Source organism: Anas acuta, chromosome 15, assembly GCF_963932015.1.
Source record: "Anas acuta chromosome 15, bAnaAcu1.1, whole genome shotgun sequence".
Taxonomy (NCBI): domain Eukaryota; kingdom Metazoa; phylum Chordata; class Aves; order Anseriformes; family Anatidae; genus Anas; species Anas acuta.
Window position 1 is genome coordinate 16,469,091 of NC_088993.1, and position 205,835 is coordinate 16,674,925.

A 205,835-nucleotide genomic window follows, 5' to 3' on the forward strand; every position below is an offset into this window, starting at 1 on the left:
AAATCAGGTCAAAACCAACACTCCAGCTAAGCCAGTGACACAGCGTGTCTGGCTGAGCCCCGCGGCCATATGGGAGCCTCTCAATAGGGGTCACCCGCAGCGCCCCGCGGCTCTTTCAAGCCGGCGCCGGGAGGGCAGAGCCCCGCTTGCAGCCACCCCGACCGTGCTTCTGCAAGCACCAAACCCTTTCTGGGCCAGCTGGTGGCCACGGACACCCTGCCAGGCTCTCCCGTGGCAAGATCTGGCCACCCCTGGGCAGCAGCAGAAGATGGGGGTTCATTGGTTCCCAGACCTGTTAAAACTGCTTTTTTCAACATGAACTGCATGGTGTTATTGAAAGACATCACCTCCCGTTTTGCTCCTCGTGCAGCACAGCTCTGAAAGAAAATAAACTCGCTTTCCACCCAGCACACAGAAACAGCTCGGGCCGCAGCCCCGCTAACACAATCTGCGCTCACCCTTCACTGCCAGCACAGCACGAAGCTCCTCGGCCCCATGGTGGGAGCTGGGGGCCCGAGTGCCCACCCCGAGCCCTGCCTGGAGCAGGCACCTGGCAGTGAGAGAGGCTCTGGCACTCATGCAAAGCCGCTCCTGCACCTGGCCGCGGCAGGGATTGCCCCACGGCCCCCGCTGCCCTGGCACAGGATGGGGCTGCGGGGCGGCAGGAGGACGAGGCAATCTGTCATCAGCGCCATTTGTTGTGGTTTGGGCTCCAGGGGATTGTTTTCGGCTCCTGCTGACTCATTTGGGGAATGGCTTCGCCTCTCCAAACATCATCCTCTGCCACTTGGTGCCGTCCCTAATTCCTGCCCGTAAGGAGCACGGGGTGACCTCGGGCTGACAGCACCCGGCTCGGCTGGCAGCTGCGGGGTGGTGCGTGGCAGATCCCAACTGCCTGCAGCTCCCCAGCTCACACAGGCCCCTAAACATCCTCCCACTCCCTTCACTAGAATGCCACATGATAAATCCCCAAAAAACTTCGTGGAGCCTCTGCAGGGTCTCTGAGGAAGAGCAGGAGGTGCTCGGGTGAGGTCTGATCTCTCTCAGGAGCTGGGTTCCTCTGTGAATCACTCACGGTGTGGTTGGGAGTGCCAGGGAAAAGTCCCCAGCCCCAGGAATGAGAGTTTGGAGCCCGCCTGCTACTGAATTCATGCTTACACTTTTGCCTGCAGAATTAAAAAGGCCTACATCAGTCAGACCCAAAGTCATGCTCTCAAAGGCTGAAAACAGGGCGATGTCGGAGACTTTTTCATACCCTCACGGTCATCTTCAGCTCGCCCAGCCCTGCCTTGCAGCTCCTGTGGTGGCTGAGCTGCTGCCACTGCTCTCAAAATGTCTTTGGCTTTATATGGGAGGTGGTGTATCTTTTTATTTTATTTTATTTTATTTTATTTTATTTTATTTTATTTTATTTTATTTTATTTTATTTTATTTTATTTTATTTTATTTTATTTTATTTTATTTTATTATTTTATTTTATTTTATTTTATTTTATTTTATTTTATTTTATTTTATTTTATTTTATTTTACTCTATTTTATTTTACTCTATTTTATTTTACTCTATTTTATTTTACTCTATTTTATTTTACTCTATTTTATTTTACTCTATTTTATTCTGCTCCCAGACGTCAGGCAATGCGTAGTCAGAGCTGCCGGCATCCAGCCTTGCCTATAGGATGAACACAGCAGAGGGAGGAAGCAGCTACAACTCTTCTCATCTCTGCGAGGTCGGGGAAGCAACATGAGACCAACCAGATCCATGCACTCAGGCCATGACAGCCACAGCCAGGCTGGGCACACCTTCACCATGCCCAACAGGAGCAACCTGCCTGTGCCCCCTCCCCAAAACCTCCAGGGGAAGAGGATGGGATCTGCCAGGGATCCCATGGATTGTGATACTGCATGGGAAGGGACACAGATGCCAATGAATACACGGGTGCTCACACCGGTGTGGACACAACCACATTTATTAGCAATTTCCTCATCAGAAAAAGGCAGGGATTCTCTACCCGTCTGGTGTCTTGGGGCAGCCAGAGAGGGAAGAAGCAGAGAGCAGTAAAACGCAACTGGTTAAAAACCAACACCCGTTGCCCACACAGAGGAGAGGCTGCAGACACACACCCAGTGCAGTAAATTAGAAAAGGGCAAAAGAAAAGCCTGGGAGCCACCCTCCCCGGGTGTCCTCCTGCAGGGCGGCGCGGGGGCTCCTGTGGGCAGGGGGCACGAGGGACCCACGCAGAGGGCTGGTAAAACCAAGCACTGCCACAGAAATGCCTTTGGAGATTTTTTTTGCCATAAAGTGAATATCCAACTGTAAAAAACGTGTAACAAAAGTTGATATCACTCCAGGAAAAATTATAACAAGGAGGATGGGAAGGGACTTTTTCTTCTTTCCACCATGTAGAAGGAATGTGGATATGGGCTATAAAATGAATTTCCTCTTTCTTACTAAACAGTGCCTTCTGAGCAGTTCAGATAAATAGCAACATTCATTCTTCTCTGCACCAAAATAAAAAAGAGGAACTTTTATCGCTTGTGTATTCCTGTAATTATCTTGAGAAGCCTTTTTTGTTGACAGCCAGAGGTCAAAAGCCGGTCTTGCTTTCACCTGATCTCATAGACTTCTGCAGAGACATTCCAGATTCACGCCAACACAAGAGCCATCGGAGCCGGGCTGGGGACACACAATGCTGCCATTCACGTCGGGAAGACGCCCGGCTCATGGAAAATCACTTCTCGTTCTGCAGGCTGTATCCACACGCAAAATGGAAGAAAGGAACAATGCACGAAAATGCATTTGTACAAACAGCACGAATTTCAACTCAAAACGCTCTTCTCTGCACATAAACTGTGCCACAGATCGGAGTTTAGGAAAACGAAACGGGAGACTCATACTTTGAGTGTAAATCGAGGTGTGGGGAAAGAACTTCTGGTGCCCTTCGAAATTTCCAGCACACTCTGAAGCCCGAGCGACTGGCTTAACTCGGAGCAACGAGTTTTCTCTGCCTACCACCTCCTTGAACATCCATTCGGTCGCTGAATTTTACTCGACGAATTTGCAGTGGGTATCACCCACTCCGCGGGCCGACAGAACAAAGCTGAATGCCACTATTCAGCTCCGGCTGTCCCGGGGGGGAGCAGCTCGCGGGGGCTCCCGAGGGCTCTCCAAGGCTCACGTTACTGCCCTTACCTGCTGAGCGCTGCGGATCCACAACGTTTCATTTCCGCAGGCGTTGCTAGAAGCTAGCTTGATTTTCCAAAGCTCGGAGAGAGTGAGTGAGAACAAAAGGCCAGTAAGCGTGGACAAAAGCGACTGGATTTAAAATCTGCATATTTTTGACACGCGTTTCCTCGGCGCTGTCACCAGGCTCGGCTGGGGACCCTGAGGCCACCCAGGGCTCGCACAGCACCCGCACCCAGCAGGAGGGGAGCGCGTCCCGCAGCGCTCGGCCCTGCCAAGGATGTGCTCTCGCTGCTGGGCAGAGCTGTCCCCAGGCATCCCCCGCTGCGAGGACACCACTGCTGGCACGATGCACTGCTGCAGCAAGAGAGGGGACAGCTCGGAAAGGCTTGTGGCTATGTGCAGGTCTGCCTGCAGAGCCCAGCGCTTTGCGGTGCCCTCTGGAAGCTGGTCAGGAGGAGCTGATCGTGTCCCCACGATTAATTCCTTCTGCACGGTGAGAGAACGTACCTGCAGGGACAGAGCAGGCTCCCAGGTCACGGACCCAAGCCACAGAAACCCCTCTGCCGTGAGCCAGATCCTCAGCTGGAGTTGCTTTTGGTGCGACTTTTAATTTCATTAATTTGAGTGTTTTGCAACACCATCCCACACAGATACTTGACTCTGTTTTAAATACTAATCCAGGCATCAGTGAAGTCATTGAAAGCTTTGGCATTAAACATCAAGAAGAAAGTAAAGATAAGCACTTATATTCCATCTCACTTTTTTTTTTCCCCTAAGCATGTCACTTTGGAGAGGAAGTCCTACATCTACATGCACAACAGGCAAAGCCAAAACGCATCAATTTTTCTAGCATGAGCTAGAATAAGTCTTGAAACTTGCATTGTAACTGGAGGGAGGGGAAAGAAGAAAAGAGTCTCCTCTGCAAGTTACTCTGCAGCTTTGGCTTATAGTGTAATAAAGTCATTTTGCCAGAAGTTTTGTAAATGAGCACAGAGAAAATGGTGTCCAGTTACAGACACTCTGGCAAGATAGGTCTTGGCAGAGGCTGCAAACAGATTTGCTTTGGGACTCTGTTGTTCAGACTTTGTTAATGTTCTTGAGCTTCATTAATTGTCATCACATTTATTTTCTCCGTGTTAAAACATTTTCCACAGGGCTGCACTGCAACCAAGCCCTGAGTGCGTTTCTCAGGCAGGGGCGGCTGGATTTCCCTAATCCCAGCCCTTTCCTCCCAATTAGGGCGCAGCCTGAAAATCTCACACGGGTTTGTCTCAACTGGTGAAACCAAACTGCAGCTTAGTTTATATAACCAAGAAAAAAAAAGTCACGAATGTAACTATTTTAATGACTGTATTTAAAAAAACCACTACATGCAACATATAATTTTGTTGCTATCATAATTAAGAGGTATTTACACGGGCTCACCAACCAGAAAACAGAATCTGTTACTGTAAAATTCCTACGTGCTGTACAGAACAAAATGAACCCAGCTAAAACCATGCAGTCTGACCTTGCAAAGCCTTACTCATGTGAGCAGTCTCACTGAAATCCTATGAAATCCTCAGGATTACTTGCATAGAAATATACTCCTTGAGGAAGTAAAAAAAATAAATTAAAGTCTCCTAGCAAGGCACCATTTAAATACAAGGAAAGGGAGCAAAGGGAGCAAGAATAAAAAAAAATAGAACAGAAATCCTTGGTCAACATATTTTATTCTGAGTAGCCTGTCTCTTTCAAAAGTGTTCTCCAAGTCACTTTTCGGCACAGAAATAGGCTGAAGTAGAAAGAAAACGTAACACAGACTTGATAAAAAGCAATTTTTAATTTTATCAAATTGATCTGTACAAAAGTTAGCATTGCTTAGTCAGAAGCTAGTGAAGAGAACAGATAAGTAACAGCCAAAGTCTTTCAAACTTTATACAGAAAAATAGATTGCATAAAAATGAATTTTCTGTATTTTCCCCCGCCCCCACGACCCCAAAAGGAAATATGCAAAAAATATTTTTAGAAAAAGAGTAGGAAATGTAGAAAAGGTAAAAAGATGATAACCTCTGAAATGTGTTTTTAGATTTACAAAGTTTTTAAAGGCACAAGTTACCATAAAATAGATGGTTATTATATGCTCAGCATACAATGGAAGAAGTAGAAATATATCAATGAAATATTAGTCTAAAACTAAGTACCTAAATTTTTTTTTTTAGTGGAGAAGATTTTAGTTTCACAGCTTGATGGATGATATCTGGTCCCTAGAAGCCAAAAATCAAAGCAGAAGTTGATAATTCCTCATTAAATTACATCTTCCTATAAAGTAGTCCTGGTTCTGAAAGTGTACAAAGATCCTGCAATGCCTTAAATCCAATTTGAACGCCTGAAAGCAGGTAGCCAGAAAAATATCTTGCTCTCTGCTCCTTTTGCAATTGTTTTAGCCTCCGAATTTAATTAGTAACTTTTGCAGCAAGCCCTTAGCGTTGCACTTCCCTCCCTCCTTATTTTACATTCCCATTTGAGTTTCCTGTTCATGACCAGGTCTGCATGAGGCAGATTCGTTCAGTCCCTCTCTCAAGCACGACTGCTGCAGCGGTTCAAAACAAAAAAACCCAAAAACCAAAGAAAATCTATAGACTCATAACACCATTTTATTGTATCATCTCCACTATTTTTATGCTCCCTCCCCGCCCCATCTTTAAAATCTTTTAAAATTCTACTTTTTGCACAAATTACTTCATTAATTAAAAGACAAAATAATACAGAACATAAATACATATTTAACAGATTTAAAAAAAAAACACTTTAAGCTTCCAAAAACAAAACAAAATGTTAATTACAGCCAAACCTTGCTTAGAAGAACTCTTGACTAAAAAACAAATACTTCAGACATTTAATTGGTTGGTCCCACCAGACTCGTTTGTTCCCACAAGATTGTTACATGGAATCGCCGGGTTTTCGGTTTTCATATGCGTTGGTCCGAGTGAGTTCTTGCCCTCAAGGTTGGTCCGTTTCTCACATTGCAATAGACCCTTAAAGTCTTGAACATCTTTCCTTTCCCCCCCCCGCCCCCCGCTCCATTTTTGCACTTGTCAGCTTCCACGACGAGAAAGTTCAGTTCAGTCCTCACAGAGGAGTCAAATGGTTCTGTCCTTCATTTATTCAAAAGGAATCACTGGTCCTTTACTTTTATTTTTTTTTCCTTATTTATTTAAAGAAAAATAGAGCTCTGTCCTTTCGGAGAGTTTTGAAGCAAGGGGACATCCAGTCGCAACGAGCAGAGTTCCCAGTGGCTCAGGAGGCACTTCGGAAACTTATCGCGGCACTCCACGTTCTTCGTCTTCATTCCTTCATTAGTGCATACGTTGGGGAAGCCCTCGGGGGCTCCACGCATCCTTTAAGGCCTCGTCAGGGTTGTATAGACCGGCTGGTCCCAGTTAGCAGTGGGGCTGTGGGCCGGCGGGATGGACAAGCCGTTGAGGATGGGCGTCGCGTAGGGGCGCCGCGAGGAGTGGAAATAGGGATACTGGTAGATGCTGGAGGGGTAGCCGGGGTAGGGGTTGTAGTAGTTGGAGCTCTGGAGGTCCGTGTAGTCACACTGGGAGCTGGAGAAGGAGGCGGCAGCCGTGGCGGTGGAGGCGGTGGTGGCACAAGCCTGGGCGCTGTAGGAGCCGTAGTCAGAGTGCGCGGGGGAGCCGTGGGACTGGTCGCTGTAGTGGCTGGGGCTCAGCTGCTCCGTTTTGATGTGCGGCCTTTGCTGGCCTGAGTCAGCAGACGACGGCGATGCCGAGGCCGGGCTTTTGTGAGTCCACACCTGGTTGGCCCCGCCGGTGCCCGTGGCCGAGTGGGAGTAGGATGCGCCGTAGGAGCCGGCAGCAGCGTTGGGGCCATGGTCGGCCGGCATGGCAGCGTGGCCATTGAGCGGCAGGTACTGGTCAAACTCGTGCACGTCGAAGGTCTCCATGTTGTTGATGACCTCGCTGCTCAGCTCCGAGATGTCCACGTTGCTGAAGTCAATGTTCTGGCGGCCGCTCTCCACGAGGCGGCGGCCCTCGTGCTTCAGCTCCTGCTTGCTGCCGTGGTGGAGGTCAGTTTTGGGGGTGGTGGGTGGGGTGGGTGGCCCGTGGGTCTGGCCTGAAGACAAAGGGACAGCAAGGCTTTAAGGAGAGCAGCCACAAAATACCCAGTGCCTCCATAAGGCACAAAAAACACTCATTCTTTCCCCATCCCAATAGGGAGAGGAAGAAATTTAGATGTATAGCCCCATGTTAGAAGTGGCTGACATCCCCCTGTGACCATATCCTCAGGTGGGATAAACTGCCTGCAAAGCTTGCAGCAAGGAGATTTTGGGCAGCAGCACCCCATGGAGGTCTTTCCCTGAGGCACAACAGGACAGCCCCACTGCACAAACTGCCCCTTGCCTGGGAGTGGAACCCAGGGGGACTCAGAGGGACCCCTGCAAGTGGGCAGCCTGAAGGCAGCCCTGCTTTCCTGGAGCAGAGCAGCTGTCCCTGCGGGCCAGGAAGGGGCCAGATCCCCAGCCAGGCTGGGCGAGAGCGCAGACGCGTCTGAAGCTGCAGGACGTTCGCAATCCTCCTGGAATCTGTTAACACGCACCCGGTGCCAATTCACAGCGCTGCTGAGAAGCAGGGAGATTTGGGGGGACGCTGCATCTATGGGGCTCACTCCCCAAGCACCCTTCACATGCTAAATGCATTATTAACCCTCTCACCCTGCAATTAATTTCCGTCCTGGTCCTGCAAAACTGGAGTCCTTTAGCACTTTGGGGCTTTCCTATTGCACAGTGGACTACACGAGCACTTAGTAACTAAAACTGTGGCCACATTCACAACCCGGTGTAAAACCACAGCTCTCAGGGCTTCAGATGCGCCCAGTCCCACCAATATTCCCGCATGAGCTTGGGGGCAGATGAGCCTGTGCCTGCTGGCAGGTTCAGGTCTCAAACCAACGCTCCCAGGACCTACAGGATTTTTGCCCACAGCGCCCTTTACCTGCGTGATCGCCGTGGTGGTGGGAGTCAGCCATGCCCCCCAGCCCGCTGTCCGCTTTGTAGATCTGCGTGCCCGCGTGGTGGCTGAGCTCAGCTCCGGAGTCGGAGTCGCTTTGCCCAGCTTTTACGCTTTTCCTCCTCCGTGGCTGGTATTTATAATCCGGGTGATCCTTTTTGTGCTGGACCCTGAGCCGCTCAGCTTCTTCCACGAACGGACGTTTCTCATTTTCACTTAACAAACTGGTTGGGGGTTGATTTTTTTTTGGTAAGGAAGAGAAAAAAAAGTCAAAATTAACATCATCCTTAGAAGTTTTTAAACTGTTTTCATACTCATATCCCTGCTTCCCATGCACCGACCAAAAAGTTTACTGCAAAACAAATTTGCAGTAGCAAAAAACTAAATCATACTGCAAATGGGTATTAAATTATCAATTATAGTATTTAAGTATGAAAAAAGCATCCATTACAGATAGATATTGTTAACCAGGCAAAGCAAAATCCCCCTGCCCATTTTAAATGCCACTTTTTATCCTTTAGCCAAATATTATTCCCATGTTTGTCCTACAAATGCTACCCCCTCGCCACAACCAACAGCGCTGCCCATTTCCAGCTTTGTTTAGTCCTTACAAAGAAACCACGAAGGCAATAGCAATAGGATTATTTCTTTTTAAACTCTTCCCCACCCCGATCTCTCTTTGCAAACTCGCGGGGAAGGCTCAGCCCGCAGTGGGAGCATCTCTGGCCCAAGCGGGTGGGAGAGATGCGGGTTTGGTGCAGTCAGAGCCGCTGTAACACGCGGTAAAGCGCAGCTCATCGCGAGCCCTGGAAAGCTGAGCGCCCAGCAAAAAGTTTGCATCAGTGGGTAGCGCTACAGATAACAAGGGAAATGAGAGAGCAGATTAAAATTACCGCTAAAGATGGGCTTGCTTAGTTTTACAGCTTGTTAAGCAGCAAGCAAGTAAAACCAGACAAAAAAAAATAGGAAAAAACATCGTAAGAGATGCACTAAGAAAAAAAATCGGAGTTTCTCGGGGACAGGGATGCTGGAAGCAAGGGCAGGAGGGGGCCGGGGCTGCACATCCCGGCTGGGGCAGGGGAAGTCCGAGGGTGCCGCAGCAGGGGCAGGACCCGCAGCGGGCTCGGCGCAGCGCCCGGCCCCGCAGCGGGGTTTTTCGGCGGCCGGCAGGCTGCGGGGGGATTCCTGCGCTGCGCTCCGGAACGGCTCGAGAATCCCCCGCGGGGCAGGCAGGCAGGCAGGCAGACGCGAAGGAAAGGAAAAAATAGAAAAAAAAAAAAACGGAAGAAGGGGAAAAAAAAATAAGGAAGAAAAAGAAGCAAAAGCGAGGGGAGGTCGGCGGCCGCGCACCCTGCGGGACCCGCTGAGCGCTGCGGGGCGGCTCGGGACTCACCGCCAGAGCTTGCCCAGGGTCTTGCTGAGCTCGGCGTTGTGCAGATGCGGGTACTGGTCGGCCAGCTTCCTGCGGGCGGCCTGCGCCCACACCATGAAGGCGTTCATGGGCCGCTTGACGTGCGGCTTGGCCTTGAGCGATCCGTTGCCCCGCACGGGCATGGGCACCAGGCTCCAGTCGTAGCCCTTCAGCACCTGCGAGACGGCGTCGCGGATGCAGGCGGGGAAGCGCTCGTCCACCTCGGCCGCGTCCACCTTGGCTCCCAGCGGGGCGGCGCCGGGGGGGCGCGGGGCGGGCTGGGGGGCGCAGCCCAAACCCTCGGAGCCGGCGGGGGACAGCGGCGAGTCCGAGTCCGAGTCCACGTGGGACATGGAGCTGGTGGTGCCCGCGGGGCTGCACGGAGCCTCCAGCGCTTTGTCGTGCTCCTCGGTCATGTTGAGCATTGGTGGCCGCGGGAGGGGCGGGCGGGCCGGCCGGGGATGGGGGGCGAGCAACAGGGTGGGAAGGGAAAAGGGAAGGGAAAGGGAGGGGGGGGGGGGGCGCGGGGCTGAGCCGCCCCGAGGGCGACCGAGTGCCCGGGCGGAGCGGCGGGGCCGCGCACCCCTCCGCGGGCTGCCGAAGGTTTAAAAAAAATAAAATAAAATAAAGTGGAAAAAAAAAAAAAAACAAATCGAGAAGTGGAAAAACGCAGGAAAAAACCGCTGAAAGTCTGAGATTTCGGCAGGAAAAAAATAAGAATATTTGGGAAAAAAAATAATTAAGGAAATTGGAAGTCTCGCTGCAGTCCCGGCGCCCCGCTCCGCGCCCCGCGCCCGCCGCCGCGCTCCACGTCCAGTGCGAAGCGGGGCCCCTGGCAACAAGTGACTTTAAGGAGAGGGCGAGAGGCTCCTCCCCCGGCGCCGCTTCCCATTGGCGGAGAGGGCGGAGCTCATTTACATAAGGGGCGTGGCCTTGCAGCTTTCCCGCCCTCCCGCCGCCCGGGCCCGGTGCCGCCGCTGCCCCGGGGCGCTGCGGGGGCTCCGCGCTGCGGGGGGACGGGGACGGGGACGGGGACGGGTTGCGAGCCCCCAGAGCCCCCCGACGGTCCCTGGTCGGCCCTGCTCGCCCCGCTGCACCCCCTCCCGGAGCCAGCCCGGCTTTTGCAGGGTTTGTTGGGAGCGTTTGGTTCTCGTTACCCGCCGATCCTGCCTCTGCTCGGAGAGGAGCGGCTCCCAAACCCCGGGTTTAGCTGCTGCTTCCCCGGGAAAAGCAAGATTTCAGCGTGAAGGACAAGATTTACAGGAAAAAAAGTGGATATCGGGCAAATGCTTCGAGTGTTTCAGCGTTTAAAAGTAATGGGAATGGGGGGGGAGCATGTTGTTTAATTGCTGCAGTGTATAATCAACATAAAACATATAAACTTGAAATAAAGTCTGTGCTTTGAGTTTCAATGTAACGCCGGCTGTGTCTGTGTGTGCCAGGACGTGCGTGTCGCTCCTAGGGGAAAACGCGTGCGCTCCGATAAAGCGCAAAGCAGGATTTTGTATTTTTTTAAAATTTCCCATTTCCTTATTAGTAGAATCTTTTAAAGATTTCAGCTTTCGGTTTCCATAGACACAAAGCGAATTACCTTTGGGCAAAGATTTTTTTAAAAATATGATTTTATAAAGTGTCACTGAAAAACAAAAAGCCATTAAGCCCCAAGCCATGCTACATCTGTTGGCCTCGTGAGCGAGGAATAACCGAAGGTCTCTTCCAGGGCCCAGGCCAAAGCTTAATGAGGTTGTGGAAGGGTTTCTGTGTCCCGGGGCTTCAGACCGGTGGTTCAGCAGAGCTGCCGGACACTTGGCAGAGCTTTTCTCAGTTGACAAATAAATAGCGTGCATTTCTGTAATGCCTGTCACTGCGGGATCTCAGAGCTCATAGCGCTAAGATTACCCCACTGCGTTTCTATGAGTCAGGTAAATTGTATTTCATTCATTTCAGAGGCAGCTGAGTCAAAGCAACGATTGCTGCTCTCAGTGCCTCTTCCAAAGGCAGCCTCTCTTGTGAGTGTCTTCCTTGGGAGATTCGAGCCTTGCTGCATGGCCAGGGCTGTGGGACAAGCTTGTGGAGGTGGGGATGAGAAATGGGGCTCAGATCCTCTCCTCCCTGCCTTCAGTTATATGACACGTTCCTGTAGCAGAAGCCCCCAAGGACGGCCGGGACTGGCGACGTTGGTTTTTCCCCCCGTGCGTGCTGCTGCCTCGCACAGCTCCCCGGCTCTGCCCCAGGCAGGGAAGTGCATTTCCCAGCCCACACGCTTAAATTCCACTTTGTCAAAAGCAGGGAGGAGGAGGAGGAGGAGGAGAACTCTCAGGAGCTGCTTCCTCTTACTCCGGAGGTGGGCAGGGGGAAGAGGTAGTGCCTGGAAAATGGGCAGGGCACGTCCCCTGCCTCACGTCTGCTTTGGGGGTCTTGCAGAAACCATCTCATGTCCCAGCAGGAGGAGGGAGCTGCATTGCCCTACCTCAGGCCCCCCTCCGAGCCACAATGAGTGGGTTCAAGTGGCATCATTTGTCTCACAGGGGCTCAGGCTGAAATTTTGGGCAACAACAGGCCCATGGAGTTTGCACAGGGATGGGCAAATGATGGAGCTGTGGGACAGGTCCTGTGGTGACATCCATGATCCAGAGCTGGCCTAATGCTTCTCTGTCTTGCCCCAAAAAGCGGTGGTAGGGCAAAGATGCAGCAGAGCTACCGAGTGAAGCAAGGAAACTATCTGCTGGCTGGGAAGGGCACAGACATCAGAAGAGAAAGAAGGGCACAGCAGGGACAGAAGTGACAGGTACAGCCAGGCTGCAGCTTCAGTTCCGCAGAAAGTGCGAGCGTATTTTTATCTTAGTGATTTTGTTTGCCGGGCTCCTGCTCTGTCCTGGTTCACGCCCTTTGGTCTTAACCAGAAGGGGTTATTTCCTCACCATCCCATTATACCATGCCTCAGCGGCCAAAGAAGAAACAGACCGCACAGCCTGCTCTGGGGAGCTCGTGCTCCCTGCTCGGGGGAAGCGATAGGATGAGCCGCTTCTCAAATTTCCATACATCTTGTCACTGGCGGTCATAATTTACATCTCGATGCTCTCTGGACAGAGAGTAATGTAAGTGATTCTTCCAACCAGCAGCTTATCAGTCTCGCAACAGCTGGGAGTGACAGCATTTGGTGCTGGTGTCTCCTGCCCTGTTTTTAAGGTGATTTGGGTTATTTTCTGACTCCCGGCTCAGCTCCAGCACAGCCAGCAGCACCTCTCTCAGGAGCGATCTCTGCAGCTCTGCGGGGATGGCTGTGCTGTGAATCCCACTGTGATTTTCTCTGACGTGCCAGGGAAAAGTTCCCAGCCCCAGGAATGAGAGTTTGCAGACAGAAGGAGCGGTCCCCAGTCCCAACCTCGGGACCTCCAGGACAAGGGTGCAGGTTGGGGAGAGAAGCACCAACATCCACACTGCCCAACGGAGGCTTAAACAGAGCACCTGAACGGGGTAGGCTTAGGGATTTGGAGTGGAACAGGGAGATAAAGAAGCTGCCTGTTCTTGGCAGAGCGGGCACATCAGGCACCTATACATGTAGGCAACGTTGCTTCGTTTTTTCTGAAGTCTGACACTGTCTCCAATAATGTTCCTGGCCAGCTTGCACCAGCATTGCTTGGGATCAGGCACTAAATACCACGTCTGTGTGTTTGGCTCCATCTCTTTGTCACTTGTCCCCTGGTATCCCTCGGAATCACCGTGGGCCAGGAGCACCCTGACCTCCCACCCCGGTTCCTCTCCTCTATACCTACTCTTTCTGCAAGAGCACTCATGTGCCTTGGCTTCAGACAGTCAGTGCCACACTAAAACAAGGGAGAGGACATTTTGTCATCTGTGTAAAGCAGGGAAATTGTTTTCAGAGCGTGTGGGAACTGTTGCACTCGTTGGGAAATGCTCTGCAATGTGCACTCCCTCCCTGGCTGGGGAGGCCCAGCCAAAAGGTGGGCTCTATCGTTCCATCTGACCAAGTGGCAAAGTTATCATTTTTCAAAAATTGGCTACCTTTGAACTGCGAGCAGGTTATACATGGGAATTTCAAAGAGCAAATAGAAAGGGCTTTACAGGGAGAAGAAAAAACAATCCCTAATCAGATAAGAGTAACCTATGCATCGTGTTAAAATAAGACTCTGACATCTGCAGGATTAATGCTCTGCCCAGAGGACACAGCAGTTCCGTGGCAGTTCAGAGATTTCTGTGAAACGAGGTTCAGTCCTTCTCAGGAAAGCTACTGATTTCTAACAGGAAAAAATAAATAAATAAAATAAATAAAAAAATAAAAGACCTGCAGTCTTTTAACTTGAAATTTTAACTTTCATTTAATTTTAATTAAAATAGCATCTGAAGAGCAGAAAAGCTTTGCTCTGAAGAAGAGCCGTAGCACTGTGTGCTTGTGAAGACTCCAGCACACAACCAGTGCCTGCTTGTACAACTCTAAGCCTGGATTTATATTGCTCAGCTGCTTGCAGATCCGTTTTGTTCCAAAATTTGTCATCCATTCGCATGAGATGAGCCCTGTTGCTCTGGATAATTTGGGAATCTAAGGAGTCAGATCCATTTGGAGGGGTAGAAGGGACAGAACCTGTTTGTAAATTTTAATGAGCGCTGCGGGTATTTGCTCCTCAGCATTTCCATAGCTCCCACCACTGTGCTGAGCTGTGCTCTCAAAATTCTTGGTGTCACCTGCACAGCAGGAGTGAAAAATGACCGTGTGCTCCCATCTGAGTTACTGCGTTCCAGTCACTGTGTGCTCCCACCACGGCAAGAACAAGTTTTTATTGTGCAGCCTCATCCAGAGCCCATTATTAGAGACATTTCTGTGGATTGCGAGGAGCTGGGACTCGAGGCTCGCATCCCAGTGACTGGAAGCAAGCTTGCACCCCTTGCACAGCTGCTGCAGTCTGCTGAGAATAGGGTGAAAAGAGAGAGGCTTAAATATTAGTTTAATATTAGTTTTTACTGCGTTAATGGGGTGCTGAGCTCATGTGTCCCTCCTTTTTCTGGACAGGAAAGGTTTGGCAGCTGCAGGACAAAGTTAATGCAGGAACACGTCCCCCAGCAGCTCTTTCCCAACCCACGAGCGTTTACCTGGCGCTGATACAAAAACCTCTGCACACCTGCACTGGGCAGGACTCCCCTGACCTCTCTCCTGCTTAAAATGCAAGTGGAGAGGAGTGCATGGGATTCCTATGTCCTGTCCTAGGTTTCAGCATGGCAGAGACATTAGTGAAAAAGGAACTTATTGTTAGAAAGCTTTAATTTCAAAGGCAATGAGTGCTTCACGAAAATCTTTACATGTTACGTTTGGCATAGAGGGGAATTTCTGCTAAAATAAAATAGCTCGTACTAACAAATGCTTTTATGATTATTAATTTTTAATATCCCAGGGGAAAACGTTAACGAGTGGCTTGTTCTGAGTTTTCGTCGTGCAGCTCTCGCAGCCTGCCGTTGCACACTGGTGCTGGCAGCCACGGACCCGGCGGTGAACGCAATCACAAACCCGAAAGGGACAGCCTTCTCTTTCGGTCTCAGAAAACTTGTATGTGTAAAGACCAAAACCAGCAGAAAGGAAAAGATATGTCAAGGTGTAATTCCCGTTCAAACATTCTAAGATACCAGTAACATGGCAAAATTTGGTTTTGAGTGATCACCGACACTTTACGATAACAATCACAGTTTAAAAGCCAGGTGATGCACTAGCAAGAGATCTGTTCCTTCTTCTTGCAGACTAGATGTCATTTTTTTCAAAATAATCGAGAACCGCAGTTTTATCACTTAGGATTACCACGATTATTAATTGTTTGTCCTAGAGTACCGCTTAGGAATCCCACTTCTGAATCAACACCCCCTTGTTACAGACGCTGTACAAATACAGTAGGAAAAAAAGTAATTCTTCCTCCAAAAATCCTTTTCAGTCCTAATCCTGCTAACCCTGGAGTTAAAGATCGGATTTCCACAGGGAAGGATCAGAGATTTTAATGGAAAAAATATTACCGCTGGAAAAATCTTGACTAGTGGAAGGAAGCTCCCAAATTCTTTGTGAGATCCCCATCTCCCATTTAGCAGACACAGCTGAATGCTCAGTGGGATTGTGTGTAAGAGTATTATATGTAAGTGAATGTATGTTTTCTTTAGAGGAGTCCCCAAATGTTAATGCTGCTTTACAAAATAGTTATTTCTGCACACATTCGCTTTCTCTGTTTTATTTAAACCCAATTCCTGGCAGCCAGAGGGGGGAAAGACTAGACCTGAATGAACACAGAGTAATTTAGGGTGCCAGGGACAGCAGGGTTGAGGTGCTGGTGGGGACAGCTGCTGGGTGCTGTGACAGTAAATGCTTGTTTCTCTGTCACTTTTGCAGCTGTTTGGAACACAGCAAAATAGGGTCGGGCGGGGGGACGTGGCGGCTCGCATTTTGTTGAATGAAGATCAGCATCAATGATGCCTCTGCGCCTGCCTGCGGGCCTGACATTTATGAATCGCTTTCCCTTTGAGACGAGGGCTCAGAGCCTCGCTCTTAAATATCTCGTTTGTGTTACTTGCTTGGTTTTTACGTTGTTTTCTTTTATGATACCTCTGTTTGGAAAGAGGGAATGCAAGCAAAAATCACATCGTGAAAATAAAAGCTAGTAAAAAAAGTGAGCAGAAAACCAAACACAGATGACAATCCACACAAAGCTGCGTACCAGCGCGAAGTGCAGAACGGAGAGGAGGTAATTTAATGTTGTAATCCACCATTTTATTGCGCGCTTTCCTTTATAGCTTGATCCATCTTCCAGTAGAGCTAAAGGGAAGGCTTCTATTGCCTTTTATGAGAGTTGGATCAGCCCGTTAGAGTAACAACATTTTTATGCAATTTAATATACTTAAACTTTGCAGCTCGTATCGATGCAAGGCGCCGTTGACACACGACGTCCCCCGAGCGTGGGTCAGTTTCGTTTGCTGCTCCTTGCCGCTACTGTCCCAACCTGCGCATCTGGCAGACCTCAGGGCGATCTTTTGCAATGGAAACCAACCGCGTTCAGCATCCCCTTCCCAGCTCCAATTATTCCCTTTTTCCTAAATCTTTAGTCTAAGCCCTCCACTTTTCCTCAGTAATTTCCTCAATTATCCAGTTTGTTTTACAGACATTGCCATTTAACGTGGAATTTGCTGTAAAAGTTTCATAAAGACCTCACAAAGGAAACCATTAGCTTACATCTATTTAAATTTATCTAGCCAAACCTTGTGGCTAATCCAAAGGGAGAGCGAAACTGCAGTGTACCCGCGGCCTTTAACAAATAGCTTATTTTTCTTTGCCTATACAATGCACTATTATGTCGTGTGTGTGGTGTGTGTGTGTTTTTTTTTTTTGTAATGAGAACAATGCAAGCAGCAGTGATGGGAAACTGGAAAAACAAAAGAGGCATTTATAAGGGACTGGTTTACAGTCTGAAAAGCATTGAATAATGTTACACCTGATAACAGATACTTTCTCAGAGACCAGCGCGCAGTTTAGCAGTGTGGTATTTACTCAGGCGGGATGCACCTCTAAAACCATTGATCACGACTGCCGAGGCCACTTTATTAAAATGTTTTTGGTTAAAGAAAAACACACAGAGCTCAGCACAGAGCCAAGTGTTTGGCGGCTATAAACTATACAAAGTAGAAATCACGGCAGCATCCGAAACAGCCGATGCGGCAAAGCGGGAGGGATTTTTGGTGAAATTGTGCACGGGGCCGGGTGCTGGGTGTTATGGGGACAGTGGGTGAGCTGCAAATTGGGGCTGGGGACCCGGGCTGGTGTGCGGCCCCAGTGTGTGACACTGAGCCGGGTGTCACCAGCACGCCTGGCACCGGCTTCTGCCAGCCCTACAGACCACGATGGAGAAATGGAGAAAGGGGTTTTAGAGCCACAGACTCATTAAGGTTGGAGGAGACCCCCAGGATCATCTGCTCCAACCACCACCCTACCACCACCGCCACCCACTAAACCGTGCCCTTAAGCACCATGTCCGAGCCAGCCCCTTCCCCTTTGCTCCTTTTCTGAAAAAACCGTGGCCACTTTTACTCCTTTTTCGACACTTCCTTCCTCATTCCCAGCTCTCAGAGCACACAAACCCCATTTTTATCCCCATTTCCCTCTCTCCCCCCCCAACCCCTCCCCACCCACCACCCCCGACGGGGCTGCGGGGCCGTGTGCGCGGGGGCACCTCCACCCCCGAGGACCCCCGGGGGACCCCCGGGGACCCTCGAAGAGCCTCGAAGGGACCCCCCTAGGACCCTTTAGTGCCCCCCCGGACCCCTTTATGCCCCCGGGGGCGGGCCGGCCGCACGCATGCTCTCTGCAGGCCGCGACATGGCGGCGCCCAGCGCGGCGCTGAGGCAGCGGCGGGCGGCACCGGGTGGCGGCGGCGGCGGCCCCGAGGCCCCGGGGAGGGCGGCAGCGGGGGCAGCAGCGGGGGCAGCAGCGGGCGGCGGGGCCGTGCCGCCGGTATCGCCGGGCACCTTCTGGCTCACCCGCATCGTGCTGCTGCGTGCCGTCGCCCTGCTGTACCGTGAGTGTCCCGGGGCAGTGCTGCTTGCCGTGGCTCCCGGGAGAGAGGAGAAAAAAAAAAAAAGGGGGAGCTGGATGCGAAATGGGGGCTGCAGGGCTCGTACACGGAGCCCTCGGCCCCCGGGGTGTGTGTGTGGCCGCAGGTCCTCGTGGTGCAGGGGTCGTCGCCCCGGCTCAGCCCAAAGCTGCCTCGGTTTGGGGTGGTGGGGTTTGGGGTGCCTGGGGGGGCAGAAAGGGGGTGTGGGGAGAGGCCTCTGCTTTAAAAAGCAGGGACAGAGTTAGGGGGGGTGCAAGGAGAGAGCCTGCACCCAGCTTTGGGTCTGAATGTCCTTTATTAAGAGGTGTCGTGAGCTGATGCTGTGAGAGAAACTCATTTCGAGGGATGCTGGAGAGCTAAAGCAAAGGAGCTGCACGCAGGACCAGAGGATGAGAGCGTCCTTTGGTGCCATCGCTGCCCAGTTTAAGGTGGTGAAGCTGCTTTTCCTCCTCAGCCCTGCGCCTTTGGCTCTCCTTTTGGCAAGCAAGGCACGGAGCCGTGCTCCGAGCCCGCCGCTGAAAAAATATTCGCAGCGAAACCCAAACTGACATGTAACACGCTACATTACAAATTTTAAACTTGCCCCAGATTTGTCCACAAAATCGTTAGGATTTGTAGGCTGCCAGCCTGCTTGGATTATTTTGCATCAAAACCATGCAGAAGTTGTAGTTTTGTATGGTTTTGACACGTGCTCTGTTTCTAGTTTGGTTTTAGCTCTCGGTGAAATGCGGGGTTACGACTCTTTCAGTCAAAATGAAAGCGATTCTGATATTCCCCCGTGTGTAAATCCAGACTGCTGAGTTTCCCAGAGCTCAGTTTGCAGTTTCCTTATGAACAACTGATCAGCATCCTCCACGGCGTGTTCTGTGGAGGCTGCTGCTTTCTGATGGTGGATTTGGGGTGTAAATGTATCGTGTCCTGGAACAGATACTGCCCCGTAGGCCGGCGGTGTGTTGGTGAGAAGTGAGGAGCAAGCATTGTGTTCAGGGTGATGCGAGTTACAGCGTGGAAATTTAAAAAAAGGGCACACGAAAGCAAGAGGAGGAAGCTGGGGTGGAAGGCTGCTGACTGAATGCATGGTGACAGCAAACAGAGGGAGAAGAGGTGGATTTGCTCAGAGAGGAGATGAGTGGAAATGCCTGGAAGTGGCGGGAGGGAACCCCAAAATGCTTTTGCAGTCCAGAGTGTGAGAACCCGTTTGAGAGCTATCCTTGGAGGAAGGATTGCAGGTGCCAGCAGCAGAGGCTGGAAGGAACAGGGTAGGAGGCTGGCTCCGTCCTTTATGATGGAAGAGGTACGACAGGGGAAAAGTTTACCTGCTCGTTACGCAACTTGTGTGTGATTGCAGTCAGGTAACAGCGATTTCTTGTCTTGGCTGAGTAACAGCCAAGTGACCCAAGGCCAGAAACATGGGCTGGGTTTGGGACAGGTCAGATTGCAGCTCTGGCTGTCACCTCAGTGTTGTAGGGACGCCGGTGCTGATCCTGACGTGGGGGAGATGCCGCCCAGCCGGGACCTCGGTGGGGTAGAAACTGATTGATGTGTCTGAGGTGGGGAGACCACGATCCGGCAGATTCCTCTGTCAGAGGCATGCAAAACCATGACATGGCTGTCGGGGTGGGATGCTCTCCAGGGAAGGTGTGTTGCCTTTTGATCTCTTCCGTGAGCCTGGGTTTAGAAACAGCAGAAAACAATTTTAAGCCTCTGTGCCAAGCACCTCTTCCACTCTCTTTTCTGAAGATGGAACCATTTACTCTTGACAGATTATTTTTTTTTTTTCCCAGACGTGGCGATCCTGCACACACCGAGTCTCAGACTTGCTGAGGAAACGGTTGATGGCGTTGTGACAGTTTTGACATTCCTCGGTTGTGGGATGTTTTTCCCCTTCTTTCATTTCGCCCTTCTCGGTGTAACCCTTTCATTCCTGCCGTGTTAGGAAACAAAACCTCAGGGGGGGACCTTGTCAGGGAGAACAGACACCCCGATGGCTGCAGCTCCTGCTTACCGTGGAGCTGTGTGAACTGGGAGCTTACTACTGAGTGTAAAAGGTGGGATGGGAGAGCAAAGGACCCCGTGGATTAGTAGAGAGAAACGCCATTTGGGGTGACAGTGACGTGGAGATGACAGGCCTCCAAATCATGCATGGCAGTTCTGTCCCTCACCTCCTTCCCTGGTGCACAAATCTGCTCCTGAGGAGCTGCTTTGTTGCCTGCTGCAAGCCCAGGAGATGCTTTCCCTTTGGATCCTTCCCTCTGGTAGGAGGACAGGCAGGTGTGAAGTGTCCGTTGTGCCCTCCCTCCTCCCCTGCCCCCTTTGGTTTTTAACAACTCTCCACCTTTTATTTTTTTTCTTTGAAGGGGGTTTCCAGAAGCATCCAGGGCCTGGGAAGTCCCTGGCAGAGCGGCTGTTGTCTGAGAGGCAGGTTGGAGATGGGAAGGTGGAAGAGGATCTGGTGATTCGCGGAGGCCAGCGACCAAGCCCGGCGCTGCTTGCAGGAAGGGGAAGGAAGGGGAGAACGGGTGCGAGCTGGAGGTGCTCAGCGAGGTTTGCTGCGTGAGGGGAGGCCAGGAGGGTTCTCCAAGCTGAGGGCTAACACACGTAAAGTGCCTCTGTAAGTCCTGTGCCCAGCTGCCCAGACACCTCTCTGATCTGTGGAGGCGTCTTTGTAGGGTGCCGCGTGCCAGTTCTGACCTGGCAGACTTCCACAGCTAAGACCCGTCTTCACGGGCTAATTGCAATCTCTAATTCATGGGACAGGGAGCCCTGGAGAAATGCGGTTTTGACATTTGAAGTCTTCCCATCGTGGTCCTGTGCTGCGTGTTCTTTATGCCAGGGATTGACATTTTGTACGTACAGAAAGTCTTTGGGGTCTTGGTGGAGGCGCTGTTACAGGTAAATAGCTGGTCCCAAAGCTCTTGACAACAAACGTGTGTTATTTGCTCCCTTCAGCCTCCTTCTAAATCATTTTAAGTGCCCTTTTTTTGGATGATTACTATCATCAGATTCCAGATGTAGAAGTTGAAGTAATTAGATACCACCCTTACCAATTTCAGCCATGCTTTGTAGAATGCTTTGAAATAAAAGCTATTATGTAAATACAGTTTATCTTCCTTCTCCTCATGTATTGTTTAATAGTAGTATTTTCTTTCCCCAGAGCTAGGACTACAGGAGGTTCATGCTACTTCTTCCTCGCTCTGAAATCTAAAGCCTCCTCGGGGGAGTTCGACTTCCTGCAGGTTCCTGGCTCTCTCCTGGTGTCCTTCCTCCCCTCTCTGCCGTCTGCCCTGCTTTCCCTTGCTCTTCCCTCAGTTATTTGAAGAGGCTCCCAGTCGCTTTCAGATTGCCTAGCCAGGATGCTGGTACAGCTTCTGACACTCTCTCTGCCCTGGAAGGTTTTATTTCAGCGCGGTGCTTGTAAGCAAGTCCGCACAAAGGCAGGATGTTAGCGCTGATGGTTAGCGAGCTCCCTGCTCCCTTTTTAACTGCACGAGAGGGCCCAGTAAGCGTGGCAGAAGCAGTTTTGGTTCTGATCTAAGCACTTGCACCGTAGGAAGATGAATTAATAGCAAGCAGGGATAGTTCAAGGGAAGCAATAACAAGAACTGAGGAGCGAACCTGTCTCCCAGCGTGCTGCTTGCCTGGAGCTGCTCGGGGGAGAGAAATCCCACAGCATCCTTTGGCTGCAGGCTGGACGGCTGCTGGTGTGCTTCTGAACAGCCTGGGTGCTGTGGGGGAACTTGTGAGCCGTGTCAGAGCCCAGCCTGGTGTGTTTGCTTCCTGCTATTTCAAGCAAATAGACAATGGGGAGGTGTGCTCTTAAAAAGCCCCCAGGTACAACCACCCCGAAGTCTTTTGCACCACTGCTAATGGCAATAAAAAAAGTAAGAACGGACTTGGTGTGCTTACTGGTGGCTGTAGGATTGCAGGAGGAAAAAGGGTTGCTTGATTTCATTATTCCTCTTTGCTTAGTACTGCACGTCCTTGCATTTGCGTCGCGGATCTTTGCTGGGAAATTTATCCATTGAAAACTCTCACAGCAGCTAGGAGACCATGAACATTCTCCTCCTTTTTCTTGTCGGTAGTACAACCAGCATCCAGCATAGGGCTTTTTTTTCTTTATTTTTTTGAATGCCTCGCTGGGTCAAAGGTGCACTTGATATATGGCTCCAGGCAGACATTTTTTTTGTGTAAAACGTAGTTTGGTTTTCATGAAAAGCTCTGTGCTTTTGCTTCATTTCTTCTTGTGGTTTGGGTTTTAAGCAAAAGTTGAGACTTCTTTTAATGGTGGGGAGAGAAAGCCATATGACCGGAAAGTCTTGGATTTCACATCTTTAAATCTTTACAGAGCATGAAGAATGGGATTCTCTCATTCTCCTACCATGACAGCCTGAGCCTGGACCTGGGGAAAGGAACTGAGGTGACAGGGCAATGTGGATAGACCAAATCATTTCAGATGGGTGACTCCTGTGCTGCATGCTCCAGTTGTGTTTATTGGTAGCATGTGGCTTTGAACAAGGAACGCCTTCAGCTGGGGGAGAGAGGAGCCTGGGAGGGAAGGGAGAAGGTGGAGGGGGGGGGGGGAATTAATGGAAAAATACAGTAAAGCACCTTCCGAGGTGAGGATAAGTAGCGAAGGTCTATTAGCAGCTGGTGACAATTTACATGTATTACTTATGTAAAGATCAGCTCGCAGCAGGTAGAGGAGCGTGCTCCCATGTGAGCTGTCAAAGGCTCCGTCTGCCTCCTGAGTGGGAGGGAGCATGGGAGTCGCTGAAGCCGAGTTTTTTTTTTTTCCCCATCTGCAGAGGAGTGAATAGTCTGAAGAAAAGCAAAGCGCTCTGGGGAGAAAGGAGAGATTGGCATGGGTGAAGGCACACAAATCTGGGCAGCACTGGTAAAAAAAAATAAAGTCCAGGTAGCAAGCAGCCACAGGGTGGTGGGGAAGGTGACAGGGCTTTGTTCTGGGTCTGGAGAATGTGAGATGTGCCCAGTTGTGCTGGGGGCCTGCAGGGGACACCCCTGGATTGGGAACACATGCCCCCTTGCCTTGGCAACCTTGCCCCCATGCCCTGGTGGCAGCACAGCAAGCCCGCCAGGCAGTGCCCCAGGTGGAAGCACGCTCGCTGACCATGTTTTATTTACCTGCAGGGAGTGGGAAGATGGGGAGTGGAAAATCCCCAAAGAAAAGGCCAAAGGTGAGAGAGCCTTCAGAGTAGGGGTTAAGGAAGAGGAACAAAAGCACAAGCTTTGGGGGCAAAAGGGACTTTTTCTTCTGACTAAACCAAGATCAAAGTGAAGATCCCTGGAGGGATCCTTCCCTGGAGGAAGAGGTGTTCAGGGAGAAGAAGCACTGACAAGCTGATAGAGAACTTTTTTTTTTTTTTTTTTCATCCCTGCCGGGTCTGTGCATCTCCTGCATTGCTGAAATCCTTTGCAAAATCCATCTTTATCTTCCTGTCTTTCATGTTTCTGGACGGGTGACATGGGAACTGCTGCCTACAGGGTGAAACCTCTTGCAGGTTTAGCTGGTGCCACGGCAGGGTGGGTCTGGATGACCTGGTGGTGGGATTTGGGAAGCAAACGGGATGTGTCCTCCAGAGGTGCTCCCGAAGATGCTGGAAATGAGCAGGAGCATGGCACGAAGCAGCGGCTTGGCCTGGGAAGGTCCAGGAGAAGGAGCTGGGTCAGGGACGGACCCCAAAAACCATGCGAGCCATGAATGACACTCGCCATCCTTGTGCCCCAGTGGTTCGGGGTGATGGATCCAAGTGTAGGTGGGTCTTGGTGAGATCTGTTGCCGATGGGGTTTAGCCCTGAAATCCTTGCATGCAAAATACCAGCAGTGCAGCATCTTGAAAGCAATCGGTGTGAGGGAAACCGCTCTGGAGCCCAGGCTGTGCAGTCCCTGGATGTGCAGCTCATGCCAGCCCTATAATGCACTCGTTGCTGCTTTCAGACTCAAAAAGGCTGTGCAGTCTTTTGTACATACAATTTCTTCAATTGCTATAGTTTGCTTTTCCTAATTTGCCCTTTCCTTGTTTATCTTGCATACTGTACAGGGGTCTAATTTAGATTTTTTTAAGGAAAAAAAATTGCGTAGCCGTTGCAGTTATGGGTTGGGGCAGCAATTTCTGTAGCGTTTCGAGGTGAATTTGATTAGCACTTTTGGAAAACTGGGCAGCAGACTGCAGTGCTAATCAGGGGAAGTCAAGCTGTGGAGTTTTAAGGTATAGTTGGTCTTTTTTTTTTACCCAGAACTGAAGATACTGTCTGAGGCTCAGGAGCATTGTTTCTACTGGTTTTGTGTGTTAGGTTTTCTGATTATGCAGCTGTGCTGAACAGAGTATTGGTAGAAAAATACAAAACACAGAACATTTAAAATACAGAACATTAAAATCTAAGATACAGAACGTTCAATTTGCTGTACAAACCCGATTCCTTAGTGCTGCAGACAGTTTTTTCCTGCCCATAATTGAGTAAAATATTCAGTGAGTCTTTAGCAGTGTGTGAAGTCCTTCGTGGTGTATAAAAGATGGGCAGAAAGAGATGCAAACGCTGAAAGCCTCAACTTTGTGTTGATGCTGGGACTCAGGACCTGCTGACATTGGTGGGAACCCTCGCAGTGACCTCGGGTCTGTGGGATTGTAACTTTGTGGTGACTTCACAGTGAGACTGAAATACATGCTGTGTGCAGGGAGGTGCAGCAGGTGTTTAGGGGATTAGCTGCAGTCCGTGGGAGACTTTCCTGTGTGTCTAGGGGGAAACAGGACATTTGTTTTCATTCCCTGGGGCTGCAGACTTGTGATTGCTGGCCTGACTTGAAGGAAATGTGGGTCCAGGCCTGAATTTGGGGTGCTGTTTCACACGGGCTTTCTACCGGGGTTCCCAGTGAGAGACAGCGACCAGCCGAGCACCAGCATTTTTTGACTGCAGAATGACAGCGTTCAGATAAGGAAGAAAACAGAATTGATCATTAACGAAGGAGGGCTGGGGGGAGATAAATTAGCATTTTGTAAGACCTCTGCTACTGCTGCGTGTGACGTGGCTGGTGTTTGGATAATGCCTGCGACGTGGGTAAGTGAGCTGCTGGGAGCAAAACGTGTGGAGCCTAATCAGGAAATGTCGGCCTTCATTTTTTTTCCTGAGAAATGGAGATTACTGCAGTTGCAAACTGCAAATTGGTAACTAGAGGAGATGCCTAAAATATGAGATAATCCCTAGAAGCTGACCAACTTGCTCTGTAGAACATCAAATTCTAGGTCTATAATCTGTAATTAAATTGCTTATGTGCTGTTAAAAAAAGCATCTGGCTCTTCTAAGATTGTCCAGTGCAAGATAGATCCTGTACAAGACAGCCATAGCGACATGTAAAAAGTAGCAATTTAGAGAATGGGAAAATATTAAATCTTTGTATTTCCAACCTACCAATATGTGAGAGGATCCAGAGGGTCAACCCGTACCATAAGTCCTGGCCTTTGCTATTGCAGTGTTTAACCATTACACTGCCAGGCAAACAAAGGTGTGTTTTGGGCACCACTGGGATGCTGTGCATGAGTTTAAGCTGTCTCATTAACCACCTCGTGAAATATTAAGTGTATTTAAAATGAGGACAAATTCCAATACTTGATAAAGGCACAGGTAATGCTTCGTAAAGATGGAAATAGGCTGTCCCCTGAAGTCAAAGCATAACATTGCGGATAAAATCTATCTGCCATGGGCTGTACGTGCTGGGAATAGTGTATATTATGTCACCACCACCACTGTTTGTGACACTGCAAAGTATTTTGTGAAACTGAAATGCCAGGGGTCAGAAAGTACGGCTGTGGGCACCCTTCTGGCTGCTTAAATCGTGCTCCCCAGTATCTGTGTGTGTGGGTTTCTTGGTGTATCCTCTACAAACATGTTTTGTCGGAAGCAAATTCCAGCTGAACGTCTTGGAATTAATGCATTGCTTTCACTCTGCATCTGCAATGCAATTAAGCTGTTTTCCTCATCCGCATTAGGAGATTAACAGCATATGTGAGTAACGCGGGGTCATGCAGAGTCTGACGGAGCAGGGCTGAGCCTCCTGCTTGTGTGCGGGGTCAGGTCGCGTGCTCGCGGGGAGATTTTCCCAGAAGCGTGGTGTTGAGCTTGCCTGAAGCAAGAGGCACGTCCCTTACAGCAGCTGAGGAGAAATTTTATCTCAAAACAGATGCTGTGCCGTTTCCTGGTGTGAAGGCAGAGACAGAATTCCTCTGCCTTCAGCGTCGTGGTTAATAGGAGTGACTGTGTTGTAGTGGAGATGAGGACACGAACAAATTCCTGCACAACATGTGAATATTCTTCTGTAACTTTGGACTCAAAAGGTACATTTCTGGGTAATTCCTAATACAATTTTTTTCTCTCTGTTCTCCTAGTTGTGGCCTTCCTGGTGGCATACCACCAAAACAAGCAGCTGATAGGAGAAAAGGGGCTGCTCCCATGTAAACTCTACCTGCAGAGCGTCAAGAAATATTTCAAAGGGAAGATAAACCTGGATGCTCTGAGCTATGCCCCAACAATCATCTGGTTTCTGGACTGGTCGGACATGGACAGCATCTTGGACAACATCTCTCTGGTCGGCCTGGCAACTTCAGCCTTTGTGCTGGTGACTGGATGTGCGAACATGGTCCTCATGGCTGTCCTGTGGGCTCTCTACCTCTCCTTGGTCAACGTTGGACAGATCTGGTAGGTTAACAGTCTCTCTGCCTTGTTTTTAATCCATAATTTCTTCTTGTTCATTGTACATGTTGATTTTCTATTATGATTTGAGGTTGGTGATCTGGCAAGGAGCGATGTGGGCATGTGAGAGAAGGGAGAAGGGAAGGTCTGTGGTGTAGACTTTGGTTTTAAACAATAATAAAATTTGTCAGTGCCCCAACTGTATGATATGCTTCAGCTGGTCCTCATGCTAAGGCCCCAAAGACACACCCTAAAGGAATGGGCCCTTGGGAAACCCAGCTTTGTTAGCTCACCTCATCAGGTACCTGCACCTCTGCCTGCGTGGAGCTGGTGCAGTAAATGGGGAGCTGAAAGGCCACGCCACAAAGAGGTGCCCAAGGTGAGGATGTGGTACATGTCACCAGCGTGGTCTGGCTTCACAGCACGTGGTAGGGCACCCTCATTATAGATGGCATCAGTGAATTTAATTTGAAGGATTTGCATGTGGTGGAGCAGCCCTGCATCCAGTCCTGTCCCATTCATTCCTCTCCTACTCCAGATGGTATGTAAGTGGGTGAAGGATAACAGCTTGGGTTTTCTGAAAAGCTCTGTTCTCCGAGCTCTTAACTCAGTATGAACTTAAGACCGTGAAAAGAAGCCACAATTTGAAAAAAGTTGCTTTCTGCTGCCCGTTTCCAAGTTATTCCCAAATTGCTTGTCTCTTTTTCTAGATACGTTACTACAGGGTAAGAATTCAAGCATCATCCTGCTCCCCAGCGATACAGGGGTCTCTGCCCTTGTAGAAACAAAATCTGGATGTGTTGCTTGACTTCTGTTTGGGGGTGGGATGGGGTGGGAATAATGCTCCCCCCGCTGCCAAAGCACAGCGTGATTCTAGCTGGAGGGTGGGCCTCTGGTGGTGGGAGGCTGAAGGCTTGACCTGGCCCTTCAGGAGCAGGCTAACTAAGAAATTAGCATAACGAGCTTTGTTAGTGCTCCTAAGGCAATCCGGAGTGCTCAGCATACTGGTGTGGCATTTGCAGAGTTGTTAAGATTTCAATTTTAAAAAACAACCAAACAAAAAAAAAACAGACTGGAGTGTGTTCTGTCCCCTGCTGGGCAGGCTCGTCCTGCACTGCTCCTCTGCTCCCAGTTACCTGTCCTGGTAAAGGTGGGCTCAAGGTGGGGGTGTGGATGCTCTGCAGGTGCTGGGGGGTCCTGAGGTTTTGCCAACGTAGCTCTGAGTGGCTGTTCTGTCTCTCAGGTCTTTGAGGGAGAAGTGAAAGGACAAGGGGATAGAAGGGAGTCCCCTGGTGTGCTGAACCACCACCAGTGTCCAGCAGACCACATCCAAATGCCTCCTCCCAAGGGGGTTTTGAAGCTCAGGACCAGGCGCTGGGGCTGTTTGCAGCTCTGAAGGCAATGAGCTGGCCGGCAGGAATGCAAGCAGAGCCCAGAGCTTGCATTCTGTGGATGCTGTGGTTGAAAGGAATTGCCTCTTGATTTTTGAGATAAGGCTTTTTTTTTTTTCTTTTTTTTTTTTTTCTTTTTTCCTCCTTTGCTACTTCAGATTCAGAGTTTGCAAGTTCCACTGCCCCAAGCGGGTGGCTCTGGGTATGCAGCAACAACACCGAGGGAACGGGGCAGGCTCTTTTGAGGGAAGGGGTGAGAGAAAAGGTGGGTGGGGAGGAAAGGTGGTGCTGCCTCAGCTTCTTCTCAGTTGTGGCATCAAATGCTTTAAACAGGAAATTAGGTTCCTTCTCCTAGGGGTGGGAGAAAGGAATCAAAGCAACCCAGCAGTACAATTCAGTCATCTGTGGTTACGTTTTTCATTAGATCCTCTGAAATGGGTCACTGGGTGGTCAAAAACATATTATTATTGTGCATATACTGTGACATTCAATTCCCTGGAGAAGGGGATGCTGGGTGCAGTGCAAGGAAATGTGGGGAGAGAGAAGAGGGGGGTTGTAAATAATTTCTCATCATCCTCCAGAGATTTGTGGTGGCTTCTGGTACGGGCTGAAAGTACCTGAGATCTGGAGAACTGCTGATCGCAGGTGGCAGCGCTGGCCTTGGAACTGAGTTGGCTTTGAAAATTTCTGCACTGATTTTCAGATGGTGTTAAGTGGTCTTTTAATGTTGGCTCCCAAGTGTGGACAGTTGGAGAGGTTTTGGTGGGCTCTGACTCTTCTCCAAAGCATCTGTTGAAGACCTCGGTGACTTCTTATAGGGCAAAAGATAACATTATCAGGCTTTCCTGGTCAGGGTTTTGGGATGACTCAATGAAGGTGTCTGAGATAAGAAATTCCCCCAGCGGCCCTGTTATTTGTGGTTGTTGAGCACCTAAAGGTGCTCTGCAGGCGCTGAGTCCTGTGGACCAGCACTGCTGGGCACGGACCCCTGGGCTGATCCAGCAAACGCTCCTCAGCTGCTGAGGGGGAAACCAGTTCAAGGAAGATACAGGAGGACAAGGAAGAACAGAGTTCTCTTTAAGCCCGTGAGGAACAATTTATTCTTTTTATTGCCTTTTTCTTTTTTTTTTTCCATTTTAATTTTAAACACTTCTATTTGTTTTGGGCTGGAGTCTCCAGACCCCGAGTGCTGCTGAAGGAGCGAGTCTTTCAACTGCTGTCCAGCTGGCTTGGGCTCAGAGTCAGGGAAGCTTTGGAAGGGCAGCCCGTCCCCTGGGAGAGGCAGGACACATCGCCTGCCTCCCTGCTTCTGCCGGCCACCTCCTCTGAGCCACGGCAGCTGGGGAATGTGCTGCGTGCCCGGGGAGCTGAGCCCACCGTGACAATACCACAAGGGAAGAGATGAAGGTCCCTGAGCATCTGATAACACCTTCGCTTGGTTCTTAGAAGTGCACTCACATAAAAAAAAAATAGGATTTAAAATCTGGAACGAGAAGGGTACCTGACTGGATGGTGAAGGCAGGTAGCTAATGACTGTGGGAAATGAGGTTTGGGGGGCTATGAGGCCACTTGGGTCACATCCTCGGAGGAATCACAGAATTACAGAATCAGCAGAGAACAGCAGGGCCACGTACTAGAGGGTGGAGCTGCCCTTCAGGATGGTCCCTGGTACTCTGAGCACACAGTGGGTTGTAAAAGCTACTGTGTGTGCAGGGAAAAAAGCTGTGCCTGCAGCGGTTGGTGTGAGGTCTGATAGACTTCCCAGGATAAGGAGTGCTTTGGGAACCTCAGAAGCTGAGAAGTGGGGCCAGGATGCTGTCCTGGCCCTAAACCCTTGACTTTGCTTGTTTGCTGTGTGAATTGTATGAAATAAGGTGTGCTTCGGTTGTGCTCAAAACTAGCCTAGCTTTTAGAGATTAACTTTGGTACCTCTAAAATGTAGGGCTGAGCCCACCTTTGCCAAATTTTAAGTGGGCAGCTTCTGTAATTCTGGGTGTTTTGTTCCCCAAAAAGCTGTGATATTCAGGGTCTGCTCAGGCCAAATCTGTCTGTGTCACAGGGCATGCACGTAACGGTGCCGCTGGTATCACGAGCTCAGCAGGTCTGTCTTAAGATGCTGGAGTTTTCTTCCCTCTGCAATTCTGAACTTTTCCTTTTGAAGTAGGAGGAGGCTGTCAGGCATCCAGAAGCACTGCAAGAGCACAAAAGAATACTTAATGTCTGACCCATGGGCTGGGTGAAGTGCTTAATTGCTGTGCTGGTTTTCTTGCTGCTGTTGTAGACTGTTCTTCATTTCAGTAAAGTAACAAGAGTAAAAAGCGGTCCCAGTTTAACTGAAGCTTTTTAATGAAACTAGAGATGCCTAAAAAAAAATGTAATGGGAACCTCATACTTTAGTGTCCACGTTTTTTAGACTGTAAGTCCTGCTTGTCTCGGTCCAGTCACTAGAGGAATGCCCTGTAGGTCCAGGACGAGTGGCTTTGCCTTTCTCCCTGCTCCTTCCCTCCTGAGTATTAATGTGAAAGATTGTAATAGATTTGAACAAGAATGGGAAAAGCTGCCCCTTTGTTTAAAAGGAAAAATACTTGTTGCGGGTGACCTCGCGAAGCCTCCAGTTGTGGTTTTATTCCCCGTGGGTTGTGCCGGGGCACACGTCTGCAGGGATGGGCCATCAGCAGAACAGGTCCTTTGTCAGGCCGGGCTCTCTGGGAGAGGTGTTCTTGCAGAAGTTAAATCATTTTTTGTACCAGAATAGCTAATGCACTTCCAAAGTGAATTCGTAATTCTGGAATAAAATCACTTTTATCCCACAGTAAGGTGTCTCCAGAGAGCTATTACATTTTCTTATATAAACAAACTCTTAAACTACTCTGCCACTGATCTCCTGTTTCTTCTTCTGTTGTTTCCTCAGAGAACCACCCCCCTGCCACCCAACATTCAAATGTCATCTGAAAACCCTTTCCTTTCCCATGGTTATTGAATTTTTCATTTTACGAAACATCGTCCACTGCTAGAGAAGCATTCAGTGGTACGGCTTGTAAGACACTTGATACAAAAGCTAGAATTGTGGTTTTTAAATCCTATTGCCTTTTTCCCTTTCATGACTAAGATTCTGGTAGAGTTACAAGAGCTCAAGGGAATATGTTAAACAAGCCAATAAATAAAACGTTATAGCATGAGGTGGCTGCAGCGTTCTGTTCACTGTGTTCTTCCCTGGTGGAAAATGTTGGTGGAGCTACTGCTAACAGATATTTAGGATAAAACAAGACTATGCAGGCATGCTTTTCTGCAGGGAAAATGGATCTGAGCAGTGCTTCAGCACTGTACAACCCCAGAGGGTGCTGGCAAGTCCTGTTGGAGCTGTGCTCAGGTGCCCTTTGAAGGCTGCGTGCCAAGGTGGCTTCCAAGAAGTTGCAGATGCTTCAGCACTTTGCTAGAGAGGACATGCGTCTGTCTTCTGTCTTTCTGCCCCCAAATGCCTGCTTTTTTATGTTTAGCTGATTGAACATAATATTAATAGCTTTTAACTTCTAATATTAAGAGCTTAATAGAGGGGCAGGTATACTGCAGGTCATGAAAGCATGTCTCTGAGGTGTGTAATTTAATTGCCATTAAATTACCATCCTCAGAAGTTCATTTACAATAGAGAATGAAGAAAGCCTTGTATGTCATGGAGGTTTTGTGTTTTATAGGTCTCATTAAAAACCACTTGACCTATGCAGGACTTTAATCACAGTGTTCTGTCTGCTAGCAGATGAACTAGTGAACGGTTCGTGTTGAACTCCATTAAATGCTAGGGGGCTGATGAGATGCTCCAGGCTGTATTTTTCCCTCTCCAGGAGGGCTTTAGTAGCCATCAGATGTATCTCTTCCCTATTTTCTTTCCTTTTTTATGTCTATAGCTTTGGTGTATTTTATTTTTATTATTTTTTATTTTATTTTATTTAACGCATTTGGGTTTTTGTCTAGTGTCTTCCCATTCCGTCAAAGCTGGGAACAGAGATTTTCTAAGCTTGTAAATCAAGCAACGTGTGAACTGTGGGCTGGATTTGGCAACTTCATTCCCAAATTTGCTGGTTTGTGACCCTCCTATGATGAGGGCATAGCGCTTACAGGGATGGCCATTTTAAGACTGGAAGAGACCCAGCCTGACGTGCAAAATTCAGATGGAAGAATCACCCGCTGAGCCTCCAGCAAACCAGAGCCACCTCAAGTGTGAACGATGATATCTACACAGGCTTGGTGTGTTTGAGTTAATGCACACTTTATTCAGCAGCGTGGGTTGTTCGCTGAGGCTTTCGTGACTACCCCTGAGCAAGCAAACACTGAAAGATCGCGAGCTGTGCAAGCAGGGAGCAGGAACGTGGGTGTCCTGGGTTTCACTGGTGTGCTCGGTTCGCTTGGAAAGTTTGCTGAGACTTCTGTAGAGGCAGGAGTGGCTGTGCTGAGCTGTGCGTAACTGTATTTAATGATGTGATCTTGGCAGGGTCTTTATATTATTTATATTAGTCCATGTCCTGCCTGTCTGGAAGGAATACAAGGGTTGCACTAAAGGACTAGGGTTTAATTAATGTTAGCTTTTCCAATTTTAAGCTTTGAAACGCAAGCAAAACTTAATATCATGCCTGAATCCAGTGTACAATTTTGAGTATTGTAAAAAGTGTCTAGGTTTTTAAGTAAATCACGTTCACGATTACCACCTTGGTGAGTATGCTAAGCTGGAGTCACTTGAGCTTTGCAAATAACCCTTGCTGCAACCTGGCTTTATTTTTCTAGCTCTCCCAAGTATCCCAAGGACAACAACAACAAGGAAACTCAGACTATCTCACTCCTTTATCTGGTCTTTGCCTTGGCCATAAACCTCAGGAATGTCTTTGTTACTGTGTGGATCGCAGCCTTGCATCCCTTTATTCCAAGCTTCCCTCCCTCCTTCCCCAGAAAGAACAGATTATCTCTAGAAACGTAAACCAAGAGTTGCAGGATCTCGGGGGGTCATCCTTCCTGTCGAGGAAGCTGCTTTTTGGCACTTCCTCCTCCTGCAGAAGAGAGGCAGAGGATCAGTTTCAAAGAGCGCTGTGAGCAGACGCGAGGGGCTGATATGACACGTTAATGAACAGGGAGATTAATGCCATGTGACACCGCTGCCTGCACTACAACTGGGAACTAATGAGGCTAACGAGAACCATATTTTTGTTCGAGAGATTAAAATTTAATCACGGCTGATGTCAGAAATGAATCATTTCACGTTCTCCATCCCCCTGCCCCCAGCGTGTTTAAGGCTTCCCCTCCTGGCCTCGGGCTGGCTTTTTGGCTCGGCAGCCCCTGAGAGGGCCCAGCCCCTCGCTGCCCCCTTGGCATGGAGGCTGGGCCGTGTCTCTGCTCTTCTTCCTCAGTCCCTCAGAGCTGTGAGCACGGGTTTGGAGCATCAGGCTGCTGACGGCTGGCATTTGAAGGCTGCTTAATGGGGAAACGCAGGGCTGGGGCAGAGCAAGGAGCGTGGTCGGGTGTCCCGGGAGGCCTGAGCACATCCCTGCTGTGCCTTCTCCAGAAATCTTACATTAGTCTGAGTATGGGTTGAGATGACAGGCACAGATCCACCTGGTGAAGCAGCCAGGTCTGGTGGAGGCAGGAATTGAAGCTCTGCACGAGCTGCTGGTGGGAGCAGTGCTGCCAAACACCTCGCGGGCCAGCATGGGACTCGTTGGTGACATCCTAGGCCACATCGGTCCGGTTGTTGCCTGCTTCCATGGGTGTATTTAAGGAGAACTGACCCATGGCGAGTCCAGCTTGCCATCGAAATGCTCTGAAAAGTGAGAGAAGTGGTTCTGATCAGTTGGTGTGCCAGGGTGTCTTGAGCAACTGCGGCATGGGAGATTGCAGCATCTGCCGGGGATGTTAATTTCTGTAGCGGGTAGCGCCTCTGTGATTGGTTTCATCTAAATAATAGGGATGCCTGTAGGAATTTAAGTATCTCTGAAAAGAGGGAAGTTGAAGAGGAATTAATCTCTTAAATTGGTTGTATCTAGTGTTTTCACGTGCTATAGTTACTGGCTTTGCTTCGCTCAAAAATGACACCTTTGGAGGATTTTTTTTTAATTTCTATCTTCTGTAAGATAATCAAAGGCTTATTAAAATCACTAAATGACTATGAGGGAAGGAGCTGGTCTCTGTCCACACCAAAGCATCACACCAAGGGTCCCCTGGGACGTGCACGGGGCGCTGACCGGTGCTGCTGTGCGCATCCCCTGTGTCCCATTGCTTTCTGTGCCCCTCATGCCACTGCGTGTGCTCTGCGTTCACGGCCTTTGAGGCTGGCTGGTGGTTTTGTAATCTTGTTAGTTAATCCCAGTAATCGCTTCTGTCTAAGCATCGGGGCTGCTACCTGCTCACGGTACGAGGATAACACAGAAAAGCAGTGGTGTGTGTCTGCTGCTCTGCTTCGCAGGAAGCCTGACAAAATGATTTAACCTCGTAGGGCGCAGTGCTTTGATAGCAGAGTGAATGTTAGCACAAGGCAAGGAGGGATTTTCTTTCGCCTCCTCTCTGCTTCCCCTGCTCTGAACTTGATTTCACGAGAAGAGATGTTAAAACATCAGAAGCAATTAGGACGGGATATGGGGTAAAGCATCTGCACGGGGAGCTGTGTGTACTGTACGGACAGCGAATAACATCCCACTGGTTCCTTTGCATAAGCTGTCTCTAGCTTCCAATCACTTCTGCAAATCACAGCCGATGAGAAAATGAGAGCACAGAAATTATCAGAAGATTATGTGGTTAGTGGCATGGCTGCGCGGTGTCTGATGTACCACGGGGCTTTGCCAGAGACTGAGACAAATATTTTTTTAATTGCTTATTATCTGGCACATCCAGTTGCCAGCTGTATGCAGTATGGAGACTTGGGTATTGATTCCACAGCTGAAAGATTTAGGAAAAGAATGAATAATGTTTTTTCATGATCTCTTTTAACTGTAACTTGCCAAATAGCTTCATGCACCCAGTCTGGTCCAGCACACGTTCATGTTGCTTAACTCATCTAACTTCTCAAACAGCTGTGGTTGGAAAGAATGTTAATGCAGCGATTGGTGCAGCCGAAAAGCAATCAAGGCTTAGGGAAGGGTCCAAGCCCTGGTGGGATCTCTGTTTACTAACTTCCCTAAGGGTCTTAATCCAGAAAGTTATTCCTGAGAGCTGTGCTTGCGACCAGTGGGGCTGGCTCTTTTCTGGGTTGGGGTTACCCCATCACGGCAGTGATCTGGGGGCTGAGCCCTTACTGGAGACGTGTCCCAGATCTGCCTGGGCAAACTGCGGGGCTGTGCTGGGGAACAGGAGGACAGCGGCTGCAGGAACAGAGCTCTCTCCTGGGGGAAGGGTCTGTGGGGGAAAGTAGGTGGAAATTTGCATTAGGATAGCTCGTGTCTTCGTGAACTTAGCGTAGAAGAAGCTGCCGTGCTGTCACCAAATCCTGTAGCCATGCTGCAGACTGCATTTAACAGGGAACTGCGTTCAGTTTCTGAATGGTCGTCAGTGCGGGGCCAACCTTTGGAGAGAAATTAATGCAATTAAATGATTTTTTCTTCAAGAAATGGTATTACTGAAATGCAGTTTTCCTTGGGTTTTACCTGTCAGCATGCAGGCAGCTGGCACACAAAACCTTTCTGCTGCAGTGTCTGACCAAGCCGGGCTGCAGCCCTCCTGTGCCTCGTGTTCCAGGGCACGGACGTGTTCCAGCTGATGCTGCCCTCTTCATCTTCCATCAGGGCCCCTTGTGCTGGCTCTGCACGTGCTTTTGTTCACAAAAAGTGGCCGTGCAGGGGAGCACAGGGATTTTAGCAGGTCTGCGGGCGAAGCAGGACTAGGAGGCTGCGGGGCGCTTTGCTGTCCCCATGCTGCTTCCCTCTCCCTTTCGCACGTTTCCTGCCTTAAATTTGCAGCCTGCTTTAAGGAGCAGCTCAGAGCGGGCTTCTCGAGGCTGCCATTTCAGCGTCTGGTTTTGGCACTGGGAGGATTTAACCAAAGCAGACTTCACTCGAATTTGGCAAATTCTGCCGTCATGTACGCCAGGGCTCGTAATAACTGCAACGTCGGAAATGAGCGCAGACAGAAAACTTGGCGGGTGCCGGCCCTTAGTTGGGTAGCTCACATTTGGTCTTTAACTAAGCCTTGCTCCGTGCCTTGCAAGGGGAAAATAAAAGGGTGTATGGCCACTTGGAGGGCTCGCCGTGGGATGTGTGGGATGGGGAGTGGTTGCGTGAGCTCCCGGCGTTGCTGCAGGATGGCTTTGCCCTCCCTCATCCTCTGCTTCGCTCCAGCTCTGCTCAAGCACCTTTCCCAGCACCATGTGCAAACTGAGGCACAAAGCTCCTCTTCCAGCCGTTTTTTTAAACGTTATCCCTGTTCCTTCCATTTAAATGTGGATGTTGTAATTACAGAGCGCAGAATCCCAGTTTTTAGAGATCTGCGACCACAATAAAGCGAATCCAGAAACCAGCCGAGTGGTTTCATTTACTACCATTCTAGCTTATTTCCTCCCCCCGCAACCACTGTGCAATGCTGAAGGCTTGGCAGCAACTGAAACCAGCTGTCAGAAATGTTTCTTACCCCCGCACTTTTAAGTTAATGATGTTCTGAAATTAATGGTGCACTAGACTAATTCTGTCATCTCGTTTTGATGGGCTCGCAGCCTCTTGGTCTCTTGCGAGTGGTATTTGCCAACTGGCTCCTTTGTTTGGAGGCAGTGCGCTTAGGAAGTGGGTTCCCAAGTGCAAGGTACCGCGTGTGTGTGTATATGAAGATGTGTGTACGTGTATAAAAATAGAGATATTAAAAAGATGGTTTTAGTCCTGAAGTGTTTACGGCTTTAATTTGGTTGGCGTGCTGTGCTTCACCAAACGAGATTTCAGGCACGGAGGCTGGTAGCTTTTCGGGGTGTCACGCACACGACAGCAGCGGGTGAGGGTTCCTCTCTGTGCGTTTGGGAGGTGTCAGCCAGCAGTGTCTGCCCGTGGTGCTGTGCAGGAAGAGGCACAGCCCTGGAAGCAGCACAGAAAGCTGGAGGAGCTGGGCTGGCGAGGGAAGGGAGAGCTGGGAAAGGAGACAAGTCTTTGAGTGCCTGAAAGTAGCAGACAAGATGGAAATCAGGTCAGTTTTCTGTGCTTTTGTAGTTTCGCCCTTTTTTCTCGCCTAATGCGCTGCCTGGATTGACAGCAGGCAGCTCCTCCAGCTTTCCCTCTCACTAAAGCCTAAGAAAGAAGCTTCGAGCTCAGCCCATTGTGTGTGCGTTTGGTTTCCAGCTGTGGTCTGAGGTTGCTGGTACCTCCTAGAGAGCAGCCCACCACCTTCAATCCTCGCTGGGCATGCAGGGGGAGTTGTAACATCTCCATCCCTCCCCAGCAATGAGTACCCCCATCCATAATCTCTCCTTGGTTTGCAGAAGCTCTGCAGAGGTGCTGCTGTGGGAACATCTCTCCAGCAGACACCGGAGCCTGGTGGAGAATGGAAATCACATCTGCACTGCCCAAACCCTTTCCCCCATCCCGAGCTATGCAGCCCAGAGGATGAGAGGTTCATAATGGAGATGAAAGTTGACATCTGGGTTCACTTTCCGTAGAGGATGTTCTCCACGGAGAACAGTGAGAAGCTGTTAACACCCGCTGCAGATTGGGGATGCGGCGGTGAGTTATCCTGCCTGGGGAAATCGCTGCAGTTGGAAGAGTCTTGTGGGGTCGGGCACTGCCAGGCTGAGAGGCAGGGAGGACGGGTTTTTCATTGTTAGAAATACAGACGCATTTTCCTAGAAAGCACTGGTACGTGCAAAATTAAAAGTTCCTGTCTTTTAATACCATTCATTAGTAGGCTCCATGCAGAATGTTGTCACTATTTACAGTCCCTGTTCCAAGCAACTCTTACATTAACCAATTTGTGCAGCTGTGGGGTAGGTAAGTGGAGAAAGAATGTGAAGTTATCAGGTAAATGTGGCCAGCCTGCTTTTCCTCCGTGAGCAAACAGAAGCAATCATCCTGCGTGCTTTGCATGCTGAGCAAAGGGTGTAGTTACACAGAAAAAGGAGGGACTCCTTCCCCAGCAGGAGCTGTTACGCCCCAAGGAGCAGGGTGATGGCTTTGTTGCACGGCTCAGGTGGTTTTGGTTGAGTTGGGGCTCATGCAGAGTGGAGCCGTGCCTTCAAGCCAACGTGGCTTGGTGCTGGAGAATGCACTGGTTGGGACCAAAGTAGCTTACTGCAGTCTGGACCATGCAGTGCTACGAGTTTTTGCTTTCCAGGAATATATTGGACCTGTACTGGTGTTAATCGGCATGAGAATGGGATGAAAACAACTCAACCCCAATATTTGATGGTGTTTATGATTCCCAGCTGATGCTTACAGTCTCTCTGAGTGTGACATGAGATTTGCCTCTAATGACAAGTCATTGCTAATTACGATGTTTCTCCAACCGGAGAACAGGAATGACATCACACTTGTATTTGATTTAGAAAATATGAATGGAATGTGCTTTGAATTTGCAAGATTTCTGGGTTTTGACAATATGCAGATCAAAAGTCGCTCTATTGAAGTTTTCCAAGCCTCTCAAAATGAAATCCATGTTCTTTTGTCATCGTCTGTCAGTAATGTTTCAAACTCCAGGCAGGCAGGGAGTGACGAGATAAATATATATTTAATAAACACTTCTGTTTACTCTGTATAAGCAAGGAAGAGGACTTAGGAAATGGAAAAACAGCAATTAGGTTCCAAACTATGGTCTGAAGTCCAGGGGAATTAGGTACCTGCCTGCTTGTACCTATAAAAAATATCCCTGCGAGAAGCCCTGCTGCTTTTATGTATTTGGAGTTGGCCATTTTCTTTGGTTTCCTTGGCATTTGTATTGCAAGCTTCTTCAGAGAAATAAATTCACAAGTGTTTGCCTGTCATCACATGACAAGTTATGGAGCCTAGATTGATGTAATCAGCAACAGACACACGTCAGAAAACTATGTGGTTCAGAAGAATACAATATTTTATTAATTCCTCATTTTGTGCGTGTCTCTGTGTGTGTGTTTTAAATGAGCCTCAGGGGGTTCTTTACTTCTGCCAAGAAATAAGAATAATTCCTACAAGTTTGTGTTGAACTGCGCCACAACTGTGGTGGAGAACAGCGAAGTCAGGTTGCCCTTAATGACAGATATCTTCATGAAGAGCCCCTTTTATTAACAACCTTAGAACTTATTGTGCATCTTAAAGTTATTGCTCTCTACACATCAGTAGCCCTGTTTGAAATGGTTAAATATCAAGTAAAATATTTAGATCGATAGTTTGTGTTGTTGTTTTTTTTTTTTAATAACTATTTGAGGTACCTGTGTATGGTATAAGATTTGTGAATAGGATACTTTCGGTAAGAGAAAATTTTCTGAAAATAGAAAATATTTAGAGGACTTTTGGTTTTGGGTAGAGGTTGTTTTTCCTTTTTTGTTTCTTTTATTTTTTTGGGGGGGTGTAGGTCAGATAAAAAATATAAAACCCTGGACTGAAGCCCTAATGGGAGGAAACCTATTAGGGAATGTGCCCCAGCTTCAGCTAACGGCCCTGCGAGCACAAATCCTGTCCAGCTCCCGGTGCTGCGGGGCTGGCAGCAACATCCGCAGCCCCAACATCCCTGCCCTGTGCTCGCAGATGGGTGCTGCTGGAGCTGTGGCTTTGCGAGCAAAAGAAAACAGTGAAATAGGCTTCAGGAGACATCCCGTTTATCAGGATGCTAAGCAGCTAAGGCTGAAGGAAATTTCAATGAGGAAATTAATTTGAATAAAGAATTACATGATGCACCGGGGTGTGTTGATGTGAAGGTGGTACAGCAGGCATGTGCCGCTTTGAAGCACGGGGGTTTGCTAAGCAGAAGTGCACAGCACTCAACTGGCACATGACACGGTGCTAGACTTCTCTGTGCTTTAGAAAAAGGGGAAAAAAATGTTTATCAGCAGGAGGCAACTTCTTGCTTTTTGGGCGAGGAGCTGCTCCTTGTGAAGCCAGCTCAGCCCAGGTGTTACCAGTTGGGATTTGGGACAACACTGTCTCTTTTGGGAATGCTGCTTTAGCATCTTTACAAAAAGATAGGTGGCTGGTTGCTTGGAGTGCTGAATAACAGCTTAATTCTTCCCCAAAAGGGTTTAATTGGCTCTTGTCTTTCCAGTCAGCAGGGCAGTTTGAGAAGCAATTTGCCATTTAGTGCCTCTGGGTTGCACGTTGCGTGGCTCAGACATGTTTTCATACTCCCTGACAGATGTTTTGAAATTCAAAACCTGTGTGAAGTTTGAAATAAAAGTAATAATGAGGCGTAAGTCCCCATGTTTGAACAACTGAGTTTAATTTTTTTTGCTTTTTCTCCATTTTGTTTTGCAGGTATTCCTTTGGTAAGTGAATAAAAATGAGAAAAATTCTGCAGTAATAATTTATTGGTGCATTTGTGGGTATGTAGTTTTTACATTACTCTAGCTTTCTTTCTCCCTCTGTCAAATGTTTAAGTTACAATTGTCTTTATTCTCTGCCTTTCATTGTTTTTCTCTGCCTAAATGTCAGAAATGGAAGGAAAGGAAAACTGGAAGTAATTCTGTAAATTGAGACCGAGGGAGGTTTGGTGGAAGGGTTGTGTAGCCACCAGCAGCATCATTCAGAGGGTGATTAAAGATGAATGGTTAAATAAGCCCAAGGCTACCAAACGAAATGAGATCTGAAGGACATCTGCTGGGAGGGAATCTGCATCTCTGAAATTCTAATTCCCTTTCTGCTAATGATTCGTATGAACATCAAGAACCTCATGCTCATTTTATCCTTTTTCCTGCTTGTGCAAGATGTAGCTATTGCTTCCTTGGAGTTCTGGGAGATTGACTTGTGCTTTGCACAGGTTTGATTTTGTTTCAGCATTAAATATTCCAACCTACAGTCAGAGTCTAAATGGAAATTCAGAAATCTAAGTAGAAAAATTGTTCGTCTCTGTGGAAATATTAAGAAAACAGCTAGAGTACTTCCGACTTTTTTTGGGGAGGAACGATGGTATGGCATAATGTCCCAAAACAGCATCTTTTGCTATGCCTGTTCATGCTTTCCGCTTGGTGTTCGGTCCCTTGGATAGGTGAGGTGGAAAGGAAACCAGTCACAAATAAAAATTTTGGTCTATTATAAGGCACCAGAGTAAAGTCCATTTGTGTTGTGTGTATTACTGAGGCTTGCAAATCTGATAAGCAGGTCTGCCTCCCCTGCAGGGATTTGTATCCATCTCCCTGTGTAGGTTGGTCATTTTAATAAGTGGACTTAACATTTGGGTGTATGTGAGATCAGAAAGATGATGCTTTACCAAGTGGAGAAGCAGAGGAGTACGGAGAATTGTTCTCACTCCCATGTATTTTAGCTAATTGTTCCAAGCAGAATGAGGAGATTTTAACCAGCTGGATTTCACAATATGAATGTTCACTGTAGTGGAGTTAGTGAGGACACCCATCACAGTTTTAACCCAAATTATTCGTCTTCTGTGTGTTTTCCACTTTCGCCAATAGCTGTAGAAAAACTGCCTTTCCTAAGTGTTATTTTACATTTCGGTCCCTTTGTGTGCTGACTGGAGAGCCACCCTGTGAGGGCTCCTGAAGTCCTTTGTACGCAGTAGGGACTCTCCCTTTTTTTTTGGCTTAAGGACTATTTCTGAATAAGATGAATGAGATGTAAATCTTGAGCTACTTTTGTTAGAGTACAGGAAAACCACAATATTTTTGTTATAATATAGCTGAAACAACAACACTCGTCCATTGCTGTAGAAGTACATTAAATATTGCTGAGCTCTGGAAGCCTTATTCTTTGGTAGCATCTACTTCAAAGCGGGATTTTTTTTTTTTTTTTAATAAAAAAAAAATAATTCCTGGAGAGGTCTTTGTAAATGCTGACTGTTTCCTATTCCCCTCCAGGAAGTGTGCTTTTTTGATACATCTTAGGATGGATTTTGGTAGCCTCTATTAAAACTGCAGGCTGTCCCTATGAATTTTAAAGAACTCCAGAGCCTGGAAATAACAACAAGCTGTTAGGCCAAATGGGATCAACTGGTATTGCCACAGGTTTTGCTCTTTGCTCTCACTGCTGTCAGGTAACAGTTATTAAAAACACTCCTCACTTAGGGAACGAGCTGTGAAACAGCCCTGCTGCGGTGTTCACGGCGTGCAGCACCGGCCGTGTCGGACCGCTCGCCTTCGACAGGCGAAGAGGTGCCCTGCAATGCTGATCCTGCACGGGATCAGCATTTATTGTTATTCTAAATGTGGCTTTAGATGTAGCACGGCATGTTTTGGTGAGCACACGGCAGTTTTGCATCAGGTCCCTCCCCGCGGACAGGCACTGCTCAGGTGGGCCAGGTCCCTGCCATGCGTGACCTGACGGCTCCTTCTTGTCCCTGTTTTCTGCAACTCAGTGCTCTGGAGGTCGAGCATGGACTGTGCTCCAGTGGGACTGCTTGCTGGCCAGAGCACCCTGAACTGCTTCTGTCCTGCCAAGCTGAGCTGAAGCTGCCGGGAGTCTCAGGAGGCTGGAGGTGCTGCCTGCCCTACACAGAGCACGCCTTGGAGCTGCGTTGCTCCTGGGAAGGTGAGGTGGTATGGCAGATCCATCCTCAGCCTGAATCTCCTCCCTGAGCTTCGCTGTCCCCAGGGCTTTCCTTCCTGGCCCTCTTCGTTTGAGTGCCTTGACTCGTTTTGGCACCTTGAGGCTGGTTCAGCTCCAGAAACAGCAAATCTCGCTCTGTCTGAAGGTTGCAGCTGTGATGCTGGGGCTAGAAAGAACCAGCAAGGTCAAGTTGTTATCTTTCTTAAAATTAAGGACATCTTTTCTGCTGGCGTAGAATAAGACTAAAGCTACTTCAGCAGATCCGTGGTGTTGACAGCTTTGCTGTTTCTGACCCCCTCTGAGCCAGGGTGTGCTCCTCTAGAACAGTAGTTCCCGATGATGCTTCTGTCTGAGATGCCCCCAGGGACGTTGTTTTTCAGTGTGCGGGACTGATTTCATGTGGTGATTTATTATCTCTGCTTGAACAGAGGCTTTGAAAAAGATGATGCTCTCTTGCAGGCTTTCTTGCCCTCTTCCTTTTGTTCTGCCTTCCTCTTGCGTTAAGTAGCCCCAGATATTCAGAAGACAGCTTGACAGCACGATGTATGGCCTGAGACGCTACAGCAGTGCTGCTGGATGTGCGAGAGACAGCGGAGGGCTAAGCAGAGCTGCAGAAAGGCTGCAAAGGTTGTGCAGTTTGTAACGGAGAGCCGAGTCTCTCCGTGGAGCAGAAATCCAGGTGTGCTGTGGGAAAATGATGCAACCGTTCGGGGAGATTCTGACTCTACACTGCTGTCTCCGTGGTCATCGGATACCTCTCAGCAGCAATGTGAATTCCTAGCAAGGAATGTGCAGGAAAGACAGAAATGTGCCTGTTTACCTTCTGGCTATCAATGGGATCGTTAAACAGAAAGGATTGAGAAACAGCTGATCTTATTTGACTCTTGATGCACAAAAGTGTCCTGTTGGGAGCCAAAGCAAATGTTTCCTTGGGGATGGTTCCAGAGAGCCTTGCTTCTACGATCCTTGCAGGCCAACTGTATGGCTAGAATTGGAAGCATATTTTACAAATAAGAGTTTTTTTTTGTCCTCTGACAGTAAAATGTTGGTACTTTTGGTGTGGAGAGAAGGCAATCAGAGGTTCGCTGAACTTCAAATTAAACTCCCAGTTTTTACCATCATCTGCAAACAAGGAATAAGCAAATAATTTAGTTCGTACCTCTGCCAGCCCCCCAGTTTTGTTGCCTCTGTTATCTCAGAATTTAAGATGAAATGTGTTTTGATTAGGAGTGGAATAAAAAGTTGAGAGCAGAGCGTATGTAATTCTCCATTACTTGCTAAATCCTCACTCTTTACTTCAATGCAAATTGTTCCGAGGAGGATTCTTTTTTAAAAGGTCTTCAGGGATCTTGAATTTTAGATGTGCATTGACATGAAATGAAATGTTAGAGTGCACAGCTGGGGTTCTGGCTTTTGCAGTACAAGATGGAGATGTTTCTCCTTTGTGGGAACGTGTTCCCAAAGAAGGGGTGAAGTTTTCCTGTTACTTGCACTATGTTAGCGAGCAGCGCAGGGGGTGCAGAATAAAATGAGAGCGAGTTATAAAGACCAAGGCCAAACTTCAGGTCTGAAGCATGGTTTAAAGGCTTGCTGGGATGGGGACGGGTCTGGGCTGTACTGAGCCTGCACCCAAGCCATTCATTCCTGCAGACCCATCCACGGTGTCTGTTGGTGGGTTTGAGATCTCAGAGGTGTTAAGAGTGAGGGAATTCACCAGGAGAGGCTTTGTTTGCGTGCACTAGCACATGGCAGCACTCGTGGTTGGTACGTGGGAGAGGCACGGGCAGGAGGACATGGAGGACGCCTTGGTTCCCGTTACTCCTGGAGAACTTTGTTCTCCTTGCAGCACGAGGCTGGCGAGCCCCTGGGGATCTCTGCAGGGCTGGGCACCCACATGGCCCTCGGTGCTATTTATTCGTCCTGCCCCCCGGCTGCGATGGGAGGGACGGGGCTGGCTTAGCGACTGTTCCTGTTCCTGGCTGTTATTGTGATCTGCTGTTCCTATTTCTCGTGTAAGAGTGGGAAACTTTTCTCTCTGTCTTATTAAATCTATTTTTCAAGCTGTCACTTAACCAGGTCTAGTGACAGAGTCGGATGTTTATGTGGCCCTGGACACTTGAACTCTGGTGTTTTCAATCACAACAGCACCTTTTGCCAGCCGTTGTGAATTAAATACTCCTCGTGACCTTTTACCCTCGCCGCTCTTAAATTCATGCTTTAAAAACAGCTTAATGAGGGGTTTACTGGCCCAATTGGAAGTTTTTATTAAAACCTATTAGTGTGCTAGAGTAGCCTGCCTGAAGGAAACGATTAGCCCAAAGCAACTAAACTTGGAGCTGGCCCCTAGCCACACCAGGTTTTCACTAAACTGTTTCCAGACCCACGTTAACCCTAACACTGCAGCCTGCATGGTATTCATATCCTCTGCTTTAATTTATAGCTTGTCTGATTCTCTCCCCAGCCTTTCTCCATGTTCGCGAAAGCATTTTGGTTTAATGTAATTAGAGCTGCATTAAAGGGCAGCGTGCCTTCATCCAGGCCCCTCTCGTTTGCGAACCCTAATTAAGCAGAAGTGCCCCCCGCAGCCCTCCGCTGGCCGGGTGAGGTGTGTGCCCCTGCTTGGACATGGATGTGGTGTTCCTGGGACCCTGGCCCTTGGTCCCTTCCCACGAGGAGCATCTCAGCACCAAGCTGGAGGTGTTGGTGGAGCCCCGGGGTTAAAGCAGAGCTGGGTAAGGGGAGGACACGGCCTCGGGACAGCACTCGGAGCAGGAGGGTGGGAATCCTGGCTGGCTTCTGCCTCCAGCCACCCCTCGGATCCCAGTGTGTTTGCTCCAAGTCTGCATTCTGTTTTTAAGCCTGGGCCCGTGGTTCCTGCCAGGTTTAAATATATATTTTGCAATGCTGCTGAAGCCCTGTAGCCCTTATCTTAGTGTTCCTGTGCTAATGTGCCCGTGCAGCTGAGAGAAGCAGGTCAGAGCTCCAGCTTCAGCTGAAACAACTCCTCCAGAAGCTGCTCTGGAAGTCCCACAGCCCGAAGTGCCGAGCAGCCGTCACCTTCTTGCTGCTCCTCCAGCATCCCTGCCCCTGCCCTGCTCGTCCAGGCTAACGGCAACATCTCCCTCGAAAGCCACAAGATCTTTGGAGATGGGGCTTCCAGTTCTTTTTTAGATATTTTCCATACCGTATCTTGCCTGTTTGTGGATGTCAGCAGCTACTGAGCTGACAGCATGAAACTCTGCACAATTTGTGATCTGTATTTAACGTTTTGCTGCTGTGTCTGCTGAACTGGCTGTCCTTGTGTTCCTGGTACAGCCCCAGTGCCCAGGCAGTCACTGCTGTATATACTGAACGAAGCTTGACAAGCTTCCTATTTTTCCATCAGTTATTATTAAGCACAAAACAAAAAGCACGGTCCCTCTCCACACCACGCGCTTCCTGAGTGTCACCTCCTGTCTTTATTTTTACTGGCATATGGATGCACCAACCTTGGGAGGCACCTTTTAAAAAGAATGTTTAAGGAAAAATCTGCCATTAAAGTTATTACAGTAAAGTACTGCCTTTGATTGCGGCAATTATGCAAATGATTTTAAGGGATAAAATACTTCTTAACAAGGACTGATGTAAATGGTGGTGCTGGAACGAGTGCATAACTTCTTCAAACACAATCTTTCTGTGCAAGTAATTTTCTCTCAGCGGTTTGCCATGTTGCCTGGATGTCGACCTGTGTAACCAATGACTGGCCTGCGGATGTGATTTTATTTTCTCTTGATACAGGAATGTAAGTGGGTGGAATGGGAACGCTGGTCTTGCAGAAACTGGGAAGCCCTTTCCCTAAGCAAATTGTTTCTCCACAGCTCTTGTGGCTGACTTTTGTCCTAGCTTTAATAAAAAGGAAACAAACAGAAATGCTTTTTGCAGGCACAGATATTCCTCCAAAAAAAAAATGAGGTTGGATTGGGTGACTAGCAAGAGTGGGGCTCCTGTTGATTAAGGATTCTGCACTAATGCATTGCTGAGGTTAAGTTAAATGAAGCTTTCTCCAGTATTACTTTTAAAGCAGAGAAGTTGGATCCTTGTCTCCATGGTTTGGAAAAACATTGTCCATACTTTAAGATAGTAATCTGCTGCTGGTGTGGCTGAGACTTGCCTCCTACTTCAGTCTGATTGCAAAAAATGTGGATGGGCAGTCCGTGCCTTGGCTTTGGACTGGGCTGGGGATGTGCTCACCATGTAAGGGATTTGTTGCCGTTAGCCCTCCTGCAGCTGGCATATAACAACATAACCCCCCGAAACCTTTATAAATTCATTGGTGAGCAGCAGTGAACGTGCCAGCAGCATGGCAGCGTGCCCATGTACGATGTGGTGGCATCGCTTTGTAAGGTAGCTGAGCTGCCTCATCCCCTTGAAACCCCAGTATTAAAGGTGTGGTGGAAATGCAAAGTGTGTGTGTGTGTATCTTTGTTAGGGATGTGTCTGGTCTGCTTGAAAATCTGTTGTGGGGTGACAGCTGCAAGAATTAAAGATGTGGCAGCAAAAAGAGGCCTTGGAGGTCCAGTGACACAGATGTCAGGTATGGCTCTTGAGCTGCGGAAAACTGCGGGGCATTTTGTTCAGTCTGGGCTGCAGGAATAGACGCAGTCTGCATGGAGATGCAGCAAGCCTCTGTCCCTGCCAGCAGCAGCGACAGGGACCCCCCTGTTCAGGCAGTGCTGGGCTCACACGTAGCGCTTGGATGCTCTCACGCGGATCCAACACCAGTGCCCAGCTTGGCTGGAGCAGGTGTAGTAATTTGCAATTATAATCATGGCTTCTGCTTTTGCAAATCTGTGTGCAAATAGCAAGGGTATTGTATGCAAAGCTTTATAACCCCTGTGTTTTCTTCTAAAATACATTCTCCCTTTCAGGGGTGTAGGGGTGGTTCTCCCTTACTAAGGGATTTAATGTACTTACTGCAGTGGTATCAGTGTCTGCTTAAATTTTTGTCCTTCTAACAAGATTGACCAAAGGAAAGGCATAGGAGTGTCTTTATTTTAGATCTGGGCATCAGCAGAAAGAAAGGTGATGCAGTTTGACTCATTTTAATTGCCATAGGTACAAAAGAACGACTCTCTTCACAGATACACCTGAACAGCTCAGTACTGGCACTGCGTTCACTTGTGTGTGTTTTAAAGCCAGTAGTAGTTCTCCTTATCTCATAGTAGCATCTCTGTTATCTGTTCTCATGAGCTTACGGTGGATTTGTGTTAAGCCTTCCCATTAACCTGTGACTTTGTGCAATGCTCCCAGTCGCTGCTTCCAATGCAAAGACAAGAACGAGACTTGGATTAGTAAGTGTCAGGTCAGCTCCTAAAAAATATAGATGAAAAACATACTAAAAGTACCGATATACATAGCGAGGTACATCTGAACAAAAGCTAGCTCTGATCATGCTGAAATTTTGGAGGAGGATTTGACTTGCATCCAAACATTCCAGCATGGACTGATTGCTACTTGTTTGTGTAACAAGAAGGCATTTCCTTTGCTAAAGGATCCCGAGCTTGTTCCAAGCTCACTGTAGGCAAGGAAAACGCTGCCCAACACCGAAAGGCTCCCACCACTTGGGGCGAGGTTTCATTTGGTCCAAGCATGGGCAGTGCTCAGTGTGACACGGGGTAACCTGAACACAGTGCCACTTGTCTGGGGGCGTTTGGGGAGGTCAAATGTAATTACTCAGTTGGAGTGTGGCCGGGAGAGTTATGATTAATTCCCTCGCTCCCTCAGAAAAGCCTGTGGAAACTTCAATGACGTCAGCGATAAGATCCTCGTCGTTCAGCATCTATTAGCATGGTTGAGCAGAGCAGACCTCCACCTGCTCACCCCACTGCAGCAAGGGATCTACTCAGATCCAGGACCGACTGAGCAGTGAGCAGGGATGGGGCTGTGTGGGGTGCCATCTGCAGTGCTATCACCCGTGTCCTCCGGCACGGATGGGTTTTTGGAAGGTAACCAGGCAGGTGGGGCTGCTCTGACCTTGCTCAGACTGTGGGCTGGTGAGAGGTTGCAGCAGTTGTAGGGACTGCCGGGAGCTGCTGCTTCTCCCCCTTTCGGTTGCTCCAATTCAATCACACAAAATTATGAATTCTCCCTCTGCAAAAGTGGAGCAAAGTATTCTGGCAAGGCTAACCTCGTACAATAGCCACAAAAATTGTTCTTGTAAATACTTCACTATAAGATTATTTTTCCTTTTGCTCTGCTTTTAAGAAACAAAACCGACAACTTTTTGAAATAGGACTTGTTTTTTAAGAGCTTGTGTGATTGCAGAGGATGTCGGCTTTATTTTGTCCTTGCCTTACTATGAGTTACCAATATTTTTTCTGCTTCTGAGCAGTACCTTATAGTCTGTAGTGCTTGTCTATGTGTTACTGTGTTTGAAGGATCTTGAGGGTGCTGTTGCAAGCTGATCTGTTCCCTGCTGCCAAGCTGGGATAATGGCAGTCCTGTTTGCCCTGCAATATTTGCTGGTTGTCACAAATGTCCATGTCGAGCATAGTCCCTCTGCTTGGTTTTACCTGTTAGAAAGTAGTCAGGTCTGCTGTGAAGGTGCTGCAAGCCAGAAGGCCACCGTGCAGTGTTACACACCTGAAACGTGGGAGGGAGGGAGGTGGTGGTAAAGTTCCCCTGGTTTGTAGCGAGGACACATTGGGGAGAATCCAGCAAAAACAATGGTTTAGCTCAGTGACCCTGTTGGCTTCAGCAGGCTGACGCTTCTCAGCAAGGGGCTATTTAAATTTGTTGCAATATCGCCAGGCTTTTGATGGAAAGAGGACGAGAGATGGGCAGAGTTGTCTTCAAGATCAAAAGTTCAATATTGGCAGGGCAGAACGAGTTTTATTTTTATTTTTCTCTCTTTTTCTGAAGTTAAATAAACCTTGATGTGCAGAATAACCCCTGAATAATAATAGTAATAATAAACTGAAGGACATCCAAGGAACTGCTGGCGTTTTTATTTTTTCATTAATCGCACTGTCATTTCTAACGTGCACCTGATTTATGTGTGTCTGGTTAACCATTCAAATGCCCTTTCTCTGACCTGATACACACCACATGAAAGTTTTATGGCAGTAATTTATAGAGGATGATTACAGCTCCGAATGTAAAGGTTTGGAATAACGTTCTTCTTGGGGCTGGCGGGGCTTGGTCCCGGTTGGGTGTTCCCCAGGTATATGGCAGAATTGCAAATTAAAAGGTTGAGGTTTGGGGACTTTGGGTATCTCAGAGCAGCAGAAGAACGCTGTGTGTGGACCTGTGAGGAGGGTCAAGAAGAGGTGGGCCCTAAACCTCTCCAAGGCAGCCAACTCTGTTGGGTTACTCTTGATCCTTTATTCTGGATTTGATCTGGAGTTTGGAAGCTTGAGTGGAATTCTGTAGATTTTTGGATGTTTTCCATTAGGAGTGTTTGAGCAGAAATGCACTGTACTTGGGGTCAGATTAAGTGGCGTAGGTCTTTTGTCTTTTTCAATCGCCTGTAGGCTCTAAAAGGCTCTGTCTGGAGATTCATCAGCAAAGCTGCAACATCCCCTGAATGTCCCTGTGCAAAAGCCCAACTGCACAAACACAGATGTGGAGGGACTGTCGTTAACAGCATTGAAATGGAAATGGCATTTCAGAAGGAGGAAGAACACTTTAATATTCCTGCCTGTTTGTATCTGGTAATAACTTTTTTTTTTTTTTTTGGCCAAGCATTAAAACACAGCACTAATCCAGCGAGTTGACCAATAAAACAAAGGGCTGGTTTCAGGACACACATCCTAGTGTGCTCTGATCTGCTCCTTTTGTCTCCTTTTTCTTGCTGGGAGGAGGAGTGTGGGTTTTTTCTTTTAAGTCATCTTAAGGGTATTTGTTTGACTGCTCAATGGTACCGAGGGCTAGAGGCTATGCTATGTATTTATGCTGGCAGCGTCCCTTGTCGAAACCTGTGTGTTTCTTCACAAGTCTGTTTTGAAGTTTATTGCATTTTCTGTGTTCCCTCTACTCATAAAGACTGGTGGAAGTACTGGCGTTGGTTAATGGAATGGGAGACAGAGGTCAAGTTTGATCTTCCTCTTAAGTGCTGGACTCCTTCATCTCCCCGTGGCAGGGAACAAACTGTCACTCCTCACTGTCTTTGCAGAAATTGATGCAAAAGTAAGTGACCACATGAAAGGAGCTGTCGAAGGATTTCTTGTTAAAGTTCCTTTGTCCAAGAATGTTGTCTCCTTGAAATGGAAATGATTCACGGGAATGCGCTGGTTCGAACAGATTCCTGGATCAGAAAAATTGAATCAATATTTTTGAAACTGTTGAAACTGTGTGTCTTGTCCTTAAATTAAAAAAAAAAAAAAAAAAAAAAAAAGAAAAAAGAGTGACTTAGCATGCTGAATTGTGTTGGGTGGTATCCTAAAGCTACTGCGGCGGGGGCTTGGACTTCAGAGGTGCAGTTTTTTTTACTATCCCCAAAGCATTGTGTTAGACGCACATCCACTGTCATAAAATCACTGCAGCAACTGGTAGTTGAAATATCTTGTGCATTTTCCTCTTATTTGTGACATCTTTGCACAGAAGGAGAAGCTGAGGCATCTGCTTCCTGCTGAGCTGAGTGCATTTCAGCAGCGGGCTGAGAGGGGTGTCCTTGTTTTCTTAAATAGTGTCCCAGCACACGAGTATTCTGCGTTATTAATTGTTCTTTAAGGAGCATGCCACCTAGCCAAATACTTGTGGCCACCTCCTCGTTGCATCCGCCATGTTCTCTCAAACTTCTTTTTTTTAATTTGATTTATTTATTTTTAGTCTAGTGAAATAATTTTCTCATGGGCTTCTCTTCCGTTTCTAAACTGGGTGAAACCGCAGTGTGAAGCCATCCTCTTCCCAGTCGCGTATAGGAAGTGAGTGTGAGCCAAGGTACATATTTTATGTTAGTTGAAAGAGATAAGTGTCAGGATTTCAAAGTTAATTCCACCCGGCAACTTCCAGCGCTGAAATGTCTGCTGTGCCTTGGCTCTTGTGCCTCGCTTCAGAACAGTGGGAGCTGCTATTGCACCTCTTGTATTTTCGTATTCTTTTGTGGAGGGGGTGCCTGCGTGCGTGCCGAAACGGGCTGGCAGTGGGGTTGCATTGCCACCCGCTCAGCTGGCTCTACTAACCCCATCTTCCACCTCCTGGTTCCCGTTACATAAAATGGGGATAAGGATTTCCCCAAGGTGCTTCCAGGTCTTTATGTAAAGCTGCTACTGAAGAGCGAGTGATTGCTATTTGGTTAAGGCACGGTGCCTAAAATAACATTTTAGCAGTGGGATTTGGACTTCTATCCTGTGCTTTCAGGCTATTAGGTGATTAAACCACCATTAAAACCGGACTAAACAGCTCCGGGTTTTAGTGGAGCAGGTAGCTGAGGTGTGGAGGTTTGAGGTTATGTCTTGATTTACTATTTATTATGAATGTTTATCAGGGAGGAGATAGGGGGCAATTTTCTGTGCTTGCATGCAGCGGGGACCAGCTTGGGAGCATGGTGATGGAAAAGGGGTCCTGCAGTTCCCCAGAAATGTGGTAGGAGGGGTGAAAGGAGACAGCAAAAGTGTTCCCCCAAAAGGGGCAAGAGGGTGAAACATCAGCAAGCTGTGCAATAAAACAGCAACGAGCAGTCTGGGTGCAGGGTGGGGATGAGATGTCAGGCTGGCTCCTTCGGGAGGGGAAAAAGGAGCAAGGAGAAAGGTGAAGGATGAAGGCTGGAGACCGATGGAGAAACAGTTCCTGTCCTTGTTCCTGCTGGCTGAGGTAATCCTGTTATTTTCGAGCAGCAAGCTGGGGCGCGTGGCCGAGATCAGCTCCCCCGAGCGCCGGCTGTGCTCGGCCTCGCAGCTGCAGGAGGAGCGCGGGCAGCGGCTGGCGGCTGGGGCTCGGCGTTGTCACCAGGGCCAGCACTGCCGGGGTTTTTTGTGAGCTTCGGTAAACACCAGGGCCAAGCTCTGGGTGTAAATCTGGAATGGTTTCAGCGCAGTTGGATCTGCCCAGCTGTGCTGGATGCTGGGGTCACAGGGCTGCAGGAGGAGGCCGCGGGGAGGTGCCTCAGGGGACAGCGCGGAGCTTTCCGTTTTGCTGAGCTTTACATCGCCACTTCTCGTCCTCACTGTTTGACCAGCGAATACATTACATTCCCATTTGTATGGCTCACCTCTCAATATGACTTGTTGCGGCTCATGCAGCTTATTCATCCCCTAAAGCAGATATGGCTGCTGGCTGGTGGTGTGGGGAGGAGGTTTGGAAGTGCCCAGGCACAGGGCCCAGGGGAGGCCCTCACACGGCGCAGCGTTGCTCCACGTTGATTTCCACACTTGTGCATATCTGTGGGCACGTCGCAGAGCTCTTTGTCCTAAAAGGCTCTGGGATGTGCAGCTGTGTGGGTTGTTGGGCCCTCGGGGAGGCAGTTGGAGGGCTGTCAGTGTGAAGCCTGCGTCCGTACTGCGGAGCGGGTGAGGTTCAATCTGGAGTGTCATTTGGGCTCTAAAACGCTCCCCCTGATACGGGAGCGAAGCAAACCTCAGAGCAGAGATAAATCCACGTTCCTGGGAGTTTCTCATAGGCTGCTGGGCTTGTGATCTGTCCTGCAGCTGCCTGTGGGCTGCGATGTGGCACGGCTCGTATAAATCCTTGCTCGCATTTTGCAGTGCTGTCAGCCCTTCAGTGTGGCTCGGAAAGTGATTTTTTATTTTTTTTTTAAGAAAGTAGCTTGATGTGTATATTTCAATCTATGGGAATATGGAGTCCTCTGAGATCTGTGCAGTGAAAATGGTATATAGATAGTTAAGCAGGGGAATTTGGCCAAGACTTTCTGGCACACAGCTTGGACAGTTATAGTAATTTATTATAATATTTTCCCATCTGTTTGTTATTATTAAATATGAAGTACTGATGTTGCACAATCTTACCTTTTGGATTTATGTCCAGAAGAAATCAGTGTACATTTTTATTGAATACCTTTTAACTTTAACTTATGGCTACGAGCAGCGTTTTGAACTTCTCCTTTGTGAGTTGAAAGTAAAATGAAATTAAAAAACTCCTGACACATGCCACTCTTTAAGGGTCAGCACTTTCTGGTTTGAAAATTAGCCCATACACGGATATCTTTCTTGAGTGTTTTATTTCCCTTCTAAATCCTGGGTTGCCAGCAGCTTCTTTTCCTGTTTGAGCCGTACATGAAAGCGTGGGTTCTGCGCTCTTGTCTTTGGCTGTGCACACAAGCAGCCGAAATAGTCGGTGTGTTTCTGGGGCCCCGGGGCAGCACCGGGTATAAAACTGCTGGGAACTTCAAGGCTCGGGTGATGGCCTCATCGGTTGTGCTGCTGGGGGTGTTGGGCATCAGCACAGTTTTGTCATACCCTGCTTTGAGGGCAGCCCCCTGTAGTGGGCAACCCCCTGCACCTCCAGAAACCCCAGATAACAGTGAAAAATTCTCTGTGTCCTGCCAAGTCCATCCTGCAAGGCAGGGAGAAGCAGGGAAGAGGTGGCAGGAGGTGAGATCGCATGGGTTGCTTGTGGTGGGCTGGGTTGTGAAAGTAATTGGGCTGCGTTTCCGCTGACCTGTGCTCTTCTGATGGATGCGGCTCTGTTGCAGCCCATCTAGCAGACCACGCACATTTCCACTAATAACTTGTTACAGGCTGCGCCTCTACCCCAAGTGGTTCTTCCTAGCTTATTGAATCGCCTACAGCTGCAACTCGCTCAAGGTCTTTTTAGTGCTTACGTGCAACTTTCAGGGAAAGCCTTAATTTCCTGGGGTGATGGGCTGATATTTTGTACTCTAAGGGCTGAAACCCTGGTCCCTGCACGTGTTTGGGGAGCAAGGCTCACCCTTGGGGAGCCATCCCCTCTGCTCCTGGCCCCACTCCCCAGGATCACTTGTCCTGGGAAATGCGCGCGAGCTCTCCTGCTTGCAGAAACCTGTGAATTAAAACCCCAGCTCACAAGCAATATTATTTTTTTTTTTCACTTTAGAAATAACTCCCTTTATTGTGCTGAATACAAAATGTTTCACGTTCCATAGGTGTAAGTGCATATAAAAGAGCTTCCGTGCTCTTTATTTCCACGTTCCTAGATGTTTTTCAAAAAGTTTTATCTTTAATATCTGCACTTATCCTCTTGTGTAGTTATTTGGAGCAATGCATTGTGTCACGCTAAAAAGCTATTGATCTCTTTTAAATGGCTTTCTAGACCACTGCGCAATACTGCACTTATTAAAGGAGTAATTTTTTGTATAAAAGTTTTTTGTGTTTTTGTTTAAATGTTACCACATGCGGCATTGGCTATTTCATAGCGTAATTATTTTGACAAATAATACAGATGCTTTAGAACTGATTTTGGTTACCTTACTGTGTTTCAAATGATTTTTAAATAAAACTTTTTTTCCTCCCTTACATCCAGGGACTTATTGGCATGAGCATACCAAAGCCTCAGGTGTATGATAAATCACCAGAGTAAGCTTTGCTTGTGTTCAGGCTACCTTCACAGATGTTTCCACTTAGGAAGTTTCAGCCCTCAGCTTTACTGACAAGTTTCCCATTAATTATTGGAAGTTCACATCAAAGAGCGGATAATTACTTCTATTAATAAAGGGAATGCATTCTCTGAGCATCTATTTCAGGTGTTTGCTCAAAATTTCAGCATTTAAGCAGTTGCAGGATATTTTTCCCTGTTTTGCTGGAGCACTGGAAAGCATCCGACTGGTTGCTCCCCAAGCAATACCTGCTACTTGACTTTTCCAGGTCGGCCTTGCATTACTGAATGCTTACGAAGTACACGATCCCTTGCTGGATAACCCTTAGTTCTGGAGCACACGTATTTTCAGCCTGAATTAATAATGTTGTGGATTGAGGACAGAAAAGGCAGTGATTAATTCATATGTTTCATTTTAGGCACTGAAGTCATTTGGATTTCTTACAGCAGGGAGAGCTGAGCGGGTGTATGAGTCTTGTGGTATTGGGACATATGTGAATAGCTGTTTAATATCAGTTGTCACTATCTTGTGTGATTTTTTTTAATGTGGTTGATTTCAGTGGTTTATATAAAAATATGAAAAGCTTTTGCTTCAAATTAGAAGCAAAAATTCTAATTATATGCTACAGAATATCCTCAGGAGTGAATCTGATGTCACACTCATGGGAAATTCACCACCCAGGCTGCAGACAGCGCAATCACCGCTCATCGCTTCGCCGCGCCCGGGGGTGGCAAGGGGCAAAAGGAAAATCTTGCTGCACGCCGTGTTACGTTATCATTAAGCCTCAGACCCCTTCCAACTGGCAGCTTCTCAGCAGAACTTGATGGATGGTAATATTTGTGGGAAAACACGTTTTTCTCCCCTCCTTTCCTTTACCAGGAAGGCTTCGTGATGTGTGCAGCTGAGCCAGAGAAGGGCCAGCTCGGTCTCCAGTTGTCTGTGGGTAGATGCTTGCAGGAATGCCCACCACCATATCTTTCATCAGAAAGCCATGATGCATGAGCCATTGCAGGAGCAAGAGTGTTATTTAGCCAGGGTTCCCTGAACCAGGACCGTGATCAGATGTTGCATGAGCATCAGGACATCCTTGTCCAAAAACTGGCTGTGCAACCCCTTTGCTGAGCACTGCCGAACAAACGTGTTGGCTAAGCCACAGCTGTCAGTATGGGTGAGCTGCCTTCATGCAGCTACATCTTCAGTCTGTGGTCACACAGGGAGCAAAATTCCTAGTCTAAACACCTCCAAAAACTTAATTTGCAATAGATTGATTTTGTAGCAGAAGAGATGAGTAGTAAATGATTGTTGAGAGAAGTAGAGAAAGGGCTACTGATGTGAAAAATGCATTCCTAGGGGAAAAAGCCTTGCCAGCTGAACTGTTGGAAAATTTAAAATGAAAGATTGCATCCTGTGAGCATGGTGGTGGTTGGTTTTGGTTTGGTTTTGTTGTGTTTTTCTATGATCTTCTGGCTAGAGGAGAAGACAGAGGGGGCTGGTTTTAGGGTTGTCTTTTTGTTGATGGTTTTCATTGCTAACAATGGGATGTTGACGTGAATAAAAATAGAACTGTGAGGCTTAAATTATTAGATATTGCTTCATAACATTATTGTGTCTGGAGTTTCAGGAATCTTCTCTAGCACTCCTGCCCTGCAGATGTAGTGGCAACAGTTGTCCAGACACTGCAGCTGGAGGGGGTGGAATACCCTGGGACAGAAATAATTAGTGTGCTTAATTCCCTGCCAAGGGAAATTGGTTTGATGGATGGGACAGAAAACAAGGAATGAAGAGCCCTGCAGTTCTAAACCTGCTGGTGCTGCCACCAGCATTGCTGCTGCCAGTGCCTTGTGAGCAGGTCTGTGTGGTTTTGCTGCTGGTCCCAGCCTTGGCTGGCACATCCAAATGCTGCAGTAATCCAAACAGCTCACCTGCATGTCTGCAGGTTGTTTCATCTCTTGTGTCATGTGGGAAATCAAGGGCAAGGAATGGCAGTTGCTGTGCTCCTGGAAAATAGTTAAGAGTTTGCAGACGATTGCTTTTTTTCCTTTTGAACTCGGACGTGTAGGGTTTCCAGGTGCTCCCCTCTGCCCCTTGGTCATCTGCGTAAGGCTGTTTATGTAAATGGGGTGGAAGCAATAGCCCCTGCCTGGCACTTGCATGGAGAGCACCTGGTCACCAGCTCAGCTGGATTTCATGGGGAAGGTGATGACTTCCTGAGATATGCCACAGCTGAGGGGAGGTCGGTGAGGCTCTGAGATCTGGTGTAAGGAGACGTCTGTCTGGTCCGAGGCTGCTGCAGCAGCTTTGTGGGGCGATCGCAACCAGCTCCATCTGCAGGGAGACTGTGCCAAGGAGACCTGGGAATCACTGGTGTTAATGGAAACCTGGAAGGGGCGAGGTGAGTGGCATCTGAGGCTAATTTCCTTCTCCAGTTGAGAGAATTATAGTGCAAAGCCACCCACTGGGGTGATGGGAGAGGTGGTAAACTGGGGCAGTGGCATGGCCCGAAGCTGGTAGCGGAAGACCAGAGGCTTCCTGCAGAGCGTGTGGCACGTGTTTAGTCTTGCACAGTCATTTCTGAAGAGTGCAATTATGTAGTTACTTTGCCTTGGGTAAATATAGATTTCAGCTAGCACGAGTTTGAAGTGGATGTTGTAATTCTGGGAACATATATCTGTTTTAATTTCCTTTCTAAGATTTTCTTGATCGTTCCCTTGATACCTCTCCCATCAAATTATTCTCCTGACAGTTGAGCGTGACAGCTCAGGTCTCAAGTATATTTGCTCCTGTCCCAGATGAATTTGGGCTTGCAAGCTTGTTTGGAGGGGATGTGTAAGGAAAGGTTGGCAGAGCAGCCACTGCTCTGTAAGCAAAAGGGCAAAACTGCGTGTGCCCAGGAGTGCCTTTAGGCACAGAGCCTCTGCCACCCACCCTTGTAGGTGCTGAGGTGTGTTTGCTGCTGTGAAGCTGAGCTGCAGAGCCAAACACGAGTGCTCCTGAGCAGAGGTGTGCATGTGTGGCATGGGCAGTCCTGTGCTTCAGGTAGCGACTGATGAAGAGCAGTTCTTACACCGCAGACTCTGGATTGTGTCTTCAAGCCCTTTGGTTTGGCATTGCTGAGTATAAAGAAACTCTCCTAGCTAGGCAGGCAGGCAGTTATTATTTTTTAATCTTTGTACTCTGTTCTTCTGTCACTACTTGCAGTTTCTTCCTCACCTGAATGATTCCGGATTTAACAAAATAGTGTGCAAAAAGGGAAACAGGAGGGATATGGTGTTGTGTGCAAAGATTCAGGAAGGGTTTAGAAGTAACACTGAATTATGATTTCACTGGGCTGCTCTGTGGTGCTGTGTCCAGCCCTGTCCCTTCTGTAGAGGTGGCCGATGCTGGGCCCCCACAGCCCCCGTCACCCTCCCGGGCCCTCTGCAAGTCCTTCCCACAGCGCAACCCGTTTTCAGGCACAGGAAATAAAGGGCCTACAAACGCCGGTTTATCGTGCCCTTTGGGCGAAAGCGAGTTAAATATTTGGAATATATTAATGCTAAATAGCCTGTGTTGCTAGGTCTAATTTCCGCTGAAGGGAAGCACGTTCCTATTTACTTAAAACCGATGAAGCCGTCGCCGTGGCTGGGCCTGTGGCACCTGTGTGGCTGTCAGCAGGACCCCGTTGCCACAGTTACCCAGTGGGACCCCTGCCGTGACCAGGACAGGGTTGGGGACTTGCTGTCACCCTGCCACCCACCCCAGGGGTCGCGACATCCCCCCACCCTGTGCCCGGCCCCAGAGCCCCTATTTTGGGGTGCCTTGCGGCCTAGCGAGGCTTCGTTATTTTTGCAGAGCGGATTTCGCTGTTTCCTTTAGAACCATCATAAACAGTTAAAAACAGCGAAACCGCAGCTGTCAAAATAAATAACTGCGCTTTGTGTTGCTTTATCTTTTCGTTTTCTTACGGCGCTGAAAGTTGCTTATTCCTAAAAATGGAATCCACAGCGATTCTAGCAGCTGCTAGCTCCGATTAATGAGGGTGCCTGTCTCCAGTGCTCTTGCCAGCATCTGAGGTTTTCGAGTTTAACAATATCTCCCCGTGTTGCAAGGAAACACAGTGAATGGCATCTTAATAAGAGCAAGCCTTGATGAATGCCACATCTGGCTGTTAATCAACATCAACCTAGACTTAGCTGATAAAAATGGTAAATATAATGTCTAAAACTGTGTTTTAAGTGCATGTTATAATTGGATATTTACTCCTGTTATTTTGTGGGTAGCAAGCCGAGCTTCTTCATGCTGGTGTTTGACACCCGTGGAAGCGTCTCTGGGTGACTGCTGTTCATCCACACTTCGTAGCAGCAGTAAACTATTAAGGCAGGCTGAGGAAAGAGCTCAGAGAAATGACCCGAGATCTTAAGGCTCCTGCAATTATTTCTTTCCTTGCAGAGTATCCTGGTGAAGACTGATAGGCAATTTGATTGAAGCAGAGCACTCCTGTGAAAGGCAACGTTAGGGCAATGTTTAGGCTGCCTTAAGGAGAGGGGGGAAAAAAAAAAAGAAAAAGATAAAATTGTATGTTTTTTATATGTTACTTAATGATTTTAGCTGTTTCTGGGGGATAGGGTGGAGAGGTCATCATTTGAAATCTTGGCTTCAGGCCTGTAGCATTTTAATTTGCTTTTCTCTGAAGCTGGAAATGGCAGCTTTTGGGTAGAGGCTGCTGCGGGTGGTTCTGCAGCCCGCGCCTGCCTTCCCTTGCTCTGAAATCCATTAGCTGAGTGGCTTGAGAGGTGTCCTGAGGACACTTCTGGCTTTTTTCAAAGCAGGAAATGATGAGAAGAACACCAGCGTCTACAGTGGGTGGGTTTTATTTCTATGGTGAGCTGTCTTAGTATGTGGCAACAGGTTTGCCAGGTCAGTTGTGTTGGAGGTTTCACGTTCCTGCAGACAGACTGATCATCTGAACGGTCCCTTGCGGACCTGGAGTGAAAAATGTTGCTGTTGCTGGAAAGACTTGTTGAAGTATTTCTGATTTCTTCTGTTGTTTGTAATTTTAATGTCCTGTGTGTTAGCTTTGTTGTTCCAGCACTGAATTCATTGATTGCTAATCTAGTTCATCTCTTTCTTTGTATCAACAGTGCTCGAAGACTTGGCGAGTAGTTCAGGTCTCTGAAGTAGTTCAGGTCTCATTTTTGCTTGTTTGTGTATTTGCTCATCTCTTTGTACTGTACAGGGAGAGAACAACTTCCTAATGCAGTTGACTTTTTGGCATTTGTCCTGTAATTGCCAAAAAAACTGCTGCTTCCTCCTACGTATCCATCAGATCTCTTTAAAGTCAGATGGGTTTTGAAAGCAGCTTTTTGATTTCCTGAGGTCCGCGTTTGGTCTTCCTTCCTCCTGCTCCCCCTTTCTTCCTTTGTTCTTCGAGGTTAAAGCTGTGGGTGTTGAGGTCCCGTTAGTCATTTTGGCCCCTTCTGAGATCTTCATGTTGAAAAATGCCTGGATTAAACCATTCCTGAATTGCAGCAGGTTTACGTCACTGAGGCTACACTGGTTGAGTTACTTCAGGGTGATGTAGCTGAATGGAGAGCCCTGTTTACTTCTGCTGGGACTGAGGGGATGTCCTAAAGGACACAGCAATATCAGTTTTCTGATCTAATCCGAATCCCCCAATATAGCCTTCACTATGGACAGAGCAAATCCCCTTTTAGAATCAGAAAACTGATCAAAAAAATTAGAGGTACTGTAGTGATTATTGTCATGCTGTCTTGTATTAGTAGTATCCTCTGTCTTTTTTTATTTTTTTTTTTTTGTCTCAAGCACAGAAGATGCTGAAGGAATGTAACAAAGCCCCACATGTGGATTAAAGTAGTTTCTGGAATTAATCGCTGCCAAAGGAAATGGACCCTGCTCTCCTCCCCTTCCCGGTGGCTGCTGGCTCGAGCACCGCTGCTGTTGCGTTAGATGAGTGTGGTCGGCGGGATCAGGGCCATGCGAACACCGAGTTTGTCCCGGCTCCAGCCCCATGCCTGCAATCAGGGCTGGAGCTACCTCGGGCACTCGCTGCCCAAAGCATTTGGAGCACGAGCTCTGCAGGTGGTGGGTTTTGTGCAGCTGCGTGGGGATGAGTGGTGGTTGTGCCAAGTGGTGGGACCCTGACCCTGGCTGGCATCCCTGGCCTGTGCACTGGTGAAACCAAGGGGCAGTGCCCACTAACGAGTGTGCAGTGTTCTCCTTGCCTCTGAGTCTCCTTACTACCTGGACCTGGCTTTTCTTTCCTGCACCAGGGTTGCCTTTCACGTTCAGACTAAAAGCTGGCCATTACCTGCCCATGGTCTTCTTCGCTCCTGTGATTCCTCGGCTGGTTGGGGCATTGGATGGGTTGGGGTTAGTGGGTTGGGCAGTTTTTTATTTTCCCTACTTGGTATTTTCAAGGGAATATGTTTGAGAGGAATTTAGGGAGGCAGAGAAAACTTTAATCGGGAGGTTTAATTCAAGCTGGCAGGGAAGCTGCACAAGGGAGCTGCTCCTTGGTGAGTATTTCTCATCTCCTGCAAATGTTGGTGTCAAAGCACGTGCTCACATGAGGTTAAAATGTGAGCTTTTAAGGGCAATGGGAATCTCACATGATACCGCAGGAAAAGTTTGTCTAATACGCTCTTTATTTCATGACTTGCTTTATAAGTCTGCTAGCAAAAGAGGTTGCCAGGTGCCTTCATGGTATTGGTTTTAATTTGCTCTCGCTTGAAGTGTACAAGTGGGGGAACGATAGGTTTGAAATGGTGAGGAAAGCAGGCTGGTTGGGCTGTTAGGCTCCCATGTTGCAATGCTAACCATGTTAACAGCTGCTAATGGTTTCTTAAGCTGCCAAAGCAGCCTGAAGATAGATTTAACACCCAACAGACACCTGTTTTTAGCAATTTAGCTCCACAGGCACATGGCACAGTACTGCAGGGGTCCTGTCCATAAAGAACAGATAAAATGTGTTCAACAGGTTGCTTGTAAAGGTGGAAATTGCTGGCTTTCTACTTTGTATTACGACTTTCTTGTTGGAGAGTAAGGAGGAAAAGCACGGCAAGAAGGCACAGACTGGAAGAGATGAGCACTAGAGGGATTTCTTGGTGCTTCATACTCACTTCTGTCTTCCGGAGGCCTTTCTTAGCATCTTTCCATCAGTCTGAGGACCCTCATTTCCCATTCCATTTGTGCTGGTTGCTGCCGTTCCTGCCTCCTGCACTGCCACCAGACTGTGACTGTCACCACAGGGCAGGGGAGCATCCACGTCCTGCGGGGCTGCAGGAGGCAGGCCCAGCTCTGCACAAACCCACTCCAAGCTCAAAAAACAGGAGGATTTTGAGACACAAATTTTGCCCTTTTCCAGTCACACAGCAGGAATGTGTGTAGTAACTACTGAATCCTGAACAACCCCTGACTGTTCTGGTTTGGTAGGTGAGGGTTCAGCCTTTGCCTTTCTCGTCCTTTGGGTATGTTCTGCTTTTGCTTATTTTCTTTCAGGCCCAAACCTCCTGACTCTGTGCACTTGGCCGTGCCATCGCGTATTCTTTTCATGTGATCAGCGTGGGTTTACAGAAAAAAAACCACCAGAGAATGGTAACTGGCCTTTAGTTATATCATGGACTTCAAAGCGATCAGCACAGAAGGGATAATTGGAAAGAAAGTCCCTTTCAGGTTATAATTATTTGTCCCAGGAACCAGAGTTCCTTAGCGGTGATGCATATTTTCCCTTTTGTTTTCCCAGTGCCATGGGAACCTGGCAGTAGAAGGTCTCCGCTGGTATGCGCAGCGTCTACCTGAACCTCCGCACGGGGAAGTGTAGGAATCACGGTGCTGGATCCTGACCAGCGATCCATCGAGACTTGTTTCCAGCAGCACCAGAGCCAGCTGCTTCAAAGGAAAATAGAGCACTCTGCAGTAGGCAGGTTATCGTTTTCACAGGGAAAGCTTCCCTTGCAAGACTCCTGTCAGCCAGGGATTGTTCTTTGCCTTCAGGCTTTTTTGTTTCAAGCCTTTAAAGCTGCTCGCTTTCCTTCCACTGGGAATCGGTTGAACAAGAACCCTTGCAGAGCACTTTGCTGTGCCCTAATGCGACAGGTAGCACCACGTTAACTGGCTCGTATCATCTGGTCATGGTCGTGTCGCTTTGCTCATGGCCTTTCCTTCCATTCTGCTTCTGTTCTTTGGCTCCTTGTTTCACAGTCAGTCCCTTCTGTCACTTCCCATCTCACTTACAAAGTTCTCCCCATGGTTTGTGGACCATTGCAGGATGCCCAGCTTTTGTTCTCCTTCCATCTTTGTGGTCTGCCCAAATCACCCTGATCTTTGTCTAAGTTTACTGATGGCCATGCTTGTAGTAACCCATCGGGGGAAATGGGGTGAGTCCTGCGTGCAGGAGCTGGGTCCAGAGGAGCTGTCAAAGCTGCTGGTGGCGTGTTTTGGGGCCCGGCACCGAGCTCAGCTGTGCCTGCAGGAGCCTGCTGGGGAACACTGGAAAGCCACTGCCATCTCTTGGCTGTGCACCCGATGCTCCTTCTCAGTTCACCAAGATTTATGGCCCAGGTCTTGCTGCAGTTGGTCGTGTGAAGGTTTTGAGGGGTGTCTTGATGCTGAGAAGTCAAAAGAGTAGGCAGCAGCCACTGTGGTTACACCTCTGTGGAGATGAAGAGCATCTCGCTGGCAAGCAGCAACACTTGGATGTTCTCCTCACCTTGGTGGCCATGCCTGAGGGATGCTGGTGCCAGTGGGTTCAGATGAACGCAGAGGAAATTATTTTTGTTACTTTAAGATGGAGTAATTAAATACAGTATATATGGATCCCTCAAAAATGACAGCCGCCCACAGAGCTAAAAACAGGAAATCCATTAACTTCATTATTTAAAAAATAAAATAAAAATCTTCCCAACTGATTCCTCTGTCACTTAAAGTTCTGCATGGAAGGAGGGCTAATTTAACGCTGCATTAACTCACTGTTATCACCCTCCTGTTACCTAAGTAGTTTCTAATGACTACCCTGGAGAGCACTTGGAAGCTTTTAAAAGTTTTTATGCTAAATTTTTTTTTTCTGTGTGGTTTATACTTTAAGAACAAAAGTTATTGATAACATTTTTCCAAATCTTCCAACAACATGAAAAACTACTCTGTTGCCTGCAGAAAAACGCGAAGCATCTCTGGTCTATAATCTCTGGCAAACAAGGAATTTGAAATGTTAAGTGGTGAAATGTGCAAAAACGGATGGGGCAGAGTTTGTGGGACGCTGGAGCAGATTTGGGCTTGTGGGTGTTTGCAGTAGCAGCGTGTCCTGGGGGTAGGAGTGGGGCCATCCGCCCTTGCCCAGGACGAGATGCCAAAGGGGGCTCTGTCCTTAAGCCCTCTGAGCTTTGGCTTTCAGAGCTCTGAAAGGAGACCCCGTGGGGCAGGCAGCTTAGGAGACCCCTGCCTCTTTGTTCGGAGGCCTTTAAGTGAAAGGCAGCGCCGGATTGAGAAGCAATAAATCATTTTCTTCCCTCATTGTCTTTTCTTCAGAACTGTGGCGGGCTGATCTCTTCCTTTTTTAATCATCTCTCCTCCTTTCTGGGCCCAGGTTAAGATGTGCTTCTGAGGTCAGCATCTTTTGCACTTGGGATTGTTTTGGGGGGGGGGAGGAGGGTGACTTCAGAATGAAGCATACTCGTTGCTGCGCGGCATTTTCAAGTCTTAAAGTTATGACTTTCTGCTTAATATCACTTGGAAGGAGATCTTTGCTGTATGTCTCAGGTGTTTGGTTGCTGACAAGTCAGAGGAACCCGCTCTGGGCTCTCTCCCACCGTAGCAGAGGAGATGCAGAGCGCAGAAGCTGTGCGGAGCTGGAGTTTCACCATTTGGGACACATCCATGGCTCCAGCTGCATGTGGCCGTTCACACAGCCTGTACGAGGGATTTCGGAAAATTTTAAAGAAAAACACAGTGCTTTAGGTTAGCAAAGAGTTGGTCTTTCAGAGCTCTGAGATGCAAGCTGTGATTTTGGAAAATGCTTGTGAATAAATGTGTACGCAGCGCTGCTGCCCTGGGCTTAGCTTTTGGTGGTTGATCGGAAGACCTAAATTATTTCCAAGTTAAGCCTTGCGTGTCTGCTCTCGCCAGTAGAAGATATCCAGAACTGCCCTGTGACATTATTAGTGGGTTTTTCATGTTTATAGAATGACTTTGCAACTGCGGGGAGATCTGGTGTATCTATTAGGAACTGCCAGGAATCTTGTCCATAGGGAGCCCTGGGAAACCTTTTAAACTTGACACAAACTTGAACATTTCTTGCATGTTGCTTTATTGCAACTCAATTTTTCAGTGATATCTGGAAAGCTAGAGAGCAAAGGGGCTGAGTCTCTGCCGCCTGGATAGTTTTGTAGTCCTTCTGGAAAAGGAGGAATGACCGCAGAGAAAGGAAAAAAAATAAATAAAAAGGGAAGGACAGCTGCTGGCGCTGCCTCGCAGAGCACACGGTGCTTCTGGGCTGCACAACACGACTGATGGCAATGTGAACTGCTGTACAGCAAACCAATTTGCCCAATATCACTGCATTTTAAGGCTTCCCTTCTGTAGTCTAAGCTGTGTGCATTGAGCTGCTGCGTGCTCTGCCTGACATGGCACCGCAGCGAGCAGATCCTGCTCCCGGGGGTTCTGCCCCATCCTCCCCAGCCCCGTGTTGGTCCCGGGGGCTGGCTGGTGAGCCTGCTCTGCTCATCGCATTGCAGCAGGTGGTAGCTAAGACATGTGGATCTCCTGCATTTAAGCCAAACCCAGTTGGTACTGGTGATAATTTTCCCGTGGATTTTAGTCTGGACATTATTTCATGCTGGAGATAAAAATGGTGCTGTAGTTAGCTGACAAGCAGGGCATTTTAACTTAGCAGAGGACATACTGGTAAGGCACTCCAAAACGATGCAGCTCTGTAAAGTTAGGACCTTTGCTTTCCTTAGAGGAAGTTCTTGTTATGAGTGATGAAAGTTGTAATGATTTACAGTTCCTTTTCTTTTCCTTTTTTTTTTTTTTTTTTTTTTTTTTTTTTTTTTTTTTTAAGTAAGGAAAAAGGAGAAATGCTTATCTTCCCTGGGTGTGTGTTTTTTTTCATTTGTTCGTTTGATTTCTCTTTCACAATTGGAAGAGGGCTGGGTCTGACCTAGTTCCTTTAGGGCACTCATACTTATTAAAGCATTTGTCAGCCCGGTTCAGTGCATTTCCCAACCTGAGCTGTATTTCTGCCAGCGGGAGATCAGTAACAGGAGGCAGGGGAAGCTCGGGGAGGAGCAGCCGGGTGCCCAGGGAACGTGCTGGAGCTCAGCACCTGGGTGCTCAGCACCGTGCTCGTGCCTGGCCGTGAGTCTGGCTCCATCAGTGGGACTGCCCGTGCTGGTTGGGACGAGTGCTTGCAGGCTGAAGCCCTTAACCAGAATATCCTGAAGCCATCAACGTCTCCGATGCTATTTTCAACAGGTGTTTTAACGCTACAGCTTAAATTCTATCATACCGAATTTCAGGGAGGTAGGGAGGAGAGGCTCAGGAGCGGTTAATCTGATTCCAGTTCGAGTCGGTCCGTATTGGGTATCTTCCCTGCGCTGGCTGCCAGCGAGTGTGACACCCAATATTCATAGGGGGACAGCTGCGCTGTCCGCGCTGCGGCTCCTCTGTGTGCTGGCTGCAAGCTATAAAATGTGTGTACATCGTAGGAGCATTTGTCTGCGCCGTGCAGACGTGCCCTCTATAAATTTTGGGTGTTGATGTGTACAAGGAGAAGCAGTTTGCTGTTATTCCTTAACCCATATTATAGAAAGAAACAAAAATAAAATAAATTCTGAGCTGTGGATACTACAGCTAGGTATTGTTCTTTGGTTTTGATCAACTGCTTTTTTTTCTCAGATGAATAGATGAATTGAAAATAAGAACCTTTATTATCTTTGGGCCTTTCGTCTGGCCAGTTCTCTGGCCTCTGGCTCGTGGCTTTCTCCCCTGCTGGACGTGCAAACAGAAACCTGGCCGGGGGCGCGGGAAGCTGAAGGTGCAGCCCTGGGCTGGGTGGGGAGGGCTTCTCGTGGCTTTCCTCGGGAGCCGCGGGCAAGCTGCGATCCCTTGGATGTTTTTTTCATCACGTACTTGACGGTAAATAATAAAGATGAAAATTGGAAACTTAATGATATAATGCTACATAATCTATATTCCGTTAGAAATAATACCCTCTATAGGGAGCCATAATGGTGCTGCCTTGGACTTTTCTGGAGACTGTTCATACCAAATTGACTTTTTTTCTACATGTTAAGTACCAGTAATGTTTTCCACAGCACATCAGATGTTTCTGCCAAGGAGTATGCTCCCTGCTGAAGAACTTGGTGAGGCAGCACGGTGGAGGCTCTCACAGTTCCTCCTTCAAATGGTTTTTGACTCCAGAGATCAATTGATGTTGAGCTAAATTTCCTAGCTGAGAATTTGGATGAATGGTTTTATTTAATTTTGAAGAAAAACATTTGAAAACCCTAAAAAGAAAAATGGGAAAGCTTTTTTATTATTGCTTCCCTATCTTGCCTTCTTGCCTCCTGTTGTGCCCCCCCAGCACCTCTCCACTTCTCCCCGCGCTCCCTCCCCGGTGGAGACCTCAGAAAATGCCAAACTCTGGATTTTGCTGCATCAAGTTAGGAGCATGGAACAAACATTCACAACGCGTGTGAGGCAAGTGCAGCCACCATTGGCAGTTTATTTTTTTATTTTTTTATTTTTTTTCAAAAAAAAAAAAAAATTGGCTCCCTCTCCTGCTGCGCGGGAGATAACAATGGCGCATTGTGCCGTGCTGCAGCTGCTGAAATTTGACTAGATCCAACTGAAGAAAACAGGAGCAGGTGGGTCAACAACGTGACCCTTTCGTTCCCAGCAGTATCAGTGTGCGCCAGGGCCGGAGGGATGGGGGGCCGAGGTGAGCCCCGAGTTTCAGCCCAGGCGTAAGGATGAATTGCTTCAAGCTTGGAGGATGCGAGTTGCCTTGCTGAGATGAGCTCGATGCCTCTAAGGACCACGGGGTTTGCTGCCATTTGTAAAAACAGGTTTCACTCCAAAAATGCTAGGGAAGTGTCACTGTAGGTGGTAAATCAGCATCACTGCAGGCGAGAGGTTGCTGCTCCGTTACTGGCACTGGTTCTCAGTTCCCATTTTGTGCTGGTTTCTCTGTGGCTGTCATACAGGTGCTGTGAAAGCCTCCAGCACCGACTGCCTGCCCTCAGTTCCCAAAATCGGGGCATTATTTGGGTTACTTGACTTTTTCCCCCTTTAGGTCTTCACAGGTCACAGTAATAATTCCTTCGTGGCAGTGCTTTCGTTTTGCTAGAGCTGTCCCAAAGATGTCGGGGCTGGGATTTCCCGCAGCTTGGTGTGAGGTTCCCAGTATTTCGGTGGGGATGAAGGATGCGGCTGTGTCGGGCTCCTTTGCCTGGCCCAGTGCATCTCAACACTGACAAATTGTCAGAAAAAAGAGGGGGAAAACTCCATTTGGAAAGGAAACCTACATGATAACCAAGTCACAGCTTTTCCTGCGGTCTTCCCTGCTGAGGTGCGATGACTTGGGTGATTCCTCGGAGGAGCTGCAGCACCTCCAGGCTTTGTGAGCCTCAGAAGTGTCAGTGAAAGGTGGCAAAGTCCAGCCACGTGGTTATGGCCTCGAACCTTCCTAAGACTGCAAGGGGGCTGGGTTTGAAGCTTTAGGGAGCAGACGACAAGAACTATTTGTAAGTCAGCGGTAGAAGCTTGGGGTTTCTCTTGGTGGGTCTTGCAGTCTTGCTTTCTGGCATCAACTTACACCAGGGTGAGGGTGAGATGGGGCAGAGCTCCCCCTGCTTTCTGCTCTGTGCTCTGGCTACGGCTGTGGTGAGTAAGTTGTAGTAGAAAACGGGATGCTCCCAGCATTTTGGATAATCCTATCCACAAGTGCTTGTAGTGCTTGTGGAGTAGCATCAGACAGTACTTTATTTGCACATGATTATAGCTATAAGAATAACAACCTATAGTCACGGAGGAGTCCCTGCTAAAAACAGTTCACGTTTGTCTGATGTTTTTGTCTGAGCTGAAGGCTTAGCCCAGCCCGTAGTTTTAAGCTAAAACACAAACAGAAGTAGAAGACTGACTTTGGGGGAGAGAGACGGATCTCAGGGAGGTCGGGGCCAGCTTGGTTGTTGTATGAGCAGCTGGATGGATGAGGTGCAGAGTAAGAAGGGAAGGGAAATTTTAATATCCAGAGCCCATGGTAAAACTGGAGAGGCTGCAAAACCTTCCCCCGTTTTCATTTCTGGTGGCGAGGTGAGTCAAATGGGGAAGGGGAGAGCGGTGGCAGTGGGTAGGCGGCTGCTGTGGGCGAGGAGGAGATGGATGGAGGCTGCAGAGGGGCTTCCACGGCCAAGGGCAGGAGCTGTGACTGCGCGGGTGAGGCGTGCTAGCATGGAAAATTGATCTGCATGACCACATTACCAGCTGTGGTTGCTCAGTGCATCAGGAAGAGGGCCGTTAATAAATCAGAGGCTCTCCCTGCATGTCTGCATCTCAGACTTTTGTTTTTTAGCAGGAACTTGGTGTGATCTGATACGAGGGTCAGCAGCGGAGTGAAGGACAGCAGCACACAGCACCAAAGCCTCATCCATGCTAGCAAATCTGCCCATCGCCGTGCACGGCTGGAGCCGAACGAGATCTAGCTGCAAGCGGAGGAGGTTTAGACAGAGGCTTCTGAAACGCTGCCGTGACCGTAGTTTGTCCTTGGCTGCACTTGCAGCGAAAACCCTGTTTGGTGCCGGCTCAGCTGCACCCGCTGCCAGCCCCCGTTGTCAGCAGCGGGTAATTTAAGAGGCTTCCACCAACAGCTGGGGAGCCCTGTGTGCCGCGCTCCTCGCGCCGCGCTGAGCTGTCCCCTGGCTGGCACGTCACATCGTGCTGTTGGGCTCGCAGCCGGGTGGTGGTGCCAGGATCCCAACTTGTCGCTTTGGATCGAGGAGCACAGGTGCAGGCTGAACTGATGAGCCTTTGAGGCCAGCCGCATACCAGGGAGGCTTCGGCTTCGCTTCTGCCACGCACGTGCACACGCCTGGGTCTCGGCGTGCTGGGGTGACCCGTGCCACGCACGAGAAACGTGGCACAGGACTGCTTGATCCTGCAGTGCTCTTTCAGCAGACATCTTCCTGGGAGTTTGGATTAAAATTAAAATAGCGAAAATGTCCCTGTGCCCTGCATGGAGAGGGGCGATGCTGCTCTCCGAAGGGAGGCACGGCTGCAGATCCAGAGGCTGTTTGGGGCTGTGGAGGCTCCTGCCTTCCTACTCAGCCATCCAGCGTGCATAGCGTGTGTCTGCGGGGGGACACGGTCATTACCATATGAAAACGCTGATAACAGTGGGATTCTTGTGCAGGCAGAAACGCGTGAGATATACTACCACTTTGGTGCCAGTTAGACCCATAACTGCTATTTGTGGCTGGGTTTAGTAACAATTAACCTTTCACATTTTGTATTAGCCATTGCTTTCCTGGTGCAGCTGCTTTTATAACAATATACTTCGCTTCTCCTCCCAGAAGCGCTAATTTTGGCAGTTGGAGTATCTGTTCTAGAAAGCACAGGATGTATGGAGGAAGAGTGGAGATTTTTTAATAGCTGTTTTAAGTACAATATTTTTTTAAATGCATTTTGATTTAAAGAACCTTTTGCATTTTTTTTTTTAAAATGAAATTCCATTACAGCTATTTCATATTTTAAAGTGAATTTAGTGTAGTTTTCCTTGTGCGACAAAGTCACATCACACGTTTAAAAAACCATTGACTGCGTGTGCATTTCAGGTATCTCAAACTGGAGCTGGAACAAATTAATTCCTTTGATAAGTCATCTTTTCCAAGCTGGGGGAGACAGTTTTAGCGGACCAAACTGTTTCTTCCACTTTACAACTAGCAGAGTGTCTTGGAAAAAGCGTGGCTATGAACAACCCATGGGTGCTGTCTGGTTTATTGTATGCAGTTATGTAGGTAAGAATATCAGTGTCCTAAATGGCTCTCACAAGGTTGCTGCGTTTTCAGGAATTGCCCTCTTTTAGGCATTTAGCATTTTTTAACGTCTTCGGAGTGCAATTGTATTGCACAAAAATATTTGAAAATTCAAGTGTGCGATTGGAAGTGGGATTAAGTTGGTGTAATGAATTTGAATTTGGTTTTGGCATCAGTATGTTGTTACTTGATGTAGGGGAGGTTGAATTTCACCTGTCAAAACATAAATGCAATGTTCTGGCTCTTCCAGAGCAATCATTTCAATATTTATGCTGTCTGCCGTGCTGGAGAAATAAAATGCAAAATGCAGATTTGCATGACATGGGCTATAGCCTGTCTTCTCCAAAGTGTTGTCACAGGTATCGGGTTATTGTGTTGCTACACGCCTGTGCTTTGATCTCAGACACACTGGTATTAACTCCAAAGTCCTTTTGCCAAATCCAGTAGTGTGTGAAACTGGCTTGATGGATGATTTGGACTTTTTTCATTATGATTTTTCTTCGTGATTAAAGATCCAAAGCTTCTGGTTGCACATTAATGCTGATGATGAATACGACCTAATGCAACTTTAATCATCCTCTTTTGAAGACGAAGACTGCCCTTTTTGGCTCGTGGCATGAATCCAGGGCAGCCAGCGGGATGGTGCTGCACAGGCCAGCAGAGATGTCATTCATCAGTGTCTGGGGCGTAGCAGGTTTGAGGAAAACCTTCCACGTGCATTCATCAAACGCTGCCGGTTTTAGACAATGGTGTGTGACACGAGGAGATTTCGGAGCAGGTTTACTGCAAAGGCTTGGGGGCATGCTGGCTGCATTTCCACTTTCTGTATTTTTAGGGTAGAATAATTACAGGCTTCTGGTTGCGCTAGGGGTGGAGGCACTGATGAATAAACGAGGAGCCCATCAGTGAGAGGTGGGCTTCCTTCCCTGCAGCAGCGGTCACAGCCAGAACACCACTGGCTCTGATCACTCATGTTCCTGGGTCACTTTGCCAATTCCCAGGGCACTTAAGCTGCATTTTCTTTTGCTTCGTAATGGGACATGCACTTTCTCTTGGTTCTTGTTGAATGAAATAACCACATAAACAACACAAGTGTCGGCGCATGCTCTTGAAGGAAAAACAGCACAGCCCAAAGTGTAGGTGCACATCATCGGTGCTGTCAGACTGGAAAAACAAAGATAACGCGTGCCCAGAGAAGCTGTGGATGCCCCATCCCTGGGGGTGTTCAAGGCTGGGCTGGATGGGGCTTTGGGTCCTCTTCCAACCCAAACCATTCTGTGACTCTGTGAGAATACAGACTTGGGTATTAACTATGGAATTGGTGGGAAATGCATTTACTGATGTACAGCGATGTATTTTTCTGAAGTTGGTGGTGTTGCTTAAAGCGTCTGAATTCATATAGCAAAGTCAACATGTGATGTGTGAATTAAAACAGAATTGGCAGCCAAGTTGCCTCAAGTCAAATTTCAAAAGCATTGCGTTTTTTTTTCCTATTTGTGTATTTTAAATTTGTTAAAGGATAATTGATAGGACGCTTACAATAAATATTTTCATTTTTCTTTCTCACATGCCTGTACCACAGGATGGGAATCGCAGCTCTTGGAGACTGGCTTCCTGGCAATATTCCTCTGCCCACTCTGGACCCTCTCCCGCCTGCCCCCCTCCACGCCTCCCTCCGGCATCGTCATCTGGGGCTTTCGGTGGCTGATCTTCAGGATCATGCTTGGAGCGGTAAGTCGGCACAACACATCCCAGTCCTTTAGTTCAGGATTTATTTTTTTGGTTATAAGGGCAGAACCTGTAGCAGGAAATGCCTCATGCTCTGTTTCACTGAGTCTTTAAACTTCTTGTTTGTCTTTCTTAAAGCAAACACTAATATGGGAGTAAGAATACGTGTCGATGTGTTGGTGCTGTTCTTGCAATTGGCTCTTTAAAAGGAATTAAAGTGAAGTTTAAGACCTGGACATTGTGACTTTTTGATAAGTTGCCTGCAAATCCAGTGGGTAATTCCCAGGAACCAGGAGCTTTATGTTGAGTTATTTTTTCTTTGTGCGTGCTTTACTGAAATGTCATTCTCTGCTCCGTGATTTCAAAGAGAACAATTGGTGTGTTACCGTCCAAGTGCCAGTGGAAATTCCCAAGTAGGTTGTAAAAGGATCTGTCAGGAACTGACACATCTTTGTTAAAGTAAAGGTGTGGAAGGGGCATTATCCTGTGATCTGCATCTGCGTGTTGGACACTTCAAAATATCCCAGAATTTTCATCCAAGGATCACTGCTGTAGGTGGGACGTTCCTGTGTCTGTTTTCTCTAAAGCCCCTCTCTTACCCCAGCTCTTAAAGTGCTTCAATCTGTGGGCAAGCTCAGTAAGCTCTTAGTTATCCTCTAAATAACGAACAAACTTTGTATGTGTTAACCTCAGTGTCACCTGCTTTTCAGCTTCGTTAGCGGGCACTGTGCTATTGCAGCAGATATTCTTGGAAAAAGCATGCTGCGGGCTTGTTGCGTCAGAGAGGCACTGCCCAGCCTAGGACAGTTCAGCAGCATTTTTGTTGTTTGTTGTTTTTTTTTTTTGTATACGTCACACCACTGGTATTTCACAACTCACTCTTGGTTGCATTTGCTTCTTTGCCATAACTATCATGTAGGGTTGCTGATTTTTCTCTGCTTCCTAAAGCTGGAGGGATTGATTGCCGCAGTTCTTACTTTATACTTTATATTAAATAAAAAAAAAATATATTAATTGAATAGGTCTGTCCCTGCTGTGGGGCAGTAGAAATGGATTAAATGATTTATTGTAGAATCATACATGTAGAACAGCTAGGATTGGAAGGGACCTTAAGGATCAACTAGTTCCAACCCCCCTGCCATGGGCAGGGATGCCTTCTTAACCTTAAGTTATATGATCACCAAGTTTATATCCCGCTTTCCTATTACAATGGGATTCTGACTGCGCTTTGCTCTGCTCCTGTTAATTTGTTAGATATACTCTGAATTATGGGACAGGTTTGATGTAAAGGAAAATCACGCTCATGAAAGGTCTTTGTTATTGTTATCTCTGTGCTGCCCCTCAGCTTTATCCAGAGAGTAATAACTCTCCCGTTATTTTGGGAAGAGCCCTCTGCAAAAGAGATGCCACCCCTTGAGTCCTTTGTCTGTCTTGGTTGCTGATATGTAAGTAACAGGCATGGGAGAGTAAAACATGGAAAGGTCATTAAATGGGGATCTATGCAAGCAAGTGGAAATCGGTGATTGATGGCATCTTTAATGTTTTGGGGCCCAAACACGTGTACATTTCCTTCTCGGCCAGGGTAATGACGCTTGCAGGCACCGGGACGCAAGTTTAATGCGTGAAAGCGAAATATCCTCCTGCAGCACAGGTGCACCTGCTCTAAGGCAGGCTTTGATTTCTTCACTAATCTGGGCAGGAGCTGAACCATGCGCACAAATGGTGGCCAAAGGAAGGTTTCCCAGGGGAGGGATTGGCAGTGATTGTCTGGCACAGAAAGTTTGACTTTCCCTGCACAGTTCTCCAGGGGCTCTTGAGCTGGCTGGGGTAAGGTTTTCCTTGTAAAATGTCATCCTCCAAGCAGGCGACGTTCCCTCGAGGCAGCTTAATTTCTCTTGCATTGTGCCGGATGGTGGGTGAGCAATGCCATAAACAGTTTTGAAACTCACCTTAAATGTGCCAGCGTGTCTGTTTTTTTTGCAATGTGATGGCTCCCAGGAAAGACCTCAGGTTCCCATCCCAAAGCTCCTCTTTTTTCTGAAGTCAGCTCCTGTATCATGAACAGGACGAGGGTGTGGAGTTCGCTTTTCAGCCCTCCCTTCTTTTTTTCTTTTTTTTTTCTCCTCATTGTATCAGATTTGGGAACTCTTTCTCTGCAGAGCTCCAGCAACTGGAGACTGCATTAAAGCACTAGGGGTTTCTGTGGGAATAAATGCTGATGCGCCTATGTCCATTGCAGCCTCTGTAAGGGAACAGACAGATGATCAAGTCCAGCAGCTTCTAGGTACAAAAAAAACTCCCTGTAAGGAGGGAGGCGCTTCCAGCTCCACCACGGTGCCAGCCTTGCAGCGTCCTGGCTACCCCTCCCAGCACCCCGGGACACGTGCACTGCTATCCACCTCTAAAATACCAGACGTGCCGTTGTCTGTGTCCCAGAATAGCAACATCTTTGAGAAAAAGAGGAAGTGTTTCCTCACAAATCAAGAGCTGATGGGGTCTGAAATGAGTAACATGAGGCTTCGTGGTCAGAGCATCCCATTGCGTGGTGCACGTCCTGCATGGAACAGGAGCAGCCCCAAGCACCCTTCCCTGCGAAACTGTGCAGATCTCTGGAAAAGTATTTGTGGCCAGATCTTGCTTCGTCGTGCACGACTTCCCTGTGAGCAGGCTGGGCTTTGTTAGGAAAAAGGCAGCAAATGAGAAGTAAAATAATCCCTCCTGCGCTCCTGTGCAAGGCAAGGCGTGCATTCAGGCTCTGCTGCTGGGGTTTGATTGGCAGCAAGTGCTGGGCTGATCTCAAATATTGCTGACTTTTTAAAAGGCGTAATTATGTGATTCAATCTATATGTTTGATGTTCCTAATAACCCATTAGCGCAGGATGTAAAGACGGATGCTTCTTAGGAACATGCAGAGGCAAAAGAATAGTGGTCCCTTTGTGTGTTCGGAAATAAGTGATGCAAACAGATTGATGCCGCCGATGTGCCGCAGGAGTACTCTGCGACTTGCAACCTTCATCGCTTTGCTTGTGGCTCTGGCTCTGATGTCTTCAGGCCTGGGAGACGCAGAGCACCAGGAGTGATGAGATGGGCTGGGTAGGCAGAGGCGCGTGCTCAGCCTGTGAGCTGCTCTCAGCCTGCCGAGGGGAGCAGCCCGGGGTGTTGCCTGCTGGTAATTGGGTGTTTTGACACCTGCAGCTGCCTGGGGAGATGCTGTAGGCACGATGCTGCTCTCAAAGAGCCTCGGCCCTCTCAAGTACTTGTGTTTTTCATCAAGCTGAGGGTGTGCTCCCGCTGCTCCGTTCCCTGCAGAGCTCGGTGTGGCTGCGGATGGCACAGTGGTCTGCGTGCTGCTCTGGCTCCCCAGGCTGCTTGTGGCACCTGGGTCAGGCTCTTCCCCCAGCCCCTTGGGGCTCTGGGGTGCTGGCAGACGTTCAGCCTGACCGCAGGTTTTGAGCCCCAGTAACGGGACCTGTGTGAGGAGCAGCTGAGCTCCCCTGGCTCAGCGTCTCCCCTGCCCTCCCCGGCGTTTCAAAGCCAAGGCACGCTTGTGCTGTGTGGGTTTGTGCTTTTGGAGGGAGCTGCTGGTTTACCCGGGCTGTGGTCATCCACGGCACTAGGTGGGCCCTGGGCTTTGCCTCGAGATGAGTGCGCCTTGATTTGGTCCTTGTTTGTTTTCTGGCAGGCAGCAGTACTGCTCGTGAGCTGCCCTTTTACCTGCAGCTGTGATTTGCAGCTAGCGCTCTGTTCAGCAGATGTAATTCCCGTTCTCGTTTTGCAAGAGCTGTGAAAGCAGGTGAGCACTGTCGTTTGTACGTTCTGTGCCATCACCTGCAGCCGGCCAGAGCCACGCACCGGGGGAGCACAGATCCTGCACCGCTGAGCACCGGGAGGCTGGGGAGCAGCCCTGAGCCGGTGAATTGCCCACAGCACACCTCTGGAACTTCCTAGTAGCTCTTTGGATCCCGAAAGTCATTAGCTGTTGCATACGTAAGCCGTAAAACACAGTTTTTCTTCTTTAGTTTGAGTGTCAAAGGAAGGTTGCCGTGCGTACATGCTCAGAAATGTGAGAATTGGGTTTTCGTCAGCACCTGTGTGCGTAGCTATAGTAACGCTGATAAAAGCGGGTAACAGAGCACACGTGGAGAGGGGCAGCAGTGCCGGGACCGAGGTGGGGTTCGGGGGAGCCCTGGCAAGCATTGACGCCACGGGAGCCCCGGCACGATGCGGTGCGAGGCCGCGGCTGGGCTGTGCGGGAGCCGGGCTGCGGCTTGGCTTGCGCCGCGCTGGATCTTGGCTTGTAGAGGCTGACGCTTTTCACTGCAGACATGGCTTTGATGATTTCCTCACTGATTATTCCCCAGAGCGCTCCGCTTATTACACATCACTCCTCAAGCCTCATACCAGAGGGCTTTTTTTTGACAAGAGGTAGTTAAGCGAGGGGCTGTTCCCTCCGAGCAGCACATCTCGCTGTCAGCTCAGCCGACAGAAACAAGCTGCGCTCTGCGCCCAGCTCTCACCCCGAGCACAGCATCGCCTCTGCCAGCTGGAGCTGGAGGAGCGTGACGTTAACACGGGACAGGGCAGAAGCAGCTCTTGGGGCAAAGCAAGGAGCCGGTGCCCCAGGAAAGCTGCTCTGGGCATGGGGTGGGCAGCGCTGGGGCAGTGCCAGGCTGCGTGATGCGGGGGCTCGGGCAGGGAAAGGGCCCCCAGCGGGGCCGGGGATGCTGTGCTGGTGCCAGCGAGGCACTGGGGCCCCTTGGTGGTGCTGCCAAAAGCCCCGCAGCTGGTTCAAGCCCAGCTGTGTGCCAGGCCCTGTCCCTGCACCGTCACCTCTCTGGTGTAACGGGGGGAGCGTTAAACAACCACCAGCTCTTAGAGCAGAGGGGATGGGGGTGTTTTATATGGGGGTGTTTTATATGGGACTATGTGTGCTGCCTGCTGTGCTGCACATCGTTTGAGGCCGGGAGATGTTGGAAGCACATGGGAAAGCTTTTAAGGGGTGCGGGCTGGGGGCAGCCATGCGAGGCAGCCCCCGGGACCATGAGCTGCCGCTGTCACCCGGCGTCGCCGCCGGGCTGCGGCTGCGCAGCTGGAGCGAGAAGCAGCAGCGTGGAAATGTCATTATCCCTTTACGGCTGGTGCTCATCCTGGAAAACGTGAAGCTCGCAAAGTGCCTCCGGGGCAGGTCGGGCTGGCGGCCGGCGAGGGGCAGCAGCTGAGGCTGAGCTTCCTGGCGGCAGAAGGAGCCCGAGCGTTCACTGCTGGCCGGGGCACACGTCCGCATCGCTGCCGTGTTGGCAGTCCCTCTGGAAGTGCCTGGCGGTGACGCCAGGCTTTGGTTTGGGTGGATTTTCGTCCTTTCCAGCTAGAGCCAACTCCTGTGCCTCTTCCCTCCCAGCCTCCCTCGTTGTGGGACACGAACGTGGAGCCTGCAATTCCCTGTATTACGTACAGCCGAGCTTGTAACCGCTGCGCTCGCAGCACGGATCCCATCCAAGTGTGTGCTCTGAGCAAGTGTCAGTGTGAATATCTGTCAGAAACAGCAATCAAGGAGGTTAAATGCCTCGAGGTCCTCCCTCTCTTCTCTTCGCAAGCCTGCTGCGCCTGTCTGCTGGCACGGAGCTGCGCTCCAGGAGCAGCCGTCCCTGCTCACTGTCACCGAAGGGTCACGGCTGGGGCTGGGGTCTGCCTGCTCTGCTCGGGGGCCCTGGCAGCAGGAGCTCTGGGAGCAGAGCCAGGGCTGCTGATGCTGGGCACTCCCAGGCCTGGCCAGCGAGGGAGGGGGAAGGCATGTCCAGTGTGTTCCTGCAGGGGATGGAGAGCTGACAGGCACCTTCCCGTTACTCCCTGGGTTTGGGGTCATGGTGCAGCCCCACAGGTAGGAGATCTGCCTGGGGGGACTCATTAAAATTGGCACAAGGTTTTTTATTTTGGCTCTGGTGTGAGGGTGAATGAATGCAACACAGGGCTGCTGAGAAAGGCGAGGGGACTGCATCTGCCAGGCTGAGGGACAGGCTCCTCAGGGGCCACGTTGCCACCTCTCCTTGGGCACAATGCTGGAGCATCAGCTCCTCTCCACACGGGATGGCACCGGGCACATCAAACCATCTGCATGCGTGGCACCGGCTTCTGCTGTGCCTCTTCCCCGGGACCTTTCCCCCTGCTGACATCAGGCAGGACGTGGGCGCTCCGTGAGCAGCGAGGCTTTTGGGCACGTGTTGCGTGAGCTCATGCACGTGCAGCCCAGCCGTGTTGGACTGCTAACGGAGAGCCAGGCCTTTCCCTGAGGTTTCTAATAAGCGTTTTGTTTTGCATCAGGATCAGGCTGCAGTGCCCTGACGGTGATGAGCACGCAGCGCTGCTGAGATGCTTACGTTAGCAGAGTCAAAGGACTAATTAGGTGCCGTTTGCAGAGCGCGATGATGTGACGTCCTGTACAAATAATTGTCAGCACTGGGGATGTGGTGGGGATTCAAGAGCCAGGGGTGGAACTGCACATTGGGAAACTGGAAGCAAAGAGGGAATTAAGGTGGAGCTGTGTCTTGCGAAGGATCACAGACATATGGAACAAGTTACCAGGGAAGGTGGCTGGAGCAGAGAGTATAAGTGAGTCTGAGACATCTTGATTAGTTTCTGGAGGAAGGGATTGAAGAGTGTAGTGGAAAAGCAGGGAAACAGGATTTAAAGCACATTACCACTTTAATTTAAAAGTGCCCAAAGCAAGGAAATTCAGATTTAAAGCTGCCAATCCATCACTGGTGCGCCAGGTGTTGGAGCTGGGAGGGCGCGGTGGGGTCTGAGTGCAGATGGGTCGGTGCCGCTCAGCCCCCGGCCCCGGGCAGCACACGTGGGCAGCTGAAGGCAAAGCCTCGGGTTTGTGACCTGCCTGCCAAACCCTGGCCTCCACTCCCATCCCCTCATCTCCGTGGTTTCCATGGCCCAAGGCCTTGTCTTAATGCCCTTAGAACCCCTCCAGGATGCTCCCCGCTCACCAACCTCCTGGATGGCCAAAAGCGCCGCTGCGGCATCGCCAGGAGATGGCTGGAGACAGGGTGATGCAGGGAAGGAAGAGTTTATTTTCCCCTGCTGGCCTTGTATTTGGGAGCCCTCCATATGGAATTGTTGCCACCATGCCCCATTATACCGGATATGTCAGCATATAGGAAATTCTTAATTTAGGGAATTAATTCATGCCCCTTCTCTTCTTCGCTGCCGCCCGCTCTCTTTTCACACATCCTTCCCCCAGAGCCGCCCCCTCCAGAGTCTGATCAGCGTGCACCAAAATGGCTGGAAAGGAACCCAAATCTGGGTCCCCAGCCCCATGACTGCTGCAGGACGCGGGTGGTTGTGCAGACCTGGCCCCAAAACCTCAGCCTCCCACTGCCCTGCCACTGATGCCACAGCAGCGCTCGCCCTCTTACACCACTCGGGCTGCCTGGATGTGGAAGTCCCTGCCAGGCATAATCCATAGTATTCAAACGCCCGACATTAATTTTAAGCAAAGGTTTTATTTATTTTATTTTATTTTATTTTATTTTATTTTATTTTTTCAAATTTTGCTTTCTGACCAAAACTGCGGACTGTCGCCCTGAGTCAGAGCGTTGCCTCCCCGGGCTGCTCAAAGCCTCCCAAGGAGGAGTTGCTGCCACGGGTTGCAGAACAGAGCAGTCCCTGAGAGGTTTTTGGCAGGCAGAGGCTTACAAAATAATTTAAATCCTCTGGTTCTTCAAGTGTACACAAAAGATATGTTTTCCCTTGTGCCTTACAGAGGGGAAGAAAAAGATCATTTAAGGTAGCCGTCTTGGGGGAGAAATAGTGCAAAAAGATTTATAATAATTAGCAATAAATTCTTCCGCTCAATTCTCATCATTGTTTCCTGCTAAATGTTGCCGTCTCTCACACTGAGATGTGTTTTCACAGAGAAGGGATCAATTATTTCCAGATTTTGTGGATATCATTAGGTATTAATTCTTTATTTTTTATTACTTTTTTATTTTGCAATTAGAATAAATGTTTCTTTTAACCCACTGCAGCGAATTATTTTAGAAACTAAGTGGCTTATGTTGAACTCTTTTTTTTTTTTGCTTGGATTCTGCTAAGTGTCATAACGTGGGTGGCATTTTAAAGGTTACTGGAAAGGGTGGGGATGTGATTAGCTAATAAGGGAGATGAACTTTCTGGCAAAAATAATGAAGACTTTGAAGCAAACAGAATCTGGATGCCTGTAGTAAAATTGCATTAGATGTAATGAAATAAAAGTTGGAATTTAGGATATCTTTGTAAATAATAAAAAAGGAAAAAAAAAATCAAACGGATGTAGTTGTCATCTCAGTGACAAGCGTGCCCTGATCCTGGGCATTATGGCTCTGAAATTGAGAATAATTATTCTAATTTGTTTTATTACATTAGCGTGGGTAGGAGGGAAGAAAGGGAGCTTTCTTTTATGGCTTTCTCATTATTCATAGGAAGGGCCAGACTCCTGACTCGGGCGCTGGGGCTTCATGGGAATTTTTGGAAAATGATGTCTGCAATGTTCTGACCTTTGCCGTCCCAGCTGCAGCCTCCTCCTCTCTGCAGGGATCCCACACTTGACTCCTTGGCAACCTCCTTTGTGCCTCTGATCTCTCTCCATTTGTCTAGTAATAGCCCTTGGCAGGAAGACTTGTTGTTCCTTCAGTGGCTTTAAAAGGCATGGAGCCGTTAATGCCAAGTACTTTTCAAAATCCCTTTCACCCACTCCTTACAGCTCGTCTTCAAAGTCAATCAAACGCTGATGCAGCCATGGTAGTTTCTCAAAGGGTCTTTCTGGTAGCAGGGGGAAAAAGCAACAACAAATAAGACAAAACAAAAATCAACACCAGTGACTTCTCTTTCAGGAAGGCGCTTTTCGGTCCCCGAGCCCTGCAGTCGGGATGCTTTGCTCTCACCTTTCCTGGTGCCTCTGGTTGAGTTTTTGCACCACATCACCTTGCTCCCAGCATGGCAAACCCACCAGATGAGAGCATCCTTCTCTTTGCCTTGTTGGCTGTTTATTTGGTCACGTTCCCTCCATCCACATCCTGCCGTGACGGCGTGCAGGAGCTGAATTGTCACCTGGAGCTGCTGCTCTTCGAGTAGCTCCAAAACAAGCTGTTCTTACCTGTTCTTACCCCTGCCATCAGAGTGCTTCCAAAGAGCGTTTATCAATATGGTGATAGATGCTTTTATTTATATATATATATATTTATAAATATATATATATGAAGCTGTTTCTTTCTGTCGACATGCATGCAGAGGCAAGGCGTTGAGCTGCTCCGTGCCGCCAATCCAGGACAAAACGTGGAGCCCTGCACTGGTGTTGGGCCAGTACCAAGGAACCGGGCAAGTCCCAGCATCTTAAGTCCCAGCATCTTAGGCATGAACCTTGACGGGGCTGGCCGGGGCTCTGAATTGATGTTCAAGTTACAGAACAAAGCTGCTCAAGCGGCAGTGCCACCTGATGAGCAGAAGCTTGTCATTCTCTGGCTAAGGAAGAGGTATTTCTAGCCCGTTATTTCTCTTTGCAAGGAAGAAATTGGAGATTTGAATTACCGGCTGTGAATTTAATGAGAGGTTTGTATAACGAGAGGTAGAAGCTCTTTTTAAAGCCTTGGGTTTGCTGCTGTCAGAGTTGTAGAAGAGTTTCCAAGAAGCCTACTAGTACCTGTCGCATCCTCCCAGCCTGGCACTTCTACAAGAAAAGACTCCAACACCGTGCTGCACCCCGAGCAAAACGTCTCCTCCGTCCTGTGCTGGTGCTGCAGAGCTTGAGGGAGGTTTCGTGCTGAGGGCTGGGTGCTTCTGACCCTAATTGCTGCCAGCGTGGCTTGGGGACATTGCACCTGAGGACACGGGCTTGTAAGTTATAGGAATATTTAAAAGTATGCAGACTATTTCAATAGCCACAACGTGAGCCTTGAGGTGCAGAAAATGCATTGAATTAAAAAAAAAAAAAATGTTCTTGGAGTTTGGTATTTTCTCCTGATTTGAGGGCATATTGGAGAGAATAGGTCAAAAAGCACTGTCATGGAGCTCAGAGGGGGTTTCACGTGTGCTGCAGGACTGTTGTGGTGCTGTAGTGTCCCACCAGTAAAGGAGCCATGTGTTGGGTCCCCTGGATTTGAGTGCTTGAGGTACTTGGATCTATCACGAAGCAGAGCTGCCCAAAGAGCGACATTGTTGAAAAACCACCGATTGCTTTGGGAACATGCACCTTCAGGGCTGCCACCAGGCTTGGGGACAGCACGACGGGCTGGGGCCTGTGGGTGCAGCCACCCTCGTTCCTCCGTGGGTCTGCCCCTCGTTTGGGTCCCTCCAAGAGGGACTGGCTCCCGTGGGGCTTTCTGGTGCTTTCCCATCTCTGCGTGAGTTACGAACACGCAGACCTACAGGGGCATGCAGATCCGTGTTAGAAAGCAGCTTTTTTATTGTGTCTGGAAAAAGAATGAGTCTCCTTAACGTTTTTTTTGTTATCAATGTTAACTTCTGAATGCCACTTCCTTTTGCATGAATCTGGGGTCTAAATTGCGGCTGGTTTGTCTTCAAAATGCATTTGTGTTTGTTGGGCTTTCCGAAATGTTGAAACCACAATTTCTGTGGGGAGCGTAGGTTGGCAGGGAGCTGTGTGTGAGGTGCAAGGCACTGATTTGGATTTTCTCCGAGTATTTAATATCATGAGAAAAATTAAATCCTAGAATTAGGGTTGCCCTTCGTTGATTTTTTTTTCTTTTTCAGCCATCTTTCTTATTGTGAAGATGTAGAAAGAAGGTCTTTAGATTGACTCTAAATTTATAACTCTGGTGCCCTGTACCCCACCCTTCTCTCCAGCGTGGTTATCAATAGAGGATTTGCAGACATAGCTTGAGTCACCAGGCTTTTTCTCGCTTGCCGTGCTATTGGCCTGTCTGTACCATTTTTTTTCAGAATTAATTTTGGGCTGAAAAAGTCTCAAAGAGCGCTTTGTTCCTCCTTGACACTCACTCTGGGGAGGAAAAAAAAAAAAAAAAAGGAAAAGAAAAAAACCGTGGAAAATCTGACATCTGCATTGTAGAGAAAAATCAATAGATAGGGAGGAATATAATTATCCCCCACTCCTGAAAGAATTTTTAAGATATTTTTTGTAGCAGTGACTCATATCGGCTTAGAGCTTGAATGACATTTTAATTATTTAGGCTTTTTTTTTTTTTTCATTTTGAATCACCAAAGTACAGCAGCCTGAAAGGGGTACGGTTGGGCAGAGCGCGCGGCGTGAGATGGGGAGGAAGGAGCTCGCGTGTCGGAGTGCAGCCGCTTCTCTCCCTGTCGCCGGAGTCGGAGCAGGAGCACGGCGTGATTCAGAGGCGTGCAAAACAAGTTTCCACGCCTGCACGCTCATCGCTTCGCTCCGGAGTGACAGATGATGGATCAGCCTCGGGTCTATGAATCATGTTTTCTGGCACCGAGTAAATAAGGAAACGGTTTATCTTCTTTGGGAGATGTTTTCCTCCTCGTACAAAGGGTGATAACCAGAATGGTTTCCGGCGATGGCGCGCCAGCGGATGCTCTGGTGCTGCCACGTGGTCCTGGGCATTGCACGGTGGGGAGGGGGTCGGGGGCAGATGTGTGATGCTGGCTGGGATTGCAGACATCGTGGCAGGGCTGGGGAGAGAAGGGGCCACATCCCCATGGGGCTCCTTGCTTGGCTGCGCAGTGTGGAAGGGTCCCTGTGCTGCTGCACTGGTCGCTGCTCATTGCTGGTGACCACCTTCAGGGGGCTGTGAGACCCCAGCAGCATCTTAGAAGAGAAAATCCACTACAGAGAGTCTCGATCCTCCTTTTTCGTTCATCCTCTCTGCGAGTTCAGAAGGCAGTCACCAGCACGTCACCGTGCAAATTCGGCTTTCGGTGCAGTAACACCGAGCACAGGCATCCTCGGAAAGGCAGCAGTGGTTGCACGGCTCCCAGCCCTCCTCCGTTCTGCGCCACAATCCCGTGTTAAGTTTCGTGTGCCGCTCTGCCGCGGCCACAGGTTTGGGCACTTTGCCATGATTTAATCAAACTCGAAATGTACAAATCAAAAGCTGTTGGTAAACTTCCTCTCCATGGCTGAATTTCCCCTGGAATCCCTCTTGTTGGATACTCTTTCGGTGATGGGGAAAGAGAAGAGGCATGCGAGGTTACTCAATCAAGCGAGGCTGGAATTGATTCATTGGGAGTGAAGGGTTGATTTGGGTTTCCACCCCCAAAATCCCTTGGCCGCCAGTTGGCAAACTTTGCACATGTATTCAACAAACCTACTGGATTTGAAAGAGAATTTATTAGTCATAACTAGCTAGTTTACAGGAGGCGTGCAAGCTTTTACGAACTGGCCTTGTTAGGTGCCTTGCTGGTTGGCCTGAGTCCTGCAGCAGGCAGGCAAGAGGAAGGATGAATTTTGTCAGTGTGGGTTTTGCTGGGAATTTGCTGGGCAAGCCATTTTTTCTCTGGTTCTCTTCTGGATCTGCTCAAATGACCATGTGGTTGTCTTCCCTTTAAAACTCTAGGTAGCTATTGAATCTATTGGTGGTGCTTGAGCAAAAATAGGGACTTGGTCCATGTAGGCAATATCTTACCTATAGCTGATAAATAAAACAAAAGCACAGGGCCAGGTGTCATCAACTACATCGCAGACATCACCTGCAGTGCATCCAGGGAGCCTTCAGCTGAAATTGGGAATTGCCGTTTTCAAGAGACTGGGATCATGAGTGCAGAGCAGAGCAGGGCTGGTACGCGGAGGGTGCACGGGGGCTGAGAGCTGCTCCGGTGATTGAAAACAGGCATTTTATTGAATGCCATTAAAATAAATAATAAAAAAAAGAGTCCTAAATGTAATTTTCCTTCCGCTGTGAGAAATGCTGGTGGATGTAATGCCCCTTAATTGCGGGAGGCTGGGCGCCCCGGAGGTTGCCGCTGGGAGGCCGAGGCAGGTGCTGCGTCCCCGGCCGTGCCCCGGAGGGAGCGAGCTTAGCAGGGGAGCAGGTATTGAGCGCGTATTTCATTCGGGATGCTAATTCAATCCAGGGTTACCGTTTTATGGTTCTCATGCGGACAGCAGCGCGAGGAGATTTCTGAGGGTGCAGAATGGCCCGGAGACACAGCCAGCTGTAAATTAATATGACAAAGATCTCAGCTTTCCCCTTCCCCAGGCCAGGCGTTCCCATTACTCGACGGGGCTGGTGCGCGCTCCGGCTGCCTCCGGCCCAGCTGAAAGGATCAGACCTCGGGTTCTTTGTAGCCCCCATCCGATCAGTATGAATTTAATAATTCTGCTTAGAGCTGGATTCAAAGCGAGGCCACGGAGGTGAAAGGGCAATTGCTAGTTCACTTAGCCACCTGTTTCCTTCCCTTTAGCTTATATTTAATTTGTATTGCTGAATACCTTTCCCTTCTGATATGCGGGGCTTTGAAAGGCCTCTCAGCCACCCCCAGCGTGCGAATAGAGCCCTCGTTTCTGTTGGTGTTTGTTTTTTCCTGGGGTTGTGAGTGTACATCTGAGAGAAAGGGAGATTTAGCCAGAGGCCGGTACAGTCAGCCTTATCTGGCGCCGTGGTTTTGAGGACAGGCCTGGAGGAGCTGGCGCATTGTCAGGGTTTCTTCTCTTTGTTTAAAGAAATACAGTTAGAGACTACTTTTAAGTTAGCAGGCTATATGCAACCAAGGATTCAAGGCTGCTTAACTATCTAAATATCTCCATGTTCTTGAACTTTGAGGGTGTTGGGCAGATCGTACCCTCAAAAAATGCCCCCAGGAGCACTGGAGATGTCCTTTGTGAAAACATCTATGTCCTGCTCTTTCTAACAGTTGGTCTTTGCTTCCAGCACAGCCTTAATGCAGGGATACATCAGGCTTGTTCCTACATCTGTCCACCTAAATCTGGCTGATCCTTGGAGCTCAGTCTCAATCATATGCCTCAAACCAAATGCTTGGCTGCATCAGAGCCTGGAGATGGGCCACTTTCTGCCTCTCATTTTCTTTTGCTCAAGTGAAGCTACCAGGAGGTGGCTCGAGGTCCGAGGCCTGCCTGCAATGCGCTGGGAAGTGTTTGGGAATAGGATTTCAGGGCTGCGAGCCCTGCTCTCCCAAGTGCTGCCAAACCATTTCTTTCCGTTCCTTGTTTGCCGTTTCATTTGTCTGTATTGCTCACCTCTCAAACCCTGCTTAATGCTTGCCCCCAGAACACTCCTCACGAGATGTTTTCAGCCTAAGTCCAAATGAGATCGGGGTCTTCCAGTTCCGATGCGCCCAAATGTGGCTGTCCCGTGCATGTGCCCTCAGGCTCCTTTTCTGTCTGGCCCCTCGCACGTTCTCTCCACATCCTAAGAGAGGACAGTTCGGGTACGTCAGAGATGCACGAGCCTCTGCTTGTCTGAGAGCAGGGGATGGGGATTTTTCCCCGTGCTTTGATCTGTGTTATGGCAGCATAATCTGCTGCAGCTGTGGAGTCTAGGCCAGTTCAATATACGCGGAGAAATCTTGAAAATGGATTGGGAATTGTTAGCAGACTGAAAGAAATCCAGCGCCTGTGAAACGCCAGCAGATGTGAGGATCCCCATTTCCTCCCCCTTCGTCCTCCGGCTCCAGCGCTCGCTTGGACCCCAGGCCTCCTCCTAATCCACTTTTCTCCTGATGCTTCTCTGGATGCCGCTCGTCGAGGTTGGAGAAGTTAATCTGCCTGTTAGTACACAGGGCATAAACACATCTGCGTTCAGGCACTTTCAGCCCTCAGCGTCTGAAATTCATGTGTTCCCTGGAAACAGCTTGCACATAGCCTGCCCCAGCTACAGAAAGCCCAGCGAGGTTTCCCTCGGCCCCTGCTCGGAGCGGCCTCCTCCGACAGGGCCGGTGCCGTGCCGGGTGGAGGAAGGCCTCAGGGTGGAGGAAGGCCTCAAGGTGGAGGAAGGCCTCAGGGTGGAGGAAGGCCTCAGGGTGGAGGAAGACTGCCGGGGGGAGGAAGGCCGCAGGCTCTGGCAGGCCTCTGACAGGCTCCGTGTGGCACTGACCGTGTGTCAGTGCCACACCAGTTAGTGTACTGGGAGAAAAAAAGAGAAAAAAAATCAAAATCAACAATCAGCCCCACTCCCTGTAGACATTGCCTCACTTAGTGTTGCATGTTTATATAATCATTTGGCAGTTGCTGCTCATAAAGGATTACTCAGTTTGTACTCTGAACTCTTCGTGTGATTCGGAAGAGGCTTGGACCAAGGGATGTTTCCACCCGAGGATCAGCCAGTTGGGGCTCTTTGGGTCCTTTCGGTGACCTTGTGCTGTCCACCCCGTAGGCTCAAGTGCTCCCCGCTCCAACATCCCTTCTGCCAAGGAGGATGCAGAGCACGAGCTTCCTACCACCAAGTGTGTCTGTTAACCAGTCCCCTGTATTTTGATTTACGTGCTTAATTGATACTCGAATTTGAAGATAAAAAGCATCACGCTCCCTGTTTTAAAAGACTCATTTCCTTTTTTTTTTTTTTTGCATGTCACTCCATCTGCCTGTAGGCAGCGAGGGTCTCAGAAGCTGTGCGAAACTCCTGCAGGGGAAGCTGCACGTGTCTCATCTTCGCATGACTTGAAACTAAACCTAAAATTGTTTACGAGGATGCATGATTGCTGGGCTTTTCGCAAGATAGTATTTCTTAGACTAAGTTTGCATCTTCAAGAGAATATGAGCCAACTTCAAAAATGTCAGCAGAAGCCAAGCAATTAGGGGAGGGTGTGTAAAATCAGATTTAATCCGAGCATGAAGGAGGGTATGTCAGAGCTCGTTCTTGTGCATCCATACCTATGGACCCACTTTTGGTCTCCTTTCATGATCCTCAGGAGGGCTGAAGCTGCACCTGGAGTTTTTGCTCTATGTGTTCTAGTTGGTCCAGCTTCCTTTAAAAACAAGACCTTGGGCACTGGGGTGGTGTGGAAGCGGGACCTTAAAACAGTGGCAGTGGAAAGAAGACTTGAAACAGCCTTTAATTATGGGAGTGGGAGTTTTCTCTGCTGAAAAACAGATTTGATATTCAGAGCTTTAAGTGACTTTCCTGTTTGAAAGATTTATAGTAAACAAAATGTGATTAATTCCCTTCATGACTCACTGCAAGAGAGATTTCGATTTTTATTATAGAGTTTTTCTATCATATACTTGTTTTAATCATCTCTGCTAAATAGTAGAGCTTGGTAACTGCTTGGGCAAGGCAGAAGGGAAGGTCATCAAACAGTTGTCCTTTTTTAATCTTCCAGCATTCTTGCACAGAGCCTTTCTTTGCGTCCTTTCTGCCACTGACAGGGCTGTTGGCTGCGGCACATCCTGTGAGATGCTATCAACGTATCCTGTAATTTTAGAAAAGGTTCCAGGGGCAGAGCGAGCCGTGGATGGTTCAGGGGGAGCTGAAGCCGCCGCTGTTGACAGGGAGCACATCTTGTCCCTGCCATCCCAGGCCGGGCTCTGACAGCACCTGCCTGGTATTCCCATCCCGTAAGACTTCTGATACATCACTTTGTAGTCATCCTGCTCTTATCTGCCCCTTTTAGACTGGTTCTGCTTGGTTTTTTTTTGGTGTTGGTGCTGGAGGGGGCTGCCCCTTCCTCTCACTCCTAGCTCCATCTCCTTATCCTTTCTCACTGGTTACCTTGCTTTGCTCACACCTGCAGCATTTACCCCCATGAGGCTGTGTTTCTCTTGCTGAGGTGGGTCGATGCTGAGTGCTGCCAGGATGGTGCCCTCTGCCTGGCATTTCTGGGGCCGTGCTGTGCATGAACAGACCCGGAGGTGGGGCTGCTCTCGTCCCACCAGCTGGGACACCCCACGTGCCTCCTGGTCAGAATTGGCAGGATGATGTCTGTTGTCTGGATTTGTGGACTTTGACAGTGTTTAATAGTTTCTGCTTACTGTCCTCTGTCGTGAACATAGACATGAGAAATATTTCGTTTTTGGAAGTGGGGAAAAATGAAGAAAAAAAATAGGACAGCAGATGGTCAAAATCTGCTCAAACTTAGCGACGTGCCTGTAAGGGATGTAATTTAAAGCAGTAAGTGGCCCTACCGAAGGCTCTTGGGGTCACTGCCATTCACAAAGGCATACATGCCTAAACAGCATCTGCTGTAAGGCTCAGCCCAAGAAAGGCGCCAATTTCCTGCTAGTTTGTGTCAAATAAGCTTGGAACCGATTTTGTGGATCTCGTTTGTTTAAGAAGGTCTGTGCTGGGTTTAACTCGAGGTCCGGCTAATGTCCTATATGGTCTCTAAAGCAGCCGTGGGTGGAGGTGTGGGCAGGAAGATGAAGCACAAAGCATCTTCTGGCAGCAGATCCTGCTGACCAAGTGGTGCGGGGACTTCCCAGGGAGGAGATGTTTGGAGGTTACCCCGAGCCTCTCCTCTCTGAGGCTGCCGAAATCCTTCTGAACCCATCTACACTTTCGTAAATGATTTGAGGTGTGCAAAAGCACATCCTGGTTGCTTCTAAGCCAGCTACTTGACCCTTCCATCAGGTTGTCTCGCTGGACAAGGGTTTTGGGGGCATTTGTGGATATTTACTTATGAGCTTGGGGCAGTTGTATGGGGTCTTTAGGTCCCTGAAATGTGGGATTTTCTTGAGCCACAGGTCTGACAAACTGTTGGATGCTGCAGGTGAACAGTTTTAAGCAATGTGGATGGATCCAGCTAGGCCAGGCTGGACCATAGTGCCATTGACCTCTTCCTCTGAGCTGTCAGATTGTTAGCACTGAAAGATCAATGGTTTGATCTTGAAAACCTGCCCTTACTGCAATTTTAAAAAACAAAACAAAACAAAAAAACCTTCCGGATGCTCCCAGTGTAACAAGCATCGGGTCCATACAGAAACTCCACTTTCTGCTAAAGAAGGCAGGAACGCTGTAATTAGGGGCAATGTCAGAGGTAGGCAAATATCCCCTAATTGTATGCAGATGATAGAGCTGGTTCAGCCTTTTGACTAGCGAAGCCTTCCTCAATTTGGGATATTGTGATCCTAATCAGAGACCTTTAGCCATACATCAAAGCCGTCAGGCTGAACCTGCATACCTTCAGGCTGGCACGGCTTGATTGCAAGGCTTCCTGCTAACAGACTCATCTCTGGCCAGGTGTCCTTCCTGCTGTGGACGACTGATTCCTTTTTAGTCTTCATCACTGAGGCAAAGAAATTTAATCCCAATATTACTGCCAGCCCTGGAATGGGCCCACTGGTTTGGAAATTTCACTCTCTTGTTGCCCTGAAATATCAATGCACACAACCTCTGATACCTGCTTATTTCACTGCCAACCTCTAACCTAAGGTAGAGCAGACCTGTCATTAGTGCATTCATCTGTGTTTAGATCTGTCAGCTTCCTTCCCCTTCTCCTCTTTTGTTTCTCTAATTACTTTGATTGCATCTCTGCATCCAGCTCAGGGCTTCAGCGCTGCTGAGGCTGCATGCAATCTCAGCCCAGCCTGTGTCAGCCTTGCCTCTACTACAGGGAGCGAGGGAGAGAACAGGGCCTGGACTTTAAAATTGTGAATGCAGCTGTGTTTGGGTTTGCAGGCAACTTCTCCGTCTGTTATAGAGAAATGCCCCAGTGCCAGAGTTTGTTTTTCAGACCTTTTTGGTGGCTTCTTGATGCTCTGTGTCTCCCCACGTCGTACCCAGCAGTGCTGGGAGCCGATACTGGGAGCAGTGGGTTGTTCGTAGCTCCTCTGCAATGGTTCACGTGTGGGTGAGGGCATGGAGCCCTAGCAGAGCTGCCCCTCCTGTGGACGCCGTCAGGATCTGGGGCTTGTTCCAGGTCCTGTGGTTCAGTGTTACCCAGCTTTGCTCTTTGTCACTGGCGTTTGCATTGCTTTAATATTTGGAAGCCCTGTGCAACGAGCAAAGAGCTGCAGAGGTGGGTGCTGGAGGCTCATCTCTGTCCTAAAGGTTTCATGACTAAGCTGGCAAGTTACTGGAAATGCTAAAAAACAGGAATATTTGGGATCTTGGTCCTTACTCTTCTGCATGTTCCCCAGGCTTGAGGTCAGCTCTCATGGTTCTCCATCAGCTCTGTTGCTCATCTCACAGCCGTAGAGCCCATTTCATTCATTAGCCAGGTCCTGAGCCCCTTCTGCTCTCCAAGGGGGTCTGTGCAGGATCAGCTCTTTGGGTTGGGTTCAGGTAAGGAAGATTTCTGTGTCCCTGACGAGCTGCGCACCTTCCCTCCTGCTCTGCAGGCATCCCTTATCCCAGCACCTTCCAGCACTTTGTAAGCAACGTGTCATTTTCCACAAGGATTCTGTCACATTTTCAGTAAGCAGGCAGCAGCAGCAGTCTGTTACTCAGAGCCCTCTCCTGAGCTGTGTTTTGTAAGGGACAACAGCTGGGCCTGGGTACAGACCTGTGATGGATTTCCAGGGCAGTGCTTAGCCCCTGTGCTTCCCTGCTGGTACTGGACAACGCTGTCCTTATAGTTTAACCAGAGTTTTTGGCATCTTGAGATAGTACCTGAAATGTAAGATAAAATAAAACAAAATATTTCTGACACTGTTTTGTTTTGTTTTTTACAGGGGTTGATTAAAATTCGAGGAGATCGCTGCTGGAGAGAGTTAACTTGCATGGATTATCACTACGAGGTGAGCAATCTGCACATTAAAACTATTTTTTCTTGCCTGTTTTACTTTGGTAGAGTTTTTTTCTCTAACCTTTTCTCTTCTACCAGGCAGCTCTCCATGTTGTTCTTTCTTTATCGTTGCCTTCTGTCTTTGGCAACTCTGTCAATGTCCGTGTGCCAGCTCGGTGATGCTGTTTTTCCCAACCACAGTCCTAAAAGCCCAATTTCTCTCCTTCCCTCCCCTCACCGTCATAGTCTGAATCAGGGACAAACGTGAGCTCCACAGAAAACTCTGTAAAAACGGTAAAAGAGAGGAACAAAAAGGGCTTTTCTGTAGCATTGTGCTGTGTGCTTTCTGCTTACTTTTTGTTTTATTCCAAAATGCAGACATATGTAGACAGAAATAGAGCATCTCAGTGCTGTCCAAGATGCTGAGCCCTAATCGTTGGCAATTCAGAATTATACGGTTTTATCTTTTTGACATCTGTTTCAGTGATTACGTTACATTTTGATTATAAACTGTGGTTTGTATTCTGGCTCTGAGCGTTGTCTCATCTTTGATTACAGAGAGAGGGAGCTCAGCTTCCCTCTGCTTTTACCTATATTTTTGCATTTGCATTTTGTGTAAACAGAGTTAAAAAGGAAAAACTGCTGCGTACAGGGGTGCTCTGCTGAGCAAGTAGTCCTGGTTCCCTGTGAAAGAAACGATACTGCAAGTGATGCTCCTTTCTCTGGATTAACACCAGAGCCACAGAAAATGGCACGCCAAGTCACGGTACCTTGGGTCCATAACCCACACGCATCTGACGAGCAGGGGAGCGTTCGGCATCTGGACTGCCGAGTCTGAGCCCTGCTCTGGTGCTGTGTTTGCCGGGTGTTGCTCAGACCAGCGTAATTCTTTGTTGGGTTTGGCAGGGAGGCCCGAGCTGCCGGTCCCTGGAGATCTACACTTGGGGGGTGCTGTTCTCAGCGGACCTTCATCACGTCTGGAAAGCATTTTCCCCTTCCAGTTAAACCTTACGGATCCTGACTTCTCTGACCTGCAGAACATGTTCCGAGGTGTTGCCTATGAATTACTTTGTGCAGGGTAGGCACGCAGAGCAGCGGACATGGGGAGGCTCACACAGTGTCTCTCTCTTTCCACCATCGTATGGCAAGAACTGCATGTGAGTGGCAGGGACCATGTTACCGATCCTGTTACGGGATTAGGATTCCTCCTCCCAAAATAGGAAAAATCCTATCAGTTTCTATTCTGTTCTAACTAATTGCATGTTTCGAAATGGAATTTTGCAGGTCCAGAAAGGAGTTTCTGCCCTTTCAGGTTTAATGCTCCATTTTTTATTACCATTTACTTTTAATGGGTGTTTGGCCCCTTGAATGCAAGGGTTACCTTTTACGAACGCGGCTGCGTGGTCAGCACTCCTTGAACTATAGGTGTCCTGCCACATCCAGAGTAAAACTTTGCCTGCAAATACCCCTCAGTGCTGTTGGTCTTAATCCTGAACACAAAGGTGGCCGTGCTAAGCTGTCTGTCCTTTTTGCCTAGCAGTGAGAGTGCTGCTCTGCTCCACATGCTGCTGGGCACCTGGCAGTAGTCAAAGAAAAGCCAGCTCAAGCTGAGCTCCCCACATTCCCTGGGCGGCTCTGCTGGTGACCCCAGCCCACAACAGTCAGCCTGCGTAATCCCAAATATTTCAAATCAAAACCAGAATCAGTTCTGTAACCCAGAAGGCTAATTAAGACCATTCCTGTCCTATCCATAATGCAGGATCCCTAGCCTGTGAAAGTAATTGGGAACAGGGGCAGGGGGCAGATCACATTATCAATATCAATTATTTTAATCCACACAAAAGAAGCTGCAATAAAGGGAAAATGAAAGAGGCCAACATTTTTCTGCTGGCGATAACAGACAAAGGACTGCAATTCACCTATTGGTTTAGGTTTTTGTACTAGGTACGGGGTGGAAATGCTCTGGGGGACCCCAGTGCTCACTGAGGAGGAAGCCCCAACAATTTGGTCCTCCTTAAAGTCCTCAAATGCAGAGAATCCAGCTCTGGTTCTGGAGATGCGTCAGGGCACAGGTCCCCCAAACCCAACTAGCCAGAGGGAGGAAGAAAAGGGTGAAGCTGAAGGCACCTCGGTGAGGGAGGGAGGGAGCTGGGAATCTGCTCGTAATTAGCATGATAAAACTGGGTATTGGACCAACTCGTAAGTGGACCTGGGCCAAATGGAGTCTGCTGTGATGTATGTTGGCCACCCCAGCTCTCGTATTCCAGCCCTGAGCTGCAGTCCAAAATCTACATGGGCTTCTCTGCCAAGAGAATTAATGAAAACACATGGCCTCCATCTCTTGCATGTTGAGCGCACCCTGGACTATTTATTTGTAGTAGAACCAGCAGCCATGCTCGTGGAAAATAACATTTCCACTTTTGTCAGGAATCATGTATAAAATAGTAAAATGTTGTTATGGCTTGGGTAATTAAACGGAGCATATTTTTCCTCCCTTTTTCCTTTCTAACATGCAGGGCCTTAATCCCAGCCTTTATGGAGATCTGTTCCTCAACTGAAGACTCTCTGTTTAGAGGGCTTACGATCTGTGACGCTGTGTAATTTGGAGAGGGAAATGGCAGAACGCATGGTTTACATAGGAGAGGTATTTTCCTACCAGCCTAACACTCCTCCGATCCCCAAGGAGTACATGGGCTCCAGTAAGTGTGGGAGAGAAGAGCAGACACTGATGGAGCTGAGAAGTTCAGGCTTTACTCCTCCAGCCTGGCATGAGGGAAGCGCCTGGAGGCTGGGCTGAGGGCTGGGAGTGGGGACACACAGAGGATTCGTGGCACCTCTGGGTGCCAGCAGCCCCACACTACCCCCAGTTTGCTGAGAAACCGCTAACAGGGAGCTGGATCTCTTTCTGTTAGCTTCTTCGTTAGCAGCTCCGAGGCAGGCATGTAAATCCTCGCCCCGGCGTGCGCAGGGTGGCGGCTGTGTGACGGAGCTTCGTGCCTGGCAGGTGAGGTCCCAGGACCTGACGTGCCATAGGTTTGGTTCATCGTTCCTTGGCTTTGCAGTCCTTTTACTGCTGGCTGTGGTTGGGTGGCTTTTTGCCCTCTGTGAAAAGTCCCAGCTCCAAGGGAGGCTTTCGCTCAGTGGGACCTGCTCCTGATGCAGTTAATGCAGAGGGAAGCTGCTTCTGGGTTTGTCTGTTTGTCATCATTATTATTAAGCATTTATCTGCTGTGTACACAATGGTTTGCAAATATGCGCGCAGCGGTTTGCAGACTGGAGCTGGGTTTCTGCTCCCACTGGAGCTTGTGGCGCGGGTCCCACTGCGTTCGGTGGGGCTGGAGAGCACCAACCTGCTCCCCGGGGCCTCTTACTCCTTCCTCCTTTGCCAAGCTTTATCTGGCCCTCACCTTGCTGATTCTGGGTGTGCTGCTTATCTGGCACGAGCCCAGCGTCTTAACGTGCTCCAAATGGAGAAAACCCTCCGTGCAAGGCCTGGGTTTCAAACCTCCCCACCAAACCTGCAGCTCTCCGAGCCTCGCTCCTGCACTGCCGAGCACCTTGCAGCCATATGTCTTGGCACAGGACAGCCTGGAGTGGCACAGGCAGGAGATGAGCGTTTCTGACTCGCAGCCAGACCCGGTGGAGCCCATGTTTTTGGATGCTGGTGGTGGTCCTGGCAGCGAAGTGAAGCCGATAATCTTCGGGGTTTAGAAATGGGAAAGTCCTACATGGTCGCATCTACCGCGTCTCCCCACATCCAGCGCAGACGTACTCGCTGTGGGATGACATCCAGTGATGCATTTTATGATGGTTGCCAAAGTATTGTTGCTTTTTTAATTACAGACAGATATCTTGTAAAATTCAGCCACCAACTGGTAGGAACAGCTGCTGAAGCAGCTGCTCGGGCAGCAGCATGCAGGGAGCAGAGATCCCTGCTGGGCAGCCACCTCCTCCTCCTCCTCCTCCCCCTGCGTGGACTTTGGGTCGCAGCCCCCTTGGGATGTTCCAACACGTCCCTGGGGTCACCCACACCCCAACAGCGTGCCCTCAGCCAGGTCAGGCTGTGCAGAGCTGGGGGGAGCAGCAGCACATGCCAAGCATGGAACCTGTGGCTTTTCCACGTGCAACTGGAGCAACTTGGATTTACTTTTTTTAATTTAAAGATTTTTTTTTAAAGTGGTGTTTAAAAGGGAATGCCTTTTATCCAGGCACAAAAGCCATGCGAGGAAAACAAACTTACCACTGGGACAAAGATGAGGTAGAGGGATAAAGAAAAATAATTAAAATATGGAAAACAAAAAACAAAAACAAAACAAAGCAAAAAACCACCACCCCAACCACTAAATCGATAAAGTTTTTGCCAGTACTGGAAGCAGGAGCCAGGATTTTCTTCCCTATCTGCAGGTACTCAGGGAAGGGTGGTTGCCACCACGCAGAGAAGTCTGAAGGACTCTGCTTGATAACTGAGTCCCTTTTTAGTCCTTCTGAATTCGTCCCTGCTGCTGGAGGAAAGCTCTGTTCATTATGTAAGATACCGTGCAGCCACAAAGGTCACCTCTTCTGATTTGTACAAATTATTGCTAATTATTCTGTAACTGTTTTTCTTAAAGGGAGGCTGTCAATCAGGGCTCCAGCTTCTAGCTTACAACAGCTCTCCAGTTCCTCGAGGAGCTCTCTGGAGCACAATGTCTTTTGTACCTAATTACAGGCTTGCTGACTGATAACTGTGCTGATAAGGATGAGAAGGAAGCTTTAACTGCTCTTTAACTGCCTCGTGATTTCTTCTCTCCCTTCTACTCACTGTATTAGACCCTGTTAGACTTTTAACCTAGTTTTTTCCAAGCTATTGTGAAACCAAAAGTAAGTGCATCAACGAATTATCTTTGATAAATCAGAAAGTGATCTGCTTTGGTGATCTGTGGTGTCTCAGGATGGGCTTTTTTCCATCAGTTTGTACTGCTGGGACCATAAGCCTTCCTAACAGGGGAGCAGGTGGTCACATCTCTCGCTCCAAGCGTGCACTTTAAGGTTACAAATTAATGGGGGGAGAAGGTGTTGAATCGGACAGAAATTTTAAAAGAATTTTAAAGAAGTCTTAGCGCCACACAGAGCATTTTGGAGATCTCCTTTTTAATAACGTAGTGCCAAACCCAGGGCTCTTCGAAGGGCTCCAAAGTCCTCGTAGCTATTTTGGTCTCGTTGGAAAGAAACATGGCAGTTTTCCCAAGGATAGAGAATATTGCCCCAAAAGTCGGAACGATTTTGAGGTGATGGCTGATGCGGGGAGCCCGTGTGGTTTGCATTGGCAGGGGGAGCGTTGGTGAGGGCTGGTGCTGAGCCCACAGGTGTGGGTGAGAAGGGGCAGCAGTGCTGGCTGAAGGAGCTGCAGCAGCCTCCTGTGCTTGCAGGGCCAGGGGGGTGCAGCATGGCCCATCGGGCTGCCCTGTTACTCGGTCCTCTGTGGGGTCGTGTGGGGTTTTTAGGTCTGGTGCAGCCCTACAAATCAGTGCAAAAGGCGTTTGTCCTACAGCTGGCTCTTCCCGGGGTACCAGGTACGGCATTGCACAAGCAATGATAAAAGCCACTGAGGCTTTGCATCTGTTGCAGAGGACAGTAAAGTGTCCACTCGGGAGGAGGAAACAGAATTTCCTTGCTGTCTTCTGTTTCCCTCTCCCCATTGTCTCTGAAGAATTATTTTGTAATTCATTCACTAGAAATATCATGAGGAATATGGATCCAGTAATTTGCCTGATAGTATATATTCACTTTACAGCCAGGATGGTTTGATGTGACTCTGGGTTTTAGGCTAGAAGATTTCCGGGTGCGAAGTTAAATACAAGCTCTCTGTGCTCGACATTCGGGCAAACACAGGGAAGGAATCCTGGATACGTGTGCAGAAAACAGAGGCTGGGACTGCGAGCAGTTACTGGGGTTTCGCGTGATCACGCCGGCTGCCAGTTATGATTTCTCCATCTTTGATTAATTAGGATTTTGCCTTCTGAAGTACTTTTAACTGACAGCAAAGCACTGAAACACCCAACGAGCGCTGCCAGGCAGCCCTGCCTCAGCGTGGGGATGCTGTTGTGCAGTGCTCGTCTTTGGCTTGTGGACCTCTCCCGAAAGCTTCTTAGTGCTTTTTTTTTCCTCCTTTTTTTTTTTTTTTTTTTTCCATACGAAATGGACTTTATTGCATAATCTGCGTGCTACCAGACAAAGCTTGCTGCAGAATTGGTCCAAACTCGGAGGCTGCAGCCTCAGCCAGGGGTTTTCTGCAGGCGGTGGCAGGGGTAGGGCTTCTCCTGGGGCCGTGGAGCGCGTGGGGCCAGAGGGTTCTGGGGCTGCACACAGCCTGTCATTACACGGAACAGTAAAATCATGCTCTGGAAGATGTGTTACAGGGAAAATCTGAGTGAAATAGGTTGTGGTCTGTCTCTGTCCCCACCGGGCAACTTGTCCCGTGGAAGCCAAAGCAGCTGCTGAGCCCTCTGTAGGGAGAGTGACGTTGGGGAAGCGAGGTTCTGCCCAGGGCGGATTATAAATGCAGTTTGTTTTCATCTCCTGTTGTGAAAACAAGCTGTTCTTCGCGTTAAGGCGAGCGATACCAAAAGGAAGAGCACGTTTGTGAGCAGCTTTTTTTTTTTTTTTTTTTTTTCCATTTGGTCATAAGTTTTGAAAAATGACCTTTTCCGAGGCATAATTGAAAAACCAGTTGTCTCCGTTCACACGTATCGAAGGGCTGCCTAGTGTGGATTTGAAGCTGAGGATTAGGTGCTTTCTTCTGGGGTTTGGTGATTTGCATGATGTCAGTGGAAGAAGGGCTAATTCTTGACCTTGCCTGTGATCAATTAAGTAACAAGATCCATCATAAGGTAAGTGCATGAAGCAATAATATTGGCAGATGAATGTCAACACGACATCAAAAGCTTATTACGCTGTATCTGGATTTTGTATCAGGCTGCTGCATGAAGGTCTCTATCTGAGGCAGGTTTTCAGATGAATCCCAGGTGCTCTCTGTATAAAGAGATGTTTGAATGTAAATTGCTAGAAATGTTTGTTATTCCCAACGTAGGGCTGGGCCCTGGTGTTCTACTAACAGTTAAATATACAGATTGCTTAAAAAGAGAAGGATTGACGGGTGGATTTTGTGCTCAGCTTGGAAGCGTTTGGGCAGATAGGTATTGTTTGGTTTGCACAGGTCAGATTTGCTGGCAGAAGCTTACTGGAGCACAAGCAGAGATTTGGTGACTATAAATTAAAGCTGAGCGCTTCTCGGAAAGAGGCCTGATTTTCCAGGATTTGGGCACTGGCAGCGAGTTCTGCTGCAGATGATCAGCACTGCTGGAAGTGAGGTCTGAGCTCACTGAAGCTGTGAAGCAGTAAATTTTCAGAAGTGTAGCCTTCCTTTTGCAGTCGCAAATTGAGAAGACGTAATGATAAATACTGACATTTATGCCCAGTCATGTTGCTTTCTAAAAAAAAAAAAAACAGAAAGGAATACAGGCCTTCTGCAGTCCAAGGGTGTTCTAGAAGAGCTAAAGTAATTAGTAACACTGGCCCTTAAGCAGAACAAAAGCAGGTTTCTCCTACCTGCAGGGACATGATAAGTGATGTTTTATTCCAAATAGAGCAGGCAGGAAAGCTGCCTTCCAGAGCTATCCACTCAGCCAACATTTGGTACAGGAGTCTGGCTTGTGTTATCCCCAGCAGCAAACATGAAAGACGAATGGTAAGTGGATTCTCAACCACCTGAAAATCAGCATCAGTTCAGCTATTGTCTTCACAGGGACCAGGATCCCAGCAGTGAGTTTAGGAGAAGTGGAAAAGAGCGTCTGGTCGGTGAACTATCAAAATGAAAGGTAGAGCTGCGAATCAGCATCATCGAGCAGCCCGGCATCTTTGGCCCAGGCTCAGGAAACCACATACTGCTGATGTAAATTGGACTTAAGCAGGTGCTGAGAGAGAAACTTTGAAAATAGCTTTGAGAGGAAACTAATGGCAGGAATTTGAGGGATGGGCTAAGCACACAGAAAATGATCCCTGCCAGATTCCAGCTACCAGGGGCAGCAGAGTGCTTTTACCTTATCTTTTCGGTGCAGTTTAAAAACATCTTTTTTAGATGTTTCCTTCACCAAAAGTAGCAGCACTGAAACAATCAAAGATAAAGTCAGCAGCTTCCGAGATTTTCCGTTTGGTATAAGCAAAGCAGGTTAATGGCACCTGTCACTTGGGTCACCCACCACTCCCCACCGGTTGCCCCAGCTTTCAGGCAATTTCCAGCAATATTAAAACAAAATAGGATAAACTAGCACAAGTTTAGTAGAAATGCCCCCCAGGGAACTTTCTGTTGTGAGCCGTTTGAGGTTTTTGAAGCGTAGGAAGACATTATCCCTCTCCACTGCTGGGATCAGAAGCAGAACTGTCAGTCACACGCTGTAAATGCATTGGGAATATGCCAATACCGTTTTCAGCAGTAATACAATTCCTCTTCCTGGATTCTTTTCTGTTTTTCTTAAGGATTTGTTTTAAGCCTGGTGAAAGCTTCCTGTACAACTATTGGATTTCATCTCTTCGTTACACTCTCCCACTGTTTCAAACTCGTTTACAGACCACCCAGGACCCTCATCACTTGCCTTAAATATTTTCTTCGTTTTTTCTTCCTCCCCACCCTCCACCCGTTTGGTCTTTCTCAGTCCTAGTCAAATTCATCCATACGACCCCCTTCCCAGCCACTTGACCGGCTCTCCATGCCCTGACCCAAGGTGGGCAGCTTCTCCAGCAGACGAGCTTCCCTCTGCCTTCCAGGTCCATGGGGAACAAAGTACTGCTCGTGAAATGTTCAGGGCCCACGAGGTTTGTCAGCTTTGCAGATAACAGAGGCAGTGCTCAGATAATTATTTAAATTGTGGGTTTATGAGCTAGTTAATGGCGTGTTTTAAAAAATCTGTGAAGAGAAGAAAGATGACAAATTTCAGTGCTACTTGGAAGGCTGAATTCAGCAAGAGGAGAAGAGCAGGAGAAAATCTCAGAGCTTTCCAATCTTTCCCAGCAGTGTGTCCATTATCCCTCCTGCTTTACGGATGAGAACTGCTCAGTTGGCCTCTTCCACATTGTTCCAGCAACTCCTGCATTTCTATCAGAGCATCTCTGTCCTCTTGGCCGCACACCCCCAACCCCAGGCAGGGCTGGCTGCTTGGCCAGGACCCCCTGCCGTGGTGGGGCAGCTCCAGTGCCCAGCTTGGGAACTGCTCAGGGCATGTCCAGAGCCCTCACACACATGTACCTACCTCTGCAAACTCAGAAAGGTGAAAACTAGTCTCCATGGTGGTAATTATGCTGATTTTTTTTGCCGTTCTTCATGGCATGCATGGACATTAAATGCTGTCTTTTCTGGTCTCCTACATAGCAATGTGTCAGCAGCACCTCAGGAGTTGTTCTTCACATCCATTCCCACCTCCCCCAGCATTAGTGGGGCATTTACCATCTTTCAGTTCCCTTGCTTCAGACACCTTTGGGATGATGCAAACTGTTGGTGTCTGCCAAAATTTAGTGCTCTTCTTTTTCTCTAACAGTTGTTTTCTAACATCCAGAAGTCTAAGTGAGCTGCAATTTGAACACATGCATTTTCACATAATATCAGCTACAAAATGGAGTGTGCAGTGCTCCAATGTACAATTAAATTACCTAAAAAACAGCCTACATCCTTGCCATCTGCCTTTCCAGGGAAAGCAAAATAAGTACAGGCTTTCAATTGCAGATAGAATTTAAACAAATAGGGTGTTTGTTTACAAGCTGGTGCTTTCTTCTTTGGGGATCAGATTGCATTTTCATCAGATTATGCACACATGCTACTGTTTCATCTTTCTTTGACTACTGAATGTGTTAAATTGTTTAATGAATTTTCACATAATAGAGAAATCTGTCCTAATTTAATAAGTAGGATACCGAATTTGTGTCCTACAAAATAGCAGGCATGGAAAAAAGTCATGCCAAAGAAGCTACGTTCCTCCCAGTGGATGTGTTTGTGCATGTCTCCTCCTCTGGTCTCTTACTAGGATTTTCTTAACGGAGCAATAATTTTTATTACGGCAGTAATCGTAAGAAACTATTTCAGTTCTCAGGTTAATACTGTATTAATTATTGCATGCATCCAAAATTTTAAATTCAGTTTGAAGTCTTATTTCCACAGAAACAGTCAGTCCAGGAGTAAGACCGGCTAGCAGCAGAATTTCATAAACTAAACCAGCCATTCCTTTTGCTGGTAAAAGTTCAAATTATTTGCATATTTTCTGTTCCTTTTTAATTTATGCTGTTTCCATGTAATCCTCTGTGTTTTCAATCTTTCCCCATCAAACGTGTGTTTGATTTGAGTTGTAACACACAGGTAACGTCAGTAACGTAGGGGGCTGATTGCTTGATGCAATTCTTAGTCACAATTCCCTTCCTACCATAGATCTGGAAGAATTCCACATATTTGTCCAGTGCAATTTTTTTCTGTCTTGCAACTATTTCTCTGTTCTCAGCAAACTCCCATAACTCCTGGTGGCTGCAAGGAGCAGGACGCAGAGTTGGGCTGGTGCATGAATGAGTTAATACAACTCTCTGCTGTGGTGTTTTGCTCCAAAGTCGTGTGCGCCAAACTGACCTTTAATCTTGGAATATAAATCACTTTCCAGTCCTATTATTTGTAAAATCCTACAGGCTTGCAAATGCACAAAAGAAGCCTTTGTCTCTTATTAATTTAATTTATAGGTTAAAGTTTCAAATCAGTGGCAAGCAAAAACTGATTTACTATTCACTTCAGGAATTGCTGTTCTGGAAAGCATGGCATTTGCTAGGCTGCCTAAAAATTGTGATATATAATTAGGAGCTTCTGTAATTATATATAATGGAATATAACTTGCTTATCTTTTTTGGTACATATTATATGTAAAAGCTGGGAGGGTAACTCAATGTGAATTAGCTCTTTCAACCCTAAAAACTTGATAGATCACTAAAAACACTTTTTTGTCTCGTTCTATTAACATTGTGACAAGATCGATGTTTCCAAGCATTTAAAGTTGCTGCCCTTTTCTTTTACCTATGGAATATTCCCATCTTTTTTGTGCTGTGCCATTTGTGCTCCAGCAAAAAATGGTGAATTCTGTGATAAAGTATAGATAAAAGCCTAGATCTTTTTCCCACCAGTTTGAAACAAAATGAAACAAGCATTCCTATTTCTTAAATTGGTTTAAGCTATGGAATTCCGCTGTGAAGTCAGATGTGTGACTGCGGTTTCTCTTCCCAGAGGTAGTTCCCATCTGCAGTTCAGACCCATTTCCTCCACTTTGTGGGATTTCTAGTTAAGCAGTTTTGTGACCAGGCTGGAAGGGGGGCAAGTCAGTGAGAGCTTTCTCTTTCCTAGGCTGTCTCAAAATTACTTGAGACAAAGAAATAAACCTTTTTCATAACCGTGCTGTCATACCGCATTCCAGTGTAAAAGGTTTGACTGCACAAGGTGCTTAGTAAAAGCTTTTACCTCTTGACCAATTCATACAGAAGAGTACAGCTTGTGAATTGTTGCTCTCGCAAGCATTGTGGAAATATTTGTATTAAAAATGGCATTTATCTTACTCACATTCATGAATTCACTTATCTCTGTTTTCCAAGGATCATATTCTTCCCTCTCCCTTTCAGCCTGAACGTCTCGATGGCTAAGAGGGGTTTTATGGCTTTAGCATTAATCAAGGCGTTTGACAGAATTGAACTGGATCCTGTCCAATTAGACTGAGACAATATTGAATTTCGGACTGTCACGTTGGATCCATTTTAATGTAACACAGGATTGTTGGCCACTGCAACCAACAACCCCGGCTGGAGGTGAGCGTGTGCCCACCTCACCCCCGTGTGCCAGGCACCATACAGCTGCTGTGTGCTTGGCCATCCCTGCTCACACCGAGGAGAGCACAGGGAGATGTTAACCAGCAACTGCTGGGGCTCAGCAAAATCTGTTCTGCAAATAAAACTGTTAAAGAGCGCTTACTGAAATGCAGGATGCGAGCTGGCTTTAATACCCACTGGGCTGACTGCGTCGGTTGCCACAAAGATGATGTAGGTTTGTTGGTAGCTCAAGGGCCTTGCAACAGTCTTCATCTCGTTTGATAAAATTTCCTGTCATCTGTCTAAGGAGAAGAAATAGTATCCCACGCAGGAGGTGGCCCACGCTCTGTATGAAATGAGTTATGGTTGGTAAGTCCTTAAGGCAATCGTTGCAATTAACAGTTTGTGAGCAGCCCGCAATGGAAATCTGTTTGAATGTGTTACCCTTGGCCTCGAGGCAAATAAGTGAAATATTTTAATTCAAGAAGTTAATTGTGATTTTAGCAGCCTTTCAATATCAAATTTGGCAGATGCTGTGGAACCCTGTCCTGCTCTGCTCTAAGCCAAACGACTGGGAACACCAGCGCAGATGTGGAAACCAAACATGAGCAAGAACAGGCTGGAAATGTTTCTTTGCTTGTAAAGTCGTTCATTAACGATTTCTTTTTCAGTATTGCTGCCACACTTTAAGTTGGTGCAAATCACCATAAAGAATAGTTCCAGCAACTACGGAAAGAGCCCCGTGAGCAGACACCGTGGTCACATCCTGAGATCTCTAACCACGAGCTGCCAGCTCAGGGTCCCTTTTCCTTTTGTGCTTCTGTTGGTAAACAGAGCTGATGGACGTTTCACAGCCTTCCCTCCTTTTGAACATTGAACCTGAACTATCTGAGTGCACAGGAGATTGACAGGAGAGAGAAGGAGCCAAAGAAAACTGCAATAACCTCTCTTCTCTGCCAAAAGAAGTGAAAGGATAATGTAGCATGTAGTTATCAAAGGGTAGTTTTCTCAAAGCCGGTCAAACCTGACTTTCCTAATTAAACTTTGGTTTTATTATAGAGAGAGCAGCTCGCTTTTGTAACTTGTTGAGATTAAAGTTCATGTGAGGGTGCCTCTCTAAATTCCTGCTCCCTTGGCCTCGTGTGCTGACCCTGATTTTGGATGCTGCTTTTGGGAACCTTCTTCAAGCAGTTCTTATCAACACTGGCTCCACCAGAGGATGCTTGGGAAGGGCCTGTGGGGACTGTCCAAGTGACACGAAGAGTGCAGAAGCCTCTGTGCATTGTTTTAAAAGGGTAATCCTTTAATTCCTTAAGTCACTAGTCTAGGTTTTACCATGGTCTGTGAATTTGTCATCGCCAAGGGTTTTTTTGTGTAACCGGAAATTTATCTTCACTAAGCAGTTTTTGTGTTTGTTTTTTTTTTTACATTAATGCATTTCATTTCTGCAAAACGTTTGATCATTAGCATTCATCTGTGTATGTTTATGTGCAATTTTCATCAAGTTGCTCCTGCTGTACATTTTCCTAACCGCTACAGGATCTAACAGTGCTTTTTATAACTCCCTTTTGCAGTTATCTGTGCCAACTCTGTAGCAGTAAGCGCACGTGACCCGATTGTGCTACCAGCAGACAATCATTAGCTGATTACCTTGGGGGGATGTAAAGGCCAGCAGCAGTTAACAAACATACCCGTTCAGCTTCTTAAATATTGGAGATTTGTTTTCTATTGTTTTATTGCTTCTGTAAGTCTCAACAGCATGACTAATACCAGAAACATCACTTTCCTCGTTATTGTAATGAGAGTTTATCGAGTTGATAGCCGAGGGTGGAGTTCCCCGAAATGATCGAGTGAGGAGCTGCACGGATGTGAAAGTCATGTGTGTTGCGTTATGCCATCAAATGCACAACTTTCCCAGCTACAAAGGCCGTCGGAGATTTGTAGTTGATACGTTTTCTTGTTTGGGGGACGGATGTAGGTAAAAGAAAAAACTGCTGTGGGGACTGGAAGAGACAAATGATTTTTTTATTTACTTCTGAAGTAAAAGATTTCCTGAAGGTGTAGTTAAGCAGCTTGAGTGCTTCTGAGGATATCATCTGTGGCTTTGTCTTGTTCACTGTTTTCCTACCTGCAGCCTATATGAATTATTTGGTCTTACTCTTCTTTCCAGACAGACAAACCATGGGTATCTGCACAGGCAGGCAGGAGGAGACCCGGCACGGCTCGAGGTTAGAGCTGAGGCTCAGGAAGGGTATTTACCCGTGGGTTTTGCTCCCGCAAAATGAGATGAGTCCAGGTTTCATTTTATGCGATTTGTCTCCAGCAGATCTCAGAGGAATTTGCCAGGTTTGAAACCTTTTGGCCTGTCTCTCTCTGTGAGTACTTTCCCTGGGCAATGATACGGGCTTTTAGCAGGGTCCCCTCTGCATCAAGTGCAGTATGGGTTTAATTTGCTAGTTAAGATGTTACTGACTTCTCCTAGATTTCTAATGTTTCCTCTTCTAGGAAATTGTATATGTTACCTATACAGGAGCAGTTTTGGCTGTCTTTTTTTTTTTTTTTAGGAGAACACTCAGGAATTTCTTACTGTTTCTCTGGCACTTTAGTTCAATTGACACCGCACACTAAAGAAATAGTTCCCTTTAGGTTGGGATAGGTTACACTCTCTCCTCCGTGGAAGAACAAAGGACTGTCTGTTACAGCATGCACGTCTGTAAGTTAGGAGGTGATGCTGCAGACAGTGAGGATGCGATACAGGCTTTTGTGGGTGTATTTCACGTTTAGGGAGTTGACAGGCAATGAGAACGTTGCAATGAAACAGGACGCAACTCCTGAAATACTGGAAATGCTGAAAGAAGTAAGATGATTAAAGTTTGGGGTGTTTGCTGCAGTGTTGGTTTCTGTAGGGACCCCATGGCAGCCCTTTGTGGGACCAGAGCCCTCAGTCGTTGCTTGTTGAGAGGTGCTGGGGGCCAGATGGGTCGTTGACAGCCCTCGGCTGTGTCAGTGTCCCCAGAACATCTCTGTCCTACTCCGGAGCCTGAACGGCCTCCTCCACCTCTGGCTCCATGGAGCCTCTTGTTGAGCTTAACTCGCATCTTTGGGCCAAAATGGGGCCTTTTAGTACTGCTGAGGTAGTCACCAAAAGCGGATGAAGTTGCTTCATTTTATTTTTTTTTAATATCAATCACTTAAAACCTGTTCTCCACAAAGATCTGTTTGTCTTCCCCTCGGTTCTTCTTGGTGGCCCCCAGCACAGTGTGCCTTGTGCTGCTTTCTGCTGCATCCTCACCAGTGGGGCAACAGAGGCCAGCCTTGTGTTTTGGTGGCAAAGGAGCTCTGCCTTGAGATCTGTATAAATGCACGACATGAAAGCACTATATAACCCAACGTGATGCTTTTCGTGCAGGTTTGTAGCCTGCCTCCTCTTCAGAGCCTGTTGGAGATGCACCCCATGGCCATGGGACTCTGGCACATGCAGACCCCTGCACAGTAGCAAGCCCTGACCTCTCTTCCAGGACTTTTCACGCTGGGCAGAATGAACCCCTGAGGACCCTTAATAGGTGTTTTCATGTTTGGTTTAAGGAGGCTCCACAACATGCTGTTTTTATGGCTATTGCATTTGTGCGCACCAGAGCTGGGTTTAGGGTCCCTCAGGGATGAGAGGCCAAGTTACTCCCCCAGTCTTTTCTTGCAGAAGTTGTATTTAGAGGTAAAGCAGCTGTAAAATTGTATAATCTCTCCTCTGCCATCAGAAACTGCTGCTGGAGAATAGGATTGAAAGCCACAAAGAGATAGGCAGCAATCAGCAGCGATTTTCTCCCTGGAACAGGGGCTGATAGGATGAGCTGAAGTGTGTTTCTCCTGCTGTTAACATAACCACTGCCTTTGATCCCAAAGATATCTAGGGCAGACGTAGGCAGGCATGGCTGAAGGTGTGGAGATTTTAGCACCTGATACCGTGCGATGAGAGTTGACTTCTTAGATGTCATCCTGCCCCTCTCAGACAGTCCTGGGCCCTTACTCTGTGCCTTCTTGTTCCTGGGCAGGCATCATGTAGGCATGGATTTGCAGTGGTTTTTGGAGGGCTCTGCCTGAGTGTGGAGACCCAGACCCAGGCAGTCCTCCAGGAAGGTCATCCCCATGATGTAGGGAGGTCTGCCACAGGCTTAGGGAGGAGAAAGCACCAACCATGGGCCGTGGGCCTGGCTGTGGCACCAGAAGTTCCCACGTGTGTGATGGGTGCCGTGTCGCTACGTGCCAGAAGGGTGACGGCCGGGAGCCATCTGAATGTTTTTAGCCAAAGCACATTCTCGTTTTGTACATAAAAGCGTCTTGTGAGGAATTCCTTGCAGCATGCACGTGTTTGTCTCGGTCCTGAAGTGCCAGGCGCCTGCCATCCGGGTGGCCAGCGGGCCTCGGTCGGGTGTCAGCGGGTAGGAAGGAGCATCACACACTGTTAGGGGGTTACGGCTTCTGAGAGAGCCCGACTGTTTTAAGAAGGCTTGCTTCAGGATTCAGTTCTACCTGTTGAAAGAATTTATTATAAAAGATATTGAGAGCTTTGTCTTGTTTCGTTTACAGATTTCACGGGATAAATTGTATCCATGTTACGGGACTGCGAATGTGTGTCTATGACACCAGCTGTTTTCGATAAACTATAAAATGGCCTGTCTCAAGTAAATTAAACACAAATTTTACAAAACAATTATGCATCGGCCTTTTTATTCCCTTCCCTCAGAGTTTGAATTTAATTTTATTGCTTCAGATTTAGCAGAAATTTAATACTTTATCATCTTCTGAAGGGCGAACCATCTCTCCAAGGCCCAGCATTCCTTTGGCTGTACAGCGCAGATTTTTTGGTTCCAAGCACAGCATAGCTTATATTTTGCCAAACTTAAGTTACTTCTGTACCCAAGCTGCCCAAGTTTAGTGGATGCTTAAAACTTTTGAAGTTTGCTCAAGAATGTGCTTTACGTTTAGTTGCATGGCGGGAAAGATTCCCTCTTTTTAATTTTTCATTTAAAGCAGCCTTTGGTCAGAAAGCCAGACTCAACCAACATGTCATGAGGCACTAATCTTTCAAGATGTTGGGTTGGGCCTGCGGAGCTATCTGCTTATTCAACAAGGAGCCAAGCCTTATCTTTATTGAAAGAAAGTAATTCGGAGCCACCGATGCAGCACTTGCTCATGTGGTTATAGATGAGTGTCTAAGCTGCCCTGCCACGGGGCTGCGGGCCTCCAACTTTACTAATGATAGGAATTTCATTAGCGTCTTCTGTGGGGCTCTGGTGTAATAAATACTTCCATGTGCGAGAGCGTTGACGTTTTAAGATAGGAGCTCTATAGACGTTCACGCATGAAGGCATCCACCAGCTCGGGATTGTTTAATGTATGATTGAAACACAATATGGTCGGTGGTGCTGGAGAAGGAGAACCTGGCATGCAGGCAGGAGGGGAGGAGAGTTTAGAGGGAGCGTGGTGCTGACATGGAGCCCTCAGGTGTTGTGGTGTTGGTGGCTGGGGGATGCAGTGGGCCAGGGTTGTGGGGTGGCTGCTTCAGCTCTAGGCTGTCCTAGGAGAGACACCTAGTGCTTCCCCACAGGACTGGGGCATCCCAAACCCTTCCTTTGGGAGGAAGTAAAGACTTTGTTGTGCTAAGCTAAGGGCTCATGGTGAAGTTCGGTGCTTTTGTTCAAGGTTTCTTTGGAGACCACATGTTTCTTCTCTGCTTGGTGAGGATCTGGATCAAGTGCAGGATGTGAGGTGGAAGTCTCAAATAGGTGTACACGGCTATGCAGCAGCGGCCTGTGTTGCTGTCCCCTGTTTGGGAATGCAAGTGTCCCCCTCAGGGCCTTGAGCTGAGTTAGGTGAAGGCAGAGCCCCCTCTCCCCTTGACTTTTGGGTCCCAGCACGGTGCTGAGGACAGCTGATGGGATCGGCTGCCCTGGGCCTTCTCGGACAATCTCCAGAAATGCCAGAGTTAGCCCAGTGACTGGCCTACCAGCCATGCCGTGTACCTTATTAGCAATTATGGCCGATCGTGGTCTTCGTGGCGTGCTGCTCCGTGCAGTTACCCCCTCGATATTAATGCTATGGGGTAAAACTGCCGGCTTTAAATGCCGTTTTCCAGTCTGCTCCCTCAAAGAATGTCCTTTGTTCTTGTAAACTCAGATTGTGCAGTTTCTTGTGGAAGGACAGTGCCCAGGGCTAGTTCGTAGGAGGGCTGAGGTGGGTGGAAGAATGATCACATTATTCCGTGTAGACATGTGGTTAGCTGCACATGCAGAGGGGCTGCTTTTTACGGGCGCGGGTGTCTGTGAGAATGGCAGGGTTTCGTCTGATTTGCAGGGGGAGGAGTGGGGGGAGCAGTTCGGGTTTGCCCCAAAGGGCTTCACCCCAAAGGTTATCAAGATTTTGCAGCGTTTGCGTTCGGCGAGTTTGGCTCTCGCGTGAAGGTCCCCAACTCCCCATTGACACATTTGCAGGCAACTCTGAATTGCGCTGCTTTTTGTGAGCTCGTGCCAGACCTGTATTATTTTAATGTGGCTGTTAGTGTGTAAATCTGTCCATATTGTGGCATATAAACAACAGCGTTTTCCCTTTGCAGTTTTTAAAAAAACACAGCATTGTTTATTCCTCTGGTTTCTGTCCAGTGACACTGGGCATCTACCGCCTGAATTCGAAGGCTGAAAAAGCAAGTCCTGGTCTAAAAAAAAAAATAGGAGGTTGCCTGTTGCCTGATATTTGAAGTAATTCTGTTTTTTGTGCTTTGTCAGAGGATGATACAGTGAAGATCTGATCAGGGCCAGCAGTTGGTACGGGGAATCTCTGCAGTGAGGATGAGGCTTTCCTAACGGGACCCTCCTTGGCAGGTCCCCGAGGCGCACAGTGCTGGCAGGAAAGGCATTGTAAAGTCATTAAAGGTGTCACGGCTCTTATCTGCTTTTTGTTTATTAAAAAAAAAAAAAAAAAAGCTACAAATAAAGCAGTGTCACAAGATCCTACTTGTAATTGAGGGTCCTAAATTAATTAGCTATGGTGAATGTTCTGCATGGCTTTCTCTCTCCTCAGATGAAGGACCCCTTTGTGCATCCCAGCCGAAGGCAGCCCAGGCAGGATCTGCACATGAAATACCTGAGGGCATCACAAGGCCTTTTACTCCCTCTCTCATTTTCACACTTCTCTCTCCGTTTCCTTGCCTGTCCTTTCAAATTCTTTGCACGGGAGGATTTCCTAATATCTCTTTTCAGCATCACTTCCTCTTCCTCTCCTTCATGTTTCCCTTAATGTCTCTAAAATCAACTGTAGCTTTGTGTCCTTTGCTTCAGCGGTCACATTTCACTCACTACTTGTTAAAAATGAAGGACAGTGGCAAAGGAAAAAATACATAGCAAAAAAGAGGCTCCGGGGCATGGATTTTCAGACCCTTGCTGGCTGGTAGCTGCAGCTCATCCTTGGCCAGGGTGTGAGGCTGCACCTCTCCGCCGCTTTGTCTGCTGTCATGTTTTAAGTGATGTGTTCCTGTGCTCCTTTCTCCTTTACTGTGCCACTTAGTTTGGGGCTTACTGGTTTCTCTTTAGACTTGATATTTGTAGCCAACTCTGTCCTTTTGGGGGGATGATCGACACTGTTTTGCTCTTAGTATTTTGATGGAGCTACTGCTTTCAAGAGTTCTGTCAGCAGTAAGTTCTGTAGTCTTGGAGTTTTTTTATTTTTATTTTTATTATTTTAACCTTTTTCTACTCACAGTCACTTTGGATTTTTCCAGTGAAGGAACTGACTCCGACATAGCAAATTCAAGTCTGCAGATAATAGTTGTTAGCCTTGAAAATATATAATTTATAACTTTAAATGATGATTTATATCTGTTAATCAGCAATGGACTGAAGGTCCTTCTAGTTCTTATATTTAATTTGTGCTTCCCAGTGGTACAGGGCTTCGTCTTTTCCTCACCGTGTGTGCAGGAGCTTCCCCACCACCACCCGCTTGTGCATGGGGAGCGGGAGCTGGTGGCAGGTGAGGGATGTGCCCACCAGCCCCATGTAACCAGGATGGGAAGCGTGTCCGGGACAAACCACTAGCTGTTTCAGCAAGCTGTCACCCATGACTCAAAGACAAGAGTTAAGTGACCGGTGTCACAGCGGGGCTGTCCTGTCCTGTCCCTGCATCCCACCCCAACGCTGCCTCTGGGTGCTGTCGGCGTTGCTGGGCCAGGGGCACGTCCAGCCACTGGTAGGGGAAATGGAGGTGATCTTACGGAGGGCTAAACCCAGAGAAAACCCATTCTCACTCAGCCAACACAACCAGTGCAAGCTGGGAACCTGGCTGTAATCTGTTCCAGTTGCAAACTTGCAATCAGTCCTCACCCTACTACCCTTTTAATACTTTTGGGGCTGTTTAAGCTAAATCTGCTCAGCATGAGTATAATCTTATTTTACTGTTCAATGCAATGTTGTTCCAAGCGGGCCAGGCTAATTAAACTCCACAGCCGCTTGTGTACTGACACTTTTGATAGAGTAACTGGAGTAATTCATGTTTAAATCCACCAGGCAGCCGAGCCAGGGCTGACATTGGAGACATATTTCATAGAGCAGTAATGAGCCTAAATTTCAGGTATGCGTCCTCTTCCCCAGCCCTCAACAACATGGCTGCAACACACTGTTTACTCAAGGAAATTAAAGCCAGCAATGTGCATGCTGAGTTTTTTTATTTGTTTTTTCTGTTAAAAAAAAAAAAAAAAGAACTCACAACACCCTCCCTGACTGTTAAAGTTTGTGCATGATTGATTTTAGGGGGTGGATTAAAAGAGCAAATCTTTTCTACCGCATTCCAAATCATACATCAGAAATCATAGGGGAGACATTTCTACCCTGGGAGTTGGGCGTATGTTATCCCCGGTTTAATTGTGAGGCCTGGATGTGTGCAAACTGTTTCTTAACGTAATTGGATGAGGGTCACTGGCTGCCCTGAGATATATGGGCACACTAATCAGAGAATAATTTCGACCGAGGTTGAAGTTGCCAGTAAAAGTTGTAAAAGTTAATTTTATAGGAGTTTGTACAAAATATCAGCGAGCAGTTTTGTACTTATGGTTTATTTGCTTTGTCTAGTGACATTTTTATTATGTTTTATTATTATTATTTGTGCTTTAAATGCAATTTTGGGCAGAAGGAAGGAGAGGAGGGAGCAGTGACCTGGTTAGCAGTCAGAGCAGTGTGTGCAGATGGATTGACCAAAGTGGGGGTGATTCGTAAACTGGCACAAGCTGCCCTGGCCAGAACCAGGCCAGGAGAGTCAGAATTACATCAAGGTTCAGGGTAATTTATATATTTTTACCTTTATATTCTTCTATTTGCCTTCCAACAAGCAGCAGAACTCAGCCAGAGCGCATTAAATAAGAGGTTTTATATATGCCATCGCTTATTACTCTGCGGGGATCAAACCCTTTCAAAATGCTGTCCTGAGCCGAGCTCTTCAGTCACTGCATGCAGAGGAGGGGTGACATGGGGCACGTGGTGGGAATGCACACATTTTTGGGTGTTTGCAGCACACCAAATCCAGAGAGCAGCCTGTTGGTTTGGAATTTCATCAAACCCATCTTGGAAGATAATTTCTGTGTTACAATCACATTAGTCCTTCCTTGATCTGTACCTAATCATGTCAGCTTTTACAGCTCCCATTAATTAATAGGATTATTAATTAATATTAATAGATATGGCTGAAACCCAATGTCATCAGGTTCCCATTTATATTCTTATTTCAGGTGGAGTGCTTCATGCTTGGATTTTTGCCACGCGTGCCTTTTTTGTTCTATAAGCTTCAGCGAGGTCTGTTGTTGAGTGGTGCAGAGCCGTGCCTCTGATCTTAAAGAACTTGGTGGGGACCTAATTGCGTGGGCATGCAAATAGCCCTCCAATTAAAATTAAAAAAAAAAAAAAAAAACAATAAAAAATCAAGGTTTGTCCCATTGTGAAAGCAAGTGGTAGGTGAGCAAACAGTCAAGCAGCGATGGAAGTATGGAAGTTGCCCGTTGTGGAGCTCGCTGGAGGGATGTGCAGAGGGGTGGGCAGACCCAGCTGGAGCCCCCCAGGGCTCTATCTGCAGAGTCTTCCTGCCCGAGGCCAGCAGGCGCCCCGCCAGGAGCAGGCTCTGCTGGGTACCACACCAAAACACACGGTATAAAATGTTATAGCCCTTATAAATGAGTAATTGCTTTGGAAGGAGCCCCGTTAAAAGAGCGAGCGATGTCGGTGCAATGAAGTTACCCATTAAACTGGAGAAAACACCTAGAGAGCTGGGAGAGTCGCTGGCCAACGCTGACAAAGCTCGGCTGGATTACAGTTACGCTCTTGTCTGCGCTCTCTGTTTGAAAGCCTGTGCTCTGGCCTGAAATACGGCTCCCTGCTTTTTCAGCAGCATGACTTCAATGTACTTTCTCAAAATAATTTTCTGTGGTCCTGGAGAATCCCCTGAGCTTTGCAGTTTAAATAAAAGCCAGACCTCAAATGAAAGCTTTGTAACAGTCGAGCAACCCACGTTGACGGTTTCTGCAGCACGGCACGACCCTTTTTCCAAAAGCAAACAAGATGGTCATACTTCTCAATGAAAGATTTGGGGCTACTAAATGGCCTGAACTGCATTCTGATGCCTCTCTGCTTACCTTTCTATTTTCTGCTTCCAAAGTGAGAACTCGAATGTCTGGAGGTCCTGCTGGGGATTTTGGGCTCACGCTTGTTCAGTCCCCAGTAGAGATGTTAATGTTTGGTAATGAGGCGCGGTGTTACTGTCTCGTGAAATTTTCCTTAATGGGTATTGAGCAAGGGATCGGAATACAGGGTAGGAGAGAATCATTTGCAAATGCTCTGGCATCAAAGGGGCATCCTCGGTCTGAAATGGTGTTGCAGCTGCCCCGTGTTTGCTCCGATGCTACCAACACACCAGGTTGCTTCACAGCAGCTCCTGAGGTCGGTTCCAGTAACCTGGGGTCCTCCTGCAGCCGGGAGATGGCTTTGGGAGCCCCGATCCCTCCATGTAGGAGGTGAGATTCATGGCACCGGAGGGCAAGGCATGCTGCAGCAGGAGCTCCAGGTTGGGCTCCTTGAGGGTCCACTCCTCAGAAACCATCCTGTGTGGTTCATTTACTGTCTTTGAAACCTCTTGTAAATGCTCCGGGCTCCTAGCCTGCCCGCAGCCTGGTCAGCAGTTATATTTGTTCTTGGTCACAAGAGTTTTCCGCAGTCGTTTCACATTAGGCGAAAGCAGGACTTTTCGAACAGGGGGTTGTGTAATTGGAATTGTTTTTCAGAGCCTGGTGTGAGCACCGTTCTTATTCACCTTCCTGCTATTCATCTTAGCGTGTAATCTGATCCGCAGAATCTCTATTGTTTTCTGCCGGACTGAGTCTGGTAGCAGAAAAATGACTTAGGATGGACCTCGGGGGATTTCATCACTAATAATAAACCGCTGGAGGAATCAGCAAGTATTTGGCATTGGCCATTTGACATGAAATGGGCACTTTGCCATTTGACTTCAGAGTAGCTGCTTTGCTTTTCTTTTCTGGGGGCTCATCGCGTGTGCACGGAGGTTGTGCTGCTCAGCCTGTTCAGCTGCACCTCTTCAGCCATGTGCCAGGTGATTTTTTTTATTATTAACGTAGGACTGATAAAATCAAGCATAAACAGCATTTGAAAAGTGTTTGCCTTGTGAAACACTGCAGTCTTCCTCTATTGGCAGCAGAACGGGAGTTCAAATTTGTGTCTATTACAAGAAGCAAGAGAGGCTGTTCCTGTTGAAATGATGAGCTGTGTGTTTTGGAGGTCTATTCAGTATCTGCACGACAGGTAAAACGTTACAGCCATCTCGCCTGTTGGTTTTAACGTCCCAGGGACAGATGCATTTAATTATTTGTGCAAACTTTAAGTAATTGAACTTCTTTGTGTAAATAAAGGGAGAGTTGTGTTAGTAATTTTGGAAAGCAGGGTGGTCACTCAGCCCTTTCTAATGTCTATTAAAATGTTTGGTCACAGGGCTAGTCCCCTTTATAAAGAGAGTCCTAAAAGATATCTTCACGTTTTATGACCTGAAACAAGTAGTTTCCTTTTAGGACAAGTCTGACTACACTGGGAAATACACTCTTTTGCATCCTTGTGTTTATATACTCATGCACTGTGCTGTTCACAGCTGCCCCCATCAGTGCTACAGAAAAGGGACTGACTTTTGCAGTAACAACTGCTTGCCTTTGCACCCTTTCCCTTGCACCATTGAGAATCTGCTCCCCCTTTTTCCTGCTGTTCCCTGTCAGCTTTCCGTGCCAGAGGAGGGACCCAGGGTCTGTAACTTGCGATGCCCCGTGCGATTCCCATATTGCCAGGGATGAGCACAGGGGGCATTGCCTGGCGTCCCGGTGGCAGATTGTGGCTTTTCTTCCTAAAGCCAGAAGGATGCTTGTGTCTTCTCGTCACACAGAAAGCATCTTTTGTTCTGATTGTTTTCTCTGCTTGGCATTACGTACTGCTACATCACAGCTCCTGCTGGCGGCTTCTCCGTCCAGGTGTCGGTGGAAGCTCCAAGGGCATTTGGATTCCTGGATACACCATGCAGCTGATCTCTGCATCTGTAAGAGCTGCAGCCGTGTCTCTGAGGACCTGCTGCTTCACCAGGGTGGCTGCCAGGGTCTGCGGTGGACACAGGGACGGGGACATCCTCAGTCAGCATCTCCGCGTGCGGCTGCTCCTGCTCACAAAGACCACGAGCAGCATCAGCGCAGGCAGCTGGGAGACGTGGGAGGCAAAAAAAAAAAAAAAGTAAATGCCACTTGACTCTGTTTATGCCTACTGGTGGCATTGTTTAATGTGTGCTTCCTGGTTGGTAGAGTGACCCTCTTTAATTCGCTTCTGTAGGGAAGGATTCATTAACACTGATTAGGGAATTCTTGAACTCTTTCCCAGTGGTTTCCTTCATTACCGCAGACGTTCAAGTCCGAGAGCCAGCCTGCAAACAATATTAGCGCGGGGATGACAGATGGATGCTTTTTGCTGCCTGCTCTGTTCAAGTTTCGTTGCTGAAGTTTCATTAACCAGAGCAAAAATGCAGCAGAGGAGACAGGCAGGGTCTCCAGGTTGCTCCAGGTTGTTGGAGGCCGTGGGGCGAGCAGAGCCCAGCAGTGATCTCCCCGAGTTCACATCCTGGCCTCAGACCAAACCCGAAGCTCCTAAGAACCTACAGGGCCCGGGCGGGTGGGAAGCGACGTGGGGGTCACAGCAGGCTTTGGGCTGGGCCCCGGTTTCCAGTGTCACGCCAGCCCACCATGTGAAGGGTAAAATTAAGAGCTCGAGACCCTGCTTTAATTAAATTCAAAAGCACCCATAAATTCCACTCATTTTTCATTAGCGTGTAGGATCAGGAAATCATGCTTTTGGCTCTCAGACTTTAATAAGGAGACCAGCGTAGTCTGTCTCCTGTAACTTTTTGATGGCTAGGTCTATTAATGGGTGAGAAATTACTTAATTTGACTCCTCGGTTTTATCTGACATTAAGCAGTTTCACAGCTCTGGTTCCTGGATTCAGGAAAATGTGCTTAATTCTGATCATACATCTGTGTGATTTGTGATCTGTAACTTCCTTCTCTCACTCCAGCAGATAGTATCGCCGTGTGCCTTGTTGGTATTTAAGAGGGTGCCTGTCTCCAGTTCTTATTCATTTATTCTGGTTTTATGTTGTTTCTGTGCAGGTCTATTCTAAAGAGCTGGGTCCTTGCCCTGGGCAGTCCGCACGGAGGAAGCAGTTGGGTTGGGGTACACCGCTTTTATTTTACCTAGGAGGAGTTGGTTTGGGTTCTGACACATGTTACGGGTTAAAAAAGCAGAATTCAAGATCTTAATGAACGCAGCTAAGGTGCATAAATTCCATCTTCAGTGCTATGGAAAGAGCTCAGGGACACAGGAGGCGACATGGCTCTGTGGTGTGTGGTCTCCTGGTGCCCGGTTTATTTAATCCACTAGAGTGGGATGCAGAAATACGTCCTCAGCATTGATAGGAGTGGATTCAAGGACAGTTCCACTTGCTATCTAAAATGCCCCTATTGGGGTTGTTCTGGCTGTCTGGGGAGAGTGTGAGATATTCAGTGTTTTTAGCATTAGTCTAAAAGTCCATCTCTGATCTAAAGAAAAAAATAGTTTTAACAGAAGTGCCTCAGTGGAATTAAAATACATAAATAACTTGTCAAGGTGCCGGCCTGGGGTTTGACTGCGGTGTTTATCCAGCCACTGACAGACAGAGATGAGCCTTGAAAAGCCAAATGTGTGCGGGTCTAGGCTGCAGCCCCGCGGCTCTCCCCACCTCGGCTGCTGGGAGCCCCCAAATTGTGCCCAGCTCCACCAGGCGATGGAAGTGAGCCTGGGCTGAGAGGGAGGCGAGAGCCCTTGGACAAGGCTTTGCAGAGCGTCTGACAATGAAAAAAAAAAAAGTGGTTTTAATTATTATAAGTAGGCAAAATATTTGCATTATTAAAAACATCTGCATCCAGCTGGGATCGCTCTTATCAAGTAGAATGTTAATTGCTTTTGACTGAAGCCGCGGTATGTTTATTCAAACATGCCTTTCATTTTCATGATGCCGCTAATTAAGTCCTTTATTTTATTTAGACAATTATGTCCAAACAATTGCGGAGTTACAGTAGCTCTAATACAGCTATTATTTTCATACATGCCTGGAGATTATACGTGGCTTCAAAGAGAGCGAGGTGGGGCTGGAGTTCTGGACCGAGGGGTCTCAGAGCCCAGAATCCAGCACAAATTTGTCAGCTTCCAGTTCCTCTTTCTGTCTGCGATGTTTGCAGGTGGAGGTAAAAGGTTTTGCTTCATCTTGGATTTATTTAGTGGATTCTGCTTCCCAGAGCCATGTATTGATGCTGTGGGTGTTTCTCTGGTGAGGTGGGTCCATCTTTTCCTTGCAGAGAAATGCAGAAGCTGAGCCATGGGTAGGTCTGTGGAAGGGACAGGGATATCCATCGCATTTATTTGTAGGCAAACCATGAGTTACTCTCAGCTCACCCTCATCTCAATTTTATTTTCCTCCTGTTGCCAGTTCCCTCACATCCCTGGACAAAACCCAAGGCTGGGGTCTGTGTGGCTCTGAATCCCCTGTCACAAGCGGGTACCTGGCAGCTGGGATCAGGAGTTCACTGGGGAGAAAGAACTTTTTCACCCATCCCTCCGCTTGGAGCACGTGTTTTTGCTAGCATTTTTCCCAGCTGTTTCTCTTGTTACATTAGTGTAAACTAGCAATAACGCTACTAAATTCACCAGAGTTATGTGGGAATGACTTTCTGCAGTCCTTTGCTTGTGGTTTTGTTTCTATTTTTAGGAGTGCTGCTATGAAAACAGGATCCTTTCTCCTCTGGTCACCAGACACCCGCTTCCCCATCTTCTGATGCCGCTGTCTCTGTGCCTGGCACCCGCAGCTCGGCTGCTTTAACTGTTGCACCCTCATCTTGCTGTCTTGGCTTTCTCTGCTGCTGTTTTTCTGGCACTTCTTTACTATATCCCTCTAAAACTACAAAAAAATAAAACTTCCAACTAGTAAAACATGTATTTCCCCATATTCTTTTATTTATAAATCAATACATTTTCAAAGTAATAAATGATTTATAGCCCCACACTTGACTTTTTCCCTCCTCTGTTGGCTTTATTTGTAGCAGCTCTGAATTTATAGGTGTGTGTTGTTTCTCTCTTTCTACCTGTTTTATTTTTATTTTTCTGCCATCTGCCCAGTTCCCTTGTTAGGGACAAGCCTGTGGTTTTTCCCTGCGCTGCAGCCACCTCCTCACAGCTTCGGTGACATCTCTGGGGCTTTTCCCACAGGGATGGGGAGGAACTGCTGAGATTGTTTGCTGGAGCTGCCCCTTGGTCAGGGACACATCCCAGGCACGTTACAGTTCCCAGGCTATACTCATGCTGCTCTTCTTCCCTGCTTTGACTCAAATAATTGCTGTGAGATGAGAGCACGGAGCACCAGAGAGGCGAGATTTTCAGACTACTGTATCAGTTTAGTAACGGGGATCAGGAGTTGTTTTAACTACATTTCCTAAACATAGCCCAGGTGTGAAATCGCTAACTTTCCTTTCCTCCTTCCTCTTGCTTTCCTTCCTCTCCCCAGGCGCCGAGCTGTGGGTTTCTTTCTGTTTGCAGCTGAAAGCTGCATGAAGCCCCCCGGTACCTTCTCCACGCAGTATCTCCTGGTCCCTCTGCAGCAACCTGGCTATCAGCTGGTTGCTTCTCAGATGCAACTTTCAGGCCTGCAGCAGGAGGATGTTATATCTTGAGATTCCCGGTGTGGATAAATGCCTCGGAGCTTTGTTTTGGGGTTTGGGTGCAGTTACACGAAGTGCTGTCATATAGGGAACAGGAGGGTTGCGAAGGAAACGATGGGGCAGGTGGATGAGTGGGGAGATGGACAGGGATGCTCAAGCAGCAGCGCGTACAAGGGACTAATCCACGTGTTTATCTGAGCAGAAGACGAAGCATCCTGGTGCAAGGGAGGCTCTGGGAGCTGTGGACATCATGCCTACCACAACATTTGTCCCCCCCACGGTGAGCAGGGCTGCTTTTTGCAGGCCAGTCTGCACCTCCCCGATGGAAAGCCTGCTGTTATCAGGCAGGGCGCTGGGCTCGCTGCTTCCCCCGTTCCTCCCACGGGAGCTGCTCCTCCCCTGAGCTCCAGCACACGCACGCAAATAAATATAAATAATATTTTGTCAACAGCACAGGGTGGGGGGGGATGTTTGGAGACTTACGAAGTTGTTTGTAAGGAAAAGCAGCTGAAGACCTCCCTTGCCTTTTCCATCTTGTTTATACCTGCGAGACTAGTTATTAAATTAAAAATACACGTGCCCTTTAGGGTTAGGTCTGTTTTAAGCACGGAGCTTTATATTTTAAAGCTTCTGTGGTCCATGCCCTTGGAAATATGGGGTGCTCTGGCCAATTCCCTCATTTGCTTCCTGTCTGTGACCCCCAGTGCCTCCTGAGATCACCGAGGGGCTCAGGGTGCCAGCGCTGGGCTCGGAGGGCAGCAGGGATCCCACAAGCCACAGGAGCTGAGTACCCCAGGGACCACCACGGTCACCCAAGGTGCAGGTCCCTCGGGGCTGCAGACAGCCGACCCCCTTGTCCTCGTCTTCCTGGCCTGCAAACCAAGCAAATAAGGCTATAAGTAGACTCGGGCTAACTAGTAGCATGGGTTAATCCAAATTTAGGTGGCGTCCCGCTGTTTGAACAGGATGCTAATGTTGGTACCGTTCCTCTCCTGTCTGGGATGGGGCAATGGGATGTGTTTGCGCTGGCAAAGGGTGAGGGGGTGAACAAAATACCTCCTTCTCCTGCTGCCTCTGCCCTGTCTGTGCCATCCTGACCGGGAAGATCTCCGGGGGATTGCAGAGCCCAGAGGGTTTGGTTTGCCAGCAGCCCCATCCTGCATCTCCCCCTGCTTGCTGGGGCGCCGAGGCCCGGGGCGCTCGCAGGTGCCTGTGCGGGTGGGAGAGCTGCCCTGATCAAAGGCTATTTACTGTCCTAGGGACAAGGAAAGGCTGTGTTATGTCAGGTGCGGCCGGAGGCTGACAGAGCAGTTTGTCCTTGCCTCTTGGTTCCCATTCTCCTGACCTGTTTGGAAAGCGTCACGTGCAGGGGAGCCACCGGCGCGGGGCTGGAGCAGGTAGGGGCTCACTTATCTGCCTTCCTCTGAAGTCAGCCAGGGTTGTTATTGCTCCCTCCATACCTCAGCAACAAAGCAGGGTTCCCTTGTTTGTGTTTGCTGGGAATGTCAGGGGGATGATGGATTTGGCTGGAAAGGTAAATAATCTGCCGGGCTGAAGTGTAGACCAAGCAACCCTGAGAATGTGCAGTCACTATCTTGAAGGCCTTTCATCTGTTACATTTGATTTGACAGGTTTGGGTGATTACTCAATATTTTCACTCAGCTTTGGGCCCACACTGTTTATTTCTCTTAGAAGTTACTTAAACATCCCAAATTTGTTCTTAAACAGTTGCTTCAGAGAGGCTCTAAGGCGGTAGGTGCCTCTGACTTTGCCGTGCAAATACATAAATAATCCGTTTCCAGGATTTCCATTTTGTTGCTGTTTATTTTCTTTCAATACACACGCACATATGCACGCACTAAGTAGCTGGACATAGAGAGCACAGTGATGCATTGGGCTAATTCCATCCTCGTTTGTTAAAAAGTGATGTATTGTGATGTCCCAGAGCAGGGAGACTGAATGTGTTCGAGGTACGCTGAGTGCTGCGTAAAACGTGCTAAATTCAGTGGCTCTCATACCATGAGAGAGGCACAGCTTCTCCTCTGACAAACGGAGAAGCACACACAGCTTTTTGGTTGTAGGGCAGATAGGTCACCACACCAAGGAGACGTTCCCCCTGGTTTGTCTGATCCTTTCCCTTCTCCCCGTGGTGATGCTCACCGCTCAGGTTCTGCAGCTCGTTCCTCGCCTCTGCCCCTGGGACCTAAGGTGTGAGACAGACGGAGCCAGCTTCCCAGCTCAGTCCCCGGGCAGGGTTTGGATATTCCCTAAGCTGCTTCTCTCTGCAACCACATCCCTGCAGCCTTGGCATTAACCCTTGCTGTATAGCAGCAGCAGTGAATACACCACGGTGTGTGCGTCGGCACAGCCTGTGGACGGGTGAGTACCCCAGACACTGCACGGTTTGGTGACGTGGTTATTCCCAGCACTGAAGCTTCTGCTTTTTGTGCATCTCCTACCTGCCTGGATTGGTCCCCTACTGCCTACAGCCTGGTCCCTCCTGATACGTGTGACTGCTGCGTTCCAGGTATGTCCCTGAGGGAGAAAACAGCGGTCACCGGGGCTGGAGCTGTAGGGACTGCGGCCTTCGTGGAGTCTATTTAGAGCATAAACCCTTTGGGGCAGGGCCTGGGCTTTGTTTCAGACCTGCAGGCACTGCAGTAAAACAAATAAGAAAAGTAAAAAACCAGTAGCCATGTAATAGAGCTTTTACTCCAGAAGTAAACCCTATTGTTTAATTGTAGCATTGCCAAGCTGAAAAGGGACGGGGAAAAAAGCTCTCTGTTAATGCTTTGAAATGCTTACAGCTGCTATCACATAAAAACCATGAAAGGATTATTTTCGGAAACTTTGTTGGCAGGACTGTAAGGTCACTGTTTATTGTCAGCCCAAGCCATGCTATTTTGGGGCAAAGCGTGCCAAGTCGCTCAGTGTCGGGCGCTTGCTTCCTTCACCCCGCAAGCAGCAAGGGCAGGCAGGGAGCAGCGGGGGGCATGTGGGATTTGGGTTTCCTGGCATAGGGTGCAACTCTGCAAGGTAATTTGTCTCATGTTGTGAGCTGGTGGTGCTTTTGGAGTGGGCTTTCCTTCCACCACCTCTAACCAAGGACTCTTTGGGGTGAGCTGGGCAATGGGAGATGTCCGGTGGTGGACAGGTAACAGGAGGAGTGAAACCACTTTGAACAATGTTCATAAGCAAAGTAAAGCATCAGCACAATTAAACTTGCAGAGCAGTAACAGCTTCTAGTGCCAAAAGCCAATTTTGCCTGGTTTGACCGTGGCACAGCCTTTGGGTGCTGGCAATGGCTGGGTACAGAGCTCCCCGGTTCTTGTTTTATTCCAGCGCTCCCAACAAAACAAGCTAATATCTACCTAGTGCCTGGAGCCATTTGGAATTAGATTAAAAGTTTTCATCGGCTCTTCTTAATAGAGCCAGATAAACCAGGCTAATAGTCATGTGTTGAGTTATTGAAGGGAAGTTCAGGTAATATGCAATCACCTTTAACCTTCAGCTTCCTAAGACCTCCTGCTTAGTGATTGTTTGTCTGTGGTGTAAACCATAGTCCAGTTCATAAATTATTATGTAGTTCCACTAACCTTAATGCAGTACAGGTTTCACGGTGTTTCATTTTGTAGTGTAAGCTAATTCCGGCTGTGCACACAATAAAGCTCGAACGTTGTTAGAATTAACCCTTTCCCTGGCGACTCCTGGTTCACCAGCAAGTGAATTACTGCTACTGTTGCACTGGTCTGTATTTCTTGGGCATCATCCTTGCTTAGTTGTCGTTCCTAGAGATTCTGAAAAATTTTGTAAGAAAAACATAGCAGAAAGCTTTTATCAAAAATAATAGTAATTAAAAATGTCATCTTCAGAATTCAGTGTTAATATCATCGTGATATCAATTTTAACAGTGAATGTTAGGTTGACTTCAGTTTTACCCCAGGAATATGTATTTTGGTAAAAAGTCAAGTACAGTAGTGGTCTGATATTTGGTCTGATATTTTTTTAATTGAATATGAGCCAACAGATCAAAATGCCCCACGCATGGTGCAGCATCCTGAGTAGTGACCATGGCGAGGAAATAGTGCCAAAAGGCATTCAGATGCTGAGCCTCTCAGCCAGTCTGCCTTGCAGTCTGAAGCGTCAGAAGGTGCAGCTGAGCCCTTCCTGAAACACGAGCATCTAAAGTCTGCCATCCGTGCATAGCTGTACATTTCTTTAAGTTCTATAATTCCTCTCTAAATAAATTTTGTGCGTGTGTTTCTACACGATATTGGCAGATACACTCCAAATCCAAGGGATGCAGTAGCAGTCTCAAAATTGTTTCCCAGCATTTTCAGGGGAAGGGAACTTTTTTTTATTTTTTTGGTTACACTTCCCTGTAGTTTCCTTGATGCAGAGTTGCTGCCAGCCTGCGACAAACCCCCAGCCTCAGGGCCCTGCTGAAGCTCACGGCACCGTGCAGGGCTGCTGCTGCCCTCTGCGGGAGCCCACTCCCGGCTGCCTCCTGCTCCTGCTCCCACCAGCACAATTCCTCACCCCACCAAGCACACAGGCTCCTGCCGCACCCCATCACCGTGCCGTGGAACAATCCCATATTTAGGCATGACCCACATTGTGTGTGCACACTGGTGGGAGCGGGGAGCCCAGGTTCTCCCCCGTGGAAGGGCATTTTCCCTGATGTGCAAGCCCTGCCTTCCTCCTCTGCCTCATGGCACTTAGAAATATCGTAAGCTAAAAGATTCATATTGCTTTAATAATCATGGATTAATAGAATAATGCGTTAATGTAATGTGCTTAGAAATTAGTAATAAGTGGTGATTTTTTTCTTTGTTCTTCTGAACATCTATATGAAAATTTCATTTGTACTCATGCAAATTTTTTCAGAGTTTTTCTGAATTACTTTCAATAATCCTTCCTGCTATTACTCATTTACCATTCTTCACTTAAGTAGCAGATACGCTACCCTGCACTGAGGGTTGCCTGATAAACACCATCAACAGGCTAAGAAAATGTTGAAACCCTTCTGGAAGAGCAGGATGATGTGGCTTGTAGGGGCTGCTGAGTGGCTGCAACAGGAGCTGGGAGCACTTTCGGGGGGTTTATGCCCTGACTGCTTGACAGGATTTCATAATTTTCACTCAGACGCTATAATTTTTATTACTGAGAAGCCATGAGGGATGAAATTCAGATTGTACTGTTGCTTGTAGAACCTGGTGCTGGTAGGACAAAGCAGACCTTGGGCAGGAGCAGCGAGCAGAAGCGCTCGGTGCCTGCGGCCGCTGCTCCTTCCAAGCCATCGCCTTTCGCCTCTGTCTCCGGCAGCCCTGTACACTGGTGTTCTCGACGTTTCTTGTTTTTGGAAAAAGTTATTGCTTCGTTAGCTCTGCAGGACCTGGACTGCAGCCATGAGGTAGGAGATTTGCACCAGAGGAACTGGACGGCCATTGAGGCCCGTGTTGGCTCTGATCTCAGGCCAGCTGGCTCTGGGAAACCCTTTGCTTTTTTGGCCCTTGGTTCCCTTTCCTAGAACTGGATTTGATCCCCCATCCCACTCTACCAGGCCGTCTCACCTGTGAATCCCACCCCAACCTGACCTGGCCCCACACCCAGGACCAGCTCACCTCCTCCATGGGCTCCCCATGCTTTGCCCCGCTCACGGTGCCCCTCCAGCCTTATCCCACCCGACCACGCCATTCAGGCCTTGCTCAGACCAACCCTGAGTCTCTTACTGCCTCTTCACCCTCTGCAGGCTGATGAAAACACAGCACTGCTCAGGGGGAGGTGGCCCCCCACCCGCCCGCTGCTCCTGCAGCCCCTCAGCCTGGTTCCCTGCCTCCCCCTCCGCTTCCTCCAGGCTGCTCTCCATCACCCTCCTTGTGCTCGCCCGCTCCAGCCAGAAGGATCCTTGCTCCCTGGAGGTCCTTGGCTGTGGCTCGTGTTTCGGCAGTGTCCTCTGCGAGGGGTTTCTCAGACTGCCAGAGCCGCGGGCGCCCTCCTCCTGGCACCCAGCACTCGCAGCTGGCTGCGGGAGCTGTCCTGATGTCTCCTTCCTCGCACGGGCCACCCAAATGTTGCTGGCAAAACACTCAGGAGGCCCTCGCTGGAAGGTTTGCCTGCACTTCCAGTTGGGTTTCTGTCACCTCATTGCAAACACCGCGTGGTCCAGCACGTCTCTGGGCAGTTTTTCCCCCCTCTTTGAGCGGTGAGCAATAACAACCTTGCTGGTTAAAAGCAGGAATGAGTCTGCACTGGTACATTTGTTCCTGCCATCCACGCGGCTTCGAGGTGGTGAATGCTGTTTCTTCATCCTCTTCTTGGCCAAGAGCTCAGCCCCTGAGGTAGATTGCCATGTACAGTAGCCTGGAGGTTCTGCTGGCTCTCCTGGGAGCTCTGGGGCCCCTCTTTTGTGATGCTGAGTGCCGTGGCGATTGCCATCGTCCACCGACACTTGGCAGTCGGGTAAGAGACTGCTGCGTTGAGTCTCGTCCACAGCAAACCAGAGCTAGAAGTTGTTTGTGATAATTCCTGGCAGCCAAGCCCACAGCCAAGGCTTTTTGTTGTTGACTTGTGTATTTCATTATCTCCCCTCCCAAAATTTTCTTTTCTGCTCTAGACGTGGCACGGTGACAAGCAAGGCAGCAAATAGCCATGGCTCTACTGAGGCAAATATGAGATTGTTGATTCAGAAAGTGCCAGGAAATACAAGACGTTTCTCAACTCCATCCCACCTTCCTAGCCTTTTCCATTTTGGTAGTGCAAATGGGCCATTTATCAGAGCAGCAAGTTTATTTGGAAAAGCTGAATTTGGGGGAGGAAAGGCTGCTAGCAGCAAGCCGGCTGCAGCATACCCAGGGTCCCTGGTAGTGGCAGGGGTGGGTACCAGCAGGAGATTCCAGGAAGGTTAGCATCAGAATACCAACAGCACATAAACTCAGAATATGGTGATGTGCTCGTGTGACATGGCAAAAGTGGCACTGATGTGGTTGCAGAAGATGGGGCCGTGGTCCGTGTGGGTCCTCACCGCGGGCTGGGTACAAAGCCCCTCCTATCCTCATAGCCACCCCGCACCTCCTTAGAGCCGCCTGGATTTTTATTTTTTTTTTTTTTGCAGGAGTCCGTTTTCCTCCCAGGAGCAGCAGCCGATGTTAGTTTTTCCATCTCCACCGGGAACCACACTCGTTAAAGCCGTGGCGGGGCGGGCGGAGCGGGGGGATCCGGTTCCTTACAATAACAGCGCGCGCCGCTCGCAGCGGGCACGGCGTTGGGGCGAGCAGAAAACATTGCCCCATTCAGGGCCGCCTCGAGCTGCGCTAGGCTCCCGGTCTCCTTGCTGCAAGCTGACACCTATTGGCACGCTCTGCACAAAGAGGTCCCTAATAATTCGGAGCTCTCTTTAAATGCAACCAGAATAACAACACCGGCATAATTTTCACATTCTTCCTAGCGTCTTTGTGACCTGTCTGGGGAGCCTGGGGAAGGAGTCCTTCGAGCACTGATTTACCCCTGCTCCTCTCCTTTCCTGGGCTTGTTTGTCTGTATTTATTAATTCGTCCACATCTTAAAATAATTTGGACTGTTTGGTGCTCTTTGCTTTTCCCATCAGAGCTTACAAGAGGAGGTCATTGATTTTTTTTTATATTTTTTAGTGAGACTCTTGAGTGTCCAGGCACCCAAATTGTCTTGGAAATCAGATTGTGAATAAATTCTTGTTCCTTTACAGCTGGAGTGATGCATTTCTAGAAGCCAAGACCGATGGGTCAGTGAGTGGCTGAGTTAATCTGCAAAGCACCCTGGCTGTGTGTGTGCAGAAGGGGATGTTGCAGTGGACTAAATGTGGACCAGCTTGGTACTCTCTTAGCTAAGGAGCAGTTTATGTACATACAACAGCTCTTACTTTGGTAGGGAACATCAGAAATATATTTCTTGTGTGCCACGTATTGAGAACTTCTGCTCTGGGATAAGACTATCGAGTCTATTTATTATTCATTAACTGAAAAATTCTGTTTTATTTCTTTACTCACGTGGGATTGCCTTCAAATAATCAACCACAGTACTGTTTATATGGAGAAACCGATTTGGGTAGTTTTGATGCCTACGCTGCAGCGAGGAAGTGGAAAAGAGTGGTTGAGCACGGGGGCATCGTCGGAGGGGCAGGGATGGAGAGAGCTCGTCCGCGTTCACGTCCCAGGCACATCTGCTGAAAGACAACGACAGAATTAAAAGCCTTGTCAGTACTAAAGTGGTCCCAGTTCGTCCTTTGTGAGCTTGTACCTGGTCTCTGTGATTAAGAGGTTGCAGTTCCTAACTAATTTTCCCCCAAATATGGAAGGAAATTGTTGGCTATGAAGAACTAAAACAGCACTTGCCATTAAAATGTATAGAGAGTTTTACTTCCTAGCTTACTTATTTGTAAATTTTACTTTAATTAGAGCATCGACTTGGAAATGTGTTAATCAATAATGCATAGGTCCTTGCAACTCTCTTCTTCTTGCGTTGCTGCATACTTCTAATGCACTGAGCTGCTTGTGTGGGCGAGAAGCTTACTTTTTACATATTTTATGGAAGGCACAAAGTCTCAGAGGTGTTTTATGTGGCAAGCTAAAGATGTAATTTAATAACAACAAATAGTTGAGGGGTTATTCGGGGAAAGTTTGCCTCTGTGCAGAAATGCTGAAGAAAGTAATGGAAAAGCCAAATTACCTTTGTATGGCACACTGATTTCTGGTGCCCCCCAAAACGACAAGGCTGTGGGTTTATTTCATTTGACAGCTCTTTTTATGGCAGAGTCTGATCCTAAAATCTTTGTTTTTCACAGCTGGTTTGCAGCAGCATGTGGGGTAACCAGTGTGGGGCATCCCTTGCTGCTCCTGCAGCTCGCAGGAGAGGCTTCCAGGGCAGTGCAGGCGTTCTGGGTGTGCTGATACTGTACTGCACTTCGATAGATAAGGACTTTTTTTTTGCTCTTTACAAAGCCTGTGTGCCAAAAGACTTGCAGAAAATTCAAATTCTGGAGAAAAAAAGAAAAAAAAAGAATAAAAGAAAAAAAAAAAAGAGGAAATCTTTGTTTTAGGAGCCTCTATAGAAAAACTGAAAATTGCTTTCTGCTCCCTCCAGCTTGCCGTGAGCTTCTTGGCACTGAGCTAGAAAAGAAGAAGCAGGCTGCAAGACCCGGCTCTTCCTCTCCTCTGCTTTTGTGAATCGATTTGGGGCTGCACAGGGAGGTGCCTCGGTTCGGGCTGTGCCTTCGTCTCCCTTTGGGCTGGAGGAGCTGCCAGCTGTGTGGCTCCATCCTGCACCGCCGTATGGCCTGGCTTGAGGTGCAGCTCCTGGTGCTGTCCTGTAACATAGCTGCACTCGCCAGGAGGAGGGATTATCAAGGAAATGTAAAATGATGCATAGCACAAGTGGCATGAAATGTCATTACGGGAGAGGCGGTGGAGAGGGGAGAACCAGGGAGCTCGCAGACCCCTCTCCTGTTCCTCTGATAGTGCTGTTAATACATCCTCTTAGGCACGTCACTTTTTTGTGCTTCGTTCCTCTCTTAGCTTATAAAACATCTGTACCCGGCTTTCTGCTCTGATCCATCGCTTCAGCATTCAGTGCGATCAGGTCCCAGACACGGGCAAACTGCTGCACAAAAAAACCCACCGCTTTCCGTGCGCAAACACACGTGGCACGACCAAACGGGACAGCTCTGAGCTCACTCTCACCTTCTTGTTTGCTCTTGGCAGTGGTGTTCTCGTGGCCGTGCTGTGATGGTGGGAATAATCGTAAATTGTAGGCAGGGTTAGTGACAACAAGTGGGGCACGTTGCACGCTTGTGCGCAGTTCTGGGCAGCTGTGAGTGGTTTTGTACAACGGAGCTGCATGGCTTCGCTCTGCATTGCAAATCAGGATTATTTAAATTCTTGGGTAGGCAGAGACGTGTGTGGGGGTGGCCTCATCTCAGCGTTGCTCTTTTCGCTCTGGATTTCTTGTGGACAGTTGCGTTAGCTTTATTTTGTCCTTGATTTAAGTACAGCTGGAAAGGCAGCTCAGACTGTATTTAATAACTAGTCCTTCAACACAGAGAGGTGCAGAAAGTAATTTGTCCCCCTGCCAAGCACCAGAAAGAATGGGCATTTTGTTCTTCGCTTCACGGTGATTTTACCTGGGTGTATTATGGAAAGAGAGAGAGACTTGTGCTACTGTTACTCTGCACGCTGTGTTGATTTATTGAAATTGGACCCTGCAAGTGTAAGTCGCGAGGTACGTTATGACATGGAATTTCTAGGAGAAATATACAATTGGTCTGGTTATTATTTTTTCCCTCCGCCGTTCACTTGGGCACGTTTCCAGCTTTTGCACTAAGGAACAAGATTTTAAATTAGTGTTGAATTTTAACACAGTGCAGCTTTGCCATCGTGTTCCCAGCGCTTTATTATAAAGCATCTGAGCTTGCGTTCCTGTTTCATCCGTGCAGCTTTTCGTTGTGTGCGGCTCGGCAAAGTCTCAGCTCTCTTCTGCAGTGTCTAAAGCAAGCCTTGCTCACCTGCTCCGAGACGGACACTTTCCATCTCATGTTCAGAAGAACAAATTCAAAAGAAGCTGCGAACATTGATGTTGTCCCACCCTCTGGCATTGTGCTGCTGGGCTGAAAGTGTAACTTCAGCTTCATCCCCCCCTTTCTTCGTACGCCTGCATGAGCTGCAGATGCCTTTGCAGGTGTGTGCACTTTCAGGTAACCCAGCACCCTCACACGGGAGATCTTGTCCCAGAATTTCAGGGGACTTGCCAGTGGCCACCCTGGAACACCTCAAAATCCAGCAAAACACTAAAAAGCACGTGTTTCAGGACTTTTATTCATACTGAGCTGGGAGGGAGCTTGGCAGTCGCCTGGCCCAGCCCCTGCTTGCACAGGGCGTTAGCAGGCTTGGGAAAAGCTGGAGAACTTGCTCTTATTTGGGAAATTCTGATATCATTGTTGCAGAAGCTCAGCATGCTGGCATTGCAGAAAATGCTTTTGACCATTTTACTCAAGATTAATGGCAAAATGGAATAAATTTGTTGGGATATCACAGCACTTTATCTCAGGTTTAAGTGAAAGCACATGGGGAAGGCAGGAGGAGCTTTGCTGGGTGTTTTGTAGGGCTTTATTTTCATTTCTTTGCTCGTATTTCTATATAATTCTCTATCCGCTTCCAGAAGCTGATAGAGGCATTACAAATGCAGTGGTCTGAAAATGTATGGATTAGCAGTGGCGTGTTCATTAGAGGAATGAGGAGGGTGCCAGCCCCGGGTCTGGCCAAGGCAGCAAGGAATTGCCTCGGGCAGGCGTTCGTTCCTGCTCAGCACGAAGGTGAGCGCCCTTCAGCATGTGGAGCTGCTGGAGAAAGGTCCCACTGGCAAACTGTGGCCACGTATGTAATAAAACATGGGAAATTTTCAGCTCCACTCGGCGAGTTATGTTCTCACCTCTTTGTCTTTCTATTAAGATCATCGCTTTTAAAATAATAAACGTTCTCGATGGAGGAACAGAGCCGGGGTGGCTGAGCGCTCGCCTACGTGTGGCAGCCAGATGTGCGCTGGCACTGGCAGAGCCTGGAGGAGGCGAAGCCCTCTAATATCTCGGCATGGCCTAATAAAGTGTGCAGCGTGTTGGTTATGGAAAAATTGACGCAGATGAGGAAACCACAGGGAAGGAGTTGTTTGAAGACATGGCGCTGTGCTATCCATTTCTGAGATCTGTAAGAAGAGTAAATTGCCTGATAGCAACTCTGGTCAGTTTGTTTCATCTTGATCTGTACTGAAATACACATTTAAAAAAATTCTTCTCTTAATATTGCTAGCATTCATATGTTTGTTCACATTTAATTATTTTTAGAGCAAGAAATTCAGGTTGAGTATTTTGAACTGGCATATTCAGGCTTATTTTATATCTCCTCATTAGATATATTCTTCTTTTCCAGTTTTAAATTATTGACTGGGTAGGCTTCAGCTCTCCAATCTCACTTACTACTCAGCGTACCTGGCGGGGTTACATCGTGAACAAGACTTGAATCTGTTCCATTAACAAATTCTCGACAAATGAACTTGGGATTTGAGCATTGCAGCCCTTAGAAATGTTGTGGATTTCCCCTGCGCTTCTCCATTAGCGGGTTTCTGTTAATTATTGTCCTGCACAGTTATTAATGATATCTGTGATCATCAAGCTAAAGCACTTCAACGGGCTGATGTTTCTCCATGGGAAGCATATTTGCCTCTTGACATGTGCAGTAATCCAGCGAAACTTCAGCACGTGCTTAATTCTGGACCCCCAATGCTCACTTGCCACTGGATGCAGACCTGCGCCGCGGCGTGAGACCAGCAAAAGGCAGCGTTGAGGTGGTACGAGGCAAATTTAGGGGATGCACATCAGGCAGAGAGCTGGGGCTGCTGGAGGGAAGAGACCGTGGCCACTGGGCACAGGTTCTCTGCCATCCTCATTTTCCTCTCGTGCAGTTTGATCAACGGGAGAAATCTGTCTTCCCTCGCCGGCGAAAGATCAGCTCCCAAGTAATGATGTCCAGCTGTACTGACAAAATGTGATTGCTCATCAGTTTGGTTGATGACTTAATCTGGGGCTGATTAGCATCTTGGAGACAGTCCAGACGATCAAAAATGATGCATAATTTTGCTGCGGGCCACGGTTTATTTAACATTTGAGCATCCTCCCAGCTTGCGCGTAGGCACGGGCGGGGAAGGGGCTTGCTGCAGGGCATCACTACCAGCAGGTCTGTGCCATGGGGGTAAAGATAAACAATAAAGGTGATAAAAACCCTCTCCTTTCCCCCAGAAAAAAGTGCTGCATCCTTCAGCATCCAGATACATTTTCCGTTCCTCCTTGCAGCCTTGGCCTCATCAGAACTTCTTTGCTGCCAGCGAGGGCTTTTGGTGCCAGAGGGGGGAACCCAACTTCTGGGGCTGGTTTGGGACAGGGCTGTGGAGGCAGCCGGGCAGAGCCTGGCAAGGGTTAAAGCCCGAGCAGGGCCGCTGGAAGGGTTCAGTTGTTTTACATTAGGACGGGGCGGCCCTGGCTGCCTGACGTGCTCTGGGACCCGGGGGCCGAGTCCCCAGTGTTAAATCTGCGTAACCGATGCCGTACAACTGGCACCAGCCTTGACCACAAGTGGCCGTTAAAATAAACATCCCCGGGCTTAACTGACAGGCAGACTCAAGGAGAAACAGGCCTGCATGACGGGGAATATTAAATACCCCGCGAGAACCTAACTTCATCAGACAAACGCTCCCCCCACCCCGCGGCCTCAATGCGCGCGCTGTTCGGGGCCGGCGCGTGTCGCTCCCGGGGGGCTCGGGGCCGGTGCTGGCGGTGGGGAATAAACGGGAGCCACAGCGGGAGGGGGTGACTGTGCTAAAAGGATGGAGACGGAGGGAGGATGCCCCCAAAAGCAGCCCTTTGGGTAGCTGGGAGCTCACGCAGGTCCTTGTCCAAGCATGGGGTCATGGCCCGTCCAAGCGCAACCCCGTGGCTCCCATCCTGCCCCTACGTGGGCTCCGGGCTCGTGCTTTGGGACGTCCGTTGTCATTAGGAAAGGAGGTAAAAGGCTTTATTAGAAATGAGGCGTTTGGCTTGGGAGCACGTTCTTATTTATAACGATGACTTGTAAGCCCTCCAATGCAGGACAAGTGTGAGGGCATTATTACGTCCGTGGGGATAGCGGAGTGACACGTTTATTGGGTGGAATTTATTTGTCTATGGAATTTTATTTATTTTTTTTTTTTAGAAAAGCCTAGAAACAAGCTGCACTTACAAAACAAGCAAGGCGATTACCCAAGTGCAAAGCTTCACAGGGCTCAAGGCAGAAAGATTTGAGTGCTGAGCCATGCGGGCGGTGCTGGCGGGAGGGCTGGGGGCGCTGGGCGCGTTGTGCTCCCCGCCAGCGAGCGGCTCCAGCATGGGCTGCTCAAAGGCTGCTCCACTCATGTGCCAAAAGGTAAACCCCCAGAACTGTTAACAACGTGCTGTAGAACTTTCCACTCCTAAATTGTGCTTAGAAATCCAGGTAATTATTATTTTTACCCAAGGAAGGCCTTGAGCAGGATGAGGACATTTGTAACAAATAGCTTTTATGTGCCCGAAGATGCCCGTTCCCTACCTTTTGCAGATTTTAAGTTTTCTATCAGTTTCACAATGTGTGCCTATCACTTCCCAGCAAATGGGCATGCCTTTGCAAGAAGTCACTATTTTAACCCTTAAAATAATTAGAATTGTTTCCAAGAAGAAGAAGCGCCGCTTAATGACCACAGAGGTGCGGCTCATTGCCAGGAGAGCAGAGCTGGCGGTGGGATTCACCCAACTCTTTCAGGAGTTCATGCACCAGCTCCTCGTGGCAAAGGGTTTTCCTTGTAAATAGTTTTATTTGTCCTAAACTCTTTCAGTCTACCACCTTTGTTACTAGGGAGAGACCTTAAAACGGAGGTAGATTTGCTGAGCCTTTGGCTGCATCTTCAGACCAGCTTCTTGTTTCTCCTGTCTTGTTAAAGAGTTGCTGATGCAGAAGGTGACACTTTCTGGTTTCCAGACTTTGGCAGATTTTGTTTTTCTTTTCTTCCCTAGGAAACAAAGGGATTATTTTCATTCCTTGGCCTGTTTGCAGTGTATCCAAGAGCTGTACAACTTCAGCTCTACAAAAATAGTTAAGTTTCTAAAATACCAACGGACTGGAATGGGCAGAGTTATCCTAGTGTTTATGCTCATGTAGTTTCTAGAGGAAAATGGGAATACATTATACCACAAGTTACTTTATAATTTGGATTGAAGTGTCATATTCATTTTGGGTTTAAAAAAAAACAACTAAATATTCACTATAAGCATGTCAATAAATTGGAAAGTAATGTGGCAGAGATGTCAGGTATTACTGTTGAAAAATGGGATCGCAGAAGATACAAAACAAGATGAGAATATGTATTAGAAATCTCTGTTTCAGTATCTGAAGCAACAGTCCTAAGGAGCAGAGATGTCTTCTGTCTGCAGAGGGATGTACTTGGGTGTACTTTTCAATGCAGAACAGGAGAGTGGCTCCATACCTGGGCTTTCTCAAGTCTCAGGGACTTTTATTTTCAATTTTGCCTTTCGTGCTAAATGCTACAGAAAAAAAGAATGTATTAATCTGGTTTCTTGCTTGCCTTTTGGGTGTTAGCTGCTACAATGATGGGAGCACAGAGAAGCAGACTTTGCTGATGTTACTGCAAGAAATCCCACACCAGGGTTATTCAAAGGCTTTGTGGAACTGCTAGGCAAAACATGTATTTCCTTAATGATAGCCATGCATTTTTGCACCTCTAATGGAGTGAAGGATCAGTTTCTTTTTTATTATTATTATTTGGAAGCACTGTTTTCAGTTACGTTATTTGCATTACAAGAAGACATTGCAGTTCTCTGGACATTGATCCGTGAGGATGGGAGCTGACCATCTCCACCCGTTCCAGCCTTGCAAAAACATCTGAGCAGTGTGATTGCCAGTCACTGCACAAAGGGGTTAGGTCTTCAACCCAGGTCCCTAAGGGGACGTCAAGTGTGCTTTTTATCTGAAATCTCTTGAGAGTATTTTTTGTTTCATTTTAATGTGAAAGTTAAATTTTACATAACTTTTCTCTTTTCTGACATGGCTTTTAGTCTTTTCAGTAATGCCCAGGTGACTCGTAGAGCTAACCGGCACAAGGGCACCTTTTACTCAGCCCCTTTCACTGCTGGGATATTTCATTTATAATAGCGACTGCTCAAACCAGGTGGTTGGTTTAAATGTCCTTACTTGAAGCAGATGATGTTCAGCTCTCTCTCTCTCTCTGGTGTAGTTGGAAAGTTAAACTAGACAGCCTGTGACTCTGAGTTTCCCCTCCTTCCCCTTGAGTTTGATTTGGCGTGGAGCGACGTGGTGTTCCAGTTCGGAGAATTCAAATGACCATCCAGGTAGCGAGTTCCTAATGGCACAATTTACCCTTTGTGAACACATTTTATGAAAGATCCCACTGTTTGTCTCTAGTTGTAACTCTCCTGCATGAAGAAAAAAAAAAACCAATCCTGTAAACGTCCAGGCCGCCAAACTGCCTAATCTAAACACAGGCACGAGCCGTGGGCTTTGCTGGCATTCACCGCCCTCTGATTTTGCCCATGTGTTCCTTGGCCTGGTGCTGAACGCCATATTTACGAGCATGCACAAAAAATAAAACCCTCTGAAGGAGATACGATTCTGGTTTTAGCACTGGACTTTTGAAAAGGGAAAAAAAAAAAAAAAAGTGAAGTAATGAAGGCCTTCGGGAAGGCAGCCGCAGTGCAGCACTGCACATGGGAGTGGTGAATGGGAGGTTAATTCCAAATCCCTGGGCTCTCAAGAGCGGGCATAGCATTGGAAAGATGGTCTTGCACCCTCTCTAAAGCAGCAGATTTGGCCTCCAGAGCACATCCCCTCCGAGAGAGAACGGACCGCTCTGTACAGAAAGGGTCTCGAGTGTGGATGGAAAATGGGCACTGGCTGGTTTGGCAATGCCTCGCAGTGTGGGGCTGCCGCGCACGGAGAAGCAGATCACTCAGAGCTGAGAGCCCTTGAAAAATGTCCAGGTTGGAGCCTGGACACCCACAGAAACGGCTGCCTTTCCAGAAGGGTTGGACCTGGCATTTCCTCCACAGTCAGCGGCTTTGGAGGGCTCGAGAACCGCCAACCTCCGCGGCGCTGGCGTCCTGCGGATGGAGCCTTTGTGGGGCGAAGGCCTCCACCCAGCCCTGCACGCTGAGAAAGCAAGACTGCCCGTCTTGCCTGCCTTCGTGTTCGAGCAGGAGGCTGTCCCCTTTCTTCAGGACCATCCCTTCTCTGCAGCCAGCCAAGACCCAGGCCTGCTGCTGCTGTGGGGGCAGAGAGGCTCTCCCTGAGCAGTCTGTGGGCACGAGGATGCAACTGCAGCAGCACTTGGGCATATGTCTGTAACGAGGTATTTTTCCATCCTAAGGAAAGCGCTTTGCAAGTGAGCTGTTGGAGGCTGTTGGGCAGTCACAGGAGCCCTGTGGTAGCTCTTGGTTTGTGTGTCCTTGTCCCTGTTACCCTGATAGGCACGGGTCAAGCTCTTCCATTTTCCGCAGCAGGCAGCATCCTGGAGCAGTGTCCAAAGCTCACCACTCCTCTGCTGCATCCAGGGGCTACAGCAAACCAGGGAATAATCGGGATTGTAAGCACTGAGCTCAGCAAAGCATCTCTGCTGACAGCAGCGCTGGCTCTGTGCTGTCTTGCTGTGCTGTGCTGACCGAGTAGCCTTTCACTTGCAAAGTGTTTTAAAAACACATTAATTTTGATATCATTCCATGGCTGTGTTATCAGCTAGAGAGTGCCAGGAACTGTTTGCTTAAAGGGTCAGAAAATCCCAGTTCACTGAAAAATCTCGCAGCGCAATGTTTTCGTAAAGCTTTGCTGAGCACATTACTCAAGCCTGGATGGAACTGGACAGCAATGCGGTCTCTGGACACGTTATAGCCCGGGGGTGAAGGCCTGACATGGGATAAGGGGAGCCCATCCCAGCTTGTAGGCCTTCTAGGGGGAATTTGTCCGTATCAGTTGCATCCTTGACATACACTGGGCTATTTGGCTATGCCGGTGATGTGGCTCTTCGATTCTGGGGATCTTCGAGGTGCCAAAGATCTCAGGGAAATGGGTTGTGGGGCCTACAAGGTCCTATTTGGTCCCAGCTAGAGTTAGCAGCATGGAAGGTGCTGGTCTCTAGCGTGGCCCACGCTTCTCAGGATGAAATGTTGGGATCCTTTCCTTCAAAACATTTTATTCTCAGGCAGAATAAGGAACTGCATGAGCCTTAGTGCTGGAAATGTTAACCACTGTCTTCTCTCTACTGAATGGTGGAGCCTGGGGTCTCACAGTGATGATAAATGCCCGATTTGGTGTCCTGGCTCACTGTTTTGTCTCCTTTTGGCTGTTTATCCTTGGGACATAACAGGACACAGCCCATTTGAGAGACCACAGGACAGAATAGGTGCTGCCCCTCACCTCATTTACCCGGGGTACTCATTGGGAGCTGGCAAATCCACCAGCACGCTCCTGACCAAAGCCATCCTCTGTCCTACAGGAGAAAAGACCAAACGAACCCCAAAGTAACGTACACTAAAAGAAAATGTAAAATGGCAGAGGCCACATGAACTAAGCAGAGGTATTTTCTAGCTGTCTAGTCTAACGTTTGGTATCATTTTTCTCTAGGATTACAGGGGCTTTCACCTCATAAATTTGTGCCTGTTTGAGGTCGTTAATCTTTCTTTACATGTTGCCTTGCAATTTTAGAGCTTTGCCACCATCTGGGATCACATTTTAAATGGAGTTTCCACTCAGTACGTTCCTTTTCGTGAAATTATTTATATATGCAGAAATATATAATAAATATATCAGGCCTGGGTTGTTTTTAAACATTTTCAGTGCTTTCGTAAGGGCTTACCTTGTGTGGAAAAACTTGTCTTCTCTAATAGAGAGCCATAACAGTGACCAATTAAAGGATCACATTTGCAATATGCTCTTAAATGGCAATTTAAAATATAGGTGAGTGACCTGCCTCGTGATCCGTGGGGAACGTGAGCTCCATCGGAAAGCCTCGGGCCGGGAGCGCACTGCGGGGCCGGGGAGTCCCAGAGCAGGAGACACACCAGGGAAACCCCCTCCACAGTGGTTCCCTGGGAAAAACGGGGTTTTGGGGACAGATTGGGACCTGGGGAGGGGCAGCCCCCTGCCTCAGCCCTGTTCCCGTTGGGATGGGAGCTTCTAGATAAGTTTTTATTACCCTCAGCTGCTGTTTCTTGCTGATGTGCCCTCTGGTCTGCTTCCCAAACCTGGCAGACCCAGCTCTGGTGCTGTTCCCAAACTGGGTTTTCCCTCAACGGGGACACGGGGGAGGCAGTGATGACCTGCAGTTGGTAGCACCAGCTTCTTCTGGCCCCCACCAGAGCCGAGATGTCTGTTCCAGCCCCGCTAATTATTTTAAAGGGATTTTGAACAAATAAATAGCCTGAGCAGTTCAGCAGTTCCTTGTGTAATTTTAGCTCCGGACCCCTCCAAGAATGTACAGAATAAATAGGTGAATCTGTAACACATCCACAATTAACTCTATATACAGCAAGCAGCTCGGAGGCACGCTATGTCGGAGCAGTGTCAATAAACAGGTATGCTGTGGGCCGTGGAAATGTGGTCTTTATTATTGGAGGAGGATAGCTCTGACCAGGAGGTAGGGTGCAGGCTGGAAAAGCAAACAGTGCTGCTATAGATCCTTCTGCCCCCGCCCAGCTCGGTGGAATTCAAAATCTGTCATTTACGTGTACCCCTGGTAAAATACAGCCCTCGGAGCCAGCCTGCTCCTCGCTCGTGCTGCTGTAGATCGGGGCTGACTCATGATGAGCAAAGCTTGGCTTTGTAGCTAAATGTCACAGATGTGGCAGGAAGGTTTCACCTACGCGGTGACTTTGCAAGTGCAACTCTGTGAACACAACAAAATTCCTCGGGATATTTTATAACGCAGAGGCATGAAATTGCACAGCAGAATTTTCTCCAAAGACCCTTTCCCCTCTGGCATCTGTAGCCACATGTGCAGCCATCGTTCCCCAAGAAACCCAACGCCCAGACGTGAATCATTTCTCTGATTTTTCATGCTTTTAACTTTTCATTGCTGAGGCTTCGCTCAGCCGGGAGAAGCAGGGACCTGTTTCAGCTTTGAAAAACCTTAGACAGAGGGAAGGCTGGGGAAAGGAGTTAAAAATGAAACAGCAGATTTATATATATAAAAAGTAAAAATATATGTTCTACATCTGAAGTTTATTTAGGTCCTTTGGGAGAGTGGCGCGGCACTACGTCTCTACTAAATTGCCAACATTTTATGGTCGTGCTGGCACCGAGTCAAACACACATCTCCTTGGCTTGGGTTGCTGTCTTGAAGCAGGCAGATTCCAGTATGTTTTTCTATGAACTGAATATTTCTATTGACTGGACAAGGGAAGCTCTGCCCAGCAGGAACATATAGGTAACTTTTCTTTTTAACAGATCTATCGAGATTTAATTATTTCGATGTTGTGTGACTGAAGAGCCGACCCCTTGCAACCCACCCTGACATTAGATGTCTTTGTTTTAAGAGATCAACTTTTTAATTTTTCTTGTGATTTCATTTTGATTGGAAATATAATAATCAATGATTGGAAGGTTTCAAAGGAACTATTTTCAACTGATTAGCTGTGGTGTATTCAAGGATGTCAGTAGCATGCACATGGAGACCTGTGCGCATGCATGTAAATATAAAATACAGCACAAGTTACAGCTGGGACTTGTGCAAAAGGCCGAGCAGTTTGCTGCTTAATTTCCTTTCTAAACCCGTGCCTACATGTGTACCTTTGTGCAAAATCGCTGTTGTTCATCAATCAAGTTGGCCGCGCATGCAGTGTGCCCACCACAAAGCCTCGCGGGCCGGGAAGCCGCAGCTCTCCGTGATCTCCCCGTTTCACGCCGAGGTGGCTGCTCACCCTGCATCACGAGAGCCACTCCGGCCTCACTGCAGACACGCGTCTTCCCACACTTAGCAGCAGCTGGGAGGGACCCAGTTTATCTCCCTTCTGCTCACTGCCTTTTGCTCTTCTGCACGGGCCCGTTTCTGCTCGGGTTCTGGAAAGCGGAGCTTTGATCTGCAGATGCGTAAGGAGGAAGGGTCAAGATCTGAAGCAGAATGGACTGGCAGAGAAACAGCCTGTTGGATCATGTTGATCAGATTACACTCCGCCATGGAGAACCCTTTTTCTTTTTTTGGTCCAAAGTACGAGAGAGCTGAGAGCTTCTCTTTGAAGCCGAGAAGATGAGTTCATGCCTCAGTGCTTAGGGAAGCTGGAGAACTGTGCTTTACAGTTCATCTATACCTTCCCCAAACCTTCAGGAAAACGTTTAATAAAACTTCTCAGCCTGGCTTTCCAGGGTACTGCTCTTCTTCACGCCTTTCTCTTTGCGCCAAAGACTTCTTCTCTTTTGATCGTCTGAGCCCCTGGTGCCTGCACACCGTTAGTCAAGTGTCTGCTGCGCCAAGCCAGCCCCGGTTCTCCGGATGGAGCAGTTGCACGTTCTCACCATTTATCCATATTTGCTGCTGTTCAATTTCCTTCTCTTTTTCAAGATTTTTCTGCAGTTACATGCACTCACATTCGAGTATTTTGTTTAAGTAGGTGCTTTTCAGTGCAAGCAAATAATAGTCTCTAGAGTATGTAAGATATTTATGGCTGGCTTTGTTTTTCGCACAGCCAGATTTCTGCAATAGGCGCCCAGGGTGATATTTTGAAAGGCTGTCCGCAGTGTTGTTTTAATATTAATGCCAAGTATAATTCGGGTTATCTGAACCAATAGATAATCTGATTTTACTTTATACAAACAGGTAGAATAATGGATGTTTTGTTCACCTTTTTGAAACAGATTCATTCATAACTCGCTACTGGTTCTTGAAAGAGACCTTGTGAGTTTGTTCTGTTAAAGTGCTCAGCCGAGTGAGCAAAGACAACAGAGGCTCAGGAAGACGTGCTGCAGGTCACCGGGGAGTGAAGGAGGGGAAAAATCCATCATTGCAAGGGACAGATCTCATGTGGGATGTCTCTGTCCTCCCCCTTGTTTGTAGTCTTGAGAAAACGGTGTCTCCCCTCCCCTCTGACTTTGCAGTTGCAGTTCCTTGCACAGGAGTTTTGCTCGTGGTGAACGTATAAAATACCCAGCCCTGTTTGAGCAGCGGGTTGTTCAAGGACAATGTGGGACTTGTTTTCGTGCACATGTGGAGGAGAGCTTGGAGATTTCCCTCGGCTGGGATGGGGTATCTAACACGGATTAAATGCTCTGTCGGAGTTTATGTAATGCCATAGCAGTAAGGAGGCTGAGAGGAGGGACCGTGTGCATTTACAGTCCCCGAGAAGAGCATTTACTCTGGTGTATAATAGCCTTCTGTTGGGTTTTAGTGGCGTATAGTTTAGTAAATTAGGAGTCTTCAGGTACTTAGCACTTTAATGGTTCTCACTAAGAACATAATTAAACCATAGACCCCTTAGGGAGAAAAAACAGTTTATTGTGCATATTTTTAGAATCTGTTACCAGCCCTCATAAAACCTGGTAGATACAAGCCAGAGAACATGCCTTAGCTGGCAACCCAGAATTCATTTATCAACGCAAGCAGCCCCTGCCGAATATCGCCCCGAAGTCACACATTACAAATCTGCCCTGTGAATTATGGAATTAATTTTCCCCAATCTTATTTCAGAACCCATTTGCAGCGCAGTTTTTCTCTGGCTGCTGGAGGTGTGAGGCAGGCAGAAGGTTTATTATGCTGCACCTTGCGTTGACACTTCAAGCCAGTTTTTGCTAATCGTTTTTTTATTTAAAAAGGTTTTATGCTTCACTGAGGTACCCAGAAACGTGGCTTGTCTGAGACGGCGCTGAGCAGGGTCTCCTCTGCTCTGCTCCCCATGCGCTGTCCTTGGGCTCGTTTGTTCAGCTGCATCTGACCTGGAGCTGCATATTTCTGTCCACGTTAACCAGGATTTCACTGTTCTCCATGCAAGGGATCTCCCGGCTGCTTTCTAGGCTGCTTCTCCTCGCAGGGCAGCTGTGAAGCAAAGCGCAAAGCTCAAAATCCCCGGTGCAGCGAGCCGGGTGTAGAGATGCTGGAATGCTTTTCCCTCCTCCCAGGCTGTGACACCACCGCCTCCGACACTGATGTTTGTGCAGGAAACAATTGCCCTGGGAAGGCTTTCGGCACGCCTGCGCTCTGCAGGTTTCCCTTCGCTCCCAGCAACGTGCCCACGCATGGGGTGACGCAGGTCCCATGGTTAGGACAGCGGGTGCCAGGCACCCCTTTGCCCTAAGTGGGGTTTTGCAGCATGGCAGGTGCCTGTGCTGGGGCAGCTGGATTTCACACCGTGCTCTGGCTCCTTGCTCCAACCCCAGCACCCCTTCCCGAGTAAACACGGTTTTCTCCCCGGGAAACCTGCACCACGCTACGCCCATGCTCGCAGCATCTGGAAGGCATCGGGAGGAACACACACGCGCAGCGCTCGCCTCCCTCGCCCTTCCCCTGCAGCCTTCCCACTCGTTGCTGAGACATGCGAGGCACTCCGCTAGCGCTCTGGTTTTGAGGTTTAGGCTCCAGAGAAGCGGCTGCGGCGGTGGGGAGGAAGGGTTCCTCGCCGATAGCCTCCCCAGAGGCTGCATTGCCAGCGGTGCTCTTATCGAGGGCATTTCTTTCCCTCTGTCAAAACAAATGCCAAGAAACCGTGCATTACTTGTGGTGTGCCTGGCGCTGGTTTAGGCTGTCAGTCGTGGGAGTTGATGCTTGCTGTTTGGCTTATCTTGCCTGTCCTGCAGCATTGCCCCTGCTGCCACCCTGATAATGTCGGTGCTGGTAATGCAAAGGATGAAAACGCTGTTGTGTCTGGGAGCAAATTATTAACCCCCGCCAGATTTCTTCTTTGCTTTGCTTCTCCTTTTCGCTCTTTCTACTTCAGGGCATGAATTAGGCCAGAGCTAAAAAGCACAGCTGTGGGAGATAAAACACACTAGATCCATCTTGCCAAGCTGGTCTCTTCCCAAGCAAGCCCATACGAGAAGCCAAACAAGCCTAAAACACGAACTTTCTGCTGCTTTCTATCCCCGCTGCATGGGACTGGAGGTGCGATGCGCCTCAGTGTGATCACGTCGTGAGGTTTAATTGCATCTGCAAGCACGTGCGTGCTTGTGTGTGTAACACAGCCCCTTCTCCATGGTCTTGGGCACAAGTGCAGCTCACGTGGACGAGGGCAGGTCCCGGTGCTGCCCCCAGCCTGCTGCCCACGGGAGATGGGGCGGCTGAGCTGCAGGACAGCTCATCTCGGGCTACACGTCACCACCTGTAGGACTGCCACCTCATCGAGGTCACTTCTGCTTCACGCACTGGAGAAAAAACTACGTAAAAGAAGCCAAGAAAGCAACCTGCCTTCCTGGAAAGGGTGAAAACATTTCTCAGCAATTCGGGATCGAGGTAAAAAAAAAAAAAAAAAAACAATGAAAAAAAAAAAAAAACTCTCGGTGAGCCTCCCCCAGGTTCTGGGAGTGCTCGAGAGCCGTCACGCGGGCAGATTAACTCGAACCAGCTCCCGTGCGGCGGGGAAGGGCCCTGGGTGGCAGCGGGACCGCGGCCCCCCCGGGGTGGGGGCGTCCTGACCCCCGCCCCCGCGCTGGCCGTGCGCCCGCAGCGCTCCCCGACCCCGACACCGCTCCATCCGGTGCCGCTGTCCGAGGAAGGAAGGATGCGGTCTCCTGTCCTAAGGGGTTACAGCAGCCTCAAACCCATGGAAAGCAACGAGTTTATTAGTCCCAGCTTTGCTAATAAGGAATTACAATAGTTGTGGGACTTGGCAGTGGAAGCGCGCTCAGTTGCCATGCATAGTACAATATTTTCCCTGTTTTGTTTGTATTTTTGATTTAACGACAAATAATTTAAAGATGTGTTGCGTCTCCTTCAATTAAAACTCGCCTCTTCATCCTCTCCGTTTTTCTGCCACAGTTTTAAAACAATACTAATGAATTTGAGCTCGTCAGACATGCAAAGGTGAATCGCTAGCTTCTTTTTTCGCTGTTTAGATTGCAGCATTTCTCAGGGTTGCGGTTATTAACATATCGTGGGTTGTTTTCTTTGTAAAATTTGCAGCTTTATTGTACTGGATGGAAGATCTCCCAGCGTCAAAAAATTTCAGGCGAATAGAAGAATAATATTGTCACAAGGCCAGCATGTAAATACCTTAAACCAATATAGCGTGTTTAGAGGAATTATATTTTCCTCTCCCGAATTATGATTTTGGAAGGCAACCCTACCACCACATTTATTTCAAATTTAAACATTTTGAAAGACTATCTCCTAGGTTTTGAAATCTGGTTTCCATTCCTGTCTCTCTTTGACCTGCTGCGTGACCCCAAGAAAATCTTTTTCTCAGTTTCTGTATCTGCTCAGTTGCTCTCAGGGTCTCCAGCACTTCGGCAGTGATTTAACATCAGTCAGCATGGCGCTATGTGCGACACTGCAGTATTAAATACGAGGGGGGCAGTTGGAGAAGAATGTTTTCTGGTTATGTCAAGAAATTAGATAATTAAAACTCTTGTTTCTTTTGTTTTGTTTTTTTTTTTTTTAAATGTATTGCTTTAAGAATTCTTGGGTTTTGCAAGGAAAAAAACATCTGGATGAAGTAATTTTCTGTAAATGAAATGCTCGGAGGCAGGGGACAGTTCTGCAAGCGAGTGTGGGGAAGGAGGGAAAGGGGCTGCACAGTGCCATGGTTGTCCCAAAGATGGGCTGCAGGAGGGGACTGACCTCGTGTGTTCATCTTTCAGACCCAGCCAGTGCCCAACCCCATCGCCTATTTCATGCACCGCTCGCCGTGGTGGTTCCATCAGTTCGAGACGCTCTTCAACCACTTCATCGAGCTGGTGGTGCCCTTCTTCATCTTCCTGGGACGGCGGATGTGTATCATGCATGGCGTCCTGCAGATCCTTTTCCAGGTGAGGTGCTCCTGGCGTTGTTTCCCTCATCCCCATCCCCTCGCAGCGCGTAGCATCCCGCGGGGGCGATGTGCCGGAGCAGGAGCGCTCCGTGCTGCTCTGTGCCGTGCTGCAGCCCATCCTGCCCGAACCGGAGCAGCACCCAAGGGAACTGACTCAAGGAGTCAGGTCAAGAGTTCAGGTTCGAGTGAGTCAGGATGATTCAGAGCTGCTCGCTCTTGGCCTTTGGGTAGCTCGCACTGCCCCTGGCGCGTTGCTGGAGATGTGCTGCCCTGGCCTAGGGTTTGGTTTCCGTTCATATGGATGGCAGAGAAACAGCACAGGGTCTGATTCTGCAGGGGCCAGGAGGCCGTGGATGGTCAGGATCAATACTTGCATAATTAATGTGTAAGGGCTGTTCTTTATCTCTGAAAAATTTTGAATAGTTTGTTGTTTGTTTTTTTTGTGTTGTTTTTTTTTTTTTACAACCACCAGATTTACTGAGCCTAGGTTCATTGTGAAAAGGTTTTCTTCAAAAATTAATAGCGTTCATGTTTCAGTTGTTACTGGGTTTTCATGTAAAATAAATACATCTCTATCTGTGAAAAAGTTAGAGGAAAGAAGTTCCTGACCATATGCTTTCTGAGACCCCCTCTGATTTCTCCTCTCTGTCCCCAGATAATTGAAAGACCTCTCTACAGCCCAGCACCTTTCACAGCGCAGCTTTCAGCTCTTGCTTACTGCAGGCTTTGTTCAATATCATTTCAGCATCATGAAATTCATACGCTGTAGCTGTTACTGCTTCCTGTAAATACGTGTGATGATTAAACTGGAGAACAGCTTATAAACTATATTGTTAAACCACAAAAATGCTGATCAGATTTTAAAGGGCTGACATAAAAGTCACGGGATTTGTGCGCTCGCGGAGGAGCCTGCTCTTTCTCCGGCTTCCCAAACACGTCCTCTTGTGTCTGGGTACCACTGAGCACACAACTCGTAATTGTGATTGCTCAGCAGAGCCTTTGGCATCAGGTTTTGATGTGATGGGATCTTAGCGGGTGGCTGGAGGTCCAAGGAGCAGGGCAGAGGGTGGCTGCTGAGCGTCGCAGCTGCGACCTCGGAGGTGCCAGGGCCCCGCTCCACCACGTGCTGGTTGTGTTTGTGGCAGGCTTTGCGTGTGGTTTTTGCAGTGGAACTGGGAAGATCCCACTCAGCCCAGCCCTAAAAGTGGACAACCTGCGCTTCTGTTTCATTGACGAAGCAGAACATCCCCTGCTGGCTGCTGCTCGAGAAGGGAGCCGGGCATTGGGACGGAGCTGATGGAAATCGGATTAGCAGACAGGCGAGCAGAAATCCTTCTGCACGTGGAGCAGCGCAGGGAGGGTGGCGATGGCTCCTTCTCAAGGCAAATAGACCCAGAAAGGACCAGAGCACAGCACGGTGAGCGGCCCCTCGGAAAACAAAGCCGTGGTGCCAAATTGCAGGCTTTGGCACGGCTCTGCAAGTCTCAGAGCTGCCGTGCTCTGCTCGGCTCCGCGTTGACAGAAAAATAATAGCCTGATAGACTGAGACGATGCTGCTTCGCCTTCGCATCTCTGCCAGAGGAGACTTTTTATATTCCTCTCCTGCCTTCCTTGGCTCCGGGCTGCCCAGGGCTTGCCCTGCTCCTGTGCAGGGGCTGGTGCTGAGCAGGGCAGCGCCGCTGCCACCGCTCCTCCGCGGGCCCCTACCCGGCAGCGCCGTCGTTTGTGTGCTGGGGACTTGAGACAGAGCCACTGGGATCTGAAAGAGCAAACTACATACAATAAAGGCCCATAATGACATATTGTAAATGCATGCATCTAACCACCCTTTAATTGGCGCTTTATTGATAGTTTGCAATTACTGACTTATTTCTATCATGAGGGGAGTCTGCAAAGGAAAAAAGGGACCCAGTGTAAAAGGCAGCTCTGGTGCATTTATAGCATTTCAACAAAAACCTGTTTATTTAATATTTACTGCCCTTTTCTTCATTCAGAATGACTTTTATTGACAATACTTCTGCTCTGCAAAGGAAGCAATAAAGTTTAATGTTGATATACCACTTAATTCTGCTTTTCAAGATTTGAATTGACATTACATGCAAGTTTTATTGGACATTTTATAATTGTTATTGGAGTCATGGTGGCTAGGTTGAGTGAGTGTATTTTTCCAGATTCCAACTGGCCTGGAGAATATTGCTTTGTCAGGAGCCCAAAAAAAGTTGTGCTTCTAAAAAAAAAAAAAAAAAAAAAAGCCACCCCCACACCCCCAAGTGTGAACTTACTCTTCTTGCCCAGTTCAGGTTTGTAAGGAAAAAGGCTTAGTGAGCAGGCAGCGCGTTCGGAAACAGCCCTGCGGAAGGGCTCGGGCGCCACCGGCTCGGCTCTGTCCCCAGCCGGATCGCTGGGCGGTCACGGCCACCCCTTGTGCAGGAGATTTGAGTGTTAGCGAGTGAATTTCAGCATGTCTCTGCACCATCCCCTTCTTTTGCTCATGCCCTGCGTCCTCGTGCGCCCTGCTGGTCCCAGGATGAGTGCCTGGAGCCTGCAACCTCCCTCCGTTTTGTGGCTTCGCGTGCATTGGTGCTGCTGGCAGCGTGCTCCTACAAGTGGGAGCATGTTTGGGATCCCATATGAGTCCTCCATAACTTGAACTTGCAGAATTTTCCCCGTTTGGCCACTTTTTGATCTCAAATAAGTTGAAGAGTTTTATTTATTGCACATATCTCAATATAAATAGACTTTGCTTGCAAAGAAAAAAAATAATTCCAGGAGTGGGTTGAATGCTGGCCAGTTCCCATTAGAAAAATCATTCTTCACTGTTGCTAACCACCAGGCTGGGGAGAGCTTTGTGATGTCCAGCTGTGGGTGTAGCTTTTGCAGGACATCTGCAACTGGAGATCTTCTTGATCAAATGTGCCCGGAGCACATTTGCCAGGATCAAAGGTGAGCGGAGAGAAAATGTTGTCCAAGATTTCACAGCAGTGGGGCCAGGTTCCATCAGCAGCTCGTCCCCAGCCAGGCTGCTCATCTCCTGCATGCCTGGTGCTCATCTTCAGCACCAATGATTCCTTGCTCCCAAAAGCAGAGACTCCCAACCTCCAGTTTACATGGGTGAACTTCACCCCGTGAGGCTTTTTTCTTCCTCTTGTGTCTCTGGGATTTGACCTCCGTGGCTTTCTGAGACCCAGAGCAGTGCGCTGAGCCACCCCACCCGCAGGAGATCCTGCTCTAAAGATCTCAGCTGGCATGGAAGTACGAGCAGGTGATGGTGGCAAAGTCTCCCCCGTGGGCTGTATGCGCTCAGAGCATCATTTTGCATGTAGAAAGAAATCGTAGATGAATGGCAGCCAGTTATAGAGGACCTCCAATGTAAATATTCGGTATTGTTTCAAAAAAACATTTTCTAGCATTTACGGTACGTAGAAATCCAAATCTAAAACAGAAATTAAAGTAAATGGACGTTTAACTTTTCAACATCGTTAGGGATTTATTGTAAGCAGGTGCCAGGCTCGACGTGCCGAGCAACACTGCTGCAAATTGTCTCTGCCAGGAATAAGGCTGGAGGAGAGACGTACGGCTCGGCCCCTTCCCTGCTCCGTTCTGCACTGCAGCCCTGTAAAAACAGGCTGGTGAGAAAGGTCCAGTCTGAGCCACAGAAACCTCCAAACATGCCTGAGGTGGAGTTTGCCCTCTGCTCGTATATAATCAGGAGTATTCAGAGTTGTCGAGAGTTCGCCAAATACTGAAAGCTTTTTGCTGCCATTTTTTTGTGGCATTCCTGGAGAGCGTGGGCACGTTTTGCAGCACTGTGAAGAGGCAGGACCGTGTTCACCAAGATGTTGATACCCAGAGCATTGGGTTTAAACTTCTAGCATTAGGGTTGAGGGTTCGGACACCCACCCTAACCCTAATGGATAGAATTGTTTTCACTGAATGTGTCTGGGTGGTGGCTGTTGAGTGTGATGGGCACTTAATGGGCTGGAGATGGAGGAGTTTGGGAAATTCAGTTCATCTCCAGCCACGTGGAAGTCCGTGCTTGTGCATGGTACGGGGCGGGCAGAAACCAGAGCTCTGTGTGCCACAGTGTGGGAAAGCCGCATGCTGCAGCCACCGGTGGTTGCAGTGCCACTGGTAAATGTTTCACAAATAACTGATGGCTGATGATTTCATTTGGGGTCTGCTGGTACTGGCTAGATGGTTTTGTAGCAGTATGGGGGCTGAACCACAAAATACACGCGTAGAACTGAAGCAGCCTCGCAGTTCATGAGAAATCAAGGCCAAGATGTGGTTGCAGGTATCTAGAGATGGAAGAAGAGGTCTTGGAGTCTCTGGAGACCCCAGGTGAGGTCTGGACCTCGTTGTTCTTGTAGAGGCATCAAGCCAGAGCCTCTCTGTGCCTTAAAGAGCTTCTGGTTTTGGAGGGCAGGAGGATGAAAGTGTGAACAGGGAGAGGGGAAGCAGCAAGGGGAAGGCAAATCCTTGCTCCTACTCGTGATCCAGCAGCGCTCAGGAGTCGGCCCCCTCCTCACCAAACCTGTGAGAGCGCCGCTTTGTCTCTCCCTTCTCCCTGCGCTGCCGTTTCCATCCCCCGTGCTCATGCGCCCAGTATTGCACGGCCGTAGGTCCGTCCCTGTGCTCACCACCCACGGCCAGAGGCGAGTGCGAGGGTCCGGGAGTGAAACCCGAGAGGGTGAACAAACAGCTCCGCGCTGCTTTGCGGGTGTTTTCGCTGCTCTGCGGAGCTGGCTCCTAAAACCCTGAAGCTGCATGTTTTTCACGACGTCTAATGCACAGCTTACACCAGCAAACGTATTTCTTGGCTCCGTAAGCCAGGCTGTAAAATTACACTGCTTGGCAAGCTGGGTTGATGAGGGGAAACGAGAGGAAAGCCAAAAAGCGAGGAAAAAGCCACCTTGCCCCCATGAGCTGGCAGGTAGTGCCGGGCTCGGCTGTGCGGCAAGGCGGCTTGCAGGGCCGGGGGCTGAGGTTTCCTACAGCCCTGGGGTGGTTTCGGCTGTGCCAGGGGGCGAAGGAGCTTCAGCATCATAAAAGTAAAATAAATAAATATAATAATTTCATATAACAGTAAATGGAAAGCGTAAAGCTAAAAAGCTAGTACTGTTGGAGAAGGGGGGTCATTCCTTTGCTTCCAGGGTGCTGTTCTAGGTGAGAGCTATACAGACACGGTTTGGGATTTTCAGGATGCAGGGAGAGTTTTAGGCCCTCAAACCCCTTTTGAATTGTTTTTGAACCCTGGATTTGAATGAGATTTTGGGGCCTGATCCCTTCCATGGCCCCTGAAAACTCCTGGTGCCTCCTGCTGCATGGAGCATCCCCCACGCAGCCTGAGGACTGGGGATGCTGGTGCTGGGAGGAGATCAGCATAAAAAGGGACAGAAATACCCCAAAAGAGCTGGAGCCTCGGGGCTGTCCCTCATCCTTGTCCCATGGAGGCTTGGCAGGGGTTTTAAGTCAGTTTGGTCCGAGGTTGTGTTCAGCAGGAGCCGTACGTAAAAGGGAGAGACGACAACGCCAAGAGCAAAGCTGAATTCCAGGCTTGTGGAGGGGGAAGATGAAACCCTCCGCAGCCAAACCCCAGCCTGATTCAGAGCGCTGACAAACAAAGCTCCTGGGGCAGCTCTCGGGGTCTGTCCAAGGAGCTGCACGGGGAAGCAGCAGTTTTACGAGCTGGTGGAGGGCCAGGGGCAGGGGCCCTGCCAGCGAGCCCCCGCTGCAGGAACCTCTCTGCTCCTTCCCCTCAGCCAGGGAGCCCCAAACGCTGCTGCGCCGGCACCGCACCGAGACCCAGCCCTGCGCTCCCGGCATCCCTGCAGAGGGATGCAGCCAGGAGAGAGGGCAGCACAATCATTTTCCTGGCTTTTCTCTTTCTTTTTTTTTTTTTTCTTTAAAGCAGAAAACAGTTGTTGATTAAATAGATATTTTCTGCCCTCCCTCCCCCCCTCTTTTTTTCTTTTTCGGCTTGGACAAACCCCAACCTCCTAAAGATTTTGATGGGGACGATCCTTTTCCCCTCTCTTTTCCAAAGCTGTGCATGAGAAGGGAAGCATAGCTTTTTCCCCTCTCTTTGGGGAGGACCAAGCCCCCCGCTTCCAGCACTGCTGCCACGCCACAAGATGTTAGAGGGATGAACTACCCCTCCAGCCACACACACGCAAATTAAATCAGGCTGTTGCAGTGCCACAGCTGCAACATATTGTGTTGCTAACTTAGGAGGTAGCAGAGGTCACAGCAGCAGCCCAGAGAGAAGGAACAAAAATTAAACAGCTCCCCCCCTTTCCTGCAGAAAGTGTCTGAATCCAGTGTTTGTTTTCACTTGTCAGATACGGGCTCGGTTTTGTTCTTTTTCTTACACTGGTGTAAATCAGATGTGGCTCCAGGAGGATTGCCAGGGTTGCACAGTCCCACAGGTCTCGTGGCAGAAGAATCAGGTCCTTCGTTTCTGCTTTAATTACGCACCTATTGAATATTTGCACTGCTCAGGTAGTTGTTTTTTCTTTCCTGACACAGCACAGTGTCATGACCATACAAACACAGCACGCATGCAAATAAAACCACTGCCCCCTTTGCCATGTGAGCCAGAGCGGCTGCCTGATGGTAAGCAAGAGGCAGAAAATTTGGGCATCCATCCTGCAGTTCAGCACGTGAGTAAGCTTGAATGGAGACCACAGGCAGTAATTCTCCACGAGATATCCCCAGGCCAGCCCTGATTTCACTTGCAGCAGGCCGGCTCCGTGGCGAGGTCGGGTGCGAGGTCCCCGCGGCGGGCGGTGGGTGTGCGCTCCCCAGGCTGGGGCACAGCGGAGGAAATTCAACGTTCCCCAAAGCCCAAATTCTGTTGATTTTGTTGTGGTTTAGAAAGAAACAACAAACAGCAAACGTCCCAGGAAAATTAACAACAGAACGTTAGTTTGCTGCTAGGGGAGAAACGGTCCGCTGGAAAATAGTTTTGCAGCTCAGTTGTTTAAAAATCTGGTTTGGACTCGGGTCCGAGATGGAGGCTACAGGGCGAGCAGTTGAAAAGGTTGTTGGGAACCTGGAAGGGCCAGGCTGGGACTAGGAAATTCGCTCGGTGCTGCTGCAGCCCCGGATCCCTGGGGCTGGCACTGGGCACCCATCCTCGAGCAGCTGGCCCTAGCGCAGCCCCAGCTCTGTTGGTACCATCAGCAAAACAAGAGGAATGGGAAATCAGAGGAGCTACGGGGCAGACTTTCTGCTGCATTTAAGCCACCTTAAATTAAATAACAAGCTGTTCAAAAAAAAAAAAAATCCAACTTAAGCAGGCAGAGCTCAAACTATTCAATCACTCCTATATTTGGTTTCACATCCAGCTTGATAATATCTGTTGCCATACCAGACACAAGAATACCAGCACATACCACCCCGGATCAGTAAATAACGCTGCTCATATAATGGTGTCTGGTATTAGTTAGCAACAAGTTAAGTTCTTGCATTTTGCAGTAGTCAGAGTGACTTCGAAACACTTACTGTTAGCCATGGGAGTGCATTTAATTAGCTTCTGATTCAGGGGGCTGGGGGCTTTTTCTTTTCTTTTCTTTCTTTTTTTTTTTTTTAAATCATTAAATAAAGTGTCACCCCTAGCCAGTGCTGTAAACTCTATTTTGATTGTGGCTGCAATAACCCCTTTGGGCGTCATTCAAATTGTACTAAACAGTTTCTGGAGAGCGCTGGTTTCTCTCAAAATAAACCAAAGTCCGGCTTTGACAAGCTCTAATGAAAAACAAATTGTTATATTACTTAGAAAAATAATTTGAAGGAAGTCTGAATTAGTTGTAAAGGTGGAAAAGGTTCAGCTACTTGAAAATAGAAATTTGGAAGGTATTTATTTTAACCATTAAGCCAGCGGCCTTGAAATACAGCCTTGTTTGTTACAGAATGCGCCTAACGAGAGACATGAATCATGCTGTTAATCAGTATGGGAACTTGATTAATTGGAAAGGGGACCGTCAGTGACTCCAAAAGGCGGAGTCGCCTGGCAGCAGTCTGACACGAAGCCCTGGAGCTGGTGTGATTTACCATCAGTCATTCTGCTGGCACTCGGAGGGAAGCTTTGGAGGGATCCCACAGCCTCGGGTTTGCGGGTTGTTGTTTTTTTAAATTGAGAATAAAATGCGGTTATTTAGGACGCTGTCAGCCTTTGATTTTTGGTGCCTCCGAGTTCGGTTGTCCAACTTGCAGCGAGCTCGGGGCCTGGCTCTGCGTGGAGGAGGGCTCCGCTCCTCCCGGCAGCATCTTGTCGGGGTGTCCCAGGCCAGGCGCCCGCTGCTGCACCTTTGCTGCTGATAGCAGCCTTGCTTATCAACCCTGAGAGGCAGCTTGGACACCCAGCTATGAAATCACATTTGCATGGGAGGCCCCAGCGATGGGAAGTGCTGCCATGGCTATAAAATCGCAGCAGGAAGGCTCGTATTAATTTTCGCTGTTGACTGGGGCCAGGAAGAGCTGGAGTGAGTGTGGCCCTCCCAAAGCACTGTTTTTTTTTCAGATCCGGGTGAATTGGCCTCCATGTGGCAGGGTGGGAAGGACCCTGGGGCCATATCGGGGTGATCCAGCTCCATCAGGCTCCCAGAGCACCCATGGGTGCTGTCTGAACGAGGCCATCTGAGCGGCGCTGGCCCTGTTGGTGCTGTCAGTGTCGTGTCCAGAGGTGTATTAAATGCCACGGCTGACATCCACCAAGGGATGTAGAGTACTTGGGCTCAGAGGGCTGTTGGGCAGGGTTGTTATTGGTTTGGTTTTTTCCCTGCTTTAATTTTCCATTGGATTTTCAAGATCTCTCTGAGATTCAGAGACGTCGCGTTCGCAGTGCTCCAGTAGGATTCCAGGTGCTTGGGCTCGAAGAGAAAAATCAATTACGACGATGTTGTCAGTGAAACTATACGAGTTGGCGAGGCTGCAACAGCGTTGAAACATCTGCACTTCCCAGATGTGATTCTCTCCGTACGATGCTGCAGCTTTTGGGCCCGAACGAGGATGGGAGATGAAGAATGTGCTGCACATGTGAGTGCACGTATGTGTGAGTGTACGTATGGAGCATCGCCTAATGGGAGCCAGACTGCCCATAAACCAGGGATGTTACTGAAGTCAGTGACATGAGCTTGAACATGCACTGCTGCCATATTTCCAGCGATGATTATTTATTTGTGTTTAGGTGGAGCTGCTAAAGCCGTTACGATCCATCACGTTGCCCAAGCCAAAGCACTCACCCGCTAACGTGTCAAATATCTGTGTAAGCTGTAGGTTCGTGCAGTTTTAGTGTCGTGGCTTTAAGTGATGGTAAAGTTCGGAGTGAAACCACTTGCTTTGTACCATACTCCTGATTTGAAGTGGTCGCACTGCATCTTCCCAGCCCTTGGCTCTCGCTGACTCTTTGCCAGTGGTTGGCATCGCTTTCCAGCAGTGTAGCAGTGGTGGCAGTGGTGCTGTTGGGATTTGGGTTTCTGTCTCCCTAACATCCAGATTTCAGGACCTTTAAATAATGTTTTACATTGATATTAAAAAAAAAAAAAAAAGTAATAATCAGAACAGCCTAACTGGAAACAGATGGCAGATAATGAACTTTTTTTAAAGGAACTTTATAATAGATGTATTCTGGAGAGTCATTTAATGGTGTCAGATATAGACGTGTGAAGACAGAATGTGCCTATTTGAGAAGTGGAAGTGTCTGGGAGTGGGCTGTTGCCTTTGGAGCATTTGCTTGTGTTGGAGGAGAATTTTTCTGCGTAGTTAACAGCTACAGAGAGCTGGCTGCCTGAAATGAGGGGTTCCTACCATTGCTGCTCTTTCCTCTTTCCTCTGGTGTCACTGTCTGTTGTAGCAGTTTAGATTATGCTCCTAGCCTTGGGTTTCTGGGTCCTGGTTAGAAAAGCCAGGAGCTGTCCCCAAAGTGCAGATGAAAATCTGACTGTGCTGACCCTGACAGATCTTCCCTGGGTGTAACCAGTGCGCCTCCGAGTCCGCTGACACCTACCTGTGTGCCCAGATGCCACCCAGTGTCCTCCCATGTAGTGAACCCTTTTTTTTTGTTATTAGTTTGAGTATTTCCGTAAGTTATTTTCTGCTAGGTTAATTTAGGGCGCCATTCATGCATTTGTTGATATGTGGGGAGTTTGGTTCAAGCACACCTTGTATCAGCTGAGCATACATCTGTAAAAATGCCCCCAGATCAGAGATGCAAGTTCCACCAGTATCCCTTGCATAAAAAACGAATACCTTCAATTAAACCCATAAAAATGAATCCCGTGCAATTCCAGGCTGAGGACAAAACCCTGAAACTTGGTGTCCAGGCTGCTGAGGGATGGAGGTAAAGATGAATTTCGTAGTGTCCTGCTTCAATGAAAATAACTCACTTGCTTGTTCTGGGCCAAGTTGCTGGGTTTAATGTTTCTCTGTAATGATGCTGCCTCCAGAGAGGTTTTATTTTGATTTGGAAGTGTTGGGATGAGGATGCGGCCCTGGGATGCTTTAGCCCACACGCAGTTTACACAGCTGTATTATCTGAGTCCCCAGGCACCACCAAAGACATTATCTCCTTGGTGATGCAACAGCTAGAAATCGCAGGAAACCTGTGTCACTCAGTGCTTTCATCTTCCTATAAAAACGAGGTTTTCTTGGAGCCGGTGACTCAGAGGAGTCGCCGACGGGTGCAAGATACCCCTCGAGCAGCTGTGCTTCGTTTGCCACCCTGGCTGCAGCGGGAGGCAGGCGTGGAGCCGTGCCGGGGTGGGATTGGGGACGCTGCACTGGGGCCAGCAGCGATCCCCAGCCGGGGAGCACTCCCTAAACCCAAGTCTCCCCTTTTTTGCACTCTGCATTTTGCAGAAGGATGGTGGGTTTTGTTTGCTGCCATCAGCTGAGTCGGTGGCTGATCTCGGCGGGGTCTCAAGCCCCAAAATACCTTGATGCAGCCGGTGTTCGTGTCACAGGGCTGCACCTCTCTTACTTTTCTCCGAGGGACTCCTGTGGCTTAGCTTAATTTCTCCCAGGAGCACGCAGGTTTGTCCACGGGAGGCGTTCTTGATTAACTGCTTGTTTCACACACGTGCAACCCACTTTGAAGATGGGTTAAGCTGAACGGGAACCACACAGTTTTTTTTCTGGGAGTGGTGTCCACATATGGAGTTATTCAGGAAGAGATGTGGCACTTCAGATTTACACCCTACTTTAATTAGAAAAACTTGCAAGCCCAGAGAAACTCTAAATTGGTGCCAGTTTTACAGACTGAGAAAGAAGGTGGCCTGAAACAATGTTCTCTGCTCATCGCATCGGCACTTCTCGTGACTTGTGTTGATGAGAGAAGAGATGAAAGAAAATCCCAGAGGCTGATTCATTCGGCTAATAAAGCTCCAAGGATCTGAACCGTCTGACAACTTGCAAAGCTTGTTCCCTTCCATGAAACATCCTGTCCCTGAGCTGGTGCTAGTGGTAGCTGGACCAGTGCATGCGTAGCACCGAATCGCAGAAACCATTTGTGCTAGACCTCGGAGAAGGTCTAGCAGGAATGCTCACAAAATAGCAATAACTCCATAGTTTGGAAACATTTAGCACAATATTGTGCTTTGTGTAGCATGGCAGTCAGGTTTGCTGGGTCTTGTGGATTGATTTCTTTTGCTTTTCAAGCAAGGAAGCAGAGAGGAGAGGGTCAGATGTTCTGAGAAACCCTTCTGGCAGGGGCAGGTTGCTGCTTGGCTGCCCCTCTTGCTCCTGGAGTGCTCCTGTATAATCTTAGCTGGTTTCTGTAGTATTTTGTTCTGCTCTGAGCTTGCACCAGCAGCCCAGCCTGTAGCCATTCTGGCCAGCTCAGCACCATCAGCTTGAGGCAGGCTCGAAGGCACGTTCAGAGATGTGCTCACATCACTTCACTCTACTAGCTGCACCGGTTGTTTCCTTCTGAGGCTCATCTTTTTCCTGGTGACAAAAGACTGATGAGTTTCTTTTCATCCTTACCATAACCAGCTCATCTGCAGGAGCCGTTTTTACCCCGTTTCAGTGTTTTTTGCTAAAACTTGCCTGGCTGCTAGGATCTGTGCTGTTCCCTGCCAGGAGTCCTGCAGGGTTGCTAGCATTTAAGGTGGGAGTTTTCCCCTAAACCTCCTTCAGCTCCATCCTCCTTCTTGGAGGAAACGCTGGATTTTGGAAGAGTTAAAATATAACAGCTCAAATCATTCTTCCTGGGCGAAGTAAGTGGTTAGGGAAAGGGGGATTTGCTGAAGTACACATTCCTATAGCATGAAACAGGTTGGGAGAGAAGGGGAGACGGTCAGTTCCCGCATTGTGGTCCTTGCTTCAGAGCACCTGAGAGCTCCTGGTGCTTGGTGCTGCGGAGAGGTGCGGGAATACAGGGGCAGCAGCAAACTCAGAGCACAGTCAACATAAATGTAAAATTTCCTCGGTAAAAACGAATCGTACTGCATTGTTTGTTCAGATCAGGGCTGGGAATTAGTATGGCAGGAGCGGAGAACGGGAACAGGACAGGGATTGCTTTTATTGCATCAGTAATGTCATTTATTCCATAGCCAGCCCTTGCAAACCAGTTCTAATCCCCACTCAAATCCCTCTGTAGCAACAACGGCAAATCTGCCAGTTCTCCTAATCAAAGGCTGATCATTGCTGCGGGCCAGAAACCTCAGAAGGGAGCAAAGCCAAGGTAAAAGGGTCAGGATCTGGGGGAGGGGGCACTGAGAAGCCTCACGCATCCAAATCAGCTCCGTTTTGGTGATTCAGTGGGCAGATGGGATGGTGCCAGAGACACCGCTGGGCCAAGGCTTTTCTTCCATCCACACAAAGCTTTCAGGGGCAGGCGGCGGGGTCCTAAAGAAAGGCAGAGATCATTTTCCCGTGGCTGTTGAGAAGAAACACAACTGCAGATAAGAGCTAGAGCTTCAACATGTTATTGTCCATCCTACGTTTCTTCCCCTTTCCCCTTCCCCAGCTCTTCACCCCAAAAAAGAGGTGAGCAGCTGGAGGGTTCCCAGCGGGGCAGTTGCCTCTGCCTGGTCCCGGTTGCCATCAGCAAAAAGGGTCGCTGGTGCCTGCGGGGTCTCTGCTGGAGGGTTTTCCTCTGGCCCCAATTACTGATCGCTGGAGCGCAGGGGAAGGGGAAGGAGATGTTTTCATGGAAATCTGTACCTCAAGCGTCTTGGCAGCCAAACCGAAATGGCTCAAGTCTTTTGCCCCCAACTTCATGTTTATGGTCAATCTGAAACTCCACCTGTGATCACCACATGCGTCCTCGGCAAGACTGCAGTAAATTAAAGCACAACAGGGAATTTTAAGAAATACATCCTCTTCCTTCTTGGAGTCAGGTTACATCGACCTCCGAACATCTGGACTCAGTGTCTCAGGGCTCCCAGAGGTTCTGCCGTATTAAAGGTTCATCTGCCTTTGTTAAATTCCCGGCCTTTTCCCTTCCTCGTTGCCTCCTCTTGATTGAGCGTAGCTTTTAGTGTGGCTGGTCCTCTCTGGAACTGGTATTTTATGTTCAGTACGTAAAACGCACTGTGGAATTTTAGTTATCTGTTGCCATTGGTAAACACAGATCCGCAGCCCATCGCCACTCACTGTGCTTGTGGGAGAAGTCTAAAATTAAGCATGCTCCTGTTTTTTTTCAAAAGCCTGAATTCCTTCTAAGCTACTGGTAACCGATATCCTCAAAGACTGAAATACAATGTTAATTACAAAAATAATAATGGTAAAGTTATGGTATTCCCTAGTATTCCCTAGGACACAGAAATGTGTTTGTTTGTGTGATTTCCCTTAGTTTTTAATTCCCTTTGCCAGATCTGCGGGTTGCCATGATAGAGGCAGGCTTTAATCACCCTGTCCTGCTAATTGAACTGAAGAGCTCCGTGCAGTGTGGGCCCTGCTGCTCTGGATTTTTTAAAGTTCAGAGGGAGAACAAGAAGCAAAAGCTGTGGCATGGCTAAAGGTGTTATCAGAGAAGGGCTGGCATGGAGCTTCTCAATGAGATGTCCTTGCAGCTCCATGGCAGGGCTGGCAGTAGGAAAGGGAGTTGGCTGCAAACATGGTCAGATGCCTCTGACAAAGGTCTGAAGCTTCACGTGGCCCAAAATTCAAGTGTGCATTGAACTGAGAGCTGTTCCTTTCCCTATTGCTCAGGTCGTCTCTCTTCTACTGGATGTCGTGGGATGTCCCATCTCTACCAAGAGCATCATCGTAGCCATGGTGCCCAAATCCTGGGCTGCGATGCAGTCAGGCCAGTTTCTAGCTTTTACTACCGAAATGCAGCATCTCATGGAAGTCACCCACAGGGCTCCAGCTCTGCCTTCACCCCCGTGGCACCCCAGCCCTTCAGCTGTTGTGCAGAGATCAACGCCCCGAAGGAAAATGCAACTCCAGCTTTCTGCCTTTCAGGCATAAGCCTCAAGGTTTTAAAGACTTACATATGTGTTTCACTTGATGTGCTCTGAGTATTCCCATTGAAGTTAACTAAGTGGATAAGACTTCACAGGATTAAAGCCAAATGAGTCCTCACCCACCATGCTGGGAAGTCTCGTTGAAGTGGGTCATTGGAGGGAAAGGAGGAGGAGTCTGCCGAACTTGCCCCTTTCATTTTATGCTTCTATTTATTTAAAGGATATTTTTTCTAAGCCAGCTTGGGGGGGGCGAGAAAAAAAAAAAAAAGCCCCAGGCTGTGGTGTAACCACCACAGTCAGTTGTTGTCATGACTACTAAACAAGAAACCTAATTTATAAAATGAGGAAAAACATATGAATGTGAAAAAAGAGGGAAAAAAAAAAAAGAGAGAGAGAGACGATCTCAAAATATTAGGTATGATGTAGAGAAAAATATAAACAGACAGAGTTAGGAAATTCCATAAGGAATATGACTTGTTTAATATTAATCATAAAGGAAAAGATTATGAGAGCTCCAACAAGTGCCAAATGAAATACTCCACACTCATCCAGGACTCTGATAAGAGTCCTCACAGTGCTTTCGCTTGGCTGCTGGGGCAGTCAGAGCTCTGCTGCCCTGCTCGGAGGAGGGCTCGGAGGTGTCCTTGGTGTCCCGCTGTTCTTTTCTTCTCTCCCCAGTGCTTCTCCTCCCTTGCAGGCTGGGTGCAGGGTGTAACTGAGTGGAAACCTCTATCCATTCAGTGACAGACGAAATAATCTGTACCTTTATTTAAAATATTGACAACCGAATTGGGGAAGATAATTCTGCTTAGGGATGCTCTTCTCTCTGTCTTGCCATCTGTCCTTCACACAGTTTGGAAAGCTTGTGGAGATCCTGAAAGGGAAGTGTTGGAGAAGTCCCAGATATTCGTGATTTGCTCATGAATACGCATGAATGTTCATGAGCTCACCAGCTAAGGACAGACCGTTCCTTGTCCAGGGCAAGGTTAAAACAGGGAGCCCCATGGGGGTCTTTTGGGACCGGGCTCACCAACAGGACACCTCCGAGCAGGTAGCAAAGGGCTCCTTCAGGGCTCGCCGGGTGCCATGCCAAATTCCTTTTGTTGAGCTGGGCTGGCAGCGCTCGGCTCTGTGCTGGTGACAGTGCCCTGATGTGGCCCAGGCACCCCTGACCACCAGCACCACGACAGCAGCGGTGCCACCACAAGACGCCAGAAAGGAGCTGCACCGACCACAATTGCGATGAGCGAGTACTGGGAAATACCTATGTGGTATCTGGGGTGGAAAATCCTCGGGCAGAGCTGTAATTTGCTGCTTCGTTAAACTTCCCTCGGTCTTGTCTGAGCTCCCCGTGCGTATGTCACGGAGAGATTTCAAGGCTAAAATTGTGCGCTGGGAGATTAATGTCTTGTGGCACGTCCTGTGCTCTATCGTGTAATTTCGCAGCGCTGGGGCTGGCTGCTCGCAGGCCACATTGGACCGGTCTCTGTTTGGCACTCGCCTGTAAACATTTTGGTTTACAGAAACCTTCAGGGTTCCTTCTCACTGTCAGACAAAATTAAGCTACGAAGCCCTCCTAAAACCACCCAGAACAACATCGGACTGCAGCCCGTAGCACCGAGGGCTGGGATGGAGGTGACCCAGCAGGGATGGGGAAACCTCAATGTGCCCACGGCAGCGCTGCAGCCCCCGGGGGGATCCTTTCCCCCGGCTTCAGTCCAGCGCCGCCCCGACCTGGCACCGGGTGTTTGCATGCGGCCACGCTGCCAGAACACTCATCACAACGTCGATGGTGCGGAAAAGCCGGACCAGCAGAGCTCCGTGCGTCTTTTCCCAGCTCGGGGCTGGCTCGCGGCAGCCTGGAAGCCTTCAGGTCCCGGTTGCTTCTGATTTACAGCTCCCTTCTGCTCACTGCGATGTGGAAGGCGAGCCGCAGCAGCAGCGCCAGGTCCAGGCAAGTTCTGGGCTCTTCCGCTCCGTGTCTTGTTCCCCTTGCTCTGTCTTAATGTCCTGCTAGCTGTCACCCCTCTCAAAAGAGCACGTTATTCTACTCTGTTCGATGAGGCCGTTTGAATCTCAGGACCAGGCAGTGCTGAATTTTCACTCTGGCTCTCTGTTGACAAATCTAATTTGCTGGTGAATAATGAGTAACCTTTTAAAATCAGCCCCACGGCTGATGTTGATGAAGTCGGTTTTTGCTGAATGAGTCACACGCTCGCTTTGGAGCATAGGAACTTACTCATGGACAGGCAGCTGTATTTCATCCTCTGCTAGAGATTAATTTGCGCTGGAAAACCTCAAGCCCAGTGCAGCTTTCTTCCAAGAGCGCATCCTTTCTTGATAACGGTGCAGCTGCCACTAGGCTCTTGTCAGTGCACGGGCTAATCGCAGCCTCAGTCCGCCAGCAGTAAGGCTGTGCTGTGACAGCCCTTCCTGGAATATTCTAATATATGTATATTTTTCCTCCTCTTCCAGGGCTCATCTCATATGTAAGTGATCAGTGCAGCAGCATGAGCAGGGATCTCCTTGCAGCTGTGACCTTGAAAGTGGGTGGCATTTGCTGCTTCCTCTCCAGCATCCTCCGGGATCCACATTTCATGTGAGCCCATCTGACACCGGCCAAATCTGTGCTGGGAAAAGTAGTACGATACTACCAGGAAATACCCACTGCCCTCGCCTCTTTATGGTTGAGATCTTCAAAGCTCCCTGTAGGAGACAGGCTCCTTAGGCAGCTTTTGAAACCCTAATTTGCTATGTGTGCGTGCAGCCACCTATTAATTAAATTGTACACACTTTATTTGTTCACATACGTTCCTTCAGACAACCTTATCTTTTCTGTTGTGCTCTACAAAGCTAAATATGGGGTTTCAGCTTCTTTTAATTTTTTTTAATCCTTCCCAGTGCCAAACTGACCTGATCAGTTCCTCTATGTGAGGTTCAGGGCAGTTTTCTAGAGGCAAACAAATACGTGCACGCAGATGGATAAATAAAATAACAGCAATGCTGGAGGAGTGCTGAGCATCCTGATCCACCCAGCAGGCTTCCTGGGCTCTGCAGCCCTTCCCCAGCTGCCTCCCACCCGTTGTCCTCAGGCGTAATTCGGTCCCGTGTAGAAGGACCCGCTCCGGGAGGGAAGGGAAGGAGTTGGAGGTTCACCTTTTTGGATCATTTCATAATTTACACCTCACTCCCATTGTAACCTAAATTACAAGCAAGGCGCCCAAACACCGAAAAGAAACTGCTGCAGATGGCAGCAAAAAAAAAAAGTGTTACTTAACACATTTTGTGTTTTCTTAAGTGTATCTGGTTTTGCCCAATGTACATTTCATTTGCTATTTACTTAAGTCCCCACCACTGACAGCTTGTGGATGCTAAGCTGCCATCTGGGATGTAAGGAAAATGCCTTTTTTCTCCTCCTCCTTCTTTTGGCCCCACAAAATTCAACAAAGGCTTTATGTGGACCACTTGGGCATCTCAAATCGTATTTTAAATACGCGGTGCAGCGTGTCAGCGAGTTGCCCATTAGCATCATGTATTTGTCACAATTTTCAGCCCGTTTTGTGCCTTTCTGCTCCCCTTGCCCAAGTTAAAGCACCAAAACCCACAGGGCTCTGGGTAGAGCAAGGAGCTTATTTTCAAGCTCGAAAGCGTCGTACATGCAGCTTGCTGAGGTTTGGAGGTCAGGTCTGGCTGGCTCGTGCCTGCTCAGTCCTTACACAATGCTGGGAACTGCTGGGGGTACCCGCAGCAGGGAGCAGCCTGCGCTGCGCATCGCTGGTACCCGGTGGCTGCAAAGGCTCTTCTGTAGCAACCTTCATCCCCCAGATGGAGATGCTAAGGCACGGCAACAGCTCTGCGCTTTCCTCACGTTCCTTCTCTTTTTCTTTTTTATTAAACATATCATTTCCACTGAAGCTTTTACATTCAATCTTTTCTTTTTATCCCTGAGGCTTTTACAGGTTTTCTTTATTAAAATCAAATGGTAACCAGCCCCAAATAAGGCACTGGATTTTTTTAATTTTTTTTTTTTTTTTGGTGCGTTTTCACACCACAACTGTTTTCTATTTTGCCTAAGCCTGCAGAAGCCCGCGGCCCGGCAGCTCGGAGTGGCGCTGGGACGTGTGTGAGCTCGGAGCGTGCTGCGAGAGGTTGGTTTGGTGGAAAAATCCAGGTCATCCTGCATTTTGAAATACGCCCAGCCTTGGCTTTCAGTGACACCGAGTAGCCAACCCAAGTTAAATATTTTACTGCAGATGTTGCTAAGAGCTTAGAGTTACTGAAATCATGTACTTTAATGAGGCAAAGAAAGTAGCTGCAGAAAGATATAAATCAGAGAAGCCACCAATGTTTTCCACCATAGTGTCAAGCTGATCAGATGTGACATCCCCTTGACTTTTTCCTTATATTTTCAGTATGCCTGCGGATGTGGTCATGTTCTTTGCTTTTAGCTTTAAAAGGAAAAGATGAGTTTGAATCGATGTTGGGATTGAAATGCCAGTGAATTTGGGGAGCGGAGTCCTGATCCAGCTTTTGCAGCTGGCTGCTATGTCTCCACAATTGGTCAAACCAAAACCTTGGACTTGAATTGTTTTGAAAGGGATCCGTAACACGGATCCCATTTCTGTGTGCCAGGACTGTCTGAGATTCGAGGTACTCAGCCCGCCCATCCCCGTTTGCTCCAAAGAACATTGTTTTCCCCATACTCTGTCTTCAATACCAATGTGATCCAAATTTTACCAAGACCTGGACAGATGCTAAGCAGAAGTTCTCTATCGCCATAAATTGCTGTCATGTGTTCTCCTTCTCTAATGGGGCTTGCTCTTATTTTTGCGATTGTTAGATTCATCTGAATATTGTAGAAAAAAAGTGAATTTCAAAGGAGTCTGCAGTGACTGCATGTGGAAGGGGAATTGAAGTATTTTTGCCAGAAGTATTTTAGCATTCCTTCAATCAAGGAATATAAACAGTTCCATGTGACTTCAGGCTGATCCAGGATTTGAGAGAGCAGGGTTTAATTCGGATCATTTCTTGCAAAAGGAATTTTGAAGCCACACGTCTCTGTGAGGAATGTCCTAATTAGCAGAGGAAAGGAGATTCTGGAAAAGGGACTCACACTTTCTCCTCTTAATGCTGTTCTCCTTTATCACTGATGATTAACTAATCATCTAGCATCTGTTACAGCGGAGCTCTGGACTGCGCCATGTAAGTTGTGAAAAAGTTATGGATCTCTGCCTATTGACAGCCTATCCCAGATTGCTGTTAAAACAGGATAGAGCTCAAGGAAGAATTGTTTCTGCTGGAGTGAAAAGTGCTTTTGCTGAATACTCTTTTTTCCTGTATTTTAAAATTAGGTGATAATGTTTGCTTTTAAGCAGGAATGGCAAATGAAGTGATGTCTGTGGTTTGACCAGATCATGAGTTATACCACTGGAACGGGTTCATCCTTGCAGTATCTGGGTCCTGTTGAAGCTGATAGGAAACCTGCCCCCCCCCCCCAGGGCTGTGCACAGGTCTCCATCCTCTGAAACCTGCCATCCCCCAAACCTCTGTACCTTCTGGGACAGACAAGTGTGCTACAGATGCCAAGTCCTGCATTCTTGATCCCTGGTGCAGTGCCAGGCCAAAGGGCCATCATTTTGCCACATCAATAAGTGACCTTCTACTTTGTCCTTGCATGTGGTTGAATTCAAAGCATCACCACATGGGATTTACTGCAATACAGACCTAAGGTCCCTTGGTTCGAGGGGATGCGTAGTCTCCCAACAAACAGGCTGCATTTCCTCTTCTGAGGGCTTCCCACGTCATGGCACCATCTCAAATCGTTGGTCTGAAATTCCCTCCTGGCTCCCTGTCCTCAGAGACGCGCCGTGCGCCCCGTGGCTTGCCGGGGGCATCGTCTGTGCAGCTGGCAGGCTGCAGACAAGGTGCCCAGCGGACTCCCTCCAAGCCTTGCACGGCACATAACAGCCAGCCCACATCATCCTGCGGTGGGGACACGGCCGGAGGTTTGTCCCGGGAGCAGGGACAGGCTGTGCTGCTGGGGCACCGCCGGTATTTGGCTGCAGCCGTTCCCAGAAGCGCATCCAGCCAGCGACGCGAGCAGCCCGTGTAACTCCTTAGTTTTTTGACAGTTTTATAACCTTAAATTTGCACCTTATGGAAAACTATGACAGTCGGTGATTAATTGCCGTGTTGGAATTTTTCTTATGATGTCTTAATATCCGAGTATGTAGCAGACCTCAGCAGAGAGGAAAAATAAAAACCTGCAGCAAAGCGCTCCCAGAACAACTTGACTAGGCAAGTATTGCCCAGTCCAGCTAGCGCTATCCAAAAGACGTGGTTATATTTAGTATTATTTCTTTTAAAGCTGTCATGCTATTTACTAGGTGTCTAGCTCAAATTTGAAACCAGCTTGAAAGGAAGCTATGAAACGATTTTTCACGGATGCGTTCTTCCATCACATGTTCGTAAGAAAGTGGCTTTTGATATTACAAACCAGATGCTGGCTGTTAACGAAAACAGGCGAGAGCTCTTCATTAAACACTTCTGTTGTTGCGCTCTGAGAATACCTTACTGCAGCGCTAGTGAGAAAAACTATTTCTATCATTTTTTACTGTCAGCTGCTTTCAGCTTATTTGCCTTCCTTGCTTTATCTTGTGTCTGGCTGTCTCCACCTGCCTGCCTGCCCGGCACGCAGCACGGGGTGATGATGTTTTGATCCTTAAGCAGCCAGGATAGGATCAGGGTTCTCAAGAAAGGTGCTCAGAGGTTGGTCCCCCGTCATATTTTGACAAACCCTCAAATTCTGAATGGAAAAAAAAACTTTCCAACCCGAGCTCCCGGCGGAGGAGGGCAAAGCCTGCCCGAGGGTCTCGGTCCAGCACGACCCATCTGGAGGTACCACCGAAGCAGAGCACTTCTGCTGGACTTCAGCTCCGCATGTGCAATAAAAGCACTTTTAATGAGCGGGACGGAGCTGGTTAGTGAAACGCTTGGACCATTAATGGATGTAGAACTTTTTTTAACGTGCTGTTTGACTTTATTGATGAAATGAGCTAATCGGAACGAGCGCTGCTCTCGCGCTGAGTGAAGAAATCCAGGCATGCTTTGTGGTAACAATGCTCTGCTTTTCCACAGCGCCGTTGTCTTGCGGATGGGTCCTCGAGCATTGTGCAAACACTTTCGAAGCACCAGTGGGCTGCGGTGCTGGCAGGGGGACATCTCAGCTCCTCGGCTGCCTGCCCGTGGTGCCGCCAAGCTCTCCGGCAACCTGCCTCGCAGCCGGGGCTGAGACCTCCTGCGTCCCGTCCCGCCTCGCCCGGCTCCGCAGAAAATTCCACGGTCGCTTTTATGACCATGAGTAATCAGGAACTGGGTTTTACATCCTGTTTCAAAGTCCACACAAGGCCCCATAATTACATGCTAATACGGTTTTCTCGGGGCTGAAGCAGGGCCAGGTTCTGACCTCATGCTGGGACAAACCAACGGGGTCGGTCGCTCCGGTAGCTCTGCCCCTTCCTGCTCCTCCTCCTCCTCCTCCTGCCCGGGACGGTCGTTCTGGTGGTGCCAAGCCTTCTGCTAGCACTTAGTGCTTTGGACCGGTGCCTCGTGGGCATAACCTGCCTGCAGGGCCGGGTTTGGTTGCAGCTCGAGCTGTTCCTGGGTTCCTGCAGAGCTCCAGCTCTGAGGGTCTCACCCGTCCATTTGCCTTCTTTCCATGGAGATGTTCTCCATGGAGGAGCTCTCCATCCCAGACCTAAAGGGCTCAGTCTTACCTGCTGCTAACAGCATCCTAATGGAGGAGTCCTGCCACTCAAGTCAGCTTTCTGGAGCAAATTAGAGAAAAATCAGGAAGAAATTAGCTGAAATCAGTCCTCTGCCCGTAGGATGCTGCTGAAAAGCTCGCCGAGATTTGCTGCTCCGTGGAAATGCTCTTTGGCCTTTAGTAAAATGGGGTCTTGAAAGGTTTTTGCCATGAGATATCTTTGTGACAGCTTCTCCCTTTAGGAAGTAACTTTACCGTCAGGGATGGAAAGATGTTGATAATTCAGAGCAGAGTAGCAAAATTCCTTCCTTCTGTAAAATTATTCTTTCATTTTATATTGTTCCAACACTCTACATAAACACTCCTTCGGCAGTTATTTAGCCTGTAATATATTAATGGGGAACACTGTAGCCTCTAGCAAAAGCGTCATCGGATCAAGCAACACCAAGAGGTACTTTACATAACAAAGCTGCGGAGCAGAGTAAATGTGTCAAAGTCAGTAATTCGGAGACATCTCAGCTCCGAGGGAGCTGGACGGGAGTCAGGTTGTGTTTCAGACCCAAAGCAAGCAACTGATTGAAACCTAAATTCACACACAATTCTTGGGTAATTGAGTTAAATGTATAAGATTTCCTAGATCAGAAATACTTGCTACGAGTTCTTGTGCTACATGATAAATGAAAGAAACTCGGTTTAACCCCTTTGGCTCCGGGTTTCTCTCCCATCGCAGCGTTGTGCTGGATGCACAGGGGTGTGCATAAACACAGTCAATCCTCTCACACTCTCTCTCTTTGCAATATCTTTCATTAAAAACCGGGAAGTTGTGCTTCTCCATAGAAATGGTCAAATCCCGCGGTCAAATCCCATAATCCGTGGGAACGATGGTAGGTGGTTCGTGTGGCTGCAAATTAAGAGTGAATATGGATTGAAACATTCATATTGCTTCACGTTTAGATCAAGAACAAATGTGGCGTGTATAGCAGGAATGGAAAGGGTTGGGGTCCCCATTGCTGTAACACAATTCTGTTTGTAACTTTAGACCAGGCACTTATAGAGTGGGACTGCAAAACCCTTACAGTGCAATTTGTAACGTGTCAAAATCTGACTCAGTTCATGGACCAGTTTTAGTCGGGATTGCTGCCTGATTGCATTTGTGCATCCATACTTAATTTATTCCTCGATATTTCCATGCAACATTTCAGCAGACTCTCTAGCTGTTAAATATTTAGAAATATAAATACTGACCCCTGTTTTTTAGGGATAAATATTGGTCTTTTTTAATTTCGTTGTTCAAGTCCCCAGTCATAGCTGCTTAGAAAAATAAAAATCTGTACGTAGCATGTGAGTTATAAAACACTTTGAATTCTAGCTAATTCCTCTGGCTCTAAATGAATCATTTGCATAGCTTCAGTTATGGCAGTGACCACTCACTAACCGGAGGTGCTTGGTGTGTGTACGTAGCTGTGCGAGGCACATCGTGGGGTTTATTATTTTCTTATTTCTGTATTAAATGTGGTAATAATATGTGGGTTCTCTCCTATCATCTTGTGGGAAGGAAATACTCAGCCTGTGCCTATGAAGTCATGTTTTGGATACCACATTTGGGATATTTCCTGACTCCACAATATTCCCAGCGAGCTGGGTGAGTTTGGAAAGCCAGAGCCGACACAATTTATGGCCGAGCTCTCCGAGGAGTGCCCGGGTGTCCTGAGATCAGGTGTGCCCGTAACAGGTTCGGGATGGAGAAAGGGAGACAGCTCCGCGTGAAGCCTAGGAAGTGCTCCGAGGCCATTTGAGCCCTGTGCTTGGGGGAGGGAAGAAAAAAAAAAAAATCAACCAAAACATTGACTCATGTTATGTCTTGGCTGTCAGGATTTCTAGGCAGAGAAACGAGACGCGTGTGCTGCGTGCCGCGAGGGCGCAGCGTGCCCACCGCGGAGCCGCGAGCCGGAGAGGGGCCCGCGCTCAGCCTGCCCTCGCTCGCGCTCCCATTTCCTCCTTGGCTTCTCTCTGCTGGGAAAGCAGAAGCAGGTTGTGTTTAAAGAACAAACAGAAATGCACGTGGGCTGTGTTTCGTAATGTGGATTAGGCTGAGATCACCTAATTCACCGCCCGTCCAAAAGTAAACTGAAGTCAAGCCTTGTTCCTCTTTCTGGTCTGGCTGGCACAACTCGCTTTGCTCCTTTTTCTCCTGGTACTTCCAACAGCTTTCTGAATTTCTGTGGGATTCACAAAGCTATTTTATCTGCTGTATAAAACAGAGCAAGTGGACGGGGTAATTATTTTCCTATATATTTTTTCTCACCAAATAGCTCTGCAAAGCAGAGATTAAATCCTCATGCAAATACTGAGTCAAGAAGTTAACAAGAGATTAAATTAATAATGGGGGAAAATTAAATGTTCTCGCTGTTGTCATTTAATGGGAATTTTTTGCCCGTGCCTACAATAACTTTTGGGAAAAACTACATATATAAGTATTTTTCAAACTGAAACCAGATGGGGGAATGATAGCCTGTTTTTCTTTGTGGGAGGCTATGTTTTCATGGTACGCAAGTAACTGGAGGCACATTAGAATCAAATTTGGCTTTTGAGGCTTGTCCTTCCTATCTCTTACAGGAAGGACCAGCTTTTGATGTTGTGAATTTCAGCTTGCTGTGTGAGCAGGAGATTCTCTGGCGGTGGGGCTGCGGGTCTCAGAAGAGCGGAGTTAACCGTTTAACCAAACCCAAAGCTACCTACACCCGTTCAGGGGAAGCTGGCGTTTTCTTTTCAAAGATCCATCCCAGGCACAGATGGCACAGAGGCTGTGGGTGATGAAGTGTTCCCAAGGCACTTGTGCTATCGATTCCAGTGGCACTCACGTGCCACCCTCTGCCATTCTCCAATCCCGGCTGCTGTCTGCCCCCAGTGAAACCAGCAGGAGAGCAAGCTGTCGGAGAAGTGAGGAGTGATGCCGGGGGACTGGGCAAATGCACCTAGCTGGGTGCTGGCAAATCTCCCTTTCTCTTCCCATCACTTGCACCAACACTTTGTCCCCCTCTGCTCAGAGCTGTGGCCTCGCCGGGTCGTTTCCAAGCTCCTAATTTCTCTAGTTCCCCCAGGGAGCTGAGCAGCTCGAAGTGCCTTTGCTCGGCCATGGGACGGATACCCAGTGCAGGCACTTCTTGTAGCTGGGGCCCTTGCAGGAAGCCCCCTGGAGCTGCTGGGTGTGCAGGATGCGTGCAGGGTGAAGGGGACGGGGACCAGGTGGTCCTGCTGAATGCAGCAGCTCCCTCGTCCCTTCTCGGTGGTGGCATGTCACCTCCTCTCATCGGCGCCTTCATAAAGCCACTAAATCCAGCTTTAAAGACTAATTTCCTCTTTCTTCGGTGAGGTGCAAAGCCCATTGAGCAGCATTCTTGAGTTTTGGAGGTCCAGCAAGAGGAGGGGTCTTCGTTTTCCCCATCAGCTGAGCCTGGTCCCCACGTGTGCCTCTGGGGACCTGCACTGAGAAGGCACAAGGGTACGGCAGTACTGACAGCACCGAGGGGAGCCGCTCTCTTTGGTCTCCTGCTTTTCACCAGCACAGAGTGAGTAAGTGCTTGTTTATTCTGTGTGCAACGAAGGAGGTTTACTTTCTTCTGCATCCCTTTTTTTTTCGGAGTTGATAAATAGGTTCTGTGTTTTATCTTGAAATGATTAGTGCCTTTTTTATAACAGTCAGCACTAAAAAGTCACCTCTCAGGAGGCTGTTGGTATAATTAAGACCAGTAACAAAGCAGGATGACCTCAGCCACAACCAGGGGAGAGCTAGAGAGTACTTAGCAAAGTTGGATCTTTTCAAATCATCTGAGCCTAAGGAAATCCATCCTAGGGCTGTTAAAGAGCTAGCCGTTGAAATCTTGTCAGCATTAGTGATTATCTCTGAGAATTAGTAGAACATAGGTGAGGTAATGAAAGGATGGAGAAGGGCTAATACAGTTACCTGTCCTCTAAAGAGAGAAAAAAAGAAGAGCCAGGAGATTACAGAGCCAGTGCTGGAAGAAAATGATGGAACAGGCCATTTGAAAATACCTCCAAAAAACAAAGGGATAGCTGCAGCCGTCGTGGTTTTGCCAAGAGCAGGCTGTGTAAAAGCAGTCTTCTTTCCTTCACTGACAAAACAGGGCACAAGAATAGAGGATAAATAATATATGCTTTTACTGAGGCTTTTGAAACTGTTTCACATAAAGTCTCATAAACAACCCAAGAAAACAGTGTCTGCGAGACATAGGAAATACTGCCCAGTGGATAAAACTGGGTGGAAACTCTATTCAGCAGCTACCAATGGCTCACTGACAGTGGGAAGGATTTATCAAGGGGACCTCCACGGGATCTCTCTGGTGGTATTTAGGGTTTCATTAATGATGTCTAATATTTAATCAGAACACACTCAGATGGAGGGAACTGGCGGTGTGTTGGAGCATATGGTTAGAATTCGGAGTGATCTTGACAAACTGGAGATGCAGAAGGAGAAGACTGAACACAAAGCAGAAGATATGAGTGCAAAGCACTGGCACTATTATTTTTTTTCCCCCAGGTAGTGGGGTGGGCAGCAATATCTAGGTGCCAAACCCACAAATCCTGTGAATGGCAATGTGATTGAGTTGGCAGGGCTGCACCACTGCAGAAAGGGTGATCCTACTGGACTATATAAATTCTTTGGATGGCCATGTCCCAGCTGGAGAAGATCCAGAGAACAATGAGAATAACCAGGGATCCAGAGGGTGGGTTCACAGGGCAAGGCTGGACCAGCTGAGATCATTCCATCCAAAAGAGAACATTACAGGAAGGAGAAAGAGGCGGTGGACAGGAGGCTACTTTTCACATAAGTGAAGGCTGCTGCAGATAGATGAGAACTGAGTGAGTAGAGGATGAGTCATGGGATTACGTATTGTCAAGGAAGTCAGCCGAGATATCAGGAATAACTTCCAAATGGTAAAGATGGGGAAGCACTGGAGCAGGTAGCTTGGGGAAGGATGTGGACCTGGATCCATCGCTCAGCAGGGCTTTGAGGACGAGGTTGGTCAACCCTATCACAACCTGGGCAGACTCACCCCTGTCCTGGGACAGCAGAAAAAACTTCCTGAAGTCTCTTCCAGCCCTATGATTCTGTGTTTTTCTTCTAAAGATGTTAAACTTCTTCTGGGCACTCCAGTTTTTGCTCTTCTTTGCCAATTGCTTAGCGTCAGAGCGCTCCAGTGCCACGTGGTGGCCGTGTCCCAGTGCTCTGACGGAGCCTGCGGGATCCAGCCCCGACCTGAACAGTTTACAGCCCGTTGTTGTTGTTCCTTCTGGACAAATATACAGTCTGCTACAGAGAATATGAGCTTCTCGTACCTACTGTATGTTTGTAACAATCTGTGATTTCAAAAATAAAAACCAGCCAAACAAAGAAGTCCAACCTGTAAAAAAGTTATGGGTGTAGGTGCCCATTTTCTGACAGAGGGGTTTGGTAACAGTGCAGGGGACAGAAATGTAAGGAATAATTGTTTTTGGGCCTAGAACCAGGAAAACTACTTTTCCAAATTAATCCAGTGAGAGCCATGAATCCACAGTATTTCATATCACACTTCATAAAACTCCAGTCATAATCCATAAAACTGACATTATTAGATTAAAAACCTCAGTTCCTCCTATAAGGAGCTCGCTCATTAGACATGCTGTAGTTTTATAACCTTAAAGTTCCTACCCAATTACCATGATTAATACTGTGCTTTAATAAAAAATTTTTTAAAAATCACCACAGGGGTTGATACCATCTGTTTGTTATAATTGCGCATTTAAACATCGTCCGGCAAGAAAAGGACACTTAGGAAACAGAAATGAGGGCTGAGCTAGGCAGGGCGCAGCCCATCAGCCGCGGAGAGGTGGGGATGGCCCTGCTGGGTTGTGATCGGGGCACTTTGCACGGTGCAAGGGCTGAAATTGGTGTGAGATACGTGGAACAACCACGTATGGTGATGGGGAAGGAGCGGATGCTCCCCGTGCCCCAGCTCCTGGAGGTCTGCGGTGTCCTTGTCCCCAGAGGTGGGTGTGGAGGAGGTCCAGTACCCACACACCCACCCTGCACATGAGAGAAGTAAGAATTTGGGGATTTGGGGGATGAACCCCAGATCAGCACTCGCTGCTGCTAGGCGTGAATGCTCTTCGTGTACCAGGGCAGGAGCTGAGCGCCTTCAACACGAGCTTCTTGTTAATTGACTTTGAAGCGGGAGTTCCTTTGAGGTTTATTTCTGCAAAGCTCGGGGATTCGCGGCGTTCATCCCCCCTCGGGCAGGGGACGATGTTAACCCGTGTGTCAGTTCTCGGGCTGGTGCCTGCTCAGCAGCCGCAGTGGCCGGCGCGAGCATCGAGCCTCGGCTGGAATAACTGAAGTGAAAAATGTGTCAGGTTCGTGATTCCACCCACAGACCAGAAAACGCCAAATTTGTATTATTTTTGAATCCCCTGATTTTAAGGGCTGGTGGAAATAAGATATCTTGCTTCTGACTTCCAAGCAATAAAGAGAGGTGAATCACTACCGAAAAAAAGCCTCTAATGGACCACCCAGTCGCTCCTTACAAAGCTGTAAAACGATCCTCCGCAGAAGTGGCAAAGTGGAGAACTATTTTCTTAATATTCCTGCAATTGTGCAAGGCAAATCAAATCAGAAAAGCATCAGGGTTTCCTAACAAAGTGGCTAAGTGAGAAGTGTGTTAATGAATACAGGCTGATTAACATGCATTGAACTGAAAGCTGAACCACAGACGGGTCAAAGGGGGAACGCAAAGCGTATTTACTCCTTTGAGTACAACATGTTATGTTCGAGGACCTAACATGTGTATGTAATTCAGATTTAAATACTTTCGTCCCCCTCGTAATTCTGGATAATTATCCAACTCAGGGTAAATAAGTTAGTGTATTTTTGTTTTTACTAAATAATAGCAGGACTTTTGTGACTTACTTCAATTGGTCCGATCTCTAATTTTTTTTTAGGATTATGTGGATCTGCTACCAGAGAGTCCTACCAGGGTTTTTGAAAATTATAACTTAAAATAACTGTATTAAAAAAAAAAAAAAAAAAAAAGCCAATCTCTGAGGGAACTAAATGACATGTTTTTAACATTTATTTGTTGTCATTTATAACAAGAAAATGTGCATCTTTTTAATAGTACACTGTCTCAGACCAAAACTGTGCATGTTATTGATATTTGGGTTGTGGAATAGTATTTTGGGAGACCGTCTTTTATTTTCATGAGTAGGGCCCCAGCGGGACATCAAGCACACAAAAATGAGCCTTTTTGAAGGAAAAAAAGTGCACGCTGGCTGAGTGCACACCGGGATAAACCATGGGGAAACTCTGGGGACTGGCCTTTGGGCATGCAGGTATTTCAGGGGGACTTGTAATTAGGAAACTGGATTTGTAATTGGGAGATTTGGATCCTATTTCAGGCCCTGCTGCAAGAGCCCTTAGGTGATCTTGGGTAAGTTTCTTTAAGGCGATGTCCCCAGAGAGCGTTGTTGAAATAAGAACTAGGTGCCAAAATTCTTCCATTCTCCGCCTGTAACACAGCTGTATTAAATCCTAATTTTCATCTAACTTTGTCTTGCATGTTTAGATTTAAGTTTCTTCAGAACAAGAACTGCCTCTTACCACGCAATTTAGCAAGTCCAGGCTACGCCGGTCCATATTGCAATAGAGCCTCCTCGTCTATGTGAGTATAGCAAAATCCTCATAACTCTGGGTAATGCCCCAGAGCCCTGGGCAGCTAAATTGTCCTGCTTACGAGGTGAGGTGGATGTCTCCTGCATGGAGCCCTTGCTCTCCATGAGCCCCGGTACATTGGGGTTCATCTGCCAGAGCTGTCTGAGCTTTCACTGCCCTAACCAGAGGAGCACCTGCAAGGTTTGGTGGGGTTTCCTCTGTGCCTGGGATGTAGCTTTTTGGTGTTCGTGGAGGGGGGCTGTGTTAGAGAAGGCAGACTCAAGTCTGTATGCAGGAGGATAAAGTTCAGCTGCGTGAATGGAGAACTGTTCTTTAAATAGAGCAAAAGTAGTACCAACCAAGGTTACAGCTTTCAATCCAGATGGAAGGTGGGGGAAGTTCTCGTTTGTTGGTCTGAAAAGTAACTGACTATTACATCAGAGCATTATTTTTCAACGAGTAATACATGAAGTCAGCCTCATATCTTCATTTTTTATGGATAAGATGGTGAGACCACTTTCTTTTCTTTCCTTTTTTCTTCCTTTTTGTTTTAATACGTCTGAGGAACAGCTAGTTAATTAGCAGAACCAGGGCTAAATCCTAAGTAATGTGACTAATGGGACAAGAATCCAAATCAGGCTCAAAACTAAAATAGTCCTGAGCAGGCATCAGCTGCTTTTCTTTCCTTGTTTTGTCTTTGTGTGCGTGGATTCCCATACAGCGACTGATGCCAGCGTGATGAATCGCTCACAGGACGCCCCTTTCCGAGCACGGCGGTGGCTCGAGGCAGGCAGCCCCAGGACACGCCAGATGTGGCTTCGTGGTGACCTCCTGGGGTGGGCTTGGTGCTGTGGTGCTGGCGTCGAAGCGAGCTCGTGGTGTCCGTTCCGCATCTGGTGCGAGTCGCGGTGTCCGCAGGGCTGAGCTGGCAGCGGTCCCTCGTCGTGCGAAACGTGGAGCAGTTGAAGCCGTGGCTGCCCTAGGTTAAAAACCATATGGTTTGTGTTCGCCAGCAAAGCAGTGAGTTTTGGGGTCAGTCAGTTCTCAGCATCCTCACTCCAGGCTGGCCTCAAAGCTCAGCGGGGCAGGCGGGATGGGACGGGGCTGTGCAGCACGCGGGGCGATGCTCCCAGCTTGGGAGCAGAAAATGCTGCATTTCGTCTCAGTTTGGGGAAATTGTGTGTGTGTAGGGGGAAACTGTGCACACAGGCTGCTTGCAGGGTGCTGGCAACTACCAACGTGACACCCCGGTGGAGCAGATAAACACGGGGTTAGCACGCAGTGGGAGGAGTGGTTCTGGTTGGGAAAGGGAATGTTAGCACCGCCGTAGGAGTTCCTGGGGAGCCTCATCTGATGTCCTCTGTGCGGTTCTTGTCAGCACCCAGAAAGATTGATTGGACCTTGTTCAGGTTCAGGGCATGGTTGCTGGGATAAGCAGACAATGAAGTCCTCTGTGAGCGGAGGCAGGAGCTGGCCGGCTGAGCTTGAAAGCGTGAAGGCGGAGAAGGGATGGAGCTGCAGAGATTAAACGGGGGCATCGATGAACTGCAAAAAACAACTTACAAAAAAAAACAGCTATAGGCTGGGCTTGAATAAATTTAGGCTAGAAGAAACAGAAAAATGTTCACAGCCCTCTGGAGAATGAGGCTTTGGCAGAGCTGCCCAGGATGGGAGCCAAGCCCCCAGCAGCAGGGGCAGCACCCGAAAACGCTGTGAGAGGAGATGGGTGCTGGGGGGTCCCACCAGCGCCACATCCCTCACTCACACGTGGTCAAAAGCCAAATAATGTGTGATACAAACCCTGCTCCGCTCGCTCACACTGCTGGGGAAGCTTCCCACGGGAATATCGCTGTCACCAGCAGGGCTGTGGGAGTGGTGACAGAGGTGCAGGTGCCCTCTGCCTGCTCCGTGCCGCACTGGCTCCTGTCGTGGATTTTCTTCAGTGCATGCTTGTGCAGCAGCAGAGGCATCCACGCAAGGTTTTGGACCGATTTCATGAATCCATACAGATGCAGACAAGGAGGAGGGTTTGACCGAGAGGCGTTTGTGGCTCCTTTGTGCAGGAGCGTGGCTGAGCGCGGCTGCTTGCGGCTCCCGAGACACCGGTTGTCATCAGTGGGTGCAGGGAAGGGCTGTGATGCAGGAGCATCTCACGGTTCCCAGCCCTTCTGTCCTCCTTCCTTTGCCCTGCTGTGCTTCTTCAGGGCTGGCAAGGAGCCTGCAGTGGGGGCAGAAATTGAAAACAATGCTTGCAAGTAGCAGAAATTGTTCTGGGCGCTGGGTTTTATGTGGAGGTGTAGTGGAAGGCTCTGGCAGGGGGTCGGGGTGTTCCTCGAGCAGAGGTGCGGCTGCATCTTCGCCGTGGCTGATGTATGGAAATGGCAAGGAAGTTACATCATGCAACCGTGGGGAGAGCTGCAAAACAAAGCCAGATGCTGCGAAGATGTGATTCATGGCCGAGGCTAAACGGGCTGTGCCCAAACATGACCGCGTGGTGCTCATTAGGACTCGCCGGAGAACTGGGGTGCAAGAAGGTTCCTTCTGTTTTTCAAGTCATTGTGATAGTAAGAAAAAAATACTGTGTGTCTACAAAAAGCCCTTCCTGCTATGTACAAATATTTATGGAGGCTCTTCCAAAGACTCGCAGATTTTTCCACTTTTTCTGCCTTGCGCATGCAGAACATTCTCATAAATGGGCAATAAAAGTTAAAATAAAAAATGCCTCTAAAAAAAATAATAAATAAAATAAAATAAAGGAATACTTTATATTTAAACCTGGTCTTCAATTAGAAATTCCAGTATTTCTTCCTGAAGGGTTTCAGAAGCATTGATTCTGTAGAGAGATGGGCATCATCAGGAGGGGGGCGATGCCCCTGGGGCGGTCCCCGGAGCACTGCGGAGATGCGGAGATGCAGCTGGCAACTTCAACACCCTCTGCTTTGTTCTTCCCTGTGTAGGTGCTTCTGATAATCAGCGGAAACCTGAGCTTCCTCAACTGGCTGACCATCGTGCCCAGCATCGCTTGCTTTGACGACCTCAGCCTGGGATTCCTCTTCAGCTCCAGGCGAGGAGGGGTGAAAGAGCGGGTGGTGCAGATGCAGGCCAGGCAGGCAGCTGGTGAGAAGCCTCCCCTGGGATACGGTGAGTTGCTTCTGGAGGGAGAAAAAGCTACAGAAAGGTGTTTTCAGTGTGTTTATCTCAAAAGCTTTCATCTTCTCCATCTGGAGAAAACATGGATGAGGAGGGAGATAATTTTGCCCCTGCGTGGTCTCCTCTGTGGTTTGAAGGGTGGCTGATTCGTGAGCTGACGACAAATGAGTGCAAAACCAGGAGCTGGTTTGTAAAGGTCTGCTGTGACATTGCCACTAGAGGGCACGTCCTCAGTGCAGGTACGGTGCCTTTGGGGGACGAGCAGCAGAAATCCTGACTTCTCTGCTCACAGCAATCAGAGGGTTCCTTGCCCTCGCCCCAGCGAGCATCAAACTCCAGCCCTAACTGAGCAATGTAGAATTGCACAATTTAGCTTGCGGGTATTTTTTTTTTTTCTTATTTTTATTTTGACTATTTAAAGTCGAGGATGAAACACGCAGAGTGGTTTGGGACAAGGGTTTCATGTCAGAAGTTGGATGCAGAAGCAGGTCTCGTGTTTGCTCACTCTCAGCACTCCTCTCCCCCCGCGGCACGGTGACCCTCTGGCCAATTTGCCCTCCTGCCCCTACAGCCCACGGGCATTAGGGCTCTGCTTAAGTAACTCTGCATGAAGTTTGTAACTTCACAAAGGGGATTAATGTGGCTGATGCTCCGCTCGGAAGAGAGTTTTCAAACAGCCTGGTTCCAGAAGATTGCCTGCACAAGCAACACTGGGATATTTGTCATGGGGCTGCGTAACAGATGTAGAGTTGTATTTGTAATATTTTTATAAACCGCATATAAGCAACAAATTGCCTGTAATATCAACAACAATCGCAGATGCTCATTTTTAAATACACTAAACATCTGTCAGAAGAGTGAAAAATGTCAGCAAGATAGAGCATCTGTCTCTAGTCCTTTCTCATCTACCGAGAAACACAGCTTATTAACCGGGGGGGTTACTTCCAGCAAGGCTAATGCAATTTCATTAAGCTTTCTGTGTGTCCTATCCTATGTATTTTGCTAGAAATCTTAAACACTTTTTCCATTCTGGTAGCTTTGCTGTGGGAGCCAACAGCTTTCCTACCAACTGTATTTTTACATCTAGTTCCAAACAACGCTCAAGTTGCACCGTGCTTTTTGGAGGAGAAGCCAAAGGGTGCTTCTCTGCTATGGCACTCCGTGAGTCACTATGAGGGGGGGGAGGATAGACCCTTTTTTTTGAGGAACTTGCTCCTTTTCTGTGATGTTCTCCAGAAAACCATGCTGAGCCAGCGCTGCTCCAAGCAAGGAGAGCCATCCATAGCTGCCACTGCTCTGGAGGGTAAATGTGTCCCTGTCCTGGGATTTAAAAAAAAAGGGGGAATCTGGAAGTAAAGGGTAGGGTATCTGTAATATTCTGTGTGAATTTGGATTTCTGTGTATTTTTTCTGCTAGCAAAGCAGAGGCTGTTGAGCTGGCACTGCTGCTCTGTGTGGCAAGAGGCTTAGAGGAGCACTCACCCCTGGGTCACAAGAGCAGAAGACAGGAGGGTACCCAGTCATGCCCTGCTCATGACCTGATTTTATAAGGATCTGGCCAGGCTGGAGGGCTCATCTCAAAGACAAATAGCTACCGGGCAGCCTCGTCCCGCTCTCGCAGCAGCCCTGCAGCAGCGCAGGGGGCGAGGGGAGGTATCTCGGCGAGCTCCTTTCCAAACCAAACGGTTCTCCAGAAATGTTCTCAGACTAAACAATTATTAATAGCTTCTGAGAGGGGTTCAAATAAACATCCCTCTCCTGCAGAGATAAGGGGAAAGCTGCATGCTATTGCTTTGAATCTGATCCTTTGGCTGTTAATGTTAAACAAATTAAAAACGGCCATAAGCATGGGAGCCCTTCAGAGGTCACTTGTGCTTATTTGTCTGATTGCGCTGGGTTTCTCTCCAGACCGAAATGCCACGTGAATCCGGCGCTGTTCCTGCAAACCCAATACCAGAGCGCTGCTGAAGTCACACATCTCACACAGAAGCGATAAGTCACAGAGATTTGCAGAGGAAGCAGGGAGGTTTGAACGGAGCCACTGAGTGACAGGGAGGAAAATGCAGGAAACGAGGCTGGGTGGCAGGAGCCCGGGGGGTGGCCACGTGCGGGAGCGAAGCCGGGGCGAGCCGGAGGCAGCCCACGCACGCTGGGGACCAGGAGGGTGACTCTGAGCAAGGTGCGAGTGCCAGCTGGGTTTTTTCCCCCCGCGCTGAAGCGATGATTAATCTTGCATTTTAGACATTTTTCCTTTTAGCCCTTTCTCAGACTATTTAGAGAAAGGCAGATCTCTCCAGCGATAGCGCATGGCCCTCGGCAAGCTCTGCTCGGTTATGGGGGGGCGTTCGCCAGCCCCAGGGCGCGGAGCCGAGCAGCTGCGAGCACCCAGCGGGGTCCCGGCCGGCCCGAGGGGGGGTCCTGCTATGCCCCCAGGGGTGCAGGAGCTGAGCTGGCTCCTGGCAGCAAAATCACATTCCTCTGCTCTGCTTTCGTGTCCCGAACAGGCCGCTGCATCCGCCAAGTGGTGAACATCTCCTTCGGGCTCCTGATCGCTTACCTCAGCGTCCCTGTGGTCCTGAACCTGCTCAGCTCCAGACAAGTCATGAACACCTCCTTCAACCCTCTCAGGATAGTAAACACCTACGGAGCTTTTGGAAGGTACTCGCATTTTAACGGCACGTTGTACTCCTGCTGTCAGCAGTGTGTGGGATGGTCTGATAGCCTTAAAGCTAAACAGAAATCTTTCCAGTAGCCGGTAGACTTGGAATATCTGTTTATGAGGGAGAAGGAGAAAAAGGAGCAGGTTTCTTTCCCATTAAATGACAATTTGTTTTCTTTGAGCTCCTTTCGGTGAGCTCATTATATTGATGGAGCAAATGTAATAGCAGGATGAAAATATCCGTACGAGAGTTCATCCAGTGGATAGTCCTCACCATCACCAGCCCACTTTATTTATGGTGCACTTCTCTTCCCGTGCACACATTTGCTCTCCCTCGTGTAAATATTCACATAAGCTATTGGGTAGCAGATTCAAGGCCAACAAAAGGAAGTGCTTTTTCCAACAAGTGACTTGGGGAATTCATCGCTACAGGAAGCTGTGGAGACTAAAGTATAAATGGACTCACAAAAAGAACAAGACAGATGGAGAGGACAGGCCCAACAGCGGTCTGGCTGCTGCCAGCAGCTCAGGAAATGCCACGGAGGGCCAAGGGGTGGTCCCCAAGAGGACCCTGAGGGCTCCCCTGGGGTTAATGGGCTCAGGACAAGGCCCCACAGGAGGATCAGCAGCAGCTGGGGTTTTTGCTGCAGGTTGGCTGCTGGGGCAGGAGGGTCTCGCTGCAGGCATGGGAGGTACAGAGCACACCTGCAGCACATCAAGTTAACATGAGGTTTTCCCCAATTTTTCAAACAGCAGGCATTTCTATAGAAAAAAAAAATGAAAAAATGATAAAAAATATCAACACTAAAAAAGTTGTGAGAAAAACTGAAGTTTCTTCTTTTCTGAGAGAAGAAGGAATAACCCCTGAAGCTCTTTGAAGGCTGGAGTGGTGAAGCTACAGGAGATTGTTTTCTTTGGGTTGTTGTTCTTTTTCTTCTTCAGTCCATGGTTTCTGTTTCAACAGTTACCAGAACCTAAAGAGCATGTGATGAAATGCTGCTGTAATATGTTTGTAATTCCAGCCTATGTAAACCAATAAAAAGAGGATTGCAGCTTATAATGAATATACGATTATGTGAAACTTGACATATTTTGAATCACACAGTAGGAACATACTTTTATTAGTAATTTGGTGTCCCTGATTTACAGTGTGTTTCTAACCATTGGGCAGCTGGCCACGGCTCATAACTCAGCCCAGCATATAATATGGAGCTTGGCTGGAGAATCCAGAAATCTATTAAATGTAGGTAACAATTATAAGCTGGGATGTACAGCATTCCTTGCTTGTAAGCATCCGTCACTGGAAGGTACTGGGGAGAAGGTGGAGCCCGAGTGTGTCCAAACTTTCAGTTTCTTGGGCTGAGGGAGGAAGGACCAAAGCAGTAAAAAATTAAAAGGGTGTTGGGAGCGGGACAGGGTAGATAGGCAGAGTGGCCTGAGCATCCCTGACAGGCACTGAAAACCTGAAAGTTGTGGTTTCACATGGGTTGTCCATGGCCTGGAGTTTGCCATCCCCGCTGCTCTGCCACCTGGCTGTGCAGTGGAAGTCGACCAAGCAGCAAAGGGAATATGCATGACCTGCTGTAAGGCTGGGGGGCTTTTTAACCCAGTTTCTAAACATCTACCAGGTACGGGGAGCTTGTTTTGTTTTCCTTTTCTCCTTTTCTTGGCTTGATTTGCAGTGGCTCACGCAGTACCTCCTGCTCTAGCTGAGTAATCATGAGACCTCCCTTGCAGCCAGGATGGAGAAGATGGGGATGTGACCATCCTTCATCTCTGCTTTCTCATATGATGAGGAGTTTGTAGTCAGAGAGCTCATTCATCATGGGAGTCATCAGAGTAACGAGGGAAAGATTTTCTTCACAAACCTGCTACAAAGAGACAGACAGGCCCAGGGTGAAGATGCTTGTCTGGGACATGGGAAATGCTTGTTGTGTTCTCTTTCTTGAGAAAGACAAGATCAAGAAGGACAGACAGATCAATTGCAGTAGGAATCATCCTTCTGGGCCGCAGTTCCTCCTTGGCCTAGCACAAGTGCAGCGTGAGAGAGGGAAATGAGGGAAAAATGTGAAAGATGGACATTTCCATATAATTTGCTGCTGGAAAGATAAAAGGCTGCCAGACAGTGTCTGTGCTGACTCTTGTGAACCAGCATTTTACATGACTTGAGACAACTCACAGTCTGATGTGTCCCACAGCATTACCAAGGAGAGAACAGAAGTCATCCTTCAGGGTACGTCCAGCCTGGACCCCAACGACCCCGCTGCTGTCTGGGAGGAGTACGACTTCAAGTGCAAGCCCGGGGACTTGAAGAGGCGCCCGTGCTTCATAAGCCCCTACCACTACCGCCTGGACTGGCTGATGTGGTTCGCTGCCTTCCAGGTTCGTGCCTTTGTGTGTCCTGAGACGTGTGTGTCCCCTGAACCAGGAAAAACAATTTACGTGAATTTACAATGTGCTTGGGGTGGGGGGGGATGGATATTTGAAGCCTCGGCTAAGTTAATTATGTTTTAAAAAAAAAAAAAAATGTATTCCTAAAGGATGTCTGCTGCTAGTGTAATGAAACTCTTGGAAATTTTATGTGAGGCTTTTTAATTGTTTCTCAGCAATAACGGAGCTGAAGGCATTGAGAAGGCGCATGGACTGCACCTGTCCCCAGGCGTGGTGGCACGGTGGGGGTTCACGGCTCTGTACGGGGCAGAATCTGCCCCACAGTGTGCCTGTGTCCTGCAGGGTCACTCTGCCAGCCGCTGGGACCCTCAGCCCCCTGGGGACACCCCTGGGGACCCGGCAGATGCTTTTGCTGCTCGCCTGCCTGCAGGCAGATGTAGCATCCTCACGTGGTATCAGCAGGCAGGTGGCAGCTATACATTAAGAAGGAAGAGGGGGAAAACGTGTAAATGTTATTCTTTAATGTCTCGTAGCCTTTTCTGCAAAATCGCAGTCGTGTGACCAGCAGAACTTAGGTGGAGTTTTACAAATCTGGGGCTTACAGCAGGGGTGTGAGGCAGCCCCATCGCAGGCTGTGGCAGGCTTTTCTCTTTGTTCTCATGTCCTCTCCTGATGCTCTCCTCTCTCCTCTCCCCCCTGCCCCAAACTTCTCTGTTTTCTTTCTTTGTGGTATTTTCATTTAGGCGCCTTTTAGATTCCTCAGTGATGACATAACCATCGCTCTTTGGCTATGGTTTTATATTTACCCCGCTAGTTTTTGTGCGCTGGAATTTCATTTAATCTGCATTAGGTATGCTTATCCCTCAGCAAGACGATAGCAAAGGTTAAAACTTCAGCCAGCAGCGGTGCACAGCATTCAACGAGGGTGCAGACGTTTGAAGGGGAGCTGCTGGTGTAAACCTTACCGCATTTCGGGAGGGCTCCAGCTGCAGAGAAGCCCAGGTCACCCGGCAGAAGCATTTCTGAGATGAGAGAAAGGCCGCTTGTTTCCTGGGCAGGAATACCCCCAAGGCCTTAAAATACAAAGTGTTCTCGGGTTGAAAAACAAACAGGGGAAGGGCAGAAACGCTCCTGCATGGTGGGCAAGTGCTGGCCGTGCTGGTGCTGAGAGACACCGTCACACGCCAGCGCCGTCTGTCAGCGGACACCGGCCGCGTGCTGAGTGACGGTGATGTATGGGAGCAGCCTGGGGAGGAGGAGGAAGAGGAAGTAACACAGGCTCCTTCGCATCTGTTTTCTTTTTTTTAAGGGTTCCCCAAAGCGCTCCTGTGAGCGGGGGGCTGGGGGAGTAGCAGTAATTAGCTCCGTGGGTCTCGTGCGCCGGGCAGTGGAGGTGCTCGTCCCCTCCTTGCCGTGAGCCTGAGTGGGATGCTCAGGGCTGGGACCACAAATCCTTTCCTGAGCAAGACCAGGGCGTTCACACAGCCTCCCAGTGCAAACTGCTCTTCGGGAAGCACTCCCAGATCCTGCTTAAGAGTGGAATTAAGAAAAAGAGCAGAAAGGAGAAGAAAAACCCTCCGAGATCTGGGGATGACGCATGTTGAAAACAGCAGGAACACGAGTAACGTGCACAGCAGCAAACATTTGCAAGCATGGCTGTTTAGGTTTAGGCATGCAAATACGTGCGTAAGCGTGGAAGTAAATCTCCTCTGGAGTGGCTGAAGGTTTGTTTGAAAACTGTGAGCTGTGTACTTAGTGTCAGCTGTCATCCTTGGGAAAGCTGGCCGTCCTGCTCGGAGCTGCCGGAGCCTGCAGGAGGATGTTCGCTGCTTGGCTTTGAGTCCCGCAGAGCCGCGGAAAGGACGAGGAACCAGCAGCCGAAACCCCAGAAGAAGTTGGTGGAGTCAGGCAAGTTTTGCAAACCCCGTACAGTAGTTTATGGAGTCCATAAAACCAAGTTACTTCAGCCTCCGGATTATGTTTAATTTGTTTTGAAAAGTTCTGGATTTTTAACACCGCTGTTCACAGCCTGCGCGATCGCTTCCGAGCAGCCGGCCGCAGGGTTGGTTTTGCAGTTCGCTGGAGGCGGTCAGTTAAGGACCTGACATATCCAGCTCTGACAGCCTGCAGAAAAGCCCGGGGAGTTTGGGGGAAGATATTTACCATCCCTTTGTGCTGCTCGTGACAGGTTCCTCTTTGCACCTCATCACCGCTTGACATACGACGCCTTCCTTCGCTGCGGGCTTCCTGCGAAGCTTTCCACCTTGGCTGTAGCTGCAGGATTTGCTTTGAAGAGCCCAAAATTGGGAGAGCCAGGCCCTTGGCCAGGCTGGCACGGGTCGGCTCTGTGAGGAGCCGCCGGCATTGCCCAAGCTCCAAAACAGGAGGAGCCACGGCACTGCCCCACCTCTGAAGTGCAATTAGCAGTTGGCTGCCTCTTAATTACTGTTTCCAGTAGTGCCTTGATTGTATGCAATGTAACATGGCATTATTTTTCCAGGAAACAATTTTCATGATGTTAATTTTATTATCTAAATATAATATGCCTTTTCATTTGTTTTCTAAATCCCCTCTTTGTTTCATACGTCTCGCCATCCTGTGGGTGCTCTAGCTCTGAATTAAAGTCCTTCATTTAGCTCTGGCAGGGACGTAACCCGTCCAGAACCACGTCTGCGTGGCTTCTTCCTGTCTGCAGAAAGGGAAAATCTCCCACAAATAGCCAGCAGCAACGGCGTGTGGAAATCTCTGCGACCTTTTTCAGTGGTTTCTCAGCAGCTGCCTCAAACAGGACTGCCTTTGGTCCATCGCCCAGCTGATAACGCCATCACGCAAGTGCAAAGTGAGCTAGGACATTTTTGACAAAAACGGCCCGTCCTTTGGTGAGGAGCTGGTGGTCAGGTGCCTGTTACTGCCTCCGCATCCCCTACCTCCATCAGAGCAATTTAAACCCAGGTTTCACCCAGCTCAATGCAATGCACATTTTTTAAGAGGAGCTCCGACGACCTGGAAAGAGCAGCGTGATGTGCTCAGGACACTTGCAGGTGCCACCAAGCTGTGTGAGTACAACAGAGGAGGAGATCTGAAAGCACAGCCATCCTGCTGGTTTTGGTCCAAGCAGACAGGAGAGGAGTGCACGGTGATGCTAGCAGGCAGGAGCTGTCACCTGCCCTGGATGGGATGGATCAGAGAGCGGTTCTCCAAATCAGCCTCTTGGGCCAAGTGTGCAGCACCAGAAGAGGACCAGCAGTGATGTTTCAGCATTATAAAAAGAAAAACACCAGACAAAGGAGGTGAGCAGGCATTTGACGTGCACGGTGTCACCCTCCCACTAAGCCAAGCATCCTAATTCAGGAAAGACACAGACAACTGGCAAGGCTGCAGCAGAGGGACCTGCAAAAACCTCGTCTCTCAGCGACTGCCTGAACAGATCTGCACGGGGTGAGAGCAGGAGGGAAGGCTGGCCATCAAAACAGGTTTGGAATATGTGGAAACCTACCGCAAAGTGGAAAGTAACAATCTGTTTTCTGCGTCCCTGTGGAGAAGGGAGGAAATAATGGACCAAATGGCAGAATATGATTTAATCTCAAGAAAATTCAGGTTAAGCGTTAGGAAAAACTTTCCAACAAGAAGATAGTGTGATGGCAGAATCCGCTCCCAGAGGTGTCGTTCCAATGCAAAGACGTCCTGTTTGTACAGAAGCTGGAGACAAATTTGTTAAAGCTTTTTTCTCTCCTCCAGCTGATGACAATGCTCCCATAATTATTTGACTTACGTGTTTATTGTTTGTAGGTGCCCCACCATCGTATCCTAGAAATGAGCTATGTGGTGCCACTGGTATGAAAAGTGTTTTGGGCAGATTTTTGGCAGGCTGCAGGTGGATTCGGTGTCGTTAATAAATAACAACCAGAAAACAAAATAGTGCTCATAGTTTTGGGGCTTTGAGTTGGTCAGTTTTCCTGGTAGTGAGATGTCTTGGATTTTGTAAAAGCCGGTTGTTTGTAGTAAAAGACATTTGTTCTTCACCATTGGGCAGTAGCAGAAAGCCTTCACTGCTCTTAATAAAAAATAATCAAAGGAAAGGCTTTTTCCTCCTTGCTGTGGCATGAAGGTTATTTATTCTGTTTAGGTCGTGTAAGCTCTCCATGTTGGGGTCTGTGTTTGGCCAGCGCGAAGGCATGCTCTTGGTGCTTACCACATAATAACTAGTCAAAAAAAAAATAACAATCCCACTGTCCTCTTGAGATTGTTTTGTAAAGCTCAGTGTTTTCCTGCATTATACCTTGAAGCAACTCCAAGAGTATCAGAGTGTCAGGACGGCCTGTAGCCCAGGGGACACATCTAAAATTCAGACCACTTTTGTTGTGCAGGAGTTGTGTTGCTCCACGTTAATGAGGTGAGAGCGGTGGGATCCCGGTGTGCTGCACAGTGACATGCCTGGGATGTTTAAGACTTAAGGAGCATCATACTCGATAGCATGGCAGAACCACAGGCAACATCAGTGCTAATATCAGGGGCTGTTCCCCCTCCAAGCATCTCCCTTCCCTGGCATCTGTCTGTCTGTCTCAGGTGACCGTTCTGAGGCTGCACGTTGTGTTTGGAATGTTTTAACTCCAGCAGGGGACCGGCAGCACCACGGTGCCACCAGACACCAGCACAGAAGCTGCTCAGACTGTGGCTGTGTCCTAAAAGCTCTGAAAACTGGCACCAAACCTTCCAAATAACAGCAGCTGTGGTGCACCCAGAAGAACCGTGTGTTTTCCAGGTACGATGTGTAAGTTTATAGAAAAAATTCAGCTGACTCTGTAAGAGAAGACAGAAACATGAGCAGCAGGATGGGTGTTCGAGGACCTTTTGCTGGAAGAGCTGAGAAAAAGAAATCCTATACGTAGGGAAGGCAGATGAAACTTCTATAAAATATTTTATTCAAACCTCTCTTACCTGGGTTGTCCAGCCAGGAGGTACTTACAGGAAAAAGCTGCATGGCAGCAGAGCGGAGGAGGAGGTGTGTGTAACGTAGTAAAACCTAAACCTCGTGACCAACGTACTAAGCAGGGCCTTTTACATTTCCTTTCTTTCCCCTTCCCAAAATACAGGCCTCAATTCACTTCCATTTTCCATTGCCGCATGCATACGTTTTGGTCCACGTGCAGAATGTAGGAATTATATTTTCTCCTTTTAACTGCGATCGGTATGAGAAATTTCAGTCCCCCCGAGGGGCATTAGTGCCAGCTGCTGTGCACAATTCCTCTGGGGACACAATGCTTTCGCCAGCAGGCTGAGGGGGTGGCTGAGCGTTCCTTGAGGAACTGCCCCAAAGAATTAACAAACAGCGAGCCAGACCTGCTATAAAATGCTTCGCCTCTCTAAGAAACTCCTAGGAAGAGGGGAATGAGGTCACTGGAGATGATGAGGGGTGCTACACGCTGAAGTAGCCTTCAGCCTTCCCCGGTGAAGTCACTCGGGTAGCAGGACAGTAGTGAATTTGCTGAGATGGAGCATTGCAGGAAGCAAAGCATCGCATTAGTTACGCTCTCCTTTCTGCACGACGTGGTTCATTTCTCCAGCTGATAGCTCAAGTTCTCCAAACAGCAACAGTTGAAGTCACTCAGCTGCAGAAGGGTAAACGTCAGCGTAAGCAGAAATGTGAATATTGGGTGAAAACATCCCGGATGGTGGAGTTACTGCTTTACATCCCCAAAGCGGGTAGGCTGTGACGCAAAAAAAAAGCCCCTTACGACACAGGGCTGCAATGCAAACCCTCCCCCGGTCATCCGCAGTCGCACACCGAGCCCGATGTGAAAACGTGCAGGGCTCCCAACCATGTGAAATAATAATGCCGGGCTCCTGTGCCAAGTTTCCAGCTGTTTCCACATGTGCATCTCATAGTTACCTCCTCCCGTGCGCCTGTGCCAGGACTGAGATTCAATAAAATGCCACACTAATCCGCAGTCCTTTTTCATTAAATGACCAATTAAAGCTGGAGGAAAAGGGTTCTTATTATTATTATTTCAGTTGGGAACATGTTCCCTGTAGAGCCGTGTGGTTTTTATATATATATTTTTGCGATGATTATATTCTCTCCTACTTTATCTCTGCAGAGTTCCGTTGCTACTGCAGCTGCCTTACCCCCAGCTCCTTGCTGTTGCCTGACTTAGTGGAGATTTGGCTTAAAATTCTGTAAAAGGTATTAAATACGGCTGCCTGCAAGTGACTGTATTCAAGGTGAGAATGCCGTGTTTATACACCGGCAAAGTGTAAAAACGGAGAAGTTGGAGGATATAAACAGCTGCAGAAAAGTCTCTGTGCACAGAAAGGTGCTGGTGGCAGCCTGGGGCTGCGGCGAGGCTCGGCTCCTCATGCTGGGCACACAGAGATGGGGATAAGGAGCAAAAAAAGCTCCGTCCCCAAGCAGTGAGGAGGGCAGGGACACCAGGTGGAGCTGATTTGTGAGCTTTACATGAGGCTGAAGCTCACTAAATAAAATAAAAGCTCAGGGTGCCTTAACCTGTCTTGGTTAATCCACCACGTTATGCCCAACACCCAATCTGGGGAGGTCCCGTGATGGTGCCAACTGGAAGAGGAGCTGGAGGTGGTCTTGCTCCCTGCAGAGCTGCGTGTGCTGCATTGCCCAGGGGCTGCCCAGGAGCACGAGATGTCTGCACGGCGTTGGACGTGGAGGACAGGAGCCAGATGGGGCCTCGCTCCCTGCCCATGGAGGTGCGGGGAGTCCAAGCAGCCCGCTCGCAGCCTGCCCTGCTCAGGCGCCTGTGACACGTGCATCTCTCCTGTTTTATTTGATGCACAGGGTGCTTCAGGCTCTGACTCCTCTGTTTTGCATGCTCACAGCTAGCAAAAGTCGAGCTCAACGCCAGATGAGTCTCTCCCGTTCTAAATATCATAAATACATATTGCAGCTCTGCAGACGGTGTCGGGCTCTGGTCCCACCAGATCCGCAGAGAGGAACTGTCACCTTCCTGCCCTGCGCCTCGATGCTTCCCTGGACGGAGCCCAAATCACCTGGGCCCTTTTTTGTTCCCCCTTTGCCACCGTATCGCTTTACAGCCTAACGAGTTAACCAGCGCAGGCGTGAGCACGGCTCTGCTCCCGCGTGCTCCCAGCATCGGCGGCGTGCGATATCCAAGCCTTTGTGCTGGGGGGGAGCGGGGGGGAGCTGCGCCGGGTGGAAATTTCTCACCGCAGACTTTGCTGGGGCCAGACATGCTGTAAATTTTACAAGAAAAACACTTTACAAACCAGAAGTCCAACTCTCGTGCGCATGGAGCCGCTAATTAACAGTTTGGAGACCGGGCGAGCCAGGGAGCCGATTCCACCATCACTGAGCCTCTCGGTTTTGCATCAGGCCTTCAGGATTTGGGGTTCTCTGTGAAGTTCCAGCTCCGGGAGGTTGGGGGCTCCTGTTGCTGTTTTTCTCCCACTTCCCCCACCTCGTGCACAGGACCCCTTGCACCTCAGGCATCACGGAGCCGCATGGCTCAGCTGGAGTCACTGGGGGTTCCTCAACATGCCAGGACTGCAGGCAGGGACACGGCCGGCTTCTGCCCCTCCATGAGAGCCCCCCAGCACCTCTGCACCAGGCAGGGAGCCAGGAGGAGAAGGAGAAATGGGAGACGGGGTTCTGCGATGTGTGGAGGAGGTGGGAGAGCACCTGGAGGTGGCACGGGGCGGTGGCACAGCCGGGACAGACCCGAGGGGAAGCGCCGTGAGGCAGGACAGAAGCAGGCAGACGGGGAGAGGAACCTTTTTTAAAAAGGTGTTGGCTGAAATAACTGTGGTTTTCCTCTAAATTGTGATGAGCAGGGGTCAGAAGCCCTCCGAGGCAGGGCTGCTGCTTGCTTGATGGGCCTTTCCACCAGAATTTGGTGTTTTCCATCTCTTTTCTCTCCTCTGTTTCCCGTGGCAACGGAAATAACAAACTTTGCCATTAGAGAAGATTTGCAGAGTAACTTTGCATTGATGTTCTGCATTAGTCACAGTCTTGCAGGTACAAATGCCGGGTTTAGCTTTCCCACAGTGTCCCCTACTGCTTGCATTAAAAAATCCATTTAGGTGCACGGTAAAAAACAGGGAAAAAAAAATGTAAGGCACTGAAAGTCACCAGAAAGGGAAATGTTTTTTATGGAGCCTCACCAAGAATCCCTGCAAGTTGTGAGATGCATTCATTCCTGGAGGGGGGTAAATACAGAGCCAAAATTGCTGACTGCAGTGTCCTAGAGCTGATTAATTTGGTTCCAGAGGTAGCACGATAAAGGGTTTGGCCTAGACATCGCATGTAAAGAGGACAGACTAGATGAGAGGAAATAAAGAGGATGCAAGAGAAAGGAACCCAGGAATAGAGATTTCACCTTCTTCTGCTTTCTTTCTGTTAGCACAGCAGGGAAAGCAGCATAGGATGGGTGGATTCTCATTTCCAAATGTGCAGTTTTGGCCATCAGGTGCGCTGCGGCCGCTGGCCAGGCTTCAGGGATGCCTGCAGTGGTGGGCCCTGAGTTGCTCTTGGGGCAGCCCAGCAGGGTGCGAGCAACCATCACAGCTCAGCTAATGAGAAACTCATTAAATCTGTGTTCCTGGAACGCCCTCAGCTGCATCCATTCCCTTGGGAATGATTTCCAGATGGGACGAACTCAGGAGCTCTCCGGGCTGCCCTGGGATGCTGGCGTGCCACACCGGGCTCCTGGTGACACCGCAGGTCTTGCTCTGGACCTTGAGTTGTTGGATCCCACAAGATCTGTTCCTGCAACGCCAGGACATTGATTGTTGGCCATCGCATCAGCTGTAATCCCTCCTCAGAGACCGTGCAGATATCTTTAACGGTGACTGTGCTGCAGGGCAGTGTCTAACATTGGTATTTCTTTCTTTTTCCCCAAGACCTACGAGCAGAATGAATGGATCATCCACCTGGCTGGGAAGCTGCTGGCCCAGGAAGAGGAGACCCTGTCCCTGATGGCAACGAACCCATTCGAGGGCAGGGAACCCCCACGGTAAGTTTTGGGTTTTGCCAAGGGAGCTGAAAGCTCCTGGGCTTTGTGTTCAGCGTGATCATTCCTATGCTGGATGTCCAAACACGTTTTCTGTTGACTGCTTGTTATTTGTATTTGATGTTACACAGGAGGCCATTAAATAGGGTGATTTTTTGATATCAGGGCACCGTGAAGAGCTCTCAGCACCTTGCTGTCTTCTGGTGGAGACCTGGGGACCCTCTGGTTGGGTCCCTTCCCAGGCACCAGGGGCTCGGTGCTGCTTCTCTTGGACAGGAATCTCGACTGCTGCGGTGGTTTCCTGCCCAGCAGCTTCAGATTTTTTGCCACGATCACTTTGCGAGGTCAGATCAAAAATACCGTTTCTAGCAGCCTATTGAGACATTTCAAAGATGAAACAGCCCTGCAAAAATACTTGTTTTTGTTGATACTCGTCTCGGAATTGTTTGCATTTTCAATGAAGAGACAAAGCAAACATCAGCAAGGGAAAAGCACAGACGAAAACCCCGAGGTTTCTACAAAAGGAAAATTTTCACAAAAGTGTCTATTTTGTTGATGAAGTTATTTTTAGCTGAAAAAACACTTTAAGGGAATTTTGGATCAACTTAAGTAATATTATGCTCTTGCTAATATTTTCCATTTGAGGCTCTCAAGATGCATAGCAAACAGGGATTAAGGTTCCCAGCACCAAGTGAAATGAACTTCCCTTTGAAACAGAGCTGGTGTTTTTCAGCTCTAACGCAGTGTAGCCCTAAAACCTGGAGGAGAGATTCCTTTTCTAGCCTAGACATTAAGAATTTCCACCTTTTACCAAGGTGCTTCCTTTAGGACATGCCATTCGGAGGCTCATACACTGAGGTGAATGTGTGTCTGCGTACGTTCTGCAGAAAATCAGCAGGCTGACAGCTTGGGATGTACTGTTGAAGGGACTTTCCCACCACGGCATTTGAGTATTTCCTATAACCACATTTCCGGGGTTCCCCAGGCATCCCAAATTGTCTCCTAGCGCACAGGTCCCGTATCGGAGCACTGGTACAGGCTGATGGTAACGAGGTCCCTCCAAGCACAGGAGCCAAAGCTGCTGGAACAGCAGAAATTTGGGGTTGCACATATTCTCCTCTCAGAACCCATTTCCCCTCGGCACAGCCCTCCTGGTGCATGGAGCAGGAGGCTGCCCCTAGCCCGGAGACTCCCCACCGCGCCGGCGTTCCCGTAAATCGGGGTTTATTGTGCAGCTTGGCTTACGGGGCTGTGCCGCGGCTTGTTGGGTCTGGTACACAAATAATTACACCTTGGCTCGGGTCCAGGAGGGACCTCGGGAACCTGTATTAATTACTGCTACAAAAGGCGTGCTGGGAGATAGCAGCACGTCCCTTGCCATGGATGGATACGGCTTTAATAACGTCGGTGGAGGGGTTTTAGCTCTGCTTAGCTCTGCTCGCCTTGCTTAGGAGCAGAGCGGAGGTGCTACGCAAGGGGGCTCGTGCCGGGACCTGCAGGGCTGCGTCTTTATGGAGCTTGTCACAGGATCGTGTCGGGCTGTAATTTGTGAGGCTGAGCTGAAATAGCTGCTGGAGACCTGTACGATGCTGGCTCCGCGTCAAACGGGGGGATTTACTGTCCGAGTCTCCCCAGACTTTGCTGATATCCCCGAGGCTCGGGGCTGTAAATTCACTGAGCGGCGTCCTTTGTGGGGAGTTCCCGTGCTTTGCTTTCTTTTAAAAAGCCAGCCCCGAGTGCTGGCTGACCCCGGGGGGTTCAGCAGAACCTGGACCTTTAGACACCGAGTCACCAGTTTGAATTAGGTGTCCCCTGGTGCCAGCAACCAAAAGTCATTACCATCTGGTGGCTGCTGGCTGTAAACGGCTCTCGCGGTTCGCCGAGTGACAGAAGCATTTGATAATCCCAGAGCTGTTTATTACCGCCTGTCCCCCAGTGCCATAAACATCGCTGCTGCTACTCACCACGACTGAAACTGAAAACAAGACATCGCAGCAGATTAAAACTCAAGATGTGTATTGCGTCTCACCTTGCGAGGCTTTGCCATGGGTTGCGTCTCTTGTATATTTTCTGGCATCAGTGGTGTTAAAAAAATTTAAAGGAGATGAATATAGGAACTCATTTAAAATTGAAAATAATGAAGCAGGGGCAACACTACATTGTTCCAGGTGTGAATAGGTTTTTTGTCATATTCTGTAACAGGTAAGGAAATTGAATGTTCAGGAACTTAAAGCAAAAACAAAAGCAAATCTTTATCTTAGCTTTTATAGGATAACGATTGCCTCGAGGACAGAGGTGTACAAGCATTTCCGATAGCTGTGGAGCAGCATGGATGCTGTGCTGAACACACAGAGCCATATATATTGTTGAACAGGGTCTTGATTCATGCGGTACCTTGCTTTTACCAAAGCACAGACTCTGTTTTCACTCTTTAGCAGCTAGTTTATAGTAGGAAAAGATCAGGATCCAGTGCTGGTTTTATGTGTCAGCTGCCTTTGCTCTGGCATTAGTTGTGCTTTAAAAGTTTTTCATGGGTCTAGTGTATTTTTGGGTGGCTTAAAATAAAAATAACAATTTACAAATGCTCATTTTGGCTCAAACCAAAGTCCAACACACCATTTAACCCTGGATCCCAGTTTGTAGGTCACGTTTCTGGTTTTAGCGAGCCAAACCCAAATACCTGGGACCTTGGCCCTGTCCATATTTTACCCAGGTGCAAAGGGGAGGGCTGTGAGGATGCAGGAGCTGGACCACAGCCGGCAGTGGGGTTGCCACTTAGTCACCGATTCCTGTTGTTATTTACACTTTTTTGGCTGTTGTTTTCTAGTAGCACCTCCCCTGTATATCCTATATATGGAAACTGGAGTGATCGTTTGCCTTTTTTTTTTTTTTTCTCCCAGTTTTTATGCCCCATCCCAGTTCTGCTGAGTTGACACTTCTGGCATTTGCGGCTGGCGCGTTCGCAGCAGCTCTGTCAGCTCCTTCGGATCCAGCATTCGTTCTGCTCAGGCGGGCTCGCCTGCCAGGCTAGCTGGGGCTTTTTTCTTTAAATTTCAAAAATTTGCCATTTCTCTGCTGGATTTCAGGCGGTCCCTTGTTGCACTTGGAAGTGGCTTCCCTCCTGCGCCTGCTGAGCCCCAGTTGCCCAGGAGAGCTGCCCACAGATGGGGACACTTCCCTGGACCCTTGGGCCTGGGAGGGAGCAGAGGCAGCAGTGGGAAATGAGCAGGAGACCCCCGCTTGGATTCATCCCCCTGAGCAATATTTAGCTGCACGCTGCATGCACAGATCCCCAGCGCTGGGGCATTTGCCTTTTTGATGTTACAATTTCATTTCGGTTGTAAGCAAAAACCTTAAATTTGGGCCCTAACGGTAGCATCTGGAAAGAAGAGCAAATTCCAGGGGTGTGGAGCTGTGGTGGTGCCTGGAGGCTGCCCATGAGCTGGCTGCTGCGAGCCTCCAGCGCGGCGCGGTGCCACCTCCCAGCTCACTCCCGCGCTCCCCTTCGGTAGCTGCCTGGAAAAAGGGCTAATTTTCCTACCAGATCCCCCCCCCCTCCACTCTGAAGGGAATTTTGAGACTTAATTATTTTCATTCCCTGCTAGACTAAATAATTAGGGGAAGGGACTGTTTTCCATAAGAACATTACGCTCCATACTCCACGGAGTTTATTCTGTTAATGGAAACTCTACACCTTAAATAGCCAAGGGACTTTCAAAATGAGTTAATGCCTTCGAAATGAAATTTCTGAGACCAAAGTTTGTAGGTTTCTTTACAACTCTAGAAATTATAGTATTTTTTCAAGTGTGATAAACTTAAAATGAGAAACAGGTGACTGATTAAAAATGAGGGCATTGTTGAGCGCCCAGCCTAGCTGAGTGTGAAGCTTTACTTCAAGCAAAGTGATGTTTGTGGAATGTAGATTTACAAAATATTATTGTGCAGCGGATAGTTCATAAAACACCCGCCATCATAAATCTGAATGGTAGGGCTTTGGCTGAGAAATTAATAAGTGTTTAACACACCGTCATGGAAACAGCCTGCAACAACGAAAGAAAACAAAAATCAGGTTTTGCCTACAGAGGGAGGAAAAAAAAAAATCGATTTTATTTTTGACCTGAAGTGTTCAGTGTGTCTGATATTAAATCATGTTCACTTAAGGACTTTTATTCCAATTATAGTAGCACTCTGTTGAAAAAGCCCCAGCGTGCAGCTGAAGACCTGGATTTGTCGCGGCGGCGTTATTTATGGAGGCAGCGCTTCCAATTTGATGCTACCTGACCAGGAAGGGCCAGGCCTTAAAATATCTGTTTACAGCCCTTAGCGGCTCTAACGACACAGAAGAGAACCAGAAATCCCCACAGAGCAGGGTGCAGGGGGAGCTCCCTTGGGTGCAGGAGCAAAGTCCTCCCTGCGAGTGTGGGTCAGGGCTGGGTGCCTGCGGGGAGAGGATGGCGTGGGAGGAGGAAGGCTCCAGGACTCAGTCCAGTGGGGTGGTTATAGGCACAGTGAGCGTCTGAGGAACTTTTTTAGGGTAAAATACCACAAGTTCCTTGAAGTTTGTTTTTTAAATAGAACAAACAAACAGGAGACCAACCCAGCACGGGTGGGTAGTGGTCATTCTGTAATTATTGAGGGCAGTGCTGGAGGAAGGCAGGACATCCAGAATTAGACGTAACTATGGGCTGGAGGGGGAATGATATTTCTAACCCTGTGGGGTCTCCCCAAAAAGAGTCCCTAGAGGCAGTGAGAGCAGTGCTCACGGGCAGGGGATGCTGCACGGGCACGCAAGGCCTTCAAGGTGTGAGCGGAGCTGTGATGATCCCAGGCGGCCCCTCTCAGCCCAGACATTTCTCTCCCGGGACAAGTCTCCCTCCAAGCTCTGATCCCAAAGCCAAGAGAAGTGTTTGCCTTCCCGGCTGTTCAGACGAATGGGCAGGAGCCAACGAAAATTCCCTTTGTCCTCCCCTGGGTCCCTGCTGCGGGTGAGGGCCTGGTGCAGGCCGGAGTTGTGCCCGTGCCGAGCCACGGGAGGGCCCGTCCTGCACCTCAGGGTTTGTTCTGGTTTCCCAGGATAATCCTTTTGTTCTACATTTATTTGATGAACACTGTGATTTGGCAGAAGGTGGCTGTGAGAGATCTCTGGGTACCCGTGTGGGTCACACAGCATCGCAGCGTAAGGTGGCTGCGGAAATCAGCAGAGCCCCAGAGCATCTCTCACGAGAGTTGGTGTCAACCACACAGAAGTAAAATATTTTGTGTGTTTCCCACTGAAAAGATGTTTCACCAGCAATGAGAACTGGGAGGTGATGGAGTTCTTAGGGGTGAAAAAGGCCAAACACGTTCCTTTGGCAATCTCATTGGGTTTTATTGCAGTTCCTGTACTAAGAGCAGCACCTGTGCTAAGATAACACCTCTGATTTATCTTCAACTATACATGGCCTAATATTATCAGAGTGAAATGATTCCGCTGTCCTGGAGGGAGACTTTAAGGAATTTTCTTTACATTAAAAAAAAAACAACTCCATATTTCAGCACTGTCAAGGGGCAGCAGGGCAGAGCCAATGTCACAGCTCTGGGATCTCAGCAGGGCCATGGCCAGCTCGTGTTTGCTCCATGCCCTGCCACCTGCCACATACCGAGCGTTAACCCCTGCTGAAGGTAATGCCTGGCAGTGCTGTAAGCCCTGGGGATATCCACGTTTCTTTCCCACCAGGTTCACTCTGTTGTCGCTGTAGACACAGCCCCTGAACATCAGTTTTCAACCTGTCAAATGGAGTGAAAAAAATCGTTGCCCTCTCCTGAGAGAGTTTTGAGGATGAGTTGCCCACGAGATGCTCCAGCTCTGCAGGGCCAGACCCCACAAGAGCCTTGGATAAAAAGAGGTCAGTGACATGGAAAAAAAACAGCCCATAGAGCTACCCTCATTCTGCAATGGTTTGCGGGCCAAAGATGAATTTATGGTCGCTGCTGCTAGCAGCGCAGGAATAAGCAAGAAAGGCAATGATGGAGGCTCTGCTAATTTAATGAATTTGTACTTTCCACTGCCACTTGCTCTCTGATTTACAATGGAGTGGGGAACTTCGAGATAAAAAAAAAAAAAATCACACATTGAAAAGACGACTCGTGTTTTGGTTTCTTTCTTCCCTCTCCCACCCCGGCTCGCCCTGTCAGGCCATTAATTCTAACAGAAAACACCGGGTCTGGTTTTTTCCCTCGAACCCCTCAGCTGTTGCAGGGAGACAGCTGCACCCTCTGGAACTAATTACAGCTGTCTGGGAGATTTAGCCCTCCATCGCAACAACTCCAATATTGCTGCTAATTTTTAACACGTACAGTTGGAAGATGTCATAATAGGCTGATATATGATCGAATCTTAAAAGTGCTACAGCGCAGCTGCTACCGGGCATCTGGTAGGATGAATATATTGATTTAAAAAATAACGCTGATTATTTTTAGCTTCCCTGCCTGCCCCAAGGCTGCAGCCTTGCCCGATGCATGCGGTGATGGAGGGCGCGTGCATCCCTGGGGGTCGGTGGCACACGTGTCCCCACACTGTGCCACGTGGGGCTGGCAGGCCTGTCTGCATGGCATGTGGACCTGTCCTTCCTCGCCATCTGCACCAAGATCCACAGCTGCCTTGTGGCTCCTCCAGGCACTGCCACCATGGCTGGGAGGAGCTGGCAAAGGGACGCCCGTGTCCCTTGTCCTGCGTCCCATCAGAGGCTGTCATAGCGGAGGCGGTTTTCTGTCTCCTGGAGGAGCAACCTCTGTCTCACTTTATCTGACCAAATCCTATTTCTTGCTTCTCAAGTAATTGTTTTTCTCTCGTGTGTCTCATAAGGGACCTACCCTGGCCGTTGCTGGTTCAGCTGGATGCTTCCTCCAGGCTGGTCCCCACCTGGCTGTGGCAGTTGTACCCGCTGCATCCCGCTGTGTCAGGGAGAGCTCCTGGCTTTTGTTCACTCAATAAATCCTGGGAAACTGCTTGCAGCAAGGAATGGTTTTCCTGACCTTCCTGACTGTCTCTGAAACATGAGCATTGCTCGTTCTTCCCCTGGTATGAGGGATCACCTGTGGCATTAGTCTGCTTTTAACGTAGATGAAGTCAAGTAGCTTGCTCGTGACCTTCCTCAAGATGCTCACATTTCCCTAGCGCAGCAAGCCAGGTTCCCGCATGCTGGGAGTTTCCAGCAGCCAGAGGAGCCTCAGGGACCTTTGGATCCCTTCCACCACCCAGAAGGTCTTTGCATGAGCACCGAGGTTGTGAAAAACCCAAGCTGTTTCCGATAAGGCAAGCTGCAGCCTGCAGCAGTCTGTCGGTCTGCAGGCAGCCACGTCTGTGCGGGTCCCACCTGGGTTATGAGCTGTCCAGGTCCCTGAGTGATGCTTGGAAACTCTGCAAGCCCTGCCGGGACGGGCTGCAGGGCTTTCTGCTCCGGATGCCTTCATATGGGGTGTCCTTGCTCCCCCATGGGATGAGGAGGGAGTAGGTACAGCCAGCCCACACTGGGAGAGGTTGCAAACCCTGTAACTTTGGAAACAAGGTACCCAGGTAGATTATAAATGCTGGGATAGCTTGTAAACTCTATGAGCCCTGAAATGAAGGGCTCCAGTGAGTATTAAATTCAGAAACTTACATCAGAGTGGCTCAGAAGGCGAGATTCACGGAGGTCACAAGTTTTCCACGTATCCCCTGTAGCCTCCAGCCCTGGGAAGGCACCGAGAGGCCGAGCAGTGGAGGCTCTGCAGTGCTTTGGTGCATTTTTGCTGCAGTTGCTCAGCTTTCACACACGGGGTGAGTGTTTCAGAGCCTGGCAGAGCTCAGCACCACAAACCCTACAGCCCTGTATGTGCAGGGCCCTCCTGCACTGGTCTCGGACTGCGCATCCCAGCAGCGCAGGTGGGATGGGGCTGGGACAGGAGGGTCACTCAGGTTAGAGACTGGGGGCTCGGGGGGACCTCTCAGGTTTACTTCGACTCCAAACACGAGGCCTTGAAGCGTGCTCAGATAGAAAGGCAAACTTTATGCCACAAAAATGCAGCTTCAGTTGCGTGTGGTTGCTTTAAAGCTCACACGGTTCTAGTTTTACATGCCGATCCCTTTGATAGCACACATTTTAATAGACAAAGAACATATGGGAAAAATCATACCAAATCAGATGATAGATAGCGTTTAATCTGGGCAGGGAAGCCCAGTTGAAAGGGACAAGGAGCTTTTCATTCCATGGGGTTACTGGGCAGTGCTTGGGTAGGGGAAGGCACTTTGGGGGCTGAGCAGAGTCCTGGGGTCTCCAAGCTCTGCCTGGGGCACTCAGAGAAGTCCTCTGCCTTCTGTTCTCCACATCCCCAGCAAGTAAATGGGGACCTTGCCAGTCAGGGCTTGCAGGTAGCTCCTTTGGGCATCCTGCTGGTTTTGTATCATGGGTGCACGTGGAGATAGGAGTACCTGGACAGTGAAGAAAAGCCCCAAAAGTCCCAGTGAGGCAGCTGGAGTAGGAGAGGAACTGGTGTAAAATCAGCTGGTGGCTCGGCCGCATGCGTCCCATTACCAGGCTGCCTTTGGCAGATGGCTCCATGTCCCCTTCCCCATGTGTCCTGTAGGCGCAGGGGCCTCTATTTTAATGCCATTTCCCAGGTTTTGGGGAGGAGCTGGTTGTGTGGGTTGCTTCCCTGGTTGGTGCTGGGAGCTCCAGATAAGGGCAGCCAAAGCTCTGCTGCTTGCACCTCTCTAGGCAGCCAGAACCGTCAGGATGAAGCTTTTGGGGTGGTGGATTTGCTCTGTGAATTCAGGAAAGCAATCAAGCAGCACAGCTTTTAAACCTCCTAACTATCTCGGGCGGGAGCCTGCAGGCTAACCCAGACCCGCATAAACCTTGCTGCTCAGTAGTGCTCTAATTATGAACAGGAAATTTTGTGCTCCTGCGAAGTAAACACTGTGGGAGTAACACTTCAGCCCCCGTTTGACTTTTACCAGCCACAGAAAAGCGAGGAGAGGGGGCATAAAACTGGCCCTGGCGGCAGGGAAGCCGGCAGCTGCAGGGCAGGGTTTGCAGCGGGCGGCCCCGAGCTGCGGGGGGCTCCCAGGCAGCATCCCCAGGACCCCAAGACCCTGGTGCCTGGATGCTGGATGGGGTTGGGGGGCAGAGGAGCAGCCAGGGCCCTCGGTGTCTGCCCCTTCTGCAGCAGGGAGGTGGCTCCTGCTCTCTGGGCCGATCTTTGAATCAGATTCCTTGGGCTATTTTCCCAGCACCTAACTGAGATCTCCCAGGCTGTCATCAGCACCCCTCTGCTCTTGTTCCAGTCACAATTATGGGATCAGCCCCTTTTTCTGTTTGCCTTTCGTGGATTTGAGGACTGTCGCCAGCCCCCATTCAGCAGGCAGCGAGGTGGGGTGCCAGGGAGTGTACGGCATCGGGCAGCGATGTTTAAATGAGAGCTGTCCCAGTGCAGCTCCACGTGTGTCAGTCTGGGCTCCCTTGGCTCACCCCATTCTCGTGAAACCCCGAGGTGTTTGCTCTGCTTTCCTTGAAGTCAGGAGACAATCCGGGCACGAATTGCAGTCGGTGGCAGCAAGGCAGCAGCCGCCTTCGTGCCTTTTGTTAGCAGAACCGTTCCCGTCGTGCTCGTCTGGGTCCCCGTCAAGATTTAAATTGAGATGTCAAGATGTGCTTGCAGCAGACCTTTTAATTGGGCTGCAGTTTTATCAGCCGTCTGCCATCTCTCCTGCTTCCCGTGTGAGTGCGTTACAAAGGTGAGTGCTAATGGTAGCCCTACAGGAGTCGTCCCTAATTATTTTAGCAGTAGGAGCCAACTCGGCGGCGTCCCGAGGCGCAGCCCTGCGAGCGAGCAGCTGCGCGAGCGTGGTGCCCTGCTCAGTAGCAGGGTTTGTATTTTAGTAGTGAAGCAAAGCAGCTTTAAATGAGCATTGACATGACTTTGACATTTTTATATTGTGGGTTAGTTTATGAACTTATCCAGCAAACGCGGCGATGCACTCCGCAAGCAGGGACCCCAACGCTGAAGGAGTGGGGTGTTACTCCTGCTCTTGTCAGCATGCCCTACATCAAGCGGGACCAAACCTCCCGAACCGAGCGGCATGTTTAGCCTCCGAACGTGTTTCGCGAGGCTGATGAATGCTTCTTTCTGCACTGTTTTAAAATCTCCTTTTCTGTCAACTCCCAGGGCGGCCAGAAAACAGATGCGCTCGGAGCCCCGCTAATAAGCGGCGGAGCAAAGGGAACAGCCGCCGGCCGGGGCAGCGGGGCACTTTGGGGAGCTGGGGTTGGGCTGTGTACCCACAAGTGTCCTGGGCAGAAATACTCCGTAGTGCTCTCAGGAAAGGAAAAAAAAAAAAAACACTTTTGTGCTTTGTTATTCTCCTTTCAGCTAGGTTGTAGAGGGGTGTGTGGTGGTCGGTAGTGCACGGGGTGGTGGTGGTGTGCCATAAAGCTCTCCTGCCTCATGCATTGCTCCTGAATGGCATTTAGAGGAGCCAGGAAGGCTCCAGCAGTGACAGCCAGCACCGCTGCTGGTGGCATAAGGGCTGGGGCTGGATGGGGCAATGAGGAGGGCGAGCCATAAATATGGTCTGACTGTCCTGCAGGGCGAGGAGCCCAGCGCCAGTCCCCTCCTGACCACCCTGTGCTTTGTCTCTCCAAAGGTGGATCCGAGGGGAACACTTCAAGTACAAATTCAGCCGACCTGGGGGAACGCACGCCGGCGAGGGGAAGTGGTGGATTCGGAAGAGGATCGGCGCCTACTTCCCCCCCGTCAACCTCCAGGGCCTGAAGAAGTTTTACGAAGACAGGAGCTGGCCGTACCCCGTGCGGGACTGATGGAGGGGAAGGAGCCAGGTCAAGAGCGACTGGCTGGGGAGGAGCGAGAGCCGGCAGCTCCCTTATAAAGCACACTTCTTGCCTCTCTCTGTATTTTTTTACAGATCGTTGTTTACACATATTTTACAGTAGGTTCCCAGCCAACCTGTCCACCTGCTGTTGTGGTCTGGTTTTTCTCATCTCTCTGTTTCTGTCTGTTTGTCTTTCTCTTCATAGCCTTGCCTGATGATTGATTTCTTTTGTCAGGCTGCTCCATTAGAAAATCATCAGCTCTAGAGTCAAGAGAAAGGAGAACAAATACTGACTCACGTTAATATGTCCAATTTGGCACCTTCCCGATTTGTAACAAGTATTTGTGAAGAGGGTTTTTATACCTCTGCTGGTGCTGGAATTTCACTTTATTAGATGAAGTTTTGCAGGTAAAGCTCAAAATGGACCAAAAACTATGAAATGTACTTTTGGGGGAGAGGTTTGGGGTAAAGGCAAAGCTCCGTTCCCTTTCTCACTGCTGTCCACTTTGCAAACTCTCAGGGCCACATTCAGGTCAGAATTAAATTCAGAAATTAAATTCATATTTAATTCTGTGCAATTTAAGGCACTAACACAGAGGGGGCTCAGCTGAGTTTTCTCCGTCCAGCTGAAAGGAGGCTCAGAACACCTTGCTGCTTTCCCTATCCTTTTCATCAGAGCCCAGTGCTTCTGCCTGTCCACTTTCTGTCTTGCTGCTGCTGGAATCAGCTTGCGAAATGGGATGCAGAGTTCAGAAATGGCTGGTTGATGTTCTGCATCCTGAGCTGTCTGGATCAGTAAGTTGCTGTGGGGGGCAGAAATCCCTGCCCTGCAGTGCAGCACCACTCGTGCCAGCCCAGCCGACTCACTGAGCCACCAAAGCTGCTTTATTCCCAATATACTTGCCCTTATGCTACCCCCTCATCACCCTGGGAAGGGCCTGCCCAGAGCCACCTGATTGCAGGGCAGTGACCAGGCTGCACCCCATCCAGAGCTGCTGATCCCTGCAGGGAGCTGGCCCCGGGGCTGGGGGACCCCCTGAGTCCCCCCTTACCCCTCCTTGCTTTGTAGTCAGGGTTCAGCATCACCCCACAAGGTCCCACCACGTGGGTGTTGCTTGCTGAGCCCTGATCACAGACACAGGAGGAAAATGATAATATGCAGAGCCTGGATGGCTCCTGGAAACAGCGGGCAGCTGGCCCGGGTTGGTGCTAATAACTGATTGCTTGTTAGCACAACTTGCTGCAGACATTTCTTCCTAAAGGGAAAAAAAAAGTTCAAAGCAACCTGCGTAACGCATAAAATCCCCTTGCCTTGGGGTTGCTTGCAGAAAGCCACAGGTCTGCTGAGGGTCCCAAAATAGCTCACGGTGGAGCTGCCGTGTGGGTTCCACG

General features: G+C 48.6%; 2 protein-coding genes across 6 annotated transcripts; one reads left to right on the plus strand and one right to left on the minus strand.

Annotated features, from left to right (window-relative positions):
- Positions 1-4,988: 4,988 nt before the first annotated feature.
- On the minus strand, positions 4,989-10,435 carry SOX8 (SRY-box transcription factor 8). The gene is made up of 3 exons (XM_068699220.1): positions 9,591-10,435; positions 8,183-8,421; positions 4,989-7,304 (listed from the first exon to the last, which is right to left on the minus strand). The coding sequence occupies exons 1-3, from the start codon at positions 10,031-10,033 to the stop codon at positions 6,568-6,570; spliced, it is 1,419 nt and encodes a 472-aa protein (XP_068555321.1). The 5' UTR covers positions 10,034-10,435; the 3' UTR covers positions 4,989-6,567.
- A 7,496-nt stretch (positions 10,436-17,931) lies between these two features.
- Positions 17,932-204,525, plus strand: LMF1 (lipase maturation factor 1). Of its 5 annotated transcripts, XM_068698852.1 has the most exons (11): positions 17,932-18,166; positions 26,602-26,911; positions 40,683-40,693; positions 73,039-73,187; positions 92,734-92,799; positions 146,346-146,513; positions 179,357-179,540; positions 182,053-182,206; positions 184,406-184,589; positions 193,485-193,597; positions 204,258-204,525. In XM_068698852.1, the coding sequence occupies exons 1-11, from the start codon at positions 17,947-17,949 to the stop codon at positions 204,430-204,432; spliced, it is 1,734 nt and encodes a 577-aa protein (XP_068554953.1). In that variant the 5' UTR covers positions 17,932-17,946; the 3' UTR covers positions 204,433-204,525. The 5 variants fall into 5 exon arrangements, with proteins under 5 accessions (XP_068554953.1, XP_068554951.1, XP_068554952.1 ...); XM_068698850.1 differs by lacking the exons at positions 17,932-18,166; positions 40,683-40,693 and having other exon boundaries at positions 26,778-26,922; XM_068698851.1 differs by lacking the exons at positions 17,932-18,166; positions 26,602-26,911; positions 40,683-40,693 and adding an exon at positions 27,266-27,284.
- The last annotated feature ends 1,310 nt before the right edge of the window (positions 204,526-205,835 follow it).

Bases quoted from the DNA above. Each gene is read 5' to 3' on its own strand.
- SOX8 (XM_068699220.1), bottom strand. From the start codon at position 10,033: ATGCTCAACATGACCGAGGAGCACGACAAAGCGCTGGAGGCTCCGTGC. The intron at 8,422-9,590 runs GTGAGTCCCGAG...ACCCCCAACCAG, and splicing joins ACCCTGGGCAAGCTCTGGCG to TTTGTTAAGTGAAAATGAGA. The intron at 7,305-8,182 runs GTAAAGGGCGCT...CTTTGTCTTCAG, and splicing joins CCACCACGGCGATCACGCAG to GCCAGACCCACGGGCCACCC.
- LMF1 (XM_068698852.1), top strand. From the start codon at position 17,947: ATGCTCTCTGCAGGCCGCGACATGGCGGCGCCCAGCGCGGCGCTGAGG. The intron at 92,800-146,345 runs GTGAGCAATCTG...TTCATCTTTCAG, and splicing joins GCATGGATTATCACTACGAG to ACCCAGCCAGTGCCCAACCC. The intron at 146,514-179,356 runs GTGAGGTGCTCC...TTCCCTGTGTAG, and splicing joins TCCTGCAGATCCTTTTCCAG to GTGCTTCTGATAATCAGCGG.